The sequence below is a fragment of the Anarhichas minor genome, unplaced genomic scaffold (genome assembly GCF_050575085.1).
Source record: "Anarhichas minor isolate MPS153535 unplaced genomic scaffold, ASM5057508v1 ptg000018l, whole genome shotgun sequence".
In the NCBI taxonomy this organism is placed as follows: Eukaryota; Metazoa; Chordata; class Actinopteri; order Perciformes; family Anarhichadidae; genus Anarhichas; species Anarhichas minor.
In genome coordinates this window covers 13,740,735-13,997,500 of record NW_027466464.1, presented here as the reverse complement: position 1 = coordinate 13,997,500, position 256,766 = coordinate 13,740,735, and the positions used below count along the sequence as shown (strand labels likewise).

At 43.9% G+C, this 256,766-nt stretch overlaps 27 protein-coding genes, 5 long non-coding RNA genes and 1 other non-coding gene across 57 annotated transcripts in view; 12 read left to right on the top strand and 21 right to left on the bottom strand.

Annotated features, from left to right (window-relative positions):
* Positions 1-4,456, bottom strand: part of LOC142952859 (CLIP-associating protein 1-A-like) — a 17,354-nt gene extending 12,898 nt beyond the window's left edge. For 10 of the 11 annotated variants that reach the window (XM_076094844.1, XM_076094849.1, XM_076094848.1 and 7 more), the window contains exons 1-8: positions 4,340-4,456; positions 3,374-3,704; positions 1,773-1,851; positions 1,400-1,503; positions 1,205-1,296; positions 1,040-1,115; positions 708-805; positions 545-615 (exon numbers count right to left, since the gene is read on the bottom strand). In XM_076094844.1, coding sequence (XP_075950959.1) covers positions 545-615; positions 708-805; positions 1,040-1,115; positions 1,205-1,296; positions 1,400-1,503; positions 1,773-1,851; positions 3,374-3,589 — 736 coding nt within the window. In that variant the 5' untranslated portion in view covers positions 3,590-3,704; positions 4,340-4,456. Of the gene's footprint in view, positions 85-544; positions 616-707; positions 806-1,039; positions 1,116-1,204; positions 1,297-1,399; positions 1,504-1,772; positions 1,852-3,373; positions 3,705-4,339 lie in introns of those variants that run through there. The other variant, XM_076094853.1, reaches the window with a different exon arrangement.
* On the top strand, positions 2,191-2,319 carry LOC142953834 (U4atac minor spliceosomal RNA). The gene has a single exon (XR_012955433.1). It is a non-coding gene; the product is annotated as a U4atac minor spliceosomal RNA (small nuclear RNA).
* Positions 3,932-11,127, top strand: LOC142952863 (high affinity cGMP-specific 3',5'-cyclic phosphodiesterase 9A-like). The gene is made up of 14 exons (XM_076094855.1): positions 3,932-5,183; positions 5,472-5,621; positions 6,140-6,179; positions 6,256-6,358; positions 6,697-6,842; positions 6,925-6,984; positions 7,100-7,277; positions 7,611-7,733; positions 7,819-7,911; positions 8,417-8,484; positions 8,562-8,664; positions 8,879-8,983; positions 9,157-9,303; positions 10,679-11,127. Exons 1-14 carry the CDS (start codon positions 5,096-5,098, stop codon positions 10,832-10,834), a joined length of 1,560 nt encoding a protein of 519 aa, XP_075950970.1. The 5' UTR covers positions 3,932-5,095; the 3' UTR covers positions 10,835-11,127.
* Positions 11,128-11,232: 105 nt separating this feature from the next.
* On the bottom strand, positions 11,233-16,503 carry clcn4 (chloride channel, voltage-sensitive 4). Its single transcript, XM_076094840.1, has 12 exons — positions 16,299-16,503; positions 15,600-15,754; positions 15,418-15,517; positions 15,139-15,326; positions 14,910-15,032; positions 14,632-14,838; positions 14,443-14,523; positions 13,807-14,352; positions 13,541-13,727; positions 13,061-13,459; positions 12,777-12,993; positions 11,233-12,618 (listed from the first exon to the last, which is right to left on the bottom strand). Exons 1-12 carry the CDS (start codon positions 16,324-16,326, stop codon positions 12,528-12,530), a joined length of 2,322 nt encoding a protein of 773 aa, XP_075950955.1. The 5' UTR covers positions 16,327-16,503; the 3' UTR covers positions 11,233-12,527.
* A 1,379-nt stretch (positions 16,504-17,882) lies between these two features.
* Positions 17,883-36,014, bottom strand: LOC142952853 (protein NLRC3-like). Of its 6 annotated transcripts, none has more exons than XM_076094835.1 (13): positions 35,840-35,995; positions 33,225-33,318; positions 32,997-33,119; positions 31,829-31,939; positions 30,607-30,717; positions 29,407-29,517; positions 26,478-26,556; positions 26,093-26,321; positions 24,126-25,929; positions 23,517-23,690; positions 22,798-22,971; positions 19,027-19,217; positions 17,883-18,887 (listed from the first exon to the last, which is right to left on the bottom strand). In XM_076094835.1, the coding sequence occupies exons 2-13, from the start codon at positions 33,242-33,244 to the stop codon at positions 18,343-18,345; spliced, it is 3,672 nt and encodes a 1,223-aa protein (XP_075950950.1). In that variant the 5' UTR covers positions 33,245-33,318; positions 35,840-35,995; the 3' UTR covers positions 17,883-18,342. The 6 variants fall into 6 exon arrangements, 5 of the variants coding, with proteins under 5 accessions (XP_075950950.1, XP_075950951.1, XP_075950953.1 ...); XM_076094836.1 differs by having other exon boundaries at positions 33,225-33,303; XM_076094838.1 differs by lacking the exon at positions 22,798-22,971 and having other exon boundaries at positions 35,840-35,998.
* LOC142952858 (uncharacterized) lies at positions 35,559-36,999 on the top strand. Its single transcript, XR_012954736.1, has 3 exons — positions 35,559-36,385; positions 36,473-36,584; positions 36,712-36,999. It is a non-coding gene; the product is annotated as an uncharacterized LOC142952858 (long non-coding RNA).
* A 4,039-nt stretch (positions 37,000-41,038) lies between these two features.
* On the top strand, positions 41,039-41,969 carry LOC142952857 (bifunctional epoxide hydrolase 2-like). The gene is made up of 3 exons (XM_076094842.1): positions 41,039-41,214; positions 41,314-41,394; positions 41,484-41,969. Exons 1-3 carry the CDS (start codon positions 41,170-41,172, stop codon positions 41,628-41,630), a joined length of 273 nt encoding a protein of 90 aa, XP_075950957.1. The 5' UTR covers positions 41,039-41,169; the 3' UTR covers positions 41,631-41,969.
* LOC142952856 (H(+)/Cl(-) exchange transporter 4-like) lies at positions 41,898-44,401 on the bottom strand. The gene is made up of 6 exons (XM_076094841.1): positions 44,222-44,401; positions 43,515-43,669; positions 43,333-43,432; positions 43,054-43,241; positions 42,825-42,947; positions 41,898-42,753 (listed from the first exon to the last, which is right to left on the bottom strand). Exons 1-6 carry the CDS (start codon positions 44,247-44,249, stop codon positions 42,607-42,609), a joined length of 741 nt encoding a protein of 246 aa, XP_075950956.1. The 5' UTR covers positions 44,250-44,401; the 3' UTR covers positions 41,898-42,606.
* Positions 44,402-47,603: 3,202 nt separating this feature from the next.
* Positions 47,604-54,956, bottom strand: LOC142952847 (protein NLRC3-like). Its single transcript, XM_076094832.1, has 8 exons — positions 54,806-54,956; positions 52,783-52,861; positions 52,399-52,627; positions 50,432-52,235; positions 49,919-50,092; positions 49,199-49,372; positions 48,748-48,938; positions 47,604-48,608 (listed from the first exon to the last, which is right to left on the bottom strand). The coding sequence occupies exons 1-8, from the start codon at positions 54,865-54,867 to the stop codon at positions 48,064-48,066; spliced, it is 3,258 nt and encodes a 1,085-aa protein (XP_075950947.1). The 5' UTR covers positions 54,868-54,956; the 3' UTR covers positions 47,604-48,063.
* Positions 54,957-57,192: 2,236 nt separating this feature from the next.
* Positions 57,193-62,288, bottom strand: LOC142952851 (uncharacterized). Its single transcript, XR_012954733.1, has 3 exons — positions 62,173-62,288; positions 57,411-57,489; positions 57,193-57,305 (listed from the first exon to the last, which is right to left on the bottom strand). It is a non-coding gene; the product is annotated as an uncharacterized LOC142952851 (long non-coding RNA).
* An 895-nt stretch (positions 62,289-63,183) lies between these two features.
* Positions 63,184-67,819, top strand: LOC142953079 (bifunctional epoxide hydrolase 2-like). Its single transcript, XM_076095149.1, has 15 exons — positions 63,184-63,477; positions 63,555-63,677; positions 63,773-63,832; positions 64,078-64,179; positions 64,904-64,982; positions 65,140-65,174; positions 65,464-65,490; positions 65,610-65,695; positions 65,783-65,894; positions 66,260-66,334; positions 66,418-66,460; positions 66,553-66,655; positions 67,001-67,070; positions 67,164-67,244; positions 67,334-67,819. The coding sequence occupies exons 1-15, from the start codon at positions 63,232-63,234 to the stop codon at positions 67,478-67,480; spliced, it is 1,389 nt and encodes a 462-aa protein (XP_075951264.1). The 5' UTR covers positions 63,184-63,231; the 3' UTR covers positions 67,481-67,819.
* On the bottom strand, positions 67,748-70,312 carry LOC142952836 (H(+)/Cl(-) exchange transporter 4-like). The gene is made up of 6 exons (XM_076094812.1): positions 70,114-70,312; positions 69,387-69,541; positions 69,205-69,304; positions 68,926-69,113; positions 68,697-68,819; positions 67,748-68,625 (listed from the first exon to the last, which is right to left on the bottom strand). Exons 1-6 carry the CDS (start codon positions 70,139-70,141, stop codon positions 68,479-68,481), a joined length of 741 nt encoding a protein of 246 aa, XP_075950927.1. The 5' UTR covers positions 70,142-70,312; the 3' UTR covers positions 67,748-68,478.
* A 461-nt stretch (positions 70,313-70,773) lies between these two features.
* Positions 70,774-81,351, bottom strand: LOC142953078 (protein NLRC3-like). Its single transcript, XM_076095148.1, has 5 exons — positions 81,339-81,351; positions 77,961-79,764; positions 77,696-77,869; positions 71,914-72,104; positions 70,774-71,774 (listed from the first exon to the last, which is right to left on the bottom strand). The coding sequence occupies exons 1-5, from the start codon at positions 81,349-81,351 to the stop codon at positions 71,230-71,232; spliced, it is 2,727 nt and encodes a 908-aa protein (XP_075951263.1). The 3' UTR covers positions 70,774-71,229.
* Positions 81,352-86,612: 5,261 nt separating this feature from the next.
* On the top strand, positions 86,613-92,272 carry LOC142952840 (bifunctional epoxide hydrolase 2-like). 2 transcript variants are annotated; one of them, XR_012954728.1, is made up of 18 exons: positions 86,613-86,718; positions 87,198-87,276; positions 87,351-87,513; positions 88,144-88,334; positions 88,412-88,534; positions 88,630-88,701; positions 88,956-89,051; positions 89,198-89,276; positions 89,434-89,468; positions 89,758-89,784; positions 89,904-89,989; positions 90,077-90,188; positions 90,712-90,786; positions 90,870-90,912; positions 91,013-91,122; positions 91,418-91,487; positions 91,617-91,697; positions 91,787-91,841. XR_012954728.1 is itself a non-coding variant. In XM_076094825.1 (18 exons), exons 1-18 carry the CDS (start codon positions 86,615-86,617, stop codon positions 91,931-91,933), a joined length of 1,686 nt encoding a protein of 561 aa, XP_075950940.1. In that variant the 5' UTR covers positions 86,613-86,614; the 3' UTR covers positions 91,934-92,272. The 2 variants fall into 2 exon arrangements, 1 of the variants encoding a protein (XP_075950940.1); XM_076094825.1 differs by having other exon boundaries at positions 91,013-91,115; positions 91,787-92,272.
* LOC142952837 (protein NLRC3-like) lies at positions 92,201-169,290 on the bottom strand. 6 transcript variants are annotated; one of them, XM_076094815.1, is made up of 15 exons: positions 169,139-169,288; positions 167,824-167,888; positions 165,764-165,826; positions 162,466-162,574; positions 162,097-162,148; positions 106,383-106,452; positions 106,155-106,277; positions 104,368-104,481; positions 102,353-102,431; positions 102,005-102,233; positions 100,041-101,841; positions 99,175-99,348; positions 98,449-98,622; positions 97,998-98,188; positions 92,201-97,858 (listed from the first exon to the last, which is right to left on the bottom strand). In XM_076094815.1, exons 5-15 carry the CDS (start codon positions 162,131-162,133, stop codon positions 97,317-97,319), a joined length of 3,534 nt encoding a protein of 1,177 aa, XP_075950930.1. In that variant the 5' UTR covers positions 162,134-162,148; positions 162,466-162,574; positions 165,764-165,826; positions 167,824-167,888; positions 169,139-169,288; the 3' UTR covers positions 92,201-97,316. The 6 variants fall into 6 exon arrangements, with proteins under 6 accessions (XP_075950930.1, XP_075950929.1, XP_075950931.1 ...); XM_076094814.1 differs by lacking the exons at positions 165,764-165,826; positions 167,824-167,888 and having other exon boundaries at positions 169,139-169,290; XM_076094816.1 differs by lacking the exons at positions 165,764-165,826; positions 167,824-167,888 and having other exon boundaries at positions 104,368-104,478; positions 169,139-169,290.
* LOC142952845 (bifunctional epoxide hydrolase 2-like) lies at positions 108,353-114,040 on the top strand. Its single transcript, XM_076094830.1, has 6 exons — positions 108,353-108,495; positions 108,579-108,690; positions 108,808-108,910; positions 113,206-113,275; positions 113,385-113,465; positions 113,555-114,040. The coding sequence occupies exons 3-6, from the start codon at positions 108,852-108,854 to the stop codon at positions 113,699-113,701; spliced, it is 357 nt and encodes a 118-aa protein (XP_075950945.1). The 5' UTR covers positions 108,353-108,495; positions 108,579-108,690; positions 108,808-108,851; the 3' UTR covers positions 113,702-114,040.
* On the bottom strand, positions 113,969-116,483 carry LOC142952844 (H(+)/Cl(-) exchange transporter 4-like). Its single transcript, XM_076094829.1, has 6 exons — positions 116,307-116,483; positions 115,608-115,762; positions 115,426-115,525; positions 115,147-115,334; positions 114,918-115,040; positions 113,969-114,846 (listed from the first exon to the last, which is right to left on the bottom strand). The coding sequence occupies exons 1-6, from the start codon at positions 116,332-116,334 to the stop codon at positions 114,700-114,702; spliced, it is 741 nt and encodes a 246-aa protein (XP_075950944.1). The 5' UTR covers positions 116,335-116,483; the 3' UTR covers positions 113,969-114,699.
* LOC142952838 (NLR family CARD domain-containing protein 3-like) lies at positions 117,680-127,164 on the bottom strand. The gene is made up of 4 exons (XM_076094820.1): positions 125,362-127,164; positions 124,690-124,863; positions 118,826-119,016; positions 117,680-118,686 (listed from the first exon to the last, which is right to left on the bottom strand). The coding sequence occupies exons 1-4, from the start codon at positions 127,050-127,052 to the stop codon at positions 118,136-118,138; spliced, it is 2,607 nt and encodes an 868-aa protein (XP_075950935.1). The 5' UTR covers positions 127,053-127,164; the 3' UTR covers positions 117,680-118,135.
* Positions 133,233-145,574, top strand: LOC142952848 (bifunctional epoxide hydrolase 2-like). Its single transcript, XM_076094833.1, has 20 exons — positions 133,233-133,762; positions 135,305-135,411; positions 136,090-136,212; positions 136,692-136,770; positions 136,845-137,007; positions 137,638-137,828; positions 137,906-138,028; positions 138,124-138,195; positions 138,450-138,545; positions 138,923-139,001; positions 139,159-139,193; positions 139,488-139,514; positions 139,634-139,719; positions 139,807-139,918; positions 140,039-140,113; positions 140,197-140,239; positions 140,356-140,458; positions 144,750-144,819; positions 144,919-144,999; positions 145,089-145,574. The coding sequence occupies exons 2-20, from the start codon at positions 135,329-135,331 to the stop codon at positions 145,233-145,235; spliced, it is 1,788 nt and encodes a 595-aa protein (XP_075950948.1). The 5' UTR covers positions 133,233-133,762; positions 135,305-135,328; the 3' UTR covers positions 145,236-145,574.
* On the bottom strand, positions 145,503-148,058 carry LOC142952842 (H(+)/Cl(-) exchange transporter 4-like). The gene is made up of 6 exons (XM_076094827.1): positions 147,861-148,058; positions 147,138-147,292; positions 146,956-147,055; positions 146,677-146,864; positions 146,448-146,570; positions 145,503-146,376 (listed from the first exon to the last, which is right to left on the bottom strand). The coding sequence occupies exons 1-6, from the start codon at positions 147,886-147,888 to the stop codon at positions 146,230-146,232; spliced, it is 741 nt and encodes a 246-aa protein (XP_075950942.1). The 5' UTR covers positions 147,889-148,058; the 3' UTR covers positions 145,503-146,229.
* LOC142953028 (protein NLRC3-like) lies at positions 148,521-162,052 on the bottom strand. Its single transcript, XM_076095096.1, has 9 exons — positions 162,033-162,052; positions 161,805-161,927; positions 161,333-161,443; positions 159,007-159,011; positions 156,665-158,468; positions 156,054-156,227; positions 155,328-155,501; positions 149,694-149,884; positions 148,521-149,554 (listed from the first exon to the last, which is right to left on the bottom strand). The coding sequence occupies exons 1-9, from the start codon at positions 162,050-162,052 to the stop codon at positions 148,977-148,979; spliced, it is 3,180 nt and encodes a 1,059-aa protein (XP_075951211.1). The 3' UTR covers positions 148,521-148,976.
* A 313-nt stretch (positions 169,291-169,603) lies between the features above and the next one.
* LOC142952852 (uncharacterized) lies at positions 169,604-171,444 on the top strand. The gene is made up of 3 exons (XR_012954734.1): positions 169,604-169,804; positions 169,921-170,023; positions 171,019-171,444. It is a non-coding gene; the product is annotated as an uncharacterized LOC142952852 (long non-coding RNA).
* Positions 171,445-172,608: 1,164 nt separating this feature from the next.
* LOC142952846 (bifunctional epoxide hydrolase 2-like) lies at positions 172,609-174,579 on the top strand. The gene is made up of 3 exons (XM_076094831.1): positions 172,609-173,824; positions 173,924-174,004; positions 174,094-174,579. Exons 1-3 carry the CDS (start codon positions 173,780-173,782, stop codon positions 174,238-174,240), a joined length of 273 nt encoding a protein of 90 aa, XP_075950946.1. The 5' UTR covers positions 172,609-173,779; the 3' UTR covers positions 174,241-174,579.
* Positions 174,508-177,030, bottom strand: LOC142952843 (H(+)/Cl(-) exchange transporter 4-like). The gene is made up of 6 exons (XM_076094828.1): positions 176,836-177,030; positions 176,146-176,300; positions 175,964-176,063; positions 175,685-175,872; positions 175,456-175,578; positions 174,508-175,384 (listed from the first exon to the last, which is right to left on the bottom strand). Exons 1-6 carry the CDS (start codon positions 176,861-176,863, stop codon positions 175,238-175,240), a joined length of 741 nt encoding a protein of 246 aa, XP_075950943.1. The 5' UTR covers positions 176,864-177,030; the 3' UTR covers positions 174,508-175,237.
* A 1,312-nt stretch (positions 177,031-178,342) lies between these two features.
* On the bottom strand, positions 178,343-190,915 carry LOC142953077 (protein NLRC3-like). Its single transcript, XM_076095147.1, has 8 exons — positions 190,857-190,915; positions 190,102-190,212; positions 187,885-187,963; positions 187,501-187,729; positions 185,534-187,337; positions 185,269-185,442; positions 179,472-179,662; positions 178,343-179,332 (listed from the first exon to the last, which is right to left on the bottom strand). The coding sequence occupies exons 1-8, from the start codon at positions 190,913-190,915 to the stop codon at positions 178,803-178,805; spliced, it is 3,177 nt and encodes a 1,058-aa protein (XP_075951262.1). The 3' UTR covers positions 178,343-178,802.
* Positions 190,916-191,496: 581 nt separating this feature from the next.
* LOC142952839 (bifunctional epoxide hydrolase 2-like) lies at positions 191,497-199,566 on the top strand. 3 transcript variants are annotated; one of them, XM_076094821.1, is made up of 20 exons: positions 191,497-191,536; positions 192,874-192,980; positions 193,995-194,117; positions 194,597-194,675; positions 194,750-194,912; positions 195,543-195,733; positions 195,811-195,933; positions 196,029-196,100; positions 196,349-196,444; positions 196,915-196,993; positions 197,151-197,185; positions 197,467-197,493; positions 197,613-197,698; positions 197,786-197,897; positions 198,046-198,120; positions 198,204-198,246; positions 198,341-198,443; positions 198,746-198,815; positions 198,911-198,991; positions 199,081-199,566. In XM_076094821.1, exons 2-20 carry the CDS (start codon positions 192,898-192,900, stop codon positions 199,225-199,227), a joined length of 1,788 nt encoding a protein of 595 aa, XP_075950936.1. In that variant the 5' UTR covers positions 191,497-191,536; positions 192,874-192,897; the 3' UTR covers positions 199,228-199,566. The 3 variants fall into 3 exon arrangements, with proteins under 3 accessions (XP_075950936.1, XP_075950937.1, XP_075950939.1); XM_076094822.1 differs by lacking the exons at positions 191,497-191,536; positions 192,874-192,980 and adding an exon at positions 193,055-193,178; XM_076094824.1 differs by lacking the exons at positions 191,497-191,536; positions 192,874-192,980 and adding an exon at positions 193,544-193,664.
* Positions 192,910-198,837, bottom strand: LOC142952850 (uncharacterized). 2 transcript variants are annotated; one of them, XR_012954731.1, is made up of 4 exons: positions 195,473-196,519; positions 195,150-195,303; positions 193,982-194,109; positions 192,910-193,100 (listed from the first exon to the last, which is right to left on the bottom strand). It is a non-coding gene; the product is annotated as an uncharacterized LOC142952850 (long non-coding RNA). The 2 variants fall into 2 exon arrangements; XR_012954732.1 differs by lacking the exons at positions 195,150-195,303; positions 195,473-196,519 and adding an exon at positions 198,700-198,837.
* LOC142952841 (H(+)/Cl(-) exchange transporter 4-like) lies at positions 199,495-202,031 on the bottom strand. The gene is made up of 6 exons (XM_076094826.1): positions 201,834-202,031; positions 201,111-201,265; positions 200,929-201,028; positions 200,650-200,837; positions 200,421-200,543; positions 199,495-200,349 (listed from the first exon to the last, which is right to left on the bottom strand). Exons 1-6 carry the CDS (start codon positions 201,859-201,861, stop codon positions 200,203-200,205), a joined length of 741 nt encoding a protein of 246 aa, XP_075950941.1. The 5' UTR covers positions 201,862-202,031; the 3' UTR covers positions 199,495-200,202.
* A 1,022-nt stretch (positions 202,032-203,053) lies between these two features.
* Positions 203,054-213,603, bottom strand: LOC142953076 (protein NLRC3-like). The gene is made up of 5 exons (XM_076095145.1): positions 213,591-213,603; positions 210,213-212,016; positions 209,948-210,121; positions 204,186-204,376; positions 203,054-204,046 (listed from the first exon to the last, which is right to left on the bottom strand). The coding sequence occupies exons 1-5, from the start codon at positions 213,601-213,603 to the stop codon at positions 203,514-203,516; spliced, it is 2,715 nt and encodes a 904-aa protein (XP_075951260.1). The 3' UTR covers positions 203,054-203,513.
* Positions 213,604-214,349: 746 nt separating this feature from the next.
* On the bottom strand, positions 214,350-256,566 carry LOC142952849 (uncharacterized). Its single transcript, XR_012954730.1, has 3 exons — positions 256,316-256,566; positions 254,600-254,693; positions 214,350-214,444 (listed from the first exon to the last, which is right to left on the bottom strand). It is a non-coding gene; the product is annotated as an uncharacterized LOC142952849 (long non-coding RNA).
* Positions 219,042-228,136, top strand: LOC142953027 (bifunctional epoxide hydrolase 2-like). The gene is made up of 16 exons (XM_076095094.1): positions 219,042-219,148; positions 219,628-219,706; positions 219,781-219,943; positions 220,574-220,764; positions 220,842-220,964; positions 221,060-221,119; positions 221,319-221,438; positions 221,666-221,744; positions 221,902-221,936; positions 222,236-222,262; positions 222,382-222,467; positions 222,553-222,668; positions 222,709-222,874; positions 227,308-227,377; positions 227,481-227,561; positions 227,651-228,136. The coding sequence occupies exons 1-16, from the start codon at positions 219,045-219,047 to the stop codon at positions 227,795-227,797; spliced, it is 1,647 nt and encodes a 548-aa protein (XP_075951209.1). The 5' UTR covers positions 219,042-219,044; the 3' UTR covers positions 227,798-228,136.
* LOC142952835 (H(+)/Cl(-) exchange transporter 4-like) lies at positions 228,065-230,600 on the bottom strand. Its single transcript, XM_076094811.1, has 6 exons — positions 230,409-230,600; positions 229,700-229,854; positions 229,518-229,617; positions 229,239-229,426; positions 229,010-229,132; positions 228,065-228,938 (listed from the first exon to the last, which is right to left on the bottom strand). Exons 1-6 carry the CDS (start codon positions 230,434-230,436, stop codon positions 228,792-228,794), a joined length of 741 nt encoding a protein of 246 aa, XP_075950926.1. The 5' UTR covers positions 230,437-230,600; the 3' UTR covers positions 228,065-228,791.
* Positions 242,541-249,126, bottom strand: LOC142952554 (protein NLRC3-like). Its single transcript, XM_076094340.1, has 6 exons — positions 249,029-249,126; positions 248,645-248,873; positions 246,678-248,481; positions 246,413-246,586; positions 243,697-243,887; positions 242,541-243,557 (listed from the first exon to the last, which is right to left on the bottom strand). Exons 1-6 carry the CDS (start codon positions 249,029-249,031, stop codon positions 243,001-243,003), a joined length of 2,958 nt encoding a protein of 985 aa, XP_075950455.1. The 5' UTR covers positions 249,032-249,126; the 3' UTR covers positions 242,541-243,000.
* Positions 256,567-256,766: the final 200 nt, after the last annotated feature.

Sequence of the window (256,766 nt, the reverse complement as noted above, 5' to 3'; positions counted from 1 at the left end):
AACATGTACACTCCCAGCATGCTTTAGTGGTTTCCTTCCTAGAAGAGGAGGTGATGTGAAAGAGTAAACCGGTAGAAAGCTGCTGCTTCATGTCCCGTCATCTGACAGCTCCCGGAGAACAAAGACACCGGATCAGGTTGCGTTCTCACTGAAAGACAGCGAACGCACCCCCACTGAGACCAGGACCAGGACCAGGACCTCCCAGCTCAAACACGCTCATTGAGAGACAAAGAAACCAGCTTATAGTTAATATTATAATTACAAAGAGGGGAGAATATTCTGAGATTAAAAGTCTAAATTCGCCTTCATTTCTACATTTAATCTCAGAGTTTTTTCTGCAAATATTCACATTTGTTTCCTAACTTTGTGACTTTAATCTAGTTTATTTCTTGAGTTCCTCCTCAGAATATTACTCCATGTCTCCATCATTATTATTATTAATATTTGACCTACAGTGGCACTAATACGCCGTCACAGCTACACAACACATGTAGGCTGCAGGTTTCTGCAGAACCAGAACCAGAACCAGACTCGTGGGTCTTACCTGACACAGGTGACAGCACCATGTTCCCCGACCTCTGAACCTCGTCGAACTTACTGAAGATCACGTTGAGCCTGGACAGAAGGAGGCGAGCGGAGAATGAGCACATATATATATAGAGAGAGAGTTAATAAGTTGTTGTTTTCCAGAGAGCACCTGAACGCACCGTGACTGAGGAAGACCCTTCTTTCCTAAATCTATTCTCACTCGCTCTCCCACGTGTCGGTAGATCTCTACGAGGCAGCTCATGGCTCCGTCACGCACCTAAAACACAACAACACGTGAACACAAACCTCCTCTCGCCTCATTAGTGTGTTCATGTGTGGACAGGAAGCTCATGGGCACGGCTTCCTGTCCCGGAGAGGAAGAGAGACTCCGGTGATGACAGCTGATCAGCTCTAAGAGGACAGAGCTCATGGGGTCCTGGTTCTTGGACTGTAGTGCGTGTGTTTGACCAGCAGGGGGCAGTGGAGGACCAGCTGTCCAGGTGTGTCGTACCTGACTGGTGGGGTCTCCCAGGAGGTTACAGATGTGAGGGACGATTTTACTGAGCGTCAGACTCTGAGATCCAAACCTGAGGAAAGGAAACAGATATCCATGTTTCTATTCACACCACATGCAGAGTAAAGATGAAGTAACGGTGCTGATCTGTTCTCCACTCACACGTTCAGTGTTGAGATGAGACACAGACAGAGTCCTTCTCTGGTCCGGTTGTTCTTGTGTTTGAAGCCTCCCGTCATTCGCTCCCACACAAACTGAAACACACACACACACACACACACACACACACACACACACGTTAGTGTGTAAGAAGAGAGCCTGAACCCTCAGGGTTCTTTAAGGGGTGAGCTGCTGCACCTGAGGGTTAGCAGCCTGGTCCATGATCTTCAGCAGCAGCTCCTGGTCCTGGTCTCGGACCTGGTCCTTGGAGTCTCCTAACCGATCGATGAGGCTCGGCAGAACTGAGACCAGAAACACATTTAACATTTATAATAAAACATATATATATATATATATATATATATATATATATATATATATATATATATATATATATATATATATATATATATATATATATATATATATATATATATATATATATATATATATATATATATATATATATATATATATATATATATAGGCTGTATAGCAGTGATGTTCACTGCTCTGACTGTTGTAATAATATATTAAATAATAATAAATATAGTTCTTAAATACTGCTCACCTGTGCCCACCTGCGTCCTGAATCTGTCCTGCAGTCTGCTGACCAGAGCGGACAGGATGTCCATGCCCAGCAGAACCACCTGACACACACACACACACACACACACACACACACACACACACACACACACACACACACACACACACACACACACACACACACAGAGAACACGAGATCAGCGCAGCCACAGCGGATTTGAATGGAGGGCCACAAAGCATCATGGGTAATCTGAACAAAACAAGAGTTTTCACTCAAAATAAAACGAAAACACTCAAAATAAATATGTTTTATGCGGTAAAACACAAATACTACCATCGAGTGTGTCACTTTATGAAGTAAAAAATATGATTTAAAACGCGACCATGAGTGAAGACGGTATCTGGACGGGGTAAGAAGATGTCTCGTCACGTGGCGCGCACCCTTCCTTGTCATGGGGTGGTTCGGGAGACTCAATGAACGTGTAGTGAGAGCCGCCCTGCTAACACCAGACCAACACTTACGCGTCACCTGAGCCTCGCGCTCGGGCTATGACGCAATTTTTGGAAACTCTCTTGATTGTGAGAGGAAATGACACGTGACAGAAAAATAGGTTTTAACTGGAGCGCCATCTGGTGGACAAACGGTGGTATTACATGTGATTTAAAACTGCTTAAAAATATGTAAATATGTGACGTTTCTGCATTAAGATGATGTTACATTTATAAACACACATTTTATATCTACTTAAATATGTAAAATACACCCTGTATGTATGCAAAGTACTCCTGAAATACTGCCATTTATTGTGTATTTTGTTACACTGATGTTAATGTACAATGCTACTTTAATAGGAAAATGTGTTTAAATTCATATATTTATGTAAAAAAACACAATGGAAGACGCACATTTCTTCCTCTAAATGTTGACAAGTTATATTATATATTATATATTATATATATATATATTATACATATATATAATATATATATGTATAATATATATATTATATATATATATATTATACATATATATAATATATCAGTAAATCGTCAGTTTAAAGGGTGAATAAATGAGCGCTGTGTGTTTATAAACTGCCACGTTGGAGCAGGAAGTCACAGAAGGAAGGAAACTGGGCTAATGGAGGTAAATTAAGCCGCTGACATGTCCCCATTACAGCAGAGTGTGTGTGTGTGTGTGTGAGACATGGTGAGGAAGATCATGCTTTATGTTCAAAAGCTCCAGAGCAGGCCCAACAATTAAACATTAGACACTATTAATATTAATTTAGCTTCACGTAAGAGGCTGCGACTCTTTTAAATGTCCAACAACATAAAGGTCCCCATGAGTTGAATGGACCTTTATCTCTAGTTTCTCTGGAGAAAATACAGATATTTGGTTAAAATAACAGGAAGTAACAGATATTTGGTTGAAATACAAGTTTAAGAGGACATTACAGAGGAATTTGGGGAAATTAGCTCCAGTAAAACATCACTAATGTGGAAGAAATGATGCACATCTGAAGAACATACAGGGAGATATAGGTGAGTAAATGAAGCGCTCCTACACCTGCAGGAAACAGCTGATTTAACACACACATAGTTTGATGTAGGAGTCCTCCTCACCTTGAAGTTGCTGGAGTTGACCCAGGAGCTGGCCACCGCGTCCACCACCCTGTCCAGCAGGGTCTGGTCCTGCTCCATGTCGGAGGTCTTCCTCTGGTCCAGGATGAGCTCCGTGATCTCCTGACCCACCTGGAGCCTCTTGGCCAGGTCCTTCTGCAACACCTGCTCCAGCAGATACTCCATGCTCACCTCCTCCACCTCCTCCTCCTCCTCCATCGGAGCAGACTTCCGCAGGTTTATCCGACGTTTGAGGGTCTTTTAGGAGGCGGCTAACGTTGATGGAGGAGAAGAAACGAGCAGCGGGACGTCCTGGACGGTGAGCTTCATTCTCCTGTTAAACACAGTCACCAAACACCGAGTTTATAACGAGCACACTGAAGAGAAGATACTCCTTTATTAGTTACAGGGTTACAGCAGCATACAGCATATATATATATATATATATATATATATATATATATATATATATATATACACATATGCACATAGTGGATAGTGCTAAGAAGAAACAAGATCAAAACAAGTATTATAAATCAGTAATAAAACAGTAAAGAATATTAAAGAAGTAAAAAATCCACAATAACTAAAATATTATATATATACAATATATTATATAAAATTAATATTATAATATAATATTATACAGACAGAATAATTGTAGTATTTATATTGCACAGATCTTATTAAATGAGTTAATTGGTGATGAATATAAATAAAATTAATGTATATAAAACGTAACATGTTAAAGCTCAGAATTAAACACAGTGATGCTGCTAATAAGTTAAGCTAGCTAGTGACGTCACTATATACAGTTTATTTAGCCGTTAGCTTCTCCATGCTAGCTAGCACACTTAGCTCGCTACTAGCAAGCTTTTTCAATCCACACATACAGTCAAGCTAGCGTTAGCTAAGCGAAGCTAAAGCTAAGTAAGCCGGAGGAGCGCCGTTAGCTCTGCCGTCACTCACCCGTTTATAGCCGGTTAGTTCATTACTTATCGATCCGGTGACCGTTAGAGACAGAAAACTACCGTTACTTCACTGAACTTCTTCTTCTACGTCTTTTTTTAGGTTTACTGAAGGTTGGCAAACAATGAATTGGTGCTTTACCGCCACCAGCTGGTCTGGAGTGGATCAGGATGTCTTGTACTTAAAAATAAAATATTTTTCACTTTTTTATTTTATTTTATTTTCATTTGTATTTAAAAATACATATTAAAAAATCACTCTACAATTTTATTTATTATATTTTATTTAATTTTTTTAAATTTAATTTGAGATTATTGGCTGTCTTATATTCTCCATACTCTATTTTAACACCTCAATTTATTTATTTATTTAAGTATCTATTTATTTATATTTATTTATTTATTTATATTTATTTATCGATTTAATATATTTATCTATTTACATATTTATCTATTTACCAATTTATCTATTTATCTATTTATCTATTTCTTTCTTTCTTTCTTTCTTTCTTTCTTTATTCAAGTATATATTTATGTATCTAAATACATTTAATTAATTGTCTCTCATGGTGATTGTGCAAAGGTCATGCCAGTAAGGCCTGTTGAATAGAACTGGAGGACTGGATGTGGTGGATGAGTGGGTGGGCTCTCTGTCAGCTGCAGCTGACCCCTCACAGACTCAAGGTGCTCATGTCAGAGTCAAGAGGTCTCATTTTTCATCATTTGGTGAGCCGGTCACGTCCCACCTGGTTCTGGGATGACAACAAAAATCATTCACTTCATGGTGAACGGGATGCTGGAGCAAGCAGAGTTTGGAGCCGACTGCTCTGCTGCAGACGTCAAAGGTAAAAGACAGTTCACCTCTGACTCCACAGGCGTGATCATCATGTTAGTGGGTGTGACTATTTATTCAATCATGTGATGTTTAATATCCTGTGATGCTGTGAGAGAAAGAGTTGTGAAAGAGAGGTTTCTGATGTTCCTGTGGCTCCAGTAGGAGAACCGGACCTCCATGTGGCTTTGACAGGTCCTCCACTCAAAGGGCTTTGTCCTCTTTGAATGAACCCACTGTGAGCAGACAGACCGAATGAAGGGTCGTCGGTTCAGATACAGATGTGTGTGTGTTTTGACAGATGTGTTCCGGGCGGCGGCGGAGGCGGGGCCTCACCACATCCTGAAGATGTACAGCATGAACGGCAGCATGCTGAACATCTCCCCCAGGCTGGAGGCCAACAGCCGGGACTCGTACTACCGACTGGAGGTGGTGGCGTCAGACCTGAAGAGTGAGCGTCCTGAAACACCTCACGTCTACCTCATCCTCATTCTCACCCTCACAACTACCTCACGTCTACCTCACGTCTACCTCATCCTCATCCTCACCCTCAAAACTACCTCACGTCTACCTCACGTCTACCTCTACCTCATCCTCATCCTCATCCTCACGTCTACCTCAACTCTACCTCACATCTACCTCATGTCTACCTCACCTCTACCTCACCTCTACCTCACATCTACCTCACCTCTACCTCACCTCTACCTCACGTCTACCTCACATCTACCTCACATCTACCTCAACTCTACCTCAACTCTACTAGCTCACGTCTACCTCACGTCTACCTAACGTCTTCCTCAACTCTACCTCACGTCTTGGCTGCATGGTTGTCCCTCTATAAACACACAACCACAGAGGTGGATTTCTGCAGAAATATAAAATGTTGCATCAAAACCTGCACCTGAAACAGACGGTCATCGTTTCTACATGTTTTAATACATATGATGTCTATATGTTGTACACATGCAGGTGTGGGGATGCCAAATGAGCTGGACACCATGGAGCACAGGTGAGTGCATCACGTGGAGAGGATTTTCTTGAAGCGTCTGGGTGAGACGCACTGTTTCTCTTGTCTGCGTCTCCAGGTTGAATCATCTGGAGAGCAAAGTCATGGAGGACGTGGGGAAGACTCCGGATGTCGTCTGTGAGCTGAAGAGCCAAGTGGAGTCTTTCAAGAGGAAGCTGGAGGTTCGTCACTCTGAACCTACGAGGACACACTCATACAAAAGCACATATATATATATAGAACACCTGCTGGCTGCTTCACTGAATAAATGCTTTTATTGTGAAGGAGCAGCATCAAACAAAAAGTCCAAATGATTCAGAAAAACTGTTTGAAAATACTAGAAATACAATGCACATCCCTTTTAAATAAAGCAAACATCATCGTCTCACCTCTTAGGCGTAGAATGAGGGGTTAGGCTGCTTAAACACACCTTAAATTAACTCTTTAAAGCCTGTATTCAATGAGTTAGAGGAGCATTCTTGAAGGTCTTCAGTCGTAATGAAGTTGAATCTTCTGTCAGAGTGTGAAGCACCTGAGCTGGATGGGTCTCTTCAAGGAGGCCATCAGCGACCATCAGCGCTCCAACTTGTCCCCGAAACCCAAAAGCTCTCAGCTGAGTGAGCAGGAGCAGCGCCAACAGGTCCGCAGGACGTTCCTCAACATGAGGTGAGTTTCTTCTCACCAGGTGTGTGTGCTGCTGAAGTGGAGGAGAAGGTTTGAGCTGTGTGTCCTTTCTGTGTTGCCGTAGCTCTCTGCATGTGACAGAAGAAGTGAGGGAGCATCTGAAAACTCCCATTTTTGACAACTGGTGAGAGTGCAAACACAGTGAAACACAGACACACACACTCACACAGACACTCTCACACCTGTGTGTGTGTGTGTGTGTGTGTGTGTGTGTGTGTGTGTGTGTGTGACGCCCACAGGCAGTGGGAGGAGGCGGAGATGCTGGTGCTCCTCCAGGTGATGTTCATCGACCTGGACTTCCTGATGGCGTTCCACATCCAGCTGGACGTCCTGCAGAACTTCCTGTTCGAGGTCTACCGCCACTACAACAACATCCCTTTCCACAACTTCAGGCACTGCTTCTGCGTCACTCAGATGGTACGGACGTCTTCGTCTTCATCAGAGGAAGGACGGGAGAAGAAGAAGAAACTGAGCATGAAATAGAGATTATTCTATAATTATAATTCTTCTTCTTATTATATATTATTATTTACGACTATTATTAAAATCTGAATTAATAACAATGCATTTTTTGGGGGAAATCCAAACATAAAACAAAAGCAGCCTACAGTAGAACACACAGCTGATGTTTATGTGTGTGTGTGTGTGTGTGATAGTCTCAGCCTCCCAGTGAGTTACTGGTGTTACTGGTGTTTCTGGTGTTTCTGGTGTTACTGGTGTTACTGGTGTTACTGGTGTCTCGTCCTGCAGCTGTACGGGCTCATCTGGCTGACGGACCTCAGGAGTAAGATATCCAGAATCGACCTGTTGATCATGTTGACCTCGGCTCTGTGCCACGACCTGGACCACCCCGGCTACAACAACGTCTACCAGGTCAGCCCGCTGACTCTCTGCCCATCTGTCCGGCCGTTTGTTCACCGCTCATCTCTGATGTTGTTGTTGTTTTAATGTCACACAGATCAACGCTCAGACCGACTTGGCTCTGCGCTACAACGACATTTCCCCCCTAGAAAACCACCACTGTGCTGTCGCTTTCGGCATCATGACCAAGGTACGAAAACATGAAGGAAACTCAGAATATTCAGATTAAATACATGTGAGGTAAAGAGAGAGGAAACATTACCCAGAAACCACTCTGATTTCAGGATCTTAACACAAACTAAATATCACCAAAGAGTTATTTCCAATGAAAAGGCAAGAAATAGATTCACGATAACTTTTGTTTTCAGCAGTAAATGTCACAAAACTTAAGTCATACGGAAGCAAAAAGTAACAGAAACATAAATGAGATCCATTAGTGTTGAGGAGGAATAAAAGGGGATCTAGACAGGATCCCTGTGGGACACCAGCAGTAACGTGTACCAGTTGTTTCCCTTTCGTGGTATCATTTTAAATCATAGTTTAGATATTCTACTTTTTATCTGCTGTTTTAATGGCAGAATAATACTTTATCTCACGCTGTTTTTTAAATGCAAAGTTTGAACTTAACAATATTAAAACGTCCTCCGCTAACATTAAACATTAATTAGACTTTCCTGTTTCCTTTCTCTTTGCAGCCGGAGTGCAACATCCTCAAAAACCTGAGCAGCGATCAGTACAAACACATCCGAGGAGGAATGATCAGGTGAGACGTCGGCCTCCATCACTTCCTCCGTGTGCCGGTCGGACTTCTTGTTCACTTAAACTTAAACCTCCTTTCAGGTGCATTCTGGCCACCGACATGGCGAGACACAACGACATCCTCAACAAGTTCAGAAGCATTCAGCCGGTGTTCAACTTCACCAACAAGGAGCACAAGGAAGTGGTAGAGAATAACACACAGACATGTTTTAGATTTAAAACATTAAAACCTCCTGTTGTTGTTCTGCACATAACAGAAATGTTAACTACTAGAACTTCTCTCTGAGCTTCTATCGTTCCCTTTGTCGCTAAACCAACAGTTTCATATATTTTAAGGGCAAAGTGAGATTTAACAGGTGTGTAAAAGTGAAGAGCCGCTGATTCTGGTCTGATTCCAGCTGATGAACATCATGGTGAAGGTGAGCGACATCTCCAACGAGGCGAGGCCGATGGCGGTGGCCGAGCCCTGGCTGGACTGTCTGCTGCAGGAGTTCTTCCACCAGGTGTGTTGTTGACTCTCACGTTACTGATCAATAAACAGGAAGTGACTGGAAACAGCCACGCGGAGGTGAAAGAGTCATTTATCAAAGAGTTCAGGAGGGAAGGGGAACCCTTAAAGAATCAAATCATTAGAGCCAACTCAGCAGTAAAACCTGTTGTTGTTGTTGTGGTGCAGAGCGACACGGAGAAACTCAAAGGGCTCCCAGTGGCTCCTTTCATGGACCGAGACAAAGTGTCCAGACCGTCCTCTCAGACCAGCTTCATCCGGTTTGTCCTCCTGCCGCTCTTCACGGAGCTCACCAAGCTGTTCCCCTGTCTGGAGGTAAAACATGAGACATTCTGCTTATTGATCCGATTCCCATCGACTCAAAGCACGGAATAAATCACTGGTTGATGATACAGGGAAGTCAGCGAGTAAGTGAGCAAGTGAGCAAGTCAGCAAGTAAGTGAGCAAGTCAGCGAGTAAGTGAGCAAGTAAGTAAGTGAGCAAGTAAGTGAGGAAGCAAGTAAGTGAGCAAGTAAGCAAGTAAGCAAGTCAGCAAGTAAGTGAGCAAGTCAGCAAGTAAGTGAGCAAGTAAGCAAGTCAGCAAGTAAGTGAGCAAGGAAGCAAGTAAGTGAGCAAGTAAGCAAGTCAGCAAGTAAGTGAGTAAGTCAGCAAGTAAATGAGCAAGTCAGCAAGTCAGCAAGTAAGTGAGCAAGTAAGTGAGCAAGTAAGCAAGTCAGCAAGTAAGTGAGCAAGTGAGTGAGCAAGTAAGCAAGTCAGCAAGTAAGTGAGCAAGTCAGCAAGTAAGTGAGCAAGTAAGTGAGCAAGTAAGCAAGTCAGCACGTAAGTGAGCAAGTCAGCAAGTAAGTGAGCAAGTAAGCAAGTCAGCAAGTAAGTGAGCAAGTCAGCAAGTCAACAAGTAAGTGAGCAAGTCAGCAAGTAAGTGAGCAAGTCAGCAAGTAAGTGAGCAAGTCAGCGAGTAAGTGAGCAAGTAAGTAAGTGAGCAAGTAAGTGAGGAAGCAAGTAAGTGAGCAAGTAAGCAAGTAAGCAAGTCAGCAAGTAAGTGAGCAAGTCAGCAAGTAAGTGAGCAAGTAAGCAAGTCAGCAAGTAAGTGAGCAAGTAAGCAAGTAAGTGAGCAAGTAAGCAAGTCAGCAAGTAAGTGAGTAAGTCAGCAAGTAAATGAGCAAGTCAGCAAGTCAGCAAGTAAGTGAGCAAGTAAGTGAGCAAGTAAGCAAGTCAGCAAGTAAGTGAGCAAGTAAGCAAGTAAGTGAGCAAGTAAGCAAGTCAGCAAGTAAGTGAGCAAGTAAGCAAGTCAGCAAGTAAGTGAGCAAGTCAGCAAGTAAGTGAGCAAGTAAGTGAGCAAGTAAGCAAGTCAGCACGTAAGTGAGCAAGTCAGCAAGTAAGTGAGCAAGTAAGCAAGTCAGCAAGTAAGTGAGCAAGTCAGCAAGTCAACAAGTAAGTGAGCAAGTCAGCAAGTAAGTGAGGAAGTGAGCAAGTCAGCTAGTAAGTGAATAAGCAAGCAAGTCAGCATGTAAGTAAATCAGCAAGTAAGTGAATAAGCAAGCAAGTCAGCAAGTAAGTGAATAAGCAAGCAAGTCAGCAAGTAAGTGAATAAGCAAGCAAGTCAGCAAGTAAGCAAGCAAGGAAGTCAGCAAGCAAGTGAACATGACATTAATCTTCATGGAGTGTTGAAGCTGCTGTCGTGTCGTCACAGAAACATATTCTGGAGCCGGTGAGACGAGCCCTCGAATATTACTCTGACCTGGAGAGAGCCAGCAAGCAGGAGCAGGAGGAGGGGAAGAGGAGCACAGCAGGAGGAGGTGGAGGAGGAGAAGGAGGTATAGGAGGAGCACAGGATGAGATTGTATAGGAGGAGGAGGTATAGGAGGAGGAATACTCTAGTACAGAATACTTTCCATATCAGGATGTAAGACAGATCTCCAGAAGTGAGTCAGAGGAAGTTCTGACATCTGAAGAAAGACTTCCTGAATATTATAATGAGCTCAGTTTCCTTCAATATTTAAGCTTTTAAAATCATTTTATATGTTGTTGTTGAGAGTTTGTCTGATATTTGAGATGTTTTCTCTCTGGTTTGAAATTGTTTGTCATTTATTTTGATTGATGTGAATCTAAAAGACAATAAATATAAATATAAGAGATAAATGTGTATTGTTGTGTTTCACTATTTCAATGTGTTTTTAAGATGAACATCTTTAGAACAAAGCAAGTAAGTCATCAATTAAGCAAAAAAGAATCAAACCCACCGTGTTGTTTTTAACATTGTTTATTTTTGAATCACTTCATTTACAAATCAAAAAAAAGAACAAAAGTGCAAATATCCGTCTTCTTTTAGAGGAGTGCATCTGATAAATATTAATATTTAGTGTTAAAATAAATAAACATGAGTGTTTTAAATTAAACATGACACAGTGAATCTTTAATATGTACAGCAGATATCTGAATACATTCTCTTGGCATTTAAAGACAAAACGTTGTGTTTAAACTTAACCCCTCGTAGTTTACAGTGTTTATGACCCGTTAGCAGCTGTTAGCAACAAACACCACAACACACAGATAAAGACACTCAGCCAGCAGAAACTAACACTTCTGTGCTTCTCTTATTGTAAGTGCCGGAAATGATGGAAATATGATCAACATTTAGGACTCTAGTGACCTCGTTAGTTACTTCACTTCCTGTCTCCTACAGGAAGGAGCATTTAGCTTTCAGTGTCGCTAACAGAAGAGCTACAGAGTCACTGGGATGTTTATAATCAGATCCTCAGAGGAGGAGCACAGCAGGAGGAGGAAGTATAGGAAGAGGAGGTGTGGGAAGAGGAGTTATAGGAGGAGGAGGAGGAGGAGGAGGAACACTCTAGTGCAACATACTTTCCATATAAGAGGAGTCACTGGTCTCCTGCTGCCTCCTTCTGTTAGTTAGTCGTGTTTTAAACCTCTCACACATCTTCTCTGTGAACATCACACCATTCAAGACTCTCTGAACCTTTTGACACACGTTACGTACCAAAGACTCTAAAGACTCTAAAGACTCTAAAGACTCCAAAGACTCTCTGAACCCTTTAACTGCTACAGTGAACGTGTGTCAGAGAGTCTTCAGGTCAAAGAGAGAAACAAGAACAAAAACACGTTGATATGAATATGGCAGCAAAACAAACAGAGAGCAGCAGACACCTCACAGAACAAGATATCAGGGTTCGTCATCACAGAGGATGACGTCATCACAGAGGATGACGTCATCACAGAGGATGACGTCATCCATAAGGTGTGCTTGAAATAAGAGTTTAGTGAACTTGAGAAAGAGAGGAAACAGGACATTTACTTTCTGACCAATCAGATCGTCTACATGGAAGCTGATATAGAATGATAGAAGTTAAACGTCTGGTTTCTCCAGACTTCCTCGTATTGATTATTGATTAGATTCCTCTCACTTGAGCTGTAAAAAGTGTCTCCAGCCTCTGAAGCGTGACATGAAGCGTAAGAAGAAGGATCAGCTGATCAGCAGACGATTGGTCCTTTCCGTTACCTCGATGGCCGCCTCCCTTCGTCTAGTTGAACATGATGGACTCTGGGTCCTGGTTCATCATCTGAGCCATGTGACGCAGGACGTCCTTCTTAGTGATGATACCCAGCAGACGCCTGAGCAGAAACACAGGACGACACGTCAATGAAGGGAAGAAGAGGTTTCATAGTGTAAACAATGAAAAGCTTGTTTGTTTACTGAATAAATCAGACGTAGAAAAGCGTTTCTGTTTCTCTGAATGTTGCTAAATGGTCGGACTGAGTCCTGGTCCTACCCGCTCCGGGTGACGAGACACTGGCGGAGGCCCAGCTTGCGGAAGATGTCCACCACCGTCTCCATGGGCGTGTGGTCGGTGACGGTGAAGGGGCTGAGGTTCAGGACGCGTCGCAGCTTCAGCGGCTGCGGGTCGCTGGCCGGCAGCTGCGGCGCGTCCTCGGTGAAGTAGACCACGGAGCTGCTCACCACGCCGTCCTGCTTCTGACGGGCGTTTTCTGAAGGGAGGGAGAAGTCCGTTAAAACATCATCGAATCCCGGGTGACTCTGAAGGAGCGAACTTACTGATGGCGAGGGTGAGATCCCGGCGCTGGACGAAGCCGATGAGCCTCTCCGACTCTCTGGACATGACCACCGGGAAGCCGTTGTAGTCGGTGTCTTTGATCAGCGCCTCCACGTCCTCCACCGTGGTGGAGTCCTGGGTGAGCACGGCCAGAGGCGGGTCGTTCCTGCGCGGCCGCATCACGTCGGTGGCCAGCGTGCGGTGGGTGAACTCGTCCCTGACGTCCAGGTACGGGTAGCCGTTGAGCTGGATGTGCGACTCGTAGATGCCCTCCTTCCCGAAGGCGTCCGCCACCCACTTGCTGGTGACAGCGGCGGCCATCAGGGGGACGATGTACTCCAGACCGCCGGTGAGCTCGAACATGATGACCACCAGGGAGACGGTCATCCTGGTCACCCCGCCTGGTTACAAAGGTATTCAAGCGTTAACACAGTTAAAGATGCGACTGCGAGTCAGCCGTCATCACATTGCACTCTGCTCACCCAGACAGGCGGCGGCGCCCACCATGGCGTAGAGTCCCGGTGTGACACAGTCGGCGCCGGGCCGGCACCAGTTCCTGAAGATGATCCAGTCGTGGTGGTGGTACGCCATCTGCTCCACGGCGATCCCCACGATGCGCCCCGCGATGGCTCCCACCGCCATGCTGGGGATGAAGAGACCCGACGGGATCTGGAGAGGAAGGTGACGAGGGTTTCTGTTTGGATCTCACAACTTTACTTGTTTCCACGTTCCTCTTCCTCGTACTAACCTTCATGCCGAAGGTGAAGATGGTGATGACGATCTTGAAGACGAGAGCGAGGGCGAGCTGCCACAGGGCGTTGTAGACCCCCGGCCCCGCCGGTCGGTCTGGGATGTCGTCCACCGGCCGGCTCATGTTGGGGTTGTTGATGTAGTCGCACAGCTGAGACGACTCCAGCGCGCCGCAGTCGTTGAAGAGCTCAGAGATGAGCTCGCTGGTGCTGCGGCGGGTATACGGGTTGGGGAACGCCAGCACGGCGGTGAGACCCGTCACGGCGATGACCTCCAGGACCGGGTACTTACCCAGCAGGGTGGTCTTCCTGCGCCGGCACCAGGCGATGTTGGCCCTGATGAACAGGGCCCCCCAGAGGCCGCCGAACACGCCCAGCAGGATGAACGGGACCAGCTCGGCCATGTACCACGGCGTGTGGTACTCCACGTAGAAGAGCACCAGGCGGCTGTTGCCGAACGGGTTGATGGAGCGCAGCGTGAAGGCGGCGACCAGCGCGGCGAAGAACGACCGCCACAGAGTCTTCAGAGGGAAGTAGTAGCTGACCTGCAGGGGAGACGGAGGGTCGTTAGACATGAACCGCTGAGGACCCGGTCCCTCAGAGACAACTGGTTCTGGTGGGGACGTTTCACGAACCTCCTCCAGGCTGAACAGAACTCCTCCGATGGGCGCTCCGAAGGCCACCGACACGCCAGCTGCTGCTGCAGCGGACAACACCTGGAGGTGAGACACAGACACTTCTTAGTCTTGAGTTCCTTGTTAAAGGACGTTGGTGTTTAGTGACGCACTGAGCTGTGTACCGTTGGTTTGACATGTGCACCGTACCTCTCGCCGCTTGCCCTCGTTCTTGCTGTACTTGGAGAAGAGGCTGCAGAAGAGGTTTCCACAGCAGCAGGCCACGTGGACCAGAGGGCCCTCCTTCCCCAGGCTGAGGCCCGACGACACCGCCAGAACCAGGGTGACCGTCTTGATCAGCAGGGTCCATTTCCCCAAGTAGCCCCGGATGATGAAGCCGCTGAGGATCGTCTTGATCTGCAAAACAAACACACAACTGTTGGAGCCTGTCGGAGAGCTGCGTGACCCGTCGTCAGCGCTTCTCTCACCTCTGGGATTCCTGAACCGCAGGCGTACGGAGCGAACACTCGCACCAGCGACACCGCCAGGAAGGAGAACAGCAGCGCCCACAGAACGTACAGGAAGTAGTTCAACACGTACGCCCCCGCTCCCTGAAAGAGACCAAACACACATCGATCCTCTCTCCGCCCGTCAAACGCTGCTCCACAGTGAGACTTCTCTACAAACGTGTGCTTCCTCGTGTTCCCGTGGTCTGACCTCGGCGTGGCCCGTCATCAGCTCGGCCCATTTCTGCCACTGAGGACACTTGTCCCGGTCGTCGAAGGTCGTCTCGTTGGACGTCCAGCAGCACTGCTCGTGGCTGTAATAGAAGGCCGTCAGACACACGCCTTCCTTCAGGTCGGTCATCCAGTCCACCGCCAGGTCGATCACTCCGGCCAGCGTGCCTGCAGAAGACACAACGTTCCCCAGTGAGACGTGATGTTTTGAGAGGGATCTGTTGGGGAACGTTCCGCGTCCTGGTCCCTCCTGACTGACCTGAGAGCAGGCCGATGAGCAGCATCACCACCCATCCCGACCAGGCGTCCAGCAGGCTCTTGATCAGCTCCCAGAAGGACTCTTTACTCTTACTGGTGATCTGGTAGACGAGCACACAGAGTACTTACAGCTGATGAATACTCCTACGTATACACGAGGGTATGTGGAGAACCTGGTCACACCTTGCGGTGGCGGTCCGTGTCTCTGGACTTCTCCCTCAGCCAGTCGATGGTGTGGAAGTCTTCATACGTGCCCACGTCAGGAAAAGGCTCGTCCAGGAAATCCATCAAGTTTCCAGCTCCGTTCATCTCCTCTGTGGGCGTGGCACTGCTGCCGCCTGGCAGAGAGGAAGTGTTCATCGTTACCTTCCACTTTAATATCTGCTGCTGCACAGCGTGTACCTCGTGATGAACACACTTTTATATTTACTCTCTTCATCAGTCAATGAAATATCAAAGAAATGTATTTGTTGTTCCAGCCAACAGTCTAAAAACAGAGAAACGTTCTGAAGGAGCTGCAGCTAGAAACGTTCAGCATTAACTGAAAGAAAAGCAATAATTCAATAATTATTAATCTCACACACACACACACACACACACTACATGATGGTAGCTGGCCTGTATCACTGCTCTTGTCGTCCTCTTGTTGTTGTTTATGTTTCTTGTAATTAAATAATAAATAACAATGGAAGCCACCGTCGGAGCACAACTCTGCAGCGTGACACTGATGCTGAACAGCAGCTTTAAACAGTCTCACGGTTCATGAACAACACAACAGCTGCAGAAGAAGACACAGCTGAACGCTGCAGACACGGCTAGCTGTGTTAGCATGTAAAGCTAACGCTATATCCGTCAGTTAGCTCCATAAAGTCGTCTTCTTACCGTCACCAGGCTCCATGTTACAGTCCATCCTGACGACTACAGGTGGAGAATGTGTCCTTTGAATCAGTACCGTGTTTAATGTCGGCTACGTTTCACATTTTAGCTTAAATATACAGAGAAAAGAGGCGTTAAACGTCAAGAAATAAACAGACGGCGTCATAGACTGCTTTTCCCACAATGCACCTGCTCAGCCTCACGCTCACGTTTCCCACAATGCACCTGTTCAGCCTCACGCTCACGTTGTAGATCGTCTATTGTAAAGATGGTGTGATGGACAGAGGAAGAAGAACTACTCAGATCATTTACTAAAGTATAAGTACAAATACCACAGTGTAGAAATACTCTGTTACAAGTAAAGAGAGAGTAGAAGTAGAAAGTATCAGAATAAAGAAGTACTAAAGTACTGGGATATGGAGAGGCTCTCTGGAGGTAGAACTCATGTCTGATGTGGGACATGAACATGGTGCTTGAGGCTGATTTAATCTGGTGAACTGGGAGAGGATGAGTTTATTCAGAGGTGACTTTACTGGACCTGGAACCAGCCAGACTTCCTCCTCCCTCCTCTTCCTCTCAGGGATGTGGTCTTCTTCAGGGTCTCCTCTGATCCACCTCTCTGTGGAGAAACACTGGAGACAAATACAGCTGCTGCCTGAACATCTGTTTACAGATATTATATAAAACCATTTTATATAATGTTTTGACAGATGTACTATTGTACTTTTTTCTAAAAAGTACAATATGTACCTCTGAGATGTAGTACAGTATAAAGTACATGTACCTCTGAGGTGTAGTACAGTATAAAGTACTACATGTACCTCTGAGATGTAGTACAGTATAAAGTACTACATGTACCTCTGAGGTGTAGTACAGTATAAAGTACTACATGTACCTCTGAGGTGTAGTACAGTATAAAGTACAACATGTACCTCTGAGGTGTAGTACAGTATAAAGTACTACATGTACCTCTGAGATGTAGTACAGTATAAAGTACTACATGTACCTCTGAGGTGTAGTACAGTATAAAGTACTACATGTACCTCTGAGGTGTAGTACAGTATAAAGTACTATATGTACCTCTGAGATGTAGTACAGTATAAAGTACAATATGTACCTCTGAGGTGTAGTACAGTATAAAGTACAATATGTACCTCTGAGGTGTAGTACAGTATAAAGTACTACATGTACCTCTGAGGTGTAGTACAGTATAAAGTACATGTGCCTCTGAGGTGTAGTACAGTATAAAGTACTACATGTACCTCTGAGGTGTAGTACAGTATAAAGTACATGTGCCTCTGAGGTGTAGTACAGTATAAAGTACATGTGCCTCTGAGGTGTAGTACAGTATAAAGTACTACATGTGCCTCTGAGGTGTAGTACAGTATAAAGTACTACATGTACCTCTGAGGTGTAGTACAGTATAAAGTACTACATGTACCTCTGAGGTGTAGTACTGGTGTACTGGTTCATTGGGTACATTCATTAAATACATATTCATGTTATCAGATATTCATCATATTCATAAATCTTAACTGGTTCTTTAATCATCGCAGTAGTTCTGAGGAAGACAACAAATACACAAATACACAAATTTAGTACTTTTATTGAGACCAAAACCATAATCCAATACAAAAACAGAAGGTACTTCATGAAATACAGCTTCCATCTTTAAAGCAGTAGAAGTACACGTTTACAATGTGAAGTACTGATCATTTCAATCAATATGAATCATGTGATGAACACATGTATTATAATAACAGACAGATTAGAGTCACTGTGATCTGCTCAACAACTGGTTCATTGCACAGAGAAAGTTTCTGTGAACTCAAAGTACACGAGTACACAGTTCCACATGAAGAACTCCTTCAACAGAAGATGATGCAGCACTGAACTGCTTCTGATCTTCATATTTATGTTCTTTAATGTCACAAAGAGCTCAGGAAGAAACTGATCACGAGCATTATTAGTGTGAGCAGACTTATTAACTCATCTTTGTTAGATTATTAACATTTCACCGCATGTTATGATGGTTCAGACACCCACAGACCTACAGAGACACTGAGGAACCAGACCTGAACCAGAACCCAAAGCCAGGATACAGAGGTTCAGTGAATGTGGTGTTGAAGGTGTGGAGGTGGATCAATGTGTCTGAGGAGACTCTGTAGAAGGACAGAGAGCCAGCAGGCCAGTCCACATACACTGCTACTCTACCAGAGGAGGAGGAGGAGGAGGAGGAGAAGGAGGAGGAGGAGGAGGGTGTTGTTGTCTTATTGTGACGGACATAGTAACCACCACCAGAGCACCACAGACTCCAGGACTGATCATTCCTTCCAAACCAACAGTCATAACTGTCTCCTCTCCTGCTGATTCCTCTGTAACTCACTGATATATTAACTCTTCCTCTCCACTCGACCTCCCAGTAACAGCGACCAGTCAGACCAGTTCTACACAGCAGCTGAGGATAGAAGTCAAACCTGTCTGGATGATCAGGATATGACTGAACCTCCTCCACACCTGTCACCTTCCTGTTGTTGTCAGACAGTTTGAGGTTTCTGTTCACTGTGTTTGTGTCGAGTGTGAGTTCACAGGAATCTGACGGAGAGAACAAGACACAATACAGCTGCAGTTATTCATCTATCATCTGTTTGATGATGACATCAGAGATGTGAATGAGTGATGTCACAGTTTGAAGATGCTTTGTTTTCATGGATCAATCTAAATAAACACTTACATTTCCTCAGACCTGGTCTCAACCATCGGTCTCCAGCAGGCTCCACCCTGATGGGAGTATGGAGGTCAGACAGCAGCCTCAGTCCTGGACCATTGTAGCTCAGGTCCAGCTCTCTCAGATGGGAGGGGTTGGATCTCAGAGCTGAGTCCAGAGAAACACAGCCTTCCTCTGTGACCAGACAGCCTGACAGCCTGCAAACCACATACAGAAGAACCCTCTGTGAACATGTGGCGGTACGTTCTGGTCCATCTTTAGTTCAGATACAAGTTTAGGATCAACCTGGAACATCCTGCTGGAAGGTAATTCTGAGTCTAGAGCAGGGGGGCAACTATTGTTCCCAAGGGGCCGCATGAGGAACAGGGCCTGTTGTGGAGGGCCGGACCAACAGACTGAACTCAGTCCTGCTCAGTGTTACTCCACCTCTTTATATAAAGCAGTGTGTTGTTTGGTGTTGATGAGCTGTGAGTGGTGAGAGTAAATGTTATGATCAGTGGTGGAATGTAACTAGTATATGTGCTGAAGTACTGTACTCATGTACAGATTCAAGGTACTTTACTGGAGTATTTCTATTTTATTCAACTTTGTACTTCTACTCCACTACATCTCAGAGGGAAATATTGTACTTGTTACTCCACTACATTAGTCTGCCAGCTTTAGTTACTAGTTACTTTGCACATTATAATGTTTCAAACCTTTAACTACACAAACTGACCAACAGAGTATAAAAGAGTTAAAATGAGCTCCACCGTAAACATCTGCAGCAGCAATAATCCAAACTCATATACATTTGTAATATCCATATATAATAGTAGAACACTGACGGGGATCATGTTGCTGTTAATTAGTACTTTTATTACTATAACTATTACTATACAAATGACCTCTTTCTGTTTGTCAGTTCAGTGCAGAAATCTGGTCTTTGTTGGGCTTGAACGAGTGACTGAAGTCAGGCTGAATGTGTGAGCTGAGATGTGAAGGACAGCTGACAGCTGATGTCAGTGAGAGAGGATCTGGATCTGGATTTGTTCAACTTCATCACAGAGAATGTTTGTTCACAGATGGAGGTCGATCCAAAGAGAAGCAGCATCTCCTGAGCATGCCTCCTCATGTGTGGAACGTTCTCCTCTTTGAGAGAAGAATATAGATCCAGCAGTGATACTGACTTAAAGTGCTCTGCAGTCCTGCATCAGACTGCAGGTCAATGAGCTGGAGCTGAACATCACTGGGAGCATCATCCACACTGCACGTGAAGGAGAAGACATCATGTTTCACTCTCAGCTGTTGTGAAGTCTTGAAATGGCCTTAAACTCAGCATGCAGTGCCCCTAACATGGATGATACCTGTGGAGATGTTCAACTGATGGTGTGGCTTCTTTCAGGGTGTGCAGGTGGGTGAGAGTGTTTCCTGCAACGTAGTCATGAAAGCCTTCACCAGGCTACATGTCATGTGCAGAGAGGCCCTTGCCTTGCAGTTTGGTATTCAGATCATTCATTAGTGCCGTCACATCAACAGCAAATGAAAGATCTGTGATCCAGTTTACATCAGAGAGCTCTGGGATGTTCTTGCCTTTCTTCTCACAGAGCTCTTGAATCTCTGCTCTCAGGTCCTGAACTCTTTGAAGCACTTTGCCCAGGCTGAGCCACTGACAGCTGTGTGTGAGCCTCTGTCACTGTGTTCAGTCTCATGCTGCTCCAAGAGTGCAACACACTGTCTGTGATTCAATGCTCGTGCCCTGATGACGTCAACTATTTTAGTTACATCATCAGTAACGTGGTTAAGTTGGAGCACTGACTTACACAACACATGCTGATGTATAACACAATGCAAACATACACAGTTCAGCTCTGGGTTGATTTCAGTCACTTTATCTTGCATCCGCTTCAAAAGTCAGACATTTGTCCCCGTCAGATTTGGACAACCATCGGTTGTGACGCATGCCAGTTTGTCCCATTTCAGTCCCAGCTTGTGGAAGCATCTACCTCCGTGAACACATCGCTCCCCGTCGTCCCTTTCATTGACTGCATTGCTGCAGCTCCTCTGTAATCACCAAGTCTTTCGTTATCCCACCTACACAGATGAGTAACTTGCTGTGTCGCGGACATCGCAGCTCTCGTCCAGAGCCAAGGAGAAGAGTTGGAAATGGTCTGCTTTTCTTTGCAGCTGAAGCTCCAGATGTCCCTCGATGTCCTCGATCCTCCTCGTTACGGTGCGCCTGGAGAGCTGCACATTCTCCAATGCCTCTTTATTCTGGGGGCCTAGTAGTGCAGCAGAGTCCACCAAACACTCTTTGATAAACTCCCCATCAGAGAATGGCTGACTGGTTTTTGCAATGTTGTGTGACGTCACAAAGCTGGTGTTGGCGGCTGCATCCCTGGATGTGTGAAGCTTGGTAAAAAGGCCTTGTTGCTTTAGCAGCTTAGCGAGCAAAGCCTCAGACGTCCGTGTCCGCTCTGCATCACTCAATGTTTCGTATTTCTCCGCGTGTTTCCTCTCGTAGTGACGATTCAAATTGTAATCCTTCAACACTGCGACTTGTTCTCCACAAACTAAGCACACGGCTTTACCTTTGACTTCAGTAAAACACACTTTAAAGTCCATGTTTTGTTAAAACTCTACACTCTGTGTCAGTCTCTCTTTTTTAACACAGGCTGACATGTTTGAGGGCTAACAGCTAACTCACATCTCCATAAACTCAGTTCACCAACACATTGCAGTGACGCTGCTGCTCATGTAACAGAGTTAATGATTCCACTTGCCATCACTGGCCATTGGTTGCTAGTATTACTATATTATTTAAGTTATTGCTAATCCTTTTCATTTTCATTTTATTTCCTTGTTTAAATATCATTTACAACTTGTTATCATGAGTTCCCCACGGAGACCAGTAGATGTGTGTGTAACATTAGCGCCCTCTGCTGGCTGCTTGCAGACTTTAGTGGTGCGGCCGTTTTCCTGAACTAGTCTGAAGCAAGCTGTCTCCATGATAGGTTGATCTGTGACAAGCTCCGTCATGAAACATCTCATTCGATATCTGAGATACATATATATATATATACATACATATATATACGTATATATCTCTCTCTATATATATATATATATATATATATATATATATATATATAGAGAGAGAGAGAGAGAGATATCTGTATAAGTTCCTTTTTGTTCGTAAAATTGTTTTAATTTATAATTTCTAGAGCAAATGGTTTTAACTGATTTAGCATTTAGCATTAGTAACATGCTAACAACAGCTAGCTTAAGTATTTGTCTCTTTAATTTGACAGTGTTCTGGAGCTTGTAACCACGACGTGTCCGTGAGAGTAACTGAAGCTGTTCCGTTTGTTACCAGATGAGCTGTCTAGCTATATGCTGTGCTGTGAATAAACGTCTGGTTGGAGCCATAAAGATATCAAGTGTGCCTGAATTAAACACAACGCAACCGAGAGAGTACACAACTGCTACACTCACACACGTTCACTAACATACGTAAATTGAGAGGAAAAAAAACGACAAAAGTCGCCTTCAAAATAAAAGCAATGCAGCTCTATTCTGTGCATGATGTACACTTATTTACGTTTTATTCCTAATTTCCCAATGACCTCCCGCGGGCCGTACAATGCCCAGGTCTGGTCTAGAAGCTAACGTTTAGTTAAAGGTCCTTTGACACATTCCTACGCAGGTCTGCAGTTTATCATCTTATGTAAATCTGATTTGAAATAGTCATATAGTATGATAGTAATATAACAGTTGAATGGGTGAATTAATCCTGACCTGAGAGTCTTCAGTTCACAGTGTGGACTCTTCAGTCCAGCAGACAGCAGCTTCACTCCTGAATCCTGCAGGTCGTTGTTACTCAGGTCCAGGTCTCTCAGACTAGAGGACTGGGAGCTGAGGACTGAGGACAGAGCTTCACAGCTTCTCTCTGAGAGGTTACAGTGTCTCAGACTGAAGGAAATAATGACAACTATGTTAAAATGTTTGCTAAGCAGCTGCATTTTTCAACCTGATTCCTATTTTTTTTCCATGTTATAGTGTCTTGAGTAACTAACGGGGACAACAGTTCCTGAACTTGGTCAAGTATTGAGGGAGAACGCTAAGAAGTAAAACGTTGTTCTTACCTTTCTCATTCCGTGTGATGTTTCATGTGACTTGTTGCCAAAGTTGGAGAGGAGTGCCATTGGACACCGTTTCAGTCAGATTTAGTTGTGTTGGAGTACAGAAAGTGTAGCTGAATATGTCAGTTACTTATAACAACAATCTGAGCCTGTCTGTGGCAACAACAAGCTCTTTTCGTGGACGTACGTTGAGGAGTTGCCCCGAACGATTACATTGCAGACCGTTTAGCGGCTGCCGTCTGCAGCGTCCTCCCTCAATACTGGACCAACTTGTCCCCATTAGTCACTTAGACACAAGGACAAAGGTCCAAGTTACCCTCTAAAGTTAAGAGAGCTGTCTCAAATCATTTGAGACAAAGCGTAACATGATCTGACCTGAGAGTCTTCAGTTCACAGTGTGGACTCTCCAGAACAGCAGACAGCAGCTTCACTCCTGAATCCTGCAGGTTGTTGTTACTCAGGTCCAGCTCTCTCAGACTAGAGGACTGGGAGCTGAGAACTGAGGACAGAGCTTCACAGCTTCTCTCTGAGAGGTTACAGCCACTCAGTCTGAAGAAGCAACAGAAAACAAGTAATACGTTATCACTCTCTGTTTGTTCCACTACCATCAGGAAGGAGAGACAGGACCATCAAAACCCGGACTAACAGGCTGAGGAACAGCTTCTTCCCTAGAGCGGTTTCCTCCATCACCCCCCACCCACTACCCCACCCAGCTCACACCGGACAGTGCTGCGGTGAAACAAATATAGTCAATAACACGTCACTTTAACTAAGCACATTTTTCACTTTGAAGCCATTGATGAATGTGCTTTATCTTGTTTTATCTTGTATATATTTATTTAATGTCTTGTTTTAAATCGTCTTGTCTTAATGTTTTTTATACATTTTCCCCCTTAACGGGATAAATATAATATAATAAAATAAAAAAAATAAAAAATAGTCTCTCCTGTTGTATAGTCTTTATTGATTATTAAAGCTACTTACAGAGCTTTGTTGGAGGCTTTGACCACTGGCAGCAGCCTCAGAAGAGCCTCCTCTGAAGCAGAGTATTTCTTCAGGTCAAACACGTCCAGATCTTTTTCTGATGACAGTAAGATGAAGACCAGAGCTGACCACTGAGCAGGAGACAGTTTATCTGTGGAGAGACGTCCTGACCTCAGGGACTGTTGGATCTCCTCCACTAGAGAACCATCATTCAGTTCATTCAGACAGTGGAACAGATTGATGCTTTTCTCTGGAGACACATTCTCACTGATCTTCTCCTTGATGTACTGGACTGTTTCCTGATTGGTCTGTGAGCTACTTCCTGTCTGTGTCAGCAGACCTCGTAGGAGAGTCTGATTGGTCTGCAGAGAAAGACCCAGGAGGAAGCGGAGGAACAAGTCCAGGTGTCCATTTGGACTCTGTAAGGCCTTGTCCACAGCACTCTGGTAGAGACGTGTTAGTTCAGGTTTGTCTCTAAAGACTTCAGACAACCGGGAGGTTGTTTGTTCTTCTGACAGCAGATTGACTCCAGAGTTGATGAAGGTCAGATGGACATGAAGAGCAGCCAGAAACTCCTGAACACTCAGATGGACGAAGCAGAAGACCTTGTCCTGGTACAGTCCTCTCTCCTCTCTAAAGATCTGTGTGAACACTCCTGAGTACACTGAGGCTGCTCTGATGTCGATGCCACACTCTGTCAGGTCGGATTCATAGAAGATCAGGTTGCCTTTCTGCAGCTGATCAAAAGCCAGTTTTCCCAGAGACTCAGTCATCTTCTTGCTCTCTGGACTCCAGTGTGGATCTGTCTCAGCTCCTCCATCATACTTGACCTTCTTCAGTTTGGACTGAACCACCAGGAAGTGGATATACATCCCAGTCAGGGTCTTGGGCAGCTTTCCTCTCTTTCTGGTCTTCAACACATCCTCCAGAACTGTAGCAGTGATCCAGCAGAAGACTGGGATGTGGCACATGATGTGGAGGCTTCGTGAGGTCTTGATGTGGGAGATGATCCTGCTGGCCTGCTCCTTATCTCTGAATCTCTTCCTGAAGTACTCCTCCTTCTGTGGGTCAGTGAACCCTCTGACCTCTGTCACCATGCCAACACACTCAGGAGGGATCTGATTGGCTGCTGCAGGTCGTGTGGTTATCCAGAGGCGAGCAGAGGGAAGCAGTTTCCCCCTGAAGAGGTTTGTCAGCAGCACATCCACTGAGGTGGACTCTGTAACATCAGTCAGGATCTCATTGTAGGTGAAGTCCAGAGGAAGTCGACACTCATCCAGACCGTCAAAGATGAACAGAACCAAGAACTCTTCAAACCTGCAGATTCCTGCTGCTTTGGTTTCACTGAAGAAGTGATGAACAAGTTCCACCAAGCTGAACTGTTTCTCTTTCAGCACATTCAGCTCTCTGAAAGTGAATGGAAATGTGAACTGTATGTCCTGGTGGTCTTTGTCTTCAGCCCAGTCCAGAGTGAACTTCTGTGTTAAGACTGTTTTCCCAATGCCAGCCACTCCCTTTGTCATCACTGTTCTGATTGGTTCCTCTCTTCCAGGTGAGGCTTTAAAGATGTCTTCTTGTCTGATGGTTGTTTCTGGTCTGTGTGGTTTCCTGGATGCTGTTTCAATGTGTCTGACCTCATGTTCATCATTGACCCCTGCAGTCCCTCCCTCTGTGATGTAGAGCTCTGTGTAGATCTCATTCAGAAGGGTTGGGTTTCCTGCTTTAGCGATCCCCTCAAACACACACTGGAACTTCTTCTTCAGGTGAGATTTGAGTTCATGCTGACAAACTGCAGCAAGAAGTCCTGAATGAACACACAACAAAGAAGATCAATGAGTCAAAGAATAGATTTCAACATGTCATTTCCTCAAAGAATGAGTCTATGAATATATGTTGGTCCATCTCTTGAGACGTTAGTAAACGTCCCATATATCCAGCATGTTAAATCTTTAGAGAAATCCTCTTACTGCTCTGCAGACAGTCAGCCAGCTCCTCCTGCTTCATTCTCCTCAGGAAGTTTACTGTGATCTTCTCAAATGCCTCTCTGCTGCTCCTCCTCTGCTCTTCATCCTCACTGTCCAACACCTCCTCATCCTCCCTCTGACTCTCTAAGCATTCTGGGTAATCTGAACTCAGTCCCTTCTGGATCTTCTTCAGCTCGTTCTTCACAAAAGTGACGATGTTTTCCTCCAGCAGCTGGAACAGAATATTCTATGAATGACACAAAACTAAAACCATGGAAGCAAACATCAGATCCATGTTGGACAGGCTGACAATCCACTGGTCTACAAAGTGCAGCATGGAGATGATTGTGAACACAATGGATGTAAAAGTAGTTGTACATGTACAGACCATAAATATGGAGTCCAGGTGTGTTTGATGCTGCTGGACAGAAGGACCTCTGGGAACCTCTGAGCTCTCCTGGTCCTCTCTGTGGAGGAATCATGAAGAATCAGCTCACATTGTGTGTGTCCACACAGAGACCAACACAAAGATGGTTCCTCCAGACAGTAAAGTCTTGATCGTACTGCTGATCCCACTGGGAATCAACAGTCCAGCCGGCATTTCTTTGTAGTTCCGTGTGTAAAAACACCTTAAAACACTGCACCAAACCAGGGTTAAAAAGACATAAAAGACTAAACCCTATTTTAAAGAAAGCAACTCTTCTGATGTAAAGAATTATAGGCCAATGCGTACCTTATGAAGGCAAATCACTGTCAAAATCCGAGAGCGCAAATGAGATCCATGCGCACGCAAAAATCAAACAGCCACGCGCGTATTTTACTTTGACGAGCGCTTTTACATCACTCCGCCAGCAAAATTCCGTCTCGCACGAGCAGAATTCACTCTCGGACCCAGTTGCCATTGTATCTCTACATCCAATTGGTTACAATCCTGGTCTTGGGATAGACCGGATATCACTCTGACACAGACTCGGTCTGGTAGAGGTGGTTTTCAATCCGCCACTAAACACTACTCCACTACATCTCAGGATGTTCTACATTTGTCTGACAGGTTTTGTCAGCTTTTCAGACTGTAGAGGCTGATGAAATACAAATTATGTTAATAGCGTTGTTAAATACAATAATTAAAAATGTGTTAAAGTCAAGTTACTCAGATTGGTTTAAATTCACTCCATCATTCTATTACAGACAATGTGTGTTTGATACTCAAACCTCTTGTGACAAACAGCTCAAAGAAACTCGTTGATCTTAATTGATTAAAACATGATGTGATCATATTTAATCATACTGTTGTGTTTACAGAAGAGATATAATATAGTTGTATATAATATGAGCAACAATTTGGACCTGCTCAAAGATCTGGAGCCAAGATTAGGGACCACTGTTTGTATATTAACTGTTAAATCACTGATCAAGTAGTTAGTGGATGAAAAAGTATTCCGATCCTTCACTGCAGTAAACGTACTAATACCATACTGATGAAACAATACTCCACTACGAGTAAAATACCTGCATTCAAAACCTTAGTCAATGTTATTATCAGCAAAATCTACTTTAAGTGCTGAAAGTAAAAGTACCTGTGCAGTAAAATGTACATTATTTTCCCCTGACCTGCAATCTGAAAATCTCCCCTGAGCGTCTGTGTCAGAGTGATATCCGGTCTATCCCAAGATGAGGATTGTAACCAATTAGATGTAGAGATACAATGGCGACTGGGTCCGCCCACTTACTGTCAAAAAGAAAAACTGCTCGCGAGTGAGCAGGTTAAAGTTTCGCGAGCGAGCGGGTATAAGCTTCACGAGCGACTTTTGATCGCGCGAGACGAAATTTTGCTCGCGGAGTGATGTAAAAGTGCTCGTCAAAGTAGAAAAGGTCACACGAACAGGATAAGTTGGAGAGAATCTGTGTCTGAACCTTGTAGCCTCATTATTGGAGTCCCTCAGGGTTTCGTTCTGGGTCCCCTCATCTTTTCTCTTTACCCTAAGTCACTTGGTTTTTTATAAACTCGCATGGCTTGTCCTACCACAGCTATGCAGATGACACTCAACTTATCCCGTCTTTTACCCGCGAGCTAAACTTTGACAAGACCGAGCTGCTCTTCCTTCCAGGGAAGACATCTCTTGTCCATCACCGCTGACCAGCTGTCTTTCCCTGCCAACATCTCTGTGACAACCCACTACTGCAAATTCTTCACAACATCAGGAGGATATATCCCTGCAATTGTCCCCTGGCTTATGTGCCCATTGATGTATTAAGGAAACTGGATACAGCGTTCGGAGGCAGCGCTCCGTTCATTCCTATGAAAGTGGACTTACGAGTCAAGATTTCAGAGGAAAATACCCGGATCTTTCGTCAATCACATTTCTGCTCCATTATTCGTCTTTCTGGGAGAACGAGTGTCACGGATATTAAAGTTTTAGCGGTGGCTCTTCGTCCCTTTTATCTACCGAGCTAGTTTTCACGTTATTATTTAGTTCCACACCATCAGGGAGGTTTGGAACCAGAGCCTCGGACTCATAAAGGTCCCGGTACCCAAGAAGAGGAACGACTCCAGACTGTATGAAGTGGACGTAGTCATGGTGACGTTTCTCATTGGTTTGTGGACTGATGTTTTGAAGCTTCAAGTTTGGCTATTTCGCCGTTGCCAACTTGTTTTTTTTGCAACCAGTGAACAGGAAGTGACCATATCTGGACGTAGTCGTCATGACGTAGAGACACCGTATACATCTCTGGCAGAGACCTGTCAATCACTGTGTAGCCCCGCCCTAAAGCATCCCCTGCTTTATGGTCTGTTTGACTCTAAATGGACCATAATGTACGAAATGAACATCATGCTGTATTGAAGAAGACTTGAAACTAGAGATTGAGACCATAAACTCATGTTTACAATGTTTACTGAGGTAATAAATCAAGAGAGAAGTAGAGTCATTTTCTCATAGACTTCTATACAACCAGAGGAGTCGCCCCCTGGTGGTCACTAGAGAGAATGCAGATGTGAACCTGGTGTTTTTTGACATTTCCTCCGGGGTAAACGCTACATGGCTGCCCGATCCAAAGTTGTGGCTAACTTCGAGGCTAGCACCCTTCACTTTAAAGAGCAGCAGGTGACAAACAAGCCAGTTTGAAGACGACTAAAACTTAGTTTAGCGCCTCAGAAAACGACGTAATCAAGAATTAGTTTTTTTGGACGCTTTAGAAACAGGAAGGAGTTTCTGTAACCAATCGGTCGAGAGAATAAAAGCAGCGTTTTTAATATAAATCAGGTGAGAATAGAGGTGTTTATGAACGCTCCACTGGTTCCCTGGATAATTAATTACCTGAGCGTTTGGCGACTGTTTCTGAAAGACAGCGGCTGCCCCTTGGACCTGTTCCTCTTCATGGACACACAGCTGGGTTCAGGTTGATCAGAGTCCAGTTCCGGGAGGTTCCTGTTAGACAGAGAGGAAGACCACCAGAGAAGGAGATCCACTTATTAAATCTTCAGCTACAGAAGCTGCTGGAAGACTAGAAGCTATCAACAAGAAGATGAAAGTCTGAAGCTCTTCACACTGAAAGATTTCTGTTCTATCATTCATCATCTTTCTGGGAGAACGAGTTTCACGGATATTAAAGTTTTAGCGGTGGCTCTTCGTCCCTTTTATCTACTGAGATAGTGTTCTCATGCTATTATTTAGTTCCACACCACCAGGGAGGTTTGGAACCAGAGCCTCGGACTCAAAAAGGTCCCGGTACCCAAGAAGAGGAACGACTCCAGACTGTATATAGGAAGTGGACGTAGTCATGGTGACGTCTCTCATTGGTTTGTGGACTGATGTTTTGAAGCCTCAAGTTTGACTATTTCACTGTCGCCAACTTATTTTTTTGCAACCAGTGAACAGGAAGTGACCATATCTGGACTGAGGAGGAGTGACGTAGAGACGCCGTCTACGTCTCTGGTAGAGACCTGTCAATCACCGTGTAGCCCCGCCCTAAAGCATCCCCTGCTTTATGGTCTGTTTGACTCTAAATGGACCATAATGTACTAAATGAACATCATGCTGTATTGAAGAAGACTTGAAACTAGAGATTGAGACCATAAACTCATGTTTACAATGTTTACTGAGGTAATAAATCAAGAGAGAAGTAGAGTCATTGTCTCAGACTTCTATACAACCAGAGGAGTCGCCCCCTGGTGGTCACTAGACAGAATGCAGGTGTGAACCTGGTGTTTTTTGACATTTCCTCCGGGGTAAACGCTACATGGCTGCCCGATCCAAAGTTGTGGCTAACTTCGAGGCTAGCACCCTTCACTTTAAAGAGCAGCAGGTGACAAACAAGCCAGTTTGAAGACGACTAAAACTTAGTTTAGCGTCTCAGAAAACGACGCAATCACAAATTAGTTTTTTAGAGGCTTTAGAAACAGGAAGGAGTTTCTCTTACCAATCGGTCGAGAGAATAAAAGCAGCATTTTTAATATAAATCAGGTGAAAATAGAGGCGTTTATGAACGCTCCACTGCTTCCCTGGATAATTAATTACCTGAGCGTTTGGCGACTGTTTCTGAAAGACAGCGGCTGCCCCTTGGACCTGTCAATCTTCATGGACACACAGCTGGGTTCAGGTTGATCAGAGTCCAGTTCCGGGAGGTTCCTGTTAGACAGAGAGGAAGACCACCAGAGAAGGAGATCCACTTGTTAAATCTTTAGCTACAGAAGCTGCTGGAAGACTAGAAGCTATCAACAAGAAGATAAAAGTCTGAAGCTCTTGTTGGGGTCTGACATCGTGTGCTACAAAGACTTGGGCCTACAGGCTTGCAGGGCCTGCAGAGCAGTCAAAAGCCTGATTTGAGTTTAAGATTCACACCAACCCCGGTAAACGTTAAATCGCACCTGGGTGTGACTTTTTATCCAGGCTCAACACTGGGATCTAATTGGACGAGGGCCCCAGGACTTCCTGTGGTGCAACTCTGTCTGTCCCTGAAACCATAAAACTCTGCTTCACCCTCAGCTCTCGGCCATTCCACGCAATTCAATTCACTTGCAAGGAGGCACAGAAACATAGCTTTGCTGTTTTTAAAAAGAACATCCGAGGTCACAGTCTTAAATTCACTGGACGACAATGGACTCTGTTCTTGGATCCTGAAGAAGAGAAGTGGACAACTTACCTGCAGAAAGAAGAAAACACATTCTTCAGAGAAAGAGAAGAACAAATTCTCTTTCCAATCAAGTGGTTATAAGGAAGCAGAATACGCTTACTTTCTGAGAAAACCCTCTCCGCCAATACAGAGGTTCATCCACACAGCTTGGAGCTGATCAGCTTGAGTCTAACCAAGAACCTCAGAAGGACCACGTCGACCAGTAAGAAGTCATCTCACAGTAAGAGGCTTAGCTTAGTGTCTGGGCTGAGTTAGGTCATTGTGTTTTATTATCTTGTTTGTGTTTTGTTTAAGTTACTGTATTGTTATAACTGTGACTTTATCATTTAAGAAGAAGTGGAGAGCAGGGTCGTCCTTCAATCAGAGGATCGGTGGTTCGATCCCCGGCTCCGCTAGTCGATGTCGATGTGTCCTTGAGCACTTAGAGTGTGAATGATGACAAGTAGTGTGAAAGAGCTTTGAGTGGTCGGAAAGACGAGAAAAGAGCTATACAAGTACAGTCCATTTACCATTTACCATCACACACACACACACAATATTAATATAAATCAGGTGAGAATAGAGGCGTTTATGAACGCTCAACTGGCTCCCTGGATAATTCATTACCTGGCCATTTGGCCACTGTTTCTGAAAGACAGCGGCTGCCCCTTGGACCTGTCACTCTTCATGGACACACAGCTGGGTTCATGTTCATCAGAGTCCAGTTCCGTGAGGTTCCTGTTAGACAGAGAGGAAGACCACCAGAGAAGGAGATCCACTTATTAAATCTTCAGCTACAGAAGCTGCTGGAAGACTAGAAGCTATCAACAAGAAGATGAAAGTCTGAAGCTCTTCACACTGAAAGATTTCTGTTCTATCATTCATCGTCTTTCTGGGAGAACGAGTGTCACGATATTAAAGTTTTAGCGGTGGCTCTTCGTCCCTTTTATCTACCCAGCTAGTGTTCTCTGCTATTATTTAGTTCCACACCACCAGGGAGGTTTGGAACCAGAGCCTCGGACTCAAAAAGGTCCCGGTACCCAAGAAGAGGAACGACTCCAGACTGTATATAAGAAGTGGACGTCGTCATGGTGACGTTTCTCAGTTTGGCTATTTCACTGTCGCCAACTTATTTTTTTGCAACCATTGAACAGGAAGTGACCATATCTGGACATTGTCGTCATGACGTAGAGACACCGTATACGTCTCTAGTAGAGACCTGTCAATCACCGTGTAGCCCCGCCCTAAAGCATCCCCTGCTTTATGGTCTGTTTGACTCTAAATGGACCATAATGTACTAAATGAACATCATGCTGTATTGAAGAAGACTTGAAACTAGAGATTGAGACCATAAACTCATGTTTCCAATGTTTACTGAGGTAATAAATCAAGAGAGAAGTAGAGTAATTTTCTCATAGACTTCTATACAACCAGAGGAGTCGCCCCCTGGTGGTCACTAGAGAGAATGCAGGTGTGAACCTGGTGTTTCTTGACATTTCCTCCGGGGTAAACGCTACATGGCTGCCCGATCCAAAGTTGTGGCTAACTTCGAGGCTAGCACCCTTCACTTTAAAGAGCAGCAGGTGACAAACGAGCCAGTTTGAAGACGACTAAAACTTAGTTTGGCGTCTCAGAAAACGACGCAATCACAAATTTGTTTTTTAGAGGCTTTAGAAACAGGAAGGAGTTTCTGTTACCAATCGGTCGAGAGAATAAAAGCAGCGTTTTTAATATAAATCAGGTGAAAATAGAGGCGTTTATGAACGCTCCACTGCTTCCCTGGATAATTAATTACCTGAGCGTTTGGCGACTGTTTCTGAAAGACAGCGGCTGCCCCTTGGACCTGTTACTCTTCATGGACACACAGCTGGGTTCAGGTTGATCAGAGTCCAGTTCCGGGTCCGGTTCCCTGAGATCCCTGTTAGACAGAGAGGAAGACCACCAGAGAAGTTTCAGTGTGCAGTTTCTACTTCAAGAAGGTTTGTTCTTTCACATGTTTTGTGACTAACTGATGATGACTTACATTACAAATAGCTCCTCCATGGACCCGTCGCTCCTTAAGGACCCACAGCTGGGTTCAGGTTCAGGTCCAGGTTCAGGTGCTATAAAAATATTTTCTAAATAATTCCAAACAATGACTAATGCATATATGTTCAGGACAAAAAGGCTAAGATCACAATATTTGAGGTGCTATAGAAATAGATTTTTTAAATAATTCCAGACAATGTTCAGGACATCGTTGACTCCACCCATTCTAAAAATCTAATGTTTTTACTGTACCAATTAAGAGATATTTCAAAGTAAAAGTCCTGCATTTGTACTGAGAAATATATAATAATTAGTGCTGGGCAACTTAACGCGTTATTATCGCGTTAACGCATTCATTAATTAACGCCGACAATTATTTTATTGCGCGTTAACGCATTTTTTTAATTTTGAAAGTCCGTTGCTCACTGGCAGCTGTGGAGGAATGGAGACTACTGGACATCGCTGCGGTAAAGTCAGCAGACACTTACATGTTAGTGCTCCTATATGCTGACATTCACGGTAAACGCATTTAAACGGCACAGATCGGGAGCGAGCGAAGGACTTTGAAAGTTAGCGGAAAGATTAACGTGAGACAACATCCGGTTTCTTCAGACGAACATCCGGTTTTCAGAATAAGATGCCAACAAAGTATGAATTATATTCACATTAAGTATAAAACATGCTGCATCTAGTGAGTTAAAGGGAAAATACACCTAAATTGTGGGTAAAGTATCTTTATTCTTTGATTGCTGGGTAACCATCATCACCTCTGAGTTACAGCATATATTGATGAACAGTAGAGCTGCATTCAGATGCTCTGACTGTCATCAAGACACACAATTTTGCTGAAACATGTTATTCCTGTTGCAAAGCAGTGAAACGTTTCACATACAGTCACACACTGAGCACAGATAGTGAAGAGATAGAACTGCTGCTGTGTGAAGAGAACACTGCTGTTAAAAATAACCTCATGTGTTCAAAGTGTTTACAAACCAAATGTTATTGCTCTTTTGTTCATATAGCAGCACTTTAAAATAAAAGTGCGCAATACACTACTTTTGAATTCATTATTGAACTTTGCCATAACAATGAGATTAATCGCATGGATTTTTTGCAATTAATCGTAAAAAAATCCAATGCGATTAATCGCGATTAAATATTTTAATCGTTGCCCAGCACTAGTAATAACTAAATATTTGAAGTGCTATAAAAAGTATTTTCTCCATAATTCCAGACAATGACTGATGTATATGTGTTTAACACATATCTGACTCCACCCATACAGAAAATCAGACATTTGTACTGTAGCAATTAAGAGATATTTCAAAGCAAAATCATACATTTGTTCAGAGAAACAGGTACATTTCTTAATATTTTAAGTGTTATAAAAAGTATTTTCTCAATAATTAATAAACTATAACTGATGCATATGTGTTCAAGACAAGTCTGATTACAACCCTACAAAAAAGAATATTTTTTACTGTAACAAGAGATTTTTCAAAGTAAAAGTCTAACATTTGTACATTAAAAAAAGTAAATCAGGACATCTGCACAACAGAGTTTTTTTTATTTTTTCTATGTGATAATGAAGATACTGGCAGACATGCGCATTTCAGAGGTCAAAGTTGAGTCTTTTTATTATTTTATATTTAACATCTTACATTTTTTCATACATTCCTTATCTTCAGAAAGAGGTGTGTGATTATATTTGATTAGGTTCTGACAGCACCTTCAAGACTTTAGACTTTTACTTTGGAACATCTCTTATTACAGTAAAATGTCTGATTGTCAGTCTGGGTGAGTCAACGATGGCCTGAACACATACACATCAGTCATTGTCTGCAGTTATTGAGAAGAATATTTTTATAGCACCAGATATTTGAAGGTACAATTTCAGTTCAGTTTGTACTTCATAAAGTATCTTAATTGGTAAAGTTAAGATGTTTGATTGTTGTTTGGATGTGGTCAGAAATGTCCTGAACAAATACATATCAGTAAGTCAGATATCATTCATTTAATTATCTTTCATCAATCCTCAAATCAAAGAATAAAGACACTTCATCCACAATGTAGCTTTAACTCACGAGATGCAGGTAACATGTTTTATACTTAGTGTTAATATAATTCATTTAATCTTATTTCCACATTATGCAATTTATATATACGCTTAGTTGACATCTTATTGTGGAAACCGGATGTTGTCTCACGTTAAAACTTTCTCGCTTCGTTGACATCTTATTTTGGAAACCGGATGTTGTCTGACGTTAATCTTTCCGCTAACTTTGCAAAGTCCTTATAGGCGCACTAACAGTCACGTGTCTGCTGAGTTGAGCGCAGTTTTGTCAAAGTGACGTCAGTGAACTCAAACAGTCCTAAATCTGAAATAAAGAGCTTTACATGAGCTACTGAAACAAGGACACGGACATATTTCTAAACATTGTCATCATCACAGGTTTATTATCTAACATGATGAGTCTTTGGACAATGCCACGTAGTAACAACAGAGTAGATCTCTGTGGTCTGTTCCTCTTGCTCTCCCTTTAAAAACACGGTTCTTCTCTTCTTCCTCACTAGAAACGCGCTCTACAACAACAGTCCATGAGCAGTTACCTCTCCTGTGTGGCCCAGTGGGAGCCTCTCATCCCCGGGGAGGTGGACTGGGTTTCTCTCTGTGTCCGCAGGTCCGAACCCAACAGCCTTCATGCACGATGTCTGAACGTTTGCTGCTCCGTCTTTACTTTCACTTCCTCAGACACTCCCCATGCTGCAAGAGGCCACAAGAGGCCACAAGGTGTCGCTGTTGACCAGCAGACAACAACTCTACTGTTATAAATGACGCACATGTTCCTTCAGTTCTCTGCTGACTGAAATCTGTGATCTGTGAATGGCAAAGTTCAATAATGAATTCAAAAGTAGTGTATTGCGCACTTTTATTTTAAAAGTACTGCTATATGAACAAAAGGGCAATAACATTTGATGAATATGAAGTATAAAGTTGTGATTGGTCCATAAACAGAAGTACTACCTGATGCTGGTACTTGTACTTGTACTCCATGTCGTGTCTCTGCAGGCGATCCCTCAGGTCACCCTGGTGGGTCACGACTGGGGCGGCGCCCTGGTGTGGAGCATGGCTCAGTACTTCCCTGAGAGAGTCAGGTACACACACAGTACTTTATATATATATATATGTGTGTATATATATGTGTATATAGTAGTACAACGTGCTGGTTGTTGTGTGTGCAGGGCTGCAGCGTCTCTGAACACTCCTCTGTTCTCTGTGGACCCGTCAGTGAGTCCTGCTGACAAACTCAAGAATGTTCCCGTCTTTGATTACCAGCTGTACTTCCAAACACCTGTGAGTCTGTGTACAGCGTGTACTTCTACTGCACTACACCTCAGAGGTATTCATTGTACAGGACTTGTATATAAAGGAGTTTAAAACGTGTGTGTGTGTGTGTGTGTGTGTGTGTGTGTGTGTGTAGGGGGTCTGTTCGTGGGTCTCCCGCAGCAGATAAAGCGCAGCTGCTTGCTGACGGAGGCCGACCTGCAGTTCTACGTCAGCCAGTACGGAGAGCGAGGCTTCAGGTCAGAGGTCACTGTCACCTAAAGTCAACCCTCACACATCTGAACACAATAAGAACCGAACACGTTATAATGAACCATGAACTGTGTTTATCTGCTGACTCATGACTCATGACTCATGTAAAGTGAATCACTGAGAGCAGTTAAAGCTGTGATCAACGTCGTGGACATGTTGTCCCACAAAGTGAGTCGGTGTGAGAGTTGTTTAGTTTAGTTTTTATTTGTTCGAGAGGGACAATGTACATTGATGAACACTTTAAATTAAAATGTAAATGCACCCAATTACAGCCGCAAGGCTGATTTCCATTGTCTGTCCCGCTGCCACAATGTACAGGCTGAGTGTCCTAAAGGAAAAGGTCATGCCAAAATGCAATAGTAATAAACTAAAATCAATTACAGTCTGTAGCTGACAATACACAATAGTTCGATAATAAAAAGTTAACAATGGATAAAAAAGGAATCGCATGTATATATATAAAAGAAATTAGAAAAAAATATCAGTGTAAGGAAGACATTTCATATTCATCGTATTGCACCCAGATATATTGCACATAAGGGCATTAATTAATTTGCACATTTAAGGTTTCATTCATTCATATAACATAAGTACATCACATATCCATGACACTAATACTGCTAACCCAGGTTAAACTATCTATGTGCACAAGTTTGGGTGGACAACAGCCATCCCTTCATGTGCTTTTTAAAAGTGCTGAAGTTTGGGCACTCCCTAACGGAGGATGGTGAAGTGTTCCAGAGGGTGCCGCCTTTGACAGACAGAACCGTCTGACCAAAGGTGGTGCGCCTGTGTGGGATGACACAGTCTCTGTCGGAGGCTCTGGTGACTCTAGTCGCAGGGCCGCAGACAGGTCTCTGTTTGATGTACTCGTTCAGTGGAGGAGGTGCCAGACCATTTAGGACTTTGTAAATGATGCTGGCTTCTTTAAGGCTGATAAGGTTGTTAAAACTTAAAAACTTATGTTTGTTCAGGATGTGGCAGTGATGATAGGTTCGCGGTTTCTTGTCAAAGACTTTGAGTGCTCTCTTATACAGAGATTCTATGGGTTTGAGTGTTGCTGTGCACGTGAGTGACCAGCTGGTCAGGCAGTACACTAAATGTGCGACGATCATGGAACGTAGGAATGTCCTGGCTGCGTTTTCTGTCAAGCTGTTTCTGATGTGCCTGAAATTTAGGAGGTTGAATTTGATGTGAGTCGCTACCTTTTTGACATGGCTCTTAAAGGTCAGGGTGGAGTCTAGAGTTACCCCTAGGTACTTGAACTCGGTTACTAAGTCTAGCTCTGTTCCCTTTACAAATATATTCGAGTGTGTTATTTTTTTGGGCACGTTTGGAGAAAATCATACATACAGTTTTTTTCGTATTCAACAGGAGGCAGGATTTAGTGAGCCAAGCTTGGACATCAGACATAGCGGATGAGAGGATGCGTAAAGCGTCTTGGTTGTTTTTAGCTGATGTAAAGATTACAGCATCATCCGCGTACATCTGTGTAAGTATATTCTGACAGGAGTTGGGTAGTGTGTTAATAAACAGGGAAAATAAAAGCGGCCCAAGGACCGATCCTTGAGGAACACCTACAGGACATTCAAGACAGGGAGACCTAACACCATCTACAGTAACAGATTGTTTCCTGCTGGATAAGTATGATTTGAACCAGTTCAGAGCATGGGTGGAAAAGTTGAAATGGGTTAACCTGGACAGTAGGATTTGGTGATCTACAGTGTCGAAAGCTCTCTTGAGATCTAAAAAGATAGCACCGACACATGCATTCTTGTCCAACAGACCCTTGATCTTTTCAATAAGGACACACAGGGCCGTCTCAGTCGAGTGGTGGGCACGAAAACCAAACTGCATAGGATACAACAGGGGATGGTCTTTGTTTAGATGCTCTACAAGAAGTTGGGCAACCAATTTCTCTGCTATTTTTGATATTATCGGTAAGATGCAGATTGGTCTGTAGTTAGACATATCAGATTTTTTCCCAGACTTGAAGATTGGGGTTACCACCACCACCTTCCAGGCTGAGGGGACCACTGCATGTTTAAGGGATAGGTTAACCAGATGAGTTACGGGTTGGACCAAGGAGTCCTTATGTTCTTTAAAGAAGTTGGCGTTAAAGCCAAAGACATCCTTGGCTTTGGAGCTTCTCATACCACTAATGAGCTTGGCTGCCTCTGAGTCAGTTATTTCAGTGATCTTGAAGACAGGTTGGATAGAGTTGACCGGGCTCTCACTACATTCAGGAGAGGAGAAGAGCTTGGCTATCTCATCCACTGACTCCAAAAAAAAGTGGTTTAGACTAGTAGCCAGAGTGATGGGATCCCTCACTAGAAAGTTATTTATAGAGAGCTCTAGTTCCTTGTCCCGTTTGCATTTACGGCCAACCAATTTGTTAATGTTTTGCCAGATCATTTTACCGTTACCTTGTGCATTTGCGATGATTTCCAGGAAAAAGTTGGCTTTAGCCTTACGTAACGTCTGAGTAACTTTATTTCTGCTCGTTGTAAATTGTAATCTGTCGGTACCCAGGCCGGTCTTCAGCGACTGTTCCAACAGTATGTCTCTAGCAGACATGAGCACTCTACATTCCTCATTCACCCATGGTAGAGTTACCCTTCTTCACCTTATTTCTCCCTCCACTGATGAAAGGGGCCATAATCTCTTTGACTGACCTGTTAAACAGATCACCACCACTCTCAGGGTTCATACATGAGAGTAATTTGGCCCAGTTGTATTCGTGTAAGGCTGCCGCTAGGTTATGTTGCTGGTTTTTTGGTATGAATTCATAACAGGGCGTAGAATTAACTGGTTTTGAGAAGGAGTTGGAGAATCGTGACTTAGTTCATTTTCTGGAGAAAAGAATTGCATTGTGATCCGAGAGACCTGTGAGAAGGTTATGAGTGGCTACAATTCTTTCAGGTCTGTTTGAAAACAGCAAATCAATTCTTGTTCTGGAGTGGTTAGTTAACCTGGTGGGTTTTTCAATCAGCTGGGATAGGTTGAAATGATCCATGGTTTGTTTAAGCATTTTTCTGTCTTTCTTCACATCCCAGTTGATATTAAAATCCCCGATTATAATGTCTTCAGTATGGTCTCCATGGTGATTTAGGAGGGCTTGTAGTTGGTTATAGAAATCTTTTTTGGCAGAGGGTGGGCGGTACAGACATATTAAGACACAAGACATTTCCGCAGATAAGGAGATTTTCACGCCAACAGACTCAATGTTAACTCCACTGGGGGATATAAGTTGGCTGCATTTGATGGTGTCTTTAACATATAGTAGGACCCCCCCACCCCTCCCCATGGTCCTATCCTGCCTAAACACATTATAACCAGGTATAAGGACGGCTGCTTCAGGTGAGGAGCTCGAGAGCCAAGTTTCAGATAAGCCTAGGATGTCTACATGTGAGTTGTCAAGTAGATGTTCAATGTGCTCACGTTTGGGTACCATGCTACGGATGTTCAAGTGACCACATAACAACCCTCTAGGTTTAGAACCAGGGTCCCATACTAACTCGGCGTGGTTCAATGTTCTGAAGATTCTTGTCCTGAGTTTCTTCAGAGCTGGATTCCTGGGTTTTGTCAGGGATGGTCTGCGTTGACAGCTCCCACAGGGGAGTTGTGTATGCCGACTTACAGTGGATCCAGGCTGCGGACGAGCCGCCGCTAACAGACCCGGCACTGATGGTGTTAGCTGCTCCTGTTGTTGTCGCTGTCGTCGTCGTCGTCTGCTGCTGGGGCCTGGGACCAACCCAGTGGTGGCTGGCACGCTGCCGCTGGGGCCCGGGTACAGCCTGATTGTAGCTGACATGCTACAATCGTTAGCGACCATGTCCGTCACCACCGCCACAACAACAAGCAGGAGAGGGAAATAGTCTCTGATCGCATTCATCACCTTTTCACAACGTTTTGCGCTTCTCAAGCTTTGTAGTAGTGGCCGTCCTTGGGTCCCAGTTGTGTCTTGTGTGGCCGCAGAATTATCGCCGAAGCTCCCCGAAGCTCGTCCCCGCGCTGCTCTCTGTGTTGTGGCTCAAGCTGTGATGATCAAGTCCTCAACCTCAAAGTCCTCAAAGATGAAGTGTTGTCGTGGACATGTTGTCCCACAAAGGGACTCGGTGTGAGAGTTGTCGTGGACATGTTGTCCCACAAAGGGACTCGGTGTGAGAGTTGTCGTGGACATGTTGTCCCACAAAGGGACTCGGTGTGAGAGTTGTCGTGGACATGTTGTCCCACAAAGGGACTCGGTGTGAGAGTTGTGGTGCAGAGACCTTCACGTGTCTTCACAGCGAGTCCTTCTGCTGCTCTGCTCCACAGGAGGCCGTTGAACTGGTACCGGAACATGGAGGCCAACTGGAGGTGGATGTGTTCTCGTCCCGCTGAGAAGGTTCGTCTCACACACACACACACACACACAGGCAATACATATATGAATACATGTACATATAAATACACGTGTGTGTGTGTGTGTGTGTGTGTGTGTCAGCTGCTGATGCCGACTCTGATGGTGACGGCCGGTAAAGACCAGGTGCTGCTGCCGGCCTTCTCCAAAGGAATGGAGGACAAGGTGAGCAAAACAAACCCCCCAAAGAACTACTAATCCCACCGTTGTGATGGTAGATTATATTAAATATGGATTATTGTAAATGACTGCAGATGCTGAACCTGAGCAGAGCCCACCTGGAGGAGTGTGGACACTGGACTCAGATGGAGAGGCCGGAGGAGACCAACAGCATCCTGATCTCATGGCTCAAAGGAGCCCTGAAGGAGGCCGGAGGCCTCAACGTGGCCCCCAAACTGTGAGGGGGGCGGAGCCAGACACCATGATGATATGAAGTCATAAACATATCAGAAAGAACATAAATCATTGTGAATGCTACGTTGAGCTGCTTTAGACTGTCGATCAGACAAATGAACCATTCATGTGATCTTTAAAGGAAAGAATCATCAATAAGTCAGATATGAACTTCAGATGTTTAGATGTGGAGGAGACGACATGAACACACGAGACACGGACCAGAAGGACTCACATGGTGGATTCTGACAAACTAAATGAGAGAAACACAGAACACGGCTCCAAGATCACTTTATTTGTAAAGTGGAGATTTGACAACTGTGACAATAAAACTCTGTTAAACTCTTTGTTTGATTCTGGAGACATTCCATCGGTCTGCAAACAAAGATGAAGGTTTGTGTGAACTTCTACTGAAACAACGACGTCATGAAGCGTTTGATGGTGAGCTGTAGCTTCTGTTTATTAGCTTAGCATTATGTAGCATTTATCTTTGGTTAAAGACACGTTGATTAAATATGCAGCACACGGACAGAGTCTAAATATTTTGAGGAAAAATATTTTATATTATAGAGTTTATCTTGAGACTTAAATGTTCATGTAAATATTATGAACTTTTCTCTAAAAAATGACTTTAATATTTCAAAATGTTATGACTTCATGCTGAACAATCGTGGAATAAATATAATAAAAAGTCAAAGTAGACATTTCGATGAAATGTCTGTAATATTAGACAATATTTCAAGAAAAAAACCCAAATATGATCTCTTCATCTCATAACCGTCTTCTTGAACTCCTGCACAGTGTCGCCCTCCTGTGGTCACAAGGAGAAGTGTTCACAGCTTCTTCTCCTTAAACAGCTTCTTCCAGGCCGGCATGATGTGCTCGTAGATCCTCTCCATCTGAAACACAAACAGCCTCAATGATGCTCATCTGGCTTCTCTTTAAAGTCAACATTTGAACTACGCTTTAAGTTAAACAAGTTTGTTAAATGTTAGATATAAATGTTAGATATAAGAGGGCCCTCTGGCTGAGGCCCGACGACACCGCCAGAACCAGGGTGACCGTCTTGATCAGCAGGGTCCATTTCCCCAAGTAGCCCCGGATGATGAAGCCGCTGAGGATCGTCTCGATCTGCAAAACAAACACACAACTGTTGGAGCCTGTCGGAGAGCTGCGTGACCCGTCGTCAGCGCTTCTCTCACCTCTGGGATTCCTGAACCGCAGGCGTACGGAGCGAACACTCGCACCAGCGACACCGCCAGGAAGGAGAACAGCAGCGCCCACAGAACGTACAGGAAGTAGTTCAACACGTACGCCCCCGCTCCCTGAAAGAGACCAAACACACATCGATCCTCTCTCCGCCCGTCAAACGCTGCTCCACAGTGAGACTTCTCTACAAACGTGTGCTTCCTCGTGTTCCCGTGGTCTGACCTCGGCGTGGCCCGTCATCAGCTCGGCCCATTTCTGCCACTGAGGACACTCGTCCCGGTCGTCCAAAGTCGTCTCGTTGGACGTCCGGCAGCGCTGCTCGTGGCTGTAATAGAAGGCCGTCAGACACACGCCTTCCTTCAGGTCGGTCATCCAGTCCACCGCCAGGTCGATCACTCCGGCCAGCGTGCCTGCAGAAGACACAACGTTCCCCAGTGAGACGTGATGTTTTGAGAGGGATCTGTTGGGGAACGTTCCGCGTCCTGGTCCCTCCTGACTGACCTGAGAGCAGGCCGATGAGCAGCATCACCACCCATCCCGACCAGGCGTCCAGCAGGCTCTTGATCAGCTCCCAGAAGGACTCTTTACTCTTACTGGTGATCTGGTAGACGAGCACACAGAGTACTTACAGCTGATGAATACTCCTACGTATACACGAGGGTATGTGGAGAACCTGGTCACACCTTGCGGTGGCGGTCCGTGTCTCTGGACTTCTCCCTCAGCCAGTCGATGGTGTGGAAGTCTTCATACGTGCCCACGTCAGGAAAAGGCTCGTCCAGGAAATCCATCAAGTTTCCAGCTCCGTTCATCTCCTCTGTGGGCGTGGCACTGCTGCCGCCTGGCAGAGAGGAAGTGTTCATCGTTACCTTCCACTTTAATATCTGCTGCTGCACAGCGTGTACCTCGTGATGAACACACTTTTATATTTACTCTCTTCATCAGTCAATGAAATATCAAAGAAATGTATTTGTTGTTCCAGCCAACAGTCTAAAAACAGAGAAACGTTCTGAAGGAGCTGCAGCTAGAAACGTTCAGCATTAACTGAAAGAAAAGCAATAATTCAATAGTTATTAATCTCACACACACACACACACACACACACACACACTACATGATGGTAGCTGGCCTGTATCACTGCTCTTGTCGTCCTCTTGTTGTTGTTTATGTTTCTTGTAATTAAATAATAAATAACAATGGAAGCCACCGTCGGAGCACAACTCTGCAGCGTGACACTGATGCTGAACAGCAGCTTTAAACAGTCTCACGGTTCATGAACAACACAACAGCTGCAGAAGAAGACACAGCTGAACGCTGCAGACACGGCTAGCTGTGTTAGCATGTAAAGCTAACGCTATATCCGTCAGTTAGCTCCATAAAGTCGTCTTCTTACCGTCACCAGGCTCCATGTTACAGTCCATCCTGACGACTACAGGTGGAGAATGTGTCCTTTGAATCAGTACCGTGTTTAATGTCGGCTACGTTTCACATTTTAGCTTAAATATACAGAGAAAAGAGGCGTTAAACGTCAAGAAATAAACAGACGGCGTCATAGACAGCGTTTCCCACAATGCACCTGCTCAGCCTCACGCTCACGTTTCCCACAATGCACCTGTTCAGCCTCACGCTCACGTTGTAGATCGTCTATTGTAAAGATGGTGTGATGGACAGAGGTAGAAGAACTACTCAGATCATTTACTAAAGTATAAGTACAAATACCACAATGTAGAAATACTCTGTTACAAGTAAAGAGAGAATATAAGTATAAAGTATCAGAATAAAGAAGTACTAAAGTACTGGGATATGGAGAGGCTCTCTGGAGGTAGAACTCATGTCTGATGTGGGACATGAACATGGTGCTTGAGGCTGATTTAATCTGGTGAACTGGGAGAGGATGAGTTTATTCAGAGGTGACTTTACTGGACCTGGAACCAGCCAGACTTCCTCCTCCCTCCTCTTCCTCTCAGGGATGTGGTCTTCTTCAGGGTCTCCTCTGATCCACCTCTCTGTGGAGAAACACTGGAGACAAATACAGCTGCTGCCTGAACATCTGTTTACAGATATTATATAAAACCATTTTATATAATGTTTTGACAGATGTACGATTGTACTTTTTACTAAAAAGTACAATATGTACCTCTGAGATGTAGTACAGTATAAAGTACAACATGTACCTCTGAGGTGTAGTACAGTATAAAGTACAACATGTACCTCTGAGATGTAGTACAGTATAAAGTACAACATGTACCTCTGAGGTGTAGTACAGTATAAAGTACAACATGTACCTCTGAGATGTAGTATAGTATAAAGTACTATATGTACCTCTGAGATGTAGTGCAGTATAAAGTACTATATGTACCTCTGAGATGTAGTACACTATAAAGTACTGCATGTACCTCTGAGGTGTAGTACAGTATAAAGTACAATATGTACCTCTGAGATGTAGTGCAGTATAAAGTACTATATGTACCTCTGAGATGTCGTACAGTATAAAGTACAACATGTACCTCTGAGATGTAGTATAGTATAAAGTACTATATGTACCTCTGAGATGTAGTGCAGTATAAAGTACTATATGTACCTCTGAGATGTAGTACAGTATAAAGTACTACATGTACCTCTGAGATGTAGTACAGTATAAAGTACAACATGTACCTCTGAGATGTAGTACAGTATAAAGTACAACATGTACCTCTGAGATGTAGTACAGTATAAAGTACAACATGTACCTCTGAGATGTAGTACAGTATAAAGTACTACATGTACCTCTGAGATGTAGTACAGTATAAAGTACAACATGTACCTCTGAGATGTAGTACAGTATAAAGTACATGTACCTCTGAGGTGTAGTACAGTATAAAGTACAACATGTACCTCTGAGGTGTAGTACAGTATAAAGTACTACATGTACCTCTGAGGTGTAGTACAGTATAAAGTACAACATGTACCTCTGAGGTGTAGTACAGTATAAAGTACAACATGTACCTCTGAGGTGTAGTACAGTATAAAGTACTACATGTACCTCTGAGGTGTAGTACAGTATAAAGTACAACATGTACCTCTGAGGTGTAGTACAGTATAAAGTACTACATGTACCTCTGAGGTGTAGTACAGTATAAAGTACATGTACCTCTGAGGTGTAGTACAGTATAAAGTACTACATGTACCTCTGAGGTGTAGTGCAGTATAAAGTACTATATGTACCTCTGAGATGTAGTACAGTATAAAGTACTACATGTACCTCTGAGATGTAGTACAGTATAAAGTACATGTACCTCTGAGGTGTAGTACAGTATAAAGTACATGTACCTCTGAGATGTAGTACAGTATAAAGTACATGTACCTCTGAGGTGTAGTACAGTATAAAGTACAACATGTACCTCTGAGGTGTAGTACAGTATAAAGTACTACATGTACCTCTGAGGTGTAGTACAGTATAAAGTACAACATGTACCTCTGAGGTGTAGTACAGTATAAAGTACTACATGTACCTCTGAGGTGTAGTACAGTATAAAGTACAACATGTATCTCTGAGGTGTAGTACAGTATAAAGTACTACATGTACCTCTGAGGTGTAGTACAGTATAAAGTACAACATGTACCTCTGAGGTGTAGTACAGTATAAAGTACTACATGTACCTCTGAGGTGTAGTACAGTATAAAGTACATGTACCTCTGAGGTGTAGTACAGTATAAAGTACAACATGTATCTCTGAGGTGTAGTACAGTATAAAGTACTACATGTACCTCTGAGGTGTAGTACAGTATAAAGTACATGTACCTCTGAGGTGTAGTACAGTATAAAGTACTACATGTACCTCTGAGGTGTAGTACAGTATAAAGTACAACATGTACCTCTGAGGTGTAGTACAGTATAAAGTACATGTACCTCTGAGGTGTAGTACAGTATAAAGTACTACATGTACCTCTGAGGTGTAGTACAGTATAAAGTACATGTACCTCTGAGGTGTAGTACAGTATAAAGTACAACATGTACCTCTAAGGTGTAGTACAGTATAAAGTACATTATATACCTCTGAGATGTAGTACAGTATAAAGTACAACATGTACCTCTGAGATGTAGTACAGTATAAAGTACTACATGTACCTCTGAGATGTAGTACAGTATAAAGTACAACATGTACCTCTGAGATGTAGTACAGTATAAAGTACTACATGTACCTCTGAGGTGTAATACAGTATAAAGTACTACATGTACCTCTGAGATGTAGTACAGTATAAAGTACAATATGTACCTCTGAGATGTAGTACAGTATAAAGTACAACATGTACCTCTGAGATGTAGTACAGTATAAAGTACTACATGTACCTCTGAGATGTAGTACAGTATAAAGTACAACATGTACCTCTGAGATGTAGTACAGTATAAAGTACTACATGTACCTCTGAGATGTAGTACAGTATAAAGTACAACATGTACCTCTGAGATGTAGTACAGTATAAAGTACTACATGTACCTCTGAGGTGTAGTACAGTATAAAGTACTACATGTACCTCTGAGATGTAGTACAGTATAAAGTACAATATGTACCTCTGAGATGTAGTACAGTATAAAGTACTACATGTGCCTCTGAGGTGTAGTACAGTATAAAGTACTACATGTACCTCTGAGGTGTAGTACTGGTGTACTGGTTCATTGGGTACATTCATTAAATACATATTCATGTTATCAGATATTCATCATATTCATAAATCTTAACTGGTTCTTTAATCATCGCAGTAGTTCTGAGGAAGACAACAAATACACAAATACACCAATTTAGTACTTTTATTGAGACCAAAACCATAATCCAATACAAAAACAGAAGGTACTTCATGAAATACAGCTTCCATCTTTAAAGCAGTAGAAGTACACGTTTACAATGTGAAGTACTGATCATTTCAATCAATATGAATCATGTGATGAACACATGTATTATAATAACAGACAGATTAGAGTCACTGTGATCTGCTCAACAACTGGTTCATTGCACAGAGAAAGTTTCTGTGAACTCAAAGTACACGAGTACACAGTTCCACATGAAGAACTCCTTCAACAGAAGATGATGCAGCACTGAACTGCTTCTGATCTTCATATTTATGTTCTTTAATGTCACAAAGAGCTCAGGAAGAAACTGATCACGAGCATTATTAGTGTGAGCAGACTTATTAACTCATCTTTGTTAGATTATTAACATTTCACCGCATGTTATGATGGTTCAGACACCCACAGACCTACAGAGACACTGAGGAACCGGAACTGAACGAGAACCCAAAGCCAGGATACAGAGGTTCAGTGAATGTGGTGTTGAAGGTGTGGAGGTGGATCAATGTGTCTGAGGAGACTCTGTAGAAGGACAGAGAGCCAGCAGGACAGTCCACATACACTGCTACTCTACCAGAGGAGGAGGAGGAGGAGAAGGAGGAGGAGGAGGAGAAGGAGATGGGTGTATCTGTCTTATTGTGCCAGACAGAGTAACCATCATCAGAGCACCACAGACTCCAGGACTGATCATTCCATCCAAACCAACAGTAATCACTGTTTCCTTTCCTTCTGATTCCTCTGTAACTCACTGATATATAAACTCTTCCTCTCCACTCGACCTCCCAGTAACAGTGACCAGTCAGACCAGTTGTACACAGCAGCTGATGAAAGACATCAAACCTGTCTGGATGATCAGGATATGACTGATCCTCCACAAGTGTCACCTTCCTGTTGTTGTCAGACAGTTTGAGGTTTCTGTTCACTGTGTTTGTGTCGAGTGTGAGTTCACAGGAATCTGATGGAGAGAACAAGACACAATACAGCTGCAGTTATTAATCTATCATCTGTTTGATGATGACATCAGAGATGTGAATGAGTGATGTCACAGTTTGAAGATGCTTTGTTTTCATGGATCAATCTAAATAAACACTTACATTTCCTCAGACCTGGTCTCAACCATCGGTCTCCAGCAGGCTCCACCCTGATGGGAGTATGGAGGTCAGACAGCAGCCTCAGTCCTGGACCATTGTAGCTCAGGTCCAGCTGTCTCAGATGGGAGGGGTTGGATCTCAGAGCTGAGTCCAGAGAAACACAGCCTTCCTCTGTGACCAGACAGCCTGACAGCCTGCAAACCACATACAGAAGAACCCTCTGTGAACATGTGGCGGTACGTTCTGGTACATCTTTAGTTCAGATACAAGTTTAGGATCAACCTGGAACATCCTGCTGGAAGGTAATTCTGAGTCTAGAAGCTAACGTTTAGTTAAAGGTCCTTTGACACATTCCTACGTAGGTCTGCAGTTTATCATCTTATGTAAATCTGATTTGAAATAGTCATCTAATATGATAGTAATATAACAGTTGAATGGGTGAATTAATCCTGACCTCAGAGTCTCCAGTTCACAGTGTGTACTCTCCAGTCCAGCAGACAGCAGCTTCACTCCTGAATCCTGCAGGTCGTTGTTACTCAGGTCCAGGTCTCTCAGACTAGAGGACTGGGAGCTGAGGACTGAGGACAGAGCTTCACAGCTTCTCTCTGAGAGGTTGCAGTGTCTCAGACTGAAGGAAATAATTACATCTATGTTAAAATGTTTGCTAAGCAGCTGCATTTTTCAACCTGATTCCTATTTTTTTTCCATGTTATAGTGTCTTGAGTGACTAACGGGGACAACAGTTCCTGAAATTGGTCAAGTATTGAGGAGAACGCGACGAAGTAAAACGTTCTTACCTTTCTCATTCCGTTTAATGTTTCATGTGACTTGTTGCCAAAGTTGGAGAAAGGAGTACCATTGGACACAGTTTTTGTCAGATTTAGTTGTGATGGAGTACATAAAGTGTAGCTGAATATGTCAGTTACTTATAACAACAATCTGAGCCTGTCTGTGGCAACAACAAGCTCTTTTCGTGGACCTACGGTGACGTTGAGGAGTTGCCCGAACGATTACATTGCAGACCGTTTAGCGTCTCTCGTCTTCAGCGTCCTCCCTCAATACTGGACCAACTTGTACCCATTAGTCACTTAGACACAAGGACAAAGGTCCAAGTTACCCTCTAAAGTTAAGAGATGTCTCAAATCATTTGAGACAAAGCGTAACATGATCTGACCTGAGAGTCTCCAGTTCACAGTGTGTACTCTCCAGTCCAGCAGACAGCAGCTTCACTCCTGAATCCTGCAGGTTGTTGTTACTCAGGTCCATCTCTCTCAGACTAGAGGACTGGGAGCAGATGACTGAGGACAGAGCTTCACAGCTTCTCTCTGAGAGGTTACAGCCACTCAGTCTGAAGAAGCAACAGAAAACAAGTAATACGTTATCACTCTCCGTTTGTTCTACTACCATCAGGAAGGAGAGACAGGACCATCAAAACCCGGACTAACAGGCTGAGGAACAGCTTCTTCCCCAGAGCGGTTTCCTCCATCACCCCCCACCCACCACCCCACCCAGCTCACAGACAGTGCTGCGCTGAAACAAATATAGTCAATAACATGTCACTTTAACTAAGCACATTTTTCTTGTCTTGTCTGAATGTTTTTATACATTTTCCCCCTTAACGGGATAAATATAATATAATACAATTTTTAAAAAATATAGCTTTTATTGATTATTAAAGCCTACTTACAGAGCTTTGTTGGAGACTTTGACCACTGGCAGCAGCCTCAGAAGAGCATCCTCAGAAGCAGAGTATTTCTTCAGGTCAAACACGTCCAGATCTTTTTCTGATGACAGTAAGATGAAGCCCAGAGCTGACCACTGAGCAGGAGACAGTTTATCTCTGGAGAGACGTCCTGACCTCAGGGACTGTTGGATATCCTCCACTAGAGAACCAGCATTCAGTTCATTCAGACAGTGGAACAGATTGATGCTTTTCTCTGGAGACACATTCTCACTGATCTTCTCCTTGATGTACTGGACTGTTCTCTGATTGGTCAGTGAGCTACTTCCTGTCGGTGTCAGCAGACCTCGTAGGAGAGTCTGATTGGTCTCCAGAGAAAGACCCAGGAGGAAGCGGAGGAACAAGTCCAGGTGTCCATTTGGACTCTGTAAGGCCTTGTCCACAGCACTCAGGTAGAGATGTGTTAGTTCAGGTTTGTCTCTAAAGACTTCAGACCTACGGGAGGTTCTTTGTTCTTCTGACAGCAGATTGACACCAGAGTTGATGAAGGTCAGATGGACATGAAGAGCAGCCAGAAACTCCTGAACACTCAGATGGACGAAGCAGAAGACCTTGTCCTGGTACAGTCCTCTCTCCTCTCTAAAGATCTGTGTGAACACTCCTGAGTACACTGAGGCTTCTCTGATGTCGATGCCACACTCTGTCAGGTCGGATTCATAGAAGATCAGGTTCCCTTTCTGCAGCTGATCAAAAGCCAGTTTTCCCAGAGACTCGGTCATCTTCCTGCTCTCTGGACTCCAGTGTGGATCTGTCTCAGCTCCTCCATCATACTTGACCTTCTTCAGTTTGGACTGAAACACCAGGAAGTGGATGTACATCTCAGTCAGGGTCTTGGGCAGCTCTCCTCCCTCTCTGGTCTTCAACACATCCTCCAGAACTGTAGCAGTGATCCAGCAGAAGACTGGGATGTGGCACATGATGTGGAGGCTTCGTGAGGTCTTGATGTGGGAGATGATCCTGCTGGCCTGCTCCTCATCTCTGAATCTCTTCCTGAAGTACTCCTCCTTCTGTGGGCCGGTGAACCCTCTGACCTCTGTCACCATGTCAACACACTCAGGAGGGATCTGATTGGCTGCTGCAGGTCGTGTGGTTATCCAGAGTCGAGCAGAGGGAAGCAGTTTCCCCCTGAAGAGGTTTGTCAGCAGCACATCCACTGAGGTGGACTCTGTAACATCAGTCAGGACCTCATTGTTGTAGAAGTCCAGAGGAAGTCGACACTCATCCAGACCGTCAAAGATGAACAAAACCAGGAACTCTTCAAACCTGCAGACTCCTGCTTCTTTGGTTTCACTGAAGAATCGATGAACAAGTTCCACCAAGCTGAACTTCTTCTCTTTCAACACATTCAGCTCTCTGAAAGTGAATGGAAATGTGAACTGTATGTCCTGGTGGTCTTTGTCTTCAGCCCAGTCCAGAGTGAACTTCTGTGTTAAGACTGTTTTCCCAACGCCAGCCACTCCCTTTGTCATCACTGTTCTGATTGGTTCCTCTCTTCCAGGTGAGGCTTTAAAGAGGTCTTCTTGTCTGATGGTTTTTTCTGGTCTGTGTGGTTTCCTGGATGCTGTTTCAATGTGTCTGACCTCATGTTCATCATTGACCCCTGCAGTCCCTCCCTCTGTGATGTAGAGCTCTGTGTAGATCTGATTCAGAAGGGTTGGGTTTCCTGCTTTAGCGATCCCCTCAAACACACACTGGAACTTCTTCTTCAGGTTAGATTTGAGTTCACGCTGACAAACTGCAGCAGGAAGTCCTGAATGAACACACAACAAAGAAGATCAATGAGTCAAAGAATAGATTTCAACATGTCATTTCCTCAAAGAATGAGTCGATGAATATATGTTGGTCCATCTCTTCAGACATTAGTAAACGTCCCATTTATCCAGCATGTTAAATCTTTAGAGAAATCCTCTTACTGCTCTGCAGACAGTCAGCCAGCTCCTCCTGCTTCATTCTCCTCAGGAAGTGCAGTGTGATCTTCACAAAAGCCTTTCTGCTGCTCCTCCTCTGCTCTTCATCCTCACCATCCAACACCTCCTCATCCTCCCTCTGATTCTCTAAGCATTCTGGGTAATCTGAACTCACAACCTTCTGGATCTTCTTCAGCTCGTTCTTCACAAAAGTGACGATGTTCTCCTCCAGCAGCTGGAACAGAATATTCTATGAATGACACAAACTAAAACCATGGAAGCAAACATCAGATCCATGTTGGACAGACTGACAATCCATTGGTCTACAAAGTGCAGCATGGAGATGATTGTGAACACAATGGATGTAAAAGTAGTTGTACATGTACAGACCATAAATATGGAGTCCAGGTGTGTTTGATGCTGCTGGGCAGACGGACCTCTGGGAACCTCTGAGCTCTCCTGGTCCTCTCTGTGGAGGAATCATGAAGAATCAGCTCACATTGTATCTGTCGACACAGAGACCAACACAAAGATGGTTCCTCCAGACAGTAAAGTCTTGATCGTACTGCTGATCCCACTGTCCCGGCTGCATTTCTTTGCAGTTCCGTGTGTAAAAACACCTTAAAACACTGCACCAAACCAGGGTTAAAAAGACATAACAGACCAAACCCTATTTTAAAGAAAGCAACTCTTCCGATGTAAAGAATTATAGGCCAATGCGTACCTCAACCAGAACAAGCTTCTTGACCAACACCAGTCTGGTTTCATTCAGGCTACTCAACCGAGACCGCCGTCCTTGCCGTCACAGAGGAACCCCACATTGCTGGATCAGCCTTCCCACTCCCCTCGGCCGTCATCCTGCTGGACCTTTCAGCGTTGTTGACACAGTGAACCACCAGATCCTCCTCCCCACCCTCCAAGAACTCAAGCTCTGCTCTCTCCTTGTTCACATTCTACCTCAAAGGTCACACGAACAGGATACGTTGGAGAGAATCTGCATCTGAACCTTGTAGCCTCATTATTTGAGTCCCTCGGGGTTTCGTTCTGGGTCCCCTCATCTTTTCTCTTTACCCTAAGTCACTTGGTTTTTTATACACTCGCATGGCTTGTCCTACCACAGCTATGCAGATGACACTAAACTTATCCCGTCTTTTACCCGCGAGCTAAACTTTTACAAGACCGAGCTGCTCTTCCTTCCAGGGAAGACATCTCTTGTCCATCACCGCTGACCAGCTGTCTTTCCCTGACAACATCTCTGTGACAACCCACTACTGCAAATTCTTCACAACATCAGGAGGATATATCCCTGCAATTGTCCCCTGGCTTATGTGCCCATTGATGTATTAAGGGAACTGGATACAGAGTTCGGAGGCAGCGCTCCGTTCATTCCTATGAAAGTGGACTTACGAGTCAAGATTTCAGAGGAAAATACCCGGATCTTTCGTCAATCAGATTTCTGCTCCATTATTCATCTTTCTGGGAGAACGAGTGTCACGATATTAAAGTTTTAGCGGTGGCTCTTCGTCCCTTTTATCTACCCAGCTAGTGTTCTCATGCTATTATTTAGTCCCACACCACCAGGGAGGTTTGGAACCAGAGCCTCGGACTCAAAAAGGTCCCGGTACCCAAGAAGAGGAACGACTCCAGACTGTATATAAGAAGTGGACGTAGTCATGGTGACGATCCTCATTGGTTTGTGGACTGATGTTTTGAAGCCTCAAGTTTGGCTATTTCGCCGTTGCCAACTTGTTTTTTTTGCAACCAGTGAACAGGAAGTGACCATATTTGGACGTAGTCGTCATGACGTAGAGACGCCGTATATGTCTCTGGTAGAGACCTGTCAATCACCGTGTAGCCCCGCCCTAAAGCATCCCCTGCTTTATGGTCTGTTTGACTCTAAATGGACCATAATGTACTAAATGAACATCATGCTGTGTTGAAGAAGACTTGAAACTAGAGATTGAGACCATAAACTCATGTTTACAATGTTTACTGAGGTAATAAATCAAGAGAGAAGGAGAGTCATTTTCTCATAGACTTCTATACAACCAGAGGAGTCGCCCCCTGGTGGACACTAGAGAGAATGCAGGTGTGAACCTGGTGCTTTTTGACATTTCCTCCGGGGTAAACGCTACATGGCTGGCCGATCCAAAGTTGTAGCTAACTTCGAGGCGAGCATCCTTTTACTTTAAAGAGCAGCAGGTGGCAAACAACCCAGTTTGAAGGAGCCTACAACTTAGTTTAGCGGCTCAGAAAACAATGCAATCACGAATTAGTTTTTAGATGCTTTAGAAACAGGAAGGAGTTTCTGTTACCAATCGGTCGAGAAAATAAAAGCAGCATTTTTAATATAAATCAGGTGAGAATAGAGGCTTTTATGAACGTTCCACTGGTTCCCTGGATGATTAATTACCTGGGCGTTTGGCGACTGTTTCTGAACCACAGCGGCTGCCCCTTGGACCTGTCACTCTTCATGGACACACAGCTGGGTTCAGGTTGATCAGAGTCCAGTTCCAGGAGGTTCCTGCTAGACAGAGAGGAAGACCACCAGAGAAGGAGATCCACTTATTAAATCTTCAGCTACAGAAGCTGCTGGAAGACTAGAAGCTATCAACAAGAAGATAAAAGTCTGAAGCTCTTCACACTGAAAGATTTCTGTTCTATCATTCATCATCTTTCTGGGAGAACGAGTGCCACGATATTAAAGTTTTTGCGGTGGCTCTTCGTCCCTTTTATCTACCCAACTAGTGTTCTCATGCTATTATTTAGTTCCACACCACCAGGGAGGTTTGGAACCAGAGCCTTGGATTCAAAAAGGTCCCGTAGTCTGGACGTAGTCGTCATGACGTAGAGACACCGTATACGTCTCTGGTAGATACCTGTCAATCACTGTGTAGCCCCGCCCTAAAGCATCCCCTGCTTTATGGTCTATTAGAGACCTGTCAATCACCGTGTAGCCCTGCCCCTAAAGCATCCCCTGCTTTATGGTCTATTAGAGACCTGTCAATCACTGTGTAGCCCCGCCCTAAAGCATCCCCTGCTTTATGGTCTATAAGAGACCTGTCAATCACCGTGTAGCCCTGCCCCTAAAGCATCCCCTGCTTTATGGTCTATTAGAGACCTGTCAATCACCGTGTAGCCCCGCCCTAAAGCATCCCCTGCTTTATGGTCTGTTTGACTCTAAATGGACCATAATTTACTAAATGAACATCATGCTGTATTGAAGAAGACTTGAAACTAGAGATTGAGACCATAAACTCATGTTTACTGAGGTAATAAATCAAGAGAGAAGTAGAGTCATTTTCTCATAGACTTCTATACAACCAGAGGAGTCGCCCCCTGGTGGACACTAGAGAGAATGCAGGTGTGAACCTGGTGCTTTTTGACATTTCCTCTGGGGTAAACGCTATATGGCTGCCCGATCCAAAGTTGTGGCTAACTTCGAGGCTAGCACCCTTCACTTTAAAGAGCAGCAGGTGGCAAACGAGCCAGTTTGAAGGAGCCTACAACTTAGTTTAGCGCCTCAGAAAATGACGTAATCACGAATTCGTTTTTTAGAGGCTTTAGAAGCAGGAAGGAGTTTCTGTTACCAATCGGTCAAGAGAATAAAAGCAGCGTTTTCAATATAAAGCAGGTGAAAATAGAGGCGTTTATGAACGTTCCACTGGTTCCCTGGATGATTAATTACCTGGGCGTTTGGCGACTGTTTCTGAACCACAGCGGCTGCCCCTTGGACCTGTCACTCTTCATGGACACACAGCTGGGTTCAGGTTGATCAGAGTCCAGTTCCAGGAGGTTCCTGCTAGACAGAGAGGAAGACCACCAGAGAAGGAGATCCACTTATTAAATCTTCAGCTACAGAAGCTGCTGGAAGACTAGAAGCTATCAACAAGAAGATGAAAGTCTGAAGCTCTTCACACTGAAAGATTTCTGTTCTATCATTCATCATCTTTCTGGGAGAACGAGTGCCACGATATTAAAGTTTTAGCGGTGGCTCTTCGTCCCTTTTATCTACCCAACTAGTGTTCTCATGCTATTATTTAGTTCCACACCACCAGGGAGGTTTGGAACCAGAGCCTCGGACTCAAAAAGGTCCCGTAGTCTGGACGTAGTCGTCATGACGTAGAGACACCGTATACATCTCTGGTAGAGACCTGTCAATCACTGTGTAGCCCCGCCCTAAAGCATCCCCTGCTTTATGGTCTATTTGAGACCTGTCAATCACCGTGTAGCCCCGCCCTAAAGCATCCCCTGCTTTATGGTCTGTTTGACTCTAAATGGACCATAATTTACTAAATGAACATCATGCTGTATTGAAGAAGACTTGAAACTAGAGATTGAGACCATAAACTCATGTTTACAATGTTTACTGAGGTAATAAATCAAGAGAGAAGTAGAGTCATTTTCTCATAGACTTCTATACAACCAGAGGAGTTGCCCCCTGGTGGACACTAGACAGAATGCAGGTGTGCACCTGGTGCTTTTTGACATTTCCTCCGGGGTAAACGCTATATGACTGCCCGATCCAAAGTTGTGGCTAACTTCGAGGCTAGCACCCTTCACTTTAAAGAGCAGCAGGTGGCAAACGAGCCAGTTTGAAGGAGCCTACAACTTAGTTTAGCGCCCCAGAAAATGACGTAATCACGACTTAGTTTTTTAGAGGCTTTAGAAGCAGGAAGGAGTTTCTGTTACCAATCGGTCGAGAGAATAAAAGCAGTGTTTTTAATATAAAGCAGGTGAAAATAGAGGCGTTTATGAACGTTCCACTGGTTCCCTGGATGATTAATTACCTGGGCGTTTGGCGACTGTTTCTGAACCACAGCGGCTGCCCCTTGGACCTGTCACTCTTCATGGACACACAGCTGGGTTCAGGTTGATCAGAGTCCAGTTCAGGGTCCGGTTCCCTGAAGTCCCTGTTAGACAGAGAGGAAGACCACCAGAGAAGTTTCAGTGTGCAGTTTCTACTTTAAGAAGGTTTGTTCTTTCACTTGTTTTGTGACTAACTGATGCTGACTTACGTTACAAATAGCTCCTCCATGGACCCGTCACTCCTTAAGGACCCACAGCTGGGTTCAGGTTCAGGTCCAGGTTCAGGTGCTACAAAGATATTTTTCCAAACAATGACTAATGTTTAGGACAAAAAGGCTAATAACACAATATTTGAGGTGCTATAAGAACAGATTTTTTAAATAATTCCAGACAATGACTGATGTATACTGTATGTGTTCAGGACATCGATGACTCCACCCATTCTGAATATCAAACGTTTTTACTGTACCAATTAAGAGATATTTCAAAGCAAAAATCATACATTTGTAGAGAAACAGGTACATTTCTTAATATTTTAAGTGTGATAAAAGTATTTTCTCAATAATTCTAAACTATAACTGATGCATATGTGTTCAAGACAAGTCTGATTACAACCCAACAAAAAAGAATAATTTTTACTGTAACAATAGATTTTTCAAAGTAAAAGTCTAACATTTGTACATTAAAAAAGTAAATCAGGACATCTGCACAACAGAGATCCATCCATCCATCCATTTTCCTCCGCTTATCCGGGGTCGGGTCGCGGTGGCAACAGGCCAAGCAGGCTGACCCAGACTTCCCTCTCACCGGCAACATGTTCCAGCTCATTCTGGAGGATCCCGAGGCATTCCCAGGCCAGCTGGGAGATGTAATCCCTCCAGCGTGTTCTGGGTCTTCCCCGGGGTCTCTTCCCAGTTGGACATGCCTGGAAAACCTCCAGGAGGCATCCTAATTAGATGCCCGAACCACCTCAGCTGACTCCTTTCAACGCGAAGGAGTAGCGGCTCGACTCCAAGCTCCCTCCTGATGACCGAGCTCCTTACCCTATCTCTCAGGCTGAGCCCGGCCACCCTACGGAGGAAGCTCATTTCGGCCGCTTGTAGCCGCGACCTTGTCCTTTCGGTCATGACCCAGAGTTCGTGACCATAGGTGAGGGTAGGAACGTAGACCGAGTGGTAAATTGAGAGCTTTGCCTTCCGGCTCAGCTCCCTCTTCACCAAGACGGTCCGGTGCAGCGCCTGCTTTACTGCTGCAGCCGCACCGATCTGTCTGTCGATCTCCCACTCCATCTTACCCTCACTCGTGAACAAGACCCCGAGATACTTGAACTCCTTCGCTTGAGGTAGGCACTCCGTCCCCACCTGGAGGGAGCAATCCACCGGTTTCCGGCAGAGCACCATGGCCTGAGATTTGGAGGTGCTAACTCTCATCCCCGGCGCTTCACACTCAGCTGCAAACCGCCCCAGTGAATGCTGGAGGTCACGATCCGAGGAGGCTAACAGGACCACATCATCTGCAAACAGCATAGAGGCGATCCCGAGACCCCCGAACCTGACGTTCTCCACCCCCAGGCTGCGCCTAGATATCCTGTCCATGAAAGTCACGAACAGGACCGGAGACAAAGGGCAGCCCTGGCGGAGGCCAACACCCACCGGGAACGTGTCTGACTTATTGCCGAGAATGCGGACACAGCTCCTACTGCAGTCGTACAGAGACCGGATCGCCCGTTGTAATGGGTCCGGCACCCCATACTCCCGCAGCACCCCCCACAAGAACCCCGAGGGACCCGGTCGAAAGCCTTCTCCAAGTCCACAAAGCACATGTAGACTGGTTGGGCAAACTCCCAGAACCCCTCCAGTAGTCTTGCGAGGGTAAAGAGCTGGTCCACTGTTCCACGGCCGGGACGGAATCCGCATTGCTCCTCTTGAATCTGAGGTTCGACAAACGGTCGGAGCCTCCTTTCCAGCACCCTGGCATAAGCCTTCCCCAGGAGGCTGAGTAGTGTGATACCCCGGTAATTCGAGCACACTCTCCGGTCCCCCTTTTTGAAAATGGGAACCACCACCCCGGTCTGCCAGTCCATGGGCACTGATCCCGACCCCCATGCGACATTGAAGAGGCGTGTCAGCCAGGACAGCCCAACTATGTCCAGCGCTTTCAGCATCTCAGGGCGGATCTTATCCACCCCCGGCGCCTTGCCACCAAGGAGCTTTTTGACTACCTCAGCGGCCTCTGCCAGGGACATGGCTGAGCCTCCCTAGATCTTCAGGCGCTACCTCCTCTGCAGAGGACATGTTGGTCGGGTTTAGGAGTTCCTCAAAGTGCTCTTTCCACCGCCCGACGATGTCCCCTGTCCGGGTCAGCAGTTCCCCCCCTCCCCCCCTGCTGAGAACAGCCTGGGGTAAGCCCTGCTTTCCCTTCCTGAGCCGTCGGATGGTTTGCCAGAACCTCCTTGAGGCCAACCGAAAGTCCTTCTCCATGGCCTCCCCGAACTCCTCCCATGCCCGAGTTTTAGCATTCGCGACCACTGCAGCTGCAGCCCTTCTGGCCTGCCGGTACCTGTCAGCTGCTTCGGGAGACCCCTGGGCCAACCAAGCCTTGAAGGTCTCCTTCTTCAGCTTGACGGCTTCCCTCACCTCCGGTGTCCACCACCGGGTTCTCGGGTTGCCGCCACGACAGGCACCGATGACCTTCCGGCCACAGCTCCTCGCGGCCGCGTCCACAATAGAGGCTTTGAACATGGTCCATTCGGATTCCATGTCCCCAACCTCCCTCGGGATGTGTGAGAAGTTCTTCCGGAGGTGGGAGTTAAAGACCTCCCGGACAGGGTCCTCCGCCAGACGTTCCCAGTTCACCCTCACTACACGTTTGGGCTTGCTGGGTCTTTCCAACCGGTTCCCCTGACATCTGATCCAACTCACCACCAGTTGGTGATCAGTTGACAGCTCTGCTCCTCTCTTCACCCGAGTGTCCAAGACATACGGCCGCAAATCTAATGATACGATTACAAAGTCGATCATTGATCTCCGGCCTAAGGTGTTCTGGTACCAGGTACACTTATGAGCCACTTTATGTTCGAACATGGTGTTCGTTATGGCCAAACCGTGGCAAGCACAGAAGTCCAATAACGAGACGCCATTCGGGTTCAGATCGGGCAAGTCGTTCCTCCCAATCACCCCCCGCCAGGTTTCTCCGTCATTGCCCACGTGAGCGTTGAAGTCCCCCAGGAGAACTATGGAGTCGGTAGGCGGTGCCCTTTCCAGGACCCCTCCCACCGACTCCAAGAAGGCCGGATACTCTGAACTGCTGTTTGGTGCATAAGCACAAACCACAGTCAGAGCCTTGCTCCCCGCAACCCTGGAGGCGACACTCTCGTTCTCCGGGGAGAACTCCAACACAGCGGCGCTTAGCCGGGCGCTCGTGAGTATCCCCACTCCCGCCCGGCGCCTCTCACCCTGGGCAACTCCGGAAAAGGACAAAGTCCAACCCCTCTCCAGGAGCTTAGTTCCAGAGCCAGTGCTGTGTGTGGAGGTGAGTCCAACTATATCTAGCTGGTATCGCTCCACCTCCTGCACCAGCTCTGGCTCTTTCCCCGCTAGCGAGGTGACGTTCCACGTCCCTAGAGCTAGTCTATGCTGCCGGCGATCGGCTCGCCCAGGCCTCCCGCCTGACCCGCCGCCCGGTCTGCATTGCACCCGACCCCGATGCTTGTCCCTGCGGGTGGTGGGTCCACAGGGTGGCTGCTCCATGCTGTTTATTCGGGCTGAGCCCGACCGGGCCCCATGGGCGAAGGCCCGGCCACCAGACGCTCGCCAACGAGCTCCCCTCCTGGGTCTGGCTCCGGGAGGGTGCCCCGGTTTCCCTGGTCCGGGCGAGGTGGCTGAAGTCCGTGGGCGGCTTATCATGAGGGTTGTTTGAGTTTTATTTTATTTTTTCTATGTGATGATGAAGAAAATGGCAGACATGCGCATTTCAGAGGTCAAAGTTGAGTCTTTTTATTATTTTATATTTAACATCTTACATTTTTTCATACATTCCTTATCTTCAGAAAAGAGGTGTGTGATTATATTTGATAAGGTTCTGACAGCACCTTCAAGACTTTAGACTTTGACTTTGGAACATCTCTTATTACAGTAAAATGTCTGATTGTCAGTCTGGGTGAGTCAACGATGGCCTGAACACATACACATCAGTCATTGTCTGCAGTTATTGAGAAGAATATTTTTATAGCACCAGATATTTGAAGGTACAATTTCAGTTCAGTTTGTACTTCATAAAATATCTTAATTGGGAAAGTTAAGATGTTTGATTTTTGTTTGGATGTGGTCAGAAATGTCCTGAACAAATACATATCAGTAAGTCAGATATTATTCATTTAATTATCTTTCATCAATCCTCAAATCAAAGAATAAAGACACTTCATCCACAATGTAGCTTTAACTCACGAGATGCAGGTAACATGTTTTATACTTAATGTTAATATAATTAATTTAATCTTATTTCCACATTATGCAATTTATATATACGCTTAGTTGACATCTTATTTTGGAAACCGGATGTTGTCTCACGTTAAAACTTTCTCGCTTCGTTGACATCTTATTTTGGAAACCGGATGTTGTCTCACGTTAATCTTTCCGCTAACTTTGCAAACTCCTTATAGGCGCACTAACAGTCACGTGTCTGCTGAGTTGAGCGCAGTTTTGTCAAAGTGACGTCAGTGAACTCAAACAGTCCTAAATCTGAAATAAAGAGCTTTACATGAGCTGCTGAAACAAGGACACGGACATATTTCTAAACATTGTCATCATCACAGGTTTATTATCTAACATGATGAGTCTTTGGACAATGCCACGTAGTAACAACAGAGTAGATCTCTGTGGTCTGTTCCTCTTGCTCTCCCTTTAAAAACACGGTTCTTCTCTTCTTCCTCACTAGAAACGCGCTCTACAACAACAGTCCATGAGCAGTTACCTCTCCTGTGTGGCCCAGTGGGAGCCTCTCATCCCCGGGGAGGTGGACTGGGTTTCTCTCTGTGTCCGCAGGTCCAAACCCAACAGCCTTCATGCACATTACCTGTCTGAACGTTTCCTGGTTTGATTGCACCTTCACTTAATTGGACACTTCATGCTGGAAGAGGCCACAAGAGGCCACAAGGTGTCGCTGTTGACCAGCAGACAACAAGCTGAGAGATGAACTCCAGACTCTGAACCACGATCCAAACCAGAAGTTATCCTCCAGTTATTATTGGCTTTAGTTTTGTGTTTATTCATTAATCTCTACTGTTATAAATGACGCACATGTTCCTTCAGTTCTCTGCTGACTGAAAGAGTCTGTGATCTCCATATGAACTAAAACAACCAACATGTATATTTATATATATATATATGTATATATATATATATACATATATATATATATATACATATATATATATATATATATATATATATGTATATATATATATATATATATATATATATGTATATATATATATATATGTGTATATATATATATATATGTATATATGGTTGTATAGAAGTCTATGAGAAAATGACTCTACTTCTCTCTTGATTTATTACCTCAGTAAACATTGTAAACATGAGTTTATGGTCTCAATCTCTAGTTTCAAGTCTTCTTCAATACAGCATGATGTTCATTTAGTACATTATGGTCCATTTAGAGTCACACAGACCATAAAGCAGGGGATGCTTTAGGGCGGGGCTACACGGTGATTGACAGGTCTCTACGTCGGCGTCACTCCTCCTCAGTCCAAATATGGTCACTTCCTGTTCACTGGTTGCCAAAAGCCAAAATGGCGACGGCTACGTCCACTTCCTTTATTCAGTCTGAGGAGGAAACAAACACACACATGCACAAGTAAAGTCCAACGTTCAGTACTTGTGTCAGTAGTTTGATTTATTCTCAAAAGTTCAACTTTAATCTTAAACATCAAGTTTATTCTAGTCTTTATTCTGAAAGTGCAGAAGCGTGTGTGTTCTTATTCTTGTCCCTCACGCTGCTCCGTAGCACATGAAGAAGAGAGGCCGGTGGCTTCAGGCTGGTAAACTTCCTTCCATCCCATCAGGGTTACTGACAGCCGTCCTGGCCAATCACTGGCTAGATGACGTCGCCGCTGGAGGCGGTCCGGCCCGCCTCCTCTCTCAGCTGGGGGCCCACTTTGACCTGGTCCTCCAGTCCTGTCGCTCAGGTCACAGGGTCCCAGAGCCCGCCTCGTTCCGCTCTGCTCTGCAGCACCTGGGAGTGACATCACAGCAGGTAGACCCCGGCACAGCGGCGGCGTTTAGACGTGTGTGTGAGCGCTCAGCACCGTCACCCTGTGGGTGTCATTTCAGGCTCTGTGGCTGGATGCGGATGAGGAAGGTGTGGCGGCCGCAGAGGGAGCCGGGATGAAGGCCATCTTGGTGGAGAACCTGGAGGACGCTCTGAACAAACTGGCCAGCTTCACTGGAGTTCAGGTGTGGACCGGAGCTCTTCTGCAACGTGGATGGAAGTCATCGCTTGGATGACATAAGTCCTCCCATGTGTGTGTGTGTGTGTGTGTGTGTTTCAGGCTGTGGGAGCAGAGAGTCCTCCACCATCCTGCAGCCCTGATGACGTGTCGCATGGATACGTCTCCACACAGTCCTAGCACACTATGGAGCGCACTGTGTAGTGTGCTACACACACATGTAGGAGGAGGCAGCATGCACACTGCCCTCTACAGTTAATGCTTCATAGAGGCAGCGGCAGAATGTGACACGGTTCAGATGTGTGGAGTCATTATGTATTATGTGTTCCTGTGACATTACTCTGAATAATTCCTCTGTGTGTGTGTGTGTGTGTGTGTGTGTGTGTGTGTGTGTGTGTGTGTGTGTGTCTCAGCCTGGTGTGAGGACTCATTACGTGGAGATGGGTTCAGGTCCTCCAGTGGTTCTGTGTCACGGCTTCCCTGAGAGCTGGTACTCCTGGAGGTACCAGGTAACAAGCGTCCTGCTGACACCCAGCGAGCACAACGATGATGCTCCCTGAGTCACAGTGACCATCACCTCCTCCCTCTCTCTCTCCTCTCCCTCCCTCTCTCTCTCTCTCTCCCTCTCTCTCCTCCCTCCCTCTCTCTCTCTACTCCCTCTCTCCTCCCTCTCCCCCACCTCTCTCTCTCCTCCCTCTCCTCCCTCCCTCTCTCTCTCTCCTCCCTCTCTTCCCACCTCTCTCTCCTCCCTCCCTCTCTCTCTCTACTCCCTCTCTCCTCCCTCTCTCCCCACCTCTCTCTCTCTCCCCGCCTCTCTCTCTCTCCTCCCTCTCTCCCCGCCTCTCTCTCTCTCCTCCCTCTCTCCCCGCCTCTCTCTCTCTCCTCCCTCTCTCCCCACCTCTCTCTCTCTCCTCCCTCTCTCCCCGCCTCTCTCTCTCTCCTCCCTCTCTCCCCGCCTCTCTCTCTCTCCTCCCTCTCTTCCTCCCTCCCTCTCTCTCTCTCCTCCCTCTCTCCCCACCTCTCTCTCTCTCCTCCCTCTCTCCCCGCCTCTCTCTCTCTCCTCCCTCTCTCCCCGCCTCTCTCTCTCTCCTCCCTCTCTTCCCACCTCTCTCTCCTCCCTCTCTCTCTCTCTACTCCCTCTCTCCTCCCTCTCCCCCCCACCTCTCCCCCCCCCCCCCTCCCCCTCTCCCCCCCCCCCCCCACCTCTCTCCCCCCCACCCCCCCTCTCTCTAGATCCCGGCCCTGGCAGCAGCCGGGTTCAGGGTGCTGGCTCTGGACATGAAGGGCTACGGAGGCTCCACAGCGCCCCCAGGTGATCGTCCAATCACAGAGCTCCTTCAGAGCTCCTTCAGTTGATTCACAATGTTCCATCTCAGTGAAACAGATTCAGAGTGAAGCTCAAGTAGAGAGTTTAACAGTGAACCAGTGAACTCTGACGTGAAGACGTTTGTGTGTTTCTCCTCCGACAGACGTAGAAGAATATTCTCAGGAGCAGCTCTGTAAGGTACGACACACACTTCATGAAGTACAAGTACACAAGTATTCAAAGACACACACATGAGGAGTCAGGATGAAACGTTATGAAGTATAATAAACCTTCTTCAGCTTCATAAAGATCGATATCGCTTCATAGACGCACTTGTTATTGTGACACCAATGCAGCTTCATGTTCATCATGAAGTATAAAGACATACATTTAATAAATATACACATAAATATACATATATATATATATAAATACATGTCGTTGTACTCATCCAGTGATGTTGTAATAATTTGAATGTTTTCTTCAGGATTTAATCACATTTCTGGACAGAATGGTGAGTAAGTGACTCACTGATGAATATGAAGTATAAAGTTGTGATTGGTCCATAAACAGAAGTACTACCTGATGCTGGTACTTGTACTTGTACTTGTACTCCATGTCGTGTCTCTGCAGGCGATCCCTCAGGTCACCCTGGTGGGTCACGACTGGGGCGGCGCCCTGGTGTGGAGCATGGCTCAGTACTTCCCTGAGAGAGTCAGGTACACACACAGTACTTTATATATATATATATGTGTGTATATATATGTGTATATAGTAGTACAACGTGCTGGTTGTTGTGTGTGCAGGGCTGCAGCGTCTCTGAACACTCCTCTGTTCTCTGTGGACCCGTCAGTGAGTCCTGCTGACAAACTCAAGAATGTTCCCGTCTTTGATTACCAGCTGTACTTCCAAACACCTGTGAGTCTGTGTACAGCGTGTACTTCTACTGCACTACACCTCAGAGGTATTCATTGTACTTCCAAACACCTGTGAGTCTGTGTACAGCGTGTACTTCTACTGCACTACACCTCAGAGGTATTCATTGTACTTCCAAACACCTGTGAGTCTGTGTACAGCGTGTACTTCTACTGCACTACACCTCAGAGGTATTCATTGTACTTCCAAACACCTGTGAGTCTGTGTACAGCGTGTACTTCTACTGCACTACACCTCAGAGGTATTCATTGTACAGGACTTGTATATGAAGGAGTTTAAAACGTGTGTGTGTATGTGTGTGTGTGTGTGTGTGTGTGTGTGTGTGTGTGTGTGTGTGTGTGTGTCAGGGCGTAGCAGAGGCCGAGCTGGAGGAAGACTTGGAGAGAACGTTCAACATCTTCTTCTCCAGCAGCGCTGAAGCGGTGAGGAGACTCACACACGAGGAACACGAGTCACGTGATCACTAAAGATATGAAACACGACAATAAACACGTTTGTCTCTCAGGAGAAGCGTCCGGCTGTCAGCACCAGAGGAGTCTGTGCTCGAGGTGAAGCATGAACACATATATGTTTATATATATATATACGTATAACACACAGAGTCCTGACTGTGTGTGTGTGTGTGTGTGTGTGTGTGTAGGGGGTCTGTTCGTGGGTCTCCCGCAGCAGATAAAGCGCAGCTGCATGCTGACGGAGGCCGACCTGCAGTTCTACGTCAGCCAGTACGGAGAGCGAGGCTTCAGGTCAGAGGTCACTGTCACCTAAAGTCAACCCTCACACATCTGAACACAATAAGAACCGAACACGTTATAATGAACCATGAACTGTGTTTATCTGCTGACTCATGACTCATGACTCATGTAAAGTGAATCACTGAGAGCAGTTAAAGCTGTGATCAACGTCGTGGACATGTTGTCCCACAAAGGGACTCGGTGTGAGAGTTGTCGTGGACATGTTGTCCCACAAAGGGACTCGGTGTGAGAGTTGTCGTGGACATGTTGTCCCACAAAGGGACTCGGTGTGAGAGTTGTGGTGCAGAGACCTTCACGTGTCTTCACAGCGAGTCCTTCTGCTGCTCTGTTCCACAGGAGGCCGTTGAACTGGTACCGGAACATGGAGGCCAACTGGAGGTGGATGTGTTCTCGTCCCGCTGAGAAGGTTCGTCTCACACACACACACACACACACAGGAAATACATATATGAATACATGTACATATAAATACACGTGTGTGTGTGTGTGTGTGTGTCAGCTGCTGATGCCGACTCTGATGGTGACGGCCGGTAAAGACCAGGTGCTGCTGCCGGCCTTCTCCAAAGGAATGGAGGACAAGGTGAGCAAAACAAACCCCCCAAAGAACTACTAATCCCACCGTTGTGATGGTAGATTATATTAAATATGGATTATTGTAAATGACTGCAGATGCTGAACCTGAGCAGAGCCCACCTGGAGGAGTGTGGACACTGGACTCAGATGGAGAGGCCGGAGGAGACCAACAGCATCCTGATCTCATGGCTCAATGGAGCCCTGAAGGAGGCCGGAGGCCTCAACGTGGCCCCCAAACTGTGAGGGGGGCGGAGCCAGACACCATGATGATATGAAGTCATAAACATATCAGAAAGAACATAAATCATTGTGAATGCTACGTTGAGCTGCTTTAGACTGTCGATCAGACAAATGAACCATTCATGTGATCTTTAAAGGAAAGAATCATCAATAAGTCAGATATGAACTTCAGATGTTTAGATGTGGAGGAGACGACATGAACACACGAGACACGGACCAGAAGGACTCACATGGTGGATTCTGACAAACTAAATGAGAGAAACACAGAACACGGCTCCAAGATCACTTTATTTGTAAAGTGGAGATTTGACAACTGTGACAATAAAACTCTGTTAAACTCTTTGTTTGATTCTGGAGACATTCCATCGGTCTGCAAACAAAGATGAAGGTTTGTGTGAACTTCTACTGAAACAACGACGTCATGAAGCGTTTGATGGTGAGCTGTAGCTTCTGTTTATTAGCTTAGCATTATGTAGCATTTATCTTTGGTTAAAGACACGGTGATTAAATATGCAGCACACGGACAGAGTCTAAATATTTTGAGGAAAAAGTCAAAATGTTTTGACAACATATTTTATATTATAGAGTTTATCTTGAGACTTAAACTTTCAAGTAAATATTATGAACTTTTCTCTAAAAAATGACTTTAATATTTCGAAATGTTATGACTTCATGCTGAACAATCGTGGAATAAATATATTAAAAAGTCAAAGTAGACATTTAGATGAAATGTCTGTAATATTAGACAATATTTCAAGAAAAAAACCCCAAATATGATCTCTTCATCTCATAACCGTCGTCTTGAACTCCTGCACAGTGTCGCCCTCCTGTGGTCACAAGGAGAAGTGTTCACAGCTTCTTCTCCTTAAACAGCTTCTTCCAGGCCGGCATGATGTGCTCGTAGATCCTCTCCATCTGAAACACAAACAGCCTCAATGATGCTCATCTGGCTTCTCTTTAAAGTCAACATTTGAACGACGCTTTAAGTTAAACAAGTTCTGTTAAATGTTAGATATAAATGTTAGATATAAGAGGGCCCTCTGGCTGAGGCCCGACGACACCGCCAGAACCAGGGTGACCGTCTTGATCAGCAGGGTCCATTTCCCCAAGTAGCCCCGGATGATGAAGCCGCTGAGGATCGTCTTGATCTGCAAAACAAACACACAACTGTTGGAGCCTGTCGGAGAGCTGCGTGACCCGTCGTCAGCGCTTCTCTCACCTCTGGGATTCCTGAACCGCAGGCGTACGGAGCGAACACTCGCACCAGCGACACCGCCAGGAAGGAGAACAGCAGCGCCCACAGAACGTACAGGAAGTAGTTCAACACGTACGCCCCCGCTCCCTGAAAGAGACCAAACACACATCGATCCTCTCTCCGCCCGTCAAACGCTGCTCCACAGTGAGACTTCTCTACAAACGTGTGCTTCCTCGTGTTCCCGTGGTCTGACCTCGGCGTGGCCCGTCATCAGCTCGGCCCATTTCTGCCACTGAGGACACTTGTCCCGGTCATCGAAAGTCGTCTCGTTGGACGTCCAGCAGCGCTGCTCGTGGCTGTAATAGAAGGCCGTCAGACACACGCCTTCCTTCAGGTCGGTCATCCAGTCCACCGCCAGGTCGATCACTCCGGCCAGCGTGCCTGCAGAAGACACAACGTTCCCCAGTGAGACGTGATGTTTTGAGAGGGATCTGTTGGGGAACGTTCCGCGTCCTGGTCCCTCCTGACTGACCTGAGAGCAGGCCGATGAGCAGCATCACCACCCATCCCGACCAGGCGTCCAGCAGGCTCTTGATCAGCTCCCAGAAGGACTCTTTACTCTTACTGGTGATCTGGTAGACGAGCACAGAGAGTACTTACAGCTGATGAATACTCCTACGTATACACGAGGGTATGTGGAGAACCTGGTCACACCTTGCGGTGGCGGTCCGTGTCTCTGGACTTCTCCCTCAGCCAGTCGATGGTGTGGAAGTCTTCATACGTGCCCACGTCAGGAAAAGGCTCGTCCAGGAAATCCATCAAGTTTCCAGCTCCGTTCATCTCCTCTGTGGGCGTGGCACTGCTGCCGCCTGGCAGAGAGGAAGTGTTCATCGTTACCTTCCACTTTAATATCTGCTGCTGCACAGCGTGTACCTCGTGATGAACACACTTTTATATTTACTCTCTTCATCAGTCAATGAAATATCAAAGAAATGTATTTGTTGTTCCAGCCAACAGTCTAAAAACAGAGAAACGTTCTGAAGGAGCTGCAGCTAGAAACGTTCAGCATTAACTGAAAGAAAAGCAATAATTCAATAGTTATTAATCTCACACACACACACACACACACACACACACACACACACACACACACACACACTACATGATGGTAGCTGGCCTGTATCACTGCTCTTGTCGTCCTCTTGTTGTTGTTTATGTTTCTTGTAATTAAATAATAAATAACAATGGAAGCCACCGTCGGAGCACAACTCTGCAGCGTGACACTGATGCTGAACAGCAGCTTTAAACAGTCTCACGGTTCATGAACAACACAACAGCTGCAGAAGAAGACACAGCTGAACGCTGCAGACACGGCTAGCTGTGTTAGCATGTAAAGCTAACGCTATATCCGTCAGTTAGCTCCATAAAGTCGTCTTCTTACCGTCACCAGGCTCCATGTTACAGTCCATCCTGACGACTACAGGTGGAGAATGTGTCCTTTGAATCAGTACCGTGTTTAATGTCGGCTACGTTTCACATTTTAGCTTAAATATACAGAGAAAAGAGGCGTTAAACGTCAAGAAATAAACAGACGGCGTCATAGACTGCTTTTCCCACAATGCACCTGTTAAGCCTCACACTCACGTTTCCCACAATGCACCTGCTCAGCCTCACGCTCACGTTGTAGATCGTCTATTGTAAAGATGGTGTGATGGACAGAGGTAGAAGAACTACTCAGATCATTTACTAAAGTATAAGTACAAATACCACAGTGTAGAAATACTCTGTTACAAGTAAAGAGAGAGTTACCTCTGAGGTGTAGTACAGTATAAAGTACATGTACCTCTGAGGTGTAGTACAGTATAAAGTACATGTACCTCTGAGGTGTAGTACAGTATAAAGTACATGTACCTCTGAGGTGTAGTACAGTATAAAGTACTACATGTACCTCTGAGGTGTAGTACTGGTGTACTGGTTCATTGGGTACATTCATTAAATACATATTCATGTTATCAGATATTCATCATATTCATAAATCTTAACTGGTTCTTTAATCATCGCAGTAGTTCTGAGGAAGACAACAAATACACAAATACACACATTTAGTACTTTTATTGAGACCAAAACCATAATCCAATACAAAAACAGAAGGTACTTCATGAAATACAGCTTCCATCTTTAAAGCAGTAGAAGTACACGTTTACAATGTGAAGTACTGATCATTTCAATCAATATGAATCATGTGATGAACACATGTATTATAATAACAGACAGATTAGAGTCACTGTGATCTGCTCAACAACTGGTTCATTGCACAGAGAAAGTTTCTGTGAACTCAAAGTACACGAGTACACAGTTCCACATGAAGAACTCCTTCAACAGAAGATGATGCAGCACTGAACTGCTTCTGATCTTCATATTTATGTTCTTTAATGTCACAAAGAGCTCAGGAAGAAACTGATCACGAGCATTATTAGTGTGAGCAGACTTATTAACTCATCTTTGTTAGATTATTAACATTTCACCGCATGTTATGATGGTTCAGACACCCACAGACCTACAGAGACACTGAGGAACCAGGACTGAACCAGAACCCAAAGCCAGGATACAGAGGTTCAGTGAATGTGGTGTTGGAGGTGTGGAGGTGGATCAGTGTGTCTGAGGAGACTCTGTAGAAGGACAGAGAGCCAGCAGGACAGTCCACATACACTGCTACTCTACCAGAGGAGGAGGAGGAGGAGGAGGAGGAGGAGGAGGAGGAGGTGGGTGTTCTTGTCTTATTGTGCCAGACATAGTAACCACCACCAGAGCACCACAGACTCCAGGACTGATCATTCCCCCCAAACACACAGTCATCACTGTCTCCTCTCCTGCTGATTCCTCTGTAACTCACTGATATATAAACTCCTCCTCTCCACTCGACCTCCCAGTAACAGCGACCAGTCAGACCAGTTCTACACAGCAGCTGAGGATAGAAGTCAAACCTGTCTGGATGATCAGGATATGACTGAACCTCCTCCACACCTGTCACCTTCCTGTTGTTGTCAGACAGTTTGAGTTTTCTGTTCACTGTGTTTGTGTCGAGTGTGAGTTCACAGGAATCTGACGGAGAGAACAAGACACAATACAGCTGCAGTTATTCATCTATCATCTGTTTGATGATGACATCAGAGATGTGAATGAGTGATGTCACAGTTTGAAGATGCTTTGTTTTCATGGATCAATCTAAATAAACACTTACATTTCCTCAGACCTGGTCTCAACCATCGGTCTCCAGCAGGCTCCACCCTGATGGGAGTATGGAGGTCAGACAGCAGCCTCAGTCCTGGACCATTGTAGCTCAGGTCCAGCTCTCTCAGATGGGAGGGGTTGGATCTCAGAGCTGAGTCCAGAGAAACACAGCCTTCCTCTGTGACCAGACAGCCTGACAGCCTGCAAACCACATACAGAAGAACCCTCTGTGAACATGTGGCGGTACGTTCTGGTCCATCTTTAGTTCAGATACAAGTTTAGGATCAACCTGGAACATCCTGCTGGAAGGTAATTCTGAGTCTAGAGCAGGGGGGCGACTATTGTTCCCAAGGGGCCGCATGAGGAACAGGGCCTGTTGTGGAGGGCCGGACCAACAGACTGAACTCAGTCCTGCTCAGTGTTACTCCACCTCTTTATATAAAGCAGTGTGTTGTTTGGTGTTGATGAGCTGTGAGTGGTGAGAGTAAATGTTATGATCAGTGGTGGAATGTAACTAGTATATGTGCTGAAGTACTGTACTCATGTACAGATTCAAGGTACTTTACTGGAGTATTTCTATTTTATTCAACTTTGTACTTCTACTCCACTACATCTCAGAGGGAAATATTGTACTTGTTACTCCACTACATTAGTCTGCCAGCTTTAGTTACTAGTTACTTTGCACATTATAATGTTTCAAACCTTTAACTACACAAACTGACCAACAGAGTATAAAAGAGTTAAAATGAGCTCCACCGTAAACATCTGCAGCAGCAATAATCCAAACTCATATACATTTGTAATATCCATATATAATAGTAGAACACTGACGGGGATCATGTTGCTGTTAATTAGTACTTTTATTACTATAACTATTACTATACAAATGACCTCTTTCTGTTTGTCAGTTCAGTGCAGAAATCTGGTCTTTGTTGGGCTTGAACGAGTGACTGAAGTCAGGCTGAATGTGTGAGCTGAGATGTGAAGGACAGCTGACAGCTGATGTCAGTGAGAGAGGATCTGGATCTGGATTTGTTCAACTTCATCACAGAGAATGTTTGTTCACAGATGGAGGTCGATCCAAAGAGAAGCAGCATCTCCTGAGCATGCCTCCTCATGTGTGGAACGTTCTCCTCTTTGAGAGAAGAATATAGATCCAGCAGTGATACTGACTTAAAGTGCTCTGCAGTCCTGCATCAGACTGCAGGTCAATGAGCTGGAGCTGAACATCACTGGGAGCATCATCCACACTGCACGTGAAGGAGAAGACATCATGTTTCACTCTCAGCTGTTGTGAAGTCTTGAAATGGCCTTAAACTCAGCATGCAGTGCCCCTAACATGGATGATACCTGTGGAGATGTTCAACTGATGGTGTGGCTTCTTTCAGGGTGTGCAGGTGGGTGAGAGTGTTTCCTGCAACGTAGTCATGAAAGCCTTCACCAGGCTACATGTCATGTGCAGAGAGGCCCTTGCCTTGCAGTTTGGTATTCAGATCATTCATTAGTGCCGTCACATCAACAGCAAATGAAAGATCTGTGATCCAGTTTACATCAGAGAGCTCTGGGATGTTCTTGCCTTTCTTCTCACAGAGCTCTTGAATCTCTGCTCTCAGGTCCTGAACTCTTTGAAGCACTTTGCCCAGGCTGAGTCACTGACAGCTGTGTGTGAGCCTCTGTCACTGTGTTCAGTCTCATGCTGCTCCAAGAGTGCAACACACTGTCTGTGATTCAATGCTCGTGCCCTGATGACGTCAACTATTTTAGTTACATCATCAGTAACGTGGTTAAGTTGGAGCACTGACTTACACAACACATGCTGATGTATAACACAATGCAAACATACACAGTTCAGCTCTGGGTTGATTTCAGTCACTTTATCTTGCATCCGCTTCAAAAGTCAGACATTTGTCCCCGTCAGATTTGGACAACCATCGGTTGTGACGCATGCCAGTTTGTCCCATTTCAGTCCCAGCTTGTGGAAGCATCTACCTCCGTGAACACATCGCTCCCCGTCGTCCCTTTCATTGACTGCATTGCTGCAGCTCCTCTGTAATCACCAAGTCTTTCGTTATCCCACCTACACAGATGAGTAACTTGCTGTGTCGCGGACATCGCAGCTCTCGTCCAGAGCCAAGGAGAAGAGTTGGAAATGGTCTGCTTTTCTTTGCAGCTGAAGCTCCAGATGTCCCTCGATGTCCTCGATCCTCCTCGTTACGGTGCGCCTGGAGAGCTGCACATTCTCCAATGCCTCTTTATTCTGGGGGCCTAGTAGTGCAGCAGAGTCCACCAAACACTCTTTGATAAACTCCCCATCAGAGAATGGCTGACTGGTTTTTGCAATGTTGTGTGACGTCACAAAGCTGGTGTTGGCGGCTGCATCCCTGGATGTGTGAAGCTTGGTAAAAAGGCCTTGTTGCTTTAGCAGCTTAGCGAGCAAAGCCTCAGACGTCCGTGTCCGCTCTGCATCACTCAATGTTTCGTATTTCTCCGCGTGTTTCCTCTCGTAGTGACGATTCAAATTGTAATCCTTCAACACTGCGACTTGTTCTCCACAAACTAAGCACACGGCTTTACCTTTGACTTCAGTAAAACACACTTTAAAGTCCATGTTTTGTTAAAACTCTACACTCTGTGTCAGTCTCTCTTTTTTAACACAGGCTGACATGTTTGAGGGCTAACAGCTAACTCACATCTCCATAAACTCAGTTCACCAACACATTAGGCTCGTTCGAGATGAACTGCACCTCGCCTGGAAAGCAGACGAGAGCAGGCGGACGTAGAAAGGGGCGTTGACAGAAAACTGCGTTCAAGTCGGACCGTTTTCAGCCGCCTGCTGCTTCTTCTTCTTCTTCTTCTTCTTCTTCTTCTTCTTTTGGCGGTTGGCAAACAGCTTTCGGTGCATTACCGCCTCCCACTGATGTGGAGTGGACTAAGGACTCTAAGACGACAACCACACGAGAGGAAATACATATATACACACACATACATATACATATGTGTGTAAATGAATAAAGATATGTATATAAATAAATATATATATATATATACACATATAGAAAAAAATAAATAATAAAATAGAAAAAATAAATAATAATACATTTCTTTCTCAAATTCTATTCATTAGTGTTGTTGACTCTAAATATTCCAGAAAAAGTTTCCAACATTTGTCACTAAAGCTTTTCTTTAGTACATTAATGATATTTTTCTCTCTAATCTCTCTTAGACCTTCTTTTCTAAACTTCTCTCTCTGACTCGTACCTCTGACAGGACAATGAAACATTATTATGCTTTCTAATAACAGAGGGAACTGTTCAGACCAGTATGGCCGTTCCTTAGTCTTGTCATAATCGTCTCCTCTTTTCTAGTTGGTCCACTAGATCCTGCTCCCAACCAATGGTTCCTCTTTAAACACATATCTTCCTTTACTCCCTTTATTACATTTGTTCTGACATATCTTTTTGATTTGTCCCTTAATCACCACTTTAGCTTCTGACTTACTTATATTTACATTAACGTTATTTCTCCCACTCTTCAAAGCCCTTTTTGCTGCTTTATCCGCCTTCTCATTGCCATCGACTCCAACATGGACCCACACTAAATGAACCGCTATCCGCATTTGATGGATTCTTAAAAATGATTGTAGTATTTCAAACAGTAAATCCTCTCTGCTTCTGGAGTGGCAACATGTCAAACTCGTTAGCATATATGAGTCTGATGCAATCACCTCTCTCTGGCCTGACCTCCTCTACCCACTGTAACACAATAACTCTATGGCCATCATCTCACATGTAAACACAGATACATCATCACTGAGGCTCTTCCCACACTCATAATGGAATTCTGGGATCACTGCTGCTGCTGCTGTTCTACCAGTTTTAGGGTCTTTAGATCCATAAATCTGTATTTAATTGTGGTAACTGATGTATGACTTAAAGATCTTACAGTTTCCCCAACGTTCATCTCTCATCAGTTCAAGGAGGTCAAGATCTATTCCAGGCTGTGGCAGTAACCAAAGAGGAACAGCTGGACCACAGCTGGAGAATAACTCCTATAACCTAATTCACTAGCCTTCTTCTGAACAACCCAACCAGAGCTCTGTGTTGGCCTGTTGTCATGTTCCCAGCATGGCTCAATAGCACTTATTGTTGGATGGTTGTTATGTCCTGAAACATGTAAACTGACCCAATATATCATCATGATCTGGATTCTTCTCAACTCCAACAGCATTTCCCCCATTTCTACCTGCAATGCCGGCACAGATGTTATTTTAAAGACCCCGCTACATATTGTTGACACTTGTATTACATCCAGTTTTCCCAACAAGGTTTTAGACGCCGACCTATAAGCCACACAGCCACAGTCTAGAACTGATCTTTGGCGACTGTGGCTAAGTGGAGCGCAGGGCCGTCCTTCAATCAGAGGAGCGGCGGTTCGATCCCCGACTCCTCTAGGAGCATGTCGATGTGTCCTTGAGCAAGACACTTAACCCCAAAATTGCTGGACTTTAAGTTTGGATGTCTTTTCATATATTTAACTATGTTATTATTATAATTGAGGATATAAGATCGGGCATATTTTAGTTCTTGGATGTCATATTTATTTAAACATTTATATAAATAAATATATGTGAAGATAGCGTCATTTCTAAATCATACAACCGTAAAGTTAAGAAATAAAAAAACTGAACCAACAGTCCAAACATCACAGCTACATAAACAGGCTCCACACGGAGGAGAAGCAACGCTGCAAGTTTCCATCAGTGACAATTGTGCTTTTCTTTTAATACGTGTTGTGATGCTTCACAATCATTAATCGATGGACACATTCAGTGCTCTGACTGAGAACATGTTGACATCAAGTAGGATGTAGGCTTTCTCAATAAATATCTTTATTTACAGATGCTAAATAAATAACCTTATATATTATTATTGTTATTGCACAAAATGAGACTAATAGCCAACAATCTAGCGTTAAGTATTACAATTAGACAGAAAATTTGGATTTAAATTTTTTTATACTATATTTATCCTGTTAAATCCGGATAAATTTGTCTCTGCATTTGACCCGTCCCTATATATGGGGAGCAGTGGGCTGTCTTTGACAGGCGACAGATGACACGTCAAAGGACAAGGCTTGAACAGCCGACGTTGTGGGCACCAGACAACCCTCTTAACCCAGTGAGCCACGGTCGCCCACATTTTCCACTAAAGAAAATCGAAGAGCCAATCAGCTCTTTGATCCGAAGACAGCAAGAAGTTTCCCATCATGCCCTGGGGTCACGCAGTCAGTGGAGAGCAACTGCAGCACCTGGCTCTAAAATCTGCGGCCACCCCGCTCACGTGAGATCATCGTTAAGCACGTTTTCATGACGTCAGAGCAAGTCGGACGCAAATCTACCCAGCATGCATTGTGCGCCGATCGCCGGTGATCGATTCTGCGCACGCCTGGCTTAAGTCGAACGAGCCTATTGTAGCGACGCTGCTGCTCACATACGTTCACTAACATACGTAAATTGAGAAGAAAAAAACCAACAAAAGTCACCTTCAAAATAAAAGCAATGCAGCTCTATTCTGTGCATGATGTACACTTATTTACGTTTTATTCCTAATTTCCCAATGACCTCCCGCGGGCCGTACAATGCCCAGGTCTGGTCTAGAAGCTAACGTTTGATTAAAGGTCCTTTGACACATTCCTACGCAGGTCTGCAGTTTATCATCTTATGTAAATCTGATTTGAAATAGTCATATAGTATGATAGTAATATAACAGTTGAATGGGTGAATTAATCCTGACCTGAGAGTCTCCAGTTCACAGTGTGGACTCTCCAGTCCAGCAGACAGCAGCTTCACTCCTGAATCCTGCAGGTCGTTGTTACTCAGGTCCAGGTCTCTCAGACTAGAGGACTGGGAGCTGAGGACTGAGGACAGAGCTTCACAGCTTCTCTCTGAGAGGTTACAGCTACTCAGTCTGAAGAAGCAACAGAAAACAAGTAATATGTTATTTTATATCGTCTCTCCTGTTGAAATATAGTCTTTATTGATTATTAAAGCGTACTTACAGAGCTTTGTTGGAGGCTTTGACCACTGGCAGCAGCCTCAGAAGAGCCTCCTCTGAAGCAGAGTATTTCTTCAGGTCAAACACGTCCAGATCTTTTTCTGATGACAGTAAGATGAAGCCCAGAGCTGACCACTGAGCAGGAGACAGTTTATCTGTGGAGAGACGTCCTGACCTCAGGGACCGTTGGATCTCCTCCACTAGAGAACCATCATTCAGTTCATTCAGACAGTGGAACAGATTGATGCTTTTCTCTGGAGACACATTCTCACTGATCTTCTCCTTGATGTACTGGACTGTTCTCTGATTGGTCTGTGAGCTACTTCCTGTCTGTGTCAGCAGACCTCGTAGGAGAGTCTGATTGGTCTGCAGAGAAAGACCCAGGAGGAAGCGGAGGAACAAGTCCAGGTGTCCATTTGGACTCTGTAAGGCCTTGTCCACAGCACTCTGGTAGAGACGTGTTAGTTCAGGTTTGTCTCTAAAGACTACAGACCAACGGGAGGTTTTTTGTTCTTTTGACAGCAGATTGACTCCAGAGTTGATGAAGGTCAGATGGACATGAAGAGCAGCCAGAAACTCCTGAACACTCAGATGGACGAAGCAGAAGACCTTGTCCTGGTACAGTCCTCTCTCCTCTCTAAAGACCTGTGTGAACACTCCTGAGTACACTGAGGCTGCTCTGATGTCGATGCCACACTCTGTCAGGTCGGATTCATAGAAGATCAGGTTGCCTTTCTGCAGCTGATCAAAAGCCAGTTTTCCCAGAGACTCAGTCATCTCCCTGCTCTTTGGACTCCAGTGTGGATCCGTCGCAGCTCCTCCATCATACTTGACCTTCTTCAGTTTGGACTGAACCACCAGGAAGTGGATGTACATCTCAGTCAGGGTCTTGGGCAGCTCTCCTCCCTCTCTGGTCTTCAACACATCCTCCAGAACTGTAGCAGTGATCCAGCAGAAGACTGGGATGTGGCACATGATGTGGAGGCTTCGTGAGGTCTTGATGTGGGAGATGATCCTGCTGGCCTGCTCCTCATCTCTGAATCTCTTCCTGAAGTACTCCTCCTTCTGTGGGTCCGTGAACCCTCTGACCTCTGTCACCATGTTAACACACTCAGGAGGGATCTGATTGGCTGCTGCAGGTCGTGTGGTTATCCAGAGGCGAGCAGAGGGAAGCAGTTTCCCCCTGAAGAGGTTTGTCAGCAGCACATCCACTGAGGTGGACTCTGTAACATCAGTCAGGACCTCATTGTTGTGGAAGTCCAGAGGAAGTCGACACTCATCCAGACCGTCAAAGATGAACAGAACCAGGAACTCTTCAAACCTGCAGATTCCTGCTTCTTTGGTTTCACTGAAGAAGTGATGAACAAGTTCCACCAAGCTGAACTGTTTCTCTTTCAGCACATTCAGCTCTCTGAAAGTGAATGGAAATGTGAACTGTATGTCCTGGTGGTCTTTGTCTTCAGCCCAGTCCAGAGTGAACTTCTGTGTTAAGACTGTTTTCCCAATGCCAGCCACTCCCTTTGTCATCACTGTTCTGATTGGTTCCTCTCTTCCAGGTGAGGCTTTAAAGAGGTCTTCTTGTCTGATGGTTGTTTCTGGTCTGTGTGGTTTCCTGGATGCTGTTTCAATCTGTCTGACCTCATGTTCATCATTGACCCCTGCAGTCCCTCCCTCTGTGATGTAGAGCTCTGTGAAGATCTCATTCAGAAGGGTTGGGTTTCCTGCTTTAGCGATCCCCTCAAACACACACTGGAACTTCTTCTTCAGGTTAGATTTGAGTTCACGCTGACAAACTGGAGCAAGAAGTCCTGAATGAACACACAACAAAGAAGATCAATGAGTCAAAGAATAGATTTCAACATGTCATTTCCTCAAAGAATGAGTCTATGAATATATGTTGGTCCATCTCTTGAGACATTAGTAAACGTCCCATTTATCCAGCATGTTAAATCTTTAGAGAAATCCTCTTACTGCTCTGCAGACAGTCAGCCAGCTCCTCCTGCTTCATTCTCCTCAGGAAGTGCAGTGTGATCTTCTCAAATGCCTCTCTGCTGCTCCTCCTCTGCTCTTCATCCTTACCGTCCAGCACCTCCTCATCCTCCCTCTGACTCTCTAAGCATTCTGGGTAATCTGAACTCACAACCTTCTGGATCTTCTTCAGCTCGTTCTTCACAAAAGTGACGATGTTCTCCTCCAGCAGCTGGAACAGAATATTCTATGAATGACACAAACTAAAACCATGGAACCAAACATCAGATCCATGTTGGACAGGCTGACAATCCACTGGTCTACAAAGTGCAGCATGGAGATGATTGTGAACACAATGGATGTAAAAGTAGTTGTACAGGTACAGACCATAAATATGGAGTCCAGGTGTGTTTGATGCTGCTGGGCAGATGGACCTCTGGGAACCTCTGAGCTCTCCTGGTCCTCTCTGTGGAGGAATCATGAAGAATCAGCTCACATTGTGTCTGTCCACACAGAGACCAACACAAAGACGGTTCCTCCAGACAGTAAAGTCTTGGCCGTACTGCTGATCCCACTGTCCCGGCTGCATTTCTTTGTAGTTCCGTGTGTAAAAACACCTTAAAACACTGCACCAAACCAGGGTTAGAAAGACATAAAAGACTAAACCCTATTTTAAAGAAAGCAACTCTTCCGATGTGGAGAATTATAGGCCAATGCGTACCTCAACCAGAAGTCAAAAGCCCCTTACATTTTTTATATCGAAATTGGAGTTACAAAACAGCCCAAAACAACTGCAGTCTCATTCATGTGTTGGGTCTACAAAAAACACACTACGGGCTTCATATCTGGTCACAGAATAGCAAGAAAGGGGCTACCTCACACAATCGCCGAAGACGTGTGCTTGCCAGCTGCCAAAGAGATGGTGGAATGTATGATTGGAGAGAGAGAAGCAAACAAGTTGGACATGATCCCGGTGTCCAACAACACTGTGTCGCGCCGCATCAATGCTTTGTCCGAAGACATCCTGGCTACATTAGTCGGTCGCGTGAAGAAGAGTGAGTTTTACTCTCTGCAAGTAGACGAGTCTACAGATGTGGCCAATCTGGCCAATCTTCTGGTGTACGTCCGTTACCTTTTCGAAGGCACGGTGCAGGAAGTTTTTTTGTCTTTTTTATCTTGTAAACAAACGCCACGCGCGAGCAAACTGTTCTCTCATTGGTCCGATTTTTATGCGGCTATAAATAGGCTCTGTTGCTTTTTTTTTTTTAAGGTGAGGGGGGTGGGGGGGTGGGGTGCGTGGCCTAAAAAGTTTGGGAACCGCTGTATTAAGGGAACTGGATACAGCGTTCGGAGACAGCGCCCCGTTCATTCCTATGAAAGTGGACTTACGAGTCAAGATTTCAGAGGAAAATACCCGGATCTTTCATCAATCAGATTTCTGCTCCATTAGTCGTCTTTCTGGGAGAACGAGTGTCACGATATTAAAGTTGTAGCGGTGCCTCTTCGTCCCTTTTATCTACCCAGCTAGTGTTCTCATGCTATTATTTAGTTCCACACCACCAGGGAGGTTTGGAACCAGAGCCTCGGACTCAAAAAGGTCCCGGTACCCAAGAAGAGGAACGACTCCAGACTGTATATAAGAAGTGGACGTAGTCATGGTGACGTCTCTCATTGGTTTGTGGACTGATGTTTTGAAGCCTCAAGTTTGGCTATTTCGTCGTCATCATTTTGTTTTTTTTGCAACCAGTGAACAGGAAGTGATCATATCTGGACTGAGGAGGAGTGACGTAGAGACGCCGTATATGTCTCTTGTAGAGACCTGTCAATCACCGTGTAGCCCCGCCCTAAAGCATCCCCTGCTTTATGGTCTGTTTGACTCTAAATGGACCATAATGTACTAAATGAACATCATGCTGTATTGAAGAAGACTTGAAACTAGAGATTGAGACCATAAACTCATGTTTACAATGTTTACTGAGGTAATAAATCAAGAGAGAAGTAGAGTCATTTTCTCATAGACTTCTATACAACCAGAGGAGTCTGTTACCAATCGGTCGAGAGAATAAAAGCAGCATTTTTAATATAAAGCAGGTGAAAATAGAGGCGTTTATGAACGTTCCACTGGTTCCCTGGATAATTAATTACCTCGGCGTTTGGCGACTGTTTCTGAAAAGCAGCGGCTGCTTCATGGACCTGTCACTCCTTAAGGACACACAGCTGGGTTCAGGTTCATCAGAGTCCAGTTCAGGGTCCGGTTTCCTGAGGTCCCTGTTAGACAGAGAGGAAGACCACCAGAGAAGTTTCAGTGTGCAGTTTCTACTTTAAGAAGGTTTGTTCTTTCACATGTTTTGTGACTAACTGATGCTGACTTACATTACAAATAGCTCCTCCATGGACCCGTCACTCCTTAAGGACCCACAGCTGGGTTCAGGTTCAGGTTCAGGTCCAGGTTCAGGTGCTATAAAAATATTTTCTAAATAATTCCAAACAATGACTGATGCATACTGTATGTGTTCAGGACATCGTTGACTCCACCCATTCTAAAAATCAAACGTTTTTACTGTACCAATTAAGAGATATTTCAAAGTAAAAGTCCTGCATTTGAACTGAGAAATATATAATAACTACTGCTGGGCAAGTTAACTCGTTATTATCGCGTTAACGCATTCATTAATTAACGCCTACAATTATTTTATAGCGCGTTAACGCATTTTTATTTATTTTGAAAGTCCGTTGCTCACTGGCAGCGGTGGAGGAATGGAGACTACTGGACATCGCTGCGGTAAAGTCAGCAGACACTTACATGTTAGTGCACCTATATGCTGACATTCACGGTAAACGCATTCAAACGGCACAGATCGGGAGCGAGCGAAGGACTTTGAAAGTTAATGGAAAGATTAACGTGAGACAATATCCGGTTTCTTCAGACGAACATCCGGTTTTCAGAATAAGATGCCAACAAAGTATGAATTATATTCACATTAAGTATAAAACATGCTGCATCTTGTGAGTTAAAGGGAAAATACACCTAAATTGTGGGTAAAGTGTCTTTATTCTTTGATCGCTGGGTCATCATCACCTCTGAGTTACAGCATCATAGTGATGAAGAGTAGAGCTGCATTCACATGCTCTGACTGTCATCAAGACACACATTTTGCTGAAACGTGCTGAAACATGTTATTCCTGTTGCACAGCAGTGGAACGTTTCACATACAGTCACACACTGAGCACAGATAGTGAAGAGATAGAACTGCTGCTGTTACTGCGGGAATACTGCTGTTAAAAAGAACCTTATATGTTGAAAGTGTTTACAAACCAAATGTTATTGCCCTTTTGTTCATATAGCAGTACTTTTAAAATAAAAGTGCGTAACACACTACTTTTGAATTCATTATTGAACTTTGGCATTAATCACGATTAATCGCAAAAAATCCATGCGATTAATCGCGATTAAATATTTTAATCGTTGCCCAGCACTAGTAATAACTAAATATTTGAGGTGCTATGAAAAGTATTTTCTCCATAATTCCGTGTTCAACACATCTCTGACTCCACCCAAACAGAAAATCATACATTTGTTCAGAGAAACAGGTACATTTCTTAATATTTTAAGTGTCATAAAAAGTATTTTCTCAATAATTCGAAACTATAACTGATGCATATGTGTTCAAGACAAGTCTGATTACAACCCTACAAAAAAGAATAATTGTTACTGTAACAATAGATTTTTCAAAGTAAAAGTCTAACATTTGTACATTAAAAAAGTAAATCAGGACATCTGCACAACAGAGTTTTATTTTATTTTTTATATGTGATGATGAAGAAAATGGCAGACATGCGCATTTCAGAGGTCAAAGTTGAGTCTTTTTATTATTTTATATTTAACATCTTACATTTTTTCATACATTCCTTATCTTCAGAAAAGAGGTGTGTGATTATATTTGATTAGGTTCTGACAGCACCTTCAAGACTTTAGACTTTGACTTTGGAACATCTCTTATTACAGTAAAATGTCTGATTGTCAGTCTGGGTGAGTCAACGATGGCCTGAACACATACACATCAGTCATTGTCTGCAGTTATTGAGAAGAATATTTTTATAGCACCAGATATTTGAAGGTACAATTTCAGTTCAGTTTGTACTTCATAAAGTATCTTAATTGGTAAAGTTAAGATGTTGATTGTTGTTTGGATGTGGTCAGAAATGTCCTGAACAAATACATATCAGTAAGTCAGATATTATTCATTTAATTATCTTTCATCAATCCTCAAATCAAAGAATAAAGACACTTCATCCACAATGTAGCTTTAACTCACGAGATGCAGGTAACATGTTTTATACTTAATGTTAATATAATTCATTTAATCTTATTTCCACATTATGCAATTTATATATACGCTTAGTTGACATCTTATTTTGGAAACCGGATGTTGTCTCACGTTAAAACTTTGTCGCTTCGTTGACATCTTATTTTGGAAACCGGATGTTGTCTGACGTTAATCTTTCCGCTAACTTTGCAAAGTCCTTATAGGCGCACTAACAGTCACGTGTCTGCTGAGTTGAGCGCAGTTTTGTCAAAGTGACGTCAGTGAACTCAAACAGTCCTAAATCTGAAATAAAGAGCTTTACATGAGCTACTGAAACAAGGACACGGACATATTTCTAAACATTGTCATCATCACAGGTTTATTATCTAACATGATGAGTCTTTGGACAATGCCACGTAGTAACAACAGAGTAGATCTCTGTGGTCTGTTCCTCTTGCTCTCCCTTTAAAAACACGGTTCTTCTCTTCTTCCTCACTAGAAACGCGCTCTACAACAACAGTCCATGAGCAGTTACCTCTCCTGTGTGGCCCAGTGGGAGCCTCTCATCCCCGGGGAGGTGGACTGGGTTTCTCTCTGTGTCCGCAGGTCCGAACCCAACAGCCTTCATGCACATTACCTGTCTGAACGTTTCCTGGTTTGATTGCACCTTCACTTAATTGGACACTTCATGCTGCAAGAGGCCACAAGAGGCCACAAGGTGTCGCTGTTGACCAGCAGACAACAAGCTGAGAGATGAACTCCAGACTCTGAACCACGATCCAAACCAGAAGTTATCCTCCAGTTATTATTGGCTTTAGTTTTGTGTTTATTCATTAATCTCTACTGTTATAAATTACGCACAAGTTCCTTCAGTTCTCTGCTGACTGAAAGAGTCTGTGATCTCCATATGAACTAAAACAACCAACATGTATATTTATGTATATATATATATATATATATGTATATATATATATACATGATAAGCTCTGCATGGAGGTCTGTGGAAACAGGTCAAACAGTAAAGAGGGTCTTTCTGCTCTTCATGAGGGTTCATGTGTACAACTTGAACACAGTAACAGTTTCCCTCACACGCCTTCCTCGTGTTACTGATAACATGAAGACGTACACGTACGTGCACGTCCCCACCACACACAGGTGTCCCTTTGTCCCAGTTCTGTCTCAACATGGGAGCGTGCAGGACAAGTGGGCGGACCGGCTGAGCGAGTCTGTTCAGAGGGCAAAGTCTCTCCTCAAGAGCCTCACACAGAGGCAGACACATCACAGACTGATATATCACAGGTTTATATATCACAGGTTTATATATCACAGGTTTATATATCACATACTTATATATCACAGATTTATATATCACAGGTTTATATATCACAGACTTATATATCACAGATTTATATATCACAGATTTATATATCACAGATTTATATATCACAGATTTATATATCACAGGTTTATATATCACAGACTTATATATCACAGATTTATATATCACAGATTTATATATCACAGACTTATATATCACAGATTTATATATCACAGATTTATATATCACAGACTTATATATCACAGATTTATATATCACAGGTTTATATATCACAGACTTATATATCACAGATTTATATATCACAGGTTTATATATCACAGGTTTATATATCACAGGTTTATATATCACAGATTTATATATCACAGATTTATATATCACAGATTTATATATCACAGATTTATATATCACAGATTTATATATCACAGGTTTATATATCACAGACTTATATATCACAGATTTATATATCACAGGTTTATATATCACAGGTTTATATATCACAGATTTATATATCACAGATTTATATATCACAGATTTATATATCACAGGTTTATATATCACAGATTTATATATCACAGATTTATATATCACAGGTTTATATATCACAGGTTTATATATCACAGGTTTATATATCACAGATTTATATATCACAGATTTATATATCACAGGTTTATATATCACAGGTTTATATATCACAGATTTATATATCACAGATTTATATATCACAGGTTTATATATCACAGACTTATATATCACAGATTTATATATCACAGGTTTATATATCACAGGTTTATATATCACAGATTTATATATCACAGATTTATATATCACAGATTTATATATCACAGGTTTATATATCACAGATTTATATATCACAGATTTATATATCACAGGTTTATATATCACAGGTTTATATATCACAGGTTTATATATCACAGATTTATATATCACAGACTTATATATCACAGATTTATATATCACAGATTTATATATCACAGACTGATATATCACAGATTTATATATCACAGGTCCAGAGACGTGGCGGAGATGTCGGAGAAGAAAGCCGTCTTGTTCAACTTCTGGGGAGTGGTGGTCTCCTGCAGGCCTCGTGCAGTTCTACAGAAGCTGGAGGAGTTGCACAAGCTGCCAGGGTGAGAAGAGAGACTGTTACGCAACAACTCACTGTAACAACACAAAGATTTAAGCTTTTTATTTCTCTTATAAACTGCATTCTAATTATGTGTCACAGCAGGACATCCCGTCGCTGTGTCAGATGTTTCTATACATCTGTATTAAAATGAGTGCGTGTGTTTCAGTGTGTTACTAGTCTGAACACGTCGGGAACATGTTTAGTGAGCGCGGGTTCACTGTGCAAAGGTTAATGACGTGTTCCAGTGTTTATGATGTAACTCCTGATGAGCTCACAGTCACTGCAGAGATGTTCAGTTCATTCTGAACACTCGTTAGTCTTCAGTGATTAATGAATCAGCTCCGTCTGCTGATTGAAAATGATCCAATAATGTTCTGACCCGCTGAGACGTATTTAATACTTCCAGTTGAATTCATGTCTCCACTGAGCCTCCTGATGCAGACGTATTCATGTCGGTGGGCGTGTCTCTGTGCTTTGCAGCGGTTTCCTGTCCGGAGTGGCGTCCCTGAAGGACGGAGCCATGAGCCGGGCGGAGAGAGGCCAGCTCACCCTTTCTCAGGTGGGTGACGTCACGAGTCTTTGACATTCACGGAGTATTTTACCGCCTCCTTCATCCTTGAAACCTGTGTGCAGATGATCCCGGCCTTGGAGGCGGAGTGCGTGAAGGAGGCCGGGGTCAAAGGTGTGACTCTGCCGTCTGATTGGTCAGCGAGACGCCTGCTGGAGGAGCTCAGAGAGGCCATGATGGACGTCCAACCAGCCGTGCTGAAGACAGCTGCCAGTCTGCGTCACAGTGGTACAAACGTGCATCAGTAGATCTGTTCACACCTGCATTCTCTCTAGTGTCCACCAGGGGGCGACTCCTCTGGTTGTATAGAAGTCTATGAGAAAATGACTCTACTTCTCTCTTGATTTATTACCTCAGTAAACATTGTAAACATGAGTTTATGGTCTCAATCTCTAGTTTCAAGTCTTCTTCAATACAGCATGATGTTCATTTAGTACATTTTGGTCCATTTAGAGTCACACAGACCATAAAGCAGGGGATGCTTTAGGGCGGGGCTACACGGTGATTGACAGGTCTCTACCTCGGTGTCACTGCTCCTCAGTCCAAATATGGTCACTTCCTGTTCACTGGCTGCCAAAAGCCAAAATGGCGACGGCTACGTCCACTTCCTTTATTCAGTCTGAGGAGGAAACAAACACACACATGCACAAGTAAAGTCCAACGTTCAGTACTTGTGTCAGTAGTTTGATTTATTCTCAAAAGTTCAACTTTAATCTTAAACGTCAAGTTTATTCTAGTCTTTATTCTGAAAGTGCAGAAGCGTGTGTGTTCTTATTCTTGTCCCTCACGCTGCTCCGTAGCACATGAAGAAGAGAGGCCGGTGGCTTCAGGCTGGTAAACTTCCTTCCATCCCATCAGGGTTACTGACAGCCGTCCTGGCCAATCACTGGCTAGATGACGTCGCCGCTGGAGGCGGTCCGGCCCGCCTCCTCTCTCAGCTGGGGGCCCACTTTGACCTGGTCCTCCAGTCCTGCCGCTCAGGTCACAGGGTCCCAGAGCCCGCCTCGTTCCGCTCTGCTCTGCAGCACCTGGGAGTGACATCACAGCAGGTAGACCCCGGCACAGCGGCGGCGTTTAGACGTGAGTGTGAGCGCTCAGCACCGTCACCCTGTGGGTGTCATTTCAGGCTCTGTGGCTGGATGCGGATGAGGAAGGTGTGGCGGCCGCAGAGGGAGCCGGGATGAAGGCCATCTTGGTGGAGAACCTGGAGGACGCTCTGAACAAACTGGCCAGCTTCACTGGAGTTCAGGTGTGGACCGGAGCTCTTCTGCAACGTGGATGGAAGTCATCGCTTGGATGACATAAGTCCTCCCATGTGTGTGTGTGTGTGTGTGTGTGTTTCAGGCTGTGGGAGCAGAGAGTCCTCCACCATCCTGCAGCCCTGATGACGTGTCGCATGGATACGTCTCCATCAGGGTAACACAGTCCTAGCACACTATGGAGCGCACTGTGTAGTGTGCTACACACACATGTAGGAGGAGGCAGCATGCACACTGCCCTCTACAGTTAATGCTTCATAGAGGCAGCGGCAGAATGTGACACGGTTCAGATGTGTGGAGTCATTATGTATTATGTGTTCCTGTGACATTACTCTGAATAATTCCTCTGTGTGTGTGTGTGTGTGTGTGTGTGTGTGTGTGTGTGTGTGTGTGTGTGTGTGTGTGTGTCAGCCTGGTGTGAGGACTCATTACGTGGAGATGGGTTCAGGTCCTCCAGTGGTTCTGTGTCACGGCTTCCCTGAGAGCTGGTACTCCTGGAGGTACCAGGTAACAAGCGTCCTGCTGACACCCAGCGAGCACAACGATGATGCTCCCTGAGTCACAGTGACCATCACCTCCTCCCTCCCTCTCTCCTCCCTCCCCCCCCACCTCTCTCTCTCTCCTCTCTCTCTCTCCTCCCCCCCTCTCTCTAGATCCCGGCCCTGGCAGCAGCCGGGTTCAGGGTGCTGGCTCTGGACATGAAGGGCTACGGAGGCTCCACAGCGCCCCCAGGTGATCGTCCAATCACAGAGCTCCTTCAGAGCTCCTTCAGTTGATTCACAATGTTCCATCTCAGTGAAACAGATTCAGAGTGAAGCTCAAGTAGAGAGTTTAACAGTGAACCAGTGAACTCTGACGTGAAGACGTTTGTGTGTTTCTCCTCCGACAGACGTAGAAGAATATTCTCAGGAGCAGCTCTGTAAGGTACGACACACACTTCATGAAGTACAAGTACACAAGTATTCAAAGACACACACATGAGGAGTCAGGATGAAACGTTATGAAGTATAATAAACCTTCTTCAGCTTCATAAAGATCGATATCGCTTCATAGACGCACTTGTTATTGTGACACCAATGCAGCTTCATGTTCATCATGAAGTATAAAGACATACATTTAATAAATATACACATAAATATACATATATATATATATAAATACATGTCGTTGTACTCATCCAGTGATGTTGTAATAATTTGAATGTTTTCTTCAGGATTTAATCACATTTCTGGACAGAATGGTGAGTAAGTGACTCACTGATGAATATGAAGTATAAAGTTGTGATTGGTCCATAAACAGAAGTACTACCTGATGCTGGTACTTGTACTTGTACTTGTACTCCATGTCGTGTCTCTGCAGGCGATCCCTCAGGTCACCCTGGTGGGTCACGACTGGGGCGGCGCCCTGGTGTGGAGCATGGCTCAGTACTTCCCTGAGAGAGTCAGGTACACACACAGTACTTTATATATATATATATGTGTGTATATATATGTGTATATAGTAGTACAACGTGCTGGTTGTTGTGTGTGCAGGGCTGCAGCGTCTCTGAACACTCCTCTGTTCTCTGTGGACCCGTCAGTGAGTCCTGCTGACAAACTCAAGAATGTTCCCGTCTTTGATTACCAGCTGTACTTCCAAACACCTGTGAGTCTGTGTACAGCGTGTACTTCTACTGCACTACACCTCAGAGGTATTCATTGTACTTCCAAACACCTGTGAGTCTGTGTACAGCGTGTACTTCTACTGCACTACACCTCAGAGGTATTCATTGTACTTCCAAACACCTGTGAGTCTGTGTACAGCGTGTACTTCTACTGCACTACACCTCAGAGGTATTCATTGTACTTCCAAACACCTGTGAGTCTGTGTACAGCGTGTACTTCTACTGCACTACACCTCAGAGGTATTCATTGTACAGGACTTGTATATGAAGGAGTTTAAAACGTGTGTGTGTGTGTGTGCGTGTGTGTGTGTGTGTGTGTGTGTGTGTGTGTGTGTGTGTATGTGTGTGTGTGTGTGTGTGTGTGTGTGTGTGTGTGTGTGTGTGTGTGTGTGTGTGTGTGTGTGTGTGTGTATGTGTGTGTGTGTGTGTGTGTGTGTGTGTGTGTGTGTGTGTGTGTGTGTGTGTGTGTGTGTGTGTGTGTGTGTGTGTGTGTGTGTGTGTCAGGGCGTAGCAGAGGCCGAGCTGGAGGAAGACTTGGAGAGAACGTTCAACATCTTCTTCTCCAGCAGCGCTGAAGCGGTGAGGAGACTCACACACGAGGAACACGAGTCACGTGATCACTAAAGATATGAAACACGACAATAAACACGTTTGTCTCTCAGGAGAAGCGTCCGGCTGTCAGCACCAGAGGAGTCTGTGCTCGAGGTGAAGCATGAACACATATATGTTTATATATATATATACGTATAACACACAGAGTCCTGACTGTGTGTGTGTGTGTGTGTGTGTGTGTGTGTGTGTGTAGGGGGTCTGTTCGTGGGTCTCCCGCAGCAGATAAAGCGCAGCTGCATGCTGACGGAGGCCGACCTGCAGTTCTACATCAGCCAGTACGGAGAGCGAGGCTTCAGGTCAGAGGTCACTGTCACCTAAAGTCAACCCTCACACATCTGAACACAATAAGAACCGAACACGTTATAATGAACCATGAACTGTGTTTATCTGCTGACTCATGACTCATGACTCATGTAAAGTGAATCACTGAGAGCAGTTAAAGCTGTGATCGACGTCGTGGACATGTTGTCCCACAAAGGGACTCGGTGTGAGAGTTGTCGTGGACATGTTGTCCCACAAAGGGACTCGGTGTGAGAGTTGTGGTGCAGAGACCTTCACGTGTCTTCACAGCGAGTCCTTCTGCTGCTCTGCTCCACAGGAGGCCGTTGAACTGGTACCGGAACATGGAGGCCAACTGGAGGTGGACGTGTTCTCGTCCCGCTGAGAAGGTTCGTCTCACACACACACACACACACACACACACACACACACACACACACACACACACACACACAGGCAATACATATATGAATACATGTACATATAAATACATGTGTGTGTGTGTGTGTGTGTGTCAGCTGCTGATGCCGACTCTGATGGTGACGGCCGGTAAAGACCAGGTGCTGCTGCCGGCCTTCTCCAAAGGAATGGAGGACAAGGTGAGCAAAACAAACCCCCCAAAGAACTACTAATCCCACCGTTGTGATGGTAGATTATATTAAATATGGATTATTGTAAATGACTGCAGATGCTGAACCTGAGCAGAGCCCACCTGGAGGAGTGTGGACACTGGACTCAGATGGAGAGGCCGGAGGAGACCAACAGCATCCTGATCTCATGGCTCAAAGGAGCCCTGAAGGAGGCCGGAGGCCTCATCGTGGCCCCCACACTGTGAGGGGGGCGGAGCCAGACACCATGATGATATGAAGTCATAAACATATTAGAAAGAACATAAATCATTGTGAATGCTACGTTGAGCTGCTTTAGACTGTCGATCAGACAAATGAACCATTCATGTGATCTTTAAAGGAAAGAATCATCAATAAGTCAGATATGAACTTCAGATGTTTAGATGTGGAGGAGACGACATGAACACACGAGACACGGACCAGAAGGACTCACATGGTGGATTCTGACAAACTAAATGAGAGAAACACAGAACACGGCTCCAAGATCACTTTATTTGTAAAGTGGAGATTTGACAACTGTGACAATAAAACTCTGTTAAACTCTTTGTTTGATTCTGGAGACATTCCATCGGTCTGCAAACAAAGATGAAGGTTTGTGTGAACTTCTACTGAAACAACGACGTCATGAAGCGTTTGATGGTGAGCTGTAGCTTCTGTTTATTAGCTTAGCATTATGTAGCATTTATCTTTGGTTAAAAACACGTTGATTAAATATGCAGCACACGGACAGAGTCTAAATATTTTGAGGAAAAAGTAAAAATGTTTGACAACATATTTTATATTATAGAGTTTTTCTTGAGACTTAAATGTTCATGTAAATATTATGAACTTTACTCTAAAAAATGACTTTAATATTTCAAAATGTTATGACTTCATGCTTAACAATCGTGGAAAAAATATATTAAAAAGTCAAAGTAGACATTTAGATGAAATGTCTGTAATATTAGACAATATTACACACTCTTGTCCACATGACTGACTATTTACTTTCCACACACACACGCCCCTTCTTCTTCTATGCTGCCACCTCAGAGCACAGTTTCCCGTGACTGCTCCCCCTCCTGGCCTTCCCTATCAACCCCTTCAGCTGCAGCTCTCCCCATTCAGACTCTTGTGACAGGCTGCCCCGTTCACACCGCATTCACAAAGCCATAAACAAAAACAACCTCTGCTACATCCCACCCAGTGATGTTCATATCGGCTCCCAGCACAAGTTCATCATCTACAACCCCACCTCTGTCAATTCCATCCCGTCTCTGTGGACTCAGCACCGGCTGACAACCACTCCCTCATTACGTCATCATACCAAACATCACGTGAATGCAGCCAACCTCAGAACCCTCCCCAAAACCTCACAACCAATCACAAAACACTCCATGAAGCTTGCTCTGTTCAACACTCGGTTACTAAGCAACAAAAGCCCAATCATCAATGAATTCATCACTGACAACAAACTTGATATCCTCTGTCTCACTGAAACTTGGTAAAAACATCTGGATTACTACGCACTCAATCAAACCACCCCAACTGGATATCATTACCTGGATAAACCACGCCCTGATGGCCGCGGTGGAGGAATTGCCGCTCTTCACCGCCAACACATCAAAACCAGCCTGACTAACATCGAAAGTCCACCCTCATTTGAACAGCTCACATTCAAACTCTCTGGTCCTAAACCCCTGGTCATTGCAATTATCTACCGCCCCCCCAAACCCAACCCTGCCTTCCTCTCCGACCTATCTGAATTCCTCACCCAGCTCTGCTCCGTCTCACCTTCCATCCTGTTGCTCGGTGATTTCAACATCCACATCGACTCCTCAGACTGTAAAACTGCCACAGAATTTCTGGACCTGCTTAAATGCTTCAACTTCACTCAACACATCGACTTCCCCACCCACAACCGCGGTCACATCCTGGACCTGGTCTGCTCCACTGAAATCACCATCAACCACCTCTCCGGCTATGACCTCACCATCTCCGACCATCTAGCCATCATCATGGAGATCGACATCCCCATCCCAGAACCCAAACTCACGCGCACCATCACTCTCCGTAATATCAAGTCTGTCTGCCCCTCATCCCTGTCAGCCTGTCTCACTGAAAAATTCTCCACACTCACCCCCTCCCTTAGCCCCTCCCCCTCAGACCTGGTCAACCTCTACAATAACACACGATCCTCCTGCCTTGATCAGCTTGCCCCTCTCAAAACCAGAACTGTCTCTTTCACTCACACTGCTCCCTGGTTCACCCCTGAACTCCGCCTCATGAAATCCGCGAAACGCAGACTAGAGCGACTCTCCAAAAAAACCGGCCTCACAGTTCACACCCTGGCTTACAAGGAACACATACAGCAATACAAACTGGCTCTAAACTCTGCTCGCTCCACCTACTACTCTGGCATCATCCACTCTGGTTCCGCCAACCCCAAGGTCCTCTTCTCCACAATACACAAACTCCTCAAACCTATGGCCAATCTCTCCCACTCCTCCACAGCAGAGAAATGCAACTCCTTCCTGACGTTCTACAAAGCTAAAATTGACACCATCTACAACCAACTGGCCACTTCCAGCCCCGCTTCGTCCAACCCTGTATCTGCAAATCCTCCACTAACTGACCAGTCACTCTCCCGATTCTCTCTCATCTCCCCCTCGGATCTCAATAAATCAGTCTCTGGCATGAAGACTCCGACCTGTGACCTCGACCCTATCCCTTCCACTTTAGTTATGGCCTGTCTCCCGGCCCTCCGCCCGCACCTCCTCTCTGTCATCAACTCCTCCCTGTCTACTGGCTCCATCCCTCCCGACCTCAAACTCGTCTCAGTCACACCCATCCTCAAAAAACCTGGCCTTGACCCCGACATTCACAACAATTACAGACCCATCTCCAATCTCCCTTTTCTGTCTAAAATACTGGAATGCACTGTTGCCCATCAACTGAAAACCCACCTGGACTCAAACCAACTGCATGAACCATTTCAATGTGGATTCAGATCTCATCACAGCACAGAAACTGCCCTCATCAAAGTCACCAACGACCTCCTCCTCTCCTCTGATGAACACTCCCTCAACATCCTGATACTGCTCGACCTCAGCGCAGCCTTCGACACCATCAACCACTCCATCCTCCTTTCCCTTCTCGAGTCCTCCCTTCACATCACTGGCACAGCCCTCTCCTGGTTTAAATCATACCTCTCCGACCATGAACAGTTCATCAGCATCAACAAATTCAAGTCTGACACAGCCCCAGTCTCTCAAGGTGTCCCCCAAGGTTCAGGACTCGGTCCCCTCCTCTTCATCCTCTACCTGCTCCCCCTTGGCGACATCATATGCCACCATGGTCTCCAGTTCCACTGCTATGCTGACAACACCCAGCTCTACATCTCCACCAAATCCATCACCCCCACCAGGGGCGTCTTTAGGCCTATTTTAGGGGGGCTGAAGCCCCCCTAAAATGTTCTTCAGCCCCCCCCCCCCCAAATAATTTGGCATTATTGGCTTTAAAAAAAAACAACTTTATTTTTATTTTTGTGATGTCATTAAATTAAACTATTGTTTCTCACATGGACAAGTTATTTATAACTCTAACATGCTACATATGTGCGTACGTTCTGGTTTGTATGTTTTCTCCCCCTTCAAATTACAATCCTGGTCATAATAAAACAAGTAAACAACTCAAAAGTTGACGCTGTCTGGTCCATTCTCCATCCATTGTGTGCGGTCCCTTTAAGAATTAGGATTTGGGAGTGACGCGGATATGAAAGCTAGTTTATCCGTCTTTCCTTTACAAGCATGAAAATTATTTCTCTCTTTATTTGAGAAAAGTTCATATTTGTGTTGTCAAATTTCACTATGACCCTGAAATTCTGTCTCTTGTGTTATCATATAATGAATGCAAGCAAAACTACAGAGCAAAATCACACTCTTTCTGATTGAACCAATCTATGAACTGTCTGAAACAATGGATATCCGTGGCCCCAAATGGGCCCCAAAAAAAATTGCCGCGCACTGTGCGCGCAAACATACCGTTCCCCTTGGGGCTAAGCCCCCCCTTTCTTTGAATCCTACAAACACCCCTGACCCCCACCATCCACTCCACCAACTGCCTCACAGATATAAAAACCTGGATGCAAGCAAACTTCCTCAAACTCAACACCAACAAATCCTGTATGGCTCACCCACCAAAATCATCAATAAACTACAATACATCCAGAACTCAGCTGCCCGTCTGCTCTCCCACTCCCGCACCAGAGACCACATCACCCCAGTCCTTCAAAACCTCCACTGGCTCCCCATACAGCAAAGAATCCAGTTCAAGATCCTCCTCATCACTTACAAAGCCCTCCACAACCTCGCCCCTTCATACCTTTCAGACCTCCTGCACCGTCACACTCCCAACCGCAACCTCAGATCCGCCGACATCAACCTCCTTACCCCCCCTACTCTGTCCAAGCATCGGACCTGGGGGGACAGGGCCTTCTCCGTTGCTGCCCCCTCCCTCTGGAACTCCCTGCCCCAACACCTCAGACATTCTTCGTCACTCGCCACCTTCAAAACTGCACTTAAAACTCACCTATTCAAATCTGCTTTTAACCTCTAAAGTCAGTCATGTATGTTTTCTTTCTTTCTATTCGTGTTTATTTTTCTTTCTTACTGTTATGTCGTAGATTTTGTTCTTATTATAAATGCTTTTATTGTTTCTGTTTTTACCATGTAAAGTGTCTTTGAGTGCCTTTTAAAGCGCTATATAAATAAATAAAATGTATTAATTAAAAGTCCTGCATTTGTACTGAGAAATATCTAATAACTAAATATTTGAAGTGCTATAAAAAGTATTTTCTCAATAATTCCAGACAATGACTGATGTATATGTAATCAGGGCATTGTTGACTCCACCCGCACTGAAAATCAGACATTTTTACAGTACCAATTAAGAGATGTTTCAAAGTAAAAGTCATACATTTGTACAGATAAAAAAAAAAGCATTTTCTCCATAATTCCAGACAATGACTGATGTATATGTGTTTAACACATCTCCGACTCCACCCATACAGAAAATCAGACATTTTTACTGTACGACATTTTACTGAATTAAGAGATATTTCAAAGTAAAAATCATACATTTCTACAGAGAAACAGGTACATTTCTTAATATTTTAAGTGTAATAAAAAGTATTTTCTCAATAATTGTAAACTATAACTGATGCATGTGTTCAAGACAAGTCTGATTACAACGCTACAAAAAAGAATATTTTTTACTGTAACAATAGATTTTTCAAAGTAAAAGTCTAACATTTGTACAAGTAAATCAGGACATCTGCACAACCGAGTTTTTTTTATTTTTTCTATGTGATGATGAAGAAACTGGCAGACATGCGCATTTCAGAGGTCAAAGTTCATGAAGAACTCCTTCAACAGAAGATGATGCAGCACTGAACTGCTTCTGATCTTCATATTTATGTTCTTTAATGTCACAAAGAGCTCAGGAAGAAACTGATCATGAGCATTATTAGTGTGAGCAGACTTATCAACTCATCTTTGTTAGATTATTAACATTTCACCGCATGTTATGATGGTTCAGACACCCACAGACCTACAGAGACACCGAGGAACCAGAACTGAAGAAGAACCCAAAGCCAGGATAAAGAGATTCAGTGAATGTGGTGTTGAAGGTGTGGAGGTGGATCAGTGTGTCTGAGGAGACTCTGTAGAAGGACAGAGAGCCAGCAGGACAGTCCACATACACTGCTACTCTACCAAAGGAGGAGGAGTAGGAGGAGGAGGAGGAGGAGGTGATGGGTGTTGTTGTCTGATTGTGAAGGACACAGTAACCATAATTAGCGCACCACAGACTCCAGGACTGATCATTCCCTCCAAACCTACAGTCATCACTGCCTCCTCTCCTGCTGATTCCTCTGTAACTCACTGATATAGAAACTCCTTCTCTCCACTCGACCTCCCAGTAACAGCGACCAGTCAGACCAGTTCTACACAGCAGCTGATGATAGACATCAAACCTGTCTGGATGATCAGGATATGACTGATCCTCCTTCACATATGTCACCTTCCTGTTGTTGTCAGACAGTTTGAGTTCTCTGTGTACTGTGTTTGTGTCGAGTGTGAGTTCACAGGAATCTGACGGAGAGAACAAGACACAATACAGCTGCAGTTATTCATCTATCATCTGTTTGATGATGACATCAGAGATGTGAATGAGTGATGTCACAGTTTGAAGATGCTTTGTTTTCATGGATCAATCTAAATAAACACTTACATTTCCTCAGACCTGGTCTCAACCATCGGTCTCCAGCAGGCTCCACCCTGATGGGAGTATGGAGGTCAGACAGCAGCCTCAGTCCTGGACCATTGTAGCTCAGGTCCAGCTCTCTCAGATGGGAGGGGTTGGATCTCAGAGCTGAGTCCAGAGAAACACAGCCTTCCTCTGTGACCAGACAGCCTGACAGCCTGCAAACCACATACAGAAGAACCCTCTGTGAACATGTGGCGGTACGTTCTGGTACATCTTTAGTTCAGATACAAGTTTAGGATGAACCTGGAACATCCTGCTGGAAGGTAATTCTGAGTCTAGAAGCTAACGTTTAGTTAAAGGTCCTTTGACACATTCCTACGCAGGTCTGCAGTTTATCATCTTATGTCAATCTGATTTGAAATAGTCATATAATATGATAGTAATATAACAGTTGAATGGGTGAATTAATCCTGACCTGAGAGTCTCCAGTTCACAGTGTGGACTCTCCAGTCCAGCAGACAGCAGCTTCACTCCTGAATCCTGCAGGTCGTTGTTACTCAGGTCCAGGTCTCTCAGACTAGAGGACTGGGAGCAGAGAACTGAGGACAGAGCTTCACAGCTTCTCTCTGAGAGGTTGCAGTGTCTCAGACTGAAGGAAATAATGACATCTATGTTAAAATGTTTGCTAAGCAGCTGCATTTTTCAACCTGATTCCTATTTTTTTCCATGTTATAGTGTCTTGAGTGACTAACAGGGACAGCAGTTCCTGAACTTGGTCAAGTATTGAGAGAGAACGCAAAGAAGTAAAACGTTGTTCTTACCTTTCTCATTCCATTTAATGTTTCATGTGACTTGTTGCCAAAGTTGGAGAGAGGAGTGCCATTGGACACCGTTTTAGTCAGATTTAGTTGTGTTGGAGTACAGAAAGTGTCGCTGAATATGTCAGTTACTTATAATAACAATCTGAGCCTGTCTGTGGCAACAACAAGCTCTTTTCGTGGACGTACGTTGACGTTGAGGAGTTGCCCCGAGCAATTACATTGCAGACCGTTTAGCGGCTGCCGTCTGCAGTGTCCTCCCTCAATACTGGACCAACTTGTCCCCATTAGTCACTTAGACACAAGGACAAAGGTCCAAGTTACCCTCTAAAGTTAAGAGAGATGTCTCAAATCATTTGAGACAAAGCGTAAGATGATCTGACCTCAGAGTCTTCAGTTCACAGTGTGGACTCTCCAGAACAGCAGACAGCAGCTTCACTCCTGAATCCTGCAGGTTGTTGTTACTCAGGTCCAGGTCTCTCAGACTAGAGGACTGGGAGCTGAGAACTGAGGACAGAGCGTCACAGCTTCTCTCTGAGAGGTTGCAGCTACTCAGTCTGAAGAAGCAACAGAAAACAAGTAATACGTTATCACTCTCTGTTTGTTCCACTACCATCAGGAAGGAGAGACAGGACCATCAAAACCCGGACTAACAGGCTGAGGAACAGCTTCTTCCCCAGAGCGGTTTCGTCCATCACCCTCCACCCACCACTCTACCCAGCTCACACCGGACAGTGCTGCGCTGAAACAAATATAGTCATATAGTCAATAACACGTCACTTTAACTAAGCACATTTTTCACTTTGAAGCCATTGATGCCTGTGCTTTATCTTATTTTATCTTGTATATATTTATTTAATGTCTTGTTTTAAATCGTCTTGTCTTAATGTTTTTATACATTTTTTACCTGTTGCTACTGACTGATGAGTCGCCAACTTAATTTCGTTGTATGTTTTACAATGACAATAAACATCCTTATGCTTATCCTATATTGTCTTCGACTGCAAGGTCGACGGTTCGGTCCTTGGCTGGGACGTGTCCTGAGCAAGACACTGAACCCCTAACGGCTCCCCTGGCACCTATCATTGGCAGCCATAGCTCCCTATATACAGGGATGGGTTAAATGCAGAGACAATATTCCACCTTAACGGGATAAATATAATATAATAAAATAAAATAAAATAAAAATAAATAAAAAATAGTCTCTCCTGTTGAAATATAGTCTTTATTGATTATTAAAGCTACTTACAGAGCTTTGTTGGAGACTTTGACCACTGGCAGCAGCCTCAGAAGAGCCTCCTCTGAAGCAGAGTATTTCTTCAGGTCAAACACGTCCAGATCTTTTCCTGATGACAGTAAGATGAAGCCCAGAGCTGAACACTGAGCAGGAGACAGTTCATCTGAGAGGCGTCCTGAACTCAGGGACTGCTGGATATCCTCCACTAGAGAACCAGCATTCAGTTCATTCAGACAGTGGAACAGATTGATGCTTTTCTCTGGAGACACATTCTCACTGATCTTCTTCTTAATATACTGGACTGTTCTGTGATTGGTCTGTGAGCTACTTCCTGTCTGTGTCAGCAGACCTCGTAGGAGAGTCTGATTGGTCTCCAGTGAAAGACCCAGGAGGAAGCGGAGGAACAAGTCCAGGTGTCCATTTGGACTCTGTAAGGCCTTGTCCACAGCACTCTGGTAGAGATGTGTTAGTTCAGGTTTGTCTCTGAAGACTTTAGACCACCAGGAGGTTGTTTGTTCTTCTGACAGCAGATTGACTCCAGAGTTGATGAAGGTCAGATGGACATGAAGAGCAGCCAGAAACTCCTGAACACTCAGATGGACGAAGCAGAAGACCTTGTCCTGGTACAGTCCTCTCTCCTCTCTAAAGACCTGTGTGAACACTCCTGAGTACACTGAGGCTGCTCTGATATCGATGCCACACTCTGTCAGGTCGGATTCATAGAAGATCAGGTTGCCTTTCTGCAGCTGATCAAATGCCAGTTTTCCCAGAGACTCAGTCATCTTCCTTCTCTTTTTACTCCAGTGTGGATCCGTCGCAGCTCCTCCATCATACTTGACCTTCTTCAGTTTGGACTGAACCACCAGGAAGTGGATGTACATCTCAGTCAGGGTCTTGGGCAGTTCTCCTCCCTCTCTGGTCTTCAACACGTCCTCCAGAACTGTAGCAGTGATCCAGCAGAAGACTGGGATGTGGCACATGATGTGGAGGCTTCGTGAGGTCTTGATGTGGGAGATGATCCTGCTGGCCTGCTCCTCATCTCTGAATCTCTTCCTGAAGTACTCCTCCTTCTGTGGGTCAGTGAACCCTCTGACCTCTGTCACCATGCCAACACACTCAGGAGGGATCTGATTGGCTGCTGCAGGTCGTGTGGTTATCCAGAGGCGAGCAGAGGGAAGCAGTTTCCCCCTGAAGAGGTTTGTCAGCAGCACATCCACTGAGGTGGACTCTGTAACATCAGTCAGGATCTCATTGTGGTGGAAGTCCAGAGGAAGTCGACACTCATCCAGACCGTCAAAGATGAACAGAACCAGGAACTCTTCAAACCTGCAGATTCCTGCTTCTTTGGTTTCACTGAAGAAGTGATGAACAAGTTCCACCAAGCTGAACCGTTTCTCTTTCAGCACATTCAGCTCTCTGAAAGTGAATGGAAATGTGAACTGTATGTCCTGGTTTTCTTTGCCTTCAGCCCAGTCCAGAGTGAACTTCTGTGTTAAGACTGTTTTCCCAATGCCAGCCACTCCCTTTGTCATCACTGTTCTGATTGGTTCCTCTCTTCCAGGTGAGGCTTTAAAGAGGTCTTCTTGTCTGATGGTTGTTTCTGGTCTGTGTGGTTTCCTGGATGCTGTTTCAATGTGTCTGACCTCATGTTGATCATTGACCTCTGCAGTCCCTCCCTCTGTGATGTAGAGCTCTGTGTAGATCTCATTCAGAAGGGTTGGGTTTCCTGCTTTAGCGATACCCTCAAACACACACTGGAACTTCTTCTTCAGGTTAGATTTGAGTTCACGCTGACAAACTGCAGCAAGAAGTCCTGAATGAACACACAACAAAGAAGATCAATGAGTCAAAGAATAGATTTCAACATGTCATTTCCTTACAGAATGAGTCTATGAATATATGTTGGTCCATCTCTTGAGACATTAGTAATCGTCCCATTTATCCAGCATGTTAAATCTTTAGAGAAATCCTCTTACTGCTCTGCAGACAGTCAGCCAGCTCCTCCTGCTTCATTCTCCTCAGGAAGTGCAGTGTGATCTTCACAAATGCCTCTCTGCTGCTCCTCCTCTGCTCTTCATCCTCACCATCCAGCACCTCCTCATCCTCCCTCTGACTCTCTAAGCATTCTGGGTAATCTGAACTCACAACCTTCTGGATCTTCTTCAGCTCGTTCTTCACAAAAGTGACGATGTTCTCCTCCAGCAGCTGGAACAGAATATTCTATGAATGACACAAACTAAAACCATGGAACCAAACATCAGATCCATGTTGGACAGACTGATTGTGAACACAATAGATGTAAAAGTAGTTGTACATGTACAGACCATAAATATGGAGTCCAGGTGTGTTTGATGCTGCTGGGCAGACGGACCTCTGGGAACCTCTGAGCTCTTCTGGTCCTCTCTGTGGAGGAATCATGAAGAATCAGCTCACATTGTGTCTGTCCACACAGAGACCAACACAAAGATGGTTCCTCCAGACAGTAAAGTCTTGGCCGTACTGCTGATCCCACTGCCCCGGCTGCATTTCTTTGCAGTTCCGTGTGTATAAACACCTTAAAACACTGCACCAAACCAGGGTTAAAAAGACATAACAGACCAAACCCTATTTTAAAGGAAGCAACTCTTCTGATGTAAAGAATTATAGGCCAATGCATACCTCAACCAGAACAAGCTTCTTGACCCACACCAGTCTGGTTTCATTCAGGCTACTCAACCGAGACCGCCCTCCTTATCGTCACAGAGGAACCCCACATTGCTGGATCAGCCTTCCTACTCCTCTCGGCCGTCCTCCTGCTGGACCTTTCAGTGTTGTTGACACAGTGAACCACCAGATCCTCCTCCCCACCCTCCAAGAACTCAAGCTCTGCTCTCTCCTTGTTCACATTCTACCTCAAAGGTCACACGAACAGGTTAAGTTGGAGGGAATCTGCGTCTGAACCTTGTAGCCTCATTATTGGAGTCCCTCAGGGTTTCGTTCTGGGTCCCCTCATCTTTTCTCTTTACCCTAAGTCACTTGGTTTTTTATACACTCGCATGGCTTGTCCTACCACAGCTATGCAGATGACACTCAACTTATCCCGTCTTTTACCCGCAAGCTAAACTTTGACTAGACCGAGCTGCTGTTCCTTCCAGGGAAGACATCTCTTGTCCATCACCGCTGACGAGCTGTCTTTCACTGCCAACATCTCTGTGACAACCCGCTACTGCAAATTCATTCTTTACAACATCAGGAGGATATATCCCTGCAATTGTCCCCTGGCTTATGTGCCCATTGATGTATTAAGAGACCTGGATACAGCGTTCGGAGATAGCGCCCCGTTCATTCCTTTGAAAGTGGACTTACTAGTCAAGATTTCAGAGGAAAATACCCGGATCTTTCGTCAATCAGATTTCTGCTCCATTATTCGTCTTTCTGGGAGAACGTGTGTCACGGATATTAAAGTTTTAGCGGTGCCTCTTCATCCCTTTTATCTACCCAGCTAGTTTTCACACGCTATTATTTAGTTCCACACCACCAGGGAGGTTTGGAACCAGAGCCTCGGACTCAAAAAGGTCCCGGTACCCAAGAAGAGGAACGACTCGACTGTATATAAGAAGTGGACGTAGTCATGGTGACGTCTCTCATTGGTTTGTGGACTGATGTTTTGAAGCCTCAAGTTTGGCTACTTCGCCGTTGCGAACTTGTTTTTTTTGCAACCAGTGAACAGGAAGTGACCATATTTGGACTGAGGAGTGACGTAGAGACGCCGTATACGTCTCTGGTAGAGACCTGCCAATCACTGTGTTGCCCCGCCCTAAAGCATCCCCTGCTTTATGGTCTGTTTGACTCTAAATGGACCATAATTTACTAAATGAACATCATGCTGTATTGAAGAAGACTTGAAACTAGAGATTGAGACCATAAACTCATGTTTACTGAGGTAATAAATCAAGAGAGAAGTAGAGTCATTTTCTCATAGGCTTCTAGACAACCAGAGGAGTCGCCCCCTGGTGGACACTAGAGAAAATGCAGGTGTGAACCTGGTGTTTTTTGACATTTCCTCCGGGGTAAACGCTACATGGCTGCCCGATCCAAAGTTGTAGCTAACTTCGAGGCTGGCATCCTTTTACTTTAAAGAGCAGCAGGTGACAAACAAGCCAGTTTGAAGGAGCCTACAACTTAGTTTAGCGCCTCAGAAAACGACGCAATCACAAATTAGTTTTTTAGACGCTTTAGAAACAGGAAGGAATTTCTGTTACCAATCGGTCGAGAGAATAAAAGCAGCGTTTTTAATATAAATGAGGTGAAAATAGAGGCGTTTATGAACGCTCCACTGCTTCCCTGGATAATTAATTACCTGGGCGTTTGGGCACTGTTTCTGAAAGACAGCGGCGGCTCCTTGGACATGTCACTCCTTAAGGACACACAGCTGGGTTCAGGTTGATCAGAGTCCAGTTCCGTGAGGTTCCTGCTACACAGAGAGGAAGACCACCAGAGAAGGAGATCCACTTATTAAATCTTCAGCTACAGAAGCTGCTGGAAGACTAGAAGCTATCAACAAGAAGATGAAAGTCTGAAGCTCTTCACACTGAAAGATTTCTGTTCTATCATTCATCGTCTTTCTGGGAGAACGAGTTTCACGGATATTAAAGTTTTAGCGGTGGCTCTTCATCCCTTTTATCTACCCAGCTAGTGTTCTCATGCTATTATTTAGTTCCACACCACCAGGGAGGTTTGGAACCAGAGCCTCGGACTCAAAAAGGTCCCGGTACCCAAGAAGAGGAACGACTCCAGACTGTATATAAGAAGTGGACGTAGTCATGGTGACGTCTCTCATTGGTTTGTGGACTGATGTTTTGAAGCCTCAAGTTTGGCTATTTCATTGTCGCCAACTTATTTTTTTGCAACCAGTGAACAGGAAGTGATCATATCTGGACTGAGGAGGAGTGACGTAGAGACGCCATATACGTCTCTGGTAGAGACCTGTCAATCACTGTGTAGCCCCGCCCTAAAGCATCCCCTGCTTTATGGTCTGTTTGACTCTAAATGGACCATAATGTACTAAATGAACATCATGCTGTATTGAAGAAGACTTGAAACTAGAGATTGAGACCATAAACTCATGTTTACAATGTTTACTGAGGTAATAAATCAAGAGAGAAGTAGAGTCATTGTCTCATAGACTTCTATACAACCAGAGGAGTCGCCCCCTGGTGGTCAGTAGAGAGAATGCCGGTGTGAACCTGGTGTTTTCTGACATTTCCTACAGGGTAAACTTATGGGGTCAGATCAGTCTCAATAATTGCAAATGCACACAGAACGATTCACAAATACATTCCAATGCACACATAAATAAATTACGATTTAAATAAATGTAAAAAAAAATCACGAATATATTTCTGCATTTGTATGTATTTCTGTGTGGATTTTTTCTATTTGTTTGTGGATCGCTACACATTTATTTGTGGATTTTTGAGGCTCCCCTGACGTCGCTGGATTCGCAAATGCGTTTTTTTCAACATTCTAATTTTCAACCAATCACATGAGCGCAGCTCCCCCCTCCCCTCCCCTCCCCACGAGGCTGCAAGCGTTAGAGTTGCGCAATTTGCGGAGGCGACAGGTCAGAAGTCGAGAAAGGGCTAGCTCACATCATGGCAGGAAGTCTCAAAAACCCACAAATAAATGCAGTTTGATCCACAAATAAATGCATCCAAATCCACAAACAAATACATACAAATGCAGAAATATATTTGTGATTTTTTTTTACATTTATATGAATCGTAATTTATTTGTGTGCATTGGAATGTATTTGTGAATCGTTCTGCATGCATTTGTAAATCGAATATATTTGTGAATTAAACGCTACATGGCTGCCCGATCCAAAGTTGTGGCTAACTTCGAGGCTAGCACCCTTCACTTTAAAGAGCAGCAGGTGACAAACAAGCCAGTTTGAAGGAGCCTACAACTTAGTTTAGCGCCTCAGAAAACGACGCAATCACGAATTAGTTTTTTAGACGCTTTAGAAACAGGAAGGAGTTTCTGTAACGAATCGGTCAAGAAACTAAAAGCAGCGTTTTTAATATAAATCAGGTGAGAATAGAGATGTTCATGAACGCTCCACTGGTTCCCTGGATAATTCATTACCTGGGCGTTTGGCCACTGTTTCTGAAAGACAGCGGCGGCTCCTTGGACATGTCACTCTTTAAGGACACACAGCTGGGTTCAGGTTCATCAGAGTCCAGTTCAGGGTCCGGTTCCCTGAGGTCCCTGTTAGACAGAGAGGAAGACCACCAGAGAAGTTTCAGTGTGCAGTTTCTACTTTAAGAAGGTTTGTTCTTTCACATGTTTTGTGACTAACTGATGCTGACTTACGTTACAAATAGCTCCTCCATGGACCCGTCACTCCTCAAGGACCCACAGCTGGGTTCAGGTTCAGGTCCAGGTTCAGGTGCTATAAAAATATTTTCTAAATAATTCCAAACAATGACTGATGCATATATGTTCAGGACAAAAAGGCTAATATCACAATATTTGAGGTGCTATAAGAATAGATTTTTTAAATAATTCCAGACAATGACTGATGCATACTGTATGTGTTCAACACATCTCTGACTCCATCCAAACAGAAAATCATACATTTGTACAGAGAAACAGGTACATTTCTTAATATTTTAAGTGTTATAAAAAGTATTTTCTCAATAATTCTAAACTATAACTGATGCATATGTGTTCAAGACAAGTCTGATTACAACCCTACAAAAAAGAATCATTTTTACTGTAACAAGAGATTTTTCAAAGTAAAAGTCTAACATTTGTACATTAAAAAAGTAAATCAGGACATCTGCACAACAGAAAGTTTTATTTTATTTTTTCTATGTGATGATGAAGAAAATGGCAGACATGCGCATTTCAGAGGTCAAAGTTGAGTCTTTTTATTATTTTATATTTAACATCTTACATTTTTTCATACATTCCTTATCTTCAGAAAAGAGGTGTGTGATTATATTTGATTAGGTTCTGACAGCACCTTCAAGACTTTAGACTTTGACTTTGGAACATCTCTTATTACAGTAAAATGTCTGATTGTCAGTCTGGGTGAGTCAACGATGGCCTGAACACATACACATCAGTCATTGTCTGCAGTTGTTGAGAAGAATATTTTTATAGCACCAGATATTTGAAGATACAATATCAGTTCAGTTTGTACTTCATAAAGTATCTTAATTGGTAAAGTTAAGATGTTGATTGTTGTTTGGATGTGGTCAGAAATGTCCTGAACAAATACATATCAGTAAGTCAGATATTATTCATTTAATTATCTTTCATCAATCCTCAAATCAAAGAATAAAGACACTTCATCCACAATGTAGCTTTAACTCACGAGATGCAGGTAACATGTTTTATACTTAATGTTAATATAATTCATTTAATCTTATTTCCACATTATGCAATTTATATATACGCTTAGTTGACATCTTATTTTGGAAACCGGATGTTGTCTGAAACCGGATGTTGTCTCACGTTAATCTTTCCGCTAACTTTGCAAAGTCCTTATAGGCGCACTAACAGTCACGTGTCTGCTGAGTTGAGCGCAGTTTTGTCAAAGTGACGTCAGTGAACTCAAACGGTCCTAAATCTGAAATAAAGAGCTTTACATGAGCTGCTGAAACAAGGACACGGACATATTTCTAAACATTGTCATCATCACAGGTTTATTATCTAACATGATGAGTCTTTGGACAATGCCACGTAGTAACAACAGAGTAGATCTCTGTGGTCTGTTCCTCTTGCTCTCCCTTTAAAAACACGGTTCTTCTCTTCTTCCTCACTAGAAACGCGCTCTACAACAACAGTCCATGAGCAGTTACCTCTCCTGTGTGGCCCAGTGGGAGCCTCTCATCCCCGGGGAGGTGGACTGGGTTTCTCTCTGTGTCCGCAGGTCCGAACCCAACAGCCTTCATGCACGATGTCTGAACGTTTGCTGCTCCGTCTTTACTTTCACTTCCTCAGACACTCTCGATGCTGCAAGAGGCCACAAGAGGCCACAAGGTGTCGCTGTTGACCAGCAGACAACAACTCTACTGTTATAAATGACGCACATGTTCCTTCAGTTCTCTGCTGACTGAAAGAGTCTGTGATCTCCATATGAACTAAAACAACCAACATGTGTATTTATATATATATATATATGTATATATATGTATTTGTATATATATATATATCTACATACATATATATATATATATATATATTTATATTAAATGTATATATATATATGTATATATATATTTATATAATGATGAATATGAAGTATAAAGTTGTGATTGGTCCATAAACAGAAGTACTACCTGGTACTTGTACTTGTACTTGTACTTGTACTCCATGTCGTGTCTCTGCAGGCGATCCCTCAGGTCACCCTGGTGGGTCACGACTGGGGCGGCGCCCTGGTGTGGAGCATGGCTCAGTACTTCCCTGAGAGAGTCAGGTACACACACAGTACTTTATATATATATGTGTGTATATATATGTGTATATAGTAGTACAACGTGCTGGTTGTTGTGTGTGCAGGGCTGCAGCGTCTCTGAACACTCCTCTGTTCTCTGTGGACCCGTCAGTGAGTCCTGCTGACAAACTCAAGAATGTTCCCGTCTTTGATTACCAGCTGTACTTCCAAACACCTGTGAGTCTGTGTACAGCGTGTACTTCTACTGCACTACACCTCAGAGGTATTCATTGTACAGGACTTGTATATAAAGGAGTTTAAAGTGTGTGTGTGTGTGTGTGTGTGTGTGTGTAGGGGGTCTGTTCGTGGGTCTCCCGCAGCAGATAAAGCGCAGCTGCATGCTGACGGAGGCCGACCTGCAGTTCTACGTCAGCCAGTACGGAGAGCGAGGCTTCAGGTCAGAGGTCACTGTCACCTAAAGTCAACCCTCACACATCTGAACACAATAAGAACCGAACACGTTATAATGAACCATGAACTGTGTTTATCTGCTGACTCATGACTCATGACTCATGACTCATGTAAAGTGAATCACTGAGAGCAGTTAAAGCTGTGATCGACGTCGTGGACATGTTGTCCCACAAAGTGAGTCGGTGTGAGAGTTGTTTAGTTTAGTTTTTATTTGTTCGAGAGGGACAATGTACATTGATGAACACTTTAAATTAAAATGTAAATGCACCCAATTACAGCCGCAAGGCTGATTTCCATTGTCTGTCCCGCTGCCAGAATGTACAGGCTGAGTGTCCTAAAGGAAAAGGTCATGCCAAAATGCAATAGTAATAAACTAAAATCAATTACAGTCTGTAGCTGACAATACACAATAGTTCGATAATAAAAAGTTAACAATGGATAAAAAAGGAATCGCATGTTTATATATAAAAGAAATTAGAAAAAAATATCAGTGTAAGGAAGACATTTCATATTCATCGTATTGCACCCAGATATATTGCACATAAGGGCATTAATTAATTTGCACATTTAAGGTTTCATTCATTCATATAGCATTAGTGCATCACATATCCATGACACTAATACTGCTAACCCAGGTTAAACTATCTATGTGCACAAGTTTGGGTGGACAACAGCCATCCCTTCATGTGCTTTTTAAAAGTGCTGAAGTTTGGGCACTCCCTAACGGAGGATGGTGAAGTGTTCCAGAGGGTGCCGCCTTTGACAGACAGAACCGTCTGACCAAAGGTGGTGCGCCTGTGTGGGATGACACAGTCTCTGTCGGAGGCTCTGGTGACTCTAGTCGCAGGGCCGCAGACAGGTCTCTGTTTGATGTACTCGTTCAGTGGAGGAGGTGCCAGACCATTTAGGACTTTGTAAATGATGCTGGCTTCTTTAAGGCTGATAAGGTTGTTAAAACTTAAAAACTTATGTTTGTTCAGGATGTGGCAGTGATGATAGGTTCGCGGTTTCTTGTCAAAGACTTTGAGTGCTCTCTTATACAGAGATTCTATGGGTTTGAGTGTTGCTGTGCACGTGAGTGACCAGCTGGTCAGGCAGTACACTAAATGTGCGACGATCATGGAACGTAGGAATGTCCTGGCTGCGTTTTCTGTCAAGCTGTTTCTGATGTGCCTGAAATTTAGGAGGTTGAATTTGATGTGAGTCGCTACCTTTTTGACATGGCTCTTAAAGGTCAGGGTGGAGTCTAGAGTTACCCCTAGGTACTTGAACTCGGTTACTAAGTCTAGCTCTGTTCCCTTTACAAATATATTCGAGTGTGTTATTTTTTTGGGCACGTTTGGAGAAAATCATACATACAGTTTTTTTCGTATTCAACAGGAGGCAGGATTTAGTGAGCCAAGCTTGGACATCAGACATAGCGGATGAGAGGATGCGTAAAGCGTCTTGGTTGTTTTTAGCTGATGTAAAGATTACAGCATCATCCGCGTACATCTGTGTAAGTATATTCTGACAGGAGTTGGGTAGTGTGTTAATAAACAGGGAAAATAAAAGCGGCCCAAGGACCGATCCTTGAGGAACACCTACAGGACATTCAAGACAGGGAGACCTAACACCATCTACAGTAACAGATTGTTTCCTGTTGGATAAGTATGATTTGAACCAGTTCAGAGCATGGGTGGAAAAGTTGAAATGGGTTAACCTGGACAGTAGGATTTGGTGATCTACAGTGTCGAAAGCTCTCTTGAGATCTAAAAAGATAGCACCGACACATGCATTCTTGTCCAACAGACCCTTGATCTTTTCAATAAGGACACACAGGGCCGTCTCAGTCGAGTGGTGGGCACGAAAACCAAACTGCATAGGATGCAACAGGGGATGGTCTTTGTTTAGATGCTCTACAAGAAGTTGGGCAACCCATTTCTCTGCTATTTTTGATATTATCGGTAAGATGCAGATTGGTCTGTAGTTAGACATGTCAGATTTTTTCCCAGACTTGAAGATTGGGGTTACCACCACCACCTTCCAGGCTGAGGGGACCACTGCATGTTTAAGGGATAGGTTAACCAGATGAGTTACGGGTTGGACCAAGGAGTCCTTATGTTCTTTAAAGAAGTTGGCGTTAAAGCCAAAGACATCCTTGGCTTTGGAGCTTCTCATACCACTAATGAGCTTGGCTGCCTCTGAGTCAGTTATTTCAGTGATCTTGAAGACAGGTTGGATAGAGTTGACCGGGCTCTCACTACATTCAGGAGAGGAGAAGAGCTTGGCTATCTCATCCACTGACTCCAAAAAAAAGTGGTTTAGACTAGTAGCCAGAGTGATGGGATCCCTCACTAGAAAGTTATTTATAGAGAGCTCTAGTTCCTTGTCCTGTTTGCATTTACGGCCAACCAATTTGTTAATGTTTTGCCAGATCATTTTACCGTTACCTTGTGCATTTGCGATGATTTCCAGGAAAAAGTTGGCTTTAGCCTTACGTAACGTCTGAGTAACTTTATTTCTGCTCGTTGTAAATTGTAATCTGTCGGTACCCAGGCCGGTCTTCAGCGACTGTTCCAACAGTATGTCTCTAGCAGACATGAGCACTCTACATTCCTCATTCACCCATGGTAGAGTTACCCTTCTTCACCTTATTTCTCCCTCCACTGATGAAAGGGGCCATAATCTCTTTGACTGACCTGTTAAACAGATCACCACCACTCTCAGGGTTCATACATGAGAGTAATTTGGCCCAGTTGTATTCGTGTAAGGCTGCCGCTAGGTTATGTTGCTGGTTTTTTGGTATGAATTCATAACAGGGCGTAGAACTAACTGGTTTTGAGGAGTTGGAGAATCGTGACTTAGTTCATTTTCTGGAGAAAAGAATTGCATTGTGATCCGAGAGACCTGTGAGAAGGTTATGAGTGGCTACAATTCTTTCAGGTCTGTTTGAAAACAGCAAATCAATTCTTGTTCTGGAGTGGTTAGTTAACCTGGTGGGTTTTTCAATCAGCTGGGATAGGTTGAAATGATCCATGGTTTGTTTAAGCATTTTTCTGTCTTTCTTCACATCCCAGTTGATATTAAAATCCCCGATTATAATGTCTTCAGTATGGTCTCCATGGTGATTTAGGAGGGCTTGTAGTTGGTTATAGAAATCTTTTTTGGCAGAGGGTGGGCGGTACAGACATATTAAGACACAAGACATTTCCGCAGATAAGGAGATTTTCACGCCAACAGACTCAATGTTAACTTCACTGGGGGATATAAGTTGGCTGCATTTGATGGTGTCTTTAACATATAGTAGGACCCCCCCACCCCTCCCCATGGTCCTATCCTGCCTAAACACATTATAACCAGGTATAAGGACGGCTGCTTCAGGTGAGGAGCTTGAGAGACAAGTTTCAGATAAGCCTAGGATGTCTACATGTGAGTTGTCAAGTAGATGTTCAATGTGCTCACGTTTGGGGACCATGCTACGGATGTTCAAGTGACCACATAACAACCCTCTAGGTTTAGAACCAGGGTCCCATACTAACTCGGCGTGGTTCAATGTTCTGAAGATTCTTGTCCTGAGTTTCTTCAGAGCTGGATTCCTGGGTTTTGTCAGGGATGGTCTGCGTTGACAGCTCCCACAGGGGAGTTGTGTATGCCGACTTACAGTGGATCCAGGCTGCGGACGAGCCGCCGCTAACAGACCCGGCACTGATGGTGTTAGCTGCTCCTGTTGTTGTCGCTGTCGTCGTCGTCTGCTGCTGGGGCCTGGGACCAACCCAGTGGTGGCTGGCACGCTGCCGCTGGGGCCCGGGTACAGCCTGATTGTAGCTGACATGCTACAATCGTTAGCGACCATGTCCGTCACCACCGCCACAACAACAAGCAGGAGAGGGAAATAGTCTCTGATCGCATTCATCACCTTTTCACAACGTTTTGCGCTTCTCAAGCTTTGTAGTAGTGGCCGTCCTTGGGTCCCAGTTGTGTCTTGTGTGGCCGCAGAATTATCGCCCGACTCTGCAGCTCCCCGAAGCTCGTCCCCGCGCTGCTCTCTGTGTTGTGGCTCAAGCTGTGATGATCAAGTCCTCAACCTCAAAGTCCTCAAAGATGAAGTGTTGTGGTGGACATGTTGTCCCACAAAGGGACTCGGTGTGAGAGTTGTGGTGGACATGTTGTCCCACAAAGGGACTCGGTGTGAGAGTTGTCGTGGACATGTTGTCCCACAAAGGGACTCGGTGTGAGAGTTGTGGTGCAGAGTCCTTCACGTGTCTTCACAGCGAGTCCTTCTGCTGCTCTGCTCCACAGGAGGCCGTTGAACTGGTACCGGAACATGGAGGCCAACTGGAGGTGGACGTGTTCTCGTCCCGCTGAGAAGGTTCGTCTCACACACACACACACACACACACACACACACACACACACACAGGCAATACATATATGAATACATGTACATATAAATACGTGTGTGTGTGTGTGTGTGTCAGCTGCTGATGCCGACTCTGATGGTGACGGCCGGTAAAGACCAGGTGCTGCTGCCGGCCTTCTCCAAAGGAATGGAGGACAAGGTGAGCAAAACAAACCCCCCAAAGAACTACTAATCCCACCGTTGTGATGGTAGATTATATTAAATATGGATTATTGTAAATGACTGCAGATGCTGAACCTGAGCAGAGCCCACCTGGAGGAGTGTGGACACTGGACTCAGATGGAGAGGCCGGAGGAGACCAACAGCATCCTGATCTCATGGCTCAAAGGAGCCCTGAAGGAGGCCGGAGGCCTCAACGTGGCCCCCAAACTGTGAGGGGGGCGGAGCCAGACACCATGATGATATGAAGTCATAAACATATTAGAAAGAACATAAATCATTGTGAATGCTACGTTGAGCTGCTTTAGACTGTCGATCAGACAAATGAACCATTCATGTGATCTTTAAAGGAAAGAATCATCAATAAGTCAGATATGAACTTCAGATGTTTAGATGTGGAGGAGACGACATGAACACACGAGACACGGACCAGAAGGACTCACATGGTGGATTCTGACAAACTAAATGAGAGAAACACAGAACACGGCTCCAAGATCACTTTATTTGTAAAGTGGAGATTTGACAACTGTGACAATAAAACTCTGTTAAACTCTTTGTTTGATTCTGGAGACATTCCATCGGTCTGCAAACAAAGATGAAGGTTTGTGTGAACTTCTACTGAAACAACGACGTCATGAAGCGTTTGATGGTGAGCTGTAGCTTCTGTTTATTAGCTTAGCATTATGTAGCATTTATCTTTGGTTAAAGACACGGTGATTAAATATGCAGCACACGGACAGAGTCTAAATATTTTGAGGAAAAAGTCAAAATGTTTTGACAACATATTTTATATTATAGAGTTTATCTTGAGACTTAAACTTTCAAGTAAATATTATGAACTTTTCTCTAAAAAATGACTTTAATATTTCGAAATGTTATGACTTCATGCTGAACAATCGTGGAATAAATATATTAAAAAGTCAAAGTAGACATTTAGATGAAATGTCTGTAATATTAGACAATATTTCAAGAAAAAAAACCCAAATATGATCTCTTCATCTCATAACCGTCGTCTTGAACTCCTGCACAGTGTCGCCCTCCTGTGGTCACAAGGAGAAGTGTTCACAGCTTCTTCTCCTTAAACAGCTTCTTCCAGGCCGGCATGATGTGCTCGTAGATCCTCTCCATCTGAAACACAAACAGCCTCAATGATGCTCATCTGGCTTCTCTTTAAAGTCAACATTTGAACGACGCTTTAAGTTAAACAAGTTCTGTTAAATGTTAGATATAAATGTTAGATATAAGAGGGCCCTCTGGCTGAGGCCCGACGACACCGCCAGAACCAGGGTGACCGTCTTGATCAGCAGGGTCCATTTCCCCAAGTAGCCCCGGATGATGAAGCCGCTGAGGATCGTCTTGATCTGCAAAACAAACACACAACTGTTGGAGCCTGTCGGAGAGCTGCGTGACCCGTCGTCAGCGCTTCTCTCACCTCTGGGATTCCTGAACCGCAGGCGTACGGAGCGAACACTCGCACCAGCGACACCGCCAGGAAGGAGAACAGCAGCGCCCACAGAACGTACAGGAAGTAGTTCAACACGTACGCCCCCGCTCCCTGAAAGAGACCAAACACACATCGATCCTCTCTCCGCCCGTCAAACGCTGCTCCACAGTGAGACTTCTCTACAAACGTGTGCTTCCTCGTGTTCCCGTGGTCTGACCTCGGCGTGGCCCGTCATCAGCTCGGCCCATTTCTGCCACTGAGGACACTCGTCCTGGTCGTCCAAAGTCGTCTCGTTGGACGTCCGGCAGCGCTGCTCGTGGCTGTAATAGAAGGCCGTCAGACACACGCCTTCCTTCAGGTCGGTCATCCAGTCCACCGCCAGGTCGATCACTCCGGCCAGCGTGCCTGCAGAAGACACAACGTTCCCCAGTGAGACGTGATGTTTTGAGAGGGATCTGTTGGGGAACGTTCCGCGTCCTGGTCCCTCCTGACTGACCTGAGAGCAGGCCGATGAGCAGCATCACCACCCATCCCGACCAGGCGTCCAGCAGGCTCTTGATCAGCTCCCAGAAGGACTCTTTACTCTTACTGGTGATCTGGTAGACGAGCACACAGAGTACTTACAGCTGATGAATACTCCTACGTATACACGAGGGTATGTGGAGAACCTGGTCACACCTTGCGGTGGCGGTCCGTGTCTCTGGACTTCTCCCTCAGCCAGTCGATGGTGTGGAAGTCTTCATACGTGCCCACGTCAGGAAAAGGCTCGTCCAGGAAATCCATCAAGTTTCCAGCTCCGTTCATCTCCTCTGTGGGCGTGGCACTGCTGCCGCCTGGCAGAGAGGAAGTGTTCATCGTTACCTTCCACTTTAATATCTGCTGCTGCACAGCGTGTACCTCGTGATGAACACACTTTTATATTTACTCTCTTCATCAGTCAATGAAATATCAAAGAAATGTATTTGTTGTTCCAGCCAACAGTCTAAAAACAGAGAAACGTTCTGAAGGAGCTGCAGCTAGAAACGTTCAGCATTAACTGAAAGAAAAGCAATAATTCAATAGTTATTAATCTCACACACACACACACACACACACTACATGATGGTAGCTGGCCTGTATCACTGCTCTTGTCGTCCTCTTGTTGTTGTTTATGTTTCTTGTAATTAAATAATAAATAACAATGGAAGCCACCGTCGGAGCACAACTCTGCAGCGTGACACTGATGCTGAACAGCAGCTTTAAACAGTCTCACGGTTCATGAACAACACAACAGCTGCAGAAGAAGACACAGCTGAACGCTGCAGACACGGCTAGCTGTGTTAGCATGTAAAGCTAACGCTATATCCGTCAGTTAGCTCCATAAAGTCGTCTTCTTACCGTCACCAGGCTCCATGTTACAGTCCATCCTGACGACTACAGGTGGAGAATGTGTCCTTTGAACTAGTACCGTGTTTAATGTCGGCTACGTTTCACATTTTAGCTTAAATATACAGAGAAAAGAGGCGTTAAACGTCAAGAAATAAACAGACGGCGTCATAGACTGCTTTTCCCACAATGCACCTGCTCAGCCTCACGCTCACGTTGTAGATCGTCTATTGTAAAGATGGTGTGATGGACAGAGGAAGAAGAACTACTCAGATCATTTACTAAAGTATAAGTACAAATACCACAGTGTAGAAATACTCTGTTACAAGTAAAGAGAAAGTAGAAGTAGAAAGTATCAGAATAAAGAAGTACTAAAGTACTGGGATATGGAGAGGCTCTCTGGAGGTAGAACTCATGTCTGATGTGGGACATGAACATGGTGCTTGAGGCTGATTTAATCTGGTGAACTGGGAGAGGATGAGTTTATTCAGAGGTGACTTTACTGGACCTGGAACCAGCCAGACTTCCTCCTCCCTCCTCTTCCTCTCAGGGATGTGGTCTTCTTCAGGGTCTATTGTACTTTTTACTAAAAGGTACAATATGTACCTCTGAGATGTAGTACAGTATAAAGTACAACATGTACCTCTGAGGTGCAGTACAGTATAAAGTACTACATGTACCTCTGAGGTGTAGTACAGTATAAAGTACATGTACCTCTGAGGTGTAGTACAGTATAAAGTACTACATGTACCTCTGAGATGTAGTACAGTATAAAGTACAACATGTACCTCTGAGGTGTAGTACAGTATAAAGTACTACATGTACCTCTGAGGTGTAGTACAGTATAAAGTACAACATGTACCTCTGAGGTGTAGTACAGTATAAAGTACTACATGTACCTCTGAGGTGTAGTACAGTATAAAGTACTACATGTACCTCTGAGATGTAGTACAGTATAAAGTACAACATGTACCTCTGAGGTGTAGTACAGTATAAAGTACTACATGTACCTCTGAGATGTAGTACAGTATAAAGTACAACATGTACCTCTGAGGTGTAGTACAGTATAAAGTACTACATGTACCTCTGAGGTGTAGTACAGTATAAAGTACAACATGTACCTCTGAGGTGTAGTACAGTATAAAGTACTACATGTACCTCTGAGGTGTAGTACAGTATAAAGTACTACATGTACCTCTGAGGTGTAGTACAGTATAAAGTACTACATGTACCTCTGAGGTGTAGTACTGGTGTACTGGTTCATTGGGTACATTCATTAAATACATATTCATGTTATCAGATATTCATCATATTCATAAATCTTAACTGGTTCTTTAATCATCGCAGTAGTTCTGAGGAAGACAACAAATACACAAATACACACATTTAGTACTTTTATTGAGACCAAAACCATAATCCAATACAAAAACAGAAGGTACTTCATGAAATACAGCTTCCATCTTTAAAGCAGTAGAAGTACACGTTTACAATGTGAAGTACTGATCATTTCAATCAATATGAATCATGTGATGAACACATGTATTATAATAACAGACAGATTAGAGTCACTGTGATCTGCTCAACAACTGGTTCATTGCACAGAGAAAGTTTCTGTGAACTCAAAGTACACGAGTACACAGTTCCACATGAAGAACTCCTTCAACAGAAGATGATGCAGCACTGAACTGCTTCTGATCTTCATATTTATGTTCTTTAATGTCACAAAGAGCTCAGGAAGAAACTGATCACGAGCATTATTAGTGTGAGCAGACTTATTAACTCATTTTTGTTAGATTATTAACATTTCACCGCATGTTATGATGGTTCAGACACCCACAGACCTACAGAGACACTGAGGAACCAGACCAGTAGAACCCAAAGCCAGGATACAGAGGTTCAGTGAATGTGGTGTTGAAGGTGTGGAGGTGGATCAGTGTGTCTGAGGAGACTCTGTAGAAGGACAGAGAGCCAGCAGGACAGTCCACATACACTGCTACTCTACCAGAGGAGGAGGAGGAGGAGGAGAAGGAGAAGGAGGAGGATGAGGTGGTGATGGGTGTTCTTGTCTTATTGTGACAGACATAGTAACCACCATCAGAGCACTCCAGACTCCAGGACTGATCATTCCTTCCAAACCCACAGTCATAACTGTTTCCTCTCCTGCTGATTCCTCTGTAACTCACTGATATATAAACTCTTCCTCTCCACTCGACCTCCCAGTAACAGCGACCAGTCAGACCAGTTCTACACAGCAGCTGATGACAGACATCAAACCTGTCTGGATGATCAGGATATGACTGAACCTCCATCACATATCTCACCTTCCTGTTGTTGTCAGACAGTTTGAGGTTTCTGTTCACTGTGTTTGTGTCGAGTGTGAGTTCACAGGAATCTGACGGAGAGAACAAGACACAATACAGCTGCAGTTATTCATCTATCATCTGTTTGATGATGACATCAGAGATGTGAATGAGTGATGTCACAGTTTGAAGATGCTTTGTTTTCATGGATCAATCTAAATAAACACTTACATTTCCTCAGACCTGGTCTCAACCATCGGTCTCCAGCAGGCTCCACCCTGATGGGAGTATGGAGGTCAGACAGCAGCCTCAGTCCTGGACCATTGTAGCTCAGGTCCAGCTCTCTCAGATGGGAGGGGTTGGATCTCAGAGCTGAGTCCAGAGAAACACAGCCTTCCTCTGTGACCAGACAGCCTGACAGCCTGCAAACCACATACAGAAGAACCCTCTGTGAACATGTGGCGGTACGTTCTGGTCCATCTTTAGTTCAGATACAAGTTTAGGATCAACCTGGAACATCCTGCTGGAAGGTAATTCTGAGTCTAGAGCAGGGGGGCAACTATTGTTCCCAAGGGGCCGCATGAGGAACAGGGCCTGTTGTGGAGGGCCGGACCAACAGACTGAACTCAGTCCTGCTCAGTGTTACTCCACCTCTTTATATAAAGCAGTGTGTTGTTTGGTGTTGATGAGCTGTGAGTGGTGAGAGTAAATGTTATGATCAGTGGTGGAATGTAACTAGTATATGTGCTGAAGTACTGTACTCATGTACAGATTCAAGGTACTTTACTGGAGTATTTCTATTTTATTCAACTTTGTACTTCTACTCCACTACATCTCAGAGGGAAATATTGTACTTGTTACTCCACTACATTAGTCTGCCAGCTTTAGTTACTAGTTACTTTGCACATTATAATGTTTCAAACCTTTAACTACACAAACTGACCAACAGAGTATAAAAGAGTTAAAATGAGCTCCACCGTAAACATCTGCAGCAGCAATAATCCAAACTCATATACATTTGTAATATCCATATATAATAGTAGAACACTGACGGGGATCATGTTGCTGTTAATTAGTACTTTTATTACTATAACTATTACTATACAAATGACCTCTTTCTGTTTGTCAGTTCAGTGCAGAAATCTGGTCTTTGTTGGGCTTGAACGAGTGACTGAAGTCAGGCTGAATGTGTGAGCTGAGATGTGAAGGACAGCTGACAGCTGATGTCAGTGAGAGAGGATCTGGATCTGGATTTGTTCAACTTCATCACAGAGAATGTTTGTTCACAGATGGAGGTCGATCCAAAGAGAAGCAGCATCTCCTGAGCATGCCTCCTCATGTGTGGAACGTTCTCCTCTTTGAGAGAAGAATATAGATCCAGCAGTGATACTGACTTAAAGTGCTCTGCAGTCCTGCATCAGACTGCAGGTCAATGAGCTGGAGCTGAACATCACTGGGAGCATCATCCACACTGCACGTGAAGGAGAAGACATCATGTTTCACTCTCAGCTGTTGTGAAGTCTTGAAATGGCCTTAAACTCAGCATGCAGTGCCCCTAACATGGATGATACCTGTGGAGATGTTCAACTGATGGTGTGGCTTCTTTCAGGGTGTGCAGGTGGGTGAGAGTGTTTCCTGCAACGTAGTCATGAAAGCCTTCACCAGGCTACATGTCATGTGCAGAGAGGCCCTTGCCTTGCAGTTTGGTATTCAGATCATTCATTAGTGCCGTCACATCAACAGCAAATGAAAGATCTGTGATCCAGTTTACATCAGAGAGCTCTGGGATGTTCTTGCCTTTCTTCTCACAGAGCTCTTGAATCTCTGCTCTCAGGTCCTGAACTCTTTGAAGCACTTTGCCCAGGCTGAGTCACTGACAGCTGTGTGTTAGCCTCTGTCACTGTGTTCAGTCTCATGCTGCTCCAAGAGTGCAACACACTGTCTGTGATTCAATGCTCGTGCCCTGATGACGTCAACTACTTTAGTTACATCATCAGTAACGTGGTTAAGTTGGAGCACTGACTTACACAACACATGCTGATGTATAACACAATGCAAACATACACAGTTCAGCTCTGGGTTGATTTCAGTCACTTTATCTTGCATCCGCTTCAAAAGTCAGACATTTGTCCCCGTCAGATTTGGACAACCATCGGTTGTGACGCATGCCAGTTTGTCCCATTTCAGTCCCAGCTTGTGGAAGCATCTACCTCCGTGAACACATCGCTCCCCGTCGTCCCTTTCATTGACTGCATTGCTGCAGCTCCTCTGTAATCACCAAGTCTTTCGTTATCCCACCTACACAGATGAGTAACTTGCTGTGTCGCGGACATCGCAGCTCTCGTCCAGAGCCAAGGAGAAGAGTTGGAAATGGTCTGCTTTTCTTTGCAGCTGAAGCTCCAGATGTCCCTCGATGTCCTCGATCCTCCTCGTTACGGTGCGCCTGGAGAGCTGCACATTCTCCAATGCCTCTTTATTCTGGGGGCCTAGTAGTGCAGCAGAGTCCACCAAACACTCTTTGATAAACTCCCCATCAGAGAATGGCTGACTGGTTTTTGCAATGTTGTGTGACGTCACAAAGCTGGTGTTGGCGGCTGCATCCCTGGATGTGTGAAGCTTGGTAAAAAGGCCTTGTTGCTTTAGCAGCTTAGCGAGCAAAGCCTCAGACGTCCGTGTCCGCTCTGCATCACTCAATGTTTCGTATTTCTCCGCGTGTTTCCTCTCGTAGTGACGATTCAAATTGTAATCCTTCAACACTGCGACTTGTTCTCCACAAACTAAGCACACGGCTTTACCTTTGACTTCAGTAAAACACACTTTAAAGTCCATGTTTTGTTAAAACTCTACACTCTGTGTCAGTCTCTCTTTTTTAACACAGGCTGACATGTTTGAGGGCTAACAGCTAACTCACATCTCCATAAACTCAGTTCACCAACACATTAGGCTCGTTCGAGATGAACTGCACCTCGCCTGGAAAGCAGACGAGAGCAGGCGGACGTAGAAAGGGGCGTTGACAGAAAACTGCGTTCAAGTCGGACCGTTTTCAGCCGCCTGTTTCTTCTTCTTCTTCTTCTTCTTTTGCTTCTTTTGGCGGTTGGCAAACAGCTTTCGGTGCATTACCGCCTCCCACTGATGTGGAGTGGACTAAGGACTCTAAGACGACAACCACACGAGAGGAAATACATATATACACACACATACATATACATATGTGTGTAAATTAATAAAGATATGTATATAAATAAATATGTATATATATATATATAGAAAAAATAAAATAATAAAATAGAAAAAATTAATAATAATACATTTCTTTCTCAAATTCTATTCATTAGTGTTGTTGACTCTAAATAAAAGTTTCCAACATTTGTCACTAAAGCTTTTCTTTAGTACATTAATGATATTTTTCTCTCTAATCTCTCTTAGACCTTCTTTTCTAAACTTCTCTCTCTGACTCGTACCTCTGACAGGACAATAAAACATTATTATGCTTTCTAATAACAGAGGGAACTGTTCAGACCAGTATGGCCGTTCCTTAGTCTTGTCATAATCGTCTCCTCTTTTCTAGTTGGTCCACTAGATCCTGCTCCCAACCAATGGTTCCTCTTTAAACAGACATCTTCCTTTACTCCCTTTATTTCATTCGTTCTGACATATCTTTTTGATTTGTCCCTTAATCACCACTTTAGCTTCTGACTTACTTATATTTACATTAACGTTATTTCTCCCACTCTTCAAAGCCCTTTTTGCTGCTTTATCCGCCTTCTCATTGCCATCGACTCCAACATGGACCCACACTAAATGAACCGCTATCCGCATTTGATGGATTCTTAACAATGATTGTAGAATTTCAAACAGTAAATCCTCTCTGCTTCTGGAGTGGCAACATGTCAAACTCGTTAGCATATATGAGTCTGCCATCACCTCTCTCTGGCCTGACCTCCTCTACCCACTGTAACACAATAACTCTATGGCCATCATCTCACATGTAAACACAGACACATCATCACTGAGGCTCTTCCCACACTCATAATGGAATTCTGGGATCACTGCTGCTGCTGCTGTTCTACCAGTTTTAGGGTCTTTAGATCCATAAATCTGTATTTAATTGTGGTAACTGATGTATGACTTGAAGATCTTACAGTTTCCCCCACGTTCATCTCTCATCAGTTCAAGGAGGCCAAGATCTATTCCAGGCTGTGGCAGTAACCAAAGAGGAACAGCTGGACCACAGCTGGAGAATAACTCCTATAACCTAATTCACTAGCCTTCTTCTGAACAACCCAACCAGAGCTCTGTGTTGGCCTGTTGTCATGTTCCCAGCATGGCTCAATTGCACTTATTGTTGGATGGTTGTTATGTCCTTAAACATGTAAACTGACCCAATATATCGTCATGATCTGGATTCTTCTCAACTCCAACAGCATTTCCCCCATTTCTACCTGCAATGCCGGCACAGATGTTGTTTTAAAGACCCCACTACATATTCTTGACGCTTGTATTACATCCAGTTTTCCCAACAAGGTTTTAGACGTCGACCTATAAGCCACACAGCCATAGTCTAGAACTGATCTTTGGCGACTGTGGCTGAGTGGAGCGCAGGGCCGTCCTTCAATCAGAGGAGCGGCGGTTCGATCCCCGGCTCCTCTAGGAGCATGTCGATGTGTCCTTGAGCAACACACTTAACCCCAAAATTGCTGGACTTTAAGTTTGGATGTCTTTTCATATATTTAACTATGTTATTATTATAATTGAGGATATAAGATCGGGCATATTTTAGTTCTTGGATGTCATATTTATTTAAACATTTATATAAATAAATATATGTGAAGATAGCGTCATTTCTAAATCATACAACCGTAAAGTTAAGAAATAAAAAAACTGAACCAACAGTCCAAACATCACAGCTACATAAACAGGCTCCACACGGAGGAGAAGCAACGCTGCAAGTTTCCATCAGTGATAATTGTGCTTTTCTTTTAATACGTGTTGTGATGCTTCACAATCATTAATCGATGGACACATTCAGTGCTCTGACTGAGAACATGTTGACATCAAGTAGGATGTAGGCTTTCTCAATAAATATCTTTATTTACAGATGCTAAATAAATACCTTATATATTATTATTGTTAATGCACAAAATGAGACTAATAGCCAACAATCTAGCATTAAGTATTACAATTAGACAGAAAATTAGGATTTAAATTTTTTTATACTATATTTATCCTGTTAAATCCAGATAAATTTGTCTGTGCATTTGACCCGTCCCTATATATGGGGAGCAGTGGGCTGTCTTTGACAGGCGACAGATGACACCTCAAAGGCCAAGGCTTGAACAGCCGACGTTGTGGGCACCAGACAACCCTCTTAACCCAGTGAGCCACGGTCGCCCACCTTTTCCACTAAAGAAAATCAAAGAGCCAATCAGCTCTTTGATCCGAAGACAGCAAGAAGTTTCCCATCATGCCCTGGGGTCACGCAGGGCATGATGAGTGAGCAACCGCAGCACCTGGCTCGTGAGGTTATCGTTGCCCACGTGATCATGACGTCAGCGCAAGTCCCATCATGCCCTGGGGTCATGCAGTCGGTGGAGAGCAATTCTGCATAGCCTGGCTCTAAAATCTGCGGCCGCCTCGCTCACGTGAGATCATCGTTACGCACGTTTTCATGACGTCAGAGCAAGTCGGACGCAAATCTACCCAGCATGCATTGTGCGCCGATTGCCGGTGATCGATTCTGCGCACGCCTGGCTTAATTCGAACGAGCCTATTGTAGCGACGCTGCTGCTCACACACGTTCACTAACATACGTAAATTGAGAAGAAAAAAACCAACAAAAGTCGCCTTCAAAATAAAAGCAATGCAGCTCTATTCTGTGCATGATGTACACTTATTTACGTTTTATTCCTAATTTCCCAATGACCTCCCGCGGGCCGTACAATGCCCAGGTCTGGTCTAGAAGCTAACGTTTAGTTAAAGGTCCTTTGACACATTCCTACGCAGGTCTGCAGTTCATCATCTTATGTAAATCTGATTTGAAATAGTCATATAGTATGATAGTAATATAACAGTTGAATGGGTGAGTTAATCCTGACCTGAGAGTCTCCAGTTCACAGTGTGGACTCTCCAGTCCAGCAGACAGCAGCTTCACTCCTGAATCCTGCAGGTCGTTGTTACTCAGGTCCAGGTCTCTCAGACGAGAGGACTGGGAGCTGAGGACTGAGGACAGAGCTTCACAGCTTCTCTCTGAGAGGTTACAGCCACTCAGTCTGAAGAAGCAACAGAAAACAAGTAATATGTTATCCCTCTCTGTTTGTTCCACTACCATCAGGAAGGAGAGACAGGACCATCAAAACCCGGACTAACAGGCTGAGGAACAGCTTCTTCCCCAGAGCGGTTTCCTCCATCACCCCCCACCCACCACCCCACCCAGCTCACACCAGACAGTGCTGCGGTGAAACAAATACAGTCAATAACACGTCACTTTAACTAAGCACATTTTTCACTTTGAAGCCATTGATGAATGTGCTTTATCTTGTTTTATCTTGTATACATTTATTTAATGTCTTGTTTTAAATCGTCTTGTCTTAATGTTTTTATACATTTTTTACCTGTTGCTACTGACTGATGAGTCGCCAACTTAATTTCGTTGTATGTTTTACAATGACAATAAACATCCTTATGCTTATCCTATATTGTCCTTAACGGGATAAATATAATACAATTTAAAAAAAAGATAGTCTTCATTGATTATTAAAGCTACTTACAGAGCTTTGTTGGAGGCTTTGACCACTGGCAGCAGCCTCAGAAGAGCCTCCTCTGAAGCAGAGTATTTCTTCAGGTCAAACACGTCCAGATCTTTTTCTGATGACAGTAAGATGAAGCCCAGAGCTGACCACTGAGCAGGAGACAGTTTATCTGTGGAGAGACGTCCTGACCTCAGGGACTGTTGGATCTCCTCCACTAGAGAACCATCATTCAGTTCATTCAGACAGTGGAACAGATTGATGCTTTTCTCTGGAGACACATTCTCACTGATCTTCTCCTTGATGAACTGGACTGTTCTCTGATTGGTCTGTGAGCTACTTCCTGTCTGTGTCAGCAGACCTCGTAGGAGAGTCTGATTGGTCTCCAGTGAAAGACCCAGGAGGAAGCGGAGGAACAAGTCCAGGTGTCCATTTGGACTCTGTAAGGCCTTGTCCACAGCACTCTGGTAGAGACGTGTTAGTTCAGGTTTGTCTCTAGAGACTTCAGACCTACGGGAGGTTGTTTGTTCTTCTGACAGCAGATTGACACCAGAGTTGATGAAGGTCAGATGGACATGAAGAGCAGCCAGAAACTCCTGAACACTCAGATGGACGAAGCAGAACACCTTGTCCTGGTACAGTCCTCTCTCCTCTCTGAAGATCTGTGTGAACACTCCTGAGTACACTGAGGCTGCTCTGATATCGATGCCACACTCTGTCAGGTCGGATTCATAGAAGATCAGGTTGCCTTTCTGCAGCTGATCAAAAGCCAGTTTTCCCAGAGACTCAGTCATCTTCCTGCTCTCTGGACTCCAGTGATCTGTCTCAGCTCCTCCATCATACTTGACCTTCTTCAGTTTGGACTGAACCACCAGGAAGTGGATGTACATCTCAGTCAGGGTCTTGGGCAGCTCTTCTCCCTCTCTGGTCTTCAACACATCCTCCAGAACTGTAGCAGTGATCCAGCAGAAGACTGGGATGTGGCACATGATGTGGAGGCTTCGTGAGGTCTTGATGTGGGAGATGATCCTGCTGGCCTGCTCCTCATCTCTGAATCTCTTCCTGAAGTACTCCTCCTTCTGTGGGTCAGTGAACCCTCTGACCTCTGTCACCATGTCAACATACTCAGGAGGGATCTGATTGGCTGCTGCAGGTCGTGTGGTTATCCAGAGGCGAGCAGAGGGAAGCAGTTTCCCCCTGAAGAGGTTTGTCAGCAGCACATCCACTGAGGTGGACTCTGTAACATCAGTCAGGATCTCATTGTTGGTGAAGTCCAGAGGAAGTCGACACTCATCCAGACCGTCAAAGATGAACAGAACCAGGAACTCTTCAAACCTGCAGATTCCTGCTTCTTTGGTTTCACTGAAGAAGTGATGAACAAGTTCCACCAAGCTGAACTGTTTCTCTTTCAGCACATTCAGCTCTCTGAAAGTGAATGGAAATGTGAACTGTATGTCCTGGTGGTCTTTGTCTTCAGCCCAGTCCAGAGTGAACTTCTGTGTTAAGACTGTTTTCCCAATGCCAGCCACTCCCTTTGTCATCACTGTTCTGATTGGTTCCTCTCTTCCAGGTGAGGCTTTAAAGAGGTCTTCTTGTCTGATGGTTGTTTCTGGTCTGTGTGGTTTCCTGGATGCTGTTTCAATGTGTCTGACCTCATGTTCATCATTGACCCCTGCAGTCCCTCCCTCTGTGATGTAGAGCTCTGTGTACATCTGATTCAGAAGGGTTGGGTTTCCTGCTTTAGCGATCCCCTCAAACACACACTGGAACTTCTTCTTCAGGTTAGATTTGAGTTCACGCTGACAAACTGGAGGAAGAAGTCCTGAATGAACACACAACAAAGAAGATCAATGAGTCAAAGAATAGATTTCAACATGTCATTTCCTCAAAGAATGAGTCTATGAATATATGTTGGTCCATCTCTTGAGACATTAGTAAACGTCCCATTTATCCAGCATGTTAAATCTTTAGAGAAATCCTCTTACTGCTCTGCAGACAGTCAGCCAGCTCCTCCTGCTTCATTCTCCTCAGGAAGTTTACTGTGATCTTCTCAAATGCCTCTCTGCTGCTCCTCCTCTGCTCTTCATCCTCACCGTCCAGCACCTCCTCATCCTCCCTCTGACTCTCTAAACATTCTGGGTAATCTGAACTCAGTCCCTTCTGGATCTTCTTCAGCTCGTTCTTCACATAAGTGACGATGTTCTCCTCCAGCAGCTGGAACAGAATATTCTATGAATGACACAAACTAAAACCATGGAACCAAACATCAGATCCATGTTGGACAGACTGACAATCCACTGGTCTACAAAGTGCAGCATGGAGATGATTGTGAACACAATAGATGTAAAAGTAGTTGTACATGTACAGACCATAAATATGGAGTCCAGGTGTGTTTGATGCTGCTGGGCAGACGGACCTCTGGGAACCTCTGAGCTCTCCTGGTCCTCTCTGTGGAGGAATCATGAAGAATCAGCTCACATTGTGTCTGTCCACACAGAGACCAACACAAAGACGGTTCCTCCAGACAGTAAAGTCTTGATCGTACTGCTGATCCCACTGTCCCGGCTGCATTTCTTTGCAGTTCCGTGTGTAAAACCACCTTAAAACACTGCACCAAACCAGGGTTAGAAAGACATAAAAGACTAAACCCTATTTTAAAGAAAGCAACTCTTCCGATGTAAAGAAGTATAGGCCTATGCGTACCTCAACCAGAACAAGCTTCTTGACCTACCCCAGTCTGGTTTCATTCAGGCTACTCAACCGAGACCGCCCTCCTTGCCGTCACAGAGGAACCCCACATTGCTGGATCAGCCTTCCTACTCCCCTCGGCCGTCCTCCTGCTGGACCTTTCAGCGTTGTGTGCAGTGAGGTTGTGGCTAACAGCTGTCTGAAGCCCTCTTATTTACGTCGCCACCTGAACACCAAGCATGCCAGTGCAAGTCAAAAGCCCCTTGCATTTTTTATATCGAAATTGGAGGAGTTACAAAACAGCCCAAAACAACTGCAGTCTCATTCATGTGTTGGGTCTACAAAAACGCACTACGGGCTTCATATCTGGTCACAGAATAGCAAGAAAGGGGCTACCTCACACAACAGCCTGAGAAATTCGAATCTACTTGGGGTCCGATCATACGATACTTTGATAAATTGAAGACTCTCTCATTAGATTCATAAACCATCTGACGTTGTTGTAGGAATTAAGAATTGCAATAACTTCCAATTTCCAGAAACTCATTACTGGTTTCTGTTTGTCTGTAATACCCTCCTACACCATTTTTACTTTTGTGTATACTTGAGCTACTAAGACTGTAATGTGCTTTTTGACAATTGAAGCAGTGCGATTTGTTCTGTGTTGGGGGAATGTTGGGGGGGAGAAAATGACAAATGACATGTGCAATGTATAACTGTGTACTCTGCTTTTGAGAATAAACACAATTTACAAAAAAAAAAAAAAAAAAAGAAGTGGACGTAGCAACGGTGACGTCTCTCATTGGTTTGTGGACTGATGCTTTGGAGCCTCAAGTTTGGCTATTTTGCCGTTGCCAACTTGTTTTTTTTTTGCAACCAGTGAACAGGAAGTGACCATATCTGGGCTGAGGAGGAGTGACGTAGGGACACCATCTACGTCTCTGGTAGAAACCTGTCAATCACTGTGTAGCCCCGCCCTAAAGCATCCCCTGCTTTATGGTCTGTCTGACTCTAAATGGACCATAATGTACTAAATGAACATCATGCTGTATTGAAGAAGACTTGAAACTAGAGACTGAGACCATAAACTCATGTTTACAATGTTTACTGAGGTAATAAATCAAGAGAGAAGTAGAGTCATTTTCTCATAGACTTCTATACAACCAGAGGAGTCGCCCCCTGGTGGACACTAGAGAGAATGCAGGTGTGAACCTGGTGTTTCTTGATATTTCCTCCGGGGTAAACGCTACATGGCTGCCCGATCCAAAGTTGTGGCTAACTTCGAGGCTTGCACCCTTTTACTTTAAAGAGCAGCAGGTGACAAACGAGCCAGTTTGAAGGAGCCTACAACTTAGTTTAGCGCAGGCATGGGCAAACTATGGCCCGTTGGGCTTTTTAATCCGGCCCGTCAAATATTGGTAGACCATTGTCCGAACTATAATAAAGACTAGGGCTGGGCAGTATACCGGTTTTAATTTCCCGTATGATATGAATTCTTCACACACCATTATACCGGTGCATAGCTGAAACAACTGCTGTCTGCTTTCAACAGGCAGCTAAATGTATTCTTTGAGCGGTCAGCGCTAGTTCTCTTATATGTATTGAGAGGGAACCCTAGTCATGGTCATAACTTTATAACAACAATTAACAACCCACAACTAATGCTCTTTAACAGAGAAGAACACCACAGCACACAACAGTCTGTGACACATAAACAATTTGTAACACTAATAATTGTACATTTATAAAATTTCACCGCCGAACTGCATGCTGGGTACAGCTCACTCGCGAGCCTGCTCGCACAACAGTCTGCTAACAGCTGGGAGAGGCTCCATGGCTCCAGTTACGTTACATCAAAGAACAGAACGATGCAGGATGAACAAAGACTGACCGGAGATGCACCGATAGAGTTTGACACATATGCAACGCTGATTACCGTGTAATATGTGTGGTATTTGTTATAAATGTACGTTGGTGCAAAGAGGGTGATAAGAAGCTGTACATGGAGGGGCTTAGGACCCAGGGGAATGTAGGTGAAGGAAACAGGAAGAGACGTAAGACACGCCACACAAACAGCTGTTCACCGCTCGTCACGATCCTGTAGACCAGTGATTCTCAACTGGTGGTTCATCGCGGACCCGTTTTCAGTGGGTCGCGGGCCTTTGCTTCATGCAGCGGAGTTATTCACGCTCCTTTCCAGCATTTACGGCACTTGTTCAGCGGTGCAGGAAAAACACCGACCAATGCGTTGTAAATCACGTCACGTGATGCAATTTAGTCAATAAAATAAGGGTATTCTGATACGTTTCCTGACTCCAGTGAGATGTACCCACACCGTGATACAGGGGGGAGAGACAAGGAAAGACATTACAGAGCAGAACTCTGATAATGTTAGATGTTAAAGTCAAATATTTGCATCATCCCTTCAAATAATCAAACTGCTAAAAATACCAGTCATTAACCTTTACACTAAAAACAGTGTCAAAAATGACTGCTTAATAAGTAAGTGCACAATAAAATATGCATTAATGCGATAAAAAAATACTGTGTAAGATCCCAGTTAACTGATGAACACCTCAGATCTGTTCTGAGAATTGCCACAACCAAACACCAAACGTTGATGCACTGGTTAAAAAGGGTGACCAACAACACTGTTCCCACTGAAATTAAATGCAAGTTACTTTTACTTGTAATTTATATTAGTTCACACAAACACTCCATTAATCTGCTACTGGCCCGGCCCGTCTGTCAAATTTTAAAACTCAATGTGGCCCCCGAGCCAAAAAGTTTGCCCACCCCTGGTTTAGCGCCTCAGAAAACGACGCAATCACAAATTAGTTTTAGACGCTTTAAAAACAGGAAGGAGTTTCTGTTACCAATCAGTCGAGAGAATAAAAGCATTGAGAATAGAGGTGTTTATGAACGCTCCACTGGTTCCCTGGATAATTCATTACCTGGGCGTTTGGCCACTGTTTCTGAACCACAGCGGTAGATCCTTGGACCTGTCACTCCTGAAGGACACACAGCTGGGTTCAGGTTCATCAGAGTCCAGTCTCTTGCGCTTCCTGTTAGACAGAGAGAACAAAAAGGAAATTCACTTTTTAATCTTCAGCTACAGAAGCTTCTGGAAGACAAGAAACTATCAACAAGAGAATGAAAGTAGTCCATGAATATGAGATATGAGTTTACAGATAATTAAAATCCCCAAACTGTCAGTCACCATCTTCCTTAGAGACTGACCTCATCACATCAATACAGCATCACAGAAAGAGGAGCGTCTGTGTTCATGACGCCATCGACCATCATACCGTCTGCATTCATAAATACCAGCTGAACCTCTTCTCCAGTGCTTTTAACCCCATTCAGCCTCTGCTGCCCTGCAGCTGAACCCTCCGCTGGTTGTCCTGGATAATGACTTACCCGGGCTTTTGTGAAGGTTTCTTCTTTCTGAAGGACCTTCTTTTGAAAAATAGCGGCATCTCCTTGGACCTGTCACTCCCTCTTATCACTCCTGTAAAATTTGCCTAAAACGCCTATCCAAGGCGTACCCAAAGTAAACTGACAGCTCTTATTGAACCATTGGGAGTACATGTGTGGTTTTAGTCTCTATTGAAAGGTAACACTCTGAAGTTTCTAAACAATCACTAAAGCATCACTGTAAGTGCTACTAGCATTGAGCTAATGAAGCTACAACACACTGAAACAGAAGGTTTTTATTTCCGCCTGGATTGTTTTTGGCCAACAGATGCCTGCAGATAACCATGGATAGGACTTATTAGCTGGAAAACACAATGGTACCACAGCATGAAGTCATAGTACCTGGTACAAGTTCAAATTCGTTAATACGACAGAAAATGAATATTTTACACATAGTTTACTAAGAGTACGTCCGCGTAAAAGCGCATTTGGAGGCTCGTAGTCACCATGTCAAAATGCACAGACTACGATAAACTACGTGTCCGAAATTTGAACTATAGTTTGTTTATGTCGATATATGGTTATCTACAACATATTTAACCATTGTCAACTTTCACAGATTCTTGAAAATTCACCAACTACTAGTGATGTGTCAGTCGCGAACGAAACGGTCTCTCTCTCTCTCTCTGCATTTGATTGGTCAATATGTGTGGTGTCGTCTCTGTGCCTGCACTGAGCAGAGGGGGGAGGGGCGGGAGTTACACACACAGCACACGAACAGGAGGGAGGGAGACGAGTCACGAGAGAGAAAGAGAGCAACGGACTGGAAAGGTAAAAAAAAAAAGTTGAGAAAATGAGTGTCAACAGGAAACGCAGCAAAATCTGGACACATTTCAATTACATTGACCAAACTAAGGCAGAATGTAGAGTCTGCAAGACTAAAATCTCATATCGAGCTGGCTCCACAAACAACCTGCACAGGCACATGAGAACTGTTCATCCATCAGTGCAATTGGAAGAAAAAAGACAAGCAAGTGAACCTGATATTAATGAAGGTGCCAGTATGTCTACTGCAACTGTTGCTGCAACTGCAGTGTCTACAGCATCTGTAAGCTTCTGTATGTTGTTTCACTTTAAATTTGTTAAGTATTAAAAAGCTAAAAGTTTAAAATAGTTAAAAGTTAGTTAAGTTCATTTGTAAATAGTTAAACGTTTGTTTTTGCACTTTCTAATTTTTTTTTTTATCACTCTGAAGAGTGTATAAATAAAAGTGTATTTATATAATAAACATTTGATAAAGTGCATTTTTTTTTTTACATTAGTAACTCATATTGCGCATAATTTTACATTATTGTTGGTAATAAATTAATTTAAGCACCAAAAAATCTGAAGAGCCATTTTGGAGCCGAAAGAGCCGGCTCTTTTTAGTGAGCCGAGCCAAAAGAGCCGGTTCTCTAAAAAGAGCCGGAATTCCCATCACTACTAACTACACTTTGGTGTTCAAGATCGGTAACAAGTACCTCACTGACGGTGTGAGATTTGAGTTCGCAAACATTTTCCCTACATGCTTTGCGGGAATCTGCATAGCGTTCTCTTCGTAATTTCATTGGCTATTTGAAACCTGAGTTTGAACAGGATCTGTTGCAATTGGCTCAAGATTTACCCAAAGAAGAGAGGCGCGCATTGTCTTTCAAAGCGGACTCTCGTTGGCTGTTCCAGAATGTGACCAGGCTATGGAAGCTCCTATTGGGTCAAATGAGGTGTCAATCTAACCGGCAGACTGCAGCCGCCATTTTGAGACACAGAGACGGCAATGTTTACATGTTACCGGGAGATATGACTAAAATACATAGAAAATTATCAATATCTGCTGGCTAATTTGGAATGATGCAACAGCCCCCCGTGGGTGTTTATGGACGTACTAATGTGTTTTGGACTAAATCTTTTACTGGATTGGATCGTGTGGACCCTTAGCCATCTAGCAAGACCGTTTTTGGTGGAGTATCATGCATGAGGGAGACGTTATGAATCATAATCGGTGAGTCACGGCGATATTTTACCGGCTATTTTTGGAGTGGTTGTTTGACAGAGACGTTAACTGTACCTGCTGTTGTACCCTGGATGATTCATTACCTGGGCGTTTGGCCACTGTTTCTGAAAGACAGCGGCGGATCCATGGACCCGTCACTCTTTAAGGACACACAGCTGGGTTCAGGTTCATCAGAGTCCAGTTCAGGGTCCGGTTCCCTGAGGTCCCTGTTAGACAGAGAAGAAGACCACCAGAGAAGTTTCAGTGTGCAGTTTCTACTTTAAGAAGGTTTGTTCTTTCACATGTTTTGTGACTAACTGATGCTGACTTACGTTACAAATAGCTCCTCCATGGACCCGTCACTCCTCAAGGACCCACAGCTGGGTTCAGGTTCAGGTTCAGGTTCAGGTGCTATAAAAATATTTTCTAAATAATTCCAAACAATGACTGATGCATATATGTTCAGGACAAAAAGGCTAATATCATAATATTTGAGGTGCTATAAGAATAGATTTTTTAAATAATTCCAGACAATGACTGATGCATACTGTATGTGTTCAACACATCTCTGACTCCATCCAAACAGAAAATCATACATTTGTACAGAGAATCAGGTACATTTCTTAATATTTTAAGTGTCATAAAAAGTATTTTCTCAATAATTCTAAACTATAACTGATGCATATGTGTTCAAGACAAGTCTGATTACAACCCTACAAAAAAGAATAATTTTTACTGTAACAATAGATTTTTCAAAGTAAAAGTCTAACATTTGTACATTAAAAAAGTAAATCAGGACATCTGCACAACAGAGTTTTTTTTTTTTTTTTCTATGTGATGATGAAGAAAATGGCAGACATGCGCATTTCAGAGGTCAAAGTTGAGTCTTTTTATTATTTTATATTTAACATCTTACATTTTTTCATACATTCCTTATCTTCAGAAAAGAGGTGTGTGATTATATTTGATTAGGTTCTGACAGCACCTTCAAGACTTTAGACTTTGACTTTGGAACATCTCTTATTACAGTAAAATGTCTGATTGTCAGTCTGGGTGAGTCAACGATGGCCTGAACACATACACATCAGTCATTGTCTGCAGTTATTGAGAAGAATATTTTTATAGCACCAGATATTCGAAGGTACAATTTCAGTTCAGTTTGTACTTCATAAAGTATCTTAATTGGTTAAGTTAAGATGTTTGATTGTTGTTTGGATGTGGTCAGAAATGTCCTGAACAAATACATATCAGTAAGTCAGATATTATTCATTTAATTATCTTTCATCAATCCTCAAATCAAAGAATAAAGACACTTCATCCACAATGTAGCTTTAACTCACGAGATGCAGGTAACATGTTTTATACTTAATGTTAATATAATTCATTTAATCTTATTTCCACATTATGCAATTTATATATACGCTTAGTTGACATCTTATTTTGGAAACCGGATGTTGTCTCACGTTAAAACTTTCTCGCTTCGTTGACATCTTATTTTGGAAACCGGATGTTGTCTGACGTTAATCTTTCCGCTAACTTTGCAAAGTCCTTATAGGCGCACTAACAGTCACGTGTCTGCTGAGTTGAGCGCAGTTTTGTCAAAGTGACGTCAGTGAACTCAAACAGTCCTAAATCTGAAATAAAGAGCTTTACATGAGCTGCTGAAACAAGGACACGGACATATTTCTAAACATTGTCATCATCACAGGTTTATTATCTAACATGATGAGTCTTTGGACAATGCCACGTAGTAACAACAGAGTAGATCTCTGTGGTCTGTTCCTCTTGCTCTCCCTTTAAAAACACGGTTCTTCTCTTCTTCCTCACTAGAAACGCGCTCTACAACAACAGTCCATGAGCAGTTACCTCTCCTGTGTGGCCCAGTGGGAGCCTCTCATCCCCGGGGAGGTGGACTGGGTTTCTCTCTGTGTCCGCAGGTCCGAACCCAACAGCCTTCATGCACATTACCTGTCTGATCGTTTCCTGGTTTGATTGCACCTTCACTTAATTGGACACTTCATGCTGCAAGAGGCCACAAGAGGCCACAAGGTGTCGCTGTTGACCAGCAGACAACAACTCTACTGTTATAAATGACGCACATGTTCCTTCAGTTCTCTGCTGACTGAAAGAGTCTGTGATCTCCATATGAACTAAAACAACCAACATGTGTATTTAGGTATATACATGTATATATATATCTACATGATAAGCTCTGCATGGAGGTCTGTGGAAACAGGTCAAACAGTAAAGAGGGTCTTTCTGCTCTTCATGAGGGTTCATGTGTACAACTTGAACACAGTAACAGTTTCCCTCACACGCCTTCCTCGTGTTACTGATAACATGAAGACGTACACGTACGTGCACGTCCCCACCACACACAGGCGTCCCTTTGTCCCAGTTCTGTCTCAACATGGGAGCGTGCAGGACAAGTGGGCGGACCGGCTGAGCGAGTCTGTTCAGAGGGCAAAGTCTCTCCTCAAGAGCCTCACACAGAGGCAGACACATCACAGACTGATATATCACAGGTTTATATATCACAGATTTATATATCACAGGTTTATATATCACAGATTTATATATCACAGAGTTATATATCACAGACTTATATATCACAGATCCAGAGACATGGCGGAGATGTCGGAGAAGAAAGCCGTCTTGTTCAACTTCTGGGGAGTGGTGGTCTCCTGCAGGCCTCGTGCAGTTCTACAGAAGCTGGAGGAGTTGCACAAGCTGCCAGGGTGAGAAGAGAGACTGTTACGCAACAACTCACTGTAACAACACAAAGATTTAAGCTTTTTATTCCTCTTATAAACTGCATTCTAACTATGTGTCACAGCAGGACATCCCGTCGCTGTGTCAGATGTTTCTATACATCTGTATTAAAATGAGTGCGTGTGTTTCAGTGTGTTACTAGTCTGAACACGTCGGGAACATGTTTAGTGAGCGCGGGTTCACTGTGCAAAGGTTAATGACGTGTTCCAGTGTTTATGATGTAACTCCTGATGAGCTCACAGTCACTGCAGAGATGTTCAGTTCATTCTGAACACTCGTTAGTCTTCAGTGATTAATGAATCAGCTCCGTCTGCTGATTGAAAATGATCCAATAATGTTCTGACCCGCTGAGACGTATTTAATACTTCCAGTTGAATTCATGTCTCCACTGAGCCTCCTGATGCAGACGTATTCATGTCGGTGGGCGTGTCTCTGTGCTTTGCAGCGGTTTCCTGTCCGGAGTGGCGTCCCTGAAGGACGGAGCCATGAGCCGGGCGGAGAGAGGCCAGCTCACCCTTTCTCAGGTGGGTGACGTCACGAGTCTTTGACATTCACGGAGTATTTTACCGCCTCCTTCATCCTTGAAACCTGTGTGCAGATGATCCCGGCCTTGGAGGCGGAGTGCGTGAAGGAGGCCGGGGTCAAAGGTGTGACTCTGCCGTCTGATTGGTCAGCGAGACGCCTGCTGGAGGAGCTCAGAGAGGCCATGATGGACGTCCAACCAGCCGTGCTGAAGACAGCTGCCAGTCTGCGTCACAGTGGTACAAACGTGCATCAGTAGATCTGTTCACACCTGCATTCTCTCTAGTGTCCACCAGGGGGCGACTCCTCTGGTTGTATAGAAGTCTATGAGAAAATGACTCTACTTCTCTCTTGATTTATTACCTCAGTAAACATTGTAAACATGAGTTTATGGTCTCAATCTCTAGTTTCAAGTCTTCTTCAATACAGCATGATGTTCATTTAGTACATTATGGTCCATTTAGAGTCACACAGACCATAAAGCAGGGGATGCTTTAGGGCGGGGCTACACGGTGATTGACAGGTCTCTACGTCGGCGTCACTGCTCCTCAGTCCAAATATGGTCACTTCCTGTTCACTGGTTGCCAAAAGCCAAAATGGCGACGGCTACGTCCACTTCCTTTATTCAGTCTGAGGAGGAAACAAACACACACATGCACAAGTAAAGTCCAACGTTCAGTACTTGTGTTAGTAGTTTGATTTATTCTCAAAAGTTCAACTTTAATCTGAAACATCAAGTTTATTCTAGTCTTTATTCTGAAAGTGCAGAAGCGTGTGTGTTCTTATTCTTGTCCCTCACGCTGCTCCGTAGCACATGAAGAAGAGAGGCCGGTGGCTTCAGGCTGGTAAACTTCCTTCCATCCCATCAGGGTTACTGACAGCCGTCCTGGCCAATCACTGGCTAGATGACGTCGCCGCTGGAGGCGGTCCGGCCCGCCTCCTCTCTCAGCTGGGGGCCCACTTTGACCTGGTCCTCCAGTCCTGTCGCTCAGGTCACAGGGTCCCAGAGCCCGCCTCGTTCCGCTCTGCTCTGCAGCACCTGGGAGTGACATCACAGCAGGTAGACCCCGGCACAGCGGCGGCGTTTAGACGTGTGTGTGAGCGCTCAGCACCGTCACCCTGTGGGTGTCATTTCAGGCTCTGTGGCTGGATGCGGATGAGGAAGGTGTGGCGGCCGCAGAGGGAGCCGGGATGAAGGCCATCTTGGTGGAGAACCTGGAGGACGCTCTGAACAAACTGGCCAGCTTCACTGGAGTTCAGGTGTGGACCGGAGCTCTTCTGCAACGTGGATGGAAGTCATCGCTTGGATGACATAAGTCCTCCCATGTGTGTGTGTGTGTGTGTGTGTGTTTCAGGCTGTGGGAGCAGAGAGTCCTCCACCATCCTGCAGCCCTGATGACGTGTCGCATGGATACGTCTCCATCAGGGTAACACAGTCCTAGCACACTATGGAGCGCACTGTGTAGTGTGCTACACACACATGTAGGAGGAGGCAGCATGCACACTGCCCTCTACAGTTAATGCTTCATAGAGGCAGCGGCAGAATGTGACACGGTTCAGATGTGTGGAGTCATTATGTATTATGTGTTCCTGTGACATTACTCTGAATAATTCCTCTGTGTGTGTGTGTGTGTGTGTGTGTGTGTGTGTGTGTGTGTGTGTGTGTGTGTGTGTGTCTCAGCCTGGTGTGAGGACTCATTACGTGGAGATGGGTTCAGGTCCTCCAGTGGTTCTGTGTCACGGCTTCCCTGAGAGCTGGTACTCCTGGAGGTACCAGGTAACAAGCGTCCTGCTGACACCCAGCGAGCACAACGATGATGCTCCCTGAGTCACAGTGACCATCACCTCCTCCCTCTCTCTCTCTCTCTCCCTCTCTCTCCTCCCTCCCCCTCTCTCTCTACTCCCTCTCTCCTCCCTCTCCTCCCTCCCTCTCTCTCTCTCCTCCCTCTCTCCCCGCCTCTCTCTCTCTCCTCCCTCTCCCCCACCTCTCTCTCTCCTCCCTCTCCTCCCTCCCTCTCTCTCTCTACTCCCTCTCTCCTCCCTCTCCCCCCACCTCCCTCTCTCCTCCCTCTCTCTCTCTCCTCTCTCTCTCTCCTCCCTCTCTCCCCCTTCTCTCTCTCTCTCCTCTCTCCCCCCCCCCCCCCCCCTCTCTAGATCCCGGCCCTGGCAGCAGCCGGGTTCAGGGTGCTGGCTCTGGACATGAAGGGCTACGGAGGCTCCACAGCGCCCCCAGGTGATCGTCCAATCACAGAGCTCCTTCAGAGCTCCTTCAGTTGATTCACAATGTTCCATCTCAGTGAAACAGATTCAGAGTGAAGCTCAAGTAGAGAGTTTAACAGTGAACCAGTGAACTCTGACGTGAAGACGTTTGTGTGTTTCTCCTCCGACAGACGTAGAAGAATATTCTCAGGAGCAGCTCTGTAAGGTACGACACACACTTCATGAAGTACAAGTACACAAGTATTCAAAGACACACACATGAGGAATCAGGATGAAACGTTATGAAGTATAATAAACCTTCTTCAGCTTCATAAAGATCTTCATAGACGCACTTGTTATTGTGACACCAATGCAGCTTCATGTTCATCATGAAGTATAAAGACATACATTTATATATATATATATATATATATAAATACATATATATATATATATATATATAAATACACGTCGTTGTACTCATCCAGTGATGTTGTAATAATTTGAATGTTTTCTTCAGGATTTAATCACATTTCTGGACAGAATGGTGAGTAAGTGACTCACTGATGAATATGAAGTATAAAGTTGTGATTGGTCCATAAACAGAAGTACTACCTGATGCTGGTACTTGTACTTGTACTTGTACTCCATGTCGTGTCTCTGCAGGCGATCCCTCAGGTCACCCTGGTGGGTCACGACTGGGGCGGCGCCCTGGTGTGGAGCATGGCTCAGTACTTCCCTGAGAGAGTCAGGTACACACACAGTACTTTATATATATATATATGTGTGTATATATGTGTGTATATAGTAGTACAACGTGCTGGTTGTTGTGTGTGCAGGGCTGCAGCGTCTCTGAACACTCCTCTGTTCTCTGTGGACCCGTCAGTGAGTCCTGCTGACAAACTCAAGAATGTTCCCGTCTTTGATTACCAGCTGTACTTCCAAACACCTGTGAGTCTGTGTACAGCGTGTACTTCTACTGCACTACACCTCAGAGGTATTCATTGTACAGGACTTGTATATGAAGGAGTTTAAAACGTGTGTGTGTGTGTGTGTGTGTGTGTGTGTCAGGGCGTAGCAGAGGCCGAGCTGGAGGAAGACTTGGAGAGAACGTTCAACATCTTCTTCTCCAGCAGCGCTGAAGCGGTGAGGAGACTCACACACGAGGAACACGAGTCACGTGATCACTAAAGATATGAAACACGACAATAAACACGTTTGTCTCTCAGGAGAAGCGTCCGGCTGTCAGCACCAGAGGAGTCTGTGCTCGAGGTGAAGCATGAACACATATATGTTTATATATATATATATACGTATAACACACAGAGTCCTGACTGTGTGTGTGTGTGTGTGTGTGTGTGTGTGTGTGTGTGTGTGTGTGTGTGTAGGGGGTCTGTTCGTGGGTCTCCCGCAGCAGATAAAGCGCAGCTGCATGCTGACGGAGGCCGACCTGCAGTTCTACGTCAGCCAGTACGGAGAGCGAGGCTTCAGGTCAGAGGTCACTGTCACCTAAAGTCAACCCTCACACATCTGAACACAATAAGAACCGAACACGTTATAATGAACCATGAACTGTGTTTATCTGCTGACTCATGACTCATGACTCATGTAAAGTGAATCACTGAGAGCAGTTAAAGCTGTGATGGACGTCGTGGACATGTTGTCCCACAAAGTGAGTCGGTGTGAGAGTTGTTTAGTTTAGTTTTTATTTGTTCGAGAGGGACAATGTACATTGATGAACACTTTAAATTAAAATGTAAATGCACCCAATTACAGCCGCAAGGCTGATTTCCATTGTCTGTCCCGCTGCCACAATGTACAGGCTGAGTGTCCTAAAGGAAAAGGTCATGCCAAAATGCAATAGTAATAAACTAAAATCAATTAGTCTGTAGCTGACAATACACAATAGTTCGATAATAAAAAGTTAACAATGGATAAAAAAGGAATCGCATGTATATATATAAAAGAAATTAGAAAAAAATATCAGTGTAAGGAAGAAATTTCATATTCATCGTATTGCACCCAGATATATTGCACATAAGGGCATTAATTAATTTGCACATTTAAGGTTTCATTCATTCATATAGCATTAGTGCATCACATATCCATGACACTAATACTGCTAACCCAGGTTAAACTATCTATGTGCACAAGTTTGGGTGGACAACAGCCATCCCTTCATGTGCTTTTTAAAAGTGCTGAAGTTTGGGCACTCCCTAACGGAGGATGGTGAAGTGTTCCAGAGGGTGCCGCCTTTGACAGACAGAACCGTCTGACCAAAGGTGGTGCGCCTGTGTGGGATGACACAGTCTCTGTCGGAGGCTCTGGTGACTCTAGTCGCAGGGCCGCAGACAGGTCTCTGTTTGATGTACTCGTTCAGCGGAGGAGGTGCCAGACCATTTAGGACTTTGTAAATGATGCTGGCTTCTTTAAGGCTGATAAGGTTGTTAAAACTTAAAAACTTATGTTTGTTCAGGATGTGGCAGTGATGATAGGTTCGCGGTTTCTTGTCAAAGACTTTGAGTGCTCTCTTATACAGAGATTCTATGGGTTTGAGTGTTGCTGTGCACGTGAGTGACCAGCTGGTCAGGCAGTACACTAAATGTGCGACGATCATGGAACGTAGGAATGTCCTGGCTGCGTTTTCTGTCAAGCTGTTTCTGATGTGCCTGAAATTTAGGAGGTTGAATTTGATGCGAGTCGCTACCTTTTTGACATGGCTCTTAAAGGTCAGGGTGGAGTCTAGAGTTACCCCTAGGTACTTGAACTCGGTTACTAAGTCTAGCTCTGTTCCCTTTACAAATATATTCGAGTGTGTTATTTTTTGGGCACGTTTGGAGAAAATCATACATACAGTTTTTTTCGTATTCAACAGGAGGCAGGATTTAGTGAGCCAAGCTTGGACATCAGACATAGCGGATGAGAGGATGCGTAAAGCGTCTTGGTTGTTTTTAGCTGATGTAAAGATTACAGCATCATCCGCGTACATCTGTGTAAGTATATTCTGACAGGAGTTGGGTAGTGTGTTAATAAACAGGGAAAATAAAAGCGGCCCAAGGACCGATCCATGAGGAACACCTACAGGACATTCAAGACAGGGAGACCTAACACCATCTACAGTAACAGATTGTTTCCTGCTGGATAAGTATGATTTGAACCAGTTCAGAGCATGGGTGGAAAAGTTGAAATGGGTTAACCTGGACAGTAGGATTTGGTGATCTACAGTGTCGAAAGCTCTCTTGAGATCTAAAAAGATAGCACCGACACATGCATTCTTGTCCAACAGACCCTTGATCTTTTCAATAAGGACACACAGGGCCGTCTCAGTCGAGTGGTGGGCACGAAAACCAAACTGCATAGGATGCAACAGGGGATGGTCTTTGTTTAGATGCTCTACAGGAAGTTGGGCAACCCATTTCTCTGCTATTTTTGATATTATCGGTAAGATGCAGATTGGTCTGTAGTTAGACATGTCAGATTTTTTCCCAGACTTGAAGATTGGGGTTACCACCACCACCTTCCAGGCTGAGGGGACCACTGCATGTTTAAGGGATAGGTTAACCAGATGAGTTACGGGTTGGACCAAGGAGTCCTTATGTTCTTTAAAAAAGTTGGCGTTAAAGCCAAAGACATCCTTGGCTTTGGAGCTTCTCATACCACTAATGAGCTTGGCTGCCTCTGAGTCAGTTATTTCAGTGATCTTGAAGACAGGTTGGATAGAGTTGACCGGGCTCTCACTACATTCAGGAGAGGAGAAGAGCTTGGCTATCTCATCCACTGACTCCAAAACAAAGTGGTTTAGACTAGTAGCCAGAGTGATGGGATCCCTCACTAGAAAGTTATTTATAGAGAGCTCTAGTTCCTTGTCCTGTTTGCATTTACGGCCAACCAATTTGTTAATGTTTTGTCAGATCATTTTACCGTTACCTTGTGCATTTGCGATGATTTCCAGGAAAAAGTTGGCTTTAGCCTTACGTAACGTCTGAGTAACTTTATTTCTGCTCGTTGTAAATTGTAATCTGTCGGTACCCAGGCCGGTCTTCAGCGACTGTTCCAACAGTATGTCTCTAGCAGACATGAGCACTCTACATTCCTCATTCACCCATGGTAGAGTTGCCCTTCTTCACCTTATTTCTCCCTCCACTGATGAAAGGGGCCATAATCTCTTTGACTGACCTGTTAAACAGATCACCACCACTCTCAGGGTTCATACATGAGAGTAATTTGGCCCAGTTGTATTCGTGTAAGGCTGCCGCTAGGTTATGTTGCTGGTTTTTTGGTATGAATTCATAACAGGGCGTAGAATTAACTGGTTTTGAGAAGGAGTTGGAGAATCGTGACTTAGTTAATTTTCTGGAGAAAAGAATTGCATTGTGATCCGAGAGACCTGTGAGAAGGTTATGAGTGGCTACAATTCTTTCAGGTCTGTTTGAAAACAGCAAATCAATTCTTGTTCTGGAGTGGTTAGTTAACCTGGTGGGTTTTTCAATCAGCTGGGATAGGTTGAAATGATCCATGGTTTGTTTAAGCATTTTTCTGTCTTTCTTCACATCCCAGTTGATATTAAAATCCCCGATTATAATGTCTTCAGTATGGTCTCCATGGTGATTTAGGAGGGCTTGTAGTTGGTTATAGAAATCTTTTTTGGCAGAGGGTGGGCGGTACAGACATATTAAGACACAAGACATTTCCGCAGATAAGGAGATTTTCACGCCAACAGACTCAATGTTAACTCCACTGGGGGATATAAGTTGGCTGCATTTGATGGTGTCTTTAACATATAGTAGGACCCCCCCACCCCTCCCCATGGTCCTATCCTGCCTAAACACATTATAACCAGGTGTAAGGACGGCTGCTTCAGGTGAGGAGCTCGAGAGACAAGTTTCAGATAAGCCTAGGATGTCTACATGTGAGTTGTCAAGTAGATGTTCAATGTGCTCACGTTTGGGTACCATGCTACGGATGTTCAAGTGACCACATAACAACCCTCTAGGTTTAGAACCAGGGTCCCATACTAACTCGGCGTGGTTCAATGTTCTGAAGATTCTTGTCCTGAGTTTCTTCAGAGCTGGATTCCTGGGTTTTGTCAGGGATGGTCTGCGTTGACAGCTCCCACAGGGGAGTTGTGTATGCCGACTTACAGTGGATCCAGGCTGCGGACGAGCCGCCGCTAACAGACCCGGCACTGATGGTGTTAGCTGCTCCTGTTGTTGTCGCTGTCGTCGTCGTCGTCTGCTGCTGGGGCCTGGGACCAACCCAGTGGTGGCTGGCACGCTGCCGCTGGGGCCCGGGTACAGCCTGATTGTAGCTGACATGCTACAATCGTTAGCGACCATGTCCGTCACCACCGCCACAACAACAAGCAGGAGAGGGAAATAGTCTCTGATCGCATTCATCACCTTTTCACAACGTTTTGCGCTTCTCAAGCTTTGTAGTAGTGGCCGTCCTTGGGTCCCAGTTGTGTCTTGTGTGGCCGCAGAATTATCGCCCGACTCTGCAGCTCCCCGAAGCTCGTCCCCGCGCTGCTCTCTGTGTTGTGGCTCAAGCTGTGATGATCAAGTCCTCAACCTCAAAGTCCTCAAAGATGAAGTGTTGTGGTGGACATGTTGTCCCACAAAGGGACTCGGTGTGAGAGTTGTCGTGGACATGTTGTCCCACAAAGGGACTCGGTGTGAGAGTTGTCGTGGACATGTTGTCCCACAAAGGGACTCGGTGTGAGAGTTGTGGTGCAGAGACCTTCACGTGTCTTCACAGCGAGTCCTTCTGCTGCTCTGCTCCACAGGAGGCCGTTGAACTGGTACCGGAACATGGAGGCCAACTGGAGGTGGACGTGTTCTCGTCCCGCTGAGAAGGTTCGTCTCACACACACACACACACACACAGGCAATACATATATGAATACATGTACATATAAATACACGTGTGTGTGTGTGTGTGTGTGTGTGTGTCAGCTGCTGATGCCGACTCTGATGGTGACGGCCGGTAAAGACCAGGTGCTGCTGCCGGCCTTCTCCAAAGGAATGGAGGACAAGGTGAGCAAAACAAACCCCCCAAAGAACTACTAATCCCACCGTTGTGATGGTAGATTATATTAAATATGGATTATTGTAAATGACTGCAGATGCTGAACCTGAGCAGAGCCCACCTGGAGGAGTGTGGACACTGGACTCAGATGGAGAGGCCGGAGGAGACCAACAGCATCCTGATCTCATGGCTCAAAGGAGCCCTGAAGGAGGCCGGAGGCCTCAACGTGGCCCCCAAACTGTGAGGGGGGCGGAGCCAGACACCATGATGATATGAAGTCATAAACATATCAGAAAGAACATAAATCATTGTGAATGCTACGTTGAGCTGCTTTAGACTGTCGATCAGACAAATGAACCATTCATGTGATCTTTAAAGGAAAGAATCATCAATAAGTCAGATATGAACTTCAGATGTTTAGATGTGGAGGAGACGACATGAACACACGAGACACGGACCAGAAGGACTCACATGGTGGATTCTGACAAACTAAATGAGAGAAACACAGAACACGGCTCCAAGATCACTTTATTTGTAAAGTGGAGATTTGACAACTGTGACAATAAAACTCTGTTAAACTCTTTGTTTGATTCTGGAGACATTCCATCGGTCTGCAAACAAAGATGAAGGTTTGTGTGAACTTCTACTGAAACGACGTCATGAAGCCTTTGATGGTGAGCTGTAGCTCCTGTTTATTAGCTTAGCATTATGTAGCATTTATCTTTGGTTAAAGACACGGTGATTAAATATGCAGCACACGGAGAGAGTCTAAATATTTTGAGGAAAAAGTCAAAATGTTTGACAACATATTTTATATTATAGAGTTTATCTTGAGACTTAAACTTTCATGTAAAAATTATGAACTTTTCTCTAAAAAATGACTTTAATATTTCAAAATGTTATGACTTCATGCTGAACAATCGTGGAATAAATATATTAAAAAGTCAAAGTAGACATTTAGATGAAATGTCTGTAATATTAGACAATATTTCAAGAAAAAAACCCCAAATATGATCTCTTCATCTCATAACCGTCGTCTTGAACTCCTGCACAGTGTCGCCCTCCTGTGGTCACAAGGAGAAGTGTTCACAGCTTCTTCTCCTTAAACAGCTTCTTCCAGGCCGGCATGATGTGCTCGTAGATCCTCTCCATCTGAAACACAAACAGCCTCAATGATGCTCATCTGGCTTCTCTTTAAAGTCAACATTTGAACTACGCTTTAAGTTAAACAAGTTCTGTTAAATGTTAGATATAAATGTTAGATATAAGAGGGCCCTCTGGCTGAGGCCCGACGACACCGCCAGAACCAGGGTGACCGTCTTGATCAGCAGGGTCCATTTCCCCAAGTAGCCCCGGATGATGAAGCCGCTGAGGATCGTCTCGATCTGCAAAACAAACACACAACTGTTGGAGCCTGTCGGAGAGCTGCGTGACCCGTCGTCAGCGCTTCTCTCACCTCTGGGATTCCTGAACCGCAGGCGTACGGAGCGAACACTCGCACCAGCGACACCGCCAGGAAGGAGAACAGCAGCGCCCACAGAACGTACAGGAAGTAGTTCAACACGTACGCCCCCGCTCCCTGAAAGAGACCAAACACACATCGATCCTCTCTCCGCCCGTCAAACGCTGCTCCACAGTGAGACTTCTCTACAAACGTGTGCTTCCTCGTGTTCCCGTGGTCTGACCTCGGCGTGGCCCGTCATCAGCTCGGCCCATTTCTGCCACTGAGGACACTTGTCCCGGTCATCGAAAGTCGTCTCGTTGGACGTCCAGCAGCGCTGCTCGTGGCTGTAATAGAAGGCCGTCAGACACACGCCTTCCTTCAGGTCGGTCATCCAGTCCACCGCCAGGTCGATCACTCCGGCCAGCGTGCCTGCAGAAGACACAACGTTCCCCAGTGAGACGTGATGTTTTGAGAGGGATCTGTTGGGGAACGTTCCGCGTCCTGGTCCCTCCTGACTGACCTGAGAGCAGGCCGATGAGCAGCATCACCACCCATCCCGACCAGGCGTCCAGCAGGCTCTTGATCAGCTCCCAGAAGGACTCTTTACTCTTACTGGTGATCTGGTAGACGAGCACAGAGAGTACTTACAGCTGATGAATACTCCTACGTATACACGAGGGTATGTGGAGAACCTGGTCACACCTTGCGGTGGCGGTCCGTGTCTCTGGACTTCTCCCTCAGCCAGTCGATGGTGTGGAAGTCTTCATACGTGCCCACGTCAGGAAAAGGCTCGTCCAGGAAATCCATCAAGTTTCCAGCTCCGTTCATCTCCTCTGTGGGCGTGGCACTGCTGCCGCCTGGCAGAGAGGAAGTGTTCATCGTTACCTTCCACTTTAATATCTGCTGCTGCACAGCGTGTACCTCGTGATGAACACACTTTTATATTTACTCTCTTCATCAGTCAATGAAATATCAAAGAAATGTATTTGTTGTTCCAGCCAACAGTCTAAAAACAGAGAAACGTTCTGAAGGAGCTGCAGCTAGAAACGTTCAGCATTAACTGAAAGAAAAGCAATAATTCAATAGTTATTAATCTCACACACACACACACACACACACACACACACACACACACACACACACTACATGATGGTAGCTGGCCTGTATCACTGCTCTTGTCGTCCTCTTGTTGTTGTTTATGTTTCTTGTAATTAAATAATAAATAACAATGGAAGCCACCGTCGGAGCACAACTCTGCAGCGTGACACTGATGCTGAACAGCAGCTTTAAACAGTCTCACGGTTCATGAACAACACAACAGCTGCAGAAGAAGACACAGCTGAACGCTGCAGACACGGCTAGCTGTGTTAGCATGTAAAGCTAACGCTATATCCGTCAGTTAGCTCCATAAAGTCGTCTTCTTACCGTCACCAGGCTCCATGTTACAGTCCATCCTGACGACTACAGGTGGAGAATGTGTCCTTTGAATCAGTACCGTGTTTAATGTCGGCTACGTTTCACATTTTAGCTTAAATATACAGAGAAAAGAGGCGTTAAACGTCAAGAAATAAACAGACGGCGTCATAGACTGCTTTTCCCACAATGCACCTGTTAAGCCTCACACTCACGTTTCCCACAATGCACCTGCTCAGCCTCACGCTCACGTTGTAGATCGTCTATTGTAAAGATGGTGTGATGGACAGAGGTAGAAGAACTACTCAGATCATTTACTAAAGTATAAGTACAAATACCACAGTGTAGAAATACTCTGTTACAAGTAAAGAGAGAGTTACCTCTGAGGTGTAGTACAGTATAAAGTACATGTACCTCTGAGGTGTAGTACAGTATAAAGTACATGTACCTCTGAGGTGTAGTACAGTATAAAGTACATGTACCTCTGAGGTGTAGTACAGTATAAAGTACTACATGTACCTCTGAGGTGTAGTACTGGTGTACTGGTTCATTGGGTACATTCATTAAATACATATTCATGTTATCAGATATTCATCATATTCATAAATCTTAACTGGTTCTTTAATCATCGCAGTAGTTCTGAGGAAGACAACAAATACACAAATACACACATTTAGTACTTTTATTGAGACCAAAACCATAATCCAATACAAAAACAGAAGGTACTTCATGAAATACAGCTTCCATCTTTAAAGCAGTAGAAGTACACGTTTACAATGTGAAGTACTGATCATTTCAATCAATATGAATCATGTGATGAACACATGTATTATAATAACAGACAGATTAGAGTCACTGTGATCTGCTCAACAACTGGTTCATTGCACAGAGAAAGTTTCTGTGAACTCAAAGTACACGAGTACACAGTTCCACATGAAGAACTCCTTCAACAGAAGATGATGCAGCACTGAACTGCTTCTGATCTTCATATTTATGTTCTTTAATGTCACAAAGAGCTCAGGAAGAAACTGATCACGAGCATTATTAGTGTGAGCAGACTTATTAACTCATCTTTGTTAGATTATTAACATTTCACCGCATGTTATGATGGTTCAGACACCCACAGACCTACAGAGACACTGAGGAACCGGAACTGAAGAACCCAAAGCCAGGATACAGAGGTTCAGTGAATGTGGTGTTGAAGGTGTGGAGGTGGATCAGTGTGTCTGAGGAGACTCTGTAGAAGGACAGAGAGCCAGCAGGACAGTCCACATACACTGCTACTCTACCAGAGAAGGAGGAGGAGGAGGAGGAGGAGGAGGAGGAGGAGGAGGAGAAGAAGAAGGAGGAGGAGGAGGAGGAGGTGATGTATGTTCTTGTCTTATTGTGACAGACATAGTAACCACCACCAGAGCACCACAGACTCCAGGACTGATCATTCATTCCAAACACACAGTCATCACTGTCTCCTCTCCTTCTGATTCCTCTGTAACTCACTGATATATGAACTCTTCCTCTCCACTCGACCTCCCAGTAACAGTGACCAGTCAGACCAGTTCTACACAGCAGCTGAGGACAGACATCAAACCTGTCTGGATGATCAGGATATGACTGAACCTCCTTCACATATCTCACCTTCCTGTTGTTGTCAGACAGTTTGAGGTTTCTGTTCACTGTGTTTGTGTCGAGTGTGAGTTCACAGGAATCTGACGGAGAGAACAAGACACAATACAGCTGCAGTTATTAATCTATCATCTGTTTGATGATGACATCAGAGATGTGAATGAGTGATGTCACAGTTTGAAGATGCTTTGTTTTCATGGATCAATCTAAATAAACACTTACATTTCCTCAGACCTGGTCTCAACCATCGGTCTCCAGCAGGCTCCACCCTGATGGGAGTATGGAGGTCAGACAGCAGCCTCAGTCCTGGACCATTGTAGCTCAGGTCCAGCTCTCTCAGATGGGAGGGGTTGGATCTCAGAGCTGAGTCCAGAGAAACACAGCCTTCCTCTGTGACCAGACAGCCTGACAGCCTGCAAACCACATACAGAAGAACCCTCTGTGAACATGTGGCGGTACGTTCTGGTCCATCTTTAGTTCAGATACAAGTTTAGGATCAACCTGGAACATCCTGCTGGAAGGTAATTCTGAGTCTAGAGCAGGGGGGCAACTATTGTTCCCAAGGGGCCGCATGAGGAACAGGGCCTGTTGTGGAGGGCCGGACCAACAGACTGAACTCAGTCCTGCTCAGTGTTACTCCACCTCTTTATATAAAGCAGTGTGTTGTTTGGTGTTGATGAGCTGTGAGTGGTGAGAGTAAATGTTATGATCAGTGGTGGAATGTAACTAGTATATGTGCTGAAGTACTGTACTCATGTACAGATTCAAGGTACTTTACTGGAGTATTTCTGTTTTATTCAACTTTGTACTTCTACTCCACTACATCTCAGAGGGAAATATTGTACTTGTTACTCCACTACATTAGTCTGCCAGCTTTAGTTACTAGTTACTTTGCACATTATAATGTTTCAAACCTTTAACTACACAAACTGACCAACAGAGTATAAAAGAGTTAAAATGAGCTCCACCGTAAACATCTGCAGCAGCAATAATCCAAACTCATATACATTTGTAATATCCATATATAATAGTAGAACACTGACGGGGATCATGTTGCTGTTAATTAGTACTTTTATTACTATAACTATTACTATACAAATGACCTCTTTCTGTTTGTCAGTTCAGTGCAGAAATCTGGTCTTTGTTGGGCTTGAACGAGTGACTGAAGTCAGGCTGAATGTGTGAGCTGAGATGTGAAGGACAGCTGACAGCTGATGTCAGTGAGAGAGGATCTGGATCTGGATTTGTTCAACTTCATCACAGAGAACGTTTGTTCACAGATGGAGGTCGATCCAAAGAGAAGCAGCATCTCCTGAGCATGCCTCCTCATGTGTGGAACGTTCTCCTCTTTGAGAGAAGAATATAGATCCAGCAGTGATACTGACTTAAAGTGCTCTGCAGTCCTGCATCAGACTGCAGGTCAATGAGCTGGAGCTGAACATCACTGGGAGCATCATCCACACTGCACGTGAAGGAGAAGACATCATGTTTCACTCTCAGCTGTTGTGAAGTCTTGAAATGGCCTTAAACTCAGCATGCAGTGCCCCTAACATGGATGATACCTGTGGAGATGTTCAACTGATGGTGTGGCTTCTTTCAGGGTGTGCAGGTGGGTGAGAGTGTTTCCTGCAACGTAGTCATGAAAGCCTTCACCAGGCTACATGTCATGTGCAGAGAGGCCCTTGCCTTGCAGTTTGGTATTCAGATCATTCATTAGTGCCGTCACATCAACAGCAAATGAAAGATCTGTGATCCAGTTTACATCAGAGAGCTCTGGGATGTTCTTGCCTTTCTTCTCACAGAGCTCTTGAATCTCTGCTCTCAGGTCCTGAACTCTTTGAAGCACTTTGCCCAGGCTGAGCCACTGACAGCTGTGTGTGAGCCTCTGTCACTGTGTTCAGTCTCATGCTGCTCCAAGAGTGCAACACACTGTCTGTGATTCAATGCTCGTGCCCTGATGACGTCAACTACTTTAGTTACATCATCAGTAACGTGGTTAAGTTGGAGCACTGACTTACACAACACATGCTGATGTATAACACAATGCAAACATACACAGTTCAGCTCTGGGTTGATTTCAGTCACTTTATCTTGCATCCGCTTCAAAAGTCAGACATTTGTCCCCGTCAGATTTGGACAACCATCGGTTGTGACGCATGCCAGTTTGTCCCATTTCAGTCCCAGCTTGTGGAAGCATCTACCTCCGTGAACACATCGCTCCCCGTCGTCCCTTTCATTGACTGCATTGCTGCAGCTCCTCTGTAATCACCAAGTCTTTCGTTATCCCACCTACACAGATGAGTAACTTGCTGTGTCGCGGACATCGCAGCTCTCGTCCAGAGCCAAGGAGAAGAGTTGGAAATGGTCTGCTTTTCTTTGCAGCTGAAGCTCCAGATGTCCCTCGATGTCCTCGATCCTCCTCGTTACGGTGCGCCTGGAGAGCTGCACATTCTCCAATGCCTCTTTATTCTGGGGGCCTAGTAGTGCAGCAGAGTCCACCAAACACTCTTTGATAAACTCCCCATCAGAGAATGGCTGACTGGTTTTTGCAATTGTGTGTGACGTCACAAAGCTGGTGTTGGCGGCTGCATCCCTGGATGTGTGAAGCTTGGTAAAAAGGCCTTGTTGCTTTAGCAGCTTAGCGAGCAAAGCCTCAGACGTCCGTGTCCGCTCTGCATCACTCAATGTTTCGTATTTCTCCGCGTGTTTCCTCTCGTAGTGACGATTCAAATTGTAATCCTTCAACACTGCGACTTGTTCTCCACAAACTAAGCACACGGCTTTACCTTTGACTTCAGTAAAACACACTTTAAAGTCCATGTTTTGTTAAAACTCTACACTCTGTGTCAGTCTCTCTTTTTTAACACAGGCTGACATGTTTGAGGGCTAACAGCTAACTCACATCTCCATAAACTCAGTTCACCAACACATTGCAGTGACGCTGCTGCTCATGTAACAGAGTTAATGATTCCACTTGCCATCACTGGCCATTGGTTGCTAGTACATACCTGCAAACTCATGAGCGGGGAAAAAGGTGACAAGCCCGAAACCCTGTTGGGGGGGGGGGGTTTCTTTCAACTGATTTGAAAGAAAGCTAAATTAGACCATTTGGGCGTCAAACTGGGAAACAGAAATTCCTATTTTAAATATGAGGTTTAAAATGTAGCATTCTGGTGTACTCTGAGAAGAAAATTAAGTGATAAAACATTTACTTTAAGCAAAAAACTAATTTATTATTCAGTTATTAATCACTATATCAGCTCTATTATTATTAACCTGTATTTAGACAAAATCAATAGAGACCGAGGTCTCATTTTTAAAAGTTTTGGTCAAATAAAAACAAAGATAGCAAGAGTAGAGAGAACCATCGCCTGTACAAATAAAGTGATTCGTTTTCATTGAACCCTGTTACTGTACGTCTTCATATTAACTTCCACTGTTACTGTACAGCTGGTAGAATTGTGGCCTATCTTCTATTTGCAATTAATATGCATTCAATCCAGTTAAATTATTTAAATGAAAATGATAATCTACTCTAACTAAGGTATCTTATCAAGAGTAAAATAATAGCTGTGATCTATACACTCCTCTGCATCAGCAACCTGCTGAAATGAAGGTACAGGCTCCTTAACCCTCTCATTACTTCAGGGTTCTTGAGAGCAACATGGGACTGTTGGTACACTGGCTGTGGTCATCACAGTGAACAGTGTGATGAGAGGACATTATCTCCTTGGAGCAGAGGCTGCATGTATCATACCTGCCTTATCAACGTATTTAAAACACTGTGACAGCAGGAAGCTGTACTCACGTCTGTTTAGACCTCCACCTTTATCCAGGCCCAGCTCCACCATTATCCAGGCCCAGCTCCACCTTTATCCAGGCCCAGCTCCACCATTATCCAGGCCCAGCTCCACCTTTATCCAGGCCCAGCTCCACCATTATCCAGGCCCAGCTCCACCTTTATCCAGGCCCAGCTCCACCTTTATCCAGACCCAGCTCCACCTTTATCCAGACCCAGCTCCACCTTTATCCAGACCCAGCTCCACCTTTATCCAGGCCCAGCTCCACCATTATCCAGGCCCAGCTCCACCTTTATCCAGGCCCAGCTCCACCTTTATCCAGACCCAGCTCCACCTTTATCCAGACCCAGCTCCACCTTTATCCAGACCCAGCTCCACTCACATCTCAGCCCTGCATCAAGCTGCGCTACACAACCAGCCTCCTCTCCCTGAAGCTCTTTGACCTCATCATCTCATCAGTATCATCCTCATTCTACTTTGAGTTAAAACAAACAACCTGCAACCAGATGCGCCGGTGTTCCGGTTTAACGTTAATGAGTGAGCGCGTGAACTGAACCGGAACACGGAGGGCTGCATGTTTCATCACGTTACGTTTTTTCCTTCTAAATCGTGATAATGACGAACGTTAACAGTCGACAAAGTTCCGCATGCAGTGGACGTTAACTTAACCCAGCAAGTCTGAACGGTAACGGAACATAACGGAACTTAAACTGTAACGGAGGGAAATGAAGACGCTGTAGACATCTGAACGCTGATTGGCCAAGACTCGTCACATCAAAGATGTTGTATTGCGAAGATCACGACATCACCTTTTCTCCTCGCCTCACTCCAATCTGAGAAACGCTGGCTGGCCAGTTGACCCCCCCCCCCCCCCCGAAAAAAAACTCTACGGATCTACACGATTCACGTGGATGATATATTTTTGATTCAAAACGGTGAATTTCACCGAGAAGTGACAAGTTTGCAGGTATGTAGTATTACTATATTATTTAAGTTATTGCTAATCCTTATCATTTTCATATTATTTCCTTGTTTAAATATCATTTACAACTTGTTATCATTAGTTCCCCACGGAGACCAGTAGATGTGTGTGTAACATTAGCGCCCTCTGCTGGCTGCTTGCAGACTTTAGTGGTGCGGCCGTTTTCCTGAACTAGTCTGAAGCAAGCTGTGTCCATGATAGGTTGATCTGTGACAAGCTCCGTTGATCTGTGACAAGCTCCGTTGATCTGTGACAAGCTCCGTTGTGAAACATCTCATTCGATATCTGAGATACATATATATATATATATATATATATATATATATATATATATATATATATATATATATATATATATATATATATATATATATATATATATATATATATATATATAGATATCTGTATGAGTTCCTTTTTGTTCGTATAATTGTTTTAATTTATAATTTCTAGAGCAAATGTTTTAAACTGATAACTGATTTAGCATTTAGCATTAGTAACATGCTAACAACAGCTAGCTTAAGTATTTGTCTCTTTAATTTGACAGTGTTCTGGAGCTTGTAACCACGACGTGTCCGTGAGAGTAACTGAAGCTGTTCTGTTTGTTACCAGATGAGCTGTCTAGCTATATGCTGTGCTGTGAATAAACGTCTGGTTGGAGCCATGAAGACATCAAGTGTGCCTGAATTAAACACAACGCAACCGAGAGAGTACACAACTGCTACACTCACACACGTTCACTAACATACATAAATTGAGAAGACAAACAACAACAAAAGTCGCCTTCAAAATAAAAGCAATGCAGCTCTATTCTGTGCATGATGTACACTTATTTACGTTTTATTCCTAATTTCCCAATGACCTCCCGCGGGCCAGACGCCAACAGCTCGCGGGCCGGACGTGGCCCGCGGGCCGTACAATGCCCAGGTCTGATCTAGAAGCTAACGTTTAGTTAAAGGTCCTTTGACACATTCCTACGCAGGTCTGCAGTTTATCATCTTATGTAAATCTGATTTGAAATAGTCATATAGTATGATAGTAATATAACAGTTGAATGGGTGAATTAATCCTGACCTCAGAGTCTCCAGTTCACAGTGTGTACTCTCCAGTCCAGCAGACAGCAGCTTCACTCCTGAATCCTGCAGGTCGTTGTTACTCAGGTCCAGGTCTCTCAGACTAGAGGACTGGGAGCTGAGAACTGAGGATAGAGCTTCACAGCTTCTCTCTGAGAGGTTGCAGTGTCTCAGACTGAAGGAAATAATGACATCTATGTTAAAATGTTTGCTAAGCAGCTGCATTTTTCAACCGGATTCCTATTTTTTTCCATGTTATAGTGTCTTGAGTGACTAACGGGGACAACAGTTCCTGAACTTGGTCAAGTATTGAGGTAGAACGCTAAGAAGTAAAACGTTGTTATTACCTTTCTCATTCCGTGTGATGTTTCATGTGACTTGTTGCCAAAGTTGGAGGGAGGAGTGCCATTGGACACCGTTTCAGTCAGATTTAGTTGTGTTGGAGTACAGAAAGTGTCGCTGAATATGTCAGTTACTTATAACAACAATCTGAGCCTGTCTGTGGCAACAACAAGCTCTTTTCGTGGACGTACGTTGACGTTGAGGAGTTGCCCTGAGCGATTACATTGCAGACCGTTTAGCGGCTGCCGTCTGCAGCGTCCTCCCTCAATACTGGACCAACTTGTCCCCATTAGTCACTTAGACACAAGGACAAAGGTCCAAGTTACCCTCTAAAGTTAAGAGAGATGTCTCAAATCATTTGAGACAAAACGTAACATGATCTGACCTCAGAGTCTCCAGTTCACAGTGTGTACTCTCCAGTCCAGCAGACAGCAGCTTCACTCCTGAATCCTGCAGGTCGTTGTTACTCAGGTCCAGGTCTCTCAGACTAGAGGACTGGGAGCTGAGGACTGAGGACAGAGCTTCACAGCTTCTCCCTGAGAGGTTGCAGCTACTCAGTCTGAAGAAGCAACAGAAAACAAGTAATACGTTATCACTCTCTGTTTGTTCCACTACCATCAGGAAGGAGAGACAGGACCATCAAAACCCGGACTAACAGGCTGAGGAACAGCTTCTTCCCCAGAGCGGTTTCCTCCATCACCCCCCACCCACTACCCCACCCAGCTCACACCGGACAGTGCTGCGCTGAAACAAATATAGTCAATAACACGTCACTTTAACTAAGCACATTTTTCACTTTGAAGCCATTGATGAATGTGCTTTATCTTGTTTTATCTTGTATATATTTATTTAATGTCTTGTTTTAAATTGTCTTGTCTTAATGTTTTTATACATTTTCCCCCTTAACGGATAAATATAATATAATAAAATAAAAATAAATGAAAATAGTCTCTCCTGTTGAAATATAGTCTTCATTGATTATTAAAGATTACTTACAGAGCTTTGTTGGAGGCTTTGACCACTGGCAGCAGCCTCAGAAGAGCCTCCTCTGAAGCAGAGTATTTCTTCAGGTCAAACACGTCCAGATCTTTTTCTGATGACAGTAAGATGAAGCCCAGAGCTGACCACTGAGCAGGAGACAGTTCATCTGTGGAGAGACGTCCTGACCTCAGGGACTCTTGGATCTGCTCCACTAGAGAACCATCATTCAGTTCATTCAGACAGTGGAACAGATTGATGCTTTTCTCTGGAGACACATTCTCACTGATCTTCTTCTTGATGAAGTGGACTGTTCTCTGATTGGTCTGTGAGCTCCTTCTTGTCTGTGTCAGCAGACCTCGTAGGAGAGTCTGATTGGTCTCCAGTGAAAGACCCAGGAGGAAGCGGAGGAACAAGTCCAGGTGTCCATTTGGACTCTGTAAGGCCTTGTCCACAGCACTCTGGTAGAGACGTGTTAGTTCAGGTTTGTCTCTAAAGACTTCAGACCAACAGGAGGTTGTTTGTTCTTCTGACAGCAGATTGACTCCAGAGTTGATGAAGGTCAGATGGACATGAAGAGCAGCCAGAAACTCCTGAACACTCAGATGGACGAAGCAGAACACCTTGTCCTGGTACAGTCCTCTCTCCTCTCTAAAGATCTGTGTGAACACTCCTGAGTACACTGAGGCTGCTCTGATATCGATGCCACACTCTGTCAGGTCGGATTCATAGAAGATCAGGTTCCCTTTCTGCAGCTGATCAAAAGCCAGTTTTCCCAGAGACTCAGTCATCTTCTTGCTCTCTGGACTCCAGTGTGGATCTGTCTCAGCTCCTCCATCATACTTGACCTTCTTCAGTTTGGACTGAACCACCAGGAAGTGGATGTACATCTCAGTCAGGGTCTTGGGCAGCTTTCCTCTCTTTCTGGTCTTCAACACATCCTCCAGAACTGTAGCAGTGATCCAGCAGAAGACTGGGATGTGGCACATGATGTGGAGGCTTCGTGAGGTCTTGATGTGGGAGATGATCCTGCTGGCCTGCTCCTCACCTGTGAATCTCTTCCTGAAGTACTCCTCCTTCTGTGGGTCAGTGAACCCTCTGACCTCTGTCACCATGTCGACACACTCAGGAGGGATCTGATTGGCTGCTGCAGGTCGTGTGGTTATCCAGAGGTGAGCAGAGGGAAGCAGTTTCCCCCTGAAGAGGTTTGTCAGCAGCACATCCACTGAGGTGGACTCTGTAACATCAGTCAGGATCTCATTGTTGGTGAAGTCCAGAGGAAGTCGACACTCATCCAGACCGTCAAAGATGAACAGAACCAGGAACTCTTCAAACCTGCAGATTCCTGCTTCTTTGGTTTCACTGAAGAAGTGATGAACAAGTTCCACCAAGCTGAACTGTTTCTCTTTTAGCACATTCAGCTCTCTGAAAGTGAATGGAAATGTGAACTGTATGTCCTGGTGGTCTTTGTCTTCAGCCCAGTCCAGAGTGAACTTCTGTGTTAAGACTGTTTTCCCAATGCCAGCCACTCCCTTTGTCATCACTGTTCTGATTGGTTCCTCTCCTCCAGGTGAGGCTTTAAAGAGGTCTTCTTGTCTGATGGTTGTTTCTGGTCTGTGTGGTTTCCTGGATGCTGTTTCAATCTGTCTGACCTCATGTTCATCATTGACCCCTGCAGTCCCTCCCTCTGTGATGTAGAGCTCTGTGTAGATCTGATTCAGAAGGGTTGGGTTTCCTGCTTTAGCGATCCCCTCAAACACACACTGGAACTTCTTCTTCAGGTTACATTTGAGTTCACGCTGACAAACTGGAGCAAGAAGTCCTGAATGAACACACAACAAAGAAGATCAATGAGTCAAAGAATAGATTTCAACATGTCATTTCCTCAAAGAATGAGTCAATGAATATATGTTGGTCCATCTCTTGAGACATTCGTAAACGTCCCATTTATCCTGAAGAAAGATCGTAGAAATGTATGAAAGTATAAAAGTATAACTATTATAACCTGGAACCCTTTTGATTTCAAAGTATAACCATCACAACATATAGCTTGTTTACACTTTTTATAACCATCATAATATAACTTGTTTTATTTTATGAAAGCTGTGATTTAACATATAGACTGTTTAGAGTTAGACACTTTGTGTAACATAGTCACTTGAGCCTTATACAGTGCTTCTGGTTCGAACAGGATCAAACCAGTTAAAACCAGTTACATTCTGTGTCAGCTCTAGAGAGAGGAGGACTCATGTGTGAGTGACACATGAAATGAAGGAGGTGCCAGCCTTAGATCAGCAGAAAAAGCAGCAGAAAAACGATTTGGGCTTCTTCCCACCCAGAGAATGGGATAGACTTCTTACCCACTCTAAAGGGAACGGAAGACACTTTAGGGGTCTTACCCCCTCAGAGATGGCCAAAATAAGACCCTTTTAGTTACCCAAAATAAGACCCCTTTTGCTAGCAGAGGACAGCATAAAAAGGAGAGATGGACTCCCCCTCCAAAAAAGTAGGAATGTCAGAGAGCTGACTGAAAGCCTGCACTGACAGGAGAACAGCAGAGCAGAGAGAAGAAAAAGGGGGGCCTTTTTCCCCCCAACTAGTGGACCTTATAGCAAAATCAGTGAAAGCTGATAAAGAGGAGAAGTTATTAAAAGAGGAATGTTAAAATTAGAAAAGATTTAATTGAATTAATTAAATTTTAATTAAAACTGTTTCATTGAATTGAAATTGTTTAATGTGATTGTTGTGTGAACAACTTAAATAAAAACACAGCCTTACATTTTGAAAGTGTCTGAAGTAAAACAAAGTACTCTGGTCCTTCAGAACAATGTACCCCTCTTCCCCTGTCCGTTAACGGTGCGATAAGATGTGACGACTGAAACATGCAGAGGAGCTTAAGGTAAGTTCTCTGGGTGAAGACTTGGCAGTGTTAGTCATTAAATGGTGAGAATGTTCACAATAGGCAATAGTAAAGTATAGACGATGTACATAACTATTACATACAGGGTGTTAGGGTTACATCCCATTGAGAGCGCCTAGGGCATTAGCTGTAAAAGACTTTCAAGAAGACAATTAATTCCAAAATCCTAACGATTTAGCTACGGGGTGAGATAAAAGGCCGAATGTATTGTTCCAACACCTCAAGGAGGAACGCATATCCTCGTAGGTGGGACAGCCGACGGAGTAACCACCGTGTTAGGTGCGAAAGACTTCCCCGCCTAGAAACGGGGCAGGAGCCGCTCACGCTACAATCCAGCATGTTAAATCTTTAGAGAAATCCTCTTACTGCTCTGCAGACAGTCAGCCAGCTCCTCCTGCTTCATTCTCCTCAGGAAGTGCAGTGTGATCTTCACAAATGCCTCTCTGCTGCTCCTCCTCTGCTCTTCATCCTCACCGTCCAGCACCTCCTCATCCTCCCTCTGACTCTCTAAGCATTCTGGGTAATCTGAACTCACAACCTTCTGGATCTTCTTCAGCTCGTTCTTCACAAAAGTGACGATGTTCTCCTCCAGCAGCTGGAACAGAATATTCTATGAATGACACAAACTAAAACCATGGAACCAAACATCAGATCCATGTTGGACAGACTGACAATCCACTGGTCTACAAAGTGCAGCATGGAGATGATTGTGAACACAATAGATGTAAAAGTAGTTGTACATGTACAGACCATAAATATGGAGTCCAGGTGTGTTTGATGCTGCTGGGCAGACGGACCTCTGGGAACCTCTGAGCTCTCCTGGTCCTCTCTGTGGAGGAATCATGAAGAATCAGCTCACATTGTGTCTGTCCACACAGAGACCAACACAAAGACGGTTCCTCCAGACAGTAAAGTCTTGATCGTAGTGCTGATATCACTGGTTTGGAACCAGAGCCTCGGACTCAAAAAGGTCCCGGTACCCAAGAAGAGGAACGACTCCAGACTGTATGTGAGAAGTGGACGTAGTCATAGTGACGTCTCTCATTGGTTTGTGGACTGATGTTTTGAAGCCTCAAGTTTGGCTATTTCGTCGTCATCATTTTGTTTTTTTTGCAACCAGTGAACAGGAAGTGATCATATCTGGACTGAGGAGGAGTGACGTAGAGACGCCGTATACGTCTCTGGTAGAGACCTGTCAATCACGGTGTAGCCCCGCCCTAAAGCATCCCCTGCTTTATGGTCTGTTTGACTCTAAATGGACCATAATGTACTAAATGAACATCATGCTGTATTGAAGAAGACTTGAAACTAGAGATTGAGACCATAAACTCATGTTTACAATGTTTACTGAGGTAATAAATCAAGAGAGAAGTAGAGTCATTTTCTCATAGACTTCTATACAACCAGAGGAGTCGCCCCCTGGTGGACACTAGAGAGGATGCAGGTGTGGACCTGGTGTTTTTTGACATTTCCTCTGGGGTAAACGTTACATGGCTGCCCGATCCAAAGTTGTGGCTAACTTCGAGGCTACCACCCTTCACTTTAAAGAGCAGCAGGTGACAAACGAGCCAGTTTGAAGGAGACTACAACTTAGTTTAGCGCCTCAGAAAACGACGTTGTCACAAATTAGTTTTAGACGCTTTAGAAACAGGAAGGAGTTTCTGTAACCAATCGATCGAGAGAATAAAAGCAGCGTTTTGAATTTAAATCAGGTGAGAATAGAGGTGTTTATGAACGCTCCACTGGTTCCCTGGATAATTCATTACCTGGGCGTTTGGCCACTGTTTCTGAAACACAGCGGCGGATCCATGGACCTGTCGCTCTTCATGGACACACAGCTGGGTTCAGGTTCATCAGAGTCCAGTCTCTTAAGAGTCCTGTTAGACAGAGAGAACAAAAAGGAAATTCACCTTTTAATCTTCAGCTACAGAAGCTTCTGGAAGACAAGAAACTATCAACAAGAGAATGAAAGTAGTCCATGAATATGAGATATGAGTTTACAGATTATTAAAATCCCCAAACTGTCAGTCACCATCTTCATTAGAGACTGACCCCATCACATCAATACAGCATCACAGAAAGAGGAGCGTCTGTGTTCATGATATGATGACCAAAGCGCTTTACAAGTACAGTCCATTTACACACACACACACACACACACACACTCACACGTACTCACACACATAGACAATAGAGATGTTCATGAACGCTCCACTGGTTCCCTGGATAATTCATTACCTGGGCGTTTGGCCACTGTTTCTGAAACACAGCGGCGGATCCATGGACCTGTCGCTCTTCATGGACACACAGCTGGGTTCAGGTTGATCAGAGTCCAGTTCAGGGTCCGGTTCCCTGAGGTCCCTGTTAGACAGAGAGGAAGACCACCAGAGAAGTTTCAGTGTGCAGTTTCTACTTTAAGAAGGTTTGTTCTTTCACATGTTTTGTGACTAACTGATGATGACTTACGTTACAAATGGCTCCTCCATGGACCCGTCACTCCTTAAGGACCCACAGCTGGGTCCAGGTTCAGGTCCAGGTCCAGGTTTAGTTGGACCAGGTCCTTCCATGGCGAATGGGAACTCCTAATAGATAATTCAACTGATTTTTAATGCAGAGTATTTGTCAAAATGTAAACAAATATAGACTAAAACAATGGGTCAGAAGTAGTTGTCTTGCTGTTTCACACCCCCCCCCCCCCACACCCCAAAGCATTGTGGGAGCTGTAGTTCCAAAACTTAGAACATGATTATAGTAACAGCAGTTACAAAATCCATCAATATGAACTTTCTTAATAACTGTTTGCGTTTCTTCAACATTGTCACAGACTGTTTTATTTTGAAGGGGAAATGTTACTGAACTGCTGAGTTTACCTTTAGAGAATCAAACAAAGAACGCTTACGCTTTCTTCAAACAGACGATTCCAGAAGAGGCTCACTGGAGGGTGTGTCACAGGTGAGCTGTTTCCTGGTACGACTCATCTCTGCTGGCAGCAGGCCAGGTAGGAGGAGCTAAAACAGGAGCAGATTTTCACAATAAGAGCCTTGTTTTGAAGTGTTGTGAGTCGTCATGCTCTGAAAACCAGTTCAACCAGTTCAACTATTTTAACCAGTTCAACCAGTTTAACCAGTTACACTGTTCCATCAACACCAGACACACTGGAGGAGTTTATTCAAGCACAGTAACAAGTACAATGTTGAGGTACTTATACTCCACTTGAGTATTTTCAACTTCTCTTGTAGTGTTAACTATTCTACACCTTAGAGGTACATATTGTGCTTTATACTGTACGCTGTGTGAGTAGTAAGAGTGGAGAAATATTGTTGTGCACACTAGTGTTGGTTAAATGCTCGGCTGTAGTTTTGTTCTTCTTTGAACCCTGATTCGTCTGGCTGGCTTAGTAAGCCAGTGCTCATGCTTTCCTATTATCTGTGTGAGCTTCGTGTTCAGGTAGTCGCATGCTTCTTGCAGGGACTACATTTTGTGGAACCTACTTTCTTCTCAGTGGAGGTAGAAAGGTAGTGTTTAGAATTTCAGTGTATCGTAGGGGGAAGAGTACTGTTAACACTATTTCTATACTGTGTGGCCTCAAATAGTTCAGTAGCTGCTCTTGTATAGACAGCCTAGTGATTGGTGCATTTCAATGACTCTCTGATTTTGTGTAGGTAAGCTGTGCTGTTTGGTAGCACTGGTTCTGTGTGGTAGTGTTACTTTGTGTTAGTGGTTTGGCTTACTTAGGGGGAGCCCATTTTTGGGTGCGCTACCTTGTAGAGATTTGTTTCACATAAAGTTGTTTTTGTGATCTCACAATGAAGTCTGATGTTCAAGAGATCAGTGACGGTCCTACAATAGAGCAGCTGGCTCAATGTACCAAAGCCCTGCTCATGTCTGTTGCAGAGCAGTACCATCTTGAAATTGCTCAAACGTCCCTTAAGAAAGGTCAGCTTAGAGCTAAGGTAGTCACTGCACTCATTGAACAGGGAGTATTGCCCCGTGAATCCAGTCAGCCTGATGAGGAGCAGGGCTTACATGTGTCTGCAGGTTTAACTGTTGGGAAGACGGAACAAGTAATCTTAAAGTCTCAAGATGCTCAATCTGTACGTTTGCGAGAATTGGAATTGCAATTCAGAATAAAAGAGCTAGAGATGGAGGCTAAGGAAAGAGAAGAGGTGAGGAGGTTTGAGATGGAGAGGTTGAGACAAGTACATGAGGAGAAAATGAAGGAGCTGGAGTTGAGGTCAAGAGCTAAAACTGAGCAGGCTAATTCTTATACATCTAGTCCTCGTTTTGATGTAGCTAAGAACATAGCCTTAGTTCCTCATTTTGGTGAGAAGGAGGTAGAAAAGTACTTTTCCCATTTTGAGCGTGCTGCTACCACCTTAGCATGGCCTAAAGAATTCAGGACACTACTGTTGCAGTGTGTACTGACAGGTAGAGCTCAGGAGGCTTATTCATCTTTAACTCTGACCCAGAGCTCAGATTATGACATCGTTAAGGCAGCCATCTTGCGTGCCTATGAGTTGGTCCCTGAGGCCTACAGACAGAGGTTTAGAGGGTATCGTAAGGTGGAGAAGCAGACATTTGTGGAGTTTGCTCGAGAAAAGGAAATCATTTTCACTAGGTGGTTCACATCACAAAAGGTTGTGACCAAGGAGGAACTTCAGGAGTTGATTATTCTGGAAGAATTTAGAAATTGTGTCCCTGAAGTGGTGGCCACCTATCTGAGTGAGCAAAGAGTGACCAAAGTGGAGGAGGCTGCTGTGCTTGCCGATGAGTATGTCTTGGCTCATAAAACAGTCTTTAGTGGCAAAACCGGTGAGACTAAGAGCTTAGTGTCACGACCCGGCTCAAAAGGCCGCAACATGAGGGAGACAAGACGAGTTATAAAAGTAATAAATAGACATTTATTTAATGAACCAACTAACAGACCTAAACCAAACAAACAAACAAACAAACAAACAAACAGCCAGCCAGGTCCTCCAAACACATTAGCCTCTCCTCACACCTTTTGTTTAAGACCTGGAAGCAATTCAGTTCTCATTAGGACTTGCTTTTATTGCAAAAAGCCTGGTCATTTCATAGCAAACTGTCATGCTCTCAATAACAAGTCAGAAGGTACTAAGCCTGTAGGGCTAATAGATTCAGTACCACAGCAGTTGCCCTGTGTAGTTGGTCCTTGTCAGACCAATAAAAAACGCACTGAGCATGACTCCTTTGCACCATTCCTTATGGAGGGTTCAATAGCAATTTCTGATTCTGAGAAGCTCGTCCCAATTCGCATCCTTACGGATACAGGAGCCTCTCAGTCCTTGTTTTTGGCAGGAGTTTTGCATCTCTCTGAGAAGACCTCCACTGGTAGCAGTGCTTCAGTCCAAGGATGTGGGATGAGGTGAATTAAAGCCCCATAGCATGTTGTGTATTTGCAATCTGGGTTGGTTACAGAACCTGTCGTGGTGGCGATTCGTCCCCAGCTTCCTTTAGGGGGAGTAGACCTGATTTTGGGTAATCATTTGGCCGGAGGGAAGGTGTTTCCTGCTCCCATTGTAGTGGACAGACCAACAGGCTCCGTAGTTGACAATTACCAGAGTGCTGATCTGTCATCTCGGTTGCCTAAAGTCCTTCCTGCTTGCATTGTAACTCGTGCCCAGTCAAGAAAGTATGAAGATGTGGTGAATTTATCTGAAGTGGCTCCACCTGTTGACAGTCTAGAGGCTGATCCTGATCCTTCTGTAACTTCTGAGTTGCCTCTAGATAAGCTGTCCACTAACTCTGTTGGAAATGAGTCTACTGAAGTTAAATTGACCTGTCCTGTCACTGTGCCGGCTGGGCCTGACACACAGTTGAAGGTTGGCAAGGAACAGCTGATAGCAGCCCAGAAGGCTGACCCTCCTTTGGCCTTTGGTTCCCACAATGGTGACATTGTAAGGTTGATTGAGCAGCGTGCTTGTCGTGTCGTGTCCCACGGGAAGAGTCCAGATGCAGCCGGAGGTTCAATACTTAAAACAGCATGGTTTTGGATGACACCCTTATGGCTGTCATCTTAAGGAAGGGAGTGTTACGTATGGTTCTATGTCCTGCTGTGAATGTTTGTGCTTGTGTGTGTGTGTGTGTGCGCATGCGTGTGTATTCTGTGTCTTTTCACTTCTAGGTGCAGCTCCCTGACGAGTGATTGAGGGCACCTGGATGAAGATGTGGGTTACCTATATAAGCACCTCCTTGCTCTGCCCTCGCTCTCTCTCATCTGCCTGGCACCAGACCCGGGTCTGCAGTGGGATTTGCACACAACAGTTTACTTGTGTCCTGTAAATAAACTGGCAACTGTGGTTGTTTTTAACCTAACTTGGTGTTGTGTCCCTCCTATATGTTGCGACTCCCGAGCCGGTCGTGTACTTTATACTGTACTACATCTCAGAGGTACATATAGTACTTTATACTGTACTACATCTCAGAGGTACATATAGTACTTTATACTGTACTACATCTCAGAGGTACATGTTGTACTTTATACTGTACTACATCTCAGAGGTACATATTGTACTTTATACTGTACTACATCTCAGAGGTACATATAGTACTTTATACTGTACTACATCTCAGAGGTACATGTTGTACTTTATACTGTACTACATCTCAGAGGTACATATAGTACTTTATACTGTACTACACCTCAGAGGTACATATAGTACTTTATACTGTACTACATCTCAGAGGTACATATTGTACTTTATACTGTACTACATCTCAGAGGTACATATAGTACTTTATACTGTACTACATCTCAGAGGTACATATTGTACTTTATACTGTACTACATCTCAGAGGTACATATAGTACTTTATACTGTACTACATCTCAGAGGTACATATTGTACTTTATACTGTACTACATCTCAGAGGTACATATAGTACTTTATACTGTACTACATCTCAGAGGTACATATAGTACTTTATACTGTACTACATCTCAGAGGTACATGTTGTACTTTATACTGTACTACATCTCAGAGGTACATATAGTACTTTATACTGTACTACATCTCAGAGGTACATGTTGTACTTTATACTGTACTACACCTCAGAGGTACATATAGTACTTTATACTGTACTACATCTCAGAGGTACATATAGTACTTTATACTGTACTACATCTCAGAGGTACATGTTGTACTTTATACTGTACTACACCTCAGAGGTACGTACTTTATACTGTACTACATCTCAGAGGTACATGTAGTACTTTATACTGTACTACATCTCAGAGGTACATATAGTACTTTATACTGTACTACATCTCAGAGGTACATATTGTACTTTATACTGTACTACATCTCAGAGGTACATATAGTACTTTATACTGTACTACATCTCAGAGGTACATGTTGTACTTTATACTGTACTACACCTCAGAAGTACATATTGTACTTTATACTGTACTACATCTCAGAGGTACATGTAGTACTTTTTACTGTACTACGTGTATCTGACAGCTTTAACTACTTTATAGATTCAGATTAATATAAAATTAAATCTATAATAAATGATGACGTATTATTATAGGTACATACACTCATTAAATGTGTTTTTGTATTTTACTGTGAAATCTGTTCACTAACATGTAGTTTACTTTTGTTCCAGCAGATGGCGCCACGTGACTGGTTTCTGCAGCACGAGGGACTTTCCCAGTGTTTGTTCTGACACGTGGTGTGATGACGTAATGCGGGCCAAAGCCTCTTCCTCATTTAGTGATGCAGTTATTTTTACAGGTTAAAATAAAAACTCTTTATTTTATTGCTGCGTTCATAAAATAAATCCGATGAATTCAAACACTTCATGTATTTATTTTAATTTAAATAAATATTTAATTGGTATATAACATATTAATTAATATTTAATTGTATTTATGATGCGTTCACAGTTGTAACGTTAAAGTAAATTCAGATCTCCTGGTAAACTCTCTTCAACATAAACACAAATAAAAGATAAATGAACCGTTTTTAATCCGCTTCTTTTATTAACTTTATATATTTTATATTATTATTATTATTATATGTTATTATTATATATTATATTCATATCTTTGGTGTAACGTTCAGAGAATGACGGAGCGACTCACCGACTCACAGTAATAACGTCTTTATGTTCAAACCAGCGCACAATAACTCTCTAACACTCTCATGTTCACACACAACCAACTGTGACTACAGTAAACACGGCTCACACGAGTCTACGAGGTACTTAATGTACTTTATACTTTACTTTACCTTCAGAAGGAGTACTACACACGGAGGACTCAACATTCAGAGGAAGTTACAGTTTAACCAGGAAACTACAGGAAGAGGTGAGAAATACACCAAGTACTACCGCAGTATTTATACAGTAATACAGTCTGTTTTTATACTGTGAACACAGAGACATGGAGGCTCCAGACCAGCAGCGAGACCAGGACCAGCAGCGATAACACTAATCCAGAAAGAAAAGGGTCAGAAGTCCACACGGAGAACTACTAGTACTTCTACTTCACTGAGGTAGTTGTGTAGTACTGTCACTGGTAGTGGAGTATTTACACAGTGTAGTATTAGTACTTTTCCTGAAGTAATGTTGTCAGAGTCACAACACCAGAGTCTCTAGATGTGTCGCTAGTAAATAAGTCACCATGAGAGTTTAGAAAGTCACCAGATTTAGTGAGAAAGTCGCCAAGTTAATTAATTAACGCCGACAATTATACCATCAAGCGTTAACGCAGTTTTTATTATGAAGCGGACATTTTTAACACAAATATAGCACCAGCTATTTGAAGGTACAATTTCAGTTCAGTTTGTACTTCATAAAGTATCTTAATTGGTAAAGTTAAGATGTTTGATTGTTGTTTGGATGTGGTCAGAAATGTCCTGAACAAATACATATCAGTAAGTCAGATATCATTCATTTAATTATCTTTCATCAATCCTCAAATCAAAGAATAAAGACACTTCATCCACAATGTAGCTTTAACTCACGAGATGCAGGTAACATGTTTTATACTTAATGTTAATATAATTAATTTAATCTTATTTCCACATTATGCAATTTATATATACGCTTAGTTGACATCTTATTTTGGAAACCGGATGTTGTCTCACGTTAAAACTTTCTCGCTTCGTAGACATCTTATTTTGGAAACCGGATGTTGTCTCACGTTAACTTTCTCGCTTCGTTGACATCTTATTTTGGAAACCGGATGTTGTCTGACGTTAATCTTTCCGCTAACTTTGCAAACTCCTTATAGGCGCACTAACAGTCACGTGTCTGCTGAGTTGAGCGCAGTTTTGTCAAAGTGACGTCAGTGAACTCAAACAGTCCTAAATCTGAAATAAAGAGCTTTACATGAGCTGCTGAAACAAGGACACGGACATATTTCTAAACATTGTCATCATCACAGGTTTATTATCTAACATGATGAGTCTTTGGACAATGCCACGTAGTAACAACAGAGTAGATCTCTGTGGTCTGTTCCTCTTGCTCTCCCTTTAAAAACACGGTTCTTCTCTTCTTCCTCACTAGAAACGCGCTCTACAACAACAGTCCATGAGCAGTTACCTCTCCTGTGTGGCCCAGTGGGAGCCTCTCATCCCCGGGGAGGTGGACTGGGTTTCTCTCTGTGTCCGCAGGTCCGAACCCAACAGCCTTCATGCACGATGTCTGAACGTTTGCTGCTCCGTCTTTACTTTCACTTCCTCAGACACTCCCCATGCTGCAAGAGGCCACAAGAGGCCACAAGAGGCCACAAGGTGTCGCTGTTGACCAGCAGACAACAACTCTACTGTTATAAATGACGCACATGTTCCTTCAGTTCTCTGCTGACTGAAAGAGTCTGTGATCTCCATATGAACTAAAACAACCAACATGTATATTTATGTATATATATATATATATATATATACACCTCAGAGGTATTCATTGTACAGGACTTGTATATGAAGGAGTTTAAAACGTGTGTGTGTGTGTGTGTGTGTGTGTGTGTCTGTGTGTGTGTGTGTGTGTGTGTGTGTGTGTGTGTGTCAGGGCGTAGCAGAGGCCGAGCTGGAGGAAGACTTGGAGAGAACGTTCAACATCTTCTTCTCCAGCAGCGCTGAAGCGGTGAGGAGACTCACACACGAGGAACACGAGTCACGTGATCACTAAAGATATGAAACACGACAATAAACACGTTTGTCTCTCAGGAGAAGCGTCCGGCTGTCAGCACCAGAGGAGTCTGTGCTCGAGGTGAAGCATGAACACATATATGTTTATATATATATATATACGTATAACACACAGAGTCCTGACTGTGTGTGTGTGTGTGTGTGTGTGTGTGTGTGTGTGTGTGTGTGTGTGTGTAGGGGGTCTGTTCGTGGGTCTCCCGCAGCAGATAAAGCTCAGCTGCATGCTGACGGAGGCCGACCTGCAGTTCTACGTCAGCCAGTACGGAGAGCGAGGCTTCAGGTCAGAGGTCACTGTCACCTAAAGTCAACCCTCACACATCTGAACACAATAAGAACCGAACACGTTATAATGAACCATGAACTGTGTTTATCTGCTGACTCATGACTCATGACTCATGACTCATGTAAAGTGAATCACTGAGAGCAGTTAAAGCTGTGATCGACGTCGTGGACATGTTGTCCCACAAAGGGACTCGGTGTGAGAGTTGTTTAGTTTAGTTTTTATTTGTTCGAGAGGGACAATGTACATTGATGAACACTTTAAATTAAAATGTAAATGCACCCAATTACAGCCGCAAGGCTGATTTCCATTGTCTGTCCCGCTGCCAGAATGTACAGGCTGAGTGTCCTAAAGGAAAAGGTCATGCCAAAATGCAATAGTAATAAACTAAAATCAATTAGTCTGTAGCTGACAATACACAATAGTTCGATAATAAAAAGTTAACAATGGATAAAAAAGGAATCGCATGTATATATATAAAAGAAATTAGAAAAAAATGTCAGTGTAAGGAAGACATTTCATATTCATCGTATTGCACCCAGATATATTGCACATAAGGGCATTAATTAATTTGCACATTTAAGGTTTCATTCATTCATATAGCATTAGTGCATCACATATCCATGACACTAATACTGCTAACCCAGGTTAAACTATCTATGTGCACAAGTTTGGGTGGACAACAGCCATCCCTTCATGTGCTTTTTACAAGTGCTGAAGTTTGGGCACTCCCTAACGGAGGATGGTGAAGTGTTCCAGAGGGTGCCGCCTTTGACAGACAGAACCGTCTGACCAAAGGTGGTGCGCCTGTGTGGGATGACACAGTCGCCTCTGTCGGAGGCTCTGGTGACTCTAGTCGCAGGGCCGCAGACAGGTCTCTGTTTGATGTACTCGTTCAGCGGAGGAGGTGCCAGACCATTTAGGACTTTGTAAATGATGCTGGCTTCTTTAAGGCTGATAAGGTTGTTAAAACTTAAAAACTTATGTTTGTTCAGGATGTGGCAGTGATGTTACAGTACAGATCCTTGAGGAACACCTACAGGACATTCAAGACAGGGAGACCTAACACCATCTACAGTAACAGATTGTTTCCTGTTGGATAAGTATGATTTGAACCAGTTCAGAGCATGGGTGGAAAAGTTGAAATGGGTTAACCTGGACAGTAGGATTTGGTGATCTACAGTGTCGAAAGCTCTCTTGAGATCTAAAAAGATAGCACCGACACATGCATTCTTGTCCAACAGACCCTTGATCTTTTCAATAAGGACACACAGGGCCGTCTCAGTCGAGTGGTGGGCACGAAAACCAAACTGCATAGGATGCAACAGGGGATGGTCTTTGTTTAGATGCTCTACAGGAAGTTGGGCAACCCATTTCTCTGCTATTTTTGATATTATCGGTAAGATGCAGATTGGTCTGTAGTTAGACATATCAGATTTTTTCCCAGACTTGAAGATTGGGGTTACCACCACCACCTTCCAGGCTGAGGGGACCACTGCATGTTTAAGGGATAGGTTAACCAGATGAGTTACGGGTTGGACCAAGGAGTCCTTATGTTCTTTAAAGAAGTTGGCGTTAAAGCCAAAGACATCCTTGGCTTTGGAGCTTCTCATACCACTGATGAGCTTGGCTGCCTCTGAGTCAGTTATTTCAGTGATCTTGAAGACAGGTTGGATAGAGTTGACCGGGCTCTCACTACATTCAGGAGAGGAGAAGAGCTTGGCTATCTCATCCACTGACTCCAAAACAAAGTGGTTTAGACTAGTAGCCAGAGTGATGGGATCCCTCACTAGAAAGTTATTTATAGAGAGCTCTAGTTCCTTGTCCTGTTTGCATTTACGGCCAACCAATTTGTTAATGTTTTGCCAGATCATTTTACTGTTACCTTGTGCATTTGCGATGATTTCCAGGAAAAAGTTGGCTTTAGCCTTACGTAACGTCTGAGTAACTTTATTTCTGCTCGTTGTAAATTGTAATCTGTCGGTACCCAGGCCGGTCTTCAGCGACTGTTCCAACAGTATGTCTCTAGCAGACATGAGCACTCTACATTCCTCATTCACCCATGGTAGAGTTGCCCTTCTTCACCTTATTTCTCCCTCCACTGATGAAAGGGGCCATAATCTCTTTGACTGACCTGTTAAACAGATCACCACCACTCTCAGGGTTCATACATGAGAGTAATTTGGCCCAGTTGTATTCGTGTAAGGCTGCCGCTAGGTTATGTTGCTGGTTTTTTGGTATGAATTCATAACAGGGCGTAGAACTAACTGGTTTTGAGAAGGAGTTGGAGAATCGTGACTTAGTTAATTTTCTGGAGAAAAGAATTGCATTGTGATCCGAGAGACCTGTGAGAAGGTTATGAGTGGCTACAATTCTTTCAGGTCTGTTTGAAAACAGCAAATCAATTCTTGTTCTGGAGTGGTTAGTTAACCTGGTGGGTTTTTCAATCAGCTGGGATAGGTTGAAATGATCCATGGTTTGTTTAAGCATTTTTCTGTCTTTCTTCACATCCCAGTTGATATTAAAATCCCCGATTATAATGTCTTCAGTATGGTCTGCATGGTGATTTAGGAGGGCTTGTAGTTGGTTATAGAAATCTTTTTTGGCAGAGGGTGGGCGGTACAGACATATTAAGACACAAGACATTTCCGCAGATAAGGAGATTTTCACGCCAACAGACTCAATGTTAACTCCACTGGGGGATATAAGTTGGCTGCATTTGATGGTGTCTTTAACATATAGTAGGACCCCCCCACCCCTCCCCATGGTCCTATCCTGCCTAAACACATTATAACCAGGTATAAGGACGGCTGCTTCAGGTGAGGAGCTTGAGAGACAAGTTTCAGATAAGCCTAGGATGTCTACATGTGAGTTGTCAAGTAGATGTTCAATGTGCTCACGTTTGGGTACCATGCTACGGATGTTCAAGTGACCACATAACAACCCTCTAGGTTTAGAACCAGGGTCCCATACTAACTCGGCGTGGTTCAATGTTCTGAAGATTCTTGTCCTGAGTTTCTTCAGAGCTGGATTCCTGGGTTTTGTCAGGGATGGTCTGCGTTGACAGCTCCCACAGGGGAGTTGTGTATGCCGACTTACAGTGGATCCAGGCTGCGGACGAGCCGCCGCTAACAGACCCGGCACTGATGGTGTTAGCTGCTCCTGTTGTCGTCGTCGTCGTCTGCTGCTGGGGCCTGGGACCAACCCAGTGGTGGCTGGCACGCTGCCGCTGGGGCCCGGGTACAGCCTGATTGTAGCTGACATGCTACAATCGTTAGCGACCATGTCCGTCACCACCGCCACAACAACAAGCAGGAGAGGGAAATAGTCTCTGATCGCATTCATCACCTTTTCACAACGTTTTGCGCTTCTCAAGCTTTGTAGTAGTGGCCGTCCTTGGGTCCCAGTTGTGTCTTGTGTGGCCGCAGAATTATCGCCCGACTCTGCAGCTCCCCGAAGCTCGTCCCCGCGCTGCTCTCTGTGTTGTGGCTCAAGCTGTGATGATCAAGTCCTCAACCTCAAAGTCCTCAAAGATGAAGTGTTGTGGTGGACATGTTGTCCCACAAAGGGACTCGGTGTGAGAGTTGTCGTGGACATGTTGTCCCACAAAGGGACTCGGTGTGAGAGTTGTCGTGGACATGTTGTCCCACAAAGGGACTCGGTGTGAGAGTTGTGGTGCAGAGACCTTCACGTGTCTTCACAGCGAGTCCTTCTGCTGCTCTGCTCCACAGGAGGCCGTTGAACTGGTACCGGAACATGGAGGCCAACTGGAGGTGGACGTGTTCTCGTCCCGCTGAGAAGGTTCGTCTCACACACACACACACACACACAGGAAATACATATATGAATACATGTACATATAAATACACGTGTGTGTGTGTGTGTGTGTGTGTGTGTCAGCTGCTGATGCCGACTCTGATGGTGACGGCCGGTAAAGACCAGGTGCTGCTGCCGGCCTTCTCCAAAGGAATGGAGGACAAGGTGAGCAAAACAAACCCCCCAAAGAACTACTAATCCCACCGTTGTGATGGTAGATTATATTAAATATGGATTATTGTAAATGACTGCAGATGCTGAACCTGAGCAGAGCCCACCTGGAGGAGTGTGGACACTGGACTCAGATGGAGAGGCCGGAGGAGACCAACAGCATCCTGATCTCATGGCTCAAAGGAGCCCTGAAGGAGGCCGGAGGCCTCAACGTGGCCCCCAAACTGTGAGGGGGGCGGAGCCAGACACCATGATGATATGAAGTCATAAACATATCAGAAAGAACATAAATCATTGTGAATGCTACGTTGAGCTGCTTTAGACTGTCGATCAGACAAATGAACCATTCATGTGATCTTTAAAGGAAAGAATCATCAATAAGTCAGATATGAACTTCAGATGTTTAGATGTGGAGGAGACGACATGAACACACGAGACACGGACCAGAAGGACTCACATGGTGGATTCTGACAAACTAAATGAGAGAAACACAGAACACGGCTCCAAGATCACTTTATTTGTAAAGTGGAGATTTGACAACTGTGACAATAAAACTCTGTTAAACTCTTTGTTTGATTCTGGAGACATTCCATCGGTCTGCAAACAAAGATGAAGGTTTGTGTGAACTTCTACTGAAACAACGACGTCATGAAGCGTTTGATGGTGAGCTGTAGCTTCTGTTTATTAGCTTAGCATTATGTAGCATTTATCTTTGGTTAAAGACACGGTGATTAAATATGCAGCACACGGAGAGAGTCTAAATATTTTGAGGAAAAAGTCAAAATGTTTGACAACATATTTTATATTATAGAGTTTATCTTGAGACTTAAACTTTCATGTAAAAATTATGAACTTTTCTCTAAAAAATGACTTTAATATTTCAAAATGTTATGACTTCATGCTGAACAATCGTGGAATAAATATATTAAAAAGTCAAAGTAGACATTTAGATGAAATGTCTGTAATATTAGACAATATTTCAAGAAAAAAACCCCAAATATGATCTCTTCATCTCATAACCGTCGTCTTGAACTCCTGCACAGTGTCGCCCTCCTGTGGTCACAAGGAGAAGTGTTCACAGCTTCTTCTCCTTAAACAGCTTCTTCCAGGCCGGCATGATGTGCTCGTAGATCCTCTCGATCTGAAACACAAACAGCCTCAATGATGCTCATCTGGCTTCTCTTTAAAGTCAACATTTGAACTACGCTTTAAGTTAAACAAGTTCTGTTAAATGTTAGATATAAATGTTAGATATAAGAGGGCCCTCTGGCTGAGGCCCGACGACACCGCCAGAACCAGGGTGACCGTCTTGATCAGCAGGGTCCATTTCCCCAAGTAGCCCCGGATGATGAAGCCGCTGAGGATCGTCTCGATCTGCAAAACAAACACACAACTGTTGGAGCCTGTCGGAGAGCTGCGTGACCCGTCGTCAGCGCTTCTCTCACCTCTGGGATTCCTGAACCGCAGGCGTACGGAGCGAACACTCGCACCAGCGACACCGCCAGGAAGGAGAACAGCAGCGCCCACAGAACGTACAGGAAGTAGTTCAACACGTACGCCCCCGCTCCCTGAAAGAGACCAAACACACATCGATCCTCTCTCCGCCCGTCAAACGCTGCTCCACAGTGAGACTTCTCTACAAACGTGTGCTTCCTCGTGTTCCCGTGGTCTGACCTCGGCGTGGCCCGTCATCAGCTCGGCCCATTTCTGCCACTGAGGACACTTGTCCCGGTCATCGAAAGTCGTCTCGTTGGACGTCCAGCAGCGCTGCTCGTGGCTGTAATAGAAGGCCGTCAGACACACGCCTTCCTTCAGGTCGGTCATCCAGTCCACCGCCAGGTCGATCACTCCGGCCAGCGTGCCTGCAGAAGACACAACGTTCCCCAGTGAGACGTGATGTTTTGAGAGGGATCTGTTGGGGAACGTTCCGCGTCCTGGTCCCTCCTGACTGACCTGAGAGCAGGCCGATGAGCAGCATCACCACCCATCCCGACCAGGCGTCCAGCAGGCTCTTGATCAGCTCCCAGAAGGACTCTTTACTCTTACTGGTGATCTGGTAGACGAGCACAGAGAGTACTTACAGCTGATGAATACTCCTACGTATACACGAGGGTATGTGGAGAACCTGGTCACACCTTGCGGTGGCGGTCCGTGTCTCTGGACTTCTCCCTCAGCCAGTCGATGGTGTGGAAGTCTTCATACGTGCCCACGTCAGGAAAAGGCTCGTCCAGGAAATCCATCAAGTTTCCAGCTCCGTTCATCTCCTCTGTGGGCGTGGCACTGCTGCCGCCTGGCAGAGAGGAAGTGTCCATCGTTACCTTCCACTTTAATATCTGCTGCTGCACAGCGTGTACCTCGTGATGAACACACTTTTATATTTACTCTCTTCATCAGTCAATGAAATATCAAAGAAATGTATTTGTTGTTCCAGCCAACAGTCTAAAAACAGAGAAACGTTCTGAAGGAGCTGCAGCTAGAAACGTTCAGCATTAACTGAAAGAAAAGCAATAATTCAATAGTTATTAATCTCACACACACACACACACTACATGATGGTAGCTGGCCTGTATCACTGCTCTTGTCGTCCTCTTGTTGTTTATGTTTCTTGTAATTAAATAATACATAACAATGGAAGCCACCGTCGGAGCACAACTCTGCAGCGTGACACTGATGCTGAACAGCAGCTTTAAACAGTCTCACGGTTCATGAACAACACAACAGCTGCAGAAGAAGACACAGCTGAACGCTGCAGACACGGCTAGCTGTGTTAGCATGTAAAGCTAACGCTATATCCGTCAGTTAGCTCCATAAAGTCGTCTTCTTACCGTCACCAGGCTCCATGTTACAGTCCATCCTGACGACTACAGGTGGAGAATGTGTCCTTTGAATCAGTACCGTGTTTAATGTCGGCTACGTTTCACATTTTAGCTTAAATATACAGAGAAAAGAGGCGTTAAACGTCAAGAAATAAACAGACGGCGTCATAGACTGCTTTTCCCACAATGCACCTGCTCAGCCTCACGCTCACGTTGTAGATCGTCTATTGTAAAGATGGTGTGATGGACAGAGGTAGAAGAACTACTCAGATCATTTACTAAAGTATAAGTACAAATACCACAGTGTAGAAATACTCTGTTACAAGTAAAGAGAAAGTAGAAGTAGAAAGTATCAGAATAAAGAAGTACTAAAGTACTGGGATATGGAGAGGCTCTCTGGAGGTAGAACTCATGTCTGATGTGGGACATGAACATGGTGCTTGAGGCTGATTTAATCTGGTGAACTGGGAGAGGATGAGTTTATTCAGAGGTGACTTTACTGGACCTGGAACCAGCCAGACTTCCTCCTCCCTCCTCTTCCTCTCAGGGATGTGGTCTTCTTCAGGGTCTATTGTACTTTTTACTAAAAGGTACAATATGTACCTCTGAGATGTAGTACAGTATAAAGTACAACATGTACCTCTGAGGTGTAGTACAGTATAAAGTACTACATGTACCTCTGAGGTGTAGTACAGTATAAAGTACATGTACCTCTGAGGTGTAGTACAGTATAAAGTACATGTACCTCTGAGGTGTAGTACAGTATAAAGTACATGTACCTCTGAGGTGTAGTACAGTATAAAGTACAACATGTACCTCTGAGGTGTAGTACAGTATAAAGTACTACATGTACCTCTGAGGTGTAGTACAGTATAAAGTACATGTACCTCTGAGGTGTAGTACAGTATAAAGTACTACATGTACCTCTGAGATGTAGTACAGTATAAAGTACAACATGTACCTCTGAGGTGTAGTACAGTATAAAGTACTACATGTACCTCTGAGGTGTAGTACAGTATAAAGTACATGTACCTCTGAGGTGTAGTACAGTATAAAGTACTACATGTACCTCTGAGGTGTAGTACAGTATAAAGTACATGTACCTCTGAGGTGTAGTACAGTATAAAGTACTACATGTACCTCTGAGGTGTAGTACAGTATAAAGTACTACATGTACCTCTGAGGTGTAGTACAGTATAAAGTACATGTACCTCTGAGGTGTAGTACAGTATAAAGTACTACATGTACCTCTGAGGTGTAGTACAGTATAAAGTACAACATGTACCTCTGAGGTGTAGTACAGTATAAAGTACTACATGTACCTCTGAGGTGTAGTACAGTATAAAGTACTACATGTACCTCTGAGGTGTAGTACTGGTGTACTGGTTCATTGGGTACATTCATTAAATACATATTCATGTTATCAGATATTCATCATATTCATAAATCTTAACTGGTTCATTAATCATCGCAGTAGTTCTGAGGAAGACAACAAATACACAAATACACAAATACACCAATTTAGTACTTTTATTGAGACCAAAACCATAATCCAATACAAAAACAGAAGGTACTTCATGAAATACAGCTTCCATCTTTAAAGCAGTAGAAGTACACGTTTACAATGTGAAGTACTGATCATTTCAATCAATATGAATCATGTGATGAACACATGTATTATAATAACAGACAGATTAGAGTCACTGTGATCTGCTCAACAACTGGTTCATTGCACAGAGAAAGTTTCTGTGAACTCAAAGTACACGAGTACACAGTTCCACATGAAGAACTCCTTCAACAGAAGATGATGCAGCACTGAACTGCTTCTGATCTTCATATTTATGTTCTTTAATGTCACAAAGAGCTCAGGAAGAAACTGATCACGAGCATTATTAGTGTGAGCAGACTTATTAACTCATCTTTGTTAGATTATTAACATTTCACCGCATGTTATGATGGTTCAGACACCCACAGACCTACAGAGACACTGAGGAACCAGGACTGAAGAAGAACCCAAAGCCAGGATACAGAGGTTCAGTGAATGTGGTGTTGGAGGTGTGGAGGTGGATCAATGTGTCTGAGGAGACTCTGTAGAAGGACAGAGAGCCAGCAGGACAGTCCACATACACTGCTACTCTACCAGAGGAGGAGGAGGAGGAGGAGGAGGTGGGTGTTCTTGTATTATTGTGACAGACATAGTAACCACCATCAGAGCACCACAGACTCCAGGACTGATCATTCCATCCAAACATACAGTCATCACTGCCTCCTCTCCTTCTGATTCCTCTGTAACTCACTGATATATTAACTCCTCCTCTCCACTCGACCTCCCAGTAACAGCGACCAGTCAGACCAGTTCTACACAGCAGCTGAGGCCAGAACTCAAACCTGTCTGGATGATCAGGATATGACTGAACCTTCTTCACATATCTCACCTTCCTGTTGTTGTCAGACAGTTTGAGTTCTCTGTTCACTGTGTTTGTGTCGAGTGTGAGTTCACAGGAATCTGACGGAGAGAACAAGACACAATACAGCTGCAGTTATTCATCTATCATCTGTTTGATGATGACATCAGAGATGTGAATGAGTGATGTCACAGTTTGAAGATGCTTTGTTTTCATGGATCAATCTAAATAAACACTTACATTTCCTCAGACCTGGTCTCAACCATCGGTCTCCAGCAGGCTCCACCCTGATGGGAGTATGGAGGTCAGACAGCAGCCTCAGTCCTGGACCATTGTAGCTCAGGTCCAGCTCTCTCAGATGGGAGGGGTTGGATCTCAGAGCTGAGTCCAGAGAAACACAGCCTTCCTCTGTGACCAGACAGCCTGACAGCCTGCAAACCACATACAGAAGAACCCTCTGTGAACATGTGGCGGTACGTTCTGGTCCATCTTTAGTTCAGATACAAGTTTAGGATCAACCTGGAACATCCTGCTGGAAGGTAATTCTGAGTCTAGAGCAGGGGGGCAACTATTGTTCCCAAGGGGCCGCATGAGGAACAGGGCCTGTTGTGGAGGGCCGGACCAACAGACTGAACTCAGTCCTGCTCAGTGTTACTCCACCTCTTTATATAAAGCAGTGTGTTGTTTGGTGTTGATGAGCTGTGAGTGGTGAGAGTAAATGTTATGATCAGTGGTGGAATGTAACTAGTATATGTGCTGAAGTACTGTACTCATGTACAGATTCAAGGTACTTTACTGGAGTATTTCTATTTTATTCAACTTTGTACTTCTACTCCACTACATCTCAGAGGGAAATATTGTACTTGTTACTCCACTACATTAGTCTGCCAGCTTTAGTTACTAGTTACTTTGCACATTATAATGTTTCAAACCTTTAACTACACAAACTGACCAACAGAGTATAAAAGAGTTAAAATGAGCTCCACCGTAAACATCTGCAGCAGCAATAATCCAAACTCATATACATTTGTAATATCCATATATAATAGTAGAACACTGACGGGGATCATGTTGCTGTTAATTAGTACTTTTATTACTATAACTATTACTATACAAATGACCTCTTTCTGTTTGTCAGTTCAGTGCAGAAATCTGGTCTTTGTTGGGCTTGAACGAGTGACTGAAGTCAGGCTGAATGTGTGAGCTGAGATGTGAAGGACAGCTGACAGCTGATGTCAGTGAGAGAGGATCTGGATCTGGATTTGTTCAACTTCATCACAGAGAACGTTTGTTCACAGATGGAGGTCGATCCAAAGAGAAGCAGCATCTCCTGAGCATGCCTCCTCATGTGTGGAACGTTCTCCTCTTTGAGAGAAGAATATAGATCCAGCAGTGATACTGACTTAAAGTGCTCTGCAGTCCTGCATCAGACTGCAGGTCAATGAGCTGGAGCTGAACATCACTGGGAGCATCATCCACACTGCACGTGAAGGAGAAGACATCATGTTTCACTCTCAGCTGTTGTGAAGTCTTGAAATGGCCTTAAACTCAGCATGCAGTGCCCCTAACATGGATGATACCTGTGGAGATGTTCAACTGATGGTGTGGCTTCTTTCAGGGTGTGCAGGTGGGTGAGAGTGTTTCCTGCAACGTAGTCATGAAAGCCTTCACCAGGCTACATGTCATGTGCAGAGAGGCCCTTGCCTTGCAGTTTGGTATTCAGATCATTCATTAGTGCCGTCACATCAACAGCAAATGAAAGATCTGTGATCCAGTTTACATCAGAGAGCTCTGGGATGTTCTTGCCTTTCTTCTCACAGAGCTCTTGAATCTCTGCTCTCAGGTCCTGAACTCTTTGAAGCACTTTGCCCAGGCTGAGCCACTGACAGCTGTGTGTGAGCCTCTGTCACTGTGTTCAGTCTCATGCTGCTCCAAGAGTGCAACACACTGTCTGTGATTCAATGCTCGTGCCCTGATGACGTCAACTATTTTAGTTACATCATCAGTAACGTGGTTAAGTTGGAGCACTGACTTACACAACACATGCTGATGTATAACACAATGCAAACATACACAGTTCAGCTCTGGGTTGATTTCAGTCACTTTATCTTGCATCCGCTTCAAAAGTCAGACATTTGTCCCCGTCAGATTTGGACAACCATCGGTTGTGACGCATGCCAGTTTGTCCCATTTCAGTCCCAGCTTGTGGAAGCATCTACCTCCGTGAACACATCGCTCCCCGTCGTCCCTTTCATTGACTGCATTGCTGCAGCTCCTCTGTAATCACCAAGTCTTTCGTTATCCCACCTACACAGATGAGTAACTTGCTGTGTCGCGGACATCGCAGCTCTCGTCCAGAGCCAAGGAGAAGAGTTGGAAATGGTCTGCTTTTCTTTGCAGCTGAAGCTCCAGATGTCCCTCGATGTCCTCGATCCTCCTCGTTACGGTGCGCCTGGAGAGCTGCACATTCTCCAATGCCTCTTTATTCTGGGGGCCTAGTAGTGCAGCAGAGTCCACCAAACACTCTTTGATAAACTCCCCATCAGAGAATGGCTGACTGGTTTTTGCAATTGTGTGTGACGTCACAAAGCTGGTGTTGGCGGCTGCATCCCTGGATGTGTGAAGCTTGGTAAAAAGGCCTTGTTGCTTTAGCAGCTTAGCGAGCAAAGCCTCAGACGTCCGTGTCCGCTCTGCATCACTCAATGTTTCGTATTTCTCCGCGTGTTTCCTCTCGTAGTGACGATTCAAATTGTAATCCTTCAACACTGCGACTTGTTCTCCACAAACTAAGCACACGGCTTTACCTTTGACTTCAGTAAAACACACTTTAAAGTCCATGTTTTGTTAAAACTCTACACTCTGTGTCAGTCTCTCTTTTTTAACACAGGCTGACATGTTTGAGGGCTAACAGCTAACTCACATCTCCATAAACTCAGTTCACCAACACATTAGGCTCGTTCGAGATGAACTGCACCTCGCCTGGAAAGCAGACGAGAGCAGGCGGACGTAGAAAGGGGCGTTGACAGAAAACTGCGTTCAAGTCGGACCGTTTTCAGCCGCCTGTTTCTTCTTCTTCTTCTTCTTCTTCTTTTGCTTCTTCTTCTTCTGCTTCTTTTGGCGGTTGGCAAACAGCTTTCGGTGCATTACCGCCTCCCACTGATGTGGAGTGGACTAAGGACTCTAACACGACAACCACACGAGAGGAAATACATATATACACACACATACATATACATATGTGTGTAAATTAATAAAGATATGTATATAAATAAATATATATATATATATACACATATAGAAAAAATTAAATAATAAAATAGAAAAAATAAATAATAATACATTTCTTTCTCAAATTCTATTCATTAGTGTTGTTGACTCTAAATATTCCAGAAAAAGTTTCCAACATTTGTCACTAAAGCTTTTCTTTAGTACATTAATGATATTTTTCTCTCTAATCTCTCTTAGACCTTCTTTTCTAAACTTCTCTCTCTGACTCGTACCTCTGACAGGACAATAAAACATTATTATGCTTTCTAATAACAGAGGGAACTGTTCAGACCAGTATGGCCGTTCCTTAGTCTTGTCATAATCGTCTCCTCTTTTCTAGTTGGTCCACTAGATCCTGCTCCCAACCAATGGTTCCTCTTTAAACACATATCTTCCTTTACTCCCTTTATTTCATTCGTTCTGACATATCTTTTTGATTTGTCCCTTAATCACCACTTTAGCTTCTGACTTACTTATATTTACATTAACGTTATTTCTCCCACTCTTCAAAGCCCTTTTTGCTGCTTTATCCGCCTTCTCATTGCCATCGACTCCAACATGGACCCACACTAAATGAACCGCTATCCGCATTTGATGGATTCTTAACAATGATTGTAGAATTTCAAACAGTAAATCCTCTCTGCTTCTGGAGTGGCAACATGTCAAACTCGTTAGCACTGCACATGAGTCTGATGCCATCACCTCTCTCTGGCCTGACCTCCTCTACCCACTGTAACACAATAACTCTATGGCCATCATCTCACATGTAAACACAGATACATCATCACTGAGGCTCTTCCCACACTCATAATGGAATTCTGGGATCACTGCTGCTGCTGCTGTTCTACCAGTTTTAGGGTCTTTAGATCCATAAATCTGTATTTAATTGTGGTAACTGATGTATGACTTAAAGATCTTACAGTTTCCCCCACGTTCATCTCTCATCAGTTCAAGGAGGTCAAGATCTATTCCAGGCTGTGGCAGTAACCAAAGAGGAACAGCTGGACCACAGCTGGAGAATAACTCCTATAACCTAATTCACTAGCCTTCTTCTGAACAACCCAACCAGAGCTCTGTGTTGGCCTGTTGTCATGTTCCCAGCATGGCTCAATTGCACTTATTGTTGGATGGTTGTTATATCCTTAAACATGTAAACTGACCCAATATGTCGTCATGATCTGGATTCTTCTCAACTCCAACGGCATTTCCCCCATTTCTACCTGCAATGCCGGCACAGATGTTATTTTAAAGACCCCGCTACATATTCTTGACGCTTGTATTACATCCAGTTTTCCCAACAAGGTTTTAGACGCCGACCTACAAGCCACACAGCCATAGTCTAGAACTGATCTTTGGCGACTGTGGCTAAGTGGAGCGCAGGGCCGTCCTTCAATCAGAGGAGCGGCGGTTCGATCCCCGGCTCCTCTAGGAGCATGTCGATGTGTCCTTGAGCAAGACACTCAACCCCAAAATTGCTGGTCTTTAAGTTTGGATGTCTTTTCATATATTTAACTATGTTATTATTATAATTGAGGATATAAGATCGGGCATATTTTAGTTCTTGGATGTCATATTTATTTAAACATTTATATAAATAAATATATGTGAAGATAGCGTCATTTCTAAATCATACAACCGTAAAGTTAAGAAATAAAAAAACTGAACCAACAGTCCAAACATCACAGCTACATAAACAGGCTCCACACGGAGGAGAAGCAACGCTGCAAGTTTCCATCAGTGACAATTGTGCTTTTCTTTTAATACGTGTTGTGATGCTTCACAATCATTAATCGATGGACACATTCAGTGCTCTGACTGAGAACATGTTGACATCAAGTAGGATGTAGGCTTTCTCAATAAATATCTTTATTTACAGATGCTAAATAAATAACCTTATATATTATTATTGTTATTGCACAAAATAAGACGAATAGCCAACAATCTAACGTTAAGTATTACAATTAGACAGAAAATTAGGATTTAAATTTTTTTATACTATATTTATCCTGTTAAATCCGGATAAATTTGTCTGTGCATTTGACCCGGCCCTATATATGGGGAGCAGTGGGCTGTCTTTGACAGGCGACAGATGACACGTCAAAGGCCAAGGCTTGAACAGCCGACGTTGTGGGCACCAGACAACCCTCTTAACCCAGTGAGCCACGGTCGCCCACCTTTTCCACTAAAGAAAATCGAAGAGCCAATCAGCTCTTTGATCCGAAGACAGCAAGAAGTTTCCCATCATGCCCTGGGGTCACGCAGTCAGTGGAGAGCAACTGCAGCACCTGGCTCTAAAATCTGCGGCCGCTTCGCTCACGTGAGGTTATCGTAACGCACGTTTTCATGACGTCAGAGCAAGTCGGACACAAATCTACCCAGCATGCATTGTGCGCCGATCGCCGGTGATCGATTCTGCGCACGCCTGGCTTAAGTCGAACGAGCCTATTGTAGCGACGCTGCTGCTCACATACGTTCACTAACATACGTAAATTGAGAAGAAAAAAACCAACAAAAGTCGCCTTCAAAATAAAAGCAATGCAGCTCTATTCTGTGCATGATGTACACTTATTTACGTTTTATTCCTAATTTCCCAATGACCTCCCGCGGGCCGTACAATGCCCAGGTCTGGTCTAGAAGCTAACGTTTAGTGAAAGGTCCTTTGACACATTCCTACGCAGGTCTGCAGTTTATTATCTTATGTAAATCTGATTTGAAATAGTCATATAATATAATGGTAATATAACAGTTGAATGGGTGAATTAATCCTGACCTGAGTGTCTCCAGTTCACAGTGTGGACTCTCTAGTCCAGCAGACAGCAGCTTCACTCCTGAATCCTGCAGGTTGTTGTTACTCAGGTCCAGGTCTCTCAGACTAGAGGACTGGGAGCTGAGGACTGAGGACAGAGCTTCACAGCTTCTCTCTGAGAGGTTACAGCCACTCAGTCTGAAGAAGCAACAGAAAACAAGTAATACGTTATTTTATATTGTCTCTCCTGTTGAAATATAGTCTTTATTGATTATTAAAGCGTACGTACAGAGCTTTGTTGGAGGCTTTGATCACTGGCAGCAGCCTCAGAAGAGCCTCCTCTGAAGCAGAGTATTTCTTCAGGTCAAACACGTCCAGATCTTTTTCTGATGACAGTAAGATGAAGCCCAGAGCTGACCACTGAGCAGGAGACAGTTCATCTGTGGAGAGACGTCCTGAACTCAGGGACTGTTGGATCTCCTCCACTAGAGAACCATCATTCAGTTCATTCAGACAGTGGAACAGATTGATGCTTTTCTCTGGAGACGCATTCTCACTGATCTTCTCCTTGATGTACTGGACTGTTTCCTGATTGGTCTGTGAGCTACTTCCTGTCTGTGTCAGCAGACCTCGTAGGAGAGTCTGATTGGTCTCCAGTGAAAGACCCAGGAGGAAGCGGAGGAACAAGTCCAGGTGTCCATTGGGACTCTGTAAGGCCTTGTCCACAGCATTCTGGTAGAGACGTGTTAGTTCAGGTTTGTCTCTAGAGACTTCAGACCTACGGGAGGTTGTTTGTTCTTCTGACAGCAGATTGACTCCAGAGTCGATGAAGGTCAGATGGACATGAAGAGCAGCCAGAAACTCCTGAACACTCAGATGGACGAAGCAGAACACCTTGTCCTGGTACAGTCCTCTCTCCTCTCTAAAGACCTGTGTGAACACTCCTGAGTACACTGAGGCTGCTCTGATGTCGATGCTACACTCTCTCAGATCGGATTCATAGAAGATCAGGTGTCCTTTCTGCAGCTGATCAAAAGCCAGTTTTCCCAGAGACTTAGTCATCTTCCTGCTCTCTGAACTCCAGTGTGGATCCGTCGCAGCTCCTCCATCATACTTGACCTTCTTCAGTTTGGACTGAACCACCAGGAAGTGGATGTACATCTCAGTCAGGGTCTTGGGCAGCTCTCCTCCCTCTCTGGTCTTCAGCACATCCTCCAGAACTGTAGCAGTGATCCAGCAGAAGACTGGGATGTGGCACATGATGTGGAGGCTTCGTGAGGTCTTGATGTGGGAGATGATCCTGCTGGCCTGCTCCTCATCTCTGAATCTCTTCCTGAAGTACTCCTCCTTCTGTGGGTCAGTGAACCCTCTGACCTCTGTCACCATGTCAACACACTCAGGAGGGATCTGATTGGCTGCTGCAGGTCGTGTGGTTATCCAGAGGCGAGCAGAGGGAAGCAGTTTCCCCCTGAAGAGGTTTGTCAGCAGCACATCCACTGAGGTGGACTCTGTAACATCAGTCAGGACCTCATTGTTGGTGAAGTCCAGAGGAAGTCGACACTCATCCAGACCGTCAAAGATGAACAGAACCAGGAACTCTTCAAACCTGCAGATTCCTGCTTCTTTGGTTTCACTGAAGAAGTGATGAACAAGTTCCACCAAGCTGAACTGTTTCTCTTTCAGCACATTCAGCTCTCTGAAAGTGAATGGAAATGTGAACTGTATGTCCTGGAGGTCTTTGTCTTCAGCCCAGTCCAGAGTGAACTTCTGTGTTAAGACTGTTTTCCCAATGCCAGCCACTCCCTTTGTCATCACTGTTCTGATTGGTTCCTCTCCTCCAGGTGAGGCTTTAAAGATGTCTTCTTGTCTGATGGTTGTTTCTGGTCTGTGTGGTTTCCTGGATGCTGTTTCAATGTGTCTGACCTCATGTTCATCATTGACCCCTGCAGTCCCTCCCTCTGTGATGTAGAGCTCTGTGTACATCTGATTCAGAAGGGTTGGGTTTCCTGCTTTAGCGATCCCCTCAAACACACACTGGAACTTCTTCTTCAGGTTACATTTGAGTTCACGCTGACAAACTGCAGCAAGAAGTCCTGAATGAACACACAACAAACAAGATCAATGAGTCAAAGAATAGATTTCAACATGTCATTTCCTCAAAGAATGAGTCTATGAATATATGTTGGTCCATCTTTTGAGACGTTAGTAAACGTCCCATTTATCCAGCATGTTAAATCTTTAGAGAAATCCTCTTACTGCTCTGCAGACAGTCAGCCAGCTCCTCCTGCTTCATTCTCCTCAGGAAGTGCAGTGTGATCTTCACAAATGCCTCTCTGCTGCTCCTCCTCTGCTCTTCATCCTCACTGTCCAGCACCTCCTCATCCTCCCTCTGACTCTCTAAGCATTCTGGGTAATCTGAACTCACAACCTTCTGGATCTTCTTCAGCTCGTTCTTCACAAAAGTGACGATGTTCTCCTCCAGCAGCTGGAACAGAATATTCTATGAATGACACAAACTAAAACCATGGAACCAAACATCAGATCCATGTTGGACAGACTGACGATCCACTGGTCTTCAAAGTGCAGCATGGAGATGATTGTGAACACAATAGATGTAAAAGTAGTTGTACATGTACAGACCATAAATATGGAGTCCAGGTGTGTTTGATGCTGCTGGGCAGACGGACCTCTGGGAACCTCTGAGCTCTCCTGGTCCTCTCTGTGGAGGAATCATGAAGAATCAGCTCACATTGTGTCTGTCCAAACAGAGACCAACACAAAGACGGTTCCTCCAGACAGTAAAGTCTTGGCCGTACTGCTGATCCCACTGTGCCGGCTGCATTTCTTTGCAGTTCCGTGTGTAAAAACACCTTAAAACACTGCACCAAACCAGGGTTAGAAAGACATAAAAGACTAAACCCTATTTTAAAGAAAGCAACTCTTCCGATGTAAAGAAGTATAGGCCAATGCGTACCTCAACCAGAACAAGCTTCTTGACCTACACCAGTCTGGTTTCATTCAGGCTACTCAACCGAGACCACCCTCCTTGCCGTCACAGAGGAACCCCACATTGCTGGATCAGTCTTCCTACTCCCCTGGATCAGTCTTCCTACAGTGAACCACCAGATCCGTGCGTGGTGTGCAGTGAGGTTCTGGCTAACAGCTGTCTGAAGCCCTCTTATTTACGTCGCCACCTGAACACCAAGCATGCCAGTGCAAGTCAGAAGCCCCTTACATTTTTTATATCGAAATTGGAGGAGTTACAAAACAGCCCAAAACAACTGCAGTCTCATTCATGTGTTGGGTCTACAAAACACGCACTACGGGCTTCATATCTGGTCAGTTACAGAATAGCAAGAAAGGGGCTACCTCACACAATCTCCGAAGACGTGTGCTTGCCAGCTGCCAAAGAGATGGTGGAATGTATGATTAGAGAGAGAAGCAAACAAGTTGGACGTGATCCCGGTGTCCAACAACACTGTCGCGCCGCATCGATGCTTTGTCCGAAGACATCCTGGCTACATTAGTCGGTCGCGTGAAGAAGAGTGAGTTTTACTCTCTGCAAGTAGACGAGTCTACAGATGTGGCCAATCTGGCCAATCTTCTGGTGTACGTCCGTTACCTTTTCGAAGGCACGGTGCAGGAAGTTTTTTTGTCTTTTCTGTGTTTTTTATCTTGTAAACAAACGCCACGCGCGAGCAAACTGTTCTCTCATTGGTCCGATTTTTATGCGGCTATAAATAGACTCTGTTGCTTTTTTTTTTAAGGTGTGGGGGGGCGTGGCCTAAAAAGTTTGGGAACCGCTGTATTAAGGGAACTGGATACAGCGTTCAGAGGCAGCGCCCCGTTCATTCCTATGAAAGTGGACTTACGAGTCAAGATTTCAGAGGAAAATACCCGGATCTTTCGTCAATCACATTTCTGCTCCATTATTCGTCTTTCTGGGAGAACGAGTGTCACGATATTAAAGTTGTAGCGGTGCCTCTTCGTCCCTTTTATCTACCCAGCTAGTGTTCTCATGCTATTATTTAGTTCCACACCACCAGGGAGGTTTGGAACCAGAGCCTTGGACTCAAAAAGGTCCCGGTACCCAAGAAGAGGAACGACTCCAGACTGTATATAAGAAGTGGACGTAGTCACGGTGACGTCTCTCATTGGTTTGTGGACTGATGCTTTGGAGCCTCAAGTTTGGCCATTTCGCCGATGCCAACTTGTTTTTTTTTGCAACCAGTGAACAGGAAGTGATCATATCTGGACTGAGGAGGAGTGACGTAGAGACACCATATATGTCTCTGGTAGAAACCTGTCAATCACCGTGTAGCCCCGCCCTAAAGCATCCCCTGCTTTATGGTCTGTTTGACCCTAAATGGACCATAATGTACTAAATGAACATCATGCTGTATTGAAGAAGACTTGAAACTAGAGATTGAGACCATAAACTCATGTTTACAATGTTTACTGAGGTAATAAATCAAGAGAGAAGTAGAGTCATTTTCTCATAGACTTCTATACAACCAGAGGAGTCGCCCCCTGGTGGTCACTAGAGAGAATGCAGGTGTGAACCTGGTGTTTCTTGATTTTTCCTCCGGGGTAAACGCTACATGGCTGTCCGATCCAAAGTTGTGGCTAACTTTAAAGTTAAAGTTAAAGTGTGGCTAACTTCACTTTAAAGAGCAGCAGGTGGCAAACAAGCCAGTTTGAAGGAGCCTACAACTTAGTTTAGCGCCTCAGAAAACAAATTAGTTAGACGCTTTAGAAACAGGAAGGAGTTTCTGTTATCAATCAGTCGAGAGAATAAAAGCAGCCAGAATAGAGGTGTTTATGAACGCTCCACTGGTTCCCTGGATAATTCATTACCTGGGCGTTTGGCCACTGTTTCTGAAAAACAGCGGCTGATCCTTGGATATGTCACTCCTTAAGGACACACAGCTGGGTTCAGGTTCATCAGAGTCCGGTCTCTTCAGAGTCCTGTTAGACAGAGAGAACAAAAATGAAATTCACTTTTTGATCTTCAGCTACAGAAGCTTCTGGAAGACAAGAAGCTATCAACAAGAAGATAAAAGTCTGAAGCTCTTGTTGGGGTCTGACATTGTGTGCTCAGAACAAAGACTTGGGCCTACAGGCTTGCAGGGCCTGCAGAGCAGTCAAAAGCCTGATTTGAGTTTAACATTCACACCAACCCCGGTAACCGTTAAATCACACCTGGGTGTGACTTTTCATCCAGGCTCAACACTGGGATCTAATTGGACGAGGGCCCCAGGACTTCCTGTGGTGCAACTCTGTCTGTCCCTGAAACCATAAAACTCTGCTTCACCCTCAGCTCTCGGCCATTCCACGCAATTCAATTCACTTGCAAGGAGGCACAGAAACATAGCTTTGCTGTTTTTAAAAAGAACATCCGAGGTCACAGTCTTAAATTCACTGGACGACAATGGACTCTGTTCTTGGATCCTGAAGAAGAGAAGTGGACAACTTACCTGCAGAAAGAAGAAAACACATTCTTCAGAGAAAGAGAAGAACAAATTCTCTTTCCAATCAAGTGGTTATAAGGAAGCAGAATACGCTTACTTTCTGAGAAAACCCTCTCCACCAATACAGAGGTTCATCCACACAGCTTGGAGCTGATCAGCTTGAGTCTAACCAAGAACCTCAGAAGGACCACGTCGACCATTAAGAAGTCATCTCACAGTAAGAGGCTTAGCTTAGTGTCTGGGCTGAGTTAGGTCATTGTGTTCTATTATCTAGTTTGTGTTTTGTTTGAGTTACTGTATTGTTATAACTGTGACTTTATCATTTAAGAAGAAGTGGAGAGCAGGGTCGTCCTTCAATCAGAGGATCGGTGGTTCGATCCCCGGCTCCGCTAGTCGATGTCGATGTGTCCTTGAGCACTTAGCCCGTCATCAGAGTGTGAATGATGACAAGTAGTGTGAAAGCGCTTTGAGTGGTCGGAAAGACTAGAAAAGAGCTATACAAGTACAGTCCATTTACCATGTACACACACACACACACACACACACACACATTATATTATAAATTATATTATATATAAATCAGGTGAGAATAGAGGTGTTCATGAACGTTCCACTGGTTCCCTGGATAATTCATTACCTGGGTGTTTGGCCACTGTTTCTGAAAAACAGCGGCTGATCCATGGACCCGTCACTCCTTAAGGACACACAACTGGGTTCAGGTTGATCAGAGTCCAGTTCAGGGTCCGGTTCCCTGAGGTCCCTGTTAGACAGAGAGGAAGACCACCAGAGAAGTTTCAGTGTGCAGTTTCTACTTTAAGAAGGTTTGTTCTTTCACATGTTTTGTGACTAACTGATGATGACTTACGTTACAAATAGCTCCTCCATGGACCCGTCACTCCTTAAGGACCCACAGCTGGGTTCAGGTTCAGGTCCAGGTTCAGGTTCAGGTCCAGGTCCAGGTCCAGGTTCAGGTTCAGGTCCAGGTTCAGGTTCAGGTTCAGGTCCAGGTTCAGGTGCTATAAAAATATTTTCTAAATAATTCCAAACAATGACTGATGCATATATGTTCAGGACAAAAAGGCTAATATCACAATATTTGAGGTGCTATAACAATAGATTTTTTAAATAATTCCAGACAATGACTGATGTATGTGTGTTCAACACATCTCTGACTCCACCCAAACAGAAAATCTGACATTTGTACAGAGAAACAGGTACATTTCTTAATATTTTAAGTGTTTTTTCTCAATAATTCTGAACTATAACTGATGCATATGTGTTCAAGACAAGTCTGATTACAACCCTACAAAAAAGAATATTTTTTACTGTAACAATAGATTTTTCAAAGTAAAAGTCTAACATTTGTACATTAAAAAAGTAAATCAGGACATCTGCACAACAGAGAGTTTTATTTTATTTTTTCTATGTGATGATGAAGAAAATGGCAGACATGTGCATTTCAGAGGTCATCAGTCATTGTCTGCAGTTATTGAGAAGAATATTTTTATAGCACCAGCTATTTGAAGGTACAATTTCAGTTCAGTTTGTACTTCATAAAGTATCTTAATTGGTAAAGTTAAGATGTTTGATTGTTGTTTGGATGTGGTCAGAAATGTCCTGAACAAATACATATCAGTAAGTCAGATATCATTCATTTAATTATCTTTCATCAATCCTCAAATCAAAGAATAAAGACACTTCATCCACAATGTAGCTTTAACTCACGAGATGCAGGTAACATGTTTTATACTTAATGTTATATAATTCATTTAATCTTATTTCCACATTATGCAATTTATATATACGCTTAGTTGACATCTTATTTTGGAAACCGGATGTTGTCTGACGTTAATCTTTCCGCTAACTTTGCAAAGTCCTTATAGGCGCACTAACAGTCACGTGTCTGCTGAGTTGAGCGCAGTTTTGTCAAAGTGACGTCAGTGAACTCAAACAGTCCTAAATCTGAAATAAAGAGCTTTACATGAGCTGCTGAAACAAGGACACGGACATATTTCTAAACATTGTCATCACCACAGGTTTATTATCTAACATGATGAGTCTTTGGACAATGCCACGTAGTAACAACAGAGTAGGCCTCTGTGGTCTGTTCCTCTTGCTCTCCCTTTAAAAACACGGTTCTTCTCTTCTTCCTCACTAGAAACGCGCTCTACAACAACAGTCCATGAGCAGTTACCTCTCCTGTGTGGCCCAGTGGGAGCCTCTCATCCCCGGGGAGGTGGACTGGGTTTCTCTCTGTGTCCGCAGGTCCGAACCCAACAGCCTTCATGCACATTACCTGTCTGAACGTTTCCTGCTCCGTCTTTACTTTCACTTCCTCAGACACTCCCCATGCTGCAAGAGGCCACAAGAGGCCACAAGGTGTCGCTGTTGGACCAGCAGACAACAAGCTGAGAGATGAACTCCAGACTCTGAACCACGATCCAAACCAGAAGTTATCCTCCAGTTATTATTGGCTTTAGTTTTGTGTTTATTCATTAATCTCTACTGTTATAAATGACGCACATGTTCCTTCAGTTCTCTGCTGACTTAAAGAGTCTGTGATCTCCATATGAACTAAAACAACCAACATGTATATTTAGGTATATACATGTATATATATATCTACATGATAAGCTCTGCATGGAGGTCTGTGGAAACAGGTCAAACAGTAAAGAGGGTCTTTCTGCTCTTCATGAGGGTTCATGTGTACAACTTGAACACAGTAACAGTTTCCCTCACACGCCTTCCTCGTGTTACTGATAACATGAAGACGTTCACGTACGTGCACGTCCCCACCACACACAGGTGTCCCTTTGTCCCAGTTCTGTCTCAACATGGGAGCGTGCAGGACAAGTGGGCGGACCGGCTGAGCGAGTCTGTTCAGAGGGCAAAGTCTCTCCTCAAGAGCCTCACACAGAGGCAGACACATCACAGACTGATATATCACAGGTTTATATATCACAGATTTATATATCACAGGTTTATATATCACAGATTTATATATCACAGGTTTATATATCACAGATTTATATATCACAGGTTTATATATCACAGGTTTATATATCACAGATTTATATATCACAGGTTTATATATCACAGATTTATATATCACAGGTTTATATATCACAGGTTTATATATCACAGGTTTATATATCACAGGTTTATATATCACAGATTTATATATCACAGATTTATATATCACAGGTTTATATATCACAGATTTATATATCACAGGTTTATATATCACAGATTTATATATCACAGACTTATATATCACAGATCCAGAGACATGGCGGAGATGTCGGAGAAGAAAGCCGTCTTGTTCAACTTCTGGGGAGTGGTGGTCTCCTGCAGGCCTCGTGCAGTTCTACAGAAGCTGGAGGAGTTGCACAAGCTGCCAGGGTGAGAAGAGAGACTGTTACGCAACAACTCACTGTAACAACACAAAGATTTAAGCTTTTTATTCCTCTTATAAACTGCATTCTAATTATGTGTCACAGCAGGACATCCCGTCGCTGTGTCAGATGTTTCTCTACATCTGTATTAAAATGAGTGCGTGTGTTTCAGTGTGTTACTAGTCTGAACACGTCGGGAACATGTTTAGTGAGCGCGGGTTCACTGTGCAAAGGTTAATGACGTGTTCCAGTGTTTATGATGTAACTCCTGATGAGCTCACAGTCACTGCAGAGATGTTCAGTTCATTCTGAACACTCGTTAGTCTTCAGTGATTAATGAATCAGCTCCGTCTGCTGATTGAAAATGATCCAATAATGTTCTGACCCGCTGAGACGTATTTAATACTTCCAGTTGAATTCATGTCTCCACTGAGCCTCCTGATGCAGACGTATTCATGTCGGTGGGCGTGTCTCTGTGCTTTGCAGCGGTTTCCTGTCCGGAGTGGCGTCCCTGAAGGACGGAGCCATGAGCCGGGCGGAGAGAGGCCAGCTCACCCTTTCTCAGGTGGGTGACGTCACGAGTCTTTGACATTCACGGAGTATTTTACCGCCTCCTTCATCCTTGAAACCTGTGTGCAGATGATCCCGGCCTTGGAGGCGGAGTGCGTGAAGGAGGCCGGGGTCAAAGGTGTGACTCTGCCGTCTGATTGGTCAGCGAGACGCCTGCTGGAGGAGCTCAGAGAGGCCATGATGGACGTCCAACCAGCCGTGCTGAAGACAGCTGCCAGTCTGCGTCACAGTGGTACAAACGTGCATCAGTAGATCTGTTCACACCTGCATTCTCTCTAGTGTCCACCAGGGGGCGACTCCTCTGGTTGTATAGAAGTCTATGAGAAAATGACTCTACTTCTCTCTTGATTTATTACCTCAGTAAACATTGTAAACATGAGTTTATGGTCTCAATCTCTAGTTTCAAGTCTTCTTCAATACAGCATGATGTTCATTTAGTACATTATGGTCCATTTAGAGTCAAACAGACCATAAAGCAGGGGATGCTTTAGGGCGGGGCTACACGGTGATTGACAGGTCTCTACGTCGGCGTCACTCCTCCTCAGTCCAAATATGGTCACTTCCTGTTCACTGGTTGCCAAAAGCCAAAATGGCGACGGCTACGTCCACTTCCTTTATTCAGTCTGAGGAGGAAACAAACACACACATGCACAAGTAAAGTCCAACGTTCAGTACTTGTGTTAGTAGTTTGATTTATTCTCAAAAGTTCAACTTTAATCTTAAACGTCAAGTTTATTCTAGTCTTTATTCTGAAAGTGCAGAAGCGTGTGTGTTCTTATTCTTGTCCCTCACGCTGCTCCGTAGCACATGAAGAAGAGAGGCCGGTGGCTTCAGGCTGGTAAACTTCCTTCCATCCCATCAGGGTTACTGACAGCCGTCCTGGCCAATCACTGGCTAGATGACGTCGCCGCTGGAGGCGGTCCGGCCCGCCTCCTCTCTCAGCTGGGGGCCCACTTTGACCTGGTCCTCCAGTCCTGTCGCTCAGGTCACAGGGTCCCAGAGCCCGCCTCGTTCCGCTCTGCTCTGCAGCACCTGGGAGTGACATCACAGCAGGTAGACCCCGGCACAGCGGCGGCGTTTAGACGTGTGTGTGAGCGCTCAGCACCGTCACCCTGTGGGTGTCATTTCAGGCTCTGTGGCTGGATGCGGATGAGGAAGGTGTGGCGGCCGCAGAGGGAGCCGGGATGAAGGCCATCTTGGTGGAGAACCTGGAGGACGCTCTGAACAAACTGGCCAGCTTCACTGGAGTTCAGGTGTGGACCGGAGCTCTTCTGCAACGTGGATGGAAGTCATCGCTTGGATGACATAAGTCCTCCCATGTGTGTGTGTGTGTGTGTGTGTGTTTCAGGCTGTGGGAGCAGAGAGTCCTCCACCATCCTGCAGCCCTGATGACGTGTCGCATGGATACGTCTCCATCAGGGTAACACAGTCCTAGCACACTATGGAGCGCACTGTGTAGTGTGCTACACACACATGTAGGAGGAGGCAGCATGCACACTGCCCTCTACAGTTAATGCTTCATAGAGGCAGCGGCAGAATGTGACACGGTTCAGATGTGTGGAGTCATTATGTATTATGTGTTCCTGTGACATTACTCTGAATAATTCCTCTGTGTGTGTGTGTGTGTGTGTGTGTGTGTGTGTGTGTGTGTGTGTGTGTGTGTCTCAGCCTGGTGTGAGGACTCATTACGTGGAGATGGGTTCAGGTCCTCCAGTGGTTCTGTGTCACGGCTTCCCTGAGAGCTGGTACTCCTGGAGGTACCAGGTAACAAGCGTCCTGCTGACACCCAGCGAGCACAACGATGATGCTCCCTGAGTCACAGTGACCATCACCTCCTCCCTCTCTCTCTCTCTCTCCCTCTCTCTCCTCCCTCCCCCTCTCTCTCTACTCCCTCTCTCCTCCCTCTCCTCCCTCCCTCTCTCTCTCTCCTCCCTCTCTCCCCGCCTCTCTCTCTCTCCTCCCTCTCCCCCACCTCTCTCTCTCCTCCCTCTCCTCCCTCCCTCTCTCTCTCTACTCCCTCTCTCCTCCCTCTCCCCCCACCTCTCTCTCTCCTCCCTCTCTCTCTCTCCTCCCTCTCTCTCTCTCCTCCCTCTCTTCCCACCTCTCTCTCCTCCCTCCCTCTCTCTCTCTACTCCCTCTCTCCTCCCTCTCTCTCTCTCCTCTCTCTCTCTCCTCCCTCTCTCCCCCTTCTCTCTCTCTCTCCTCTCTCCCCCCCCCCCCCCCCCCCTCTCTAGATCCCGGCCCTGGCAGCAGCCGGGTTCAGGGTGCTGGCTCTGGACATGAAGGGCTACGGAGGCTCCACAGCGCCCCCAGGTGATCGTCCAATCACAGAGCTCCTTCAGAGCTCCTTCAGTTGATTCACAATGTTCCATCTCAGTGAAACAGATTCAGAGTGAAGCTCAAGTAGAGAGTTTAACAGTGAACCAGTGAACTCTGACGTGAAGACGTTTGTGTGTTTCTCCTCCGACAGACGTAGAAGAATATTCTCAGGAGCAGCTCTGTAAGGTACGACACACACTTCATGAAGTACAAGTACACAAGTACTCAAAGACACACACATGAGGAGTCAGGATGAAACGTTATGAAGTATAATAAACCTTCTTCAGCTTCATAAAGATCTTCATAGACGCACTTGTTATTGTGACACCAATGCAGCTTCATGTTCATCATGAAGTATAAAGACATACATTTAATAAATATACACATAAATATACATATATATATATATAAATACATGTCGTTGTACTCATCCAGTGATGTTGTAATAATTTGAATGTTTTCTTCAGGATTTAATCACATTTCTGGACAGAATGGTGAGTAAGTGACTCACTGATGAATATGAAGTATAAAGTTGTGATTGGTCCATAAACAGAAGTACTACCTGATGCTGGTACTTGTACTTGTACTTGTACTCCATGTCGTGTCTCTGCAGGCGATCCCTCAGGTCACCCTGGTGGGTCACGACTGGGGCGGCGCCCTGGTGTGGAGCATGGCTCAGTACTTCCCTGAGAGAGTCAGGTACACACACAGTACTTTATATATATATATATGTGTGTATATATATGTGTATATAGTAGTACAACGTGCTGGTTGTTGTGTGTGCAGGGCTGCAGCGTCTCTGAACACTCCTCTGTTCTCTGTGGACCCGTCAGTGAGTCCTGCTGACAAACTCAAGAATGTTCCCGTCTTTGATTACCAGCTGTACTTCCAAACACCTGTGAGTCTGTGTACAGCGTGTACTTCTACTGCACTACACCTCAGAGGTATTCATTGTACAGGACTTGTATATGAAGGAGTTTAAAACGTGTGTGTGTGTGTGTGTGTGTGTGTGTGTGTGTGTGTGTGTGTGTGTGTGTGTGTGTCAGGGCGTAGCAGAGGCCGAGCTGGAGGAAGACTTGGAGAGAACGTTCAACATCTTCTTCTCCAGCAGCGCTGAAGCGGTGAGGAGACTCACACACGAGGAACACGAGTCACGTGATCACTAAAGATATGAAACACGACAATAAACACGTTTGTCTCTCAGGAGAAGCGTCCGGCTGTCAGCACCAGAGGAGTCTGTGCTCGAGGTGAAGCATGAACACATATATGTTTATATATATATATATACGTATAACACACAGAGTCCTGACTGTGTGTGTGTGTGTGTGTGTGTGTGTGTAGGGGGTCTGTTCGTGGGTCTCCCGCAGCAGATAAAGCGCAGCTGCATGCTGACGGAGGCCGACCTGCAGTTCTACGTCAGCCAGTACGGAGAGCGAGGCTTCAGGTCAGAGGTCACTGTCACCTAAAGTCAACCCTCACACATCTGAACACAATAAGAACCGAACACGTTATAATGAACCATGAACTGTGTTTATCTGCTGACTCATGACTCATGACTCATGTAAAGTGAATCACTGAGAGCAGTTAAAGCTGTGATCAACGTCGTGGACATGTTGTCCCACAAAGGGACTCGGTGTGAGAGTTGTCGTGGACATGTTGTCCCACAAAGGGACTCGGTGTGAGAGTTGTGGTGCAGAGACCTTCACGTGTCTTCACAGCGAGTCCTTCTGCTGCTCTGCTCCACAGGAGGCCGTTGAACTGGTACCGGAACATGGAGGCCAACTGGAGGTGGACGTGTTCTCGTCCCGCTGAGAAGGTTCGTCTCACACACACACACACACACACACAGGCAATACATATATGAATACATGTACATATAAATACATGTGTGTGTGTGTGTGTGTGTGTCAGCTGCTGATGCCGACTCTGATGGTGACGGCCGGTAAAGACCAGGTGCTGCTGCCGGCCTTCTCCAAAGGAATGGAGGACAAGGTGAGCAAAACAAACCCCCCAAAGAACTACTAATCCCACCGTTGTGATGGTAGATTATATTAAATATGGATTATTGTAAATGACTGCAGATGCTGAACCTGAGCAGAGCCCACCTGGAGGAGTGTGGACACTGGACTCAGATGGAGAGGCCGGAGGAGACCAACAGCATCCTGATCTCATGGCTCAAAGGAGCCCTGAAGGAGGCCGGAGGCCTCAACGTGGCCCCCAAACTGTGAGGGGGGCGGAGCCAGACACCATGATGATATGAAGTCATAAACATATCAGAAAGAACATAAATCATTGTGAATGCTACGTTGAGCTGCTTTAGACTGTCGATCAGACAAATGAACCATTCATGTGATCTTTAAAGGAAAGAATCATCAATAAGTCAGATATGAACTTCAGATGTTTAGATGTGGAGGAGACGACATGAACACACGAGACACGGACCAGAAGGACTCACATGGTGGATTCTGACAAACTAAATGAGAGAAACACAGAACACGGCTCCAAGATCACTTTATTTGTAAAGTGGAGATTTGACAACTGTGACAATAAAACTCTGTTAAACTCTTTGTTTGATTCTGGAGACATTCCATCGGTCTGCAAACAAAGATGAAGGTTTGTGTGAACTTCTACTGAAACAACGACGTCATGAAGCGTTTGATGGTGAGCTGTAGCTTCTGTTTATTAGCTTAGCATTATGTAGCATTTATCTTTGGTTAAAGACACGTTGATTAAATATGCAGCACACGGACAGAGTCTAAATATTTTGAGGAAATATATTTTATATTATAGAGTTTATCTTGAGACTTAAACTTTCATGTAAAAATTATGAACTTTTCTCTAAAACATGACTTTAATATTTCAAAATGTTATGACTTCATGCTGAACAATCGTGGAATAAATATATTAAAAAGTCAAAGTTGACATTTAGATGAAATGTCTATAATATTAGACAATATTTCAAGAAAAACCCAAATATGATCTCTTCATCTCATAACCGTCGTCTTGAACTCCTGCACAGTGTCGCCCTCCTGTGGTCACAAGGAGAAGTGTTCACAGCTTCTTCTCCTTAAACAGCTTCTTCCAGGCCGGCATGATGTGCTCGTAGATCCTCTCGATCTGAAACACAAACAGCCTCAATGATGCTCATCTGGCTTCTCTTTAAAGTCAACATTTGAACGACGCTTTAAGTTAAACAAGTTCTGTTAAATGTTAGATATAAATGTTAGATATAAGAGGGCCCTCTGGCTGAGGCCCGACGACACCGCCAGAACCAGGGTGACCGTCTTGATCAGCAGGGTCCATTTCCCCAAGTAGCCCCGGATGATGAAGCCGCTGAGGATCGTCTCGATCTGCAAAACAAACACACAACTGTTGGAGCCTGTCGGAGAGCTGCGTGACCCGTCGTCAGCGCTTCTCTCACCTCTGGGATTCCTGAACCGCAGGCGTACGGAGCGAACACTCGCACCAGCGACACCGCCAGGAAGGAGAACAGCAGCGCCCACAGAACGTACAGGAAGTAGTTCAACACGTACGCCCCCGCTCCCTGAAAGAGACCAAACACACATCGATCCTCTCTCCGCCCGTCAAACGCTGCTCCACAGTGAGACTTCTCTACAAACGTGTGCTTCCTCGTGTTCCCGTGGTCTGACCTCGGCGTGGCCCGTCATCAGCTCGGCCCATTTCTGCCACTGAGGACACTCGTCCTGGTCGTCCAAAGTCGTCTCGTTGGACGTCCGGCAGCGCTGCTCGTGGCTGTAATAGAAGGCCGTCAGACACACGCCTTCCTTCAGGTCGGTCATCCAGTCCACCGCCAGGTCGATCACTCCGGCCAGCGTGCCTGCAGAAGACACAACGTTCCCCAGTGAGACGTGATGTTTTGAGAGGGATCTGTTGGGGAACGTTCCGCGTCCTGGTCCCTCCTGACTGACCTGAGAGCAGGCCGATGAGCAGCATCACCACCCATCCCGACCAGGCGTCCAGCAGGCTCTTGATCAGCTCCCAGAAGGACTCTTTACTCTTACTGGTGATCTGGTAGACGAGCACACAGAGTACTTACAGCTGATGAATACTCCTACGTATACACGAGGGTATGTGGAGAACCTGGTCACACCTTGCGGTGGCGGTCCGTGTCTCTGGACTTCTCCCTCAGCCAGTCGATGGTGTGGAAGTCTTCATACGTGCCCACGTCAGGAAAAGGCTCGTCCAGGAAATCCATCAAGTTTCCAGCTCCGTTCATCTCCTCTGTGGGCGTGGCACTGCTGCCGCCTGGCAGAGAGGAAGTGTTCATCGTTACCTTCCACTTTAATATCTGCTGCTGCACAGCGTGTACCTCGTGATGAACACACTTTTATATTTACTCTCTTCATCAGTCAATGAAATATCAAAGAAATGTATTTGTTGTTCCAGCCAACAGTCTAAAAACAGAGAAACGTTCTGAAGGAGCTGCAGCTAGAAACGTTCAGCATTAACTGAAAGAAAAGCAATAATTCAATAGTTATTAATCTCACACACACACACACACACACACACACACACACACACACACACACACTACATGATGGTAGCTGGCCTGTATCACTGCTCTTGTCGTCCTCTTGTTGTTGTTTATGTTTCTTGTAATTAAATAATAAATAACAATGGAAGCCACCGTCGGAGCACAACTCTGCAGCGTGACACTGATGCTGAACAGCAGCTTTAAACAGTCTCACGGTTCATGAACAACACAACAGCTGCAGAAGAAGACACAGCTGAACGCTGCAGACACGGCTAGCTGTGTTAGCATGTAAAGCTAACGCTATATCCGTCAGTTAGCTCCATAAAGTCGTCTTCTTACCGTCACCAGGCTCCATGTTACAGTCCATCCTGACGACTACAGGTGGAGAATGTGTCCTTTGAATCAGTACCGTGTTTAATGTCGGCTACGTTTCACATTTTAGCTTAAATATACAGAGAAAAGAGGCGTTAAACGTCAAGAAATAAACAGACGGCGTCATAGACTGCTTTTCCCACAATGCACCTGTTCAGCCTCACGCTCACGTTGTAGATCGTCTATTGTAAAGATGGTGTGATGGACAGAGGAAGAAGAACTACTCAGACTAAAGTATAAGTACAAATACCACGTTGTAGAAATACTCTGTTACAAGTAAAGAGAGAGTAGAAGTAGAAAGTATCAGAATAAAGAAGTACTAAAGTACTGGGATATGGAGAGGCTCTCTGGAGGTAGAACTCATGTCTGATGTGGGACATGAACATGGTGCTTGAGGCTGATTTAATCTGGTGAACTGGGAGAGGATGAGTTTATTCAGAGGTGACTTTACTGGACCTGGAACCAGCCAGACTTCCTCCTCCCTCCTCTTCCTCTCAGGGATGTGGTCTTCTTCAGGGTCTCCTCTGATCCACCTCTCTGTGGAGAAACACTGGAGACAAATACAGCTGCTGCCTGAACATCTGTTTACAGATATTATATAAAACCATTTTATATCATGTTTGAAAACAGAGGTAGTACAGTATAAAGTACAACATGTACCTCTGAGATGTAGTACAGTATAAAGTACAATATGTACCTCTGAGGTGTAGTACAGTATAAAGTACTACATGTACCTCTGAGGTGTAGTACAGTATAAAGTACAATATGTACCTCTGAGGTGTAGTACAGTATAAAGTACAACATGTACCTCTGAGGTGTAGTACAGTATAAAGTACAACATGTACCTCTGAGATGTAGTACAGTATAAAGTACAATATGTACCTCTGAGGTGTAGTACAGTATAAAGTACTACATGTACCTCTGAGGTGTAGTACAGTATAAAGTACAATATGTATCTCTGAGGTGTAGTACAGTATAAAGTACAACATGTACCTCTGAGGTGTAGTACAGTATAAAGTACTACATGTACCTCTGAGGTGTAGTACTGGTGTACTGGTTCATTGGGTACATTCATTAAATACATATTCATGTTATCAGATATTCATCATATTCATAAATCTTAACTGGTTCTTTAATCATCGCAGTAGTTCTGAGGAAGACAACAAATACACAAATACACCAATACACCAATTTAGTACTTTTATTGAGACCAAAACCATAATCCAATACAAAAACAGAAGGTACTTCATGAAATACAGCTTCCATCTTTAAAGCAGTAGAAGTACACGTTTACAATGTGAAGTACTGATCATTTCAATCAATATGAATCATGTGATGAACACATGTATTATAATAACAGACAGATTAGAGTCACTGTGATCTGCTCAACAACTGGTTCATTGCACAGAGAAAGTTTCTGTGAACTCAAAGTACACGAGTACACAGTTCCACATGAAGAACTCCTTCAACAGAAGATGATGCAGCACTGAACTGCTTCTGATCTTCATATTTATGTTCTTTAATGTCACAAAGAGCTCAGGAAGAAACTGATCACGAGCATTATTAGTGTGAGCAGACTTATTAACTCATCTTTGTTAGATTATTAACATTTCACCGCATGTTATGATGGTTCAGACACCCACAGACCTACAGAGACACTGAGGAACCGGACCAGTTGAACCCAAAGCCAGGATACAGAGGTTCAGTGAATGTGGTGTTGATGGTGTGGAGGTGGATCAGTGTGTCTGAGGAGACTCTGTAGAAGGACAGAGAGCCAGCAGGCCAGTCCACATACACTGCTACTCTACCAGAGGAGGAGGAGGAGGAGGAGGAGGAGGAGGAGGTGGGTGTTCTTGTCTTATTGTGCCAGACATAGTAACCATCATCAGAGCAGAACAGACTCCAGGACTGATCATTCCATCCAAACACACAGTCATCACTGTTTCCTCTCCTTCTGATTCCTCTGTAACTCACTGATATATAAACTCTTCCTCTCCACTCGACCTCCCAGTAACAGCGACCAGTCAGACCAGTTCTACACAGCAGCTGAGGGACATCAAACCTGTCTGGATGATCAGGATATGACTGAACCTCCTCCACATGTGTCACCTTCCTGTTGTTATCAGACAGTTTGAGTTCTCTGTTCACTGTGTTTGTGTCGAGTGTGAGTTCACAGGAATCTGACGGAGAGAACAAGACACAATACAGCTGCAGTTATTCATCTATCATCTGTTTGATGATGACATCAGAGATGTGAATGAGTGATGTCACAGTTTGAAGATGCTTTGTTTTCATGGATCAATCTAAATAAACACTTACATTTCCTCAGAGCTGGTCTCAACCATCGGTCTCCAGCAGGCTCCACCCTGATGGGAGTATGGAGGTCAGACAGCAGCCTCAGTCCTGGACCATTGTAGCTCAGGTCCAGCTCTCTCAGATGGGAGGGGTTGGATCTCAGAGCTGAGTCCAGAGAAACACAGCCTTCCTCTGTGACCAGACAGCCTGACAGCCTGCAAACCACATACAGAAGAACCCTCTGTGAACATGTGGCGGTACGTTCTGGTCCATCTTTAGTTCAGATACAAGTTTAGGATCAACCTGGAACATCCTGCTGGAAGGTAATTCTGAGTCTAGAGCAGGGGGGCAACTATTGTTCCCAAGGGGCCGCATGAGGAACAGGGCCTGTTGTGGAGGGCCGGACCAACAGACTGAACTCAGTCCTGCTCAGTGTTACTCCACCTCTTTATATAAAGCAGTGTGTTGTTTGGTGTTGATGAGCTGTGAGTGGTGAGAGTAAATGTTATGATCAGTGGTGGAATGTAACTAGTATATGTGCTGAAGTACTGTACTCATGTACAGATTCAAGGTACTTTATTTGAGTATTTCTATTTTATTCAACTTTGTACTTCTACTCCACTACATCTCAGAGGGAAATATTGTACTTGTTACTCCACTACATTAGTCTGCCAGCTTTAGTTACTAGTTACTTTGCACATTATAATATTTCAAACCTTTAACTACACAAACTGACCAACAGAGTATAAAAGAGTTAAAATGAGCTCCACCGTAAACATCTGCAGCAGCAATAATCCAAACTCATATACATTTGTAATATCCATATATAATAGTAGAACACTGACGGGGATCATGTTGCTGTTAATTAGTACTTTTATTACTATAACTATTACTATACAAATGACCTCTTTCTGTTTGTCAGTTCAGTGCAGAAATCTGGTCTTTGTTGGGCTTGAACGAGTGACTGAAGTCAGGCTGAATGTGTGAGCTGAGATGTGAAGGACAGCTGACAGCTGATGTCAGTGAGAGAGGATCTGGATCTGGATTTGTTCAACTTCATCACAGAGAATGTTTGTTCACAGATGGAGGTCGATCCAAAGAGAAGCAGCATCTCCTGAGCATGCCTCCTCATGTGTGGAACGTTCTCCTCTTTGAGAGAAGAATATAGATCCAGCAGTGATACTGACTTAAAGTGCTCTGCAGTCCTGCATCAGACTGCAGGTCAATGAGCTGGAGCTGAACATCACTGGGAGCATCATCCACACTGCACGTGAAGGAGAAGACATCATGTTTCACTCTCAGCTGTTGTGAAGTCTTGAAATGGCCTTAAACTCAGCATGCAGAGCCCCTAACATGGATGATACCTGTGGAGATGTTCAACTGATGGTGTGGCTTCTTTCAGGGTGTGCAGGTGGGTGAGAGTGTTTCCTGCAACGTAGTCATGAAAGCCTTCACCAGGCTACATGTCATGTGCAGAGAGGCCCTTGCCTTGCAGTTTGGTATTCAGATCATTCATTAGTGCCGTCACATCAACAGCAAATGAAAGATCTGTGATCCAGTTTACATCAGAGAGCTCTGGGATGTTCTTGCCTTTCTTCTCACAGAGCTCTTGAATCTCTGCTCTCAGGTCCTGAACTCTTTGAAGCACTTTGCCCAGGCTGAGCCACTGACAGCTGTGTTCAGTCTCATGCTGCTCCAAGAGTGCAACACACTGTCTGTGATTCAATGCTCGTGCCCTGATGACGTCAACTACTTTAGTTACATCATCAGTAACGTGGTTAAGTTGGAGCACTGACTTACACAACACATGCTGATGTATAACACAATGCAAACATACACAGTTCAGCTCTGGGTTGATTTCAGTCACTTTATCTTGCATCCGCTTCAAAAGTCAGACATTTGTCCCCGTCAGATTTGGACAACCATCGGTTGTGACGCATGCCAGTTTGTCCCATTTCAGTCCCAGCTTGTGGAAGCATCTACCTCCGTGAACACATCGCTCCCCGTCGTCCCTTTCATTGACTGCATTGCTGCAGCTCCTCTGTAATCACCAAGTCTTTCGTTATCCCACCTACACAGATGAGTAACTTGCTGTGTCGCGGACATCGCAGCTCTCGTCCAGAGCCAAGGAGAAGAGTTGGAAATGGTCTGCTTTTCTTTGCAGCTGAAGCTCCAGATGTCCCTCGATGTCCTCGATCCTCCTCGTTACGGTGCGCCTGGAGAGCTGCACATTCTCCAATGCCTCTTTATTCTGGGGGCCTAGTAGTGCAGCAGAGTCCACCAAACACTCTTTGATAAACTCCCCATCAGAGAATGGCTGACTGGTTTTTGCAATGTTGTGTGACGTCACAAAGCTGGTGTTGGCGGCTGCATCCCTGGATGTGTGAAGCTTGGTAAAAAGGCCTTGTTGCTTTAGCAGCTTAGCGAGCAAAGCCTCAGACGTCCGTGTCCGCTCTGCATCACTCAATGTTTCGTATTTCTCCGCGTGTTTCCTCTCGTAGTGACGATTCAAATTGTAATCCTTCAACACTGCGACTTGTTCTCCACAAACTAAGCACACGGCTTTACCTTTGACTTCAGTAAAACACACTTTAAAGTCCATGTTTTGTTAAAACTCTACACTCTGTGTCAGTCTCTCTTTTTTAACACAGGCTGACATGTTTGAGGGCTAACAGCTAACTCACATCTCCATAAACTCAGTTCACCAACACATTAGGCTCGTTCGAGATGAACTGCACCTCGCCTGGAAAGCAGACGAGAGCAGGCGGACGTAGAAAGGGGCGTTGACAGAAAACTGCGTTCAAGTCGGACCGTTTTCAGCCGCCTGCTGCTTCTTCTTCTTCTTCTTCTTCTTCTTCTTCTTCTTTTGGCGGTTGGCAAACAGCTTTCGGTGCATTACCGCCTCCCACTGATGTGGAGTGGACTAAGGACTCTAAGACGACAACCACACGAGAGGAAATACATATATACACACACATACATATACATATGTGTGTAAATGAATAAAGATATGTATATAAATAAATATATATATATATATACACATATAGAAAAAAATAAATAATAAAATAGAAAAAATAAATAATAATACATTTCTTTCTCAAATTCTATTCATTAGTGTTGTTGACTCTAAATATTCCAGAAAAAGTTTCCAACATTTGTCACTAAAGCTTTTCTTTAGTACATTAATGATATTTTTCTCTCTAATCTCTCTTAGACCTTCTTTTCTAAACTTCTCTCTCTGACTCGTACCTCTGACAGGACAATGAAACATTATTATGCTTTCTAATAACAGAGGGAACTGTTCAGACCAGTATGGCCGTTCCTTCGTCTTGTCATAATCGTCTCCTCTTTTCTAGTTGGTCCACTAGATCCTGCTCCCAACCAATGGTTCCTCTTTAAACACATATCTTCCTTTACTCCCTTTATTACATTCGTTCTGACATATCTTTTTGATTTGTCCCTTAATCACCACTTTAGCTTCTGACTTACTTATATTTACATTAACGTTATTTCTCCCACTCTTCAAAGCCCTTTTTGCTGCTTTATCCGCCTTCTCATTGCCATCGACTCCAACATGGACCCACACTAAATGAACCGCTATCCGCATTTGATGGATTCTTAACAATGATTGTAGAATTTCAAACAGTAAATCCTCTCTGCTTCTGGAGTGGCAACATGTCAAACTCGTTAGCATATATGAGTCTGATGCCATCACCTCTCTCTGGCCTGACCTCCTCTACCCACTGTAACACAATAACTCTATGGCCATCATCTCACATGTAAACACAGATACATCATCACTGAGTCTCTTCCCACACTCATAATGGAATTCTGGGATCACTGCTGCTGCTGCTGTTCTACCAGTTTTAGGGTCTTTAGATCCATAAATCTGTATTTAATTGTGGTAACTGATGTATGACTTAAAGATCTTACAGTTTCCCCCACGTTCATCTCTCATCAGTTCAAGGAGGTCAAGATCTATTCCAGGCTGTGGCAGTAACCAAAGAGGAACAGCTGGACCACAGCTGGAGAATAACTCCTATAACCTAATTCACTAGCCTTCTTCTGAACAACCCAACCAGAGCTCTGTGTTGGCCTGTTGTCATGTTCCCAGCATGGCTCAATAGCACTTATTGTTGGATGGTTGTTATGTCCTTAAACATGTAAACTGACCCAATATATCATCATGATCTGGATTCTTCTCAACTCCAACAGCATTTCCCCCATTTCTACCTGCAATGCCGGCACAGATGTTGTTTTAAAGACCCCGCTACATATTGTTGACACTTGTATTACATCCAGTTTTCCCAACAAGGTTTTAGACGCCGACCTATAAGCCACACAGCCACAGTCTAGAACTGATCTTTGGCGACTGTGGCTAAGTGGAGCGCAGGGCCGTCCTTCAATCAGAGGAGCGGCGGTTCGATCCCCGACTCCTCTAGGAGCATGTCGATGTGTCCTTGAGCAAGACACTTAACCCCAAAATTGCTGGACTTTAAGTTTGGATGTCTTTTCATATATTTAACTATGTTATTATTATAATTGAGGATATAAGATCGGGCATATTTTAGTTCTTGGATGTCATATTTATTTAAACATTTATATAAATAAATATATGTGAAGATAGCGTCATTTCTAAATCATACAACCGTAAAGTTAAGAAATAAAAAAACTGAACCAACAGTCCAAACATCACAGCTACATAAACAGGCTCCACACGGAGGAGAAGCAACGCTGCAAGTTTCCATCAGTGACAATTGTGCTTTTCTTTTAATACGTGTTGTGATGCTTCACAATCATTAATCGATGGACACATTCAGTGCTCTGACTGAGAACATGTTGACATCAAGTAGGATGTAGGCTTTCTCAATAAATATCTTTATTTACAGATGCTAAATAAATAACCTTATATATTATTATTGTTATTGCACAAAATGAGACTAATAGCCAACAATCTAGCGTTAAGTATTACAATTAGACAGAAAATTTGGATTTAAATTTTTTTATACTATATTTATCCTGTTAAATCCGGATAAATTTGTCTCTGCATTTGACCCGTCCCTATATATGGGGAGCAGTGGGCTGTCTTTGACAGGCGACAGATGACACGTCAAAGGACAAGGCTTGAACAGCCGACGTTGTGGGCACCAGACAACCCTCTTAACCCAGTGAGCCACGGTCGCCCACATTTTCCACTAAAGAAAATCGAAGAGCCAATCAGCTCTTTGATCCGAAGACAGCAAGAAGTTTCCCATCATGCCCTGGGGTCACGCAGTCAGTGGAGAGCAACTGCAGCACCTGGCTCTAAAATCTGCGGCCACCCCGCTCACGTGAGATCATCGTTAAGCACGTTTTCATGACGTCAGAGCAAGTCGGACGCAAATCTACCCAGCATGCATTGTGCGCCGATCGCCGGTGATCGATTCTGCGCACGCCTGGCTTAAGTCGAACGAGCCTATTGTAGCGACGCTGCTGCTCACATACGTTCACTAACATACGTAAATTGAGAAGAAAAAAACCAACAAAAGTCACCTTCAAAATAAAAGCAATGCAGCTCTATTCTGTGCATGATGTACACTTATTTACGTTTTATTCCTAATTTCCCAATGACCTCCCGCGGGCCGTACAATGCCCAGGTCTGGTCTAGAAGCTAACGTTTGATTAAAGGTCCTTTGACACATTCCTACGCAGGTCTGCAGTTTATCATCTTATGTAAATCTGATTTGAAATAGTCATATAGTATGATAGTAATATAACAGTTGAATGGGTGAATTAATCCTGACCTGAGAGTCTCCAGTTCACAGTGTGGACTCTCCAGTCCAGCAGACAGCAGCTTCACTCCTGAATCCTGCAGGTCGTTGTTACTCAGGTCCAGGTCTCTCAGACTAGAGGACTGGGAGCTGAGGACTGAGGACAGAGCTTCACAGCTTCTCTCTGAGAGGTTACAGCTACTCAGTCTGAAGAAGCAACAGAAAACAAGTAATATGTTATTTTATATCGTCTCTCCTGTTGAAATATAGTCTTTATTGATTATTAAAGCGTACTTACAGAGCTTTGTTGGAGGCTTTGACCACTGGCAGCAGCCTCAGAAGAGCCTCCTCTGAAGCAGAGTATTTCTTCAGGTCAAACACGTCCAGATCTTTTTCTGATGACAGTAAGATGAAGCCCAGAGCTGACCACTGAGCAGGAGACAGTTTATCTGTGGAGAGACGTCCTGACCTCAGGGACCGTTGGATCTCCTCCACTAGAGAACCATCATTCAGTTCATTCAGACAGTGGAACAGATTGATGCTTTTCTCTGGAGACACATTCTCACTGATCTTCTCCTTGATGTACTGGACTGTTCTCTGATTGGTCTGTGAGCTACTTCCTGTCTGTGTCAGCAGACCTCGTAGGAGAGTCTGATTGGTCTGCAGAGAAAGACCCAGGAGGAAGCGGAGGAACAAGTCCAGGTGTCCATTTGGACTCTGTAAGGCCTTGTCCACAGCACTCTGGTAGAGACGTGTTAGTTCAGGTTTGTCTCTAAAGACTACAGACCAACGGGAGGTTTTTTGTTCTTTTGACAGCAGATTGACTCCAGAGTTGATGAAGGTCAGATGGACATGAAGAGCAGCCAGAAACTCCTGAACACTCAGATGGACGAAGCAGAAGACCTTGTCCTGGTACAGTCCTCTCTCCTCTCTAAAGACCTGTGTGAACACTCCTGAGTACACTGAGGCTGCTCTGATGTCGATGCCACACTCTGTCAGGTCGGATTCATAGAAGATCAGGTTGCCTTTCTGCAGCTGATCAAAAGCCAGTTTTCCCAGAGACTCAGTCATCTCCCTGCTCTTTGGACTCCAGTGTGGATCCGTCGCAGCTCCTCCATCATACTTGACCTTCTTCAGTTTGGACTGAACCACCAGGAAGTGGATGTACATCTCAGTCAGGGTCTTGGGCAGCTCTCCTCCCTCTCTGGTCTTCAACACATCCTCCAGAACTGTAGCAGTGATCCAGCAGAAGACTGGGATGTGGCACATGATGTGGAGGCTTCGTGAGGTCTTGATGTGGGAGATGATCCTGCTGGCCTGCTCCTCATCTCTGAATCTCTTCCTGAAGTACTCCTCCTTCTGTGGGTCCGTGAACCCTCTGACCTCTGTCACCATGTTAACACACTCAGGAGGGATCTGATTGGCTGCTGCAGGTCGTGTGGTTATCCAGAGGCGAGCAGAGGGAAGCAGTTTCCCCCTGAAGAGGTTTGTCAGCAGCACATCCACTGAGGTGGACTCTGTAACATCAGTCAGGACCTCATTGTTGTGGAAGTCCAGAGGAAGTCGACACTCATCCAGACCGTCAAAGATGAACAGAACCAGGAACTCTTCAAACCTGCAGATTCCTGCTTCTTTGGTTTCACTGAAGAAGTGATGAACAAGTTCCACCAAGCTGAACTGTTTCTCTTTCAGCACATTCAGCTCTCTGAAAGTGAATGGAAATGTGAACTGTATGTCCTGGTGGTCTTTGTCTTCAGCCCAGTCCAGAGTGAACTTCTGTGTTAAGACTGTTTTCCCAATGCCAGCCACTCCCTTTGTCATCACTGTTCTGATTGGTTCCTCTCTTCCAGGTGAGGCTTTAAAGAGGTCTTCTTGTCTGATGGTTGTTTCTGGTCTGTGTGGTTTCCTGGATGCTGTTTCAATCTGTCTGACCTCATGTTCATCATTGACCCCTGCAGTCCCTCCCTCTGTGATGTAGAGCTCTGTGAAGATCTCATTCAGAAGGGTTGGGTTTCCTGCTTTAGCGATCCCCTCAAACACACACTGGAACTTCTTCTTCAGGTTAGATTTGAGTTCACGCTGACAAACTGGAGCAAGAAGTCCTGAATGAACACACAACAAAGAAGATCAATGAGTCAAAGAATAGATTTCAACATGTCATTTCCTCAAAGAATGAGTCTATGAATATATGTTGGTCCATCTCTTGAGACATTAGTAAACGTCCCATTTATCCAGCATGTTAAATCTTTAGAGAAATCCTCTTACTGCTCTGCAGACAGTCAGCCAGCTCCTCCTGCTTCATTCTCCTCAGGAAGTGCAGTGTGATCTTCTCAAATGCCTCTCTGCTGCTCCTCCTCTGCTCTTCATCCTTACCGTCCAGCACCTCCTCATCCTCCCTCTGACTCTCTAAGCATTCTGGGTAATCTGAACTCACAACCTTCTGGATCTTCTTCAGCTCGTTCTTCACAAAAGTGACGATGTTCTCCTCCAGCAGCTGGAACAGAATATTCTATGAATGACACAAACTAAAACCATGGAACCAAACATCAGATCCATGTTGGACAGGCTGACAATCCACTGGTCTACAAAGTGCAGCATGGAGATGATTGTGAACACAATGGATGTAAAAGTAGTTGTACAGGTACAGACCATAAATATGGAGTCCAGGTGTGTTTGATGCTGCTGGGCAGATGGACCTCTGGGAACCTCTGAGCTCTCCTGGTCCTCTCTGTGGAGGAATCATGAAGAATCAGCTCACATTGTGTCTGTCCACACAGAGACCAACACAAAGACGGTTCCTCCAGACAGTAAAGTCTTGGCCGTACTGCTGATCCCACTGTCCCGGCTGCATTTCTTTGTAGTTCCGTGTGTAAAAACACCTTAAAACACTGCACCAAACCAGGGTTAGAAAGACATAAAAGACTAAACCCTATTTTAAAGAAAGCAACTCTTCCGATGTGGAGAATTATAGGCCAATGCGTACCTCAACCAGAAGTCAAAAGCCCCTTACATTTTTTATATCGAAATTGGAGTTACAAAACAGCCCAAAACAACTGCAGTCTCATTCATGTGTTGGGTCTACAAAAAACACACTACGGGCTTCATATCTGGTCACAGAATAGCAAGAAAGGGGCTACCTCACACAATCGCCGAAGACGTGTGCTTGCCAGCTGCCAAAGAGATGGTGGAATGTATGATTGGAGAGAGAGAAGCAAACAAGTTGGACATGATCCCGGTGTCCAACAACACTGTGTCGCGCCGCATCAATGCTTTGTCCGAAGACATCCTGGCTACATTAGTCGGTCGCGTGAAGAAGAGTGAGTTTTACTCTCTGCAAGTAGACGAGTCTACAGATGTGGCCAATCTGGCCAATCTTCTGGTGTACGTCCGTTACCTTTTCGAAGGCACGGTGCAGGAAGTTTTTTTGTCTTTTTTATCTTGTAAACAAACGCCACGCGCGAGCAAACTGTTCTCTCATTGGTCCGATTTTTATGCGGCTATAAATAGGCTCTGTTGCTTTTTTTTTTTTAAGGTGAGGGGGGTGGGGGGGTGGGGTGCGTGGCCTAAAAAGTTTGGGAACCGCTGTATTAAGGGAACTGGATACAGCGTTCGGAGACAGCGCCCCGTTCATTCCTATGAAAGTGGACTTACGAGTCAAGATTTCAGAGGAAAATACCCGGATCTTTCATCAATCAGATTTCTGCTCCATTAGTCGTCTTTCTGGGAGAACGAGTGTCACGATATTAAAGTTGTAGCGGTGCCTCTTCGTCCCTTTTATCTACCCAGCTAGTGTTCTCATGCTATTATTTAGTTCCACACCACCAGGGAGGTTTGGAACCAGAGCCTCGGACTCAAAAAGGTCCCGGTACCCAAGAAGAGGAACGACTCCAGACTGTATATAAGAAGTGGACGTAGTCATGGTGACGTCTCTCATTGGTTTGTGGACTGATGTTTTGAAGCCTCAAGTTTGGCTATTTCGTCGTCATCATTTTGTTTTTTTTGCAACCAGTGAACAGGAAGTGATCATATCTGGACTGAGGAGGAGTGACGTAGAGACGCCGTATACGTCTCTGGTAGAAACCTGTCAATCACCGTGTAGCCCCGCCCTAAAGCATCCCCTGCTTTATGGTCTGTTTGACTCTAAATGGACCATAATGTACTAAATGAACATCATGCTGTATTGAAGAAGACTTGAAACTAGAGATTGAGACCATAAACTCATGTTTACAATGTTTACTGAGGTAATAAATCAAGAGAGAAGTAGAGTCATTTTCTCATAGACTTCTATACAACCAGAGGAGTCTGTTACCAATCGGTCGAGAGAATAAAAGCAGCATTTTTAATATAAAGCAGGTGAAAATAGAGGCGTTTATGAACGTTCCACTGGTTCCCTGGATAATTAATTACCTCGGCGTTTGGCGACTGTTTCTGAAAAGCAGCGGCTGCTTCATGGACCTGTCACTCCTTAAGGACACACAGCTGGGTTCAGGTTCATCAGAGTCCAGTTCAGGGTCCGGTTTCCTGAGGTCCCTGTTAGACAGAGAGGAAGACCACCAGAGAAGTTTCAGTGTGCAGTTTCTACTTTAAGAAGGTTTGTTCTTTCACATGTTTTGTGACTAACTGATGCTGACTTACATTACAAATAGCTCCTCCATGGACCCGTCACTCCTTAAGGACCCACAGCTGGGTTCAGGTTCAGGTTCAGGTCCAGGTTCAGGTGCTATAAAAATATTTTCTAAATAATTCCAAACAATGACTGATGCATACTGTATGTGTTCAGGACATCGTTGACTCCACCCATTCTAAAAATCAAACGTTTTTACTGTACCAATTAAGAGATATTTCAAAGTAAAAGTCCTGCATTTGAACTGAGAAATATATAATAACTACTGCTGGGCAAGTTAACTCGTTATTATCGCGTTAACGCATTCATTAATTAACGCCTACAATTATTTTATAGCGCGTTAACGCATTTTTATTTATTTTGAAAGTCCGTTGCTCACTGGCAGCGGTGGAGGAATGGAGACTACTGGACATCGCTGCGGTAAAGTCAGCAGACACTTACATGTTAGTGCACCTATATGCTGACATTCACGGTAAACGCATTCAAACGGCACAGATCGGGAGCGAGCGAAGGACTTTGAAAGTTAATGGAAAGATTAACGTGAGACAATATCCGGTTTCTTCAGACGAACATCCGGTTTTCAGAATAAGATGCCAACAAAGTATGAATTATATTCACATTAAGTATAAAACATGCTGCATCTTGTGAGTTAAAGGGAAAATACACCTAAATTGTGGGTAAAGTGTCTTTATTCTTTGATCGCTGGGTCATCATCACCTCTGAGTTACAGCATCATAGTGATGAAGAGTAGAGCTGCATTCACATGCTCTGACTGTCATCAAGACACACATTTTGCTGAAACGTGCTGAAACATGTTATTCCTGTTGCACAGCAGTGGAACGTTTCACATACAGTCACACACTGAGCACAGATAGTGAAGAGATAGAACTGCTGCTGTTACTGCGGGAATACTGCTGTTAAAAAGAACCTTATATGTTGAAAGTGTTTACAAACCAAATGTTATTGCCCTTTTGTTCATATAGCAGTACTTTTAAAATAAAAGTGCGTAACACACTACTTTTGAATTCATTATTGAACTTTGGCATTAATCACGATTAATCGCAAAAAATCCATGCGATTAATCGCGATTAAATATTTTAATCGTTGCCCAGCACTAGTAATAACTAAATATTTGAGGTGCTATGAAAAGTATTTTCTCCATAATTCCGTGTTCAACACATCTCTGACTCCACCCAAACAGAAAATCATACATTTGTTCAGAGAAACAGGTACATTTCTTAATATTTTAAGTGTCATAAAAAGTATTTTCTCAATAATTCGAAACTATAACTGATGCATATGTGTTCAAGACAAGTCTGATTACAACCCTACAAAAAAGAATAATTGTTACTGTAACAATAGATTTTTCAAAGTAAAAGTCTAACATTTGTACATTAAAAAAGTAAATCAGGACATCTGCACAACAGAGTTTTATTTTATTTTTTATATGTGATGATGAAGAAAATGGCAGACATGCGCATTTCAGAGGTCAAAGTTGAGTCTTTTTATTATTTTATATTTAACATCTTACATTTTTTCATACATTCCTTATCTTCAGAAAAGAGGTGTGTGATTATATTTGATTAGGTTCTGACAGCACCTTCAAGACTTTAGACTTTGACTTTGGAACATCTCTTATTACAGTAAAATGTCTGATTGTCAGTCTGGGTGAGTCAACGATGGCCTGAACACATACACATCAGTCATTGTCTGCAGTTATTGAGAAGAATATTTTTATAGCACCAGATATTTGAAGGTACAATTTCAGTTCAGTTTGTACTTCATAAAGTATCTTAATTGGTAAAGTTAAGATGTTGATTGTTGTTTGGATGTGGTCAGAAATGTCCTGAACAAATACATATCAGTAAGTCAGATATTATTCATTTAATTATCTTTCATCAATCCTCAAATCAAAGAATAAAGACACTTCATCCACAATGTAGCTTTAACTCACGAGATGCAGGTAACATGTTTTATACTTAATGTTAATATAATTCATTTAATCTTATTTCCACATTATGCAATTTATATATACGCTTAGTTGACATCTTATTTTGGAAACCGGATGTTGTCTCACGTTAAAACTTTGTCGCTTCGTTGACATCTTATTTTGGAAACCGGATGTTGTCTGACGTTAATCTTTCCGCTAACTTTGCAAAGTCCTTATAGGCGCACTAACAGTCACGTGTCTGCTGAGTTGAGCGCAGTTTTGTCAAAGTGACGTCAGTGAACTCAAACAGTCCTAAATCTGAAATAAAGAGCTTTACATGAGCTACTGAAACAAGGACACGGACATATTTCTAAACATTGTCATCATCACAGGTTTATTATCTAACATGATGAGTCTTTGGACAATGCCACGTAGTAACAACAGAGTAGATCTCTGTGGTCTGTTCCTCTTGCTCTCCCTTTAAAAACACGGTTCTTCTCTTCTTCCTCACTAGAAACGCGCTCTACAACAACAGTCCATGAGCAGTTACCTCTCCTGTGTGGCCCAGTGGGAGCCTCTCATCCCCGGGGAGGTGGACTGGGTTTCTCTCTGTGTCCGCAGGTCCGAACCCAACAGCCTTCATGCACATTACCTGTCTGAACGTTTCCTGGTTTGATTGCACCTTCACTTAATTGGACACTTCATGCTGCAAGAGGCCACAAGAGGCCACAAGGTGTCGCTGTTGACCAGCAGACAACAAGCTGAGAGATGAACTCCAGACTCTGAACCACGATCCAAACCAGAAGTTATCCTCCAGTTATTATTGGCTTTAGTTTTGTGTTTATTCATTAATCTCTACTGTTATAAATTACGCACAAGTTCCTTCAGTTCTCTGCTGACTGAAAGAGTCTGTGATCTCCATATGAACTAAAACAACCAACATGTATATTTATGTATATATATATATATATATATGTATATATATATATATATATATATATATATATATATATATATACATGATAAGCTCTGCATGGAGGTCTGTGGAAACAGGTCAAACAGTAAAGAGGGTCTTTCTGCTCTTCATGAGGGTTCATGTGTACAACTTGAACACAGTAACAGTTTCCCTCACACGCCTTCCTCGTGTTACTGATAACATGAAGACGTACACGTACGTGCACGTCCCCACCACACACAGGTGTCCCTTTGTCCCAGTTCTGTCTCAACATGGGAGCGTGCAGGACAAGTGGGCGGACCGGCTGAGCGAGTCTGTTCAGAGGGCAAAGTCTCTCCTCAAGAGCCTCACACAGAGGCAGACACATCACAGACTGATATATCACAGATTTATATATCACAGATTTATATATCACAGATTTATATATCACAGATTTATATATCACAGGTTTATATATCACAGACTTATATATCACAGATTTATATATCACAGATTTATATATCACAGACTTATATATCACAGATTTATATATCACAGATTTATATATCACAGACTTATATATCACAGATTTATATATCACAGGTTTATATATCACAGACTTATATATCACAGATTTATATATCACAGGTTTATATATCACAGGTTTATATATCACAGATTTATATATCACAGATTTATATATCACAGATTTATATATCACAGATTTATATATCACAGGTTTATATATCACAGATTTATATATCACAGATTTATATATCACAGGTTTATATATCACAGGTTTATATATCACAGACTTATATATCACAGATTTATATATCACAGGTTTATATATCACAGGTTTATATATCACAGATTTATATATCACAGATTTATATATCACAGATTTATATATCACAGATTTATATATCACAGGTTTATATATCACAGATTTATATATCACAGATTTATATATCACAGGTTTATATATCACAGGTTTATATATCACAGGTTTATATATCACAGGTTTATATATCACAGATTTATATATCACAGATTTATATATCACAGGTTTATATATCACAGGTTTATATATCACAGGTTTATATATCACAGATTTATATATCACAGATTTATATATCACAGGTTTATATATCACAGGTTTATATATCACAGGTTTATATATCACAGATTTATATATCACAGATTTATATATCACAGGTTTATATATCACAGGTTTATATATCACAGGTTTATATATCACAGATTTATATATCACAGGTTTATATATCACAGGTTTATATATCACAGGTTTATATATCACAGGTTTATATATCACAGATTTATATATCACAGGTTTATATATCACAGGTTTATATATCACAGGTTTATATATCACAGGTTTATATATCACAGATTTATATATCACAGGTTTATATATCACAGGTTTATATATCACAGATTTATATATCACAGATTTATATATCACAGGTTTATATATCACAGGTTTATATATCACAGGTTTATATATCACAGATTTATATATCACAGACTTATATATCACAGATTTATATATCACAGATTTATATATCACAGACTGATATATCACAGATTTATATATCACAGGTCCAGAGACGTGGCGGAGATGTCGGAGAAGAAAGCCGTCTTGTTCAACTTCTGGGGAGTGGTGGTCTCCTGCAGGCCTCGTGCAGTTCTACAGAAGCTGGAGGAGTTGCACAAGCTGCCAGGGTGAGAAGAGAGACTGTTACGCAACAACTCACTGTAACAACACAAAGATTTAAGCTTTTTATTTCTCTTATAAACTGCATTCTAATTATGTGTCACAGCAGGACATCCCGTCGCTGTGTCAGATGTTTCTATACATCTGTATTAAAATGAGTGCGTGTGTTTCAGTGTGTTACTAGTCTGAACACGTCGGGAACATGTTTAGTGAGCGCGGGTTCACTGTGCAAAGGTTAATGACGTGTTCCAGTGTTTATGATGTAACTCCTGATGAGCTCACAGTCACTGCAGAGATGTTCAGTTCATTCTGAACACTCGTTAGTCTTCAGTGATTAATGAATCAGCTCCGTCTGCTGATTGAAAATGATCCAATAATGTTCTGACCCGCTGAGACGTATTTAATACTTCCAGTTGAATTCATGTCTCCACTGAGCCTCCTGATGCAGACGTATTCATGTCGGTGGGCGTGTCTCTGTGCTTTGCAGCGGTTTCCTGTCCGGAGTGGCGTCCCTGAAGGACGGAGCCATGAGCCGGGCGGAGAGAGGCCAGCTCACCCTTTCTCAGGTGGGTGACGTCACGAGTCTTTGACATTCACTGAGTATTTTACCGCCTCCTTCTTCCTTGAAACCTGTGTGCAGATGATCCCGGCCTTGGAGGCGGAGTGCGTGAAGGAGGCCGGGGTCAAAGGTGTGACTCTGCCGTCTGATTGGTCAGCGAGACGCCTGCTGGAGGAGCTCAGAGAGGCCATGATGGACGTCCAACCAGCCGTGCTGAAGACAGCTGCCAGTCTGCGTCACAGTGGTACAAACGTGCATCAGTAGATCTGTTCACACCTGCATTCTCTCTAGTGTCCACCAGGGGGCGACTCCTCTGGTTGTATAGAAGTCTATGAGAAAATGACTCTACTTCTCTCTTGATTTATTACCTCAGTAAACATTGTAAACATGAGTTTATGGTCTCAATCTCTAGTTTCAAGTCTTCTTCAATACAGCATGATGTTCATTTAGTACATTTTGGTCCATTTAGAGTCACACAGACCATAAAGCAGGGGATGCTTTAGGGCGGGGCTACACGGTGATTGACAGGTCTCTACCTCGGTGTCACTGCTCCTCAGTCCAAATATGGTCACTTCCTGTTCACTGGCTGCCAAAAGCCAAAATGGCGACGGCTACGTCCACTTCCTTTATTCAGTCTGAGGAGGAAACAAACACACACATGCACAAGTAAAGTCCAACGTTCAGTACTTGTGTCAGTAGTTTGATTTATTCTCAAAAGTTCAACTTTAATCTTAAACGTCAAGTTTATTCTAGTCTTTATTCTGAAAGTGCAGAAGCGTGTGTGTTCTTATTCTTGTCCCTCACGCTGCTCCGTAGCACATGAAGAAGAGAGGCCGGTGGCTTCAGGCTGGTAAACTTCCTTCCATCCCATCAGGGTTACTGACAGCCGTCCTGGCCAATCACTGGCTAGATGACGTCGCCGCTGGAGGCGGTCCGGCCCGCCTCCTCTCTCAGCTGGGGGCCCACTTTGACCTGGTCCTCCAGTCCTGCCGCTCAGGTCACAGGGTCCCAGAGCCCGCCTCGTTCCGCTCTGCTCTGCAGCACCTGGGAGTGACATCACAGCAGGTAGACCCCGGCACAGCGGCGGCGTTTAGACGTGAGTGTGAGCGCTCAGCACCGTCACCCTGTGGGTGTCATTTCAGGCTCTGTGGCTGGATGCGGATGAGGAAGGTGTGGCGGCCGCAGAGGGAGCCGGGATGAAGGCCATCTTGGTGGAGAACCTGGAGGACGCTCTGAACAAACTGGCCAGCTTCACTGGAGTTCAGGTGTGGACCGGAGCTCTTCTGCAACGTGGATGGAAGTCATCGCTTGGATGACATAAGTCCTCCCATGTGTGTGTGTGTGTGTGTGTGTGTTTCAGGCTGTGGGAGCAGAGAGTCCTCCACCATCCTGCAGCCCTGATGACGTGTCGCATGGATACGTCTCCACACAGTCCTAGCACACTATGGAGCGCACTGTGTAGTGTGCTACACACACATGTAGGAGGAGGCAGCATGCACACTGCCCTCTACAGTTAATGCTTCATAGAGGCAGCGGCAGAATGTGACACGGTTCAGATGTGTGGAGTCATTATGTATTATGTGTTCCTGTGACATTACTCTGAATAATTCCTCTGTGTGTGTGTGTGTGTGTGTGTGTCTCAGCCTGGTGTGAGGACTCATTACGTGGAGATGGGTTCAGGTCCTCCAGTGGTTCTGTGTCACGGCTTCCCTGAGAGCTGGTACTCCTGGAGGTACCAGGTAACAAGCGTCCTGCTGACACCCAGCGAGCACAACGATGATGCTCCCTGAGTCACAGTGACCATCACCTCCTCTCTCTCTCTCTCCCTCTCTCCCTCCTCCCCCCTCTCTCTCTCTCCTCCCTCCCTCTCTCCCTCCTCCCCCCTCTCTCTCTCTCCTCTCCCTCCCTCCCCCCCCACCTCTCTCTCTCTCTCTCCTCTCTCTCTCTCCTCCCCCCCTCTCTCTAGATCCCGGCCCTGGCAGCAGCTGGGTTCAGGGTGCTGGCTCTGGACATGAAGGGCTACGGAGGCTCCACAGCGCCCCCAGGTGATCGTCCAATCACAGAGCTCCTTCAGAGCTCCTTCAGTTGATTCACAATGTTCCATCTCAGTGAAACAGATTCAGAGTGAAGCTCAAGTAGAGAGTTTAACAGTGAACCAGTGAACTCTGACGTGAAGACGTTTGTGTGTTTCTCCTCCGACAGACGTAGAAGAATATTCTCAGGAGCAGCTCTGTAAGGTACGACACACACTTCATGAAGTACAAGTACACAAGTACTCAAAGACACACACATGAGGAGTCAGGATGAAACGTTATGAAGTATAATAAACCTTCTTCAGCTTCATAAAGATCTTCATAGACGCACTTGTTATTGTGACACCAATGCAGCTTCATGTTCATCATGAAGTATAAAGACATACATTTAATAAATATACACATAAATATACATATATATATATATATATATATATATATATATAAATACACGTCATTGTACTCATCCAGTGATGTTGTAATAATTTGAATGTTTTCTTCAGGATTTAATCACATTTCTGGACAGAATGGTGAGTAAGTGACTCACTGATGAATATGAAGTATAAAGTTGTGATTGGTCCATAAACAGAAGTACTACCTGATGCTGGTACTTGTACTTGTACTTGTACTCCATGTCGTGTCTCTGCAGGCGATCCCTCAGGTCACCCTGGTGGGTCACGACTGGGGCGGCGCCCTGGTGTGGAGCATGGCTCAGTACTTCCCTGAGAGAGTCAGGTACACACACAGTACTTTATATATATATATGTGTGTATATATATGTGTATATAGTAGTACAACGTGCTGGTTGTTGTGTGTGCAGGGCTGCAGCGTCTCTGAACACTCCTCTGTTCTCTGTGGACCCGTCAGTGAGTCCTGCTGACAAACTCAAGAATATTCCCGTCTTTGATTACCAGCTGTACTTCCAAACACCTGTGAGTCTGTGTACAGCGTGTACTTCTACTGCACTACACCTCAGAGGTATTCATTGTACAGGACTTGTATATAAAGGAGTTTAAAACATGTGTGTGTGTGTGTGTAGGGGGTCTGTTCGTGGGTCTCCCGCAGCAGATAAAGCGCAGCTGCTTGCTGACGGAGGCCGACCTGCAGTTCTACGTCAGCCAGTACGGAGAGCGAGGCTTCAGGTCAGAGGTCACTGTCACCTAAAGTCAACCCTCACACATCTGAACACAATAAGAACCGAACACGTTATAATGAACCATGAACTGTGTTTATCTGCTGACTCATGACTCATGACTCATGACTCATGTAAAGTGAATCACTGAGAGCAGTTAAAGCTGTGATCAACGTCGTGGACATGTTGTCCCACAAAGGGACTCGGTGTGAGAGTTGTTTAGTTTAGTTTTTATTTGTTCGAGAGGGACAATGTACATTGATGAACACTTTAAATTAAAATGTAAATGCACCCAATTACAGCCGCAAGGCTGATTTCCATTGTCTGTCCCGCTGCCACAATGTACAGGCTGAGTGTCCTAAAGGAAAAGGTCATGCCAAAATGCAATAGTAATAAACTAAAATCAATTACAGTCTGTAGCTGACAATACACAATAGTTCGATAATAAAAAGTTAACAATGGATAAAAAAGGAATCGCATGTTTATATATAAAAGAAATTAGAAAAAAATATCAGTGTAAGGAAGACATTTCATATTCATCGTATTGCACCCAGATATATTGCACATAAGGGCATTAATTAATTTGCACATTTAAGGTTTCAATCATTCATATAGCATTAGTGCATGACATATCCATGACACTAATACTGCTAACCCAGGTTAAACTATCTATGTGCACAAGTTTGGGTGGACAACAGCCATCCCTTCATGTGCTTTTTAAAAGTGCTGAAGTTTGGGCACTCCCTAACGGAGGATGGTGAAGTGTTCCAGAGGGTGCCGCCTTTGACAGACAGAACCGTCTGACCGAAGGTGGTGCGCCTGTGTGGGATGACACAGTCGCCTCTGTCGGAGGCTCTGGTGACTCTAGTCGCAGGGCCGCAGACAGGTCTCTGTTTGATGTACTCGTTCAGTGGAGGAGGTGCCAGACCATTTAGGACTTTGTAAATGATGCTGGCTTCTTTAAGGCTGATAAGGTTGTTAAAACTTAAAAACTTATGTTTGTTCAGGATGTGGCAGTGATGATAGGTTCGCGGTTTCTTGTCAAAGACTTTGAGTGCTCTCTTATACAGAGATTCTATGGGTTTGAGTGTTGCTGTGCACGTGAGTGACCAGCTGGTCAGGCAGTACACTAAATGTGCGACGATCATGGAACGTAGGAATGTCCTGGCTGCGTTTTCTGTCAAGCTGTTTCTGATGTGCCTGAAATTTAGGAGGTTGAATTTGATGTGAGTCGCTACCTTTTTGACATGGCTCTTAAAGGTCAGGGTGGAGTCTAGAGTTACCCCTAGGTACTTGAACTCGGTTACTAAGTCTAGCTCTGTTCCCTTTACAAATATATTCGAGTGTGTTATTTTTTTGGGCACGTTTGGAGAAAATCATACATACAGTTTTTTTCGTATTCAACAGGAGGCAGGATTTAGTGAGCCAAGCTTGGACATCAGACATAGCGGATGAGAGGATGCGTAAAGCGTCTTGGTTGTTTTTAGCTGATGTAAAGATTACAGCATCATCCGCGTACATCTGTGTAAGTATATTCTGACAGGAGTTGGGTAGTGTGTTAATAAACAGGGAAAATAAAAGCGGCCCAAGGACCGATCCTTGAGGAACACCTACAGGACATTCAAGACAGGGAGACCTAACACCATCTACAGTAACAGATTGTTTCCTGCTGGATAAGTATGATTTGAACCAGTTCAGAGCATGGGTGGAAAAGTTGAAATGGGTTAACCTGGACAGTAGGATTTGGTGATCTACAGTGTCGAAAGCTCTCTTGAGATCTAAAAAGATAGCACCGACACATGCATTCTTGTCCAACAGACCCTTGATCTTTTCAATAACGACACACAGGGCCGTCTCAGTCGAGTGGTGGGCACGAAAACCAAACTGCATAGGATACAACAGGGGATGGTCTTTGTTTAGATGCTCTACAAGAAGTTGGGCAACCAATTTCTCTGCTATTTTTGATATTATCGGTAAGATGCAGATTGGTCTGTAGTTAGACATATCAGATTTTTTCCCAGACTTGAAGATTGGGGTTACCACCACCACCTTCCAGGCTGAGGGGACCACTGCATGTTTAAGGGATAGGTTAACCAGATGAGTTACGGGTTGGACCAAGGAGTCCTTATGTTCTTTAAAGAAGTTGGCGTTAAAGCCAAAGACATCCTTGGCTTTGGAGCTTCTCATACCACTGATGAGCTTGGCTGCCTCTGAGTCAGTTATTTCAGTGATCTTGAAGACAGGTTGGATAGAGTTGACCGGGCTCTCACTACATTCAGGAGAGGAGAAGAGCTTGGCTATCTCATCCACTGACTCCAAAAAAAAGTGGTTTAGACTAGTAGCCAGAGTGATGGGATCCCTCACTAGAAAGTTATTTATAGAGAGCTCTAGTTCCTTGTCCCGTTTGCATTTACGGCCAACCAATTTGTTAATGTTTTGCCAGATCATTTTACCGTTACCTTGTGCATTTGCGATGATTTCCAGGAAAAAGTTGGCTTTAGCCTTACGTAACGTCTGAGTAACTTTATTTCTGCTCGTTGTAAATTGTAATCTGTCGGTACCCAGGCCGGTCTTCAGCGACTGTTCCAACAGTATGTCTCTAGCAGACATGAGCACTCTACATTCCTCATTCACCCATGGTAGAGTTGCCCTTCTTCACCTTATTTCTCCCTCCACTGATGAAAGGGGCCATAATCTCTTTGACTGACCTGTTAAACAGATCACCACCACTCTCAGGGTTCATACATGAGAGTAATTTGGCCCAGTTGTATTCGTGTAAGGCTGCCGCTAGGTTATGTTGCTGGTTTTTTGGTATGAATTCATAACAGGGCGTAGAACTAACTGGTTTTGAGAAGGAGTTGGAGAATCGTGACTTAGTTCATTTTCTGGAGAAAAGAATTGCATTGTGATCCGAGAGACCTGTGAGAAGGTTATGAGTGGCTACAATTCTTTCAGGTCTGTTTGAAAACAGCAAATCAATTCTTGTTCTGGAGTGGTTAGTTAACCTGGTGGGTTTTTCAATCAGCTGGGATAGGTTGAAATGATCCATGGTTTGTTTAAGGATTTTTCTGTCTTTCTTCACATCCCAGTTGATATTAAAATCCCCGATTATAATGTCTTCAGTATTGTCTGCATGGTGATTTAGGAGGGCTTGTAGTTGGTTATAGAAATCTTTTTTGGCAGAGGGTGGGCGGTACAGACATATTAAGACACAAGACATTTCCGCAGATAAGGAGATTTTCACGCCAACAGACTCAATGTTAACTCCACTGGGGGATATAAGTTGGCTGCATTTGATGGTGTCTTTAACATATAGTAGGACCCCCCCACCCCTCCCCATGGTCCTATCCTGCCTAAACACATTATAACCAGGTGTAAGGACGGCTGCTTCAGGTGAGGAGCTCGAGAGACAAGTTTCAGATAAGCCTAGGATGTCTACATGTGAGTTGTCAAGTAGATGTTCAATGTGCTCACGTTTGGGTACCATGCTACGGATGTTCAAGTGACCACATAACAACCCTCTAGGTTTAGAACCAGGGTCCCATACTAACTCGGCGTGGTTCAATGTTCTGAAGATTCTTGTCCTGAGTTTCTTCAGAGCTGGATTCCTGGGTTTTGTCAGGGATGGTCTGCGTTGACAGCTCCCACAGGGGAGTTGTGTATGCCGACTTACAGTGGATCCAGGCTGCGGACGAGCCGCCGCTAACAGACCCGGCACTGATGGTGTTAGCTGCTCCTGTTGTTGTCGCTGTCGTCGTCGTCGTCTGCTGCTGGGGCCTGGGACCAACCCAGTGGTGGCTGGCACGCTGCCGCTGGGGCCCGGGTACAGCCTGATTGTAGCTGACATGCTACAATCGTTAGCGACCATGTCCGTCACCACCGCCACAACAACAAGCAGGAGAGGGAAATAGTCTCTGATCGCATTCATCACCTTTTCACAACGTTTTGCGCTTCTCAAGCTTTGTAGTAGTGGCCGTCCTTGGGTCCCAGTTGTGTCTTGTGTGGCCGCAGAATTATCGCCCGACTCTGCAGCTCCCCGAAGCTCGTCCCCGCGCTGCTCTCTGTGTTGTGGCTCAAGCTGTGATGATCAAGTCCTCAACCTCAAAGTCCTCAAAGATGAAGTGTTGTGGTGGACATGTTGTCCCACAAAGGGACTCGGTGTGAGAGTTGTGGTGGACATGTTGTCCCACAAAGGGACTCGGTGTGAGAGTTGTGGTGGACATGTTGTCCCACAAAGGGACTCGGTGTGAGAGTTGTGGTGGACATGTTGTCCCACAAAGGGACTCGGTGTGAGAGTTGTCGTGGACATGTTGTCCCACAAAGGGACTCGGTGTGAGAGTTGTCGTGGACATGTTGTCCCACAAAGGGACTCGGTGTGAGAGTTGTGGTGCAGAGACCTTCACGTGTCTTCACAGCGAGTCCTTCTGCTGCTCTGCTCCACAGGAGGCCGTTGAACTGGTACCGGAACATGGAGGCCAACTGGAGGTGGACGTGTTCTCGTCCCGCTGAGAAGGTTCGTCTCACACACACACACACACACACACACACACAGGCAATACATATATGAATACATGTACATATAAATACGTGTGTGTGTGTGTGTGTGTGTGTGTCAGCTGCTGATGCCGACTCTGATGGTGACGGCCGGTAAAGACCAGGTGCTGCTGCCGGCCTTCTCCAAAGGAATGGAGGACAAGGTGAGCAAAACAAACCCCCCAAAGAACTACTAATCCCACCGTTGTGATGGTAGATTATATTAAATATGGATTATTGTAAATGACTGCAGATGCTGAACCTGAGCAGAGCCCACCTGGAGGAGTGTGGACACTGGACTCAGATGGAGAGGCCGGAGGAGACCAACAGCATCCTGATCTCATGGCTCAAAGGAGCCCTGAAGGAGGCCGGAGGCCTCAACGTGGCCCCCAAACTGTGAGGGGGGCGGAGCCAGACACCATGACGATATGAAGTCATAAACATATCAGAAAGAACATAAATCATTGTGAATGCTACGTTGAGCTGCTTTAGACTGTCGATCAGACAAATGAACCATTCATGTGATCTTTAAAGGAAAGAATCATCAATAAGTCAGATATGAACTTCAGATGTTTAGATGTGGAGGAGACGACATGAACACACGAGACACGGACCAGAAGGACTCACATGGTGGATTCTGACAAACTAAATGAGAGAAACACAGAACACGGCTCCAAGATCACTTTATTTGTAAAGTGGAGATTTGACAACTGTGACAATAAAACTCTGTTAAACTCTTTGTTTGATTCTGGAGACATTCCATCGGTCTGCAAACAAAGATGAAGGTTTGTGTGAACTTCTACTGAAACGACGTCATGAAGCGTTTGATGGTGAGCTGTAGCTTCTGTTTATTAGCTTAGCATTATGTAGCATTTATCTTTGGTTAAAGACACGGTGATTAAATATGCAGCACACGGACAGAGTCTAAATATTTTGAGGAAAAAGTCAAAATGTTTGACAACATATTTTATATTATAGAGTTTATCTTGAGACTTAAACTTTCATGTAAAAATTATGAACTTTTCTCTAAAAAATGACTTTAATATTTCAAAATGTTATGACTTCATGCTGAACAATCGTGGAATAAATATATTAAAAAGTCAAAGTAGACATTTAGATGAAATGTCTGTAATATTAGACAATATTTCAAGAAAAAAACCCCAAATATGATCTCTTCATCTCATAACCGTCGTCTTGAACTCCTGCACAGTGTCGCCCTCCTGTGGTCACAAGGAGAAGTGTTCACAGCTTCTTCTCCTTAAACAGCTTCTTCCAGGCCGGCATGATGTGCTCGTAGATCCTCTCCATCTGAAACACAAACAGCCTCAATGATGCTCATCTGGCTTCTCTTTAAAGTCAACATTTGAACTACACTTTAAGTTAAACAAGTTCTGTTAAATGTTAGATATAAATGTTAGATATAAGAGGGCCCTCTGGCTGAGGCCCGACGACACCGCCAGAACCAGGGTGACCGTCTTGATCAGCAGGGTCCATTTCCCCAAGTAGCCCCGGATGATGAAGCCGCTGAGGATCGTCTCGATCTGCAAAACAAACACACAACTGTTGGAGCCTGTCGGAGAGCTGCGTGACCCGTCGTCAGCGCTTCTCTCACCTCTGGGATTCCTGAACCGCAGGCGTACGGAGCGAACACTCGCACCAGCGACACCGCCAGGAAGGAGAACAGCAGCGCCCACAGAACGTACAGGAAGTAGTTCAACACGTACGCCCCCGCTCCCTGAAAGAGACCAAACACACATCGATCCTCTCTCCGCCCGTCAAACGCTGCTCCACAGTGAGACTTCTCTACAAACGTGTGCTTCCTCGTGTTCCCGTGGTCTGACCTCGGCGTGGCCCGTCATCAGCTCGGCCCATTTCTGCCACTGAGGACACTCGTCCCGGTCGTCCAAAGTCGTCTCGTTGGACGTCCGGCAGCGCTGCTCGTGGCTGTAATAGAAGGCCGTCAGACACACGCCTTCCTTCAGGTCGGTCATCCAGTCCACCGCCAGGTCGATCACTCCGGCCAGCGTGCCTGCAGAAGACACAACGTTCCCCAGTGAGACGTGATGTTTTGAGAGGGATCTGTTGGGGAACGTTCCGCGTCCTGGTCCCTCCTGACTGACCTGAGAGCAGGCCGATGAGCAGCATCACCACCCATCCCGACCAGGCGTCCAGCAGGCTCTTGATCAGCTCCCAGAAGGACTCTTTACTCTTACTGGTGATCTGGTAGACGAGCACAGAGAGTACTTACAGCTGATGAATACTCCTACGTATACACGAGGGTATGTGGAGAACCTGGTCACACCTTGCGGTGGCGGTCCGTGTCTCTGGACTTCTCCCTCAGCCAGTCGATGGTGTGGAAGTCTTCATACGTGCCCACGTCAGGAAAAGGCTCGTCCAGGAAATCCATCAAGTTTCCAGCTCCGTTCATCTCCTCTGTGGGCGTGGCACTGCTGCCGCCTGGCAGAGAGGAAGTGTTCATCGTTACCTTCCACTTTAATATCTGCTGCTGCACAGCGTGTACCTCGTGATGAACACACTTTTATATTTACTCTCTTCATCAGTCAATGAAATATCAAAGAAATGTATTTGTTGTTCCAGCCAACAGTCTAAAAACAGAGAAACGTTCTGAAGGAGCTGCAGCTAGAAACGTTCAGCATTAACTGAAAGAAAAGCAATAATTCAATAGTTATTAATCTCACACACACACACACACACACACACACACACACTACATGATGGTAGCTGGCCTGTATCACTGCTCTTGTCGTCCTCTTGTTGTTGTTTATGTTTCTTGTAATTAAATAATAAATAACAATGGAAGCCACCGTCGGAGCACAACTCTGCAGCGTGACACTGATGCTGAACAGCAGCTTTAAACAGTCTCACGGTTCATGAACAACACAACAGCTGCAGAAGAAGACACAGCTGAACGCTGCAGACACGGCTAGCTGTGTTAGCATGTAAAGCTAACGCTATATCCGTCAGTTAGCTCCATAAAGTCGTCTTCTTACCGTCACCAGGCTCCATGTTACAGTCCATCCTGACGACTACAGGTGGAGAATGTGTCCTTTGAATCAGTACCGTGTTTAATGTCGGCTACGTTTCACATTTTAGCTTAAATATACAGAGAAAAGAGGCGTTAAACGTCAAGAAATAAACAGACGGCGTCATAGACTGCTTTTCCCACAATGCACCTGCTCAGCCTCACGCTCACGTTGTAGATCGTCTATTGTAAAGATGGTGTGATGGACAGAGGTAGAAGAACTACTCAGATCATTTACTAAAGTATAAGTACAAATACCACAGTGTAGAAATACTCTGTTACAAGTAAAGAGAGAGTAGAAGTAGAAAGTATCTGAATAAAGAAGTACTAAAGTACTGGGATATGGAGAGGCTCTCTGGAGGTAGAACTCATGTCTGATGTGGGACATGAACATGGTGCTTGAGGCTGATTTAATCTGGTGAACTGGGAGAGGATGAGTTTATTCAGAGGTGACTTTACTGGACCTGGAACCAGCCAGACTTCCTCCTCCCTCCTCTTCCTCTCAGGGATGTGGTCTTCTTCAGGGTCTCCTCTGATCCACCTCTCTGTGGAGAAACACTGGAGACAAATACAGCTGCTGCCTGAACATCTGTTTACAGATATTATATAAAACCATTTTATATCATGTTTGAAAACAGATGTACTATTGTACTTTTTACTAAAAAGTACAATATATACCTCTGAGATGTAGTACAGTATAAAGTACATGTACCTCTGAGATGTAGTACAGTATAAAGTACAATATGTACCTCTGAGATGTAGTACAGTATAAAGTACAACATGTACCTCTGAGGTGGAGTACAGTATAAAGTACAATATGTACCTCTGAGATTTAGTACAGTATAAAGTACAACATGTACCTCTGAGGTGTAGTACAGTATAAAGTACTACATGTACCTCTGAGGTGTAGTACAGTATAAAGTACTACATGTACCTCTGAGGTGTAGTACAGTATAAAGTACATGTACCTCTGAGGTGTAGTACAGTAGAAAGTACAAAATGTACCTCTGAGGTGTAGTACAGTATAAAGTACATGTACCTCTGAGGTGTAGTACAGTATAAAGTACTACATGTACCTCTGAGATGTAGTACAGTATAAAGTACTATATGTACCTCTGAGATGTAGTACAGTATAAAGTACAACATGTACCTCTGAGATGTAGTACAGTATAAAGTAAATTATGTACCTCTGAGGTGTAATACAGTATAAAGTACATGTACCTCTGAGGTGTAGTACAGTATAAAGTACAATATGTACCTCTGAGGTGTAGTGCAGTATAACGTACTATATGTACCTCTGAGATGTAGTACAGTATAAAGTACAACATGTACCTCTGAGGTGTAGTACAGTATAAACTACTACATGTACCTCTGAGGTGTAGTACAGTATAAAGTACAACATGTACCTCTGAGGTGTAGTACAGTATAAAGTACTATATGTACCTCTGAGGTGTAGTACAGTATACAGTACTACATGTACCTCTGAGGTGTAGTACAGTATAAAGTACAACATGTACCTCTGAGGTGTAGTACAGTATAAAGTATATGTACCTCTGAGATGTAGTACAGTATAAAGTACAACATGTACCTCTGAGATGTAGCACAGTATAAAGTAAATTATGTACCTCTGAGATGTAGTACAGTATAAAGTACAACATGTACCTCTGAGATGTAGTACAGTATAAAGTACAACATATACCTCTGAGGTGTAATACAGTATAAAGTACATGTACCTCTGAGATGTAGTACAGTATAAAGTACAACATGTACCTCTGAGATGTAGTACAGTATAAAGTACAATATGTACCTCTGAGGTGTAATACAGTATAAAGTACTATATGTACCTCTGAGATGTAGTACAGTATAAAGTACAACATGTACCTCTGAGATGTAGTACAGTATAAAGTACAACATGTACCTCTGAGGTGTAGTACAGTATAAAGTACAACATGTACCTCTGAGGTGTAGTACAGTATAAAGTACAACATGTACCTCTGAGGTGTAGTACAGTATAAAGTACTACATGTACCTCTGAGGTGTAGTACAGTATAAAGTACAATATGTACCTCTGAGGTGGAGTACAGTATAAAGTACTACATGTACCTCTGAGGTGTAGTACAGTATAAAGTACTATATGTACCTCTGAGATGTAGTACAGTATAAAGTACAACATGTACCTCTGAGATGTAGTACAGTATAAAGTAAATTATGTACCTCTGAGATGTAGTACAGTATAAAGTACAATATGTACCTCTGAGGTGTAATCCAGTATAAAGTACTATATGTACCTCTGAGATGTAGTACAGTATAAAGTACAACATGTACCTCTGAGATGTAGTACAGTATAAAGTACAACATGTACCTCTGAGGTGTAGTACAGTATAAAGTACAACATGTACCTCTGAGGTGTAGTACAGTATAAAGTACTACATGTACCTCTGAGGTGTAGTACAGTATAAAGTACAACGTGTACCTCTGACGTGTAGTACAGTATAAAGTACAATATGTACCTCTGAGGTGGAGTACAGTATAAAGTACTACATGTACCTCTGAGGTGTAGTACAGTATAAAGTACTACATGTACCTCTGAGATGTAGTACAGTATAAAGTACAACATGTACCTCTGAGGTGTAGTACAGTATAAAGTACTACATGTACCTCTGAGGTGTAGTACAGTATAAAGTACTATATGTACCTCTGAGATGTAGTACAGTATAAAGTACAACATGTACCTCTGAGATGTAGTACAGTATAAAGTAAATTATGTACCTCTGAGATGTAGTACAGTATAAAGTACAATATGTACCTCTGAGGTGTAATACAGTATAAAGTACTATATGTACCTCTGAGATGTAGTACAGTATAAAGTACAACATGTACCTCTGAGCTGTAGTACAGTATAAAGTACAACATGTACCTCTGAGATGTAGTACAGTATAAAGTACAACATGTACCTCTGAGGTGTAATACAGTATAAAGTACATGTACCTCTGAGATGTAGTACAGTATAAAGTACAACATGTACCTCTGAGGTGTAGTGCAGTATAAATTACTATATGTACCTCTGAGGTGTAGTTCAGTATAAAGTACTATATGTACCTCTGAGATGTAGTACAATATAAAGTACAACATGTACCTCTGAGATGTAGTACAGTATAAAGTAAATTATGTACCTCTGAGATGTAGTACAGTATAAAGTACAATATGTACCTCTGAGGTGTAATACAGTATAAAGTACTATATGTACCTCTGAGATGTAGTACAGTATAAAGTACAACATGTACCTCTGAGCTGTAGTACAGTATAAAGTACAACATGTACCTCTGAGCTGTAGTACAGTATAAAGTACAACATGTACCTCTGAGATGTAGTACAGTATAAAGTACAACATATACCTCTGAGGTGTAATACAGTATAAAGTACATGTACCTCTGAGATGTAGTACAGTATAAAGTACAACATGTACCTCTGAGATGTAGTACAGTATAAAGTACAATATGTACCTCTGAGGTGTAATACAGTATAAAGTACTATATGTACCTCTGAGATGTAGTACAGTATAAAGTACAACATGTACCTCTGAGATGTAGTACAGTATAAAGTACAACATGTACCTCTGAGGTGTAGTACAGTATAAAGTACAACATGTACCTCTGAGGTGTAGTACAGTATAAAGTACAACATGTACCTCTGAGGTGTAGTACAGTATAAAGTACTACATGTACCTCTGAGGTGTAGTACAGTATAAAGTACAACGTGTACCTCTGACGTGTAGTACAGTATAAAGTACAATATGTACCTCTGAGGTGGAGTACAGTATAAAGTACTACATGTACCTCTGAGGTGTAGTACAGTATAAAGTACTATATGTACCTCTGAGATGTAGTACAGTATAAAGTACAACATGTACCTCTGAGATGTAGTACAGTATAAAGTAAATTATGTACCTCTGAGATGTAGTACAGTATAAAGTACAATATGTACCTCTGAGGTGTAATCCAGTATAAAGTACTATATGTACCTCTGAGATGTAGTACAGTATAAAGTACAACATGTACCTCTGAGATGTAGTACAGTATAAAGTACAACATGTACCTCTGAGGTGTAGTACAGTATAAAGTACAACATGTACCTCTGAGGTGTAGTACAGTATAAAGTACTACATGTACCTCTGAGGTGTAGTACAGTATAAAGTACAACGTGTACCTCTGACGTGTAGTACAGTATAAAGTACAATATGTACCTCTGAGGTGGAGTACAGTATAAAGTACAACATGTACCTCTGAGGTGTAGTACAGTATAAAGTACTACATGTACCTCTGAGATGTAGTACAGTATAAAGTACAACATGTACCTCTGAGGTGTAGTACAGTATAAAGTACTACATGTACCTCTGAGGTGTAGTACAGTATAAAGTACTATATGTACCTCTGAGATGTAGTACAGTATAAAGTACAACATGTACCTCTGAGATGTAGTACAGTATAAAGTAAATTATGTACCTCTGAGATGTAGTACAGTATAAAGTACAATATGTACCTCTGAGGTGTAATACAGTATAAAGTACTATATGTACCTCTGAGATGTAGTACAGTATAAAGTACAACATGTACCTCTGAGCTGTAGTACAGTATAAAGTACAACATGTACCTCTGAGATGTAGTACAGTATAAAGTACAACATGTACCTCTGAGGTGTAATACAGTATAAAGTACATGTACCTCTGAGATGTAGTACAGTATAAAGTACAACATGTACCTCTGAGGTGTAGTGCAGTATAAATTACTATATGTACCTCTGAGGTGTAGTTCAGTATAAAGTACTATATGTACCTCTGAGATGTAGTACAATATAAAGTACAACATGTACCTCTGAGATGTAGTACAGTATAAAGTAAATTATGTACCTCTGAGATGTAGTACAGTATAAAGTACAATATGTACCTCTGAGGTGTAATACAGTATAAAGTACTATATGTACCTCTGAGATGTAGTACAGTATAAAGTACAACATGTACCTCTGAGCTGTAGTACAGTATAAAGTACAACATGTACCTCTGAGATGTAGTACAGTATAAAGTACAACATGTACCTCTGAGGTGTAATACAGTATAAAGTACATGTACCTCTGAGATGTAGTACAGTATAAAGTACAACATGTACCTCTGAGGTGTAGTGCAGTATAAATTACTATATGTACCTCTGAGGTGTAGTTCAGTATAAAGTACTATATGTACCTCTGAGATGTAGTACAATATAAAGTACAACATGTACCTCTGAGGTGTAGTACAGTATAAAGTACTATATGTACCTCTGAGATGTAGTACAGTATAAAGTACAACATGTACCTCTGAGGTGTAATACAGTATAAAGTACTATATGTACCTCTGAGATGTAGTACAGTATAAAGTACAACATGTACCTCTGAGATGTAGTACAGTATAAAGTACAACATGTACCTCTGAGATGTAGTACAGTATAAAGTACAACATGTACCTCTGAGGTGTAGTACAGTATAAAGTACTACATGTACCTCTGAGGTGTAGTACAGTATAAAGTACAATATGTACCTCTGAGGTGGAGTACAGTATAAAGTACAACATGTACCTCTGAGGTGTAGTACAGTATAAAGTACTACATGTACCTCTGAGGTGTAGTACAGTATAAAGTACGTGTACCTCTGAGGTGTAGTACAGTATAAAGTACAATATGTACCTCTGAGGTGTAGTACAGTAGAAAGTACAACATGTACCTCTGAGGTGTAGTACAGTATAAAGTACTACATGTACCTCTGAGGTGTAGTACAGTATAAAGTACAACGTGTACCTCTGACGTGTAGTACAGTATAAAGTACAATATGTACCTCTGAGGTGGAGTACAGTATAAAGTACTACATGTACCTCTGAGGTGTAGTACAGTATAAAGTACTACATGTACCTCTGAGATGTAGTACAGTATAAAGTACAACATGTACCTCTGAGGTGTAGTACAGTATAAAGTACTACATGTACCTCTGAGGTGTAGTACAGTATAAAGTACAACATGTACCTCTGAGCTGTAGTACAGTATAAAGTACAACATGTACCTCTGAGATGTAGTACAGTATAAAGTACAACATGTACCTCTGAGGTGTAATACAGTATAAAGTACATGTACCTCTGAGATGTAGTACAGTATAAAGTACAACATGTACCTCTGAGGTGTAGTACAGTATAAAGTACTATATGTACCTCTGAGATGTAGTACAGTATAAAGTACAACATGTACCTCTGAGATGTAGTACAGTATAAAGTAAATTATGTACCTCTGAGATGTAGTACAGTATAAAGTACAATATGTACCTCTGAGGTGTAATACAGTATAAAGTACTATATGTACCTCTGAGATGTAGTACAGTATAAAGTACAACATCTACCTCTGAGATGTAGTACAGTATAAAGTACAACATGTACCTCTGAGGTGTAGTACAGTATAAAGTACAACATGTACCTCTGAGGTGTAGTACAGTATAAAGTACTACATGTACCTCTGAGGTGTAGTACAGTATAAAGTACAACGTGTACCTCTGACGTGTAGTACAGTATAAAGTACAATATGTACCTCTGAGGTGGAGTACAGTATAAAGTACTACATGTACCTCTGAGGTGTAGTACAGTATAAAGTACTATATGTACCTCTGAGATGTAGTACAGTATAAAGTACAACATGTACCTCTGAGATGTAGTACAGTATAAAGTAAATTATGTACCTCTGAGATGTAGTACAGTATAAAGTACAATATGTACCTCTGAGGTGTAATACAGTATAAAGTACTATATGTACCTCTGAGATGTAGTACAGTATAAAGTACAACATGTACCTCTGAGATGTAGTACAGTATAAAGTACAACATGTACCTCTGAGGTGTAGTACAGTATAAAGTACAACATGTACCTCTGAGGTGTAGTACAGTATAAAGTACTACATGTACCTCTGAGGTGTAGTACAGTATAAAGTACAACGTGTACCTCTGACGTGTAGTACAGTATAAAGTACAATATGTACCTCTGAGGTGGAGTACAGTATAAAGTACTACATGTACCTCTGAGGTGTAGTACAGTATAAAGTACTACATGTACCTCTGAGATGTAGTACAGTATAAAGTACAACATGTACCTCTGAGGTGTAGTACAGTATAAAGTACTACATGTACCTCTGAGGTGTAGTACAGTATAAAGTACTATATGTACCTCTGAGATGTAGTACAGTATAAAGTACAACATGTACCTCTGAGATGTAGTACAGTATAAAGTAAATTATGTACCTCTGAGATGTAGTACAGTATAAAGTACAATATGTACCTCTGAGGTGTAATACAGTATCAAGTACTATATGTACCTCTGAGATGTAGTACAGTATAAAGTACAACATGTACCTCTGAGCTGTAGTACAGTATAAAGTACAACATGTACCTCTGAGATGTAGTACAGTATAAAGTACAACATGTACCTCTGAGGTGTAATACAGTATAAAGTACATGTACCTCTGAGATGTAGTACAGTATAAAGTACAACATGTACCTCTGAGGTGTAGTGCAGTATAAATTACTATATGTACCTCTGAGGTGTAGTTCAGTATAAAGTACTATATGTACCTCTGAGATGTAGTACAATATAAAGTACAACATGTACCTCTGAGGTGTAGTACAGTATAAAGTACTATATGTACCTCTGAGATGTAGTACAGTATAAAGTACAACATGTACCTCTGAGGTGTAATACAGTATAAAGTACTATATGTACCTCTGAGATGTAGTACAGTATAAAGTACAACATGTACCTCTGAGATGTAGTACAGTATAAAGTACAACATGTACCTCTGAGATGTAGTACAGTATAAAGTACAACATGTACCTCTGAGGTGTAGTACAGTATAAAGTACTACATGTACCTCTGAGGTGTAGTACAGTATAAAGTACAATATGTACCTCTGAGGTGGAGTACAGTATAAAGTACAACATGTACCTCTGAGGTGTAGTACAGTATAAAGTACAACATGTACCTCTGAGGTGTAGTACAGTATAAAGTACTACATGTACCTCTGAGGTGTAGTACAGTATAAAGTACGTGTACCTCTGAGGTGTAGTACAGTATAAAGTACTACATGTACCTCTGAGGTGTAGTACAGTATAAAGTACTACATGTACCTCTGAGATGTAGTACAGTATAAAGTACAACATGTACCTCTGAGGTGTAGTACAGTATAAAGTACTACATGTACCTCTGAGGTGTAGTACAGTATAAAGTACTATATGTACCTCTGAGATGTAGTACAGTATAAAGTACAACATGTACCTCTGAGATGTAGTACAGTATAAAGTAAATTATGTACCTCTGAGATGTAGTACAGTATAAAGTACAATATGTACCTCTGAGGTGTAATACAGTATCAAGTACTATATGTACCTCTGAGATGTAGTACAGTATAAAGTACAACATGTACCTCTGAGCTGTAGTACAGTATAAAGTACAACATGTACCTCTGAGATGTAGTACAGTATAAAGTACAACATGTACCTCTGAGGTGTAATACAGTATAAAGTACATGTACCTCTGAGATGTAGTACAGTATAAAGTACAACATGTACCTCTGAGGTGTAGTGCAGTATAAATTACTATATGTACCTCTGAGGTGTAGTTCAGTATAAAGTACTATATGTACCTCTGAGATGTAGTACAATATAAAGTACAACATGTACCTCTGAGGTGTAGTACAGTATAAAGTACTATATGTACCTCTGAGATGTAGTACAGTATAAAGTACAACATGTACCTCTGAGGTGTAATACAGTATAAAGTACTATATGTACCTCTGAGATGTAGTACAGTATAAAGTACAACATGTACCTCTGAGATGTAGTACAGTATAAAGTACAACATGTACCTCTGAGATGTAGTACAGTATAAAGTACAACATGTACCTCTGAGGTGTAGTACAGTATAAAGTACTACATGTACCTCTGAGGTGTAGTACAGTATAAAGTACAATATGTACCTCTGAGGTGGAGTACAGTATAAAGTACAACATGTACCTCTGAGGTGTAGTACAGTATAAAGTACAACATGTACCTCTGAGGTGTAGTACAGTATAAAGTACTACATGTACCTCTGAGGTGTAGTACAGTATAAAGTACGTGTACCTCTGAGGTGTAGTACAGTATAAAGTACTACATGTACCTCTGAGGTGTAGTACAGTATAAAGTACAATATGTACCTCTGAGGTGTAGTACAGTAGAAAGTACAACATGTACCTCTGAGGTGTAGTACAGTATAAAGTACTACATGTACCTCTGAGGTGTAGTACAGTATAAAGTACAACGTGTACCTCTGACGTGTAGTACAGTATAAAGTACAATATGTACCTCTGAGGTGGAGTACAGTATAAAGTACTACATGTACCTCTGAGGTGTAGTACAGTATAAAGTACTACATGTACCTCTGAGATGTAGTACAGTATAAAGTACAACATGTACCTCTGAGATGTAGTACAGTATAAAGTAAATTATGTACTTCTGAGATGTAGTACAGTATAAAGTACAACGTGTACCTCTGACGTGTAGTACAGTATAAAGTACAATATGTACCTCTGAGGTGGAGTACAGTATAAAGTACTACATGTACCTCTGAGATGTAGTACAGTATAAAGTACAACATGTACCTCTGAGGTGTAGTACAGTATAAAGTACTACATGTACCTCTGAGGTGTAGTACAGTATAAAGTACGACATGTACCTCTGAGGTGTAGTACAGTATAAAGTACTATATGTACCTCTGAGATGTAGTACAGTATAAAGTACAACATGTACCTCTGAGATGTAGTACAGTATAAAGTAAATTATGTACCTCTGAGATGTCGTACAGTATAAAGTACAATATGTACCTCTGAGGTGTAATACAGTATAAAGTACTATATGTACCTCTGAGATGTAGTACAGTATAAAGTACAACATGTACCTCTGAGCTGTAGTACAGTATAAAGTACAACATGTACCTCTGAGATGTAGTACAGTATAAAGTACAACATGTACCTCTGAGGTGTAATACAGTATAAAGTACATGTACCTCTGAGATGTAGTACAGTATAAAGTACAACATGTACCTCTGAGGTGTAGTGCAGTATAAATTACTATATGTACCTCTGAGGTGTAGTTCAGTATAAAGTACTATATGTACCTCTGAGATGTAGTACAATATAAAGTACAACATGTACCTCTGAGGTGTAGTACAGTATAAAGTACTATATGTACCTCTGAGATGTAGTACAGTATAAAGTACAACATGTACCTCTGAGGTGTAATACAGTATAAAGTACTATATGTACCTCTGAGATGTAGTACAGTATAAAGTACAACATGTACCTCTGAGATGTAGTACAGTATAAAGTACAACATGTACCTCTGAGATGTAGTACAGTATAAAGTACAACATGTACCTCTGAGGTGTAGTACAGTATAAAGTACTACATGTACCTCTGAGGTGTAGTACAGTATAAAGTACAATATGTACCTCTGAGGTGGAGTACAGTATAAAGTACAACATGTACCTCTGAGGTGTAGTACAGTATAAAGTACAACATGTACCTCTGAGGTGTAGTACAGTATAAAGTACTACATGTACCTCTAAGGTGTAGTACAGTATAAAGTACGTGTACCTCTGAGGTGTAGTACAGTATAAAGTACTACATGTACCTCTGAGGTGTAGTACAGTATAAAGTACAATATGTACCTCTGAGGTGTAGTACAGTAGAAAGTACAACATGTACCTCTGAGGTGTAGTACAGTATAAAGTACTACATGTACCTCTGAGGTGTAGTACAGTATAAAGTACAACGTGTACCTCTGACGTGTAGTACAGTATAAAGTACAATATGTACCTCTGAGGTGGAGTACAGTATAAAGTACTACATGTACCTCTGAGGTGTAGTACAGTATAAAGTACTACATGTACCTCTGATATGTAGTACAGTATAAAGTACAACATGTACCTCTGAGATGTAGTACAGTATAAAGTAAATTATGTACTTCTGAGATGTAGTACAGTATAAAGTACAATATGTACCTCTGAGGTGTAATACAGTATAAAGTACTATATGTACCTCTGAGATGTAGTACAGTATAAAGTACAACATGTACCTCTGAGCTGTAGTACAGTATAAAGTACAACATGTACCTCTGAGGTGTAATACAGTATAAAGTACATGTACCTCTGAGATGTAGTACAGTATAAAGTACAACATGTACCTCTGAGGTGTAGTGCAGTATAAATTACTATATGTACCTCTGAGGTGTAGTTCAGTATAAAGTACTATATGTACCTCTGAGATGTAGTACAATATAAAGTACAACATGTACCTCTGAGGTGTAGTACAGTATAAAGTACTATATGTACCTCTGAGATGTAGTACAGTATAAAGTACAACATGTACCTCTGAGGTGTAATACAGTATAAAGTACTATATGTACCTCTGAGATGTAGTACAGTATAAAGTACAACATGTACCTCTGAGATGTAGTACAGTATAAAGTACAACATGTACCTCTGAGGTGTAGTACAGTATAAAGTACTACATGTACCTCTGAGGTGTAGTACAGTATAAAGTACAATATGTACCTCTGAGGTGGAGTACAGTATAAAGTACAATATGTACCTCTGAGGTGGAGTACAGTATAAAGTACAACATGTACCTCTGAGGTGGAGTACAGTATAAAGTACAACATGTACCTCTGAGATGTAGTACAGTATAAAGTACAACATGTACCTCTGAGGTGTAGTACAGTATAAAGTACAACATGTACCTCTGAGGTGTAGTACAGTATAAAGTACTACATGTACCTCTGAGGTGTAGTACAGTATAAAGTACAACATGTACCTCTGAGGTGTAGTACAGTATAAAGTACTACATGTACCTCTGAGATGTTGTACTGGTGTACTGGTTCATTGGGTACATTCATTAAATACATATTCATGTTATCAGATATTCATCATATTCATAAATCTTAACTGGTTCTTTAATCATCGCAGTAGTTCTGAGGAAGACAACAAATACACAAATACACAAATACACCAATTTAGTACTTTTATTGAGACCAAAACCATAATCCAATACAAAAACAGAAGGTACTTCATGAAATACAGCTTCCATCTTTAAAGCAGTAGAAGTACACGTTTACAATGTGAAGTACTGATCATTTCAATCAATATGAATCATGTGATGAACACATGTATTATAATAACAGACAGATTAGAGTCACTGTGATCTGCTCAACAACTGGTTCATTGCACAGAGAAAGTTTCTGTGAACTCAAAGTACACGAGTACACAGTTCCACATGAAGAACTCCTTCAACAGAAGATGATGCAGCACTGAACTGCTTCTGATCTTCATATTTATGTTCTTTAATGTCACAAAGAGCTCAGGAAGAAACTGATCACGAGCATTATTAGTGTGAGCAGACTTATTAACTCATCTTTGTTAGATTATTAACATTTCACCGCATGTTATGATGGTTCAGACACCCACAGACCTACAGAGACACTGAGGAACCGGAACTGAACCCAAAGCCAGGATACAGAGGTTCAGTGAATGTGGTGTTGAAGGTGTGGAGGTGGATCAGTGTGTCTGAGGAGACTCTGTAGAAGGACAGAGAGCCAGCAGGACAGTCCACATACACTGCTACTCTAACAGAGGAGGAGGAGGAGGAGGAGAAGAAGGAGAAGGAGGAGGAGGAGGAGGAGGAGGAGGTGATGGGTGTTTCTGTCTTATTGTGACGGACATAGTAACCACCACCAGAGCACAACAGACTCCAGGACTGATCATTCCTTCCAAACCAACAGTCTTCACTGTCTCCTCTCCTGCTGATTCCTCTGTAACTCACTGATATATTAACTCCTCCTCTCCACTCGACCTCCCAGTAACAGCGACCAGTCAGACCAGTTCTACACAGCAGCTGAGGGACATCAAACCTGTCTGGATGATCAGGATATGACTGAACCTCCTCCACACCTGTCACCTTCCTGTTGTTGTCAGACAGTTTGAGTTTTCTGTTCACTGTGTTTGTGTCGAGTGTGAGTTCACAGGAATCTGACGGAGAGAACAAGACACAATACAGCTGCAGTTATTAATCTATCATCTGTTTGATGATGACATCAGAGATGTGAATGAGTGATGTCACAGTTTGAAGATGCTTTGTTTTCATGGATCAATCTAAATAAACACTTACATTTCCTCAGACCTGGTCTCAACCATCGGTCTCCAGCAGGCTCCACCCTGATGGGAGTATGGAGGTGAGACAGCAGCCTCAGTCCTGGACCATTGTAGCTCAGGTCCAGCTCTCTCAGATGGGAGGGGTTGGATCTCAGAGCTGAGTCCAGAGAAACACAGCCTTCCTCTGTGACCAGACAGCCTGACAGCCTGCAAACCACATACAGAAGAACCCTCTGTGAACATGTGGCGGTACGTTCTGGTCCATCTTTAGTTCAGATACAAGTTTAGGATCAACCTGGAACATCCTGCTGGAAGGTAATTCTGAGTCTAGAGCAGGGGGGCAACTATTGTTCCCAAGGGGCCGCATGAGGAACAGGGCCTGTTGTGGAGGGCCGGACCAACAGACTGAACTCAGTCCTGCTCAGTGTTATTCCACCTCTTTATATAAAGCAGTGTGTTGTTTGGTGTTGATGAGCTGTGAGTGGTGAGAGTAAATGTTATGATCAGTGGTGGAATGTAACTAGTATATGTGCTGAAGTACTGTACTCATGTACAGATTCAAGGTACTTTACTGGAGTATTTCTATTTTATTCAACTTTGTACTTCTACTCCACTACATCTCAGAGGGAAATATTGTACTTGTTACTCCACTACATTAGTCTGCCAGCTTTAGTTACTAGTTACTTTGCACATTATAATGTTTCAAACCTTTAACTACACAAACTGACCAACAGAGTATAAAAGAGTTAAAATGAGCTCCACCGTAAACATCTGCAGCAGCAATAATCCAAACTCATATACATTTGTAATATCCATATATAATAGTAGAACACTGACGGGGATCATGTTGCTGTTAATTAGTACTTTTATTACTATAACTATTACTATACAAATGACCTCTTTCTGTTTGTCAGTTCAGTGCAGAAATCTGGTCTTTGTTGGGCTTGAACGAGTGACTGAAGTCAGGCTGAATGTGTGAGCTGAGATGTGAAGGACAGCTGACAGCTGATGTCAGTGAGAGAGGATCTGGATCTGGATTTGTTCAACTTCATCACAGAGAATGTTTGTTCACAGATGGAGGTCGATCCAAAGAGAAGCAGCATCTCCTGAGCATGCCTCCTCATGTGTGGAACGTTCTCCTCTTTGAGAGAAGAATATAGATCCAGCAGTGATACTGACTTAAAGTGCTCTGCAGTCCTGCATCAGACTGCAGGTCAATGAGCTGGAGCTGAACATCACTGGGAGCATCATCCACACTGCACGTGAAGGAGAAGACATCATGTTTCACTCTCAGCTGTTGTGAAGTCTTGAAATGGCCTTAAACTCAGCATGCAGTGCCCCTAACATGGATGATACCTGTGGAGATGTTCAACTGATGGTGTGGCTTCTTTCAGGGTGTGCAGGTGGGTGAGAGTGTTTCCTGCAACGTAGTCATGAAAGCCTTCACCAGGCTACATGTCATGTGCAGAGAGGCCCTTGCCTTGCAGTTTGGTATTCAGATCATTCATTAGTGCCGTCACATCAACAGCAAATGAAAGATCTGTGATCCAGTTTACATCAGAGAGCTCTGGGATGTTCTTGCCTTTCTTCTCACAGAGCTCTTGAATCTCTGCTCTCAGGTCCTGAACTCTTTGAAGCACTTTGCCCAGGCTGAGTCACTGACAGCTGTGTGTTAGCCTCTGTCACTGTGTTCAGTCTCATGCTGCTCCAAGAGTGCAACACACTGTCTGTGATTCAATGCTCGTGCCCTGATGACGTCAACTATTTTAGTTACATCATCAGTAACATGGTTAAGTTGGAGCACTGATTTACACAACACATGCTGATGTATAACACAATGCAAACATACACAGTTCAGCTCTGGGTTGATTTCAGTCACTTTATCTTGCATCCGCTTCAAAAGTCAGACATTTGTCCCCGTCAGATTTGGACAACCATCGGTTGTGACACATGCCAGTTTGTCCCATTTCAGTCCCAGCTTGTGGAAGCATCTACCTCCGTGAACACATCGCTCCCCGTCGTCCCTTTCATTGACTGCATTGCTGCAGCTCCTCTGTAATCACTGTAGTGTCTTGCATGCGACAGGTCTGTTGAAGTGATGAGGAAGGATGCTCCGTGGACACTGTTCTTGCTGGTATAATAAAGTTTATTACAAACAAGCAACACATGCCATTACGGACGTCTAGATCGTCCGGAGGTCTCAAGTCGAATCCGAAAGTCCTGCTTTTAGGGCTCTCGCTTCATCTTTATATAGGGCACATGTCAGGCAACATACAGGGTGGAACAATGAGAGGATGTATGTGGCCTCCTGATTCTACACATCCCCCCTTCTGCCCCTGGTTTCCTGCACCAGGGGCAGTATTTTCTCAATAAGCCCAGACAATAACTGATATGTATGTGTTGAGGACATCGTTGACTCCACCCATACTGAAAATTAGACATTTTTACTGTACCAATTAAGAGATATTTCAAAGTAAAAACTCTACACTCTGTGCCAGTCTCTCTTTTTTAACACAGGCTGACATGTTGGAGGGCTAACAGCTAACTCACATCTCCCGTAAACTCAGTTCGCCAACACATTGCAGTGACGCTGCTGAAGCTAACGTTTAGTTAAAGGTCCTTTGACACATTCCTACGCAGGTCTGCAGTTTATCATCTTATGTAAATCTGATTTGAAATAGTCATATAGTATGATAGTAATATAACAGTTGAATGGGTGAATTAATCCTGACCTGAGAGTCTCCAGTTCACAGTGTGGACTCTCCAGTCCAGCAGACAGCAGCTTCACTCCTGAATCCTGCAGGTCGTTGTTACTCAGGTCCAGGTCTCTCAGACTAGAGGACTGGGAGCTGAGGACTGAGGACAGAGCTTCACAGCTTCTCTCTGAGAGGTTACAGCTACTCAGTCTGAAGAAGCAACAGAAAACAAGTAATATGTTATTTTATATCGTCTCTCCTGTTGAAATATAGTCTTTATTGATTATTAAAGCGTACTTACAGAGCTTTGTTGGAGGCTTTGACCACTGGCAGCAGCCTCAGAAGAGCCTCCTCTGAAGCAGAGTATTTCTTCAGGTCAAACACGTCCAGATCTTTTTCTGATGACAGTAAGATGAAGACCAGAGCTGACCACTGAGCAGGAGACAGTTTACCTGTGGAGAGACGTCCTGACCTCAGGGACTGTTGGATCTCCTCCACTAGAGAACCATCATTCAGTTCATTCAGACAGTGGAACAGATTGATGCTTTTCTCTGGAGACACATTCTCACTGATCTTCTCCTTGATGTACTGGACTGTTTCCTGATTGGTCTGTGAGCTACTTCCTGTCTGTGTCAGCAGACCTCGTAGGAGAGTCTGATTGGTCTGCAGAGATAGACCCAGGAGGAAGCGGAGGAACAAGTCCAGGTGTCCATTTGGACTCTGTAAGGCCTTGTCCACAGCACTCTGGTAGAGATGTTTTGGTTTAAGTTTGTCTCTAGAGACTTTAGACAACCGGGAGGTTGTTTGTTCTTCTGACAGCAGATTGACACCAGAGTTGATGAAGGTCAGATGGACATGAAGAGCAGCCAGAAACTCCTGAACACTCAGATGGACGAAGCAGAAGACCTTGTCCTGGTACAGTCCTCTCTCCTCTCTAAAGATCTGTGTGAACACTCCTGAGTACACTGAGGCTGCTCTGATATCGATGCCACACTCTGTCAGGTCGGATTCATAGAATATCAGGTTGCCTTTCTGCAGCTGATCAAAAGCCAGTTTTCCCAGAGACTCGGTCATCTTCCTGCTCTCTGGACTCCAGTGTGGATCCGTCGCAGCTCCTCCATCATACTTGACCTTCTTCAGTTTGGACTGAACCACCAGGAAGTGGATGTACATCTCAGTCAGGGTCTTGGGCAGCTGTCCTCCCTCTCTGGTCTTCAACACATCCTCCAGAACTCCAGCAGTGATCCAGCAGAAGACTGGGATGTGGCACATGATGTGGAGGCTTCGTGAGGTCTTGATGTGGGAGATGATCCTGCTGGCCTGCTCCTCATCTCTGAATCTCTTCCTGAAGTACTCCTCCTTCTGTGGGTCAGTGAACCCTCTGACCTCTGTCACCATGTCAACACACTCAGGAGGGATCTGATTGGCTGCTGCAGGTCGTGTGGTTATCCAGAGGCGAGCAGAGGGAAGCAGTTTCCCCCTGAAGAGGTTTGTCAGCAGCACATCCACTGAGGTGGACTCTGTAACATCAGTCAGGACCTCATTGTTGGAGAAGTCCAGAGGAAGTCGACACTCATCCAGACCGTCAAAGATGAACAGAACCAAGAACTCTTCAAACCTGCAGATTCCTGCTTCTTTGGTTTCACTGAAGAAGTGATGAACAAGTTCCACCAAGCTGAACTGTTTCTCTTTCAGCACATTCAGCTCTCTGAAAGTGAATGGAAATGTGAACTGTATGTCCTGGTGGTCTTTGTCTTCAGCCCAGTTCAGAGTGAACTTCTGTGTTAAGACTGTTTTCCCAATGCCAGCCACTCCCTTTGTCATCACTGCTCTGATTGGTTTCTCTCCTCCAGGTGAGGCTTTAAAGATGTCTTCTTGTCTGATGGTTGTTTCTGGTCTGTGTGGTTTCCTGGATGCTGTTTCAATGTGTCTGACCTCATGTTCATCATTGACCTCTGCAGTCCCTCCCTCTGTGATGTAGAGCTCTGTGTAGATCTGATTCAGAAGGGTTGGGTTTCCTGCTTTAGCGATCCCCTCAAACACACACTGGAACTTCTTCTTCAGGTTAGATTTGAGTTCACGTTGACAATCTGCAGCAAGAAGTCCTGAATGAACACACAACAAAGAATATCAATGAGTCAAAGAATATATTTCAACATCTCATTTCCTCAAAGAATGAGTCTATGAATATATGTTGGTCCATCTCTTGAGACATTAGTAAACGTCCCATTTATCCAGCATGTTAAATCTTTAGAGAAATCCTCTTACTGCTCTGCAGACAGTCAGCCAGCTCCTCCTGCTTCATTCTCCTCAGGAAGTGCAGTGTGATCTTCTCAAATGCCTCTCTGCTGCTCCTCCTCTGCTCTTCATCCTCACCGTCCAACACCTCCTCATCCTCCCTCTGACTCTCTAAGCATTCTGGGTAATCTGAACTCACAACCTTCTGGATCTTCTTCAGCTCGTTCTTTACAAAAGTGAGGATGTTCTCCTCCAGCAGCTGGAACAGAATATTCTATGAATGACACAAACTAAAACCATGGAACCAAACATCAGATCCATGTTGGACACACTGACAATCCACTGGTCTACAAAGTGCAGCATGGAGATGATTGTAAACACAATAGATGTAAAAGAAGTTGTACATGTACAGACCATAAATATGGAGTCCAGGTGTGTTTGATGCTGCTGGGCAGACGGACCTCTGGGAACCTCTGAGCTCTCCTGGTCCTCTCTGTGGAGGAATCATGAAGAATCAGCTCACATTGTGTCTGTCCACACAGAGACCAACACAAAGACGGTTCCTCCAGACAGTAAAGTCTTGATCGTACTGCTGATCCCACTGTCCCGGCTGCATTTCTTTGTAGTTCCGTGTGTAAAACCACCTTAAAACACTGCACCAAACCAGGGTTAGAAAGACATAAAAGACTAAACCCTATTTTAAAGAAAGCAACTCTTTCGATCTGAAGAATTATAGGCCAATGCGTACCTCAACCAGAACAAGCTTCTTGACCTACACCAGTCTGGTTTCATTCAGGCTACTCAACCGAGACCGCCCTCCTTATCGTCACAGAGGAACCCCACATTGCTGGGTCAGCCTTCCCACTCCCCTCGATCGTCCTCCTGCTGGACCTATCAGCGTTGTTGACACAGTGAACCACCAGATCCTCCTCCCCACCCTTCAAGAACTCAAGTTCTGCTCTCTCCTTGTTCACATTCTACCTCAAAGGTCACAAGAACAGGATAAATTGGAGAGAATCTGCGTCTGAACCTTGTAGCCTCATTATTGGAGTCCCTCAGGGTTTCGTTCTGGGTCCCCTCATCTTTTCTCTTTACCCTAAGTCACTTTTTTTTTATACACTCGCATGGCTTTTCCTACCACAGCTATGCAGATGACACTCAACTTATCCCGTCTTTTACCCGCGAGCTAAACTTTGACAAGACCGAGCCGCTCTTCCTTCCAGGGAAGACATCTCTTGTCCATCACCGCTGACCAGCTGTCTTTCCCTGACAACATCTCTGCGATAACCCGCTACTGCAAATTCTTCACAACATCAGGAGGATATATCCCTGTAATTGTCCCCTGGCTTATGTGCCCATTGATGTATTAAGGGAACTGGATACAGCGTTCGGAGGCAGCGCTCCGTTCATTCCTATGAAAGTGGACTTACGAGTCAAGATTTCAGAGGAAAATACCCGGATCTTTCGTCAATCAGATTTCTGCTCCATTATTCGTCTTTCTGGGATAACGAGTGTCACGGATATTAAAGTTTTAGCGGTGGCTCTTCGTCCCTTTTATCTACCCAGCTAGTGTTCTCATGCTATTATTTAGTTCCACACCACCAGGGAGGTTTGGAACCAGAGCCTCGGACTCAAAAAGGTCCTGGTACCCAAGAAGAGGAACGACTCCAGACTGTATATAAGAAGTGGACGTAGTCATGGTGACGTCTCTCATTGGTTTGTGGACTGATGTTTTGAAGCCTCAAGTTTGGCTATTTCGTCGTCATCATTTTGTTTTTTTTGCAACCAGTGAACAGGAAGTGATCATATCTGGACTGAGGAGGAGTGACGTAGAGACGGCGTATACGTCTCTGGTAGAGACCTGTCAATCACGGTGTAGCCCCGCCCTAAAGCATCCCCTGCTTTATGGTCTGTTTGACTCTAAATGGACCATAATGTACTAAATGAACATCATGCTGTGTTGAAGAAGACTTGAAACTAGAGATTGAGACCATAAACTCATGTTTACAATGTTTACTGAGGTAATAAATCAAGAGAGAAGTAGAGTCATTTTCTCATAGACTTCTATACAACCAGAGGAGTCGCCCCCTGGTGGACACTAGAGATAATGCAGGTGTGAACCTGGTGTTTCTTGACATTTCCTCCGGGGTAAACGCTACATGGCTGCCCGATCCAAAGTTGTGGCTAACTTCGAGGCCAGCACCCTTCACTTTAAAGAGCAGCAGGTGACAAACGAGCCAGTTTGAAGACAACTAAAACTTATTTTAGCACCTCAGAAAACGACGCAATCACAAATTAGTTTTTTTGAGGCTTTAGAAACAGGAAGGAGTTTCTCTTACCAATCGGTCGAGAGAATAAAAGCAGCGTTTTTAATATAAATCAGGTGAAAATAGAGGCGTTTATGAACGCTCCACTGGTTCCCTGGATAATTCATTACCTGGGCGTTTGGCCACTGTTTCTGAACCACAGTGGCATATCCTTGGACCTGTCACTCTTCATGGACACACAACTGGGTTCAGGTTGATCAGAGTCCAGTTCCAGGAGGTTCCTGTTAGAGAGAGAGGAAGACCACCAGAGAAGTTTCAGTGTGCAGTTTCTACAGGGCCTGGGGCCTGGGTTAACCCATAAGGACCCACGGTGACACAGGTGTCACGCGTCCTTTAAATGTTCTGGAAAGTTCCTTATACAGCTTTATCCTTGATTTTAACTCATGAAGTCTAAGTGACACATACGGAACATCTTGGTGGGTCATGTGACAAGGTCATGTGATTTTGTGTTGCCACAACATTTCCAAGATGGCAGCCCCAGGTTGTGACACATCTGACAGGAGAAGCTAAATATAAAAAAACTGTTTTTCATTGCTAAAGGTAAGATTCACCCAATTTCAGAATTCTAATGTTTACATAACATGTCCTTTATTATATTGAACCTTTTGTGAACACATTTCTTGAACAAACTGATATAAAACAAATCAGATAAATATCGTGACACATACGTCACATCGGGAATTTAACCTAAAAATGAAAAGAAAAAGCTGATGTGACATATATGTCACAATAAGAAAAACAATTATGATCTGCTCAGTTAATTTGGCTGATTCAATGATATTTAGCAAATACATTTTATGTTAAATCATGTTATGTTAATTAAATGATTAATACAATGTATGAGGAAACTATTTTTACCTATCGGTAAATAAAATAAAGAGTCATATTTCAATTCCATTTAATTTTTTCTGTAGTATGTACAACAACAAGCAATATAACGTTCAGGATGCGCTGACAGTCATCCAGGGAGACGACAGTAACTTTGAGGGATGTGAAAGTGGCTCAGAAGACCTTGAAGACCCTGATTACACTCCCAGCAACAAAGACATGGAGGATGATGAGTCAAGTGAGTCTGCTGATTCAGACTGTTGTGAACCAAGTGATTTAGAAGAAGTACCTCAACCAAAGGTGAACCCTAGGCAGCAAAATACAACTGCCCGAGGAAAAAAACAGTTTTCTTGGAGAAATACACCTTTTGAAGCCCCTGAGTGCACATTCAAAAGGACAGAGTGTCACACCTCCAGACAATCTTCATACTCCCCTGGAGTATTTCAGGAAGTTTGTAACAGAAGAAATGATTGCGTTACTGAAGGAGCAAACTAATTTGTACAGTGTACAACAATCTGCATGTCACAGCAATGTTAACACCACTGTTAAAGAGCTGGAAATATTGATCGGCATCTACCTGCGCATGGGTCTTTGCCAACTGCCGGGAAATCGTGCTTACTGGGAAAATGACACAAGGTGTGCCATGGTGGCTGACAACATGTCACGCAACCGTTTTCAGACCCTGCTGGCATCTCTACACTTCACTGATAACACCGATTTGTCAAACAGCCTCGAAGAGGATAAGTGCTGGAAGATCCGTCCATGGCTTGATATGTTTCGCAAACAATGCTTTGAGATCACCCCAGAAGAGCACAACTCTATTGATGAGCAAATGGTGTCTTTCAGAGGGGCACACAGCCCAATAAGGCAGTATGTCAAGAGCAAGCCCCATCCTTGGGGATTGAAAATTTGGGGCCGTTGCACTTTCTCTGGAATCCTCTGTGATTTTGAGGTCTATGAAGCTGGCACTGGGAAAAAAACCTCACTTGACATGGGAGGTGACGTTGTGGTCAAGCTGTGTGAAACTCTCCCATCAAACCAAAACTTGAAAGTATTTGCAGACAACTTGTTTTCTTCAGCACCACTGGTGCTTGAGCTTCTTCAGCGACAGATCTACTTCACAGGACCACTCCGCAGCAATCGCTTGGCCGGTTGTCAGCTTGAAGATGAGAAAAGTCTTGCCAAGAGAGGCAGTGGATCTGTGGATGCCAGGGTGGAGAAAGAGGGATCCGTGGCCATTGTCAGGTGGTATGACAACAGATCTGTTAATCTGATCTCTTCCTACTGTGCAGTTGAACCTCAAGACAAAGCTCGACGCTGGAGCAAATCAAACAAAGCATTTGTGGAAGTCAACAGGCCACACATTGTGAAGGAGTACAACACATTCATGGGGGGGGGGGGGGGTAGACCTCCAAGATGCATGCATCGCAAGGTACAAGTACCACATGAGGTCACGGAGGTGGTACCTCTACCTGTTCTGGCAAACCATAATTATAGGCCTTGTTAACGCATGGCTGATCTACCACCGTGACTGCACACTACTTGGTGTCCAAAAGCCACTGAAACAAAGCTTCCAGGCAGAGGTCGCAACTAGCCTTATTCTCATCCATTCACGAAGGGGCCGCCCATCAGTCAACGCCACATCTCCACCACCACCTCCCAAGAGAGTTCGTGTTGGAATTCCAAATGATGTTCGCGTGGACCAGGTTGCACACTGGCCTGTGAAATGTGACAAGCGTGGGCGTTGCAAATTCTGCAAAATCAATGCAACCACCACCCTCTGTGAGAAATGCGATGTGCGTCTTTGTTTCACTGAGGAAAGAAATTGTTTCAAAGATTTCCATTTGGCCTAGGCTAAAATGCCACACCTGCTGATAACAACGGTTCAAACGGTTCAAACACAAAAGTGTATTTGTTTCTAAACTCTTTTTGAAACATGTTTTTCAAGTTTACTACATAGGTCTGTTGCTCAGTTTTCTACAGTTACAGTAGCTTTTTGATAAGACCTCAAATATGAGGTAGTCTTATTTATTTTTAATCAGTTTGCAACTTTTTGTGTTGTAAAACAATTCTGAAGAAACTGTAAAACCTTTTGTACAATTTTTTGTAAAACCTAAGAAGGAAAGTTATAGTTTGTGGAAATGCAAATAAAAAGACAAGTTTTGTTACCAAACAGAAAGAGATTGTCAGGTTGATTTATTTTCCAATGAGGAATAAGTTTACCATTAACGCCCCAATGTGACATATATGTAACATTTCAGATCTTTGACAGTAGGGGGTGGTATTTTGAAAACAATGTCAGAAATGGGTTCTATGTGGTCTATTTAATCTGTTTTATGTCCCCCATAATTTTCCATGAAGGATAATTGGGTCCGGTCCGCTTTGAGTGGTCGGAAAGACTAGAAAAGAGCTATACAAGTACAGTCCATTTACCATTTACACACACACACACACACACACACACACACACACACACACACACACACACACACACACACACACACACACACACACACACACACACACACATAATATTAATATAAATCAGGTGAAAATAGAGGCGTTTATGAACGCTCAACTGGTTCCCTGGATAATTCATTACCTGGGCATTTGGCCACTGTTTCTGAACCACAGCGGCATATCCTTGGACCTGTCACTCTTCATGGACACACAGCTGGGTTCAGGTTGATCAGAGTCCAGTTCAGGGTCTGGTTCTCTGAGGTCCCTGTTAGACAGAGAGGAAGACCACCAGAGAAGTTTCAGTGTGCAGTTTCTACTTTAAGAAGGTTTGTTCTTTCACATGTTTTGTGACTAACTGATGATGACTTACGTTACAAATAGCTCCTCCATGGACCCGTCACTCCTCAAGGACCCACAGCTGGGTTCAGGTTCAGGTCCAGGTTCAGGTGCTATAAAAATATTTTCTAAATAATTCCAAACAATGACTGATGCATATATGTTCAGGACAAAAAGGCTAATATCACAATATTTGAGGTGCTATAAGAATAGATTTTTTAAATAATTCCAGACAATGACTGATGCATACTGTATGTGTTCAGGACATCGTTGACTCCACCCATTCTAAAAATCAAACGTTTTTACTGTACCAATTAAGAGATATTTCAAAGTAAAAGTCCTGCATTTGTACTGAGAAATATCTAATAACTAAATATTTGAGGTGCTATAAAAAGCATTTTCTCAATAATTCCAGACAATGACTGATGTATATGTGTTTAACACATCTCTGACTCCACCCATACAGAAAATTAGACATTTTTACTGTACGACATTTTACTGAATTAAGAGATATTTCAAAGCAAAAATCATACATTTGTACAGAGAAACAGGTACATTTCTTAATATTTTAAGTGTTATAAAAAGTATTTTCTCAATAATTCTAAACTATAACTGATGCATATGTGTTCAAGACAAGTCTGATTACAACCCTACAAAAAAGAATAATTTTTACTGTAACAATAGATTATTTTTCAAAGTAAAAGTCTAACATTTGTACATTAAAAAAGTAAATCAGGACATCTGCACAACAGAGTTTTATTTTTTTTTTTTTATGTGATGATGAAGAAAATGGCAGACATGCGCATTTCAGAGGTCAAAGTTGAGTCTTTTTATTATTTTATATTTAACATCTTACATTTTTTCATACATTCCTTATCTTCAGAAAAGAGGTGTGTGATTATATTTTATTAGGTTCTGACAGCACCTTCAAGACTTTAGACTTTGACTTTGGAACATCTCTTATTACAGTAAAATGTCTGATTGTCAGTCTGGGTGAGTCAACGATGGCCTGAACACATACACATCAGTCATTGTCTGCAGTTGTTGAGAAGAATATTTTTATAGCACCAGATATTTGAAGGTACAATTTCAGTTCAGTTTGTACTTCATAAAGTATCTTAATTGGTAAAGTTAAGATGTTTGATTGTTGTTTGGATGTGGTCAGAAATGTCCTGAACAAATACATATCAGTAAGTCAGATATTATTCATTTAATTATCTTTCATCAATCCTCAAATCAAAGAATAAAGACACTTCATCCACAATGTAGCTTTAACTCACGAGATGCAGGTAACATGTTTTATACTTAATGTTAATATAATTCATTTAATCTTATTTCCACATTATGCAATTTATATATACGCTTCGTTGACATCTTATTTTGGAAACCGGATGTTGTCTCACGTTAATCTTTCCGCTAACTTTGCAAAGTCCTTATAGGCGCACTAACAGTCACGTGTCTGCTGAGTTGAGCGCAGTTTTGTCAAAGTGACGTCAGTGAACTCAAACAGTCCTAAATCTGAAATAAAGAGCTTTACATGAGCTACTGAAACAAGGACACGGACATATTTCTAAACATTGTCATCATCACAGGTTTATTATCTAACATGATGAGTCTTTGGACAATGCCACGTAGTAACAACAGAGTAGATCTCTGTGGTCTGTTCCTCTTGCTCTCCCTTTAAAAACACGGTTCTTCTCTTCTTCCTCACTAGAAACGCGCTCTACAACAACAGTCCATGAGCAGTTACCTCTCCTGTGTGGCCCAGTGGGAGCCTCTCATCCCCGGGGAGGTGGACTGGGTTTCTCTCTGTGTCCGCAGGTCCGAACCCAACAGCCTTCATGCACGATGTCTGAACGTTTGCTGCTCCGTCTTTACTTTCACTTCCTCAGACACTCCCCATGCTGCAAGAGGCCACAAGAGGCCACAAGGTGTCGCTGTTGACCAGCAGACAACAACTCTACTGTTATAAATGACGCACATGTTCCTTCAGTTCTCTGCTGACTGAAAGAGTCTGTGATCTCCATATGAACTAAAACAACCAACATGTATATTTATGTATATATATATATACATATATATATATATATATATATATATACATGTATATATATACATGATAAGCTCTGCATGGAGGTCTGTGGAAACAGGTCAAACAGTAAAGAGGGTCTTTCTGCTCTTCATGAGGGTTCATGTGTACA

Coding starts and splice junctions, on each gene's coding strand:
- LOC142952863 (XM_076094855.1), top strand. CDS start 5,096: ATGACAACAAAAATCATTCACTTCATGGTGAACGGGATGCTGGAGCAA. Junction 7,912..8,416: donor CTTTCGGCATCATGACCAAG/GTACGAAAACAT, acceptor TTCTCTTTGCAG/CCGGAGTGCAACATCCTCAA. Junction 8,984..9,156: donor TGCAGGAGTTCTTCCACCAG/GTGTGTTGTTGA, acceptor GTTGTGGTGCAG/AGCGACACGGAGAAACTCAA.
- clcn4 (XM_076094840.1), bottom strand. CDS start 16,326: ATGGACTGTAACATGGAGCCTGGTGACG. Junction 14,839..14,909: donor GCGGTTCAGGAATCCCAGAG/GTGAGAGAAGCG, acceptor TTTGTTTTGCAG/ATCAAGACGATCCTCAGCGG. Junction 14,524..14,631: donor ACGAGGGCAAGCGGCGAGAG/GTACGGTGCACA, acceptor TCTCACCTCCAG/GTGTTGTCCGCTGCAGCAGC.
- LOC142952853 (XM_076094835.1), bottom strand. CDS start 33,244: ATGGAGGAGCTATTTGTAAT. Junction 26,557..29,406: donor AACAGTCGCCAAACGCTCAG/GTAATTAATTAT, acceptor ATTCCTCCACAG/AGAGGACCAGGAGAGCTCAG. Junction 22,972..23,516: donor TGTGAACTGAAGACTCTCAG/GTCAGATCATGT, acceptor TATTTCCTTCAG/TCTGAGACACTGTAACCTCT.
- LOC142952857 (XM_076094842.1), top strand. CDS start 41,170: ATGGAGGCCAACTGGAGGTGGATGTGTTCTCGTCCCGCTGAGAAG. Junction 41,215..41,313: donor GTTCTCGTCCCGCTGAGAAG/GTTCGTCTCACA, acceptor TGTGTGTGTCAG/CTGCTGATGCCGACTCTGAT. Junction 41,395..41,483: donor CCAAAGGAATGGAGGACAAG/GTGAGCAAAACA, acceptor AAATGACTGCAG/ATGCTGAACCTGAGCAGAGC.
- LOC142952856 (XM_076094841.1), bottom strand. CDS start 44,249: ATGGACTGTAACATGGAGCCTGGTGACG. Junction 43,433..43,514: donor ACACGGACCGCCACCGCAAG/GTGTGACCAGGT, acceptor CTCGTCTACCAG/ATCACCAGTAAGAGTAAAGA. Junction 42,754..42,824: donor GCGGTTCAGGAATCCCAGAG/GTGAGAGAAGCG, acceptor TTTGTTTTGCAG/ATCGAGACGATCCTCAGCGG.
- LOC142952847 (XM_076094832.1), bottom strand. CDS start 54,867: ATGAAGAGTGACAGGTCCAAGGGGCAGCCGCTGTGGTTCAGAAACAGT. Junction 52,236..52,398: donor GGCTGACTGTCTGCAGAGCA/GTAAGAGGATTT, acceptor GTGTTCATTCAG/GACTTCCTGCTGCAGTTTGT. Junction 48,939..49,198: donor TGTGAACTGGAGACTCTGAG/GTCAGGATTAAT, acceptor TGTGGTTTGCAG/GCTGTCAGGCTGTCTGGTCA.
- LOC142953079 (XM_076095149.1), top strand. CDS start 63,232: ATGAAGAAGAGAGGCCGGTGGCTTCAGGCTGGTAAACTTCCTTCCATC. Junction 65,175..65,463: donor CTCAGGAGCAGCTCTGTAAG/GTACGACACACA, acceptor TGTTTTCTTCAG/GATTTAATCACATTTCTGGA. Junction 67,245..67,333: donor CCAAAGGAATGGAGGACAAG/GTGAGCAAAACA, acceptor AAATGACTGCAG/ATGCTGAACCTGAGCAGAGC.
- LOC142952836 (XM_076094812.1), bottom strand. CDS start 70,141: ATGGACTGTAACATGGAGCCTGGTGACG. Junction 69,305..69,386: donor ACACGGACCGCCACCGCAAG/GTGTGACCAGGT, acceptor CTCGTCTACCAG/ATCACCAGTAAGAGTAAAGA. Junction 68,626..68,696: donor GCGGTTCAGGAATCCCAGAG/GTGAGAGAAGCG, acceptor TTTGTTTTGCAG/ATCAAGACGATCCTCAGCGG.
- LOC142953078 (XM_076095148.1), bottom strand. Junction 77,870..77,960: donor AAAGCCTCCAACAAAGCTCT/GTAAGTACGCTT, acceptor TTGCTTCTTCAG/ACTGAGTAGCTGTAACCTCT. Junction 72,105..77,695: donor TGTGAACTGGAGACTCTCAG/GTCAGGATTAAT, acceptor TGTGGTTTGCAG/GCTGTCAGGCTGTCTGGTCA.
- LOC142952840 (XM_076094825.1), top strand. CDS start 86,615: ATGTCGGAGAAGAAAGCCGTCTTGTTCAACTTCTGGGGAGTGGTGGTC. Junction 88,335..88,411: donor TGGGAGTGACATCACAGCAG/GTAGACCCCGGC, acceptor GTGTCATTTCAG/GCTCTGTGGCTGGATGCGGA. Junction 90,913..91,012: donor CAGAGGAGTCTGTGCTCGAG/GTGAAGCATGAA, acceptor GTGTGTGTGTAG/GGGGTCTGTTCGTGGGTCTC.
- LOC142952845 (XM_076094830.1), top strand. CDS start 108,852: ATGCTGACGGAGGCCGACCTGCAGTTCTACGTCAGCCAGTACGGAGAG. Junction 108,911..113,205: donor TACGGAGAGCGAGGCTTCAG/GTCAGAGGTCAC, acceptor TCTGCTCCACAG/GAGGCCGTTGAACTGGTACC. Junction 113,276..113,384: donor GTTCTCGTCCCGCTGAGAAG/GTTCGTCTCACA, acceptor TGTGTGTGTCAG/CTGCTGATGCCGACTCTGAT.
- LOC142952844 (XM_076094829.1), bottom strand. CDS start 116,334: ATGGACTGTAACATGGAGCCTGGTGACG. Junction 115,763..116,306: donor TAACATGGAGCCTGGTGACG/GTAAGAAGACGA, acceptor CCTCTCTGCCAG/GCGGCAGCAGTGCCACGCCC. Junction 114,847..114,917: donor GCGGTTCAGGAATCCCAGAG/GTGAGAGAAGCG, acceptor TTTGTTTTGCAG/ATCAAGACGATCCTCAGCGG.
- LOC142952838 (XM_076094820.1), bottom strand. CDS start 127,052: ATGTACACAGAGCTCTACATCACAGAGGGAGGGACTGCAGGGGTCAAT. Junction 119,017..124,689: donor TGTGAACTGGAGACTCTCAG/GTCAGGATTAAC, acceptor TGTGGTTTGCAG/GCTGTCAGGCTGTCTGGTCA. Junction 118,687..118,825: donor GAGACCAGGTCTGAGGAAAT/GTAAGTGTTTAT, acceptor TCTCTCCGTCAG/ATTCCTGTGAACTCACACTC.
- LOC142952848 (XM_076094833.1), top strand. CDS start 135,329: ATGAGCAGTTACCTCTCCTGTGTGGCCCAGTGGGAGCCTCTCATCCCC. Junction 136,213..136,691: donor GAGTTGCACAAGCTGCCAGG/GTGAGAAGAGAG, acceptor TGTGCTTTGCAG/CGGTTTCCTGTCCGGAGTGG. Junction 138,029..138,123: donor CCAGCTTCACTGGAGTTCAG/GTGTGGACCGGA, acceptor TGTGTGTTTCAG/GCTGTGGGAGCAGAGAGTCC.
- LOC142952842 (XM_076094827.1), bottom strand. CDS start 147,888: ATGGACTGTAACATGGAGCCTGGTGACG. Junction 147,056..147,137: donor ACACGGACCGCCACCGCAAG/GTGTGACCAGGT, acceptor CTCGTCTACCAG/ATCACCAGTAAGAGTAAAGA. Junction 146,377..146,447: donor GCGGTTCAGGAATCCCAGAG/GTGAGAGAAGCG, acceptor TTTGTTTTGCAG/ATCGAGACGATCCTCAGCGG.
- LOC142953028 (XM_076095096.1), bottom strand. CDS start 162,052: ATGGAGGAGCCATTTGTAAC. Junction 156,228..156,664: donor AAAGCCTCCAACAAAGCTCT/GTAAGTAATCTT, acceptor TTGCTTCTTCAG/ACTGAGTAGCTGCAACCTCT. Junction 149,555..149,693: donor GAGACCAGGTCTGAGGAAAT/GTAAGTGTTTAT, acceptor TCTCTCCGTCAG/ATTCCTGTGAACTCACACTC.
- LOC142952837 (XM_076094814.1), bottom strand. CDS start 162,133: ATGGAAGGACCTGGTCCAACTAAACCTGGACCTGGAC. Junction 99,349..100,040: donor AAAGTCTCCAACAAAGCTCT/GTAAGTAGCTTT, acceptor TTGCTTCTTCAG/ACTGAGTAGCTGCAACCTCT. Junction 98,623..99,174: donor TGTGAACTGAAGACTCTGAG/GTCAGATCATCT, acceptor TATTTCCTTCAG/TCTGAGACACTGCAACCTCT.
- LOC142952846 (XM_076094831.1), top strand. CDS start 173,780: ATGGAGGCCAACTGGAGGTGGACGTGTTCTCGTCCCGCTGAGAAG. Junction 173,825..173,923: donor GTTCTCGTCCCGCTGAGAAG/GTTCGTCTCACA, acceptor TGTGTGTGTCAG/CTGCTGATGCCGACTCTGAT. Junction 174,005..174,093: donor CCAAAGGAATGGAGGACAAG/GTGAGCAAAACA, acceptor AAATGACTGCAG/ATGCTGAACCTGAGCAGAGC.
- LOC142952843 (XM_076094828.1), bottom strand. CDS start 176,863: ATGGACTGTAACATGGAGCCTGGTGACG. Junction 175,873..175,963: donor GCTCATCGGCCTGCTCTCAG/GTCAGTCAGGAG, acceptor TGTCTTCTGCAG/GCACGCTGGCCGGAGTGATC. Junction 175,385..175,455: donor GCGGTTCAGGAATCCCAGAG/GTGAGAGAAGCG, acceptor TTTGTTTTGCAG/ATCGAGACGATCCTCAGCGG.
- LOC142953077 (XM_076095147.1), bottom strand. CDS start 190,915: ATGGTCGACGTGGTCCTTCTGAGGTTCTTGGTTAGACTCAAGCTGATC. Junction 187,964..190,101: donor AACAGTGGCCAAACGCCCAG/GTAATGAATTAT, acceptor ATTCCTCCACAG/AGAGGACCAGGAGAGCTCAG. Junction 179,333..179,471: donor GAGACCAGGTCTGAGGAAAT/GTAAGTGTTTAT, acceptor TCTCTCCGTCAG/ATTCCTGTGAACTCACACTC.
- LOC142952839 (XM_076094821.1), top strand. CDS start 192,898: ATGAGCAGTTACCTCTCCTGTGTGGCCCAGTGGGAGCCTCTCATCCCC. Junction 194,118..194,596: donor GAGTTGCACAAGCTGCCAGG/GTGAGAAGAGAG, acceptor TGTGCTTTGCAG/CGGTTTCCTGTCCGGAGTGG. Junction 194,676..194,749: donor GCCAGCTCACCCTTTCTCAG/GTGGGTGACGTC, acceptor ACCTGTGTGCAG/ATGATCCCGGCCTTGGAGGC.
- LOC142952841 (XM_076094826.1), bottom strand. CDS start 201,861: ATGGACTGTAACATGGAGCCTGGTGACG. Junction 201,266..201,833: donor TAACATGGAGCCTGGTGACG/GTAAGAAGACGA, acceptor CCTCTCTGCCAG/GCGGCAGCAGTGCCACGCCC. Junction 201,029..201,110: donor ACACGGACCGCCACCGCAAG/GTGTGACCAGGT, acceptor CTCGTCTACCAG/ATCACCAGTAAGAGTAAAGA.
- LOC142953076 (XM_076095145.1), bottom strand. Junction 210,122..210,212: donor AAAGCCTCCAACAAAGCTCT/GTAAGTACGCTT, acceptor TTGCTTCTTCAG/ACTGAGTAGCTGTAACCTCT. Junction 204,377..209,947: donor TGTGAACTGGAGACTCTCAG/GTCAGGATTAAT, acceptor TGTGGTTTGCAG/GCTGTCAGGCTGTCTGGTCA.
- LOC142953027 (XM_076095094.1), top strand. CDS start 219,045: ATGTCGGAGAAGAAAGCCGTCTTGTTCAACTTCTGGGGAGTGGTGGTC. Junction 220,765..220,841: donor TGGGAGTGACATCACAGCAG/GTAGACCCCGGC, acceptor GTGTCATTTCAG/GCTCTGTGGCTGGATGCGGA. Junction 227,378..227,480: donor GTTCTCGTCCCGCTGAGAAG/GTTCGTCTCACA, acceptor TGTGTGTGTCAG/CTGCTGATGCCGACTCTGAT.
- LOC142952835 (XM_076094811.1), bottom strand. CDS start 230,436: ATGGACTGTAACATGGAGCCTGGTGACG. Junction 229,855..230,408: donor TAACATGGAGCCTGGTGACG/GTAAGAAGACGA, acceptor CCTCTCTGCCAG/GCGGCAGCAGTGCCACGCCC. Junction 229,618..229,699: donor ACACGGACCGCCACCGCAAG/GTGTGACCAGGT, acceptor CTCGTCTACCAG/ATCACCAGTAAGAGTAAAGA.
- LOC142952554 (XM_076094340.1), bottom strand. Junction 243,888..246,412: donor TGTGAACTGGAGACTCTCAG/GTCAGGATTAAT, acceptor TGTGGTTTGCAG/GCTGTCAGGCTGTCTGGTCA. Junction 243,558..243,696: donor GAGACCAGGTCTGAGGAAAT/GTAAGTGTTTAT, acceptor TCTCTCCGTCAG/ATTCCTGTGAACTCACACTC.